Genomic DNA, 287895 nt, shown 5'->3' on the forward strand with positions numbered 1-287895 from the left:
TGTCTCCTCTCCATAAACATCGCTTCACCTCTATACACACGCGTCTCCTCTACATACACATCACTTCACCTCTATACACACTCGTCTCCTCTCCATACACATTTGTTCACTCCTATACACACACGTCTCCTGTCCGTACACATCAGGTCACCCCTATACACGTGTCTCCTCTCTGTACACATCAGTTCACCCCTATACACACGCGGCTCCGCACCGTCCATGTCGTACAGACACAAATAGCTCCTCTCCACACACGGCTCTGTTTTGTCCACGTTGTACACTTGGCTCCGCTTCGCACACGTCATACACACACGGCTCTGCTACATCCACAGCTCTGCTACATCCACAGCTCTGCTACATCCGCACTGTAAACCCCTCCTGACCCCACACATAAACGTCACCTCATCCAGCCCCATGACAACCAGCACAGCAGAGTCCTGCATACACTGAGGAGCTGATCATGTGACCCCTGACTCCTCCCCTCCATGTGACATCATCACAGGTCCTGTAAACACAGAACATCAGGCAGCTTTTTGAACACGCCCCTATCACATGACAAATGACGTCATACCTGTCAGGAGCCCGTACACTCTAGCATCTACCATATATCTAGTGTGCGGCTCTGCAGGTGGAGGTATGTGGAGATTCCCCATTACATTATATAATGCACTGTTAACCTGTAAAAACCGGCCCTTGGTGAATAGTACACAGGCAGCAGCTCCTCCTATTATTTCTGAGCAGTAAATGTGGTAAATGTGCGATTACTGTGATAGTTATGTGCAGGTATTGTTTGTTGTATGAATTTCCATAATGTCACATTACTCAGGAAGAAATTTGCATTTTATGTCATCAATTTCCTAGTACCACACTGTTTCTTATTTTTTTTCTGGCTGCCATGGCAACAATCGTCGTTCTACGATCCCTTAGCGAGGGGCTGATGAAACATTTAACCACCTGGATGAGACAGTCACTATGGACCACAGCATCGAAGGTGTTAGGCCTCATTCACATGTTGAGTATTTGGGGAGTTTTTTGTCCTTAGTATTTGTAGCCAAAACCAGGAGAAGGTGGAAAAATCCATAAGTGCTGGCCGTGTGTCTATTATACTTTCCCTCTGATTGTTCCACTCTTAGGGGTACTTTGCACACTGCGACATCGCAAGCCGATGATTTCGATGCCAAGTGCGATAGTCCCCGCCCCCGTCGCAGCTGCGATATCTTGTGATAGCTGCCGTAGCGAACATTATCGCTACGGCAGCTTCACACGCACTTACCTGCCCTGCGACGTCGCTCTGGCCGGCGACCCGCCTCCTTCCTAAGGCTCTGTGCGCACTAGAAAAGTGATTTTTCTCAAGAAAATTTCTTGAAACACTTCTGGGAGTTGAAGATTTCCGCACCTGCGGAAAAATCCGCGGGAAAAACGCATGCGGATTTGCCGCGGATTTACCGCAGGTTGGTCCCTGCGGTTTTGCAATAAATAATATAGATAATCGATAGACAGATAATGGATAGAGGGAAAGATGGATAGATAGATAGATAGATGAGAAAGACCTATATAATGTTCCACCTCCCTGCATTTTCTAAGCTGGCATCCTTTAGTGACTTTCATGTGGCACTAAAGGGTGCCTAGCCTTGTATTTAGACATAAAATAAATAAATAATTTAAAAAAAAAATTGACGTGAGGTCCCCCCATCTTTTGTAGCCAGCTAGGGTAAAGCAGACGGCTGCAGCCTGCAAACCAAAGCTGGCAGCTTCACCTTGGCTGGTAATCCAAAACAGAGGGCACCCCACGCTGTTATTTTACATTAAATAAATAATTTAAAATAAAAAACGTGGGGTCCCCCCCAAATTGCATCACCAGTCGAGGTAAAGCGGACAGCTGTGGTCTGGTATTCTCAGACTAGGGAGGTCCACTGTTATTGGACACTCCCCAGCCTAAAAATAGCAGGCCGCAGCCGCCCCAGAAGTGGCGCATCCATTAGACGTGCCAATCCTGGCGCTTCGCCCCAACTCATCCCGTTGCCCTGGTGCGTTGGCAAACGAGGTAATATATGGGGTTGATGCCAGATGTGTAATGTCACCTGGCATCAAGCCCTGGGGTTGGTGAGGTCAGGCGTCTATCAGATACCCGACATCACCAACCCAGTCAGTAAGAAATAAAAAATAGACAACAAAAAAAGTTTTATTTGAAAAAACACTCCCCAAAACATTCCCTCTTTCACCAATTTATTGAAAAGAACAATCAATTCCACGTCCGGCGTAATCCAATATGGGGGGGGTCCCACGGCGATCCATACCATAGTCACTGTCCCAGTCACTGAAGAACAGAATGTTCCCCATTGTCTGGGAGAGCAATGCAGTGACCTGAGCTAACATCAATAGCCCAGGTCACTGCATGGGATGCCGAGCGCTGCTGCCAGGAGGATAGAAGAGATAATTGCCTGCTGTGATCATCTCCTTTACTGCTGACGTCAGCGCTGTCACTGACTTCTATGCCCGCCGCGTTGTCAGAAGTATCGCGAGAGCCCGTGACGTCACTGCCAGTGACAGTCTCGGGCCGCTCGCGAGACGGGCATAGACAGCAGTGACCGCGGTGACGTCAGGAGGCAGGAGATCGTCACAGCAGGTAATGATCTCACCTCCTGCCGCGTGACAGCCTGCTGATACTGCGGGCAGACACTGACAGCCTGCAGTGCAGTGTCAGTGTCTGCCTGTGTCAGTGTCTGCCTGCGCTGCAGCGTGACAAGCTGCTGACACTGCGGGCAGACACTGACACCCTGCAGTGCAGTGTCAGTGTCTGCCTGTGTCAGTGTCTGCCTGCGCTGCAGCGTGACAAGCTGCTGACACTGCGGGCACACACTGACACTGCAGGGTGACAAGCTGCTGACACTGCGGGCAGACACTGACACACAGCAGTGCAGGCAGCCGCGAGGCTGGAGCGGGACACAGACTGCACGGGCACCTGGAGGTCGCACGGAAGTGCTTCTGTGCGGCGTCCAGGCAGTGTGACGTGTGTGTTTACTCTGCTCCGCTTCCTCTTCCTGGCATAATGACATCGCTTCCTGCAAAACCGCAGGCAGCGATGAGCATTTCCGCAGGCAAATCGCGACTATACCGGGGGGGTATACCGCACATCATTTGCTACCTGCGGTATACCCCCGGAATTTCGCGATTACATTACAGTGAATGGAGTGAAACTCCGGGGGTATACCGCAGCTACCTGCGGAAAATAATGGACATGCTCATTTTCTCAAGAAATTTTCTCAAGAAATTCTTCTCAAGGAAATTTCTTGAGAAAAATCCGCAGTGTGCGCACAGCTATTTTTTTTCACATAGGATTTGCTGGGAAATGTCTGCACAAAGATTGCAGACATTTCTCAAGAAATTTCCGCGGCAAATCCGCAGGTTAATCCGCGGGTAAAACGCACTAGTGTGCACATAGCCTAAGAGGGCGGGTCGTGCGGCGTCACAGCGACGTCACACGGCAGGCGGCCAATAGAAGCGGAGTGGCGGAGATGAGCGGGACGTAAACATCCCTCCAACCTTCTTCCTTCCTCATTGCAGGCGGGATGCAGGTAGGAGATGTTCCTCGCTCCTGCGGCTTCATACACAGTGATGTGTGCTGCCGCAGGAACGAGGAACAACATCGTACCTGTCGCTGCAGCGAAATTATGGAAATGACCGACACTACACAGATCACCGATTTTCGACGCTTTTGCGATCGTTTATCGGTGCTTCGAGGCTTTACACTTTGCGACGTCGTTACCTGCGCCGGATGTGCGTCACTTGCGATTTGACCCCGTGCAAAGTACCCCTTAGTTTTGGCTACAAATACTGAGGTAAAAACCTCACTAAATACTGAGGTAAAAACCTCACCATACACTGAGGTAAAAACCTCACCATACACTGAGGTAAAAACCTCACTAAAAAATACTGAGGTAAAAACCTCACTAAAAATACTGAGGTAAAAACCTCACCATACACTGAGGTAAAAACCTCACCATATATGCGGACAAGGCCTTCGATAGGGTCTCCTGGGGCTATCTGTATGGCCTTCTTGATAGACGAAAATTTGGTCCCTGGTTTGGCGAGGCAATCCAAATGATTTACAAGGACCCAAGATCTTATCTGTCCATAAACAATGCGCCATCTCAGTCTTTTAATATACAGAGGGGAACGCGGCAGGGATGCCCACTTTCACCGTTCTTATTTAACCTGGCATTAGATCCACTTCTACGAACATTACAAAATTTGCCAGAGTTCCAGGGAGTGAAGGTCGGACATTCTGTGATCAAAATGTTGGACTTTGCAGATGATGTATTGCTATTTATAGCCAACCCTGCTCAAGCAGTCACGGCAGTAATGAATACACTAAACAGATTTGGGGAAATCTCAGGCTTTAAAGTTACTACAACAAATCGGAGGCATTGGTGATATTTAGAACTGGTAAAATTAATGATGCCTCATTTCCATTTCAATGGTGTTTGGAGTCTATTAGGTACCTGGGCATCCAACTTCCAGCCAACCCGTCACTGATGTATAAATTAAACTATAGGCCTTGTATAGCCTCCTTGCTTCAGCTCGTGCAGTCATGGGACAGATTTAAACTCTCTTTCTCGGGCCGGTGTCATCTCATAAAATGATAGTGTTTCCTAAATTGATGTATCTCTTCCAATCTCTTCCATTGCTGCTAACCAACTCTGATATTAAGATGCTAAATACGAGATTCAGGAAATTTATCTGGGGACGTGTGGGGTGTTCCAGGATAAGCCTCTCTAAACTTACCCTTCCCAAAAAGGATCGGGGAATTAACCTTCCAGATATTGGTAGATATCTTGCAGCAAACTTCAGATATGTCTTGGATTGGGTGCGAGGCTCCTCCCATTTTGCCAATGCCCAACTGGAAGGACAGTTATACCCACACTTATCTTTGATGACCTTGTTACACCTGAGAGGAGATGAGCTTCCAGGCAACATCACAGAGCATCCCACACTTTGGGCTACAATAAAAACATGGAGGAGGGTAAGAAAGATTTGCGGTGCTAGCTGCTATGTAACACCATTCCAGACATTTAGGGGGAACTCACACTTTCTAGAGGGCAGGTCCACAGTGGAGTATGAGATTCTGGCCACGCAAAAATGTCAGATGGCGGTGGATATGCTGGATTCCGGCTTTTCTTTACTAACTTATGAGGAATCGAGATGCCGCTTTCCAGCATTCACGCACAAACCTTTCTTATTCCTTCAAGCTCGTAGCTTGGTACTAAAAAATATTGCTCAAGGAGCAGGAGTAGGGCCAAGTAGAAAATTGGACACTTTTATCCGTAATGCTAGGACGCAGGCCACCTCCACTAGCCAGATATACTCGTTGCTACATCCTCACTGGAACTGGGAGGAGGAGAAGGCGGGCCCGGCAAAATGGAAAACAGAGTTCCCGGAATATGAGATAGCAGATATACTGGGAGCTACCCTGTCTCTAGTAAAATTAGTGCCATATGCTAGTTACACAGACATGGCTTTGTGGGTCTTTCATAGGGCGTACATATCACCTCTGGTTCGGTCTAGAATGTCATCTACAATATACGCTTGCGCTAAGTGTGGTCTGGAAAAAGCTACACTATACCATCAGTTTTGGGAATGCACGCAAATTTTGGAACTGTGGAAACAAGTACATCTGAGAATTCAAAGCACATACAAGATTAAATTCCAGTTAACCTCTCAATTGGCCATCTTTAAAATCCTAGGGGAGACTCAGCAAAGTATCCCCAGGGGAACAAAGGCGGCACTTTCTATTTGAGCAGCGGCCACTAGGAAAAGCATTTTACACCAATGGATAAACTCGAATCCCCCAACTATGGCATTGGTTGACACAAAAATCAAATTTCTGTTTAAAATGGAGAGAATGGAGACACTGACAAACAAGGAAAAATTGACCAGAAAATTTTTTGAAACATGGAGTCTATACATCCAGACACTCCCCATAGACACTAAAAATAGTCTTCGATCATAATTTGAAAATACCTCATGGTACCTGTGGGAGGTCATTGGAGGGCACAACCCAATATCATAAAGATCTAGGTTTGGAGAGAGGACACGCAGAGGTGGGGTGGAGGTAGGTCGGGAGGGGGGTGGTTGGGATTCGAGGAGATACATTATCTGTAATTTTGCAGTTTAACCTAATAATGTATTGTATTATATGATTATTGATTATATGTTTTTGTTACTAAAATCTAATAAAAAGAAAGTTAAAAAAAACAAACCTCACCATACACTGAGGTAAAAACCTCACCAAATACTGAGGTAAAAACCTCACTAAACACTGAGGTAAAAACCTCACTAAACACTGAGGTAAAAACCTCACTAAACACTGAGGTAAAAACCTCACCAAATACTGAGGTAAAAACCTCACCATACACTGAGGAAAAAACCTCACCATACACTGAGGAAAAAGCTTCACCATACACTGAGGTAAAAACCTCACCAAATACTGAGGTAAAAACCTCACCAAATACTGAGGTAAAAACCTCACCAAATACTGAGGTAAAAACCTCACCATACACTGAGGTAAAAACCTCACCAAATACTGAGGTAAAAACCTCACCATACACTGAGGTAAAAACCTCACCAAATACTGAGGTAAAAACCTCACCATACACTGAGGTAAAAACCTCACCATACACTGAGATAAAAACCTCACCATACACTGAGGTAAAAACCTCACCGTACACTGAGGTAAAAACCTCACCGTACACTGAGGTAAAAACCTCACCGTACACTGAGGTAAAAACCTCACCAAATACTGAGGTAAAAACCTCACTAAACACTGAGGTAAAAACCTCACTAAACACTGAGGTAAAAACCTCACTAAACACTGAGGTAAAAACCTCACCAAATACTGAGGTAAAAACCTCACCATACACTGAGGAAAAAACCTCACCATACACTGAGGAAAAAGCTTCACCATACACTGAGGTAAAAACCTCACCAAATACTGAGGTAAAAACCTCACCAAATACTGAGGTAAAAACCTCACCAAATACTGAGGTAAAAACCTCACCAAATACTGAGGTAAAAACCTCACCATACACTGAGGTAAAAACCTCACCAAATACTGAGGTAAAAACCTCACCATACACTGAGGTAAAAACCTCACCAAATACTGAGGTAAAAACCTCACCATACACTGAGGTAAAAACCTCACCATACACTGAGATAAAAACCTCACCATACACTGAGGTAAAAACCTCACCGTACACTGAGGTAAAAACCTCACCGTACACTGAGGTAAAAACCTCACCGTACACTGAGGTAAAAACCTCACCGTACACTGAGGAAAAAACCCCACCGTACACTGAGGTAAAAACCTCACCAAATACTGAGGTAAAAACCTCACCATACACTGAGGTAAAAACCTCACCAAATACTGAGGTAAAAACCTCACCATACACTGAGGTAAAAACCTCACCAAATACAGTCATATGAAAAGGTTTGGGCACCCCTATTAATGTTAAACCTTTTTTCTTTATAACAATTTTGGTTTTTGCAACAGCTATTTCAGTTTCATATATCTAATAACTGATGGACTGAGTAATATTTCTGGATTGAAATGAGATTTATTGTACTAACAGAAAATGTGCAATCTGCATTTAAACAAAATTTGACCGTTGCAAAAGTATGGGCACCCTTATCAATTTCTTGATTTGAACACTCCTAACTACTTTTTACTGACTTACTAAAGCACTCAATTGGTTTTGTAACCTCATTGAGCTTTGAACTTCATAGGCAGGTGTATCCAATCATGAGAAAAGGTATTTAAGGTGGCCACTTGCAAGTTATTCTCCTATTTGAATCTCTTATGAAGAGTGGCATCATGGGCTCCTCAAAACAACTCTCAAATGATCTAAAAACAAAGATTATTCATTATAGTTGTTCAGGGGAAGGATACAAAGGTTGTCTCAGAGATTTTAACTGTCAGTTTCCACTGTGAGGAACATAGTAAGGAAATGGAAGAACACAGGTACGGTTCTTGTTAAGCCCAGAAGTGTCAGGCCAAGAAAAATATCAGAAAGGCAGAGAAGAAGAATGGTGAGAACAGTCAAGGACAATCCACAGACCACCTCCAAAGACCTGCAGCATCGTCTTGCTGCAGATGGTGTCAATGTAGATCGGTCAACAATACAGCGCACGTTGCACAAGGAGAAGCTGTATGGGAGAGTGATGCGAAAGAAGCCGTTTCTGCAAGCACGCCACAAACAGAGTCGCCTGAGTTATGCAAAAGCACATTTTTGCTCAAGCCAGTTACATTTTGGAAGAAGGTCCTGTGGACTGATGAAACAAAGATTGAGTTGTTTGGTCATACAAAAAGGCGGTATGCATGGAGGCAAAAAAACACGGCATTCCAAGAAAAGCACTTGCTACCCACAGTAAAATTTGGTGGAGGTTCCATCATGCTTTGGGGCTGTGTGGCCAATGCCGGCACCGGGAATCTTGTTAAAGTTGAGGGTCGCATGGATTGAACTCAGTATCAGCAGATTCTTGACAATAATGTGCAAGAATCAGTGACGAAGTTGAAGTTACGCAGGGGATGGATATAGACAATGATCCAAAACACCACTCCAATTCTACTCAGGCATTCATGCAGAGGAACAATTACAATGTTCTGGAATGGCCATCCCAGTCCCCAGACCTGAATATCATTGAAAATCTGTGGGATGATTCGAAGCGTGCTGTCCATGCTCGGCGACCATCAAACTTAACTAAACTGGAATTGTTTTGTAAACAGGAATGGTCAAATATACCTTCATCCAGGATCCAGGAACTCCTTAAAATCTACAGGAAGCGACTAGAGGCTGTAATTTTTGCAAAAGGAGGATCTATAAAATAATAATGTCACTTTTATCTTGAGGTGCCCATACTTTGGCACCGGTCAAATTTTGTTTAAATGCGGATTGCACATTTTCTGTTAGTACAATAAACCTTATTTCAATCCAGAAATATTACTCAGTCCATCAGTTATTAGATATATGAAACTGAAATAGCTGTTGCAAAAACCCAAATTGTTATAAAGAAAAAAAGAAAAAAGGTTAACATTAATAGGGGTGCCCAAACTTTTTCATATGACTGTACTGAGGTAAAAACCTCACCAATACTCAACGTGTGCACATAGCCTTAAACATCTTGTGCAATTATCGAGATGTAGAGTAGCACAAAGTTCAGGACGGATGAAAAGAATTTTCATCAATAAATGATAAATACAAAATCTCCAGATCACTTCTCCTGGGATCTTTATGATGTTACATCATCATCTTCTCCCCATTCAGGTCCCTACAATATCGGATCCTCTCTGTGGAGATCTATATGAGAAAATACTCCTGATTGACCCATCAAGGATGGAAAGGGATAGGGACAAAATGGTGGAGAAGATATTACACCTCACCCTAGAGATCCTCTTCCGGCTTACTGGAGAGGTGAGAGATTCTGATGACGTCACATTACATCATTTTTATCTATGGGAATAACAGATGGACAGAACTGGAGAGGTGAGGGCTCTGGAAATGTCTGTAGTGAGATTTATTAATGTGTCTCTCCATAACCAGGATTACACAGTAGTGAAGAAAACCTCTAGTGACCGCTGTCAGGACCCTGTGTCTGAGAAATGGGGAAGACCCCTGAGCCCAATCACGGGGCCTCCACCTCACCCCCTGATACATGAGGACATCAATGACCAGAAGATCCTAGAACTCACCTACAAGATGATTGAGCTGCTGACTGGAGAGGTGACACTGCTGGGAATGCTGGGACATTATACAGTAATGCTATGAAGGGATCGGGGGATGACTATCATTTTATGTGTCAGGTTCCTATAAGGTGTCAGGATGTCGCCATCTATTTCTCCATGGAGGAGTGGGAGTATTTAGAAGAACACAAAGATCTGTACAAGGATGTCATGAAGGAGGTTCCCCAGCCCCTCACATCACCAGGTAATAGACAGGACTAAATACACACGGCCTATAATTATCTGTATGTAAAGAATTCATTCAGTCCCTGTATGTGTTTCCTCCAGTTCTATCCAGTGAGAGGACAACACCAGAGACATGTCCCCGTCCTCTTCTTCCACAGGACTGTAAACAAGAAAATCCCAATGTTCCTCAGGATCATCAGGTAGATGGAGAGAAGGTGTCATGAAATCTTCCTATGATGTGTAGATGGCTGTGAAGGTCTTGTGTTCAGTCTTGTTTTATCCACCAGTATTATATGTTTTATACTTGTGTAATGAGAGCGGTGGAGATGGCAGGATTAGAGCTGATCATAGATGTGACTTCTTTGTCTGTCTGTCTGTCTGTGTATACATGTATGTAAACAGTACTAAGCAAAAGTTTTCAGGAGAAAAAAATGTTGCAGAATAAGCAGTCTTTAAAAATAGAAGTGTTACTGATTTATTTTTATCAATTACCAAACTGTAAAGTGAATGACAAAATGAGAAATCTAAATCAATTCAATATTTGGTGTGGCCGACCTTTGCACACAGGTTTTGAAGGAATTCGGCAGAAAGGTTGTTCCAAACTTCTTGGAGAACTGACCATAGATCTTCTATGAATTTTGAGTTAAGCAAATTCTTTTGTTTCTTCATCTAAGTAAAGACAGACTTCATGATGTTGAAATCAGTGGGGCCATTTCATCACTTTCATGACTACTTGTTCCTTATACAACAGATAGTTCTTAATAATTCTGATGAAATCCCCTGCTTCATTAGCTGAAATTCTGCCCCAAATTTGCAAGGTCCTTCCTCATGTTTCACTATTTTTTGCAGACACTCATTTTACCAGTGTCCAGCAATACAGTGAACAATCTGCCTTCTGTTACATCCAAATATTTTAGATTTTTACTCATCTGTCCAGATCGTCCCCCCCCTGCCATTTTTTCTTCACTCTGATACCTATGTTTTTGTGCATAGTTGCGTCACTTCGCCTTATTTTGATGTTGAAGGTAAACTTTTGTCCAGACCTCTCTGAACAGTAGCTGGGTCCCACTGGTTACTGCCAGTTCTGGGATGATATCTTCTTGGCTGGATATCTTTAGATTTCAAAGTGAATAATCATGATGTGTCTTTTATTTGCTGCACTGTTTTTTGTTTTTTTGTTTTGTTGACTACTACATGTACTGTGTTCAACCTTGCCCATTTTTTGATGCTTCTTCAACACGGTATGTACAGAAGAAATTAAAACCTCAGTCTCCTTTCAAACCTCTGCCTTGAAAAAACCTTGCTGATGCAGTATAATTACCTTGTATCTTATTTCAAGGCTCAGTCCTGTCATGTTGTATGACCTGTGACATGAATCTGTCTTACAAAACTTCACCTTTGTAGCAGATTTTGTCTATTTCGTACCCAGTTTAACTTCTACACAGCTGTTTCAGTTAATGACTGTTTTTCAACAATGTACAGTTGAAACCAGAAGTTTACATAGACTAGCTAAAGACGCATCTGCATGTTTTCATCACTATCTGATATGAAAGCAGAATAAACCTTTCCCGTTTTAGGTCAATTAGGAATCAAAATTATTTATATTTGCCAAATGCCAGAATAATCAGAGAAAGCGAATGTTTTAAGGCATTTTTTTACTATTTTCTGTAAAGCCAAAAGTTTACATACACTAAGAGTACTATGCCTTTATACAATATGGGACAACCCATATGATGTTATGTCTTTAGAACCTCTTGATAGGTTCATTGGCAACCTCTTAGTTAATTAGAGACACACCTGTGGATGTATTTTAATGCACACCTGAAACACACTGCTTCTTTGTGTAGCATCATGGGAAAGTCAAAATAAATCAGCCAAGATTTCAGGAAGAGAATTGTGGACTTGCACACGTCTGGTTCATCCTTGGGTGCAATTTCCAGATACCATAATATGCCTCATTCATCTGTACAAACAATTATACGCATGTACAAACAAGATGGGAATGTCCAGCCATCATACCACTCAGGAAAAAGATAAGTTCTGTGTACCAGAGATGAACGTGCTTTGGTCAGACATGTGCATATCAACCCAAAAACAAAAGCAAAAGACCTTGTGAATATACTGGTGGAAGCTGGTAAGATTGTGTCATTATCCACAGTGAAACGAGTACTGTATCAACAGGGCTGAAAGGCCACTCTGACAGGAAGAAGCAATTACACCAAAATATATATATAAAAAAATCAAGATTTAATGTTTGCAATTGCACACAGGAACAAAGACCTAAATTTTTGGAGACATGTCCTGTGGCCTGTTGAGACTAAAATTGAACTGTTTGGCCATAATCACCGTCATTACGTTTGGAGGATAAAGGAAGAAGCTTTGAAGCCTCAGAAAACCATCCCAACTGTGAAACACGGGGTGGGCAGCATCATGTTGTGGGTTGTTTTTTTTTTTTTTACTGCAGGAGGGGCTGTTGCACTTCACAAAATTTGATCGCCTCATGAAGAAAGAAGATTATGTGGCAATACTGAAGCAACATCTCAAGACATCAACCAGGAACTGGAAGCTTGGGTAGAAATGGGTCTTCCAAATAGACAATGACCCGAAGCATACTGCATAAACGTGGTTACAAAGTGGCTTAAGAATAACAAAATCAATGTTTTGGAGTGGCCATCAAAAAGCCCTGATCTCAATACTATTGAAAATGTATCGGTAAAGCTAAAAAGGCAGGTGCGAGCAAGGTGCCCTACAAACATGGCTCAGTTACACCAGTTCTGTCAGGAGGAATGGGCCCAAATTCCCACCAACTATTGTGAAAAGCTTATCGAAGGATATCCAAAATGTTTCACCCAAGTCATGCAGTGTAAGATCAATGGTACCAAATACGAATGAAATGTATGTAAACTTTTCCCTGCCGCCCATGACAGCACCACATGAGAGATAGGTTCCGCCCACATCAGGACAGGAAACCCACTGATAAAAAGGCGGTACCTCTCCTCCACATCAGTTTGGTTTCCTGTCCTGGTATGGACAACCCATTGCTGTCCCAGGTCCGACCCGGTGTGGAAGCCTGGTACTTGCCTGAAGCCGGTGCTCGGGCCTGGCTGCACCCCCCCTCGGTCTCAGACCTCTGCGGCGGTGAGGCGCGGGCCTGGAGCGGGAGCTCGGCCCGGCGTCGCTCCAGGGATGTGCGCACTCACGGCGGCCGCTGGAAGGCTTGTCCCTGCTGGGCAGCACGCTGGAGTGAAGCTGGGCTAGCTCGACGGGGGTTTTCCTCTTCCTTAATCGATACTCTTCTTCGCAGTAGGAAAGTGGTCACCACGGCCATTTACGGTAGGGTCTGGAAGCGCTTTCTCCTTCAGTCGGGGGCTCGGGCGGAGGGCCCCCCTCCTATCTCGGCTATTCTAGAATTCCTCCAGAGGGGGTTGGAATTGGGGCTCTCCACCAGTACGCTCAAGGTGCAGGTGTCGACCTTAGGGGCTCTGTTTCATTGTAGTCTGGCACAGAATGAATGGATTTGCCGGTTCATTAAATCTAAGTCCAGGTCTGTGCCTGTTCAGGCTCCCAGGGTTCCCCCATGGGACCTTAATTTAGTGTTGGATGCCCTCACAGGGCCACCGTTTGAGCCCTTAGGGGAAGTCCCTCTCAAACTGCTGTCCCTTAAGGTTTTTCTCCTCGTCGCACTCACCTCGGCCAGGCGGGTGGGGGATCTCCAAGCCTTGTCTGTGGTTCACCCTTATACCCAGATTCTGGATGATAGGGTAGTGTTGCGGACTGATCCCTTCTACTTGCCCAAGGTTTCTACACCTTTTCATCGGTCCCAAGAGATCGTGCTCCCTTCCCTCTGTGACCCCCTCGGAACGAGAAGGAGGCTAGGTTACACACGTTGGATGTCCGGAGGGCCTTAGTCACGTACCTAGATAGGACTAGGGAATGGAGGAAGTCTCAGGTCCTGTTTGTCACTTTTCAGGGGCAGTCCAGGGGGCATGGGGCTTCTAAGGCTACCTTGGCCAGATGGGTCAGGGATGCCATCGGTTTGGCGTACTCGGCTAAAGACGCCACTCCTCCTCCGGGCATAAGGGCGCACTCCACTAGAGCAGTGTCTACGTCTTGGGCAGAGAGGGCGGATGCCTCTATTGACCAGATCTGTCGGGCGGCTACTTGGTCGTCTCCTGGGACTTTCTTTCGGCACTATAGGCTGGACTTGTCCTCCACAACTGACCTTTCCTTTGGGAGACGGGTCTTGCAGGCGGTGGTCCCTCCCTAAGGTGGATGGTCTATATAAATCTCTCATGTGGTGCTGTCATGGGCGGCAGGGAAAAATCTTAATTACTCACCGGTAATGGGATTTTCAATAGCCCATGACAGCACCCTTAGTTCCCCCCCTTTTCACTGGTTGTGGGCACCCTTCGGGGAGTGTTAGTTGTGGGTGTTTTTCCTTGGGTGGTGGTATGATTAATCTGTTTGTTGTGTTTTGTTGGTCCTCTCTGGCTCTGAAAACCTACTGATGTGGAGGAGAGGTACCGCCTTTTTATCAGTGGGTTTCCTGTCCTGATGTGGGCGGAACCTATCTCTCATGTGGTGCTGTCATGGGCTATTGAAAATCCCATTACCGGTGAGTAATTAAGATTTTTGACTTTGCAGAAAGTAATAAAAATGCCTTAAAACATTCTTTCTCTCTCTTTCTCTCTATTTCTCTCTTTCTCTCTCTTTCTCTGTCTCCCTCTTTTTTTTCTGTAAGTCTTCACACGGTTGCCACACACTGTGTGTGGTATGTTGGCCCATTCCTCCATGCAGATCTCCTCGAGAGCAGTTATGTTTTGGGCCTGTTGCTGGGCTACACCGACTTTCAACTCCCTCCAAAGGTTTTCTATGGGGTTGAGATCTGGAGACTGGCTAGGCCACTCCAGGACCTTCATATGCCTCTTACGAAGCTATTTCTTCATTTCCCTGGTGGTGTGCTTGGGGTCATTGTCATGCTGAAAAGCCCAGCTATGTTTCATCTTCAATGCCCTTGCTGATAGAAGGAGGTTTGCACTCAAAATCTCACGACACATGGCACCATTCATTCTTTCATGTACACGGATCAGTTGTCCTGGTCTTTTTGCAGAGAAACAGCCCCAAAGCATGATGTTGCCACCCCACATTCTTCACAGTAAGTATGGTGTTCTTTGGATGCCTCTCAGCATTCTGCCTCCTCGAAACACAACGAGTTGTGTTTCTAACAAACAGTTCTACTTTGGTTTCATCAGACCATAAGACATTCCCTTAATACTCTTCTGGATAATCCAAATGCTCTCTAGCAAACTTCAGACAGGTCCAAACATGTACTGGCTTAAGCAGGGGGACACTGCAGGATCTGAGTCCCTGGTGGCATAGTGTGTTACTGATGGTAGCCTTTGTTACGGTGGTCCCAGCTCTATGCAGGTCATTCACTAGGTCCCCCCGTGTGGTTCTGGGATTTTTGCTCACCATTCTTGTGATCATTTCGACCCCACGGAGTGAGATCTTGCGTGGAGCCCCAGATCGAGGGAGATTATTAGTGGTCTTGTATGTCGTCTATTTTTTATTATTGCTCCCACAGTTGATTTCATCACACCAAGCTGTTTGCCTATTGCAGATTCAGTCTTCCCAGCCTGGTGCAGGGCTACAATTTGGTTTCTGGAGTCCTTCGACAGCTCTTTGGTCTTTACCATATTGGAGTTTGGAGTGTGACTGTTTGAGGTTGTGAATATTTCAAAAGACATATTTGTAGTGAGTTTTTTTCTGACTGAGCACTCCGCCCTATAAACCAGGCTGTGTTCGTAATCCTTATACCAGGAGTCCTAGCTGCCCAGACCTGGAGGTTAGTCCAGATAGTGGCATTTCAGTTAGATTTTTAGTCTAGCTGCCCAGACATGGATGTTTTTAACCTAAGATAGTGGCATTTTAGTTAGGGACCCGGAATATTGAGATTTACCTTGCCGTTGGTTTCTGGGCTTACATGCATTGGCCAATTCATAAACTAAAAATCTCATTTTTTCATATAGCAGTAATGCAGTACCAGAGTTCCCTTATACATTGATGGCATTTAGTGTGCGGCTGTATCCATTTTGTATTTGTTTGAGGTTGTGGACAGGTGTCTTTTATACTGATAACAACTTCAAACAGGTGCAATTATTACAGGTAATGAGTGGAGGACAGAGGAGCCTCTTAAAGAATAAGTTACAGTCTGTGAGAGCCAGAAATCTTGCAAGTTTTTAGTTGACTAAATACTTATTTTACACCATAATTTGAATAAAAAAAAAAAATCTTACAAAATCAGACGAGGTGATTTTTCTGGATTTGTTTTATCATTTTGTCTCTCATAGTTGTGGTCTACCTATGATGTCAATTACAGGCCTCTCTCATCTTTTTAAGTGGGAGAACTTGCACAATTGGTGGCTGATGAAATATTTTTTTCTCCACTGTATGTGTCTTTTAAGATAGTGCATATAAACTTCTGGTTTCAACAGTATGAAATTTTCATTGTTGTTGCTTGTTTGTCAAAATTGGTTACTCGTACACCCGAGTACAATCCTACAAAATTAAATGTACCTTGATGCTGTATTAAACCAAAAGAGTGATCACACCAAATATTCATTTTATTTGTATTTATTTTATGTTTATGCATTTTGTTCATAAAAATAAACCAATACTTCTATTTTTCAAAGGATTCTTATTTTGCTGCTTTATTTTCTGCACCTGACCTGCAGCTTAGTGAATCCACCTCAGCAGGACATTAGGGTTTTGTTTTTGTTTTTTTTACTACTTTTCCACAAAGAATAACATATTACCTAAAAAAAAAAAAAAAAAATACTTTTTGTGTGGTTGTTTTCAAAAAGTAAAACTTTTTTACATTTTTTTTTTCCTACTAAAATGGCAAATATCGATTACATAGTGAGATGCTAATGCTCTGTTCACCCAACTGGATCAGAATAGACTACAGCAGCTAAGCAGATAAAAAGACACTCTGTCATGTAATATTACAGAATCCAACATGGCGTGTTCCCCCTTATTGTCTCTAGAAATTGTATTATTACACAGGATTCTTTGATTGTAAAATTAGCTCATCCTTCTCTTATTCAGATCCCTACAATATCGGATCCTCTCAGTGGAGATCTTCTCTATAAGAAAATTCTCCTGAGTGACCTATCAAGGATGGATACAGACAGGGACAAGATGGCGGAGAGAATATTACACCTCACCCTAGAGATCCTCTTCTGGCTTACTGGAGAGGTGAGAGATTCAGATGACATCACATTACATCATTCTTATCTATCGGAATAACAGATGGACAGAACTGGAGAGGTGAGGACTCTGGAAATGTCTGTAGTGAGATTTATTACTGTGTCTGTCTCTCCATAACCAGGATTACACAGTAGTGAAGAAGACCTCTAGTGAGCGCTGTCAGGCCCCTGTGTCTGAGGGATGGGGAAGACCCCTGAGCCCAATCATGAGGCCTCTACCTCACCCCCTGATACATGAGGACATCAATGACCAGAAGATCCTAGAACTCACCTACAAGATGATTGAGCTGCTGACTGGAGAGGTGATAATGCTGGGAATGCTGGGACATTATACAGTAATGCTATGAAGGGATCGGGGCATGACGATATCATTCTATGTGTCAGGTTCCTATAAGGTGTCAGGATGTTGCCGTCTATTTCTCCATGGAGGAGTGGGAGTATTTAGAAGGACACAAAGATATGTACAAGGACATCGTAATGGAGGTTCCCCAGCCCCTCACATCACCAGGTAATAGACAGGACTAAATACACACGGCATGTAAGTATCTGAATGTTAAGAATTAATTCAGTCCCTGTATTTGTTTCCTCCAGTTCTATCCAGTAAGAGGACAACACCAGAGAGATATCACCATCCTCTTCTTCCACAGGATTGTAAACAAGAAAATCCCAATGTTTCTCAGGATCATCAGGTAGATGGAGAGAAGGGGTCATGAAATCTCCCTATGATGTGTAGACGGCTGTGAAGGTCTTGTGCTCAGTCTTGTTTTATCCGCCAGTGTTATATGTTTCATACTTGTGTAATGAGAGAGGTAAAGATGACCGGATTAGAGAAAAAACAATTAGGGGTACCGAGCACGGCGTTGGGACGGTTCTCTGTGGCCTCCCCCTGCCACACTCTCCCCGTAAGCGTTCAACATGGTGGGTTTTAAATCCTTTAGTGACAAAATTTATAAGTGGTGGATGAAGGTTGAACTAGATTGACCTATTTTGTTTTTAAAACCTTTTTATATTACTATATGTTTCAGGGTGAAGATCTGACCCATATTATTACTACAGAGACATATCTGAGGGGTGATGAGTGGTGTAAAGAGGAGCTTCCTACATATGGCTACCCAGGTGAGTAGTAACCACTAAATGCAGAGAAGCTGAAGATTCTTCTCAATCACCGGCTGTGGCTGCTTTATCACAATCATGTGGTCACCATTCTGTCATTATACTACTACATGCTCCTCCACTTGAAACTGTCCCCATTAGTTCGGGCATTTATATAAGACCTTGTACTGGGAGCCATCCATTGTTGAATCGGAGAGGCCAGAAAATAAAAACCCTTCACCCCCAAGCCTGTTTTCACCTTCCTGAGCAGGCCAAATTTTACAATTCTGACCAGTGTCCTTTTATGTGGTAGTAACTCTGGAACGCTTCAATATATTCCAGTGATTCTGAGAATGTTTTTCGTGACATATTGTACTTCATTTTAGTAGTACATTTTGGTCAATATGATTTGCGATTATAAATGTATTGAAATATGAAAATTACATCAGTATCCTTTTTGAAAAATATTTTTTTGGGGGGGTTAGGAAGTTAGAAGGGTTAAAATGTTCTTAGCAATTTTTCATTTTTCCAACTAAATTTACCCCCAAAAAGTATTTAGGGACAAGATCACAAATTAAGTGATTTTAAGAGGCCTATGTGACAGAGAATACCCAAACTTGGTGCCATTTTAAAAACTGCTCAAAACCACAATCAATAAGTTTATAACACTTTAGGCGTTTCACAGAAATTAAAGCAACAAGGAAGAAAAAAAAAATTAACATTTTACATTTAAGGGAAACAGAATGAACTATACAATTTGCAATTTGTCTTGCATATACAGATACTCCATATGTGGTGGAAAACCACTGTTTGTCAAGCCCTTGTTATACCTAAACAGTGGTAAACCCCACAAGTGATACCATATTGGAAACTACACCCCTCACAGAATTTATTTAGAGGTATGGTGAGCACCTTAAACCCACAGGTACTTCACAGAATTTTGCATCATTGAGCCATGAAAAATATATTTTTCCCTCAAAAATGATGCTTTAGTCCCGAAATTTTCATTTTCTCAAGGGTAACAGGAGAAAATGGGCCATATAATTTATTGTGCAGCTTTTCTAGCATACATTGATACCTTTTATATGTAATGGAAAACTACTGTTTGGGCACACAGCAGGGCTCGGAAGGGAAGGTGCTCCACTTTGGCTGGAATAGATTGTGGACACCATGTCACATTTGAAGAGCAACTGACATGCCAAAACAGCAGAAACCCTCCACAAATAACCCCATTCTAGAAACCACACCTCACAAGGAATTCATCTAGGGCAGCATTCACCAAACTCCAGTCCTCACTGTCCCCAACAGATCACGTTTTCAGGATTTCCTTAGCATTGCACAGATGATGGAATCATTCTCAAGATATCAGAAATTGCCACATTTTGTCACCTGTGGAATAATAAAGAAAGCCTGAAAACATAACCTATTTGGGACCCTGAGGATTGGAGATGGGGAACACTAATTCAGGTAGTTTTAGTGGGCATTTGTACCCCTCAGGCGTTTCACAAAATTGTATTGAAAAAAGTTTTGGTACCGTGTTAGCCAGTTGAAAAATGATTGATTGCTCTCAGTGAGACAAACAAAATTATCGTATTTCTCTCACTGAGAGCAATCAACAAAATTGTATAACATTGGGCTGAGTAAATGAAAAATTGTCATTTGTTTCCACTAAAGTGTTGCTTTAGCCCAAGGTTTTTAATTTTCAAAAGGGGTAATAGGAGAAAATAAACTGGACAATTTGTAATACAATTTCTCCTGAGTACATCAATACCCTACTTGTGGTCATAATTAGTGATGAGCAAATAGTAAGTATTTGTGTTTGGATTATTCGTAACGAATCTCAAAGTACTATTCCGGTGTTCGTCACAAATGACAAACCTTATGAAAGTCAATGGTGAACCCAAGCATTTTTCTTGAAAATCTTCATGAAAAATGTTCAGATTACCCATTCACATGGATTAGGTTCATTATTCATGACAAATACCGGAATAGTTCTTTGGGATTCGTTACGAATAGTCCAAACCTGAATAGTTACTATTTACTCATCACTAGTCATGAACTATTTTTGAGGTACAGTGCAAACCTCAGAAGGGAAGGCATGCAATATTGGAATGCAGATTTTGCTGGAATGGTTTTAGGTGCCATGTCACATTGCCAGAGACTTTGACATGCCAGAAAAGCAGACTCGCTCATAAGTGACTCCAACTTACAAACCCTCTCACAATAAATTCATCTAGGAGTGCAGTGATCAGATTGACACCACAGGTGTGTAACAGAATTTTACACAATACTCCACATGTGACTACAGTATTTCTTAAACACACGGCGAGAGTCAGGAGGGAAGGAGCCCTATATGACTCTTAGAGCCCAGATTTTCCTAGAATAGTTTGTGGACTCAATATACAGAGCCCCTAAGTGACAGAAGAGCAAAATTCCCCCTTAAGTGCCCTTATTTTGGAATTTACACCCATTTGGGATTTTAGCTGCATGTGTGGTCATGATTTTGACACCAAGGGTGTTTCTTCATCGTTCCTTATGGGAGACCCAAACCATGGGTGTATAGCTTCTGCCTCCGGAGGACACACAAAGTACTACACTCAAACGTGTAGCTCCTCCCTCCGGGCTATATACACCCTCTGGATGACAATCTAACCAGTTCAATGCTTTGTGTTTCAGGAGGTCACACACACACATGCATTCTCTGATTTTTTTTTTTTCATTTTTTGATTTTAAAGATTTGGAAGAAAAGCGGGTCCAGTCTGGACTCCCGGCATGTCCCTTCTCACCCCACTGTGTCGGCGGTGCTGTTAAGGTTGACTTTACAAGGCTGGAGCCTTCACATGCCGCGCTCCTTCACATCCTCTGAGAGGCTCTGGGTTGAAGTGGGAGCCATCACGGTCCTCTCTGCTTGCAGAAGACCGGTCTCCATCCGCAGCCCTGTCTGGTTCCTGCTGGAAGGAGCGTTTAACCCCCCTCAGGGACTGGCCCTGCGTCTCAAAAGCTAAGTATTGAGACGTTTTTCAGGGGTCCCGGGTACTTTTATTAGGGGGAAAGTATGTTTTTTATGTTTACTGTAAATTCCGGCCGGTTCTGGGGGTTTCCCCTGAGAACCGCGCCGACGGTGCCTGCTCGTCGGCCGCATGTTAAAATCTAGGCCCCGGCTTCTGTTTGGGCCTAGTTTCGGTTTCATCTTCCTCTGCATGTCATTCATGCAGGGGAATAGACTGGCGCCGCCCACCGGCCATCCAGCAAAGGGGAGGACACTCCTCTCTGAGGAGATGTTTCCCTCCCCTGCATCTCTCCTTAGCCCTCCGGTTTCCCGCTCCTGGGCTAATCTCCGCCCCCCCTCCTCCTCCCAGCGCCATTTTCTCAGCGTTTATCACACTGATCGGCGCTGGCTGCTGAATCTGCTGCTTTCTTGGAAGGCTGACGCTGTACTGGGGGTCCGAGCTGTGGAATCCGGAGGGCACACAGAGAGCGGGCTGGTAAGCCACAACCTCTGGTTGTGGGCTTTATTATACACTCTCAGGACTTTCTATACGAGTGTATTCTTGCTGCAGAGCTTCCACCTCAGCAGCATGTCTGTCACCCGGAGCAAGGCTGCAAACATGTACGCTATATGCACTGCATGTAAGCGCATTCTGCCAGAGCCAAGCACATACCCACATTGTGATGCCTGTGCTAACATGGTTGTGTCTCAGCCTGGAGCCTCCTCAGGGGTCCCTCCGGCTGCTCCGGCCCCGGTGGCTGAACCCCCGGCTTGGGTAGCATCCTTTTCCCAAGCTATTTCCCAGTCTTTTGCCGACTCCATGGGGCAGCTGTCCCGGACACTGCTGACCATGCATCAGCCCCCTTCTCAGGGTGCCTCTGCTGCTCCTAGTTCTGCAGAGCTCTCAGAGCATGTCCTAGGACCCCATCCCCCTAAACGGAGACGCAGGGACCCTTCTCCTTCCTCGTCCCACGGCTCTGATTCACGAGTCGAGGTGCAGGGCGAGGAGGATTCGTTTACTGTGGGCTCAGACGCTACCTCTATGTACCCCATTGACGTGTCTGAGGGTGATGCGGATGTTAGTGACTTGATTGCATCCATTAACTCCGTACTGAACCTCAATCCACCAGAGTCAGAGGAACAAGCCTCTCTGGTAGAGATACACCAGTTTACCTCACCTAAGAGAGCTAAGAGTATGTTTTTTAACCACTCCAGTTTTCGGACCACTGTTAACAAGCCCAGGGCCTGTCCTGACAAACGTTTTCCGAAGCGTAGTTCTGATGACCGTTTTCCTTTTCCACCAGAGGTGGTTAAGGAATGGGCCCAGTCTCCAAAGGTAGACCCTCCAGTGTCCAGAATCTCAGCCTGCACAGTCGTAGCTATGGCTGATGGCACTTCTCTTAAGGATCCCACTGACCGCCAGGTTGACCTTCTGGCCAAGTCTGTATATGAGGCGGCAGGAGCCTCGTTCTCCCCGTCTTTTGCGGCAGTGTGGGCTCTTAAGGCAGTCTCTGCCTCTCTGGCAGAGATACACTCCCTCACCAGGGACTCTATGCCTGAGATGGATGCCTTAACTTCTCAAGCTTCGGCTTTTTCATCCTACGCCATGTCTGCCATCCTAGAGGCTTCTCACCGCACGGCGGTGGCCTCCGCTAACTCCCTCGCGATCCGCAGGATCTTGTGGCTTCGAGAGTGGAAAGCAGACGCTTCCTCTAAGAAGTTCCTTGCGAGTCTCCCTTTTTCTGGGTCCCGGCTGTTTGGTGAACAACTGGATGAAATAATTAAGGAAGCTACTGGCGGGAAGAGTACTTCCTTGCCACAAACTAAAGCCAGGAAACCTGTCCAGGGTAGGAACCAATCGAGGTTTCGTTCCTTTCGTTCCTCTAACTGGTCATCCTCTAAGCCCTCGACCTCGTCCACTACCGCAGCCAAGGATCGTAAACCCAACTGGCGCGCGAAGCCGCGTCTTCAAAAGACCGGAGGAGCCGCTTCCACTAAGGCAGCCTCCTCTTGACTATCTGGCTGCGCCAGCAACGTCCTTGGTCGGTGGCAGGCTCTCCCACTTTGGCGACGTGTGGTTTCAACACGTCTCCAATCAGTGGGTGCGAGATATCATCTCCCACGGCTACAGGATAGAATTTTCTTCCAGCCCGCCAAACAGATTTTTTCTGTCCACCCCCCCCCCTGCTCCAAAGCCGCCGCCTACTCTCAGGCCATGGCATCCCTGCAGGCCAACGGTGTAATTGTTCCGGTTCCCGCCCGGGAACGGTTCAGCGGTTTCTACTCAAACCTCTTTCTAGTTCCCAAGAAGGACGGTTCCTTCCGGCCCATCCTGGATCTCAAGCTTCTCAACAAGCATGTTCAGGTGCGGCACTTTCGCATGGAATCTCTGAGATCGGTCATTGCCTCAATGACCCAAAGAGATTTTCTGGCATCCATCGACATCAGAGATGCCTATCTGCATGTGCCTATTGCGGTTTCACACCAGCGTTGGCTACGCTTTGCAATCGGAGAGGAACATTTCCAATTCGTGGCTCTCCCCTTCGGCTTAGCCACGGCCCCTCGAGTATTCACCAAGGTCATGGCAGCAGTGGTTGCGGTTCTGCACCTCCAGGGGTTGGCAGTGATTCCTTACCTGGACGACCTTCTAGTCAAGGCCTCATCCAGTACAGACTGCCAGCGGAGTGTCTCACTCACGCTCGCCACGCTCGTTCAGTTCGGGTGGCTTGTCAACCTGCCCAAGTCCACTCTGACCCCGACCCAGGTGCTTCTTTACCTAGGGATGCAATTCGAGACTCTGCCGGCACTTGTCAAGTTGCCCTTAGTCAAACAGCAGTCCCTTCGTCTGGCGGTGCGCTCTCTGCTGAGGCACCGCCGTCATTCCATCAGACACCTCATGCAGGTGCTAGGTCAGATGGTGGCATCAATGGAAGCGGTTCCCTTTGCCCAGTTCCATCTGTGTCCCCTGCAGCTGGACATTCTCCGCTGTTGGGACAAGCAAATTTCTTCCTTGCACAGGATGGTGGTTCTGTCGTCACAGACCAGGAGCTCCCTTCAGTGGTGGCTTCGGCCCCTCTCTCTGTCTCAGGGACGCTCCTTCCTGACTCCGTCCTGGGTGATCCTCACCACGGATGCCAGCCTCTCCGGTTGGGGAGCAGTATTTCTCCATCACCGAGCACAGGGCACTTGGACTCCGTCCGAATCAGCCCTCTCGATCAATGTGCTGGAGATCAGAGCTGTGTTTCTAGCTCTCCTAGCCTTTCACCACCTGTTGGCGGGCAGGCACATTCGAGTTCAGTCGGACAACGCGACAGCGGTTGCCTACATCAATCACCAGGGCGGGACTCACAGCCGTCTGGCGATGTTGGAGGTTCAACGAATCCTCCAGTGGACGGAGGACTCCAAGTCCACCATATCTGCAGTCCACATCCCAGGCGTGGAAAACTGGGAGGCCGATTATCTCAGCCGTCAAACCGTGGACAGCGGCGAGTGGGCCCTGCATCCGTCAGTGTTCAGATCAATCTGCCGCAAGTGGGGCACTCCGGAAGTGGATCTAATGGCATCCCGGCACAACAACAAGGTTCCGGTTTACATGGCTCGCTCCCACGATCCTCAGGCCTTCGCAGCGGACGCACTGGTTCAAGATTGGTCTCAGTTCCGTCTGGCCTATGTGTTTCCCCCTCTAGCTCTCTTGCCCAGGGTTCTGCGCAAGATCGGAATGGAGGGCCGTTGAGTCATAATCATTGCTCCAGACCTGCTCCGTCTGTCCATAGGGGTGCCGTGGCACCTCCCGGACCGCCCAGACCTTCTCTCTCAAGGTCCGTTCTTCCTCCAGAATTCTGCGGCTCTCAGATTGACGGCGTGGCTCTTGAGTCCTGGATCCTGACGGCTTCAGGCATTCCCTCTGAGGTTATCTCCACTATGACTCAGGCTCGGAAGTCTTCCTCGGCCAAGATTTACCACAGGACTTGGAGGATTTTCCTGTCCTGGTGTCGCTCTTCCGGCCATGCCCCTTGGCCGTTCTCCTTGCCGACCATCCTGTCTTTTCTACAGTCCGGTCTACAGCTAGGACTGTCCCTCAATTCCCTCAAGGGACAGGTGTCGGCTCTGTCGGAATTGTTCCAGCGGCGTACCGCCCGACTGGCTCAGGTGCGCACCTTCATGCAGGGCGCATCTCACATCATTCCTCCTTACCGGCGGCCCTTGGATCCCTGGGACCTTAATCTGGTCCTCACGGCCTTACAGAAACCCCCCTTTGAGCCTCTCAGGGAGGTTCCTTTGTTTAGACTTTCACAGAAAGTTGTTTTTCTAGTAGCCATAACTTCTCTCAGGAGAGTTTCTGATTTGGCTGCGCTCTCTTCGGAATCCCCCTTTTTGGTGTTTCACCAAGACAAGGTGGTTCTTCGGCCGACTCCGGACTTTCTCCCTAAGGTGGTGTCTCCTTTCCACCTTAACCAGGACATTTCATTGCCTTCTCTTTGTCCGGCCCCTGTGCATCGCTTTGAGAAGGCGTTGCATTCCTTAGATTTGGTGCGGGCGCTCCGAATCTATGTGTCACGCACCGCCGTTTTTAGGCGGTGCACCTCACTTTTTGTGCTAACCACTGGTCAGCGCAAGGGTCTCGCTGCTTCTAAACCGACCCTAGCTCGTTGGATCAGGTCGGCTATCACCGATGCCTACCAGTGTTCTCAGGTGCCTCCTCCGCCAGGGATTAAGGCGCACTCAACCAGAGCTGTCGGTGCCTCCTGGGCTTTCAGGCATCAGGCTACGGCTCAGCAGGTTTGTCAGGCTGCCACGTGGTCCAGTCTGCACACTTTTTCGAAGCACTACCAAGTGCATGCTCATGCTTCGGCAGATGCGAGCTTGGGCAGATGCGTTCTTCAGGCGGCTGTCGCCCATTTGTGAAGTTAGGTTTTGCCTACTTCTCAGTTTGGTTTATTTCCCACCCATGGACTGCTTTGGAACGTCCCATGGTTTGGGTCTCCCATAAGGAACGATGAAGAAAAAGAGAATTTTGTTTACTTACCGTAAATTCTTTTTCTTATAGTTCCGACATGGGAGACCCAGCACCCTCCCTGTTGCCTGTTGGCAGTTTTTTGTTCCGTGTGTTTCACCGGCTGTTGTTAGTAGACAGAGTTCCAGTCTTTCCGAGTTTTACTCTATCTCTACTTATGGGTGGATGTCCTCCTTCAGCTTTTGCACTGAACTGGTTAGATTGTCATCCAGGGGGTGGATATAGCCCGGAGGGAGGAGCTACACGTTTGAGTGTAGTACTTTGTGTGTCCTCCGGAGGCAGAAGCTATACACCCATGGTTTGGGTCTCCCATGTCGGAACTATAAGAAAAAGAATTTACGGTAAGTAAACAAAATTCTCTTTTTTTCCCAGAAACAAGCAGCAATGTATGTTGCTGAGTGAAAATTGCAAATTGCCATTGTAATGTTGTAAAGAAATATAAATGTAACAATTATTTTATTAAACAATAATAATTTATTTTATTCTTGGCAGATGACTATACATGGAGATCAGAGGGAAATCTGCCATCTTCAATTTTTAAGTCACGATACCTTGATATAAAAAAAGATATAATTGAAGTGAATGTCATTGTTCCAGATATACCAACATCTCTTCACAGCAAAGATCTATCAACTGATCCTTATAAACAGGTTTTATCTTCTGATTCATCACAGACTACTAAGAAAAATAAACCGTGTCACGAAGGGAGCGTTAAATATGAACGTGCTCTAATGGCAGAGAAGCCATTTTTATGTTCTGAGTATGGAGATAATGTAGCTCTGAACATGTCTTTTGTTGCACATCAAAAAAGTCACACAAAAGAGAAAAGATTTTCTTGTTCAGAGTGTGGGAAATGTTTTAACCATAAAACAAAGCTTGTAATGCATGAAAAAATGCACACAAGGGAGAAGCCATATTCATGTTCAGAATGTGGGAAATGCTTTGCTGATAAACGAAGTTTTGTTAAACACCAGAAAATTCACACAGGGGAGAAGCCATATTCATGTTCAGAATGTGAGAAATGTTTCTCAGTCAAATCAAGTCTTGTTAACCATGAGAAAACTCACACAGGGGAGAAGCCGTTTTCATGTTCAGAATGTGGAAAATATTTTAACAGGAAATCAAATCTTGTTAGACATGAGAGAATTCACACAGGGGAGAAACTTTTTTCATGTTCAGTATGTGGAAAATGTTTTCGAGAGATAGCACATCTTGTTAGACACCAGAGAAGTCACACAAGGGAGAAGCCTTTTTCATGTTCGGTATGTGGGAAATGTTTTGCAGATAAATCAAATCTTAATATACATCAGGGAGTTCACACGGGGAATAAGCCATATTCCTGTTCAGTATGTGGGAAATGTTTTGCTCATAAATCATTTTTAGTTGCACATGAGAGAACTCACATAGGGGAGAAGCCTTTTTCATGTTCAGAATGTGGTAAATGTTTTCGTGAGATATCACATCTTGTGAAACATCAGAGAAGTCACACTAAGGAGAAGCCATATTCATGTTCAGAATGTGAGAAATGTTTTCCAGACAAGTCAAATCTTAATATGCATCAGAGAGTTCACACTGGGAATAAGCCGTATTTATGTTCAGAATGTGGGAAATGTTTTACTCTTAAATCATTTTTAGTTGCTCATGAGAAAACTCACATAGAGGAGAAGCCTTTTTCATGTTCAGAATGTGGGAAATGTTTTCGAGAGTTATCACATCTTGTTAAACATCAGAGAACTCACACAGGGGAGAAGCCATATTCATGTTCAGAATGTGGGAAAAATTTTAATGAGAAATCAAGTCTTATTAAACATCTGAGAATTCACACAGGAGAGAAGCCTTTTTCATGTTCAGAATGTGGGAAATGTTTTGCAGACAGATCAAATCTTATTACACATCAGAGAATTCATAGAGGTAATAAGCCATATTCATGTTTAGACTGTGGGAAAAGTTTTACTCATAAATCATTTTTAGTTGCACATGAGAGAACTCACACAGGGGAGAAGCCATTTTCGTGTTCAGAATGTGGGAAATGTTTTACACAGAAAATAAATCTTGTTGGACATCAGAGAATTCACACAGGAGAGAAGCCATATTCATGTTTTGAATGTGGGAAATGTTTCACCCAGTATTCAGAACTTTATAATCATAAAAAAATTCACACAGAAAAAATCAATATAATACCTATAAAGTAAGAAATAGTAAATATATTGAAAATCATGTATTGTTGATCCCCAAAACCCCTTAACAGAGATAAACCATGTTTCATTGACAAATTGGATACGAAAACAAGTAAAAGTTAAAGTAAAAACTAGTAAATGAGAAAAAGAAAAGCAATTTAGAATTTGCATTAGAATTAAGTATATGAAGTTACTAACAGACATCTGTTACATGAAATGCAAATAAAAAGCAGTATTTCACATGCATTTTATATTTCATATTGTATATTCTCTATATGGGGAAAATTATTGTGACAATCCGTTTTTTTTTCTTACAATAGTATGTTACAAAAAAAAATAAGAACATACAAAAAGTGTTTTTGTGATTTGTAAAACATGCAGAATTAAATATCTGTTTAACCCCTACCCTATGCAGCAAGTTTTTGTGGTTTTTTTGCCCTCTTCTTCCAGAAGGCATAACCTTTTTTTTATTTTTTGTGAGGGTTATAGCAGTTTTAAATCTAGTAATTTTTGGTGGGCACTTGACAGTAAAAAAAAAAGTAGTTGGTCAATAGTAGTAATCAAATTTCAATTAGAAAGATACCATGACACATCAATAAGGTGAAACGTAATTTTATTTATAACATCTGAAAAGGTTCTGTGCATACTGGCCAACGCTAATGTTTCGGTCGAACTAATCTTAATATTGGCCTACGAAATTATACAAAATAATTATAAGGATTAAATAAATCACAAAAATCATAATACAAACAAGTGATATAGAATAATGTATAATAGCACAAAGGAGCCTATACAGCAGGGAAGTTTATAAAGTGTAATATATATATATATATATATATATATATATATATATATGTGTGTCCTGTATAAGAGATAGTATGCCCATATATTAAAAAAAGACATGTATTTCAGAGAAGTATAGATAGTAATGATGAGTGGACTCGCTAATACCCAGGATCGGCGGGTTTAATAAAATACCCGGTTCGGGCCCGGAAGTAATCCCAGATATCTGGCCGGACGTCGGTCCCCATATAAATCTATGGGGACACGAATCAGGCACTTACAGGTGGAGGTAGAAGGGATAGGGAGATTGGAGCAAGCACTTTATACTTACCACTCTCTGTGCAGCTATAACGCTACTTCCGGAGCCGCTCATTATCCTTCATGCGCATGCACTGCTACCACCACCCACTGGCAGGCCCCATGTCACTGGTTGCAGTTAGATGCGCCCCCACCCTGCGCGACAGCATGTCTGACGCTGTCCATGTGTCTATATTTGTGTAAAAATAAAATTGGCGTAGGGTCCCCAATATTATGATACTCAGTACAAATAAAGCATACGGCTATAGGCTTCAGCCCCCAACCGTGTGCTTATCTTGTCTGTGTATCAAAATAAGAGGGACTGCATGCGGCTTTTTTTGTAATTATTTAAATTAAGAATTTAAAAAAGGAGGTATACGGTCCCCTCCCCTCTTCATTTTGATACCCAGCCATGATAAAGCAAACAGCTGGGGGCTGGTATTCTCAGGCTGGGGAGACCTATGCTTACTGGGCCCCACAAGCCTAAAAATAACAGCCTGCAGCCGCCCATTATTATCCCATCTATTAGATGCGATAGTCCTGCACTTTACCCAGCTCATCCCGATTCCCCTGGTGCGGTGGCAATTGGAGTACTAATCCCTAGATTAGTAATAGGAGGCGTCTAAGATCCCCCAATTACTAAACTGTAAGTGAAAAGAAATAAACACAAACATCGAAAAAATCCTTTATTTGAAAAAGAAGAACAAACAAAAGCAACACCCTCGACGATTACACCTCTGCTACACTTCTGAAGGCACAACGTGCAGTCATAGAATATGATCGCCCGCTGTGGACTTCAGGCAGAGACTGATCCTCGGTGATGAGCAGTGACGTCATTCAGGTTATTTGCGGTCACAGCTTGAGGTTTCCATGGGACTTCTTGTGATCGCAGGTAACCTGACTTCAGGTGACTTCATTGAACTGAGTGACCTCAACTTAACCCTAAGCGCACAGCTAGAGGCTGCTGCCTGTAGCCTTATGCTTTATCTGTGCTGCATATCATAATGGGGGGAACCTATGCAAATGTTTTTTATATTTTCGCAATTCGCTGCCTCAACACGTCAGATTATCTGCTACACTTGCACGCTTCAAATGGAACTAGAAAACTTATCTGTTCAGAAATGCTTATAGTCTCAAATGACCCCACCGCCTTACTACCGCCAGAGCTGCTAGCTTACCACCGCCAGAGCTGCTGTCTCACTAACGCACCAATATAGATAAACAGACAGCATCTCTGATTGAAAGCAGTCAGACAGGCTGTCACACAGGGTGGGGGCGCATCTGACTGCAACCAAGCAGAGACCGGGAGCTGCTGGTGGGTGGGGGAAGCAGTGCACATGCATGAAGGATAATGAGTGGCCCTGGAAGTAGTATGAGTGGCCGGAAGCAGTGTACAGTCGCGCGAGAGACTCGATAAGTATAACGCGTCTACTTTCACATTTTATTTTCTTTATTTTTTTAATTTCCCAAGTTTCCGGACCTGGATCATTACCCAGAGTTCCCTGAGAACTCCAGTCCCAGGGTCAGTGCTTGGGTACTTTTGATCAGTGCTTGGATACTTTTGAATCTGCGCGGATCCGGACTTTTTCAGTTGGTGTCCTCCCATCACTAATAGCAAGATAAGCAAACTGCGCCACATAACCTGAAGAGTAAATAAAGTTACACGTCTTTTTTAATATATAGGAATGTTATCTCTTATACAGGACAACAAAAAGAAGGGAACACTAAAATACCACATCCTATATCTCAATGAATTAAATATTCCAGTTGCAAATCTTCATTACATAGGGGAATGCGATGAGAACAATAAAACATAAAAATAATCAATGTAAATCAAAATTATTATCCTATGGAGGTCTGGATTTGAAATGATACTTAAAATGAAAGTGGAAAATCAATTTAAAGACTGATCCAACTTCAGTGGAAATGCCTCAAGACTAGTAAATTAGGACGAGTAGTGTGTGTGGCCTCCACATGCCTCTATGATCTCCCTACAATGCCCGGACATGCTACTAATGAGACAGCCGCTGTTCTGAGGGATCTCCTCCCAGACCTGAATTAAAACATCAGTCAACTCCTGGTCAGTCAGTGGTGCAACATGGCGTTGGTGGATGGAATGAAACATGATGTCCCCGATGTGCTCTATTTGATTCAGGTCTGGGGAACGGGCAGGCCAGTACATAACATCAATGCCTTCATCATGAAGGAACTGCTGACACACTTGAGCCACATGAATCCCAGCATTGTCATGGATCAGAAGGAACTCCGGGCCTACTACACCTACATATGTTCTCACAATGGGTTTGAGGATCTCATTCTAGTATTTAATGGCAGTCAGGGTACCTCTGGCTAGCACATGGACAGCTGTGCGGCTCTCCAAAGAAATGCCTTTCCACACCATTACTGACCCATTGCCAAACCGGTCATGCTGGAGAATGCAGACAGCAGAATGTTCTCCACAGCATCTCCAGACTGTGTCTCATGCTCAGTGTGAACCTGCTCTCATCTGTGAATGGCACAGGGTGACAATGTTGAATCTGTCAATCTTGGTATCCTCTGGCAAATGCCAATCGCCCTGCTATGGTGTTGGGCTGTAAATAAAACACTCACTTGTGGACGTCGACCCTCATACCACCCTCCTGGAGTCTTTTTCTCACAGTTTGAGCAGATACGTGGATATTAGTGGCCTTATGGACATCCTTTTGCAGAGCTCTGGCACTGCTCCTCCTGTTACTTCTTGCGCAAAGGAGGAAATAGCAGTACTGTGCTGGGTTGTTTTCCTCCTATGGTCCCCTCCACATCTCCTGGTATCTGCTCCATGCTCTGCACACTGTGCTAACAGACACAGCAAACCTTGCCATAACTCTAATTGATGTGCTATCCTAGATTAGCTGCGCTGTGGGTTGTAGACACCGCCTCATGCTACCTGTTAAGGGTGCTTTACACGCTGCGACATCGCTAGCGATCTCGTTAGCGATTTGAGACGCCAGATCGCAGATAAGATTTGCCGAGATCGCACATAGGTCATGTTTTGTAACGGCGGTCACATGTGCGATCTCTGCAAATCGTATGTGCGATCTGGTGTTACATTGCTAACGAGATCGCTAGCGATGTCGCAGCGTGTAAAGCACCCTTAAGAGTCAGAGCAATGACAAAATTCTAAAATGGGCCAAAACAACAGCCAAAAAGAGTGAGAACAGAGAAATGGTCTGCGGTCACCACCTACAGAACCACTCCTTTATAGGGGGTGTCTTGCTAATTGCTTATCATTTCTATAATTTACACAACAGCAGGAAAAACTGATTCACAATCGGTGTTGCTTCATAACTGGACAGGTTGATTTAATAGAAGTCGGATTGACTTGGAGTTACATTGTGTTGTTTAAGGGTTTGTGCGCACACTACTGTACAGTTTTTTGTTGTCACCTGAAAAAGCACCTTGTGGCAGAAAAACGCAAGACAAGCCTAACTGTGCATGCGTTGAACACGTATTTCCGCTCCTGCTTACCCGAACCCTAGTTTTATTCCTTGCCACCAGAAATAGCAGAATAGGAGTTCCAACGCATGTTCTGACACATGTACAGTTAGGTTTCATGCTCTGCCCGAAGCAGGGCAGAGAAATGTGCGCTTGCGCAAGCTGCAATGTGCCTGTGTAGGCGTGAGATTTCATTTGGTTTTGTGGATGAGCACGTCATCCACATCAATCACATTGGAGGATGGCTATGCACAGCGGAGAGGAGGGACAGGAGCTGCTGCAATGATGCTCATTGGACCGGACCGGTCAGATCTGCATACAGCATGGGAGAAATTCAAAAGGGTTTTTGGGGGATATGCAAGGCGGAGAGGACATAATACACAACTTTTTAGAATCCATTACAGAGGCTGAGTAAGATGTGATATTAGTTCATACATGAAAAAGCTGGTGACAGGTTCCCTTTAATCAAGAATCTGCAAAAACACTAGTGCATGCACTCATCATCTGCCGCCTCCTCGAATACTGCAACTTCCTGCTCTATGACTTCCCTTCCAGCATTCTTACACCCCTCCAATCTAGTCTAAACTCTCCTGCCTGACTAATCAACTTGTCCCCCCAGTATTCCCCGGCCTCTCCTATCTGCCAATCCCTTTACTAGCTTCTCATTGTCCGAAGGCGCTAATTCAAAACCCTAACCATGACATACAATGCTATCTTCAATTTGTCTCTTCCATACATCTGTGACCTAGACTCCTGATAGTGAACTGAACGCAACGTCCGATCCTCACAAGATTTCCTTCTCACCTCTTATCTTATCTTCTCTTTTCACAATACAAGATTTCTCCAGTTTATCCCCCATACTCTGTAACACTCTACCCCAACATATCAGACTCTTGCCTACCCTGGAAACCTTCAAAAGGAACCTGAAGACCTACCTTTTCCAACAACCCTGCAATCTGCAGTAGCCCTCAGTCTACTATACCGCTGCACAACCAGCTCTACCCTCACCTAGTTTATCTTCACCCATCCCTTGTAGATTGTGGATAGGGTTCTTTCTCCTCTACCAGTCAGTGTCTTGTTGTCATGGTTCTGATCCGTGGTGCTCTGCTCTCAAGCAGAGCCAGTGGTTTGAACAAATTATTAAACAACATTTATGCAAGTACCTGGATGAGAATGAAGTTATTAAACAGAGCCAGCATGGGTTTGTAACTAATAAGTCATGTCAGACTAACTTAATTTCCTTCTATGACAGAAACACTGACTGGGTGGATCAGGGAAATGCAGTAGATATAGTATAACTTGACTTCAGCAAAGAATTTGACAAAGTATCTCATACAATCCTTATTGAAAAATGACCAAGTGTGGAATGGACAAGGCAACTGTTAGATGGATTCGTAACTGGCTTAGTGATGGGAGTCAAAGAGTGGTCATAAATGGCTGCACATCCAGTTGGAAGACTGTCTCAAGTGGGGTACCACAGGGCTCTGTCCTGGGCCCCGTGTTGTTCAACATCTTTATCAATGATTTAGATGGAGGAATTAAGGGTAAACTGATTAAATTTGCTGATGACACAAAGCTAGGATGAATAACTAATACTAGAAAATAGAGAGAGAATTAAACAAGTTGGAACAATGGGCAGCAACTAATAGAATGGTTTTTAACACACGAGAAATGCTGTTCTTGGCAAGAATTATGAAAAGAGCATATACAGCATGGGAGGAATAGAGCTATCCAACAGCATGTGTGAAAAAGACTTAGGTATACTAATAGATCACAGACTAAACATGAGTCAACAGTGTGATGCAGCAGAAAAAAAGGCAAACACCATTTTAGGATGTATTAACAGAAGCATACATTCTAGATCATGTGAAGTCATTATCCCCCTTTACTCCTCTTTGGTCAGCCCTCATCTGGAATATTGTGTCCAGTTCTGGGCACCACATTTTAAAAAAGACATCAACAATCTGGAGCAAGTTCAGAGAAGAGTGACCATAATGGTGACTGGTCACCTATTAGACAGAGGAGACCTTATAACTGTCTACAAATATCTTAAAGGCTGTCACACTGTGTAGAGGGATCAGTTTTATTCTCATTTTTCCAAGGAAAGACTAGAAGCAAGGGGATGAAACTGATGGGGAGGAGACACAGATTAGATATTAGAAAAAACTTTTTAACAGTGAGGGTGATCAACGAGTGGAACAGGCTGCCACAAGAGGTGGTGAGTTCTCCTTCAATGGAAGTCTTTAAACAGAGGTTGGATGGACATCTGTCAGGGATGATTTAGTGAATCCTGCTTTGAGCAGGGGGTTGGACTAGATGACCCAGGAGGTCCATTCCAACTCTACCATTCTATGATTCTGTTTGGTATTTTGCGCTGGTGGATGGGAGGTTTCCCTTCCTCGGTTCCTGCACTGGTGTTGGGAGGGGCCTCTCTCCAGGAGCCTCATTCCGGGTGATTACTCAGCTTCATTAGGGAGCTACCTCACCCAGAACTCCGCCGGTTGTAGTTCCTGTGTGCAATAAGTGCTCTGGCTCCCGCTTGTGCTTTGTCTTGTCCTCCTACCCCGGACCTGTTGTTACTCTTCTCCTTCCATGTCCCTGACTCTGACGTTCCCCGACTCCTGACCTCCGGCTTGTACCCTGACCTCGGCTCCCCTTTTCCCCAGTGTACCTTATGTGACTTCCTGGCTTCTAACCTCTGGCTTGTAGCCTGACCTCGGCTCCGCTTCCCTCCAGTGTACCTTACGTGACTTCCCGGCTTCTGACCTCGACTTGCTTCATCCCTGTGTTCTATATGTGACCTTCTGGCTCCTGACCTCTGGTTTGTTTCACTTCCCTGTCACTAGTTACATCTGGTGACACCTAGTGGTAGTTTGTCACACTTGTAATATTTATGATTATTGTACCTGTTTTCATTCTGTATATCACTTTTCACAATAAATAAAAGGTAATTTAATAATAATTTGTCTGTGCACTCAGGTTAATGTAGCGCCCCTGAAGCCATCAGGGTGCTACAAGGTTTTGCATCCCCACCAAGATGCACGGCCTACCCTTTTAGGTACCCAGAACCCCAGTGCCGGTGCCACCAAAAACCCAGGTAATCCCAATTTTCCCCAACAATCCCCCATACAATGGTACTTAGCTAGGGTGGGACCATGGATGGTCGCCTAGAGGTGGAGCCACTCTAGTCCACTAGTGGACCAGGTGGGAGGGGCAGACTGTGGAGAGTAGTCAGGACACAGGAAGTCAGTAGTCAGTCTAACTAAGACAGAACGTGTGTGACTGTTGAGTAGTGACTGTGGAAGTGTAAAGGTGGAAGTGAAGTGACACCCTGACTTGGGTTAACGGTAACCTGGTACCCAGGAGAGGTGTTTTCTGGTGAAGTGTGGTGGAGTACTCCCGAAACTACACACCGACGGGGTACAGGACCCTAGAACAGGAAAGAGCTATAAGCTGACCTGTTAACACTTGCACAGCAAAGGGGACCATCAAGGACCTTGCTGACCCTAAAGAATCCGAAGACTCAGTAGCAAAGAGAGAGCCGGGGACAGGACCAGAGCCTCCCGCCCCACAGGGTTCACGCTACCATCAGGCGGACAGAGGTGGACAAACCACAAACCGGGGACCCTCAGTGTTCTATACCACGGGGACCCACTTACCAGAGACATGTGCAGGGGAAGAAGGTACCAGAGAACCAGACTGACACTGGTACGAAGGGGACCTGGAGGCGAAACCAGCCGACCTCAGGCAACCAGATAACACCTCAAGGAACAGTGAGTAAAACCAGTTGCACTGAATACCTGTCTGGACTCCTTCTTCCGACGTCCACTGTACCATACACCTGCTGGGGCAATACCCTACTTGCGGAGGGACTACCATACTAGCTGCTATACCATCAGCCCAAGTAGAGACACTGGAGTGGCGGCTCCCTACACTTAGCCGCAACACCGCAAGTGGCGTCACAAATAACTTTATTCACAAATCCCCTGTAAATATCCCCATTACAAAAAGGGCCCAGGGCACGGAACTGGGTAACGACCACCATCGTGACATTCCCAATAGAGACACTGCCCGGAACCGAGTACCCCATATCCTTGGGTGCTACAACCCTTTTTCCTGGCGTCACGAAGAGGATTGAACTGGACCCGGTCAAACCGGGTGACGTGTGCCTTAAAAGTTGTATTATATGGACTGAACTTTATTGTTTGAAAAACTGATGCCATTTTGTTGTGAAAAATAACTGCGTCACAGCAGACCAAAAGGTGCGAAAAGAAAAGCCCTGCCCCCTGGGAGTATCTGGAATGTAAAACAAAACCGGAAGCAGGGGGCCTGGAGGCCCTGCACCAGAATGCCTCCAGGACTGTTACTGACAACATGTCTGCTCCAGGGGATCGTGCCAGTGTCCCAGTTCAACCAGGGACCTGGACCGCGGAAAGGCTAGAGGCAGAGGTCCAGCCGCTGTGCTGGACTCTGCAGGCGGAACACTTGCAGCGAGTCGAGGAGTGGAAGGCGGAGATGTTGGAGGTGGTGGCAGCCATTCGGGCCCAAGAGAGAGATGCGCCACTTAACCAGGCTGCACCAATCCAGCTACCGGGATCCGTCCTCGACCAGGCCGTGTCACCGCCGAAGAGACCAGAAGTGGTCGCATCACCTTCTCCACTGGAGAAGGTCACAGTGTTGCCAGCATCCCCTGCCAGACCAGAAGCGGTCGCATCACCTTCTCCACTGGAGAAGGAGCAAGCACCATCTGTTCCAGTGATGATCGCCCAGGCTACCACGTTATCGGGAGCCACGGAGGAGGCCGCCGCCAGTTATGACAACCATCCCCAGGTACTGTGCATCCACTTCAGCACCAGTCCCTCAGCTGCCACAAGGAGGCAGTGCCAGTGCACGAGACCAGTGCACACAGAATCTCAGTGATGATCCCGGGAGGCCAAGTGAACCTGATGGCCCCTACCCAGCACCCTGGTAGCTAAAACCTTATATGCTACTAGTTTGTTACTGTTGACTGTTCCAGTAAATGTTGCTTAAACCTGCCCTTTTTGAATATTTTGCAAATGGACTGTTCCAGATTGCCAAGTTACCAGTTTTGAAATGTTTTTTATATAAAAAATGGACCCAGGCTGCAGGACTGGCAGCAGCCAACACAAACTTGTGTCATTGTACATAGTTGCACCAGTTGTGCCCCACCAGCGTACACCCATCCAGCAGACATTGCTGTGTGCACCGCCACCAGGAGAGGCCAGGTGCAGGAAAGGTCCGCAGCAGGGGCAGCCAGGACCTGGTCACCAGTGAAAGCGGTGACCTGCCTCCTTAGCAAGGGTTCTGAGACCAGAATCTTTGGGTCGTGGGTGCAGGGAGGGATACCCAGGTAGAAACGTTCAATTACTAAAGTATACAGCCGCACTCTGAAAAATGCAAACATTAACTATAGCAGTTTTGGTACTGCATTACTACTATTGAAACTATGTTTAAAAAATGAGATGCTTGGCTTTTAAATTAACCAATTCATGTGAGCCCGACAGCCAAAGACAAGGCGTATCTCTTAGCCAGGACCCTATTTTAATACGCCTCTATCCAGTTTAAAAAAAAACTACAAGTTATGGGCAGCTAAAATGAAAATGGAAACGCCCTACTTTCTAGCCAGGTGGGCATGCTTTGCCACATAACATTGCTTGAAATGAGCTGACACTCTCATGTCCATAGCCACCACCTTCCTCAAGCTAGGATATTTGTGAAAGAAATGTTGCACAGTTAAATTTAGGACATGGGTCATGCAGGTACCATGAGCCAGGGTAGACTTGGCCAAGGAGCAGAGGAGAATATGCCACCTGGGCCAATCCACTAGCAGCTATATAGGAAAACACTATAGCACTGTGTTTAGCACCATACCTTATGTTGGCCTGACCGTATCAAATTATAGCAGACATGGCCACATCTACTAGAGTAAAGTCATACCGCGGACCTGGCGCTACCCTCTCCTTGTTGGAGAAGATCTCTAAGCAACAGTGTGGATTGGATAGAAGAAAAAATGAGTGCACATGTTTCTTGGAGGTGCTAAGTGATTTTGGTTGGTTGCAGGTCTGTGTCAGTGCGTATGGATCGGTTTGTGAAATTAATTCGGTGACCTGTTGCTGTATGGTAAGTTCCTCTGTCTGCTGGGCTATTGCCTTTTATTCCCTGTCCAAATGATGATGGTTCCAAATGTCTTTGTTTTCTCTTCTTGATTCGCTCCTCTTTAGGTGTTTTTTATTTTCCCATTTTGGTCTGACCTATTACATTCTGGGTTGGGGTTTCTACATTTACATTTCACTGCACTTCCTTGCTGTGAATACCTCTTGGTCAACTTGTGTTTAGGACTAGAGTTCCAGCCCTTCCACTTAGGGATTTAATAAATTATTTAATTTCTGCAGTGAGTCAGTTTGTTTTTCTTCCTCTTACCTATTTTAGGTTTCTGGAAGGTTTTACTTGATCTGCTTATTTGTAGCTCTTTTTAGCTTTCTCTCTCTACCTTATAAGAATGTGTTTCAGTTTTCTCAAATGGGGTTTTTGTATCTTTCTGCACATATTGCTCTCCCCTTGTTTGCAGTTTGTTGCCGGCTCTCCTCTGGTGCTTCAGGGGGTACGAGAAACCCCTCAATGGCCTTTTAGGGAGTCAGGTTCGAGGTGGTGTTTTGAGTTGTGCGGCTTGGGTCTTTCTAGTCTTGTGGCGTCTACCTGTAGTGGGTCTTCCCTTTCTCCATTACCCATGTGTGAGAATGTTTAAGTTCATAGAATCATATCAAACTAGAAGAGCTCCTAAGGTGCCAAAAAAAGAGAAACCCCCTACAAGCGGCAACATTTGAGAAACTAAAGCCCTCAAGGAATTAATCTAGAGGTGTACTAAGCATTTGAAACCCATGGCTGATTCACATAATTTTATAGTATAGGGCAAAAAATTATTTTTTTTTTTCCACTAAAATGTTGCTTTAGCCCAAGTTTTTAATTTTCAAAAAGGCCAATAGGAGAAAAAAGATTAATAATTCGACAATACCCAATATTTAGTCAGAAACTACTTTTCAGGCATAGTGCAATGATCAGAAGAGAAAATACCCCATATTGGAGTGCGGATTTTCCTAGAATGCTTTGCAGCTGCTATGTCACATTGGCAGAATCCCTGAGGTGCCAGAATAGCAGAAACCCTATAAGTAACCCTATTTCCCAAACTACTGCAGTGTTTGAAGAATAAAAAAAGGGCTGTGATTAAGGTGCTGCAAGAAGAGGCTACCAAGCTCCTCGCTTCTTCTCGCCCCACTACCTACAACACTGATTCTACTCCCTCTCACGGAGTCCCTCACCCTTGCTGTCACTATATAACTAATGTTTTTAAAGGGAACCTGTCACCTAGAATATGCGTTCTGACCTATCAGCAGATGCATGTGTGCCCTAATTACACCTCCCTACCCATCCCTGTGCTGTAAAATTGTATAATATGAAAGTAATAAAAAATGTTTTATTAGCTTCATATTTCGTATGTAAATAGCAGGGAATGTAGTCACAGGGGCGGCGCCTTGCCCTATGGACGTCTGCATATTTCCGTGGTATCACGCCCCTGTGGGCGTGATACCATGGAGCGATGTCCCCGTCGCTCATTGTATCCTGCGCACATTGCAGCAGGCTTCTTTTCCGGGTGTTCAATCGCCGGCTTCAGACGCGCACTGCACATGCGCAGTGCGCGTCTGAAACTGACAAGGAGAACCCGGAAGAGAAGCCTGCCGCAATGCTCGCAGGATAGAATGAGCGACGGGGACGTCCATGGATTACCAGGATCACCAGCTCCTCCTCACTATGTTCTACTCTATTGGCTTCAATGACAACATTTTCTCTTGGTTCTCCTCCTACTTCTCTGTTTGCTCCTGTATCTGTTTGCAGCTCTTCTTCCTCTCCTTTTCCCCTTACTATCGAGGTTCCTAAGGATTCAGTCCTAGGCCCCCTCTTCTTTTCTATACACTGCTCTATTGGACAAACCATTAGTATATTTGGTATGAATTAGCATGTTTATGACACCCAATTACATACCTCTTATGACATCACCCCCCAATTTAATACAAACTACCAGTGATTGTCTGTCTCTAACATCAATCCCTTCCTTAACACTAGAAGTCCCAGAAATTTCGAGCTCCCTGGGTTCCAAAGGTAGAAATGTTAAATGACCCCTCTCTGGGACTTCTAGTGTTAAAACTGAGTCTGTGAAAAACTATACTCCTTGTGTTTCCTCCCTTTTACTAACCTACCGAAACTTGAAAGTGACATTTCTGTGTGTAGTTCAACTGTAACTCTCAAGCAGAATGTCCGCTGTATTGAGGTCATATTTCATTCAGATCTCTCATTCACTCCCTGTATCCCATCACTTGCTCACTTCTGTCACCTGCACCTCAAAAACATCTCTGGAATTCGACCTTTTCTTACCTTTTACTGAAAAAAACACTTAGGGTATGTGCGCACGTTGCGTACTGCCGTGACAAATATTCTGCAGTGGTTTGGCATGTGCGCTTCAAATCGCTGCAGAAACACTGCGTAATGGATGCAATGTGTCTGCAGAATAGATGCCGATTTCATGCGCTCTGGATGCTGCCTCTCCCATAGACAGAGTGGGAGCAGCATCCAAAGCGCACGAAATAAGTGACATGTTTTTTTTGAGCGCAGCGATTTGGATCAAAATTTCAGCATGCAAATCTCTGCGCTCTCAAACGCAAGGTGTGGATGGATTATGCACAATCTTCATAGCTTGTGCTGGGGACGCAGGACACATCGCTTACGCTGCAGTGCAATATGCAAGGTAAGCGCATGAAATTTCGCAACGTGCGCACACAGCTCTACTCTTGCTCTGATTCATTCTTGCCTCAACTACTGCAACTATCTACTAAACAGTCTCCCTCTTACTGAACTTTCCCATCTCTAATCCATATGACGTTCAGCAGCCAGGATAATACTTCTATTCAACTGCTACACTGATGTCACCACCGTGTGTCGGTCATTGCAGTAGTTGCGAAGTCGCTACAGAATCCAATGTAAACCTATCACTCTAACACACAAGGTTATACACAGTTCTGCAGTGCTCTACATCTCCTCCCTCATCCCTGTCTACCACCCTACCCATCCTCTTCTTTGTTCTGCTAATAAACTAATACTAACATACTCTATTATCCGTATCTCTCACTTCCGTCTCCAGGACTTCTCTAATGCTGCACCAGTTTTCTGTGATGCACTACCACAGACAATCCAGTTAATTACCAGTATCAAGAGTTTCAAGTGTGCTGATAAAGACTCTGATTCTGCATCTGTCACTCAGACAGGTGTAGAGCATGATTGCTATTTCAGGTAGCCTATTGAGTCTAGCCTGGGGGTATAAAGGAAAGCTATCTCTGTCTAACCTTTGCCGGTGATAATTGTTTTTGCCTCATGGAAACATGTCCGGAATCCTTGTCCTCTAGCCTTTGGGCTTTTGCCTGTCTCTTTAGGTTTTTGTTTTACCTTTGAGCCTTTTTTTTTTTAATTTCCAGGAATGCTTTCAACAGCGTTTTTTCATTCCTTTATATCAGTTCTGTTCCCATGTTATACTGAGTCTGCAGCAATGCCTGATAAGTATTTTGCCCTCTTGGTCTGGGCTTGGTTGGGGCTGAATTTGCACTGAAGGGATTTCTGCTTTATTTATGCCTTTTCCTAAACCTGTGTTTGTGAATATTATCTTTTGTTTCTTGCTGGTGAATGAGTGCTTTTCCTGTACTATTTTGGGAGGGTGATTTATTCCCAGCAAGAAAGGGAGTTGTTACTCCCTGTCTGATCAGGATTTGTATTTTTGTATCTCATGTTTTTTTGTCGTTATGATCTTTTCTATTTCATTTACATTTAAATGTATTTGCACAAGAGTTCCTAAAATAGTGGGAGGAAGATCGTGTGATCTTTAAGGGATTTTTCATATTATAAGGTGTTGGTATTTTTTCAGGGTTTTTGCTGGCTGCAACCAGTAATCTATCCTAGAATTTTGTATCTAGCTAGCAGGGCCCCACTTTGCTTCTTCTATTTTAACCATTTGGGTGTTTGTTTTTTCTTACATCACCATCATTATATGTTAGGGGCTTTTTATTTTTCCTTTGGGGCTCTTCCAAGGCAAGTCAGGATTTCTCATTTCATCTTTGAGGTTAGCTACTTCTCCGGCGGTGACGAGGCATCTAGGTTGGTTAGGAACGCTCCACTGCTACGTCTAGCTGTGTTTGTATAGTCAGGGGATTGCATCCAGCTAAGTTTCCAACTACTCTTTGTGCATTATCATCAACCTTTTAATGGGATTTTTGTCAGATCTTTTTGCGGTCTCCTGACCATAACAGTTCTCTCTTCAACACACTCAGTAGCACTCTGTATCTGTACAAGTACCCTCCGAATTGTAAAGTGCTGCAGAATATTGCCACTGTAGAAAAAAAAATTATGCTTATTATTAATATCAATCTATTCAATCACAAAGACTAACTATATGCTTCAGTACTTCCCTATATATCACATTAACATTTGGAGTATTATTCACAGTCTTTCACTTTCACTCCCATTTTCAATGACCTCGAGCACACAACAGTAGTACAGCACAGATAAGGCTTTTTCTATTCTTATGTGAAATAAGATGTACACTCTGACCTCCTAGCTCTACAATGTACAAGACAAAAAATGTGTTCCTTGTCTGGCCCTCAACTTTTATACTGGCTGTGAATGCTCCCCCCTTCCCTCATTGGCTGTGGTAGACCATGTGATCTGACATGTAAAAATTTAGATACTTCGCACATAAAAATGGCCAGTTTTATGTGAGCCCACCAGCCAACGCCAAGGTGACCTCTTATTGTTGGGTCCCTATCAAACTAATGCCTCTCTTTGGGTTAAAAAAACCCTCTTATTTATGGGCGGACAGGAACCTGCTAATAACGAATGCACATGGTCTAAGTCTGAAGAGCAGGAGTGCTCAATCAGAAGGCATGACCCTATAATCCAGGGGTGGGCAATTAATTTTCCCATGGGGCCGCATGAGAAATTGGGATGGTTTTAGAGGGCCGGACTAATATAATTAACTCGGTTCTACATACATACATACATACATACATATACATACGAACACACATATATATACTGCGTGTGTATATAATATATATACACATACACACACTGTATACATACATACACACACAATACCCATATACTACATCACTACACCCGCCACATACTACACCTGTAATATACATCCCTATACACTACACCTGTAATAAACTACACCTCTATATACTATACCATTATATACTACATCACTACACCTCTATATACACCTGTAATATACATCACTATATACTACACCTGTAATAAACTGCAGCACTACACCCCTATATATTACACTTGTATTATACTACACCACTACACCCCTATATACACCTGTATTATACTACACTCGTATATACTACACCGGTATTATACTACACCCTTATATACACCTGTATTATACTACACCACTACACCCCTATATACACCTGTATTATGCTACACCCCTATATACACCTGTATTATACTACACCCCTATATACATCTGTATTATACTACACCACTACACCCCTATATACACCTGTATTATACTACACCACTACACCCCTATATACACCTGTATTATACTACACCCCTATATACACCTGTATTATACTACACCACTACACCCCTATATACACCTGTATTATACACCACTACACCCCTATATACACCTGTATTATACTACACCCCTATATACACCTGTATTATACTACACCACTATATACTACACCTGTATTATACTACACCAGTACCCCCCTATATACACCTGTATTATACTACACCAGTACACCCCTATATACACCTGTATTATACCACACCCCTATATACACCTGTATTATACTACACCAGTACACCCCTATATACGCCTGTATTATACTACACCAGTAAACCCCTATATACACCTGTATTATACTACACCAGTACACCCCTATATACACCTGTATTATACTACACCACTACACCCCTATATACACCTGTATTATGCTACACCCCTATATACACCTGTATTATACTACACCCCTATATACACCTGTATTATACTACACCACTACACCCCTATATACACCTGTATTATACTACACCACTACACCCCTATATACACCTGTATTATACTACACCCCTATATACACCTGTATTATACTACACCACTACACCCCTATATACACCTGTATTATACACCACTACACCCCTATATACACCTGTATTATACTACACCCCTATATACACCTGTATTATACTACACCACTATATACTACACCTGTATTATACTACACCAGTACCCCCCTATATACACCTGTATTATACTACACCAGTACACCCCTATATACACCTGTATTATACCACACCCCTACACACACCTGTATTATACTACACCCCTATATACACCTGTATTATACTACACCAGTACACCCCTATATACGCCTGTATTATACTACACCAGTAAACCCCTATATACACCTGTATTATACTACACCAGTACACCCCTATATACACCTGTATTATACTACACCACTACACCCCTATATACACCTGTATTATACTACACCAGTACACCCCTATATACACCTGTATTATACTACACCAGTACACCCCTATATACACCTATATTATACTACACCCCTATATACACCTGTATTATACTACACCAGTACACCCCTATATACACCTATATTATACTACACCCCTATATACACCTGTATTATACTACACCAGTACACCCCTATATACACCTGTATTATACTACACCACTACACCCCTATATACACCTGTATTATACTACACCAGTACACCCCTATATACACCTGTATTATACTACACCAGTACACCCCTATATACACCTATATTATACTACACCCCTATATACACCTGTATTATACTACACCAGTACACCCCTATATTATACTACACCCCTATATACACCTGTATTATACTACACCAGTACACCCCTATATACACCTGTATTATACTACACCACTACACCCCTATATACACCTGTATTATACTACACCAGTACACCCCTATATACACCTGTATTATACTACACCAGTACACCCCTATATACACCTATATTATACTACACCCCTATATACACCTGTATTATACTACACCAGTACACCCCTATATTATACTACACCCCTATATACACCTGTATTATACTACACCAGTACACCCCTATATACACCTGTATTATACTACACCACTACACCCCTATATACACCTGTATTATACTACACCACTACACCCCTATATAGTTACATAGTAGTTACATAGTTACTTAGGTTGAAAAAAGACCTAGGTCCATCTAGTTCAACCTTCCTCCACCAGTTCAACATTTGGTCACTAAGTCATTTATAACCAACAATGCTGTGTGTATTGAGGAAATAATCCAGCCCTTTTTTAAAAGCTGTTATAGTGTCTGCCATTACTACCTCTTGTGGTAGGGCATTCCACAGTCTGACTGCTCTAACTGTAAAGAACCCTTTCCTATTTAGCTGCCGGAATCGCTTTTCTTCCACTCGCAGTGAGTGCCCCCTGGTCCTTAGTATTGTCTTTGGAAGAAATAAGTCATGTGCCAGTCCTTTATATTGACCACACATGTATTTATACATATAAATGAGATCTCCTCTGAGACGTCTTTTTTCTAAGCTAAACATATCTAACTTTTTCAACCTCTCATCATATGGAAGGCCTTCCATTCCTTGTAAGGCTATGTGCGCACTAGAGCTTTTTACCTGCGGATTTACCCGCGGATTTGCCCCGGAAATTTCTTGAGAAATGTCTGCAATCTTTGTGCAGACATTTCCCATGAAATTCAATGAGAAAAAAAAAAGCTGTGCGCACTGTGCGGATTTTTCTCAAGAAAATTTCTTGAGAAAATTTTCTCGAGAAACTTTCTTGAGAAAATGTGCATGTCCATTAATTTCCGCAGGTACCTGCGGTATTCCGGGGGTATTCCGCAGGTAGCAATGATGTGCGGTATACCACCGGAATAGCCGCGAATTACCTGCGGGAATGCTCATCGCTGCCTGCGGTTTTGCAGGAAGCGATGTCATTATGCCAGGAAGAGGAAGCGGAGCAGAGTAAACACAGACGTCACACTCCCTGGACGCCGCACAGAAGCACTTCCGTGCGACCTCCAGGTGTCTGTGCAGTCTGTGTCCTGCTCCGGCCTCGCGGCTGCCTGCACTGCAGGGTGTCAGTGTCTGCCCGCAGTATCGGCAGCTTGTCACGCTGCAGCGCAGGCAGACACTGACACAGGCAGACACTGACACTGCACTGCAGGGTGTCAGTGTCTGCCCGCAGTGTCAGCAGCCTGTCACGCGGCAGCGCAGGCAGACACTGACACAGGCAGACACTGACACTGCACTGCAGGGTGTCAGTGTCTGCCCGCAGTGTCAGCAGCCTGTCACGCGGCAGCGCAGGCAGACACTGACATCCTGCAGTGCTGGGAGCCGCGGGGATGACGATCGCTGCTGTCAGGAGGTGAGATCATTACCTGCTGTGACGATCTCCTGCCTCCTGACGTCAGCGCTGTCACTGCTGTCTATGCCCGTCTCGCGAGCGGCCCGAGACTGTCATTAGCGGTGACGTCACGGGCTCTCGCGATACTTCTGACAACGCGGCGGGCATAGAAGTCAGTGACAGCGCTGACATCAGCAGTACAGGAGATGATCACAGAAGGTAATGATCTCATCTATGCTCCTGATGGCAGCGCTCGTCATCCCCTGCAGTGACCTGAGCTGACCTATTGATGTTAGCTCAGGTCACTGCATTGCTCTCCCAGCCAATGGGGAACATTCTGTTCTTCATTGACTGGGACAGCGACTATTGTATGGATCGCCGTGGGACCCCCCTTCCTTATTGGATTACGCCGGACGTGGATTGATTGTTCTTTTCAATAAATTGGTTAAAGAGGCTATGTGGGGAGTGTTTTTTCAAATAAAACTTTTTTTGTTGTCTATTTTTTAATTATTACTGACTGGGTTGGTGATGTCGGGTATCTGATAAACGCCTGACCTCACCAACCCCAGGGCTTGATGCCAGGTGACATTACACATCTGGCATCAACCCCATATATTACCCCGTTTGCCAACGCACCAGGGCGCGGGATGAGCTGGGGCAAAGCGCCAGGATTGGCACGTCTAATGGATGCGCCACTTCTGGGGCGGCTGCGGCCTGCTATTTTTAGGCTGGGGAGTGTCCAATAACAGTGGACCTCCCTAGTCTGAGAATACCAGACCCCAGCTGTCCGCTTTACCTTGGCTGGTGATCCAATATGGGGGGGACCGCACGTTTTTTGTTTTAAATTATTTATATAATTTAAAATAACAGCGTGGGGTGCCCACTGTTTTGGATTATCAGCCAAGGTGAAGCTGCCAGCGGTGGTCTGCAGGCTGCAGCCGTCTGCTTTACCCTAGCTGGCTACAAAAAATGGGGGGACCTCACGTCGTTTTTTTTTAATTATTTATTTATTTTATGGCTAAATACAAGGCTAAGCACCCTTTAGTGCCACATGAAAGTCACTAAAGGGTGCCAGCTTAGAAAATGCAGGGAGGTGGAACATTATATAGGTTTTTCTCATCTATCTATCTAGCACTCTATCTATCTATCTCTCTATCTATCTATCTATCCCTCTATCTATCCATCTATCCCTCTATCTATCTATCCATCTATCCCTCTATCTATCTATCTATTCATCTATTCATCTATCTATCTATCCCTCTATCTATCTATCTATTCATCTATCCATCTTTCCCTCTATCCATTATCTGTCTATCGATTATCTTTATTATTTATTGCAGGGACAAACCTGCGGTAAATCCGCGGTAAATCCGCGGCAAATCCGCGGCAAATCCGCGGCAAAACCGCATGCGGATTTGGTGCGGATTTTTTCCGCAGGTCCGGAAATCTTTCACTGGCAGAAGTTTCTCAAGAAATTTTCTTGAGAAACTTCACATTTCTAGTGCGCACATAGCCTAATAGTCTAGTTGCCCGCCTTTGAACTGCCTGCCTCTAACTTCTGAATGTCCTTTTTAAAATGTGGAGCCCAAAACTGGTTCCCATATTCCAGATATGGCCTTACAAGTGATTTATAGAGGGGTAACAATACGTTGGGATCACGGGATCTAATCTCTCTTTTTATACACCCTAAAATCTTGTTTGCTTTAGCAGCTGCTGCTTCACATTGAGTGCTGCTGCTCAGCTTATTTGTAATAAGAATACCCAAGTCCTTCTCCTGTTCTGTAGTCCCGAGTTTACTTCCATTTAATGTATATGCAGCTATAGGATTACTCCGTCCTAGGTGCATTACTTTACATTTATCAACATTAAATCTCATTTGCCAAGTATCTGCCCATTCTGACATCTTATCCAGATCTTTTTGTATATTGTACTATCAAGGTCAGTTTTTAATATCCTACATAGTTTGGTGTCATCAGCAAAGACTGACACTTTACTATCAATCTCATCCACAAGGTCATTAACACTAGAACTACTGAGGTAGTCATTTTGACTACTTTGCACCATGTATTTCTATATAGGTGTCACGAGTCCAGTAGTTCTAGTGTTAATAAAGAGATTAAAAAGAATCGGTCCTAGCACAGATCCCTGCGGCACCCCACTGCTGACTGCAGCCCATTTAGAGAATGTACCATTTATGACTACTTTTTGTTTCCTATCTTTTAGCCAATTCCTTACCCAGTTGCATATAGTTTCCCCTAGTCCTTGCTTCTGGAGTTTTAGTATAAGGCTATTATGTGGTACAGTATCAAATGCTTTTGCAAAGTCCAAATAAATCACATCAGCTGCATTACCAATATCCAGGTTTGCACTTACCTCCTCATAGAACCCCAACAGGTTGGTTAGACACGACTTATCGTTCATGAATCCATGCTCTTTGTCAGTTATTATATTATTTTCTGCAATATATTTTTGCATGTCATCCCTTAAAATGCCCTCAAAAACTTTGCAAACTACTGATGTCAGACTTACTGGACGGTAGTTGCCTGGATCTACCCTCTTACCTTTCTTAAATATCGGTACCACATCAGCAATCCTCCAATCCTGAGGCACCAACCCTGTTACAAGCGAGTCTAAAAAGATGAGATACAGCGGTCTGTCGATAATGGAGCTCAATTCCCTCAATATTCGTCGATGAATGCCATCTGGCCCTGGGGATTTGTCAATGTTTAGTTTACTAAAGAGAGCTTTACACGCTACGACATCGCTAATGCGAACTCGTTGGGGTCACGGAATTGGTGACGCACATCCGGCCGCATTAGCGATGCCGTTGCGTGTGACACCTATGAGCGATTTTGCATCGTTGCAAAAACGTGCAAAATCGCTCATCGGTGACATGGGGGTCCATTCTCAAAAATCGTTACTGCAGCAGTAACGAGGTTGTTCCTCGTTCCTGCGGCAGCACACATCGCTCCGTGTGACGCCGCAGGAACGAGGAAGCTCTCCTTACCTGCCTCCCGGCCGCTATGCGGAAGGAAGGAGGTGGGTGGGATGTTCGTCCCGCTCATCTCCGCCCCTCCGCTTCTATTGGGCGGCGGTTCAGTGACGCAGCTGTGACGTCGCTGTGACGCTGAACGAACCGCCCCCTTAGAAAGGAGGCGGGTCGCCGGTCACAGCGACGTCGCCGGGCAGGTAAGTATGTGTGACATGTCTGGGCGATGTTGTGCGGCAAGGGCACAACAGATGGGGGCGGGTACCCACGCTAGCGATATCGGTACCGATATCGCAGCGTGTAAAGTAGCCTTTAGACGTAGGCGTACTTCTTCTTGTGTTAAATTAATTATATCGGGTGGTGACCTTTGATTTTTCTCTTGTTGAATGTTCCTTGGTGAACACAGATGAGAAATGCCTATTTAATATCTCAGTCTTTTGTTTGTCCTCTATAACTAACTTGTTATTATATTTTAAGGGGCCAATACTATCCTTTGTTTTCCTTTTGGCATTACTGTATTTATAAAAGATTTTGGGATTTATTTTAATGTCATTGGCGATTTTGTTTCAGTAGCTAGTTTTGCTTGTTTGATTTCTTTTTTGCATTTCCTAATAATATCTTTATACTCCTGAAATGCTATTTCTGTATTCTCAGCCTTTAAGATTTTAAACACCCTTTGTTTTTGTTTTATTATACTTTGAACAGTCTTATTTATCCATAGTGGTTTCTTTTTATTCCTGGACATCTTATTACCAGAGGGTATAAGCTTTTTACAAAACTCTAGCAGTATATCCTTAAACTTACCCCATTTATGTTCGGTATCCCCAGTTACCATGACTTTGTCCCAATCTACACATTTAAGCTCTTCCCTTAATTTGTTGAAATCAGCTTTCCTAAAATTCCAGGTTTTTGCATTTCCCCTTTGAAATGTTCTATTGAATATTACTTTGAAGCTTACACCTGTATTATACTACACCACTACACCCCTATATACACCTGTATTATACTACACCACTATACCCCTATATACACCTGTATTATACTACACCACTATACCCCTATATACACCTGTATTATTATTATTATTATTATTATTATTGTTTATTTATAGAGCACCATTGATTCCATGGTGCTGTACATGAGGGGGTTACATACAGAATACATGTACACGTTACAATAGACAGACTAGCACAGGGGGAAGAGGGCCCTGCCCTTGCGGGCTTACATCCTAAAGGATTTTGGGGAGGAGACAGTAGGTGGGGTGTAGGTGGGGCGGCAGCTCCGCACGGTGGTGGGGCGGCAGCTCCGCACGGTGGTGGGGCGGCAGCTCCGCACGGTGGTGGGGCGGCAGCTCCGCACGGTGGTGGGGCGGCAGCTCCGCACGGTGGTGGGGCAGCAGCTCCGCACGGTGGTGGGGCGGCAGCTCCGCACGGTGGTGGGGCGGCAGCTCCGCACGGTGGTGGGGCGGCAGCTCCGCACGGTGGTGGGGCGGCAGCTCCGCACGGTGGTGGGGCGGCAGCTCCGCACGGTGGTGGGGCGGCAGCTCCGCACGGTGGTGAAGCAGTGAGGTCATTGAAGGTTATAGGCATTTCTGAACAGATGAGTCTTTAGGTTCCGTTTGAAGCTTGCGAGTGTAGTAGATAGTCTGACGTGTTGAGGCAGTGAGTTCCAGGAGACTGGGGATGCTCGGGAGAAGTCTTGGAGTCGGTTGCATGAGGAGCGAATGAGAGAGGAGGATAGAAGGAGATCTTGGGAGGACCGGAGGTTACGTTTTGGAGTGTAGCGAGAGATTAGTTCAGAGATATATGGAGGAGACAGATTATGGATAGCTTTGTAGGTCAGTGTTAGTAATTTGAATTGGATACGGTGGAAGATTGGGAGCCAGTGGAGGGACTTGCAGAGAGGAGAAGCGGGGTGGTATTGAGGAGAGAGGTGGATCAGTCGGGCAGCAGAGTTAAGGATGGACTGGAGAGGGGCGAGTGTGTTAGCAGGGAGACCACAGAGGAGGATGTTGCAGTAGTCGATGCGGGAGATTATGAGGGCGTGCACTAGAATTTTTGTAGATTGGGGATTGAGAAAAGGGCGGATTCTGGAGATATTTTTGAGTTGAAAACGGCAGGAGGTGGTGAGGGATTGGATGTGCGGTATGAAGGACAGGGCAGAGTCAAAGGTCACTCCGAGGCACCGAACTTTGGGTGCTGGGGAGAGCGTGATGTTATTAATTGTAATGGATAGATCAGGTGGAGAGTGCAGGGGAGATGGAGGAAAGATGATCAGTTCAGTTTTGGCCATATTGAGCTTTAGGAAGCGAGAGGAAAAGAAGGAAGATATAGCAGATAGGCACTCTGGGATTCTGGACAGCAGAGATGTGACATCTGGACCAGAGAGGTAGATCTGAGTGTCATCAGCATATAGGTGGTACTGGAAGCCATGGGACTTTATGAGTTGTCCCAGGCCAAATGTATAGATAGAAAAAAGTAAGGGTCCCAGGACAGAGCCTTGAGGGACACCAACAGAGAGAGAACGGGATGAAGAGGTTGTGTGGGAATGGGAGACACTAAAAGTGCGGTTGGAGAGGTATGAAGAGATCCAAGAGAGAGCGAGGTCTCTGACACCAAGGGAAGAGAGGATCTGTAGTAGCAGGGAGTGGTCAACAGTGTCAAAGGCTGAGGATAGGTCTAGAAGTAGGAGTACAGAGAAGTGGTTGTTAGCTTTGGCGGTAAGTAAGTCATTTGTGATTTTAGTCAGGGCAGTTTCAGTGGAATGATGTGGACGGAAGCCGGACTGTAGGTTGTCAAAGAGAGAGTTAGAGGAGAGGTGGGAGGAAAGTTCAGCATGGACATGCTGTTCCAGGAGTTTTGAGGCAAGTGGGAGTAGCGATATGGGTCGATAGCTGGTAGTAGAGGTTGGGTCGAGGGAAGGTTTCTTTAGGATAGGTGTGACTGTTGCATGCTTAAAGGCAGAAGGGAAGGTACCAGTTGTTAGAGATAGGTTGAAGAGATGGGATAAGGCGGGAATAAGGATAGTGGTGAGGTTGGGGAGGAGGTGGGATGGGATGGGGTCAAGTGCGCATGTAGTGAGGTGCGCTTTTGAGAGAAGATGTGCAAGCTCTCCTTCGGTGATAGTGGGGAGGAAGTTTATGGGGGAGGGGCAGTGGTCTGTTATATAAAGGGGTTGTGGTGGTTCAGCAGAAAAGACTTGTCTGGTTTGGTCGATCTTTTCTTTGAAATATGTGGCAAATTCTTCTGCGGAGATGAGGGAGGTTGGAGGGGGCAGCGGTGGGCGAAGGAGGGAGGTAAAAGTGTTAAATAGCTGTTTGGGGTTGTGTGTTAAAGAGGATATGAGGTTTTTGAAGTAATTCTGTTTAGCCGAGGTAAGGGCCAAGCGAAATGTGTGAATTGCATTTTTGAATGTGGTGAAGTCTTCCTGGGAGTGCGTTTTCTTCCAGCGCCGCTCTGCGGCTCTAGACACTTGCCATAGTTTTTTAGTGAGGCTGTTGTGCCAGGGTTGTCTATTGATTCGTCTTGCTCTGCCGTTCACAAGAGGAGCGACTGAATCAATAGCTGATGTGAGAGTGGCGTTGTAGAAAATGGTGGCACTGTTTGTGTCGTGGAGTGAAGATATGGAGGACAGCGGTAGGATAGAGTCAGAAAGGGTGTGTATGTTGATGTGTGCAAGGTTTCTGCGGGGGTGTGATATGTGCTGGACAGGGGGGGCAGGTGAGGAGGACAGGGCTGAAAAGGTCAGCAGATGGTGGTCAGATAAGGGGAGAGGGGAGGTAGTGAGGTTAGATAGAGAGCAGAGACGGGTGAAGATAAGGTCTAGTGTGTGGCCATCTTTGTGGGTGGCAGAGGCGGACAACTGAGTTAGACCAAAAGATGAGGCGAGGGAGAGGAGTTTGGAGGCCGCTGACTGGCGGGTGTCAGTGGGGATGTTGAAGTCACCCATGATGATAGTGGGGATGTCAGCAGAGAGAAAGTGTAGAAGCCAGGCGGAGAACTGGTCGATAAAGGCAGTGGTTGGGCCCGGGGGTCTGTATATGACGGCCACTTGGAGGTTGGAGGGAGAGTAGATGCGGACAGAGTGCACTTCAAAGGAAGGCAGGACAAGGGAGGGTAGAGGTGGCATTGGGGTGAAGCTGCAGTTGTTAGAAAGGAGGAGGCCCACTCCTCCACCCTGTCTATTGCCAGGGCGAGGGGTGTGGGTGAAGTGGAGGCCGCCGTAGCACAGCGCAGCAGGGGAGGCAGTGTTGGATGGTGTCAGCCATGTTTCGGTGAGGGCCAGAAAGGATAGATTGCTAGAGATAAAGAGGTCGTGAATGAAGTGCAGTTTATTACAGATGGAACGGGCATTCCAGAGCGCTCCAGAGAGAGGGGGCTGCGGAGTGGCAGAGAGGGGAATGGATTTTATGTTGGAGAGGTTGCGGTAGTTACTACTAGATGGGGAGCGGTAGGGGGGTGATAAAGAGGAGTGTCCCATCTGTGGGGGTCCAGGATTGGGAGATATGTCGCCAGCAGCGAGGAGAAGTAGAGAAAGGGAGAGCAGGTGGGAGAAGGAGAGTGGACGGCCTGGTCTGCGCGATACTAGAAGCGATCTGCGGTTTAGGAGCAGGTCAGCAGATGAGGACAGGTGGGGAGGTAAGAGGGAAGGGGAGATGAATATTTGTTTGGAGAGTGCTGGGGTTTGGGGATAGCGAAGGAGAGTGAGGAGGAGTGGAGCAAAGACTGTGAGGGCGTAAGTGAACATGGTGTGAATTGGGTTTTCAAGTGGGAATAAGGGGGAAGGAGCAAAATGCAAGTGAAAGACACAGGTGTATATAGGGGTGTAGTATAATACAGGTGTATATAGGGGTGTAGTATAATACAGGTGTATATAGGGGTGTAGTATAATACAGGTGTATATAGGGGTGTAGTATAATACAGGTGTACATAGGGGTGTAGTATAATACAGGTGTATATAGGGGTTTAGTATTATACTACACCCCTATATACACCTGTATTATACTACACCACTACACCCCTATAAAACTACACCACTATATACTACACCCCCCCATATACCACACCTGTAAAACTACATTCCCATATACTATACCACTACACCCCAAATATTACCCCCCTTCACCCCGCCCGCCCCCCATTGTCCCCGCAGGTTACTAGTAACCACTCACCTGTCTCTTCTTATTGTCCCCTCCTCAGGCACCTCCGTACGAGCCCCCCCCTGAGCGGCTTCTCTTTTACATGCCCAGGCTGCGCCGATGCTGTATTCCTAGGAGCCCCCGCCGCTGCTTCTCTCCGTACGGGCCCCCGCCGGTGCAGCTTCTTCTCCTGCCGGGCGGGAACTTTTCAAATGACACACGCGCGCCGTACTGACGATATCAGGGCGCGCGTGTGTCACAGAGAAAAGTGTCGGGCAGGGAACAGAGGAGAGATTCCAGCGTTCCGCTGCCTACACTGTGCGGCGCTGCAGGATCTGTCCTCTGTTCCCTGCCCGGCACGCAGCGTGTGATGAGGGCAATCTGACCACGGGCCTCCCGGAGCCTGGTGCTCCGGACAACAGGTCAGATTGCCCTCATCAGTGACCGGCCAGCAAGGACGCCCTGAACTAGGCGGGCCGGATGTGGCCCGCGGGCCGCCCCTTGCCAGGTCTGCTATAATCTATGAAAAAGACTGATGGCATTTCCTGACTTTCTAATGTGAACAGGTGAACTTTGAGCATGAAACATAGTAACAAAGAGACAGTTGTACTCTGTAGTGATAAGATATGTGTAACAGTGAATATAGGAATATAGACTGCTATGGAAAACATATAAAATTGAGATACTTGGCACATAAAAATGGCCAGTTTTATGTGAGCCCAACAGCCAATGCCAAGGTGACCTCTCATTGTTGGGTCCCTAACAAACTAATACCTCTTTAGGTTAAACAAATCTACAATTTATGGACGGACAGGAACTTGCTAATAAAGGAACCTGTTAATTAAATGTGCCTAAGGCCTCTTTCACACATTCGTGAAAAACTACGCACGTTTTTGACGGACGTGTCAGAGGTGCGTTTTGCCCTCCGTGAGCAGTGTTTATGGCCTACGTGTGTTCTCCGTATGTTATCCGTGAAAACACATGGAGAACGGGAACTTTCTGCTCACCAGTCCATGGCGTCGCTGTCCGTGGTGCTGATCTTCGGTCTCCTGTCCTGCCGACTCCCCGCTGCTGCAGCTTCCGGCCGCAGTGAAGTGAATATTAAATGAGCATAATGAGCGGCGGTCGGAAGCAAGTGACAGCAGCGGCAGAGACAGGAGGGCTGGAGAAGGTGAGTAAAGTTTTTTTTTTTATTTTATCAAACACGTGTGTTTTCTCCGGCGCGTGTCACACGGAACACCTCCGTGTGGTCCGTTTGCGTTACGTGTGACACCCGTGATGCCGGAGAAAAACTGCTATGTTGACGTGTGGAGCACACGGACACACGTATGCTCCACACGTACACATGGTCCATGGCAGAACACGCACGTGAGCGCAGACCCATTGATTTAAATGGGTCTACGTGTGCCCGTGTCTCCGGTACGTGAGGAAACGGACCAAACACGTACCGGAGAGAAGGACGTGTGAAAGAGGGCTAAGATTTAAGAGGCTCCAGTCTCCAAGACTTCTCAAAAGCTGTACCAATTTTCTAGCATGCACTACCCATGACAATTCAATTAATTTCCATTACCCACAGTTTTAAGTGTGCCCTAAAAACACATTTCTTTAGCCTGGACTATCACCTCACCTATGTAACTATTGCCGTTTGCCCTTACAAAATTTTCTTCCAAATATGGTCCCTTGTATCATCTGTTTACACACTCCATTCATTTAATAGCCCTCTGTATCTGAACTTGTGCACATACAGGCTAGTGACCGATTCATGCAGCGTTATGTGAATCCCCTATTTATTATATTGATGGCCGGACCAGACAATACAAGCACCATTTACCCTTTGTGTCTCACCTATTTCCTCATCATGTCTGCTATCTGTTAAATTATGGGTTTACTCAGCTAAGTCTATATTGTCGGTACAAGTACCTGCTGAATTGTAAAGTGCCGCGGATTATGTTGGCGCTACATAAATAGAAATTATTTCTATTATCCACGCCTGGTGTCATTAGCCTGCTCTGTTGTTAAAAACATTAAAATTAATACATCTAGTTATCAAATATTTGATAGTAGGACATATATGTTCACAGTTCTGTTTATGTTGGAGGGCATAGTTTATTAATAAAGTTCTTATAAGGAATAAATATTAAAATATCCATATTGAATTTACATAAGTGCTGATATGGAAGGATGTATATATATTCTTTTGGAAGCTTCTAGAGATTACACCATGTGACATGCGTCCAGCAGTAATTTCCCTATATGGACTGGACAGTTGTCATATAACACACGATGGAGGGGGCTATTGCGGCTCCTGCACGTTGTCAGCTGTCCCAGAAGGCTCCCAGGCTGTAAGATGAACACATGCTGCCTTGCCATTCAGAATCCAAGGAGAGATGGATGAAGATTTTCTATTGATCAGTATGGACTAAATGAACTCTTTTTCTGTAAGCTAATGAAGTATATTATTTTTCCTTTCTGTAACTGAACCCTGGCAACCATTTTTAAATAGATAAAATACACTTATTTTTTACATTTTTGAAGTTCTTTCTTTCATGCGCCTTTACGTATTTGAAGAAAAATATATTTAAGAGTATATTTTTAACATCTGTGAGTCTTTAGCTATGTGTCAGGCCCCCTTCACATGCACGTGCCTCCGATACGTGTTAGGTCCGTTCCTGCACGTACTGGAGACACGAGCACACGTACTCCAATGTTAATCAATGTACTGACTTACATGTTAGTTTTTCCATACGGAGCGTGTGTCCATGTGCGTGATAAGTTTGTTTGTGCGTTAAACACGGAAGCAGGTCCGTTTTTCTAATGGAACACGCACACACGCACCCATTACACTCAATGGGTCCGTGAGCACACGTACGTGACACGGATGCATCTCTGTATGGTCTGTGTCCGTTTTTTGCAAATATGGCAATGATTGTATCATTTTGGAACAGGTGCATGTGATAAGAAAAGGTTCCTAGGAAAACGCATTTATCTTGCAGGACACAGTGAGGGTGAGTGAATTGAACACACCAGCAACATATTATCCCATTCATTACATGACTTTTTCCAGCTACACGTACTAGCAAAACGGATGGCATACGGATGGAATACAGATTACATATGGACTACAAACACGGACACACACACATCTCATACGGACATACGGATGACACACGCATCACACACGGAGCCAGAAAACGGACGTTAAAAACGCAACACAGACATGAAATACGGTACGCATAACACGTACGTGATTTACACGCACGTGTGAAGGGGGCCTCACATAGTGTAGGGCATTTTTTCTGTATTGGTTGATACTCGCAAATCAAAGGGTGTTTGAGTTTGTGGGAACCTTGGAGTTTCAGTAAATTCAACTCAAAGTTGATCCTCCACGGATCAATCTGCTCATCTCCACAAATAAAACATTATGGAGTATTTCGGCACTGGTTACTTCCATATTAGAGATGAACAGTGCTGGAAAAGTTATGACCCCACAGACTGGCTGAGATGTGGGACACAAGTGTCTTTTGTTCATTAGAATATGAAATTTGCATGATACTTGCCAATTGTCCAAGTGCCTGGCTGGTGTGTACACAGTGTCGCACACATGCGGCTCCACTCCATGTATGTTGCACACAAGCAGCTTTGTTCCATACACCACATACACACTCAGCTCTGTTACATACACCTCCTAAACACATGGCTCCGCTCCACACACACAGCCTTGCTCCATACATGTCTTACACAAACGGCTCCGTTACGTACACGTCATACACACACTGCTCCACTCCGTACACATCTTACACACACAGCTCCACTCCGAACACGTCTTACACACACGGCTCCGTTACATACACCTCGGACACACACAGCCCCGCGCCGTACATGTTGAATACATGCAGCCTCACTCCGTAAACCTCGTACACACGCAGCCCCGCTCCGAACACGTCTTACACACACGGCTCAACTCCGTACACGTCGAATACATGCAGCTCCACTCCGTATACCTCGTACACATGCAGCCCCGCTCTGTACACGTCTTACACACGGCTCAACTCCGTACACGTCGAATACATACAGCTCCACTCCGTACACCTCGTACACATGTAGAAGGTGGTCATGTTGCCCCCACTCCTACTGAGTCTTATGTGTATTATGTCGTGTGTTTTCCACAGACTATGCTTCTGCGGGAGAATGCGGTTCCCCGAGGTAGCAGAATTGAGACTGTGTAGCGGCCGATGCCGCATAGAGCTGAAGCCTGGTAAAGTCAATTGTAAGTGTATTGTGCTGTAATAACTATAAACCTGGAGGCATCTTCCAAGGGTCTGGAGCTTACGGCTCACCTCAGGACGAGCTTAGAAAAGTGCAGGGACTAGACTTCCTGAAGACAGACAGTTCTTTGGTAAGGGCTTAGGGAAGTCGAGGGACTAGAAGCCATCAGAGGCAGTGATTGGACCACAGGTAGCCATGAAGAGAAGAACAGGAGGGAAGCAGAAGCTTAGACTCGGCAGCTGGAAGACTAGGTCTCAGGAAGTGGGATAGGCCAGACTGAGTACCCCTGGCAAACAGTGGCAGAAGAATTGTATAAGTGTGGCCATGTCGATCGTGAAAGTGGAAGAGTTAAGTAAATGTTTACAGTTAAGTTGCCAAGAGTTCTCCGGTGTCTTGTGTCTATCTGAAACATCCAAGATGGCGAATGGCTGAGGGGTGATGGACGCTGCCCTGAAGAGTACAGCAAGTGTCACACACCCCGCCCGAAGCAGTCTACAAGACTTGGCTCTCTCTGGAGAAGGAGTGCACAGCCCTAATGGCCCAGCGTCTGCACCTTCCTTCACTCACACACACACGGCTCCGCTTCCTACATGTCTTACACACATGGAGCGCTCTGCATACGTCATACACATGTGGCTCCGCTCCGTACATGTCGTACATACACAACTATATTCCGTATATAATTATAATTTTTTATTCATTTATATATATAGCGCTATTAATTCCATAGTATACACACGGCTTTGCTCCGTACACCTCGTACACACACGGCTCTGCTCCGTACATCTTGTACACACACGGCTCCGCTCCGTACACCTCGTACACACACGGCTCCGCTCCGTACACCTCGTACACACACGGCTCCGCTCCGTACACCTCGTACACACACGGCTCCGCTCCGTACACCTCGTACACACACGGCTCCGCTCCGTACATCTTGTACACACACGGCTCCGCTCTGTACACCTCGTACACACACGGCTCCGCTCCGTACACCTCGTACACACACGGCTCCGCTCCGTACACCTCGTACACACACGGCTCCGCTCCGTACACCTCGTACACACACGGCTCCGCTCCGTACACCTCGTACACACACGGCTCCGCTCCGTACACCTCGTACACACACGGCTCAGCTCCGTACACCTCGTACACACACGGCTCAGCTCCGTACACCTCGTACACACACGGCTCAGCTCCGTAAACACACAGCTCCACTCCGTACATCTTGTACACACACGGCTCCGCTCCGTACACCTCGTACACACACGGCTCCGCTCCGTACACCTCGTACACACACGGCTCCGCTCCGTACACTTCGTACACACACGGCTCCGCTCCGTACACTTCGTACACACACGGCTCCGCTCCGTACACTTCGTACACACACGGCTCCGCTCCGTACACCTCGTACACACACGGCTCCGCTCCGTACACTTCGTACACACACGGCTCAGCTCCGTACACTTCGTACACACACGGCTCAGCTCCGTACACTTCGTACACACACGGATCAGCTCCGTACACATCGTACATACACGGCTCCACTCCGTACATCTTGTACACACACGGCTCGGCTCCGTACACCTCGTACACTCACGGCTCCACTCCGTACACACACGGCTCCGCTCCATACATCTTGGACACACACGGCTCCGCTCCGTACATCTTGGACACACACGGCTCCGCTCCATACACCTCGTACACACATGGCTCCGCTCCGTACACCTTGTACACACACGGCTCCGATCCGTACATCTTGGACACACATGGCTCCGCTCCGTACATCTTGGACACACATGGCTCCGCTCCGTACATCTTGGACACACATGGCTCCGCTCCATACATATTGGACACACATGGCTCCGCTCCATACATATTGGACACACATGGCTCCGCTCCATACATCTTGGACACACACGGCTCTGCTCCGTACACCTCGTACACACACGGCTCTGCTCCGTACATCTTGTACACACACGGCTCCGCTCCGTACACCTCGTACACACACGGCTCCGCTCCGTACACCTCGTACACACACGGCTCCGCTCCGTACACCTCGTACACACACGGCTCCGCTCCGTACACCTCGTACACACACGGCTCCGCTCCGTACATCTTGTACACACACGGCTCCGCTCTGTACACCTCGTACACACACGGCTCCGCTCCGTACACCTCGTACACACACGGCTCCGCTCCGTACACCTCGTACACACACGGCTCCGCTCCGTACACCTCGTACACACACGGCTCCGCTCCGTACACCTCGTACACACACGGCTCCGCTCCGTACACCTCGTACACACACGGCTCCGCTCCGTACACCTCGTACACACACGGCTCAGCTCCGTACACCTCGTACACACACGGCTCAGCTCCGTAAACACACAGCTCCACTCCGTACATCTTGTACACACACGGCTCCGCTCCGTACACCTCGTACACACACGGCTCCGCTCCGTACACCTCGTACACACACGGCTCCGCTCCGTACACTTCGTACACACACGGCTCCGCTCCGTACACTTCGTACACACACGGCTCCGCTCCGTACACTTCGTACACACACGGCTCCGCTCCGTACACCTCGTACACACACGGCTCCGCTCCGTACACTTCGTACACACACGGCTCAGCTCCGTACACTTCGTACACACACGGCTCAGCTCCGTACACTTCGTACACACACGGCTCAGCTCCGTACACTTCGTACACACACGGCTCAGCTCCGTACACTTCGTACACACACGGATCAGCTCCGTACACATCGTACATACACGGCTCCACTCCGTACATCTTGTACACACACGGCTCGGCTCCGTACACCTCGTACACTCACGGCTCCACTCCGTACACACACGGCTCCGCTCCATACATCTTGGACACACACGGCTCCGCTCCGTACATCTTGGACACACACGGCTCCGCTCCATACACCTCGTACACACATGGCTCCGCTCCGTACACCTTGTACACACACGGCTCCGATCCGTACATCTTGGACACACATGGCTCCGCTCCGTACATCTTGGACACACATGGCTCCGCTCCGTACATCTTGGACACACATGGCTCCGCTCCATACATATTGGACACACATGGCTCCGCTCCATACATATTGGACACACATGGCTCCGCTCCATACATCTTGGACACACACAGCTCTGCTCCGTACACCTCGTACACACACAGCTCTGCTCCGTACACCTCGTACACACACAGCTCTGCTCCGTACATCTTGGACACACAAGGCTCCGCTCCGTACACCTCGTACACACACGGCTCCGCTCCGTACACCTCGTACACACACGGCTCTGCTCCGTACACCTCGTACACACACGGCTCTGCTCCGTACACCTCGTACACACACGGCTCTGCTCCGTACACCTCGCACATACACGGCTCTGCTCCGTACATCTTGGACACACAAGGCTCCGCTCCGTACACCTCGTACACACACGGCTCTGCTCCGTACACCTCGTACACACACGGCTCCGCTCCGTACACCTCGTACACACACGGCTCTGCACCGTACACCTCGTACACACACAGCTCTGCTCCGTACACCTCGTACACACACGGCTCTGCTCCGTACATCTTGGACACACAAGGCTCCGCTCCGTACACCTCGTACACACACGGCTCTGCTCCGTACACCTCGTACACACACGGCTCTGCTCCGTACACCTCGTACACACACGGCTCTGCTCCGTACACCTCGTACACACACGGCTCTGCTCCGTACATCTTGGACACACAAGGCTCCGCTCCGTACACCTCGTACACACACGGCTCCGCTCCGTACACCTCGTATACACACGGCTCTGCTCTGTACACCTCGTACACACACGGCTCCGCTCCATACACCTCGTACACACACGGCTCTGCTACATCCACACTGTAAACCCCTCCTGACCCCACACATAACCTTCCCCTCATCCAGCACCATGACAACCAGCACAGCAGAGTCCTGCATACACTGAGAAGCTGATCATGTGACCCCTGACTCCTCCCCTCCATGTGACATCATCACAGGTCCTGTAAGCAAAAATAATGTTAATTCGGTCTGGAAACATCCGGCTGCATTTTGAACACGCCCCTATCATGTGACAGGAATGACGTCATACCTGGAAGGAGCCCATACATTCTAGCTTTTACCATATATCTAGTGTGCGACTCTGCAGGAGGAGGTATGTGGAGAGTCCCCGTTACTGAGCGTAGTGGGCATTAACCCCTTCAGCTCTGGGATTATTGCAATGTTTTTCTTGCCAGAACATTATATCTTTTCCTCTGATAGATACCGATAACCCAACCATGAAAGGCAGGAAGTGCGGAAACACATTTTGCTCGCATAGTACCGGGTTCCTTATTGGCCCCGCACAGTGTAAGGCTATGTGCGCACGTTGCGTAACTGCATGCGTCCTGTGTCCCCAGCATAATCTATGAAGATTATGCAGGGGGCGTGCGCACGTGGCGTATTAGAGCGCAGCGCTTCGGCTGCTGCCTGAAGCGCGCGTTCTAAGAAGTGACATGTCACTTCTTTCCTGCGCTCTGCCTGCATCCCCCGCCCTGTCTATGGGAGGAGCTGCAGTCAGCGCATGAAATCGGCTTTTTTTTTTTTTTTCTTTTCATTACGGACTGTTTCTGCAGCGATTTGAAGCGCACGTGTGCTCTTTAAATCGCTGCAGAAATTTCTGCTGGGCCAGTACGCAACGTGCGCACATAGCCTAAAGTTCCCACAGTAATGTCCTGTCCTCTACACACAGGAACCAGGACCCAGCCCCGACCTCCTGGAGCAGTTTCCCCAGTCTGGCACATTGGGAGGGGCTATAGATGTATGAGGGGCCATTATCTGCGGTCTGTACACTGTAAGGGTACATTAACACAACTGTCCCGTTTTTGCGGCCCGCAAAAATCGGTCCTGTTTTTCCATGGATGCATCCGTGTAACATCCGCATCCGTTCCGCATACGGTCCGTGTGCCATCCAGGTTACATTCAAAAGCTAGAAAGATAGCTGGATAGATGAGAAAGACATATATAATGTCCCACGCCCCTGCATTTTGTAATCTTGCACCCTTTACTGCTTTTCACGTGGCACTAAAGGGTGTTTAGCCTTGTACTTAGCCAAAAAATAATTTAAAAAAAACACGTGGGGTTCCCCCAAATTGGATCACCAAACGCCCCAGAAGTGGCGCATCCATTAGATGCTTTGCACCAGCTCATCCCGTTGCCCTGGTGCAGTAGCAAATGGGGTAATATATGAGGTTGATACCGGCTGTGTAATTTCACCTGGCATCAAGTCCTGGCATTAGTGATGTTATGGCGTCTATCAGATACCCAACATCACTAACCCAGTCAGTAATAAAAAAAAAATAGACGACAAACTTTTATTTGAAAACACTCCCCAACACATTCCCTCTATCACCAATTTATTGACAGGAAAAAACAAATATGGATTCAACGTAATCCAATAAGGGGTTCCCGCGACAATCCATACTCACTGTCCCAGTCAATGAAGAACAAAATGTTCCTCATTGGCTGGGAAAGCAGTGCAGTGACCTGAGCTAATATCATGAGGTCAGGCCAGGTCACCACAAGGGATGACAAGCGCTGACGTCATGAGGTTAGCTCAGTTCATTTCCTGCGGTGATGAATTCTGCTGAACTCATGAAGTCAGCGCTTGTCCCTGAGTTGAATGACTGCTGTGTTGTCACGCGAAGTATTGCGAACGGCCCACAACATCACCGCTAGTCACAGCCTCGGGCCGCTCGTGAGATCTGAGGTGACATTGCTGCGAGCATGGAACTCAGTTACCAGTGCTGACGACACAAGTTCAGTGGATTTCATCACCGCAGGTAATAAACTTTGATAACCTCTTGACGGCAGCGCTCGTCATCCCCGCAGCTGCTCACACACTTCTGTGAGCCGCTGCGGGGGTGGCGGGGGAGTGGGACACAGACTGCAGGGGCACCGATAGACGGAAGCCACACGGAAGTTCTTTCATGTGGCTTTCAGGGATTTTGTGGACTCATTGACTTGTACTGTGTCACGGTCTGCCTTTGCGCAACAGAATAGGACATGTTCCATGATAATGGAATGGACATACGGACACCAATGTGTTTTTTGTAAGAACTGATGGCACACGGAAGTGCTTCCGTGTGCCATATGATCCTACACAAAACATATTGAACAGATAGGTAGGTCCGCAAAAAAAAAGGAACTAACCAGGACAAACGCAACGGTCTTCTGAATGAACCCTAATGTAGACATTCTGGGGTCATTTTATTCCAGAAGGGGATTTTTTTTATCTCCAAAGATCATAAGAACAATTGAATCTCCGCTATTTCCAAACAATAAATAATTATCCGGTCGCTCGTCCCCGGTTTTTCGGGAACCATTCACAGAGAAGCTGCACTATATGAGACAAAGGCAATTCAGGCAGAATAATTCTGGGATTGTTTTTCACTTTGTGTTCACAGAGTTCAATGTCGGAGATAAATAACTAAATAGTTTTATAGTACGGGTTGCATTTACATTGCTGTGCACTATGTTCTTTCTTATGGCGCTTCATCAGGTGAATACATGGAGAATATCCACCTGAAAAAGACGTATGCACATACATATCTTAGACGTTATTTATTTACTTTCTCTACCATATAAATTAGTTCCTCGAGAGGACTTGAACATATGATCTTTTGGTTGCTGAAATGATACACTGCACAACTTATGTAGTAGTTTATTATCCAAAGTGCTTGACTGATACCTAGCCTTCAATGGGGAAAATAAGTATTTGATACACTGACGATTTTTCAAGTTTTCCCACCTACAAAGAATGGAGAGATCTGTAATCATTATCGTAGGTAACTTCAACTGTGACAGAATAAAAAACAAATCCAGAAAATCAAATTGTATGATTTTTAAATAATTAATTTTCATTTTATTGCATGAATTATATTGATATAACATTGAGAAACAAGGCTTCTCTCAAATACCTTGTGTTGCCAATAGTGCCTGTGAGCAGCGCTATTACGATCCGCTCATCCCCTTCTCGTGACCCGCTGGGCTCTGTGATCTCTGGTATCCAGTGATGTCACGTCAACTTCCAGTTGACCTGACATCACCGAGGTGGCCCCAGTCTCCCTCACTAATTGAGCTGTAGGCGGCGTTTCACCGCTCATCACAGACCACCGTCACAGTGTAGCATCTCGCATGCTCTCTCATTCACTGCAGATCGCCGCAAACAGGAGCGATGCTGGGCTGTGACGAGCGGTGAAAAGGTCAACTGGAAGTTGATGTGACATCACCGGACATCGGAGCTCACGAAGAACGGGGATCACGAGAAGGGGATGAGCGGACCGCAATAGCGCCGCTCACAGGCACAATTGGCAAAATAAGGTATTTGAGAGAATCATTGTTTCTCAACATTATATCGATCTGGCTTGGAAAAATAACTAGTGAACCACCCCTTTAAGTATTTGATGACCTACTAACCAGCAATAATTCTGTCTCTCACAGATCTCTTATTTTTTTCTTTAAGAAGCTCATACTCTGCACTCATTACTTGTATTAATTGCACCTGTTTGAACCAGTTTCCTGTATAAAATACACACAATCAATCACACTCCAACCTCTTCACCATGGCCAACACAAAAGAGCTGTCTAAGGACACCAGGGAGAAAATTGTAGCCCTGCACAAGGCTGGGATAGGCTACAGGACAATAGGCAAGCAGCTTGGTGAGAAAGCAACTGTTGGCACAATTATTAAAAGATTGAAGAAACACAAGATGACTGTTATCTTACTCATTGTAGGCTCCATACAAGATCCCACCTTGAGGGGTAAGGATGATTCTGAGGAAGGTCAGGAATCAGCCCAGGACTACATGCAAGGTCCTGGTCAATGATCTGAAGAGAGCCTGGAATACAGTCTCAAAGATTACTGTTAGTAACACACTCTGCTGTCATGGATTAAATTTGTGCAAGGCATGCCAACATATATCCAGGCCTGTTTGAAGTTCGCTAATGTCCATCTAGATGATCCAGAGGAGGTATGGGAGAAGGTCATGTGGTCAGATGAGACTAAAATAGAACTTTTTGGTAGCAACTCCACTTGCCGTTTTTGGTGGAAGAAAAATGATGAGTACAACCTCAAGAACACCATCCCAATCGTCAAGCATGGGGTGGAAACATAATACTTTTGGTGTGCTTTTCTAAAAAAGGGGACAGGACGACTGCATCATATTGAAGAGAGGATGGATGGGGTCCTGTATCTCGAGATTTTGGCCAACAACCTCCTTCCCTCAGTAAGAGCATTGAATATGGGTCATGACTGGGTCTTCAGGCAGGACAATGATCCGAAATACACAGCCAGGGCAACTGAGGAGTGACTCCATAAGAAGCATTTTAAGATCCTGGAGTGGCCTAGCCAGTCTCCAGACCTGAACCCAATAGAAAATCTTTGGAGGAGCTGAAATTCAATGGTACCCGAAATCTGAAAGATCTGGAGATCTATATGGAGGAATAGGCCAAAATCCCTGCTGCAGTGTGAGCAAACTTGGTCAGGAACTACAGGAAATGTCTGACCTCTGTAATTGTAAACAAAGGTTTCTACCAAGTATTAAGTTCTTTTCTTCTATTGTATCAAATACTTATTTCATGCAATAAAATGCTAATTAATTGTTTAAAAATCATACAATATGGTTTTCTGGATTTTTATTATTTTACAGATGAAGTTACCTATGATAAAAATTACAGACCTCTCCATTCTATGTAGGTGGGCTAACTTGCAAAATCAGCAGTGTATCACATAATTATTTTCCTCACTGTATTAGAGCCCACATCCGGTAGGATCTAACTAGCTGGGAAGTATGCCAGACATGGCGGCCATTGCCAGATTGCCAGTGTATGTATTTCATGGTTAGTATCGATAAATGTGATCCATAAAACGACTCAATCTCTGAAGCAGTAATTAACATAGCAGTGATTGAGAGCATGGAGGAGCTGTTTTAGCAAGATATTCAATTATTGTTCCTGTCCAACATTTGTTTTATTACATGGGATCATTATAATGTTAAATCCTCATCTTCTCTTCATTCAGGTCCCTACAATATCGGTTCCTCTCAGTGAAGATCTTCTTCATAAGAGAATTTTCATTATTGACCCATCAAGGATGGATATAGACAGGGACAAGATGGTGGAGAGGATATTACACCTCACCCTAGAGATCCTCTTCCGGCTTACTGGAGAGGTAAGAGATTCTGATGTCACATTACATCATTCTTATCTATGGGAATAACAGATGGACAGAACTGGAGAGGTGAGGACTTTGGAAATGTCTGTAGTGAGATTTATTAATGTGTCTCTCCAAAAACAGGACTACATATTAGTGAAGAAGACTTCTAGTGAGCGCTGTCAGGCTGAGGGATGGGGACGACTCCTGAGCCTAATCACGGGGCCTTCACCTCACCACCTGATACATGAGGACATCAATGACCAGAAGATCCTTGTTGTCATCTACAAGATGATTGAGCTGCTGACTGGAGAGGTGACACTGCTGGGAATGCTGGGACATTATACAGCAACGCTATGAAGGGATCGGTGGATGACGGTATTATTGTATGTGTCAGGTTCCTATAAGGTGTCAGGACGTCACCGTCTATTTCTCCATGGAGGAGTGGGAGTATTTAGAAAAACACAAAGATCTGTACGCGGACATCATGTTGGAGGTTCCAAAGCCCCCCACATCACCAGGTAATAGACAGGACTAAATGCACACAAACTACAATTATCTGTATGTAAAAAATGAATTCAGTCCCTGTATGTGTTTCTTCTAGTTCCATCCAGTAAAAGGACAACACGAGAGAGATGTACAGGTCCTTTTCGTCCACAGGACTGTAAACGTGAAAACCCCAATGTTCCTCAGGATCATCAGGTAGATGGAGAGAAGGTGTCATGAAATCTCCCGATGATATATAGATGGCTGTGAAGGTCTTGTGTTTAGTCTTGTTTTTTCCACCAGTATTATATGTTTTATACTTGTGTAATGAGAACTGTGGAGATGGCAGGATTAGAGCTGATCATAGATGTGACTTTTCCATCTGTCTGTTTCAGGGTAAAGATCTGACCCATATTAATACTACAGAGACATATGTGAGAAGTGATGAGCGGTGTAAAGAGGAGATTACTACATATGGCTATCCAGGTGAGTACTGACCACTAAAGTCAGAGAAGTCACAGATTCTTCTCAATCACTGGCTGTGGCTTCTTTATTGTTAATGTTGTGCGACCATATCATAATGAAGTGCTTACCATACTGCCACTAGACCACTGCTCGCTCCTCCACCCAAAACTGTCATTATTACTTTGAACACTACACAGGTTTCTTATTATTCTTATATTTCTTTGTCGCTCCATTGGGAGACCCAGACAATTGGGTGTACAGCTTCTTCCTCTGGAGGCCACACAAAGTATTACACTTTTAAAAAAAGTGTAACCCCTCCCCTCTGCCTATACACCCTCCCGTGGATCACGGGCTCCTCAGTTTTGAAGGCTTTGCAGTCCAGACCGGGCCCTTCACAGGCCCCGGCCCCTGTTAGTCTGTCTCCTCCAGGCCCTTCTCGGTCCGCGCCGCAGCGCGCTCCCAGGATAGCCCCTAGGCCCCAGGCGGAGGACTCCTGCCCGGACCGCAGCCCCAGACCGGCTAAGCGGCCTCGCTGGGACTCTTCCCCGGCCTCCTCACGCTGCTCTGGATCCCAGCTTGAGGACTCTCAGGACGACGAGGCGGACGTGGGAGCTCAGGGCTCTGACCCTGACTTCGCCCTTAACCTTGATACCCCTGAGGGGGACGCCTTAGTAAATGATCTTATCTCGTCCATCAACCAGGTGTTGGATCTCTCACCACCGCCGCCTCCTGCAGAGGAGTCGGCTTCTCAGCAGGAGAAACACCAATTTCGATTCCCCAAACGTACGCGCAATACGTTTTTTGATCACTCTAACTTCAGGGACGCTGTCCAGAAGCCCAGAGCGGTTCCGGACAAGCGCTTTGCTAAACGGCTCACTGACACGCGTTATCCCTTTCCACCTGAAGTCGTTAAGGGCTGGGCACATTCTCCCAAGGTGGATCCTCCAGTCTCTAGATTGGCTGCTAGGTCCGTTGTGTCTGTTGCCGATGGCTCATCCCTGAAGGATGCCACTGACAGACAGATAGAGCTCTTGGTGAAGTCTATTTATGAGGCCACGGGCGCGTCTTTCGCCCCGGCCTTTGCGGCCGTGTGGGCTCTCCAAGCAATCTCGGCATGTCTGACTGAGATTAATGCTGTCACGCGGAATTCTGCTCCACATGTTTCTTCCTTGACCTCTCAGGCATCAGCATTTTCGTCCTACGCCATGAACGCCGTCCTGGACTCCGCTAGCCGTACGGCTGTATCATCCGCTAACTCCGTGGCAGTCCGCACGGCCATGTGGCTGCGCGAATGGAAAGCAGACTCTGCTTCCAAAAGGTTCTTAACTGGTTTGCCTTTTTCTGGCGACCGTTTGTTTGGCGAACGGTTGGATGAGATTATTAAGGAATCCTCGGGAAAGGACTCCTCCTTACCCCAGTCCAAACCTAGGAGACCTCAGCAGAGAAAAATCCAATCGAGGTTTCGGTCCTTTCGTCCCTCCGCCAAGTCCCAATCCTCTTCGTCCAACCGGCCGGAGAAAGGCCAGAGGAACTCCTATGCGTGGCGGTCCAAGTCACGCCCCCAAAAGGCCGCAGGAGGCACTGCCTCCAAGACGGCCTCCTCATGACTCTCGGCCTCATCTAGCCACATCCTCGGTCGGTGGCAGGCTCTCCCGCTTTGGCGACGCCTGGTGGCCACACGTTCAAGACCGATGGGTGAGAGACATTCTGTCTCATGGTTACAGGATAGAGTTCAGCTCTCGACCTACGGCTCGTTTCTTCAGAACCTCCCCACCCCCCGCACAGGCCGACGCACTTTTTCAGGCAGTGGACGCTCTAAAGATAGATGGAGTTCTGATTCCCGTTCCCCTTCAGGAACGTGGTCGCGGTTTTTACTCCAACTTGTTCGTGGTGCCAAAAAAGGACGGGTCATTCCGTCCCGTTCTGGACCTCAAGCTGCTCAACAGACATGTGAGAACCAGACGATTTCGGATGGAATCTCTCCGCTCGGTCATCGCCTCGATGTCACAAGGAGACTTCCTAGCATCGATCGACATCAAGGATGCTTATCTCCATGTGCCGATCGCACCCGAACATCAACGTTTCCTGCGTTTCGCCATCGGGGACGAACACAGCAGTTCGGGTGGATCATCAATTTCCCGAAATCCAAGTTGACGCCGACCCAATCACTGACTTACCTCGGGATGGAGTTTCATACCCAGCCAGCGTTAGTCAAGCTACCGCGGGACAAACAGCTTTCTCTGCAAGCGGGGGTGCAATCACTTCTTCGGAGTCAGTCACACCCCTTAAGGCGCCTCATGCACTTCCTGGGGAAGATGGTTGCAGCTATGGAAGCAGTGCCGTTCGCGCAATTCCATCTACGGCCACTCCAATGGGACATTCTTCGCAAATGGGACAAGAGTTCGGCTTCCCTCGACAAGAACATCTCTCTTTCCCTTGCAACCAAAACATCACTTCAGTGGTGGCTCCTACCCACATCTCTGTCTCGGGGAAAATCCTTCCTACCTCCAACCTGGGCCGTGGTCACCACGGACGCGAGCCTGTCAGGTTGGGGAGCGGTTTTTCTCCACCACAGGGCTCAAGGAACCTGGAATCCAATAGAATCGTCCCTTCAGATCAATATCCTGGAGATAAGGGCAGTATATCTAGCCCTATTGGCTTTCCATCGGTGGCTGAAGGGCAGGCAGATCCGAATACAGTCGGACAACGCCACTGCCGTCGCGTACATCAACCACCAAGGCGGCACTCGCAGTCGTCAAGCCTTCCAGGAAGTCCGACGAATTCTGCAGTGGGTGGAAGTCACAGGCTCCACCATCTCCGCAGTTCACATCCCGGGCGTAGAAAACTGGGAAGCAGATTTTCTCAGTCGTCAGGGCATGGACGCGGGGGAATGGTCTCTTCACCCAGACGTGTTTCGAGAGATCTGTCGCCGCTGGGGAACGCCGGACGTCGACCTCATGGCGTCACGACACAACAACAAGGTCCCGGCCTTCATGGCTCGGTCTCAGGATCACAGAGCTCTGGCAGCAGACGCCTTGGTCCAGGATTGGTCGCAGTTTCGACTGCCATACGTGTTTCCCCCTCTGGCGATGCTGCCCAGAGTACTACGCAAGATCCGGTCCGAATGCCGTTGCGCCATTCTCGTCGCTCCAGACTGGCCGAGGCGGTCGTGGTATCCGGATCTGTGGCATCTCGCGGTGGGTCAACCGTGGGCACTTCCAGACCTCCCAGACTTGCTGTCACAAGGCCCGTTTTTCCATCTGAATTCTGTGGCCCTCAACCTGACTGTGTGGCCATTGAGTCCTGGCTCCTAGCGTCTTCAGGGTTATCTCAGGATGTCATTGCCACCATGAGACAAGCCAGGAAGCCAACGTCCGCCAAGATCTATTACAGGTCTTGGCAAATCTTCTTATCCTGGTGCTCTGATTACGGTTTTCCTCCATGGCCGTTTGCCTTACCCACATTCCTTTCATTTCTACAATCTGGAATGGACAAGGGTTTGTCCCTCAGCTCTCTCAAGGGCCAAGTTTCGGCACTCTCCGTGTTTTTTCAAAAGCGTCTAGCCAGGCTTCCGCAGGTCCGCACGTTCCTGCAGGGGGTTTGCCACATGGTTCCACCTTACAAACGTCCGTTGGAACCTTGGGATCTTAACAGGGTCCTGACGGCTCTTCAAAAGCCGCCTTTTGAGCCGCTGCGGGATGTCTCTCTCTCCCGTCTTTCTCAGAAGGTGGCCTTCCTGGTGGCAGTCACATCACTTCGGAGAGTGTCTGAGCTTGCAGCGCTGTCATGCAAAGCTCCCTTCCTGGTTTTTCACCAGGATAAGGTGGTTCTGCGTCCTGTCCCGGAATTTCTCCCTAAGGTGGTATCCCCTTTTCATCTAAATCAGGATATCTCCTTGCCTTCCTTTTGCCCTAATCCAATTCACCAGTGTGAAAAGGATTTGCACTCTTTGGATCTAGTGAGAGCACTCCGGCTCTACGTGTCTCGCACGGCGCCCCTGCGCCGTTCAGACGCGCTCTTTGTCCTTGTCGCTGGCCAGCGCAAGGGCTCTCAGGCCTCCAAGTCAACCTTGGCTCGGTGGATCAAGGAACTGATTCTCGAGGCCTACCGTACTTCTGGGCTTCCGCTCCCTTCAGGGTTGAAAGCCCATTCTACCAGAGCCGTAGGTGCGTCCTGGGCATTGCGGCACCGGGCGACGGCTCAGCAGGTGTGTCAGGCAGCTACGTGGTCTAGTCTGCACACTTTCACGAAGCACTATCAAGTGCATACCTATGCTTCGGCAGACGCCAGTCTAGGTAGGCGAGTCCTCCAGGCGGCGGTTGCCCACCTGTAAGAGGGGGCCGTTTTCGGCCCTTTCTATTGAGGTATTGTTTTTACCCACCCAGGGACTGCTCTTGGACGTCCCAATTGTCTGGGTCTCCCAATGGAGCGACAAAGAAAAAGGGAATTTTGTTTACTTACCGTAAATTCCTTTTCTTCTAGCTCCTATTGGGAGACCCAGCACCCGCCCCTATGCCCTTCGGGCTGGTTGTTCTTTTGTGTACACATGTTGTTGATGTTGATTTATTCTTTTGGTTCATGGTCTTCAGTTCTCCGAACATCCTTCGGATTGAATTTACCCTAGACCAATTTATAAGTTTTCTCCTTCCTGCTTTTGCACCAAAACTGAGGAGCCCGTGATCCACGGGAGGGTGTATAGGCAGAGGGGAGGCGTTACACTTTTTTTAAAAGTGTAACACTTTGTGTGGCCTCCAGAGGCAGAAGCTGTACACCCAATTGTCTGGGTCTCCCAATAGGAGCTAGAAGAAAAGGAATTTACGGTAAGTAAACAAAATTCCCTTTTTTTCTTATTATTTTTGTATTCTTCTATTCTTGGTAGAAATATAACATGTTGCTGGGGGGGGTTCCTACTTCTTCTTTTTCTATAGGTTTGCTGTGTATGATATATTTGATTGTAGTGTGATTGGCCTGCAGAGTCATAATGATTGCGGTCACAACCGCGCCTGGGGTTACAGGGGGCCTACCTATCTAAGCACATGCTTTAGCACGATCTGCATTCGAGGGTGCACATCCAGCTGAAATGCTTTGCAGCAGAGAGAGCTGATGAATTCCTGCACTGCAATACAAGCTACCTGCCAAACTGGCCAGCAGATACCATTGGTGTGCAAATGACAGGGGGCGCATGACAGTGACGTCATGTGCCATGGCGGCATGCACGCCGATGTCAGCTGCCGGCCACTTTGGCTGGCTACAGAGAATGCCGTACAGCATAGGAGAGGAGGGAGGTGAGTACAATGTGGTTTTTTTTTTTTTTATTTGAATGCCTTAGAGACAGAATTGGGACTGTGTATGCCAGGAAAGGGCCCAGGATAAGGACATACATACCAGGGTGGGGTCATATATACCACGGTGGGCCCAGGATGCGGGACATATATACTAGGATGGGGACATAAATACCAACAGAGACCCTGGATGGCTAACATATATATCAGGGTAGGAGCAGAATGGGTAACATATACAGTGACAGGCAAAAGGGTAACAATGTTTTGAACTTTTGACTTTTGGGATCAATATCTCACTATCCACTACATTTTTGAGCATGATACGACCTTCAATTTATATACAATCCTCTTGGCTATCTCATACATAAATATGACTTGCATACATATGACATGCATATATTTTGCATACAATTAGTTATGTAGATTGTTGTCATGTCACTGAATTGTTACTGTATCATGTTTGAAAACTTTTTTTTCTTCCTTTGTACTAGAAATTATAACCTGTTCTCACATTCCATAATAGTTTAATGTTTCATTAGGTTAATTCCCAAGTGTAGGATCACTGGTTTGAATTGATGAGCAGCCATGAAGATTTCCCAAGAAAAGAGAAACTGCAACATCCAGCTCATTAATAACAGTGTCTCGACCAAGAAAATTGCCAAACTGCATCATGTGAGGCCATGACAGTTGTCAGAATACAAAATTAAGTTTGTCCACCCATTCAAAAAGCCAAGCTGTGGACGTCCGGGCAAAATATTGGATTCAACAATTCGGCTCATCACAAGGTCTGGCTCGACAAACATGGCAGTGGAAGTGACTTGTAGCTTTGTAATAGTGAGCTCACAGACATCCATGCAAGCACCGTGCAACGCACGTTACACAAGTCTGGAATGGAGGCCCAAAAAACATGGAAGAAGTCTTCACTCCAATATCATTGTAACAAGTGTTGGCTCCATTAGGAACCGGTGATTTGGAGCAATTAGACGAAAGGTAATCGACTAGGCTCTGATGGGTGTAGATGGGTCTGGAAGAAACAAAGGAAAAAGAGGCTAACAGATCGAGAGATTGAAAGAACTGTAAAGTTTGGTGGACGAAGCCTGATGATCTGGATTGTTTCATAGCCTAAGGTGCTTGATAGTTGATCAGGATCTATGGTGGTCTCAATGCTGAGCTATATGTGAGTATCTTGCAAGATGAGTTACTTTGTACACTCGAGTACTATGGCTATGAATAGAACAACATAGTGTTCCAGCATGATAACAACCCAAAGCATACATCGAGATTGGTGAAGAAATATTTCAATGAAAATGAAGTAGAGATGCTGGATTGGCATCTAAAATCCCCAGACCTGAACCCAATCGAATGCTTCTGGGTAGAGATGAGGAAAAAGCTGTATACATACGCAACTGACTTGACCACAATGCACCAACATTGGGAAAGTGTGGAAGAGACATGGGGTCAGATTTCATTGAGACATGCTTGAATCTGATTGAGAGCATGCCCATACAGATTCAGGCAGTGTTGAAAGCCAAAGGAGATTTACAAACTACTACCAAAATAATACAAATTAAAATTTAGATTTTTAGGAGCAAAACAGTAAAAATGCAGTGACATGCAAGCATCTGCATTTAATTCTTGTCATGTCACTAAACTAATCATATGCTAAATAGTTGTAAGTCAAATTTATGTATGAGATGATAGCCAAGATGATTGAATATAAAATTAACATAGTCTCACGCAAAGCTGTAGTGGATGGTGAGTTATTGAGCCGGAAAATCAAACATTCAAAACAATTTTACCCTTTTGCTTGTCACTGTATACCAGGATGGCGGACATATATACCAGGATGGGGGGGTATATATATATGTACACTGCAGGGTCCAGGGGAGGTGGGGTGCCGTGCTGGGGGCAGGTGAACGCTGCAGCGGCAGCGTTTGATCTCCTGCTCCCGCTCATATAATATGCACAGCCGCTGTCCATCTCCGGTGGTGCTGAAATCGCACTGCAGTGAGGGGCTGGGGCAGCGGTGTATATTATATGTCTCTGCGCGCCCCTGTGATGGTACATGCCCCCCCTGTTGTTAGATTTGGCCCCCATGCTGCTGCTCATTCTAAAATAAAAAAGCTTTACTTACCCCCTGCAGCGTTTCTCCCCGTGTCCCTGCTTCCACTGTGATCAGGCAGGCAGAGATCTCAGTCTGCTGTGCCGATCACATGACCGCACTGAGAACCAGGAAGTAAGGAAGAGAAGCACGGAGGGAGACAGGAGGGAGATAAACGCTGCAGGAGGTAAGGAATCCATAGGGGGCCATAGGCAGCACAGGGGAACGTGTGCCATCACAAGGGGGCTATATTCAATATAAGGGGGCCATATCCAGATTAAGGGGGCTAATTTTAGGTTGGGGGGCTATGAGGGACATATACCTTATATGATTTGTTAGAGGGACACTGGCATTATAAGATGGACCCCATTTAACATTAAAAAAAAAATCTCTTTTCCTTCACCAAATTTGGGGGTGCGTCTTATAAAGCGAAAAATACGGTATATATATTTATTGTAATCAGAAGGGGGTGGCGGCAGCTGAGGTTACAACTGCCTGTTAGATTATTGCCGTTTAGAAATGAACCTTAACCCCTTCAGAACTGGATGGAATTAAATGTGCACCAACTCAGAGTAAATGACGAGCGGGCAAAGCGGATCTGCGATCAACAATACACTGTGATCTTCTCATTATCCCAGATTCCCCAAAATCATATGAGGCTGTGACACACTCGTAACACATATTTTCCTGCAGACAGGTACATGGAATATAAGAGTAAGCATCATCCAACACGTTTCGACATATCAAATTTGTCATAAAGTCTTATTCATGTCAAAGAATTCTCTCTATCTCAAACATCATGCTGAAGTTTACTGTTATATTGGGAACGTTTTTTTTTTCTTAGGGAATAACTGAATTATGCTATATAACTTGCAATTTTTATGGACATTTTATATAGAAATGTTGTAAGAATATATCATTTTTAAGGACATTTTATTCAAAATAATACTTGGCTTTATTCTTGGCAGATGACTGTACCATGAGATCAGAGGGACAGCCGACAGCTTCTGTTTTTAAATTAGAGGACCATGATATCACACAAAATACAATTGAAGTGAATGCCATTGTTCCAGATTTACCATCATCCCTTTACAGCAGAGATCTATCATCTGAACATCATAGAATTCAGACAGGGGAGAAGCCATATTCATGTTCAGAATGTGGGAAAAGTTATGTAAAGAAATCATATCTTGTTACACATCAGAGAACTCACTCAGGGGACAAGCCATATTCTTGTTCAGAATGTGGGAAATGTTTTGTAAAGAAATCTTATCTTGTTACACATCAGAGAACCCACTCAGGGGAGAAGCCATATTCTTGTTCAGAATGTGGGAAATGTTTTACAGACAAATCAAATGTTGTTAGACATCAGAAACTTCACAAAGGGGAGAAGCCATTTTCATGTTCAGAATGTGGGAAATGTTTTTCAAATAAATCACATCTTGCTTCACATCAGAGAACTCACACAGGGGAGAAGCCATATTTATGCTCAGAATGTGGAAAATGTTTTACTCACAAATGGCATCTTCTTGAACATGAAAAATCGCACACTGGGCACGCCATTATCATAGCTGGAAAGGGACAGATTTTACTTTAAGATCCTATTTTGTTGACCAGGAAAAAAAAACTCATGGGGAGAAGCAATATATTTAAATTACAAAGACAGTTAAAAGTATAGGTAAGTAAATGACCAAGGGAAATTAATTTAAAATTTATGAGAATGAAAAATAAATGTACTTACTTTCAGACATCTGTTATCCAAATAGCAAATAAAAAGCAATATTCCATGTGCATTGAATATTTCACAGTTATATACTGTCATGGCCAAAAGTGTTGACACCCTTGAAATTGTTCCAGAAAATGAGGTACCGTATTTTTCGGATTATAAGACGCACTTTTCCTCCCAAAAATTTGGGAGGAAAATGAGGGGTGCGTCTTAAAATCCGAATATAGCTTTACCAGGGGGGCCTGTCTGTGCAGCGATCTGGTGCGTTCAGGCGGCAGAGGGCTTGTGGCTGCGTGCGGTGGCAGCCGGGTACCTGTGTGCGGGCGGCAGCTGGGTAACTGTGTGCGGGCGGCAGCCGGGTGCCTGTACCTGCGTGCCTGCCTCCTGTGACCCGCTTCACCACCACTGCTGCCCCCCTCCGGTAAGACAACATCGGAGTTTAAGCCGGACCCCATTTTTATTTTTTTTACCTTTTTTCTCTCTAAAGTTGGGGTGCGTCTTATAATCCGGTGCGTCTTATAAAGCGAAAAATACGGTATTTCTTACAGAGAATTATTGCAATACATGTATTGTTGTAAACCTCTTTATTTCTTTTGTGTGTATTCAAACACAAAAAAAAACAGAAACAAGGCAAATTGGACATATTTTCACACAACCCTCCAAAAATAGGTCCGACAAAAATTTTGTCACCCTCAACTTAAATTTTTTTGCACAACCTTTTAAATAAATAACTGCAATCGATTGCTTCCTATAACCATCATAAAACTTCTTATACCTCTCAACTGGAATTTTTGACCACTCATCTTTTGCAAGCTGCTCCAGGTCTCTCAAATTTGAAGGGCATCTTCTCCCAACAGCAATTTTAAGATCTCTGTACAGGTGTTCAATTGGTTTCGATGACTCATTGCTGGAAACTTCAGAACTCTCCAGGGCTTTGTTTACATACATTTCTGGATGTTTCTTGAAGTTTGTTTGGGTAATTGTCCTACTGGTAGACTCCATTATCTAGGACACAAACCCAGCTTTCTGACACTGGGCACTACGTTGCGACCCCAAATCCTTTGTCAATCTTCATATTTCATGATCCCTTGCACACAATCAAGGCACCAAGTGTCATAGACAGCAAAACAACCCTAGAACATCTTTGAAACTCTACCATTTTGACTGTAGGTAGAATGATGTGCTCTACCAAAAAGCTCTATCTTGGTCTCATCAAGGTCTATCTTGGTATCACAAAACACTTTTGCAGAAGGATTTTGGCTCACTATCATACATTTTGGCAAACTGCAGTCTATCTTTTTTAAGTCTCTGTGTCAGCAGTGGGGTCCTCCTGGTTCCCTTGCCATAGCGTTTCATTTAATTCAAATGTCGATGGATAGTTCATACTGATGCACTCTGAGTCTGCAGGACAGCTTGAGTTTCTTTGGAACTTGATTAAGGTTGGTTTTCCACCAGTCTGATTATCATGCGTTGCAACTTTTTATCAAATTTTATCTGCTGTCCACGTCTAGGGAGATTAGCTACAGTGCCATGGATTGTAAACTTCTTGATTATGTTGCACACCATGAACAAAGGAACATCAAGATCTCTGGAGATGGACTTGAGATAGTTGATATTTTTAAACCATTCTGGATCTCAAGTCCTCAGACTGTTCTCTTTTCTTTCTGTTCTCCATGCTTACAGTGGTGCACACAGACACACAACGCAAAGATTGAGTGTTCCCTTCTACTCTTTTTATCTGGTTTCAGGTGTGATTTTCATATTGCCCACACCTGTTAAATGCTACAAATGAGTTTGAACGAACATCACACGCTGGAAACAAACTTGTTTAACCATAATTTTGGTAAGGTTCCAACAATTTTGTCCGGTTTAGTGTGAAATTCTGTCCAATTTGCCTTTTTTTTTTAGTTCCAATGCACTCAAATTAAATAAACATGTAAATAACAAAACATCTCTAATTGCTGTAATATTCTGTGAGAAATACCTCATTTTCTGGAGAAATTTAAAGGGTGCCAACACTGTCATCCATGACTGTATACAATATATGGACAAATGTACTGCAACCCCCTCCATCCACAAAAAAACGCCCTCAAAATATCTTCCTCTCGCTTCCTTTGACTTTCAATCTCAGCCATTTGCCATTCATTAATGTTTTTTCAATCCACAATTCGTCTGTACAAACGTCTTTCAATTATCTACATTACAGTAATAAATAAGTTCATATTGCAAATTGCTATATACATGTATGATGCATTCCTTATTTGCGGGAACATCTGATGGGACTGTTAAGGTGAACTCTTAACCTGAGATCACTAGTTGCCTACTGCCCGGCCGAATTGGTATATACCAAGTGCATGCATAAAAGAATTCACACCAGACACAGTCGGATATGAAGTCTCTTCTTGGTCACAGTAGAAAATGGCACCAAACAGACAGAGAAGAGCATGCGTCCTCTTGATATAGGCTAGGGGCGTACACAAGTTCAGATATGCACATTTAGTGGAACAGTTCATGAGCTAGCCAATGGGGAGATCCGTGTTGCTGTTGATGGGTGCGTCTGACTTCAGTGGATGAATCCATGATGATGGGAGGGACGTCATCTGGTGCATCCATGCTGATGGTTTGGTCTGTCTTCCCTTATATGGTGGTCTTCTTTCATCTGGACATTCCTTGCATTCCAAGCAAGGTGTGGATAACAGGAAATGGCGGCCATCTTTATATCTGTGTCATGTGTATGATCTGAACCCTGAATTATGTAAGGCAAATCAACATATTTCCCACAATCCCCCGTCAAGAGGTTAATTAAGTATTTCAGTTTATGGCTCTCCTCAACAGTCCCCCCTAAATACTTTATTAACCTTCTGACCCTACCGTGGTCCTCTAACACATCAGCTCTAATGCTTTAACTGCAACTTTTTCATTTTTTTATCCGCTATACAAGCAATGCTAAGCCTTTGCCCCCGCTGGTACAGACTGCTAATCAGAGAGTTGATCACATCCCGCACACACAGTTCACAGAGGCACAGGTAACGAACCAGTCCTTAGAACAGACTATTTAATACCGAAGATTTTGAGATTAATCGATAAGAAAGAGTAAGGCAATTGTAAGAATAAGCTTCTTACGGTTATGCTGCAGCTTTTAGCGTTACTGTTTCTGAAAGACTGAATCTCAGTCAACATCTGAGTGCTGTCCGCGTCTTCGAGACTTTTCTACCCGAATACACCTGATTGTATCACAACACTAATGGATCTCTTCTTGTCTCGGGTCTATAATCTACCACCAGGAGGCCTTTAACAAGATTTCCCTTACACATGGATCCGATTACCTTCAGTAACACAGAGTAGCACTTTTACGGCTTCAAATACCAACAAATAAAACAATACCAGTTACCTACAAGTGTATGTTATCCTTAAAAAGTCACTTAAACCCTTAAAATAATTGATTGGTTCAGGTCAGATAATGTCTTTCCCACCATGAGCCCTTATTTGTGTAATGTTCCTGTACCCATTGTTCCCTTATCATGGTTATTTCCCATGTTTCATCCCCAATCTAGAAATTCTCCATAAGGTTCTATGTGAGATAATCCAGCACTATGTGTGTTGTGACCCTCATACTGCTGGTACAATGGACTCTTTACAGTGGTTGTTGTCTCCAGATGGGTTTTCCCTCAAGTTTCATGGAAGTTGCTGTGGTTGGGATAAGCTGGATCAGCCCATCTGATTCTGACTCATGGCTCATTCTGACTTGTCTTTTTAGGATCACCCAGTCTCCTGGCTGGAGACCACGTGCTCCTGACACTGATTTAGGATCTGTAATTGGAGGATACACATATTTAACACACTATATAGGCAGTTGTATACAGCTCGTACATCACTGGTCAGGATATCACACTGTATCTGCAGTATCTGTGAGAAATATAATCACGTTCTAGGTACTAAACCAAAAATACCTTATATAAAGATCGAATTATTAAGGAAAACGAACATTTGTTACATGATTTGCAGCATTCACCATTATCTTGTGGATCGTTACATGTTTATGTTATAATCATTAAAATTGCAAACATACACCCATGTGACTATAGACACAATTAGATATTCCAATACAGGAGGGGGCAGGGATTGGGGCAATAGCCCTAAACTCTCCCTACCTCGCAGCGGAGGTCGGCACCCTATAAGGCGAATTGGTGCCCCCGCTCACCGACGGCTCACCCTCCCACTGCTAAGCTAATACGTGCTGCTAATGTCAGTGAGGAAATATAGAAACCGTGAGATACCGGGGATAAAGAGGCGTCAATATGCAAGTATATATATCCAATTCATTCCCAAAGATTAAATATTCACACTCTGTATTTACATAGCTGTTTGGTAGCTTAAATCAATACGATACAGCAAATTCAAGGACCAAACCCTAAAAGAAATTAAATATCTCACATGTATAACATGTACCCACTGTATAAATACAATAATAATAAGGCCAGGTAAAGTCATGAGGAGATCTCGTCCAATCACAGACCCTCCACTGTCCAATTCACACTCAGGCTAATAAAATAAATGCATATTTGTCAGACACTTAGCATGAAAGAATCCCAACGCGTTTCTCCCTTCTTCGCAGTGGTAGATGGGTTCATCAGGTACTGATCTCTATAGTGACCTCTGCTATAGAATATGTTCTTTTACCGCTTTTTAGGAACTCCATCTTTACATACCACCAGCACCATGAGTTTTTCAGCAGTAACGCTTTCCACACTGGATATGTTTCAGAGCAGGCCTGAAAAGAAATTCACTCAACACGCACAAAACTCATATAAACCTACTCATGGTAGATGTATATGACTAATCTGCAATCACCGGAGCAGTAGAGCGGATGAGGGGGGTGTTTCTACGAGGTCTTTACAGTTTTTCTACCTTAATAGGCACACGTCTTACAAGACTGTAGGTGTCTGGCCACCTGGGTACTGAGCAGTGGTGCCGCCCAGATCTTGTCCATCCCAACACCTTTGTCACATGGGTTACCTGGGCCATTATTGAGTAGAGCTCTCATGGCAGAGAAAGCTTACCGCCCTTTATCCACAGACCTTCCTCAGTCACTGGCTCCCTGCGTCTCACACGCCGTTCCTTGCTGAATCGCTTGTTCCTGTAAGGATTTAAGAACACAAGGGGTGACCAATGTCACGGACGACGTGACAGGAGCCACCGAGGTACTGGTCTGCTTTGTATAAGGACTCTCAACTCTAGGCCCATTCACTGCTTCTTTGTTACCTGCTCCATCAGTCACCGGCTCTTTTGATAACAGGAGAGCGCCTCCACCTGGGCTCATATACACTCTCTACGGTCTTTATAGCTTTATGACGTCACACTCCACATTTTCCTATCTTACCCCCCTCCGCTCTACAAACCACAGTGATCGCAAATCTTCATCTCGTTCTCCTATTCTGATGAGAGAGGAGTGGTTTGATTTTTAATACCTCATGTTGCGTAACCTCAGCATATCTAGTGTAGAATCAACCAGCATCTTGGTATCTGGATCCATCTACGGAAAAACTCAAAATCTGCATTAGCAATGGGCTCATCTGAGACATGTTCAAAACCTGACAATTCTTGTTACATCAGAGCAATCATGAGATATATGTCTGTCTGCTGTATCCTCCTTACAGATAAAAATATAAAGACAACTTAATAGAAAAACTCAATCGATGAACAAATTAAAACCTTAAATAATACGTGTGATTTTCCACATCATCTTTCCCCCCTTTTTGAATCTATTATCCAAAACATAATTAGATTCAAAAAGTGTGTGGCCCCGGAGCTCTACATTCAGGCATGAAAGTCACATTGTATAGATTGTACCTAATCAGGAACAGCAGAAATATTGTTTTTATCTGTAATTTAATAATGGAAAACCCTTTCAATGGCTTTTATAACCTTTGCTTGGACCACAGAAATCTGCACTGCAATCATTCTTTCTATAAAAAGAAAGCAGATTATTCAATACATTAAGTATAAAACACCGAATTCCATAAATCATCCACATTCCTTAAATCAAATTATTGTAATTATTAATAAATGATTATTATTATTATTATTATTATTATTATTATTATTATTAATAACTATAATAATAACGTAGCACAACCTCTGGATATTGGACGTAGGGGCGTTCATATTTGAAACATTGAGGAGATTATCAGCATCTCTGTGATACTGTCCTATAACTTGAAGGGATAAAAGAATCTAGAACAAATAAACTGGCCATGTGGGAAAACAAAATGTTGATTTGCCATAGAAAAATTATCTAACAGACTTCTATGCTTGAAAAGCTATCAATGAATCTAAACATGTCCACAGTTAACTTTTATTTCTTTGGGATAAAATTAGTAAAATAAAACTATTGTCAATGACCTTTTTCCAATATAAATTGCAATGAATTAAATGCAGAAAGCTCCCTTTTTTTTTTTTTTTTTTTCTCTTGGGCTGCTCTCACAATAGATTGAAGGTGAGATAATAAGCCTGCACTACAGGTTTTTTTTTTATCTCTAAAAGTTGTTCCTTCCCCCAAAAGCCAGAAACACACTGTTCATTTCCCTGGACACAAGTGAAATCAATTTCCCTCCTTCTGTTGGATTTTTTTTTTTTTTTTTATTATTATTTATTTATTTAGTTTTATTTTTTTTTCCTTTCTGCAAGACAACTCAACATTACGACCTCTTTTCCCATGGATATATTTATTTATTTATTTAATTATTTTTAAAACATTCAACTCTCAGGATTATTCGCCACATTCATAATTGGAATATGTATTATTTATCATGACATCTGCCGCAAAGGTACGTTATTTTAAGGTTTTTCTCTTATGTTATTGCTTACTAAATAAGATATTCCTCCTTGTGACTGTCCCGACTCAATCCAACCTGCACACTGGATCTATATTAAGTGTCTTCCATAACTACCCAATCATTCAATGTTCCATCTTTTAGTGCTATAAACATTTACTAACACTTCATAGGTTATTCAGTGAGAGCAGTTTTGTCAGCTCCACTGGAGGGCTCCATACAGATTTACTAACAAAATGGCCACTGCCAGAATAGCACATGGCTTCTTTGTGTAAGGGCGGTTGAACCACATGAGAGGGGGAAGGGAGAAACTGATTTTACTTCTGCTAAACTTACAAGTTTAACCAGTTATCCTTCCTGCCTATATTCCATACTCTATACATATACACACAGATTTACATATCCACAGTCCTGGTCCAACTACAGTTAAAAACACTATTTTTTCTGTCTAAGTATGTACTACTCCATTCAGCCATGTCCTTCATCCACCATTTTAAAATCTGTGGGAACATGTGGCAGAGAAAAGGGAAAACTGACCTCACATCTGCTCAAACTCTTTCTCCCCTCTTTTTAATAGTCTGTACTTATACATATATATATTTATACACACACACATCTGTCCTAGATCTAAGTCTAATTATGGATAAAAACACTTATTTTTCGGTCTAAGTATATAGTACTCCATCCAATCCATTGCTCAAACATTTACAGAGCACATGGTCTTCTTCACACAAACCCCTGACTCACTTTGTTTTCTTTGTCTCAATCATGCCTCAGCCATGTGCTTTGTCCACCATTTTAAAATCTTACCTAAAATGTCTGCCTCCATGACTAGCACATGGTTTATCACAGGATTGCAGCCTAGAGTCCCCACATCTCAACACAGTCCACTCATCCGGATCTTTCCGGCACAACTAGACACCGCTTCATCAATTTTTCCATCTTTCTCTCAAGATAAACAACACCAACAAAACCAACAAACAAACACAGGAGTAGATGACTCACAACTGACACACAACTTGAACACTAAGTAAAGTTTTGTAAAGTCTGCAGCAGGCGCCTCGTCACGGTGTCCCTGCCCAGTTTCTACATGGTCCGTAATTCATAAAGACACCAATGGTGTCACCCCTGGCTACAAGGTGCCCGTACCAGCCGATTCACGTTCAGCGCTTTTTCTAGACCCCAAGACACCTCATACCAATTATATCACCCAAGCTTGCGCTAAGCCCCAATGGTATCCGTACCAGCCATTTCACGTCCAGCGTTAGGCCCCAAGACTACCACGTACCAGCCACAATGCGCAACTTAAACGCTATGCCCCAATGGTATCCGTACCAGCCATTCCACGCTACACTGCACTAGGCCCCAAGATTACCACGTACCAGCAGTCCCACGTATTTCCTCACAGAGCCATAAACTGTACCACAGGCGACAACCGTATACTATACCACAGACAATATCCTTTACCATATCAACAAATTTGAGAGCCCGTGAAAAACACGTGCCTAACCTGACCAATTGAAACCTGCCCTATATCTCTAGGTCTTGTACCAAACCGTATTAACTACTTAAGTCACCACTAGAACCACAAACCATATCACAGGCGACAACTAACAGAACTCATAAACCCACATGCTCTCTTCACAAATACACAACAGGCAGCAGGCAACTGAATATGTGACGGTTCTTCCGAGATTAATATGGCCAATAGCCGTGAGACCCGTCTGCCCGTCAACAGATACCCCAACAAACCGGACACAGTCAGGCAATCAGTGCCACACACCCCACCGAGACCACGGGAAGACTACAGATTATGAAAAATCAGCAGACTTACCATACTCTCGTTAGGAAGTGATCAGTTTCCTGGGGTGTCCAGCACATCATGCCATTCCAGTTGCCGGTTCATCAGGATTTCAGGTGTCTCCGTCTATTGGCTCCACGTTGGGCACCAATAATGTTAAGGTGAACTCTTAACCTGAGATCACTAGTTGCCTACTGCCCGGCCGAATTGGTATATACCAAGTGCATGCATAAAAGAATTCATCCCAGACACAGTCGGATATGAAGTCTCTTCTTGGTCACAGTAGAAAATGGCACCAAACAGACAGAGAAGAGCATGCGTCCTCTTGATATAGGCTAGGGGCGTACACAAGTTCAGATATGCACATTTAGTGGGACAGTTCATGAGCTAGCCAATGGGGAGATCCGTGTTGCTGTTGATGGGTGCGTCTGACTTCAGTGGATGAAACCATGATGATGGGAGGGACGTCATCTGGTGCATCCATGCTGATGGTTTGGTCTGTCTTCCCTTATATGGTGGTCTTCTTTCATCTGGACATTCCTTGCATTCCAAGCAAGGTGTGGATAACAGGAAATGGCGGCCATCTTTATATCTGTGTCATGTGTATGATCTGAACCCTGAATTATGTAAGGCAAATCAACATATTTCCCACAATCCCTCGTCAAGAGGTTAATTAAGGTTTTACTTTTCCTCTTTGAGGTTGTGAGTACATTGAGAGCAGCAAGACACATACTTATTAAATTTTACATTTAATACACTGCTCAAAAAATAAAGGGAACACTAAAATACCACATCCTAGATCTCAATGAATGACATATATTCCAGTTGTAAATCTTTATTCATTACATAGTAGACTGCGATGAGAATAAAACATAAACATGATTAATGTAAATCAAAATTAGTATCCCATGGAGGTCTGGATTTGGAATTATACTCAAGATCAAAGTGGAAAATCAAATTACAGGCTGATCCAAAGGAGGCGGAGCTTGCCGATGACTTGAGTGAGACGCATGGTGAACGGGCTCTCCCTCATCCCCGTCCCAAAGACCGACTTACTGCACCCAGAGCTGTGATACCATCCCATGGGCAGAACCAGGAAGTCCTCCGGACCCGGTACCGCCACTGTGAAAATCCAGCCACCTATGGAGCGCTTCCTGAACGCTGAAGCTCCCCTGCCGCCCAGACACGCGAGAGGCAAGATGGCACCGACCGCTGCAGCAGGACGCGCTTCTCAAGAGGAGATGCAGGCTCCAGAGGAAACCACCAGTGAGCACCGGAAACCTGGGCATAAATCCGGAGGCGGCAGAGACTTAACCTCAGCAGAAATGAGTAAGCTCCTGCACACACTGCCCACCAGAGATTATTTAGAGGGATACATAGCGAGGCTGGAGCGCTCATATAAAAAAAGAGATCCATACCCTGAAAATGGAGTTCACCTCCAGGATTGAGGAAGTGGAGTCCTCACAAAGCGATATGCAAAAGGAGTTACAGGCACACAGAGAGGTTATTCTAAGTAATTCAGATAGATTGGAGGAGGTGGCAGCAGGAATGGAGGATATTGAAAACCGAAACAGGCGCAACAACATCCGTATCCGGGGCCTGTCAGAGAAAATTCCTCCCCGTGACCTGGATCAGGCGGCTCAGAAGCTGTTCTCCCAGGTTCTAGGGAGCTCAGAACCCACTCCCATTGAGCTGGACAGAATCCACAGAGCACTGGGACCGCGACCTGCCTTTGATGTGCGCTCTAGAGATGTCATTTGCAGGGTGCATTTCTTTAAAGAAAAGGAGAGGATCATGGCGGTGGCCAGGGGGAAGGGCCCCTTCCACTTCATGGACTCTCAAGTCATATTGCTCCCTGACCTGGCAAGGTGCACTCTCCAGCTCAGAAAGGCCCTCAGACCTCTCCTGTCCTGTCTGAAGGAAAGGGACATACCCTATCGCTGGGGTTACCCCTTTTCTCTGACCGCCAACAAAGATGGGAAGACGTCCTCATTTCGGGGCCTGGGCGACCTAGCCCCCTTCCTGAGCACCTTTGATCTTCCCTTGATTACTCTCCCTGAGTGGCCCAAATCTCCTCAGCTACCAGTGGGCCCGCCTGGATGGCTTACGGTCCGCTGACCTAGATCAAGTGGAAGCCCTCGAGCGCAAGTGGAGACCCCCTGAAGCAGCAGAAGTTCTTTATTCTCAGAACTGATGCTCAGCTGTGTTTTGTGAGATCTGCTAAACCACCTGGCGGTAGAAGCTCACACACATCTGATTAACTGCTGTTTATACTTAGTTCTTTGACTTCAAGAGTTGGACCTGTACCCTTCATTTACTAGCCCATAGTGTTTAAACATTATGAAGTTTTGCAGTTGGTTGTTCCAGAGAGTTTTTTCTCTTTTTTACCTTTTCTGGGTATCTCTATATTTGTACCCATGCTTATGTTATGTATTACTTAGTGTACACCGTCTTAAGACAAGCTATCTTTGCAAATATTGCGTTATTATTTTATTATTACCACTCTGTTGAATTTGCACCTAAAGTATAAAAAGTTCGGTTTGGGACGGGTGGGGGAGGCCAACTTGGTTATTTGGTTTCTCCTCCCCTCTAGTGCTACAGGCGGCTGGTTCTGCTTATATCTTGCACTGATGACAAGTAGGGCCTCTATACCCTACTACTGCTTCTCTAACTTCTCCCTCTCCTTTTTCTTCTCTCCCTCACCCCTGTCTACTCCCTCATTTCCTACTTGGGATGGCTGCTCACCTCGTATTTCGTGCCGGCCTTATATGTATACCCTATTGGATAAGGTCAAATTCTGCTCCCTTAACGTTAAGGGATTTAACGTTCCCAAAAAAAGGAGACAGATCAATTATTCTTGCCACAAACAAGGAATATCTGTTCTGCTCCTTCAGGAAACACATTTTCTTACTGACTCCATCCCAAAAATGACAAATGGCTTTTACCCCACCTGGTTTCATAGCTCTAATCCATCATCCAAGTTTAAAGGAGTTTCAATCGCATTCCATAGATCCTTTAACCCTGACATACTCTCCTCTCTCATAGAACCTCAGGGGCGTTTTATTTTCTTACAGATATCATGAGCCTCTCAGACTTTCGTGGTAGCAAATATCTACAGCCCAAACCAGGGACAAGGAAGATTCTATGCAGATTGCATGCATCAGCTTGAGGGATTTGCGGGCTCCTCTCCTATAATACTGGGCGGTGACTTCCCCTTAATCCTTTTAATTGATGTCTCATCAGGTAACACTTCTTATCCTATTTCGAACATTAAGAGGCTTCGGAGACTTATGCAAGATCTGAGATTGGTTGACGCCTGGAGGGTACTACACCCAGATGACAGGGAGTACACGTTTTTCTCCCCAGTCCATACACTATATAGTAAAATAGATCTCTTCCTAATATCTCACTCCTTACTGGACCACCAGGTTGAGGCAGAGGTGGGGTCGGCTCTGTGGTCTGACCATGCTCCTATTTACCTCTCCTTACAAATGGGCCCCTGTCAGAGACCGGGATTTACTTGGCGCCTGAACGAAAACCTGCTTCAGGACCCGATTTGTCTGGCAGACATTAAAAATACCATAAGAAATTTTGTCTCGGACCATGAAAATGATACCACGGCCCCTCCTATCAGGTGGGAGGCCTTGAAGTGCACTCTGAGGGGGGGTTTTGATCTCTCAAGGAACACGTCTTAAATGAGAGAGGACTGAGGAGATTAAAAATCTCATATCAAAAATATCCTCCTTAGAGAGCCAACACAAACAAAACTTGCTGCTTCAGGTACAGTATATGCCCAACTCTCTAATACCCAACACAAACTGCTAGCCTTAATAGATCAAAAATCGCGGAATTTCCGGGAACGAATCAGAGGCCGTTTTTATAGGATGGGTGACAAAAGTGGGAGGTTACTATCGAGAGCCTTACATCCTCGGAACTTTAGCACATACGTATATACCCAGCGTACTAGACCCCTCGGGGAAAATGGTTCATAATGACCATGACATCACTGCTAGTTTCAGAAACTATTATGAGTCTCTGTATAACCTGAAAGGCCACTTTGATGACCTCACCTCCTCCCAGCGACAATTTAAGATAGCACACATACACACATACTTATCACAGCACAAGCTTCCAGAAATTCCTGAACATACGCTATCAGAACTGGAGAGAGACTTCTCGCTTGAAGAGGTGGTGGAGGCGATCAAGGATGCTAATCCGGGCAAAAGCCCGGGCCCTGATGGGTTTAGCATAGGTATATACAAACTCTTGATGGAGGAATTGAGCCCCCTTCTCCTCTCAGTAGTGAATTCTATCTCCTCTGGCTGTCCTTTACTCCTGCAGGAACTGATGGCACACATAACAATTATCTTAAAACTGGGTAAAGATCCGACTCTATCCAGTAGCTTACAGGCCAATCTCACTTATTAACTCAGATATCAAACTCTATGCTAAATTAATTTCAAATAGATTAAAGGCCCTCCTCCCTTCAGTGATTGACCAGGACCAGGTAGGTTTTGTTCCAGGAAGAGAGGCCAAGGACAACGTCATCAGGACTGTTTCGCTGGTTGACTGGGCGCGGAAAGGAGGACATCCCATGTGCATCTTGTCGATTGATGCTGAAAAAGCCTTCGACAGGGTGCACTGCGATTACATGTTTCAGGTCCTCCGGAGCTTACTTACTTAGGCGTTAAGATAGAGAATAACCACAATTAATAAGGTAATGAGGTAAGATGTGTATAAGAAAACCACTAAGACAGTACCTCTATAAAAATATAACTTTATTGATAAAATTAAAAAACGACACCATGTGTCTTGAGTAACATATAGGACATGAACAATGTGCTCGTGAAAGATCAGATGAAAAATAGGATGGTGTGAGGGAAAATAATGATAGATCGATAGCTAGATAAGGCTTAGAGGGGACTAAATAAAATCCTCCACTTACCCTTCCTGTCAACGGAGGGTATCATACTTTTTAGGGTACCCCCTGCTCCGGTTGGCTGGCCCTCACTGTCCCTGTTATTCACTGGCCTATGCCCACCACCAAGATACTAGGTACAACTAGTGAAACGAACCAAGACACAGACAATTACATAAATTGATTAGATAGAATGGTTCCTAGACTGGACCAGGATTTCCAGTCACAAGAGCAAAATGGAGTGGTTTGTCGGAACCCCCAGCTCTCCCCCTCCTAACTGGATAGTAAGGGGTTAATCGGGTATTTTGCCAAGGACACCTGAAATCAAGACAAAAGGATGTCGTTCAATATAGAAATTTCAATACCGATGCCTAGCTTTGCCTCTTGTACAAATATAACTTACTTAGAACATAGTTCCTAGGGCTGTTTACTAAATAGAGTAACATGTGCTGTGTAAATCCTCTGTGATACCCGAGGAGACGATTGTATCTCTCTACACAAAATTAGAGACAAAAGGAGAGAATGGCCTCCATCAGATGCTACATGGTCCCTACCGGAATAGTTAGCCGGAAGGACACATCATGAGCCTATACCTTATCCAAGCCAAGGGGTACAGCACAGTTAGATGGGACTGATCTCTTCACATATGTGGGAGATATATAGGACACCTGTGGGGAAAGAAAGAAAAACCATATCTCAATATCCCAATACCAGTAGGAGTGTTCCTAAGGAAAACAAAGGGGATAATTCCTAGCTGCCCTCTGGCTGTTTCACTACCTGGCCTATATCTTATGCAATAAGAGAGGGACAGCACAACGGTATTTGGATGATACCTTAGCACCTGTAGGATGAATGCAGGATACTTGTAGGGAAAACAGAGACCCCATCTTAATATCCCGATGAAGGGAAACATGCCTAAAGGGAAGGAGGTACTTTACAGCTGCCTTCTAGTGGCTAACTCAATAGGGGACGGTCTAAGGGTGTTGTGGGGTTAATAACCCACCACGAGGCCTCTAATAGATCCATAGATGGAGCCCATTGATAATAGATATATTGGTCGCCCCTCCCTGTGTGCAGAGAAAACGCTGATATGTACCTACAGAAACGAAGATTCAAGGAGGCTCCCCTTACTGCTTGTTGCAATAAATGTTGTGATATAACATGCAGCTCGACAGGCAGCCCTGTAAAGGAAAAGCACAAGGATGGCGAATGGTAGGTAACCTGCAAAAAAGAAGCATGGGGCAAGATTCCATAGCAATTGTGTACCTGCAAAAAACTGACAGAGAAGAGGAGACCTTCTCAGAAAAACCTCTCAGTCTTGGGACAAGTGCGTCCTAATAGACGTTGTCAGCACCTAAATGAAAAAAAGATCATGGTGCAAAAGAACCGGTGTTCTGAAACCAAATAGAAAACAACACGGGTACATACCAGGGGCCGTTTTGGCAGGTCACTTAATCTGCAGAGACACAAGGGTCCCGAGCGCTTACGCACATCTAAATACGCAGAGAGTAAGGTGTGACGGGGTATGCAACAGAGCAGTGAGGGACGCCAGGCCAAGGAACAATCCAAAGGGCTTTATTGGAACAACACAGATAAAGCAGCAAACATAAATATAAATCCTTCAAATCTGCAAGGAGTCCACAACAGAAAAACAAAAGATCCAGGGGCACCGCCTGGTATTCCGATGCCAGGGAAAATAGGGCAATGGTCCTTATATGAGTTCCTTGAGTCCAACAGGTGAGCAACAAAACACAATCCCACGTGGCCGCGGATCTCCAGTCTGTAACAGTCCACAAACACAGACCCCAGGATCCAGCCTCAGCTATAGGTCCTCATCCTTCTTCAGCCGATATCCAACTAACTGAACTAACATGTTCTTCTCTCCTGGGATCAGCCCCTTAGGTGGGCACACCTCCCCCTGGCCATTTGATGCATGAATGGACTTTAGACTGCTGGCTCTGTTCTGTTTACCAAGTTGTAGATTGGAGAAGTCCCATGCTGAGAAGAACAATATATATATGCAACCCCCACCAAATCAATGACAATAGCTACTGCTGAAGCCTGATTGCAATATGATACAGGCTGGGGGAAGGTATGGTCACTTACATTCCAAGACATAGTATTACAGAAAATACAGTGAGAAGGTAAAATACATCATGACAATTCCTTCCCCTCCCAACTTGTGTACATACTAGGGACCTCTACAGGTCGCTGGTTAAGTACACACAGGCATGGCTGACAGGACTCAAGGCTCCTCTTGCCTGGACAGTCCATCTGCATTTTGGGTGTTGGCTCCAGGTTCTTTAGTGTATGATGAAGATGTAGGGTTGAATGTTCGGGTCCAGTTTATATCCTCCTTCACTTAAACTCTGCTTCCTGCACCCACAAATCGGCATTGTATATCTCCCACATCATTGCCTAGGAGTATGTCTGCAGGAAGGCTGCTCATCACACTGATTATGCATTGTTTTGCCCCAAAGCCATAATCCAGGGTCACACTCGCTCTTGGAATGTATCTTTGAGTATCTCCAGCCAATTCAATGGCAATTCCTGGTCCCTGTTGAATTGCTTCTGGTTGAATTACTCGGGTATCTGCGATGGTGAGAAAAGCCCCAGTGTCACGAAAGCCAACAACTTTTTGGCCATCCAGCACGACCTCCTGTAGATGTTTATGCTGAAGATCAGAAGAACGGGCGGCTGTGGCTCGCACCCCATAGACTCCTGGTAGGGAAGTCAACATATCAGAGTCACTTGGCAAATCATCAGGGCCTGAATCTAGCTCTTCTCCTGCTGAGGGTGTCTGTAGATAATGGACAGGCAAAGGTGGTCTGCAGCTGTTCTGCCTCTGAACACCTGGACAGTGAGCTTGCAGATGCCCAGGCTGCCCACATTGATAACATCTGCGCTGCGTCTCACTCCTTCCAGTTTGCCTTCTGGAGAAGTAGGTAGGAGACCTTGGTGACTGATAGGGAGGTGCAGGTGCTGGAGGTGGTTGTCGATTTGGAGGATGACTCCGCTGGATAGATGGGCATGTGGCCCGCAGATGCCCGGGATGCCCACAGCTATAACATCTTCGCTCTTCTACTTTCTCTCCTCGTCGCATTCCAGAAAATGTGGTCGAAGCAACTGGAGGCACATACACACGGGTATCCACATGAGGTGGTGATCTAGGAGGTTGAGGAACATTGGGCACTGAAGGACAAGGAACCTCTGGAGTTGAGGTGCTGGTCATTTTTGCTCCCTCTGCTAGCAGCTTCTTCCACTGAGGCTTGATAGTAAGCACCTCATCAGCTAGAGCAGCAGCTTGTTCCACTGTCTCTGGTCTCCTCTCACGCACCCATTCCCGGATCTCAGTAGGGCACTTGGCATAAAACTGTTCTTTTAGGATGACCTGGAGGAAGGTCTGCCAAGTTAAGGCCCCCTATCCCTCCAGCCAGCGATGGCATACTTGTTTCAGTCTGTGGGCATACATTTTGAAACACACTTCCCCATCACAGGCTAACGTATGGAACTGAGTCCTGTAAGTGTCTGGCGTTACAGCATAATGTTCTAGAATAGTCTATTTAATATCCGCATACTGTCACGCTTCCCGGTCCCCTGGCTCCGCTCTCCGGTCCCCGTGGCCCGCTCCCCGCTCCCCGGCGGCGTCCCCTGCTCACCACTCTGGTCCCGGCCTCCTCTTCCCCGCCTGCGGCCTCCATGCGTCCAGCTCCCCGCTCCCGGCGCTCCTCTGCGACATGGGACTTCCAGCCGGGCACCCCTGCTTCCTCCGCACCGCTCCCTGGACTGGCTTCTGGTACTCGGGCCTCGCGCATGCGCATTAGGGCGCGCGCGCGGTCATTGACCCTTTCTTAAAGGGCCAGCACCTAGAAACAGGAAATTGCATAGACAGGTACAGGGTATTTTAAGATGCACTTTCCTGGTGGGCGGGGCCTGTTCTACGTGTTTAGCAAGCTAGTGTTCAGGTCCCCGTATTGCTTTGCCCTGTGCTTTGCCTTGTATTAACCCTGTCTGTCTCGCAGAGCCGAGCCTGCCCTGCCACGCCAGTCGCTCCGAACCAAGTCCATCCCTGGACCCTGACGGTGACTTCGGCAGATGTTCCACCACCTCTGCAGCTCCGCCAGTCTCCAGTCCCTGGCTCCGTTCGGTGACCCGTTCCATCGCTCAGCAGGTTCCGGATCCCGCCTGACCCTACAACCCGGCCTCGGACCCTGAGCTTCGTCACCCGGGCCACTGTCCAGAACTTTGTGTGCTCTGCGCCATCCACCTTTCCTGCTCCCCTACGGACTGTCCAGCTACCAATTGTGCTTCGGCTGCCGTGCATCAGGACCCTCTGGCGGGGTGACCGGCCTGGCTGCCTCCTCAGGGGAAATCGGTGTACGGTCCAGTGTTTCCACCACCCGGTCGTAACACATACTCACAGTTCCACCGAGGGTCCATAGCTCTATAAGCTGCAGCAGCTCCACCCTCTACGAGCCCAACCAGATGCCGGACGCGCTCCCTTTCTGGGACTTCCATTAATCGACACTGATGCTCAAAGTCCTGGAAGAAGCCCTCAATGTCACCAGCAGCCTCATTAAACTGCTTGAAGTCTTTGCGGGACACCCTGGGAAGTTCCCTCATGATGGGTGCTGGGGTTACAGTCTGTCTGGAACCTCTCGCGGCTTCCACAGCGAGCTGCTTATCCAGCAATGCCATCTCCTCCATCCTGCGCTCCTTCTCTTTAGCTCCACGCATGACCTCCATCTTATATTCTATGGTGGTCTCCTCTCCCAGCAAGGCCATCTCCTCCTCGTACCACACAACCCATTGACTTTTTTGGGTATTCACCTCCGGCTCCCGTCTTTGCTCCCCTTGCTGTGGAAATTGTTCCTCGGTGCCATCTTGCAGGCAAGCGTTTTCCAATGCCTCAATTAGTTGCTCCTTAGAGGGTCCTTTGTAGCCGACACCTAATTCACGGGCCTTTGTTTGTAGGCTCACCACAGTCCAGTTCCTGTATCCTGAGGTTCTGGTTTCAGACGTTGATTGGCCGTTGTCCTCCATTTCTTCTGGTCTGATCCCGCCGCTGCCACCAGTTTGTGACGGGGTATGCAACAGAGCAGTGAGGGACGCCAGGCCAAGGAACAATCCAAAGAGCTTTATTGGAACCACACAGATAAAGCAGCAAACATAAATATAAATCCTTCAAATCTGCAAGGAGTCCACAACGGAAAAACAAAAGATCCAGGGGCACCGCCTGGTATTCCGATGCCAGGGAAAATAGGGCAATGGTCCTTATATGAGTTCCTTGAGTCCAACAGGTGAGCAACAAAACACAATCCCACGTGGCTGCGGATCTCCAGTCTGTAACAGTCCACACACACAGACCCCAGGATCCAGCCTCAGCTATAGGTCCTCATCCTTCTCCAGCCGATATCCAACTAACTGAACTAACATGTTCTTCTCTCCTGGGATCAGCCCCTTAGGTGGGCACACCTCCCCCTGGCCATTTGATGCATGAATGGACTTTAGACTGCTGGCTCTGTTCTGTTTACCAAGTTGTAGATTGGAGAAGTTCCATGCTGAGAAGAACAATATATATATGCAACCCCCACCAAATCAATGACAATAGCTACTGCTGAAACCTGATTGCAATATGATACAGGCTGGGGGAAGGTATGGTCACTTACATTCCAAGACATAGTATTACAGCAAATACAGTGAGAAGGTAAAATACATCATGACATAAGGATCCAAGGTCCACGTGCTGAGGGGGGCTGCGTCCGGGGGTATTCCTGTATCCTGTGTGCATTGATCTGTACCATCAATGTATTTAAAAGGCCCGCGTTCGGAAATGAAGAAAGCAGGTCATGCCCCCCTTGGCGTCCTGTCTTCAAAGAGACAGGTAAGGAAGCCAATCAATCGGGGGAAATCCCGTGTCACATGACCAGAGCTGAGGTACTGTTCCCTCATGGAGTGACGCGTAAGGGGACCTATCACGGTGGATATAAGGCCGCAACCGGAAGTGACGTTACGTCAGGGGCGGCAGGTACGAGTGCTCAAGAGTAGAGCAGAGCAAATGTGGGAGATGCATGTATTGCCCCTTTATAAATCAGAATAAGGAATTCTGTAATTGGAAAACCGGCAGAACCTATAAGATCAGAGATTTTGGAGCGGGGGTACCCTAAAAACTATGATACCCTCCGTTGACAGGAATTTTATTTAGTCCCCTCTAAGCCTTATCTAGCTATCGATCTATCGTTATTTTCCCTCACACCATCCTGTTTTTCATCTGATCTTTCACGAGCACATTGTTCATGTCCTATATGTTACTCAAGACACATGGTGTCGTTTTTTAATTTTATCAATAAAGTTATATTTTTATAGAGGTACTGTCTTAGTGGTTTTCTCATACACATCTTACCTCATTACCTTATTAATTGTGGTTATTCTAGTAAATGGCGGGCTTTCTATCGGGTCCGATTAATTCAACCAGATGGTTGGATGACGCTGAGGAGGTCTTCTCTGATAAAGTGTCCAGTAGTCAGGATTCAGGAAAGGCTACCATCAGGAACCTGTTTTCAGAACTATTGGATGCATACAAACTTAATGTGAAATCCTGGTGGGAGGTGCAGTCCCTAGAACGCTATATCAAACAGAGGATTGTTCCCCGTGGTTTAAGAATCAACCTGGTACCAGCGGAGCGATCCAGAACAGAGAGACTTATTGGGAGGTGGGAGGAAAAGCTCACTAATTCCTCCATCAGATTGATGACGATTCTCCTTGAAGAGGAGAAACTCAGCCTGGAAAATAGCTCCAAAACCCTACAAAATCTTAGAGAAGAAGCATTAAAATTCAAAGGAGATCCTGATTTTGTCACAAAAGAGACATCCTTACAGTTGTCAGTTGACAATTATCAGCAGAACCTAAAAAACAGAAAACATAAACATTTTCTGAGAGACTTGGCAACTGGCCCCTCAGTTGATATTTCATCCTCGGACTGCTCAGACTCCGAGTCCCAGGGACGATTTGAGTGGAGCAGAGGTAGGGGTAGGAGAAACCAGGGGAGGCAAAAAACTGGGACAGACAGGGGAATAGAAACCGGTAATGGGGTCGGGCAAATGGAAGGTTTATTTCACCATCCTCCTTTGGGGCATCTGGGCCAGTTACGAGTCAACCAAGAACTCTGGACAGTACAGCCCTTCCCACCCCCTCTCCCCCAGGATTTCCCCCAGGACCTCCCCCTCTTGGGCCCCACCAAACACCTCCCGTCTCTTTTTTAGGGGGACGAGACCCCTACAACCTAAGAAATCAAGGCTACAGGAACACCCAGAAAAAATAGATCCCCCCGATACCATAGACAATCAAGTCATCAATCTGTCCAGTTACCATCTTTCCAATGTAGAAATGCGAGTTTTGGGCTATGGGCTTTCGTTCGTCCCTACAACCAGGTTTGACCCGTTTACTTGGGTAAAGGATATTGAATTATTTCGTAGAAAACTTAAATGGAAAAAATTCTTTGCACACAATGACGAGGCCGAATGTATACGGTTGGGCATTCCGGCTGACATGCTGGAGGAGGTCAGATTGCTATCTAGTTTGGGGGATGTCGGGGGGGAGTGTATACGAATCGGGCCCTTCACTGATCTTAGACCCAAAAAATAAAAAAATGCCACCTTCGCTAGCTTACAGCGGCCTTGACATCTTCTCTAAATTGGTGACTAATGACATCCATACCATCAAGCCCAAGTTGAGGTCGGTTAAATCAAACTTGACCATGGAGGAATGGGAGGCTCTTACCAGTTTGGAAAGGAATGCACAGATCACCATTAAACCATCCGACAAAGGCGGCAACATAGTGGTGATGAACACCAAGGACTACCCGGTGATGTAAAACCAGAGAAAAAGGACTTCCTGTTCCGGTCCTGGCTGAGGAGGCAGCATAGAGGAGAAGCTCCCGACACCCCTCTGAGAAACCGACGATAAACAGCATACCCGGGCAAGTGAGCAAGCAGAGAGCAGCACGTCTGGTAGCAGGAAGCACACAGCTATGGAGCGGTACTTACTGAGGAGTGCTGGTGGTGGTGAGGGGACCTGCAGGAATGGAGATTCTGACTGCCGGCGGGGAGAAGAGGAGACTGTCATGGCACCAACAAGCCTGATGGAGGAGGAGCCAGAGTCCCCAGTGCAAGATGTGGTAATGGAAGCCAGGAGAGGGAGAAGTGAAGGAGATGAGAGCGGGGGGTCGGGGGAGGATGGAGCAGGAGAGAAATCGCTGCAGGGGATTGCAGAGGGAGAAACACAATGGATAGAGGAAGGGGACATGGAGGAACAAGAAAGAGAGGAGGAGGAGGAGTGCAGCAAGCAAAGAGGGCTCAGAGACGCAGGAGACCGGACTGATCACTTAGACACGCAGTATAAGGCTATGTGCACACGGTGCGTTTTTCTCGGCGTTTTTGCGCGTTTTTCGGGTGCGTTTTTGGCCTCAAAACTGCATGACTTTGCTTCCCCAGCAAAGTCTATGAGTTTTCATTTTTGCTGTCCCCACACAGCGTTTTTTTTTCAGCTGCGTTTTTGTGGTGACCACAAAAACGCAGCATGTCAATTATTCCCGCGTTTTTCACTGCGCTTTTCATCCATTGAGTTCAATGGGATGTTGAAAGACGCAATGAGAAACGCAAATAGCTGCGTTTTGGTGCGTTTCTAAGACCAAAAACGCAGCTATAAGCGCAGGAGGTGGGTAGTAAAGTGACGAGTACAGGAAGAGGATTCCTTCTGTCAGTATAGACAGAAGCATGAATCCTCCCGGTACCGTCACCGCCGCGTCCATCTCCCGTCCTGGGCATGTATGCTGCCGTGCGGCGCCATGTACAGGCAGGAGGTGGAAGCGGCTGCGAAAACAAAAGTTAACAGTAGAATAAAAAAAAAAAAGTTATACTCACCTGTCTGCAGCCTCGCGGTGCCATGCCCGCTCCCAGCTCCTGTCACGGTATCGCCGCTCCCGCTCTGGCTGTGTGCAGTCTCCCCGGGGCAGGACCTTGCTTGCAGGACCTGGCGATGGATCACCTGATGCAGTCACCTGACGCATCAGCTGATCGAGTCTCGGGCTGACGCGGGCGCCCGGCCGGTATCAGCGGATGCGTCAGGAGACTTCATCCCTGATTACCGGCAGCTGCTGCAGCGATCGGACAGGATCAGACTCCCGCCCCATCGCTCCGGGAGCTGCCGGTAATTCAGCACATAAGTGAGTATTTTTTTTTTTTTTTTTCTACTGATGCATCAGCTGATTGTATAATCGGCTTTTATACAATCAGCTGATGTGTGATGGGATTCACATCCTTTAACCTGACACATCATCTGATCGCTTTGCCTTCCAGCAAACCGATCAGATGATATTGGATCCTGATTGGACGGCGCGGGACCCTGACCCAGGATTACTGCGGAGGGGGGTTTATTTCAATAAAGATGGAGTCACTAATTGTGTTGTGTTTTATTTCTAATAAAAATATTTTTCTGTGTTGTGTTTTTTTTTTATCTTTACTAGAAATTCATGGTGGCCATGTCTAATATTGGCGTGACACCATGAATTTCGGGCTTAGGGCTAGCTGATAATATACAGCTAGCCCTAACTCCATTATTACCTGGCTAGCCACCCGGCATCAGGGCAGCCGGAAGAGTTGGATACAGCGCCAGAAGATGGCGCTTCTATGAAAGCGCCATTTTCTGGGGTGGCTGCGGGACTGCAATTCACAGCGGGGGTGCCCAGAAAGCATGGGCACCCTGCACTGTGGATTCCAATCCCCAGCTGCCTAGTTGTACCCGGCTGGACTCAAAAATGGGGCGAAGCTCACGTCATTTTTTTTTTAAATTATTTCATGAAATTCATGAAATAATTTAAAAAAAAAGGGCTTCCCTATATTTTTGGTTCCCAGCCGGGTACAAATAGGCAGCTGGGGGTTGGGGGCAGCCCGTACCTGCCTGCTGTACCCGGCTAGCATACAAAAATATGGCGAAGCCCACGTCATTTTTTTTTTTTGGGGGGGCAAAGAAATCCTGCATACAGTCCTGGAAGGAGGATGCTGAGCCTTGTAGTTCGACAGCTGCTGTCTGCTCTCCTGCATACACTATTGGATGGAGGATGCTGAGCCTTGTAGTTCGACAGCTGCTGTCTGCTGTCCTGCATACACTATTGGATCGAGGATGCTGAGCCTTGTAGTTCTGCAGCTGTCTGCTCTTCTGCATACACTAGTGGAGAATGAAGAACACATTGAAGAAGGAAATGACATCAGACCTTTTTTTTTTTGTTCACTGATAAAAAACGCAGTGAGCAAAAACGCAGCAAAACGCAGCAAAAAAACGCACCAAATCGCGGCAAAACGCGTGCGTTTTTTGCCGCGTTTTTTCGACGCAGGTGCGTTTTTGTGCGTTTTTAGCGGCCAAAAACGCACAAAAACGCAGCGTCAAAAAAACGCAGCGTGTGCACATAGCCTAAGGTGTCTAATCTTGATCAACGTCAGCAGAAGCTGCATGTCAGAAACAGTAAGGCTATGTGCGCACTAGGCGTTTTTTTCATGCTGCGTTTTTATGTGCGTTTTATCTAAAAAACGCACCCGCGGCTAAAAAACCGCAGCAAAAACGCATGCGTTTTTGCCGCGATTTGGTGCGTTTTTTGCTGCGTTTTTGCTCACTGCGTTTTTAATCAGTGCACAATGCCATTAAAGATTGTTGATGAAAAAAAAAAAAAAAAAGGTCTGATGTCATTTCCTTCTTCAAAATGTTCATTGTATGCAGGAGAGCAGACAGCAGCTGCAGAACTACAAGTCTCAGCATCCTCCATTCACTAGTGTATGCAGGAGAGCAGACAGCAGCTGCAGAACTACAAGTCTCATCATCCTCCATTCACTAGTGAATGCAGGAGAGCAGACAGCAGCTGCAGGACTACAAGTCTCAGCATCCTCCATTCACTAGTGTATGCAGGAGAGCAGACAGAAGCTGCAGAACTACAAGTCTCAGCATCCTCCATTCACTAGTGTATGCAGGAGAGCAGACAGCAGCTGCAGAACTACAAGTCTCAGCATCCTCCATTCACTAGTGTATGCAGGAGAGCAGGCAGCAGCTGCAGAACTACAAGGCTCAGCAGCCTCCATCCAGGACTGTATGCAGTTTTTTGCCCAAAAAGAAAAAAAAATGACATGGGCTTCGCCATATTTTTCTATGCTAGCCGGGTACAGCAGGCAGATACGGGCTGCCCCCAACCCCCAGCTGCCTATTTGTACCCGGCTGGGAACCAAAAATATAGAGAAGCCCTTTTTTTTTAATTATTTCATGAAATAATTAAAAAAAAAAAATGACGTGGGCTTCGCCTAATTTTTGAGTCCAGCCGGGTACAACTAGGCAGCTGGGGATTGGAATCCACAGTGCAGGGTGCCCATGCTTTCTGGGCACCCCCACTGCGAATTGCAGTCCGCAGCCACCCCAGAAAATGGCGCTTTCATAGAAGCGCCATCTTCTGGCGCTGTATCCAACTCTTCTAGCTGCCCTGATGCCGGGTGGCTAGCTAGGTAATAATGGAGTTAGGGCTAGCTGTATATTATCAGCTAGCCCTAAGCCCGAAATTCATGGTGTCACGCCAATATTAGACATGGCCACCATGAATTTCTAGTAATGATAAAAAAAAAAACACAACACACAGAAAAATATTTTTATTAGAAATAAAACACAACACAATTAGTGACTCCATCTTTATTGAAATTAACCCCCCTCCGCAGTAATCCTGGGTCAGGGTCCCGCGCCGTCCAATCTGGATCCAATATCATCTGATCGGTTTGCTGGAAGGCAAAGCGATCAGATGATGTGTCAGGTTCAAAAGCCTGAATCCCATCACACATCTGCTGATTGCATAAAAGCCGGTTATACAATCAGCTGATGCATCAGTAGAAAAAAAAAATAATACTCACTTATGTGCTCTGCTGATGACCGGCAGCTCCTGGAGCGATCGATTGGACAGGAGTCTGATCCCGTCCGATCGCTGCCGGAGCTGCCGGTAATCAGCTGATCCAGCTGATGAAGTCCCCTGACGGCAGGATCAGCTGATAGCCGGCCGGGCAGGAAAAAGCCGGCGAGACTACGATCAGCTGATGCGTCAGGTGACTGCATCAGGTGATCCCTCGCCAGGTCCTGCAAGCAAGGTCCTGCCGGCCGGGGAGACTGCACACAGCCAGAGCGGCGGTACCGGGAGGAGCTGGGAGCGGGCATGGCACCGGACCCTGCAGACAGGTGAGTATATATGACATTTTTTTATTTTTCTACTGTTCACTTTGGTTTTCGCCGCTGCCTCCACCTCCCGCCCAGACATGGCGCCGCACGGAGCTGACATGCACAGGACGGGAGGTGGAGGCAGTGGTGACGGTACCGGGAGGATTCATGCTTCTGTGTTTACCAACAGAAGGAATCCTCTTCCTGTACACGTCACTGTAGTGCCCACCCCTTGCGTGTATAGCTGCGTTTTTAGTCATAGAAACGCGGCTATATGCGTTTTTCATTGCGTTTTTAACATCTCATTGAATTCAATGAGTGAAAAACGCAGTGAAAAACGCAGAAATAATTGACATGCTGCGTTTTTGTGGTCACCACAAAAACGCAGCTAAAAAAAAACGCTGTGTGGGGACAGCACTTATGAAAACCCATTGACATTGCTGGGGAAGCAATGTCACTGCGTTTTCAGCACAAAAACGCGGTAAAAAACGCCGCTAAAAACGCGGCAAAAACGCCTAGTGCGCACATAGCCTTACACTCCTTCTAAAGCAAACAAGAAACTGCCGGCCACACCATTATCTAAATACTGTAAACAAATGGGGGAGGGTGGAAAATCCCCAGCACAGAATAAGAGAACTAAGAAACCAGCACCACCTGCAGGCCAAGACAAGCATGCACAAGAGCTCAATGTTGATTATAAAAAATTGGCTGCCGAAGTGACATCACATCTGTCAAAAGAGATTAAAGTGGCCATTGAAACAGCCATACAAACATCCCTAGCAGCTATGCAAAAGCAGATTAGTGGACATGCATCTAGACTGGCAGAAACAGAGCAGAGAATATCTGACTCAGAGGAGAAAATAATGGCTATGCAAGAGCAAATAGCAGCTCTAGTGAAATCTAACGATTATTTGAGAGATAAAGCGGAAGACTTAGAGAACCGATCGAGGCGAAATAATTTGCGCATTGTGGGGCTGCCAGAATCGGTATCTTTGGGACAGCTGGATAACATATGTGAACACGAGTTACCTCAGGCCCTGGGCATTAAGGCTAAATTCAGAGTGGAAAGAGCGCACAGAGTGGGACCACTAAGACAAGAAGCGAATAGGGGAGAGGATCCAAACCCGAACAAGAAAGCCCCGCTGAGGGCTAGACAAGTGATAGTCAAATATCTTGATTATAAACATAAAGAGGAAATACTGAGGGCCTTTAGAGACAGACAGCGACCATTGCATTACCAAGGCAACAGACTGCTAATTTTCGGCGATTATTCAGCAGAAGTCTCCAGAAAGAGAAAAGAAATCAGCAAAGTATGTTCATTCCTGTATAACAAAAAAGTCAAGTGCCAACTGCTATACCCTGCCACACTGAAAGTCAGAAATAGTAATGGCTCGTTTGCATATTACAAAGACTTTAAAGAAGCAGAGCGTACTCTCATGGCAGAACAGGATAAGAATCAGGCTGATGGACAAAAAAGAGGAAACAATGGAGAAGGGACCAGCAGAGGAGGATCTCCAAGAGGCCCAGGGAAAGACTCGAGAAGCTTTGAGGAGCAATCGCGGGTGGAGAGTAGAGAGGAAAGGAGATTGAGCCCAAAACAACAAAATAATCCTCGCTCGGAACACAGAGACTAACTGTTGGAAATGGTCCATGACAACTGAACTAGATATTGCTGGTCCTGTTCTCGCACTCTCTTGTTCTCTTGATTTCACTCTCTCATGTCCAGTTTTGCTTTCACGCTTGCTATCAGTTCCACTTTCAGTCTTACTCCTAACGTTCAGTCTCACACTCTCACCCTCAGTCCCACACTTTTTTTTTCCCTCCCTCACATATTCAGTCTCATTTTCAGTTTCATGCTTACTTCCAGTTTCACACTCACTCTCCTACTCAGTTTCATTTTCAGTCTCACGCTCACTTTCAGTACCTCACGCGCTCTGTCTCACTCTTTTTCTTTCGCATATTCAGTCCCACGCTTACTTTCAGTTCCACTTCCAGATTCACTTTCATTCTTACTTTCACTCGCCTTTGTCCAGGAACGACTTCCAGGCGTAAATGAAGTGGATCTGTCTGCTCTGAGTGCTGGGACGACCACCAGAAAATAGAGCTAAGTTGGACTTGAAGTCCTTATAGAGTTTTTGTCATACTGTACTATTTTTGACATTATTTAAGGCTCGTTCATGTGACTCATGTGAATCCGGGGCTAGAACTATACTCTAAGGGGGGTGACTAGGGAGCTCAACAGTTTGGCTAGGAAAAGGGGAAGTCATCAGCATGGCGAAAAGAGCCAAAAATTTCCCAGAAGGGAAAACGTGTTCTACAGTTGATTGTTTATTGTTATATTTGTTATACCTACAATGTGGGGAAAAGATATATCAAGCCTGGGGGGCAAATTCTATACCTGGTAATAATTGTCTCGTCTCTTGTGAGTTCAGGGCCCACAGGGGAGGAAGTAGTAAGAGCAAAATACAAAGGCAAATATGGTACAAATAACTACATGGAATGTGAAAGGCTTGAGATCTCCTAACAAACGAGCAATGATACTAAGACATCTGAAAAGACTAAAAACAGATATTGCATTATTACAGGAAACGCATTTGAGGAAGGAGGACTTTTTTCGCATGAAGAAATACTGGGTGGGTACTGTATATGGGGCAGAGGCACAAGGTAGGAAAGCGGGGACAATGATTCTAATACATAAACAGCTCAGCCATGAAGTAGTGACACACGAGGCAGACGATCAGGGACGGTGGCAACATTTAACAATCATTAGTCCAGTGGGTAAATTAAGTATCTACAATGTTTACGGTCCAAACTCCCAACAGAGCATATTTCATGATGGCATAAAGGCCAACATACTAGCAGATGGGGAGACCAACATCATAGTAGGAGGTGATTTTAACACAGTTCCAGACTCAGCTGAAGACAGGAGGAGGGGGAAGGAGAGGACAGAGGATGTGGACAGAAGGCCGGACCATAGGGATGTGACATTAGAAGACGTGGGTTTGAAGGACATCTGGAGATTAGCTCACCCGCATGATAGAGAATATACACACTTCTCGCATCCTCATGATAGCTGGTCGCGTATTGATCAATTTTGGATTTCTCAAGGCCTAGTTTATGGGGCACAAGAATGTGTGATAGAAAACATGGTGATATCTGATCATAGTCCGTTGAGATTGGGTATCAGAGAGCAGTTCAAGAGAGGTACAGATATCATATGGAGATTTCCATCGTTTCTTCTCAGACAAGATAATTTCCACAGGGTATTACGAGAGTGGTGGGGAGAATTCACAGAGGAAAACAAGGAACACAAAGGGAACCCAGTGCTATACTGGGAAACGGCAAAAGCGGTCTTGAGGGGTCGCCTGATTGGATATGCAGCCATGATCAAAAGGAAAACCAATGAGAATTATAATGCCCAGAGTGAAGCAGTGCGGGTAGCATACACAAAGTTTTTGGCTAATAGATCTCCCACGACGAAAGACAGATGGTTGGAGGCAAAAAGGGGGTTTGACGAATGGGCAAAAAAAAAGGAACAATTATTTTGGTCGCACAGGGAAGCAGAGCTACATAGATTTGGCAACAAGGCGGGGAGGATGCTGGGAAATTTGGCAAGGGGTAGCAGGAAAATGACAGTGATTTCCAAACTAAAAAGAAAGGGGGGGGAGGTGACCACAGATCCTAAGGAAATTAATAAATTGCTGGGACATTTTTATAGAAAATTATATGGGCCAGGAAACAACGACATGACTGACGAGGCAGAGTGGTTAAGACAAGCGCACTTGCCTAGCGTAACAGAGGAAGATCTGATTGACCTAAATGCAGATATCACAGTTGAGGAGGTGACTAGAACAATCGGGGAGCTTAACACCAACAAGGCACCAGGCCCCGACGGTTTTAACAGCGAGTTTTATAAGGCTATGAGGGATCTGATCTCGCCAGATTTAACTGCGGTATTTAATGCATTTTTGGAAGGAGAGGAAATTCCTAAAAATTCAAACGTAGCATATATCAAATTACTCCCTAAGGGAACTAAAGACCTGGATGATCCCTCTAGTTATAGACCCATATCACTTATAAACCAGGATTTAAAAATAATATCTAAGATTATGGCTAATAGATTGGCCATGATTCTTCCAAGGATCATTACAGAGCATCAGGTAGGGTTTATTAAAGGGAGAAACGCTGTCACTAATATCCGGAAGACAATACTAGTGGTGGATGCGGTGAGATTGGAACAGACAGAGAGGGGGGCAAGACCCGCTCTAGTTACACTTGACGCAGAAAAAGCGTTTGACAATGTAAATTGGAGCTGGCTGGACAAAGTACTAGAGGCCACAGGGATTGTAGGCAAAATGAGGCTTTACATTAGGAATCTTTACGCTAACTCGGGAGCTAGGGTACACACTCCAGGTTTTTTATCAGACGTGTTCCCTTTGATGAAGGGAACAAGACAAGGCTGCCCGCTATCTCCCCTTTTATTCGACTTGGCCATTGAACCATTGTCAAGAATACTGCAGGGCCCGAATAGTTTTAAAGGGATTAAGGTAAGGGGAACTGAAATAAAGACAGCACTTTTTGCCGATGATGTCATACTATATATGGGGGACCCTAACGTGGATCTGCCACAGACTCTAGCCCTAATTGAAAAATTTGGATTAGTCTCAGGATTCAAATTGAATAAAAAAAAGTGTGAGATCCTGTTCCTAAAAGGGGGGAATGTAAGAGATGGTTGTATATGTGGCATTCCTATAGCACAGACATCACTTAAATATCTGGGAATTCATATAGGAAGAACGGTGGAATCAATTTACGAGATGAATTATGGCCCACTAATTAGGAAAATTATAGCACAACTAAAGGGATGGAAGGGTCTGCCTCTACCACTACTGGCAAGGTGCCACCTGATAAAAATGATGAGTTTTCCTAGACTGTTGTACCCATTCCAGACGATCCCGATATTGCTAAAAATGAGGGACGTAAATAGGCTCAACTCAGCGTATGCGGATTTTATATGGCGGGGAAGGAAACCTAGAATAAAGTTACGAACATTGATGAAGTCAACGGAGGAAGGAGGTCTTAGTTTCCCGGATGTTCGGGGTTATAACCTGGTGTGTATAATGAGACATGTGTTTGATTGGTTGAGAGGAACGAGCAGGCACTCAGACTATGGCATGGAAGCCAAGTATGCATCACCGTGGGATTTGGCGTCCATTTTACACTCCCCATTGTCCAGGGCGGATGGGCATATAAGGAACTCAATCTTATTCCGAGACACTATGCTAACATGGAAACTGGTAAGAAAGAAATTGGGACTGTCATGGAAAGTATCTAAGTACTTAAATCCCTGGGCATCTCCGAACTTTCCCATGGGACGGGAAAATAAGCTATTTACTAGATGGAAAGAGAAGGGCGTCGAGAGAATGAAGGATGTCATGAATGTGGAGGAGAGAAGGTGGCTGACAGGACGGGAAGTGCTTGACAAGTATGAACTTAATAGCTCACATATCATCCAGTATGAACAACTGAAGCATGGAGTATTTGTAGATCTGGGGGAGCTTGGAAAGGAATTGAATAAGAGTTTGATTGATGAGCTTATGGAAAGTGATGTAGCAAGTGTAAATGTTTCCAAAATTTACCGAACATTTCGGGGAATGCTTATATTTGGGGAGGATAGCCGTACTCTAACAGCGTGGGGGAAACAATTGAAAGGGCAGGAAGTTGTAGGAGATATATTGAAGGGATGGGTACAGATGCGGAAACATGTTACCAATGAGAGATGGAGAGACACCCAATTTAGAATTTTACACAGGGCTATTATGGGCTTCAACATTCCGGGAAGAGATATGCGGTGTCCTAAATGTCAGAGAAAAAACAGATATGCTACATGGACTATGGGAGTGTACGGAAATTCACAGGTTCTGGAATCAAGTTAGATTATTTGTCCAGGCAACATGGGGAATTTCTGGAGATCTAGAGCTAATGGTGTGGATTTTCCATTCCTTTGAGGGAGGAGTAAGAGGGGGATCGGACATGCCGGGAAAGAAGAAATATACAATAGTACATGACATAGCCATGATAGTCAAACGGTCCATATTAAAGCATTGGATACAAAGGGAGGGACCATCCATAAAAGAGGTCATCGGTGAACTACATAATTTATTGAGGCTGGAGAAAGTGGAAGCGGAAAGGGACAAAGATAGGTTGACACCCAAGTTCTTTGGGAAATGGAGAAATTTCATTGAAAGTCAATTTACTCAGGGAGAAATAAATAATCTGATGACACCTTTTATACAATCGGAATGGTACCTTCTGAATGATAGCCAGGACAAACTGGGTAAATTGAAAATCACGGAGGTGTGGGTTCCGGAGGAAAGGGAGACGAGACGCTAAGGTAGCAACAAGACGTGCCAGAAAATTTGGAAGTATTCGGGGTTGGCTTAGGGGCTTAATGATTCTAATTGACTTGTATCGCGTCTGTTATTTCTTAGTACTTTTGCCTTGGTTTAATAGAGACCATATCAATCAGATAAACAGTTTAAAATATCAAGTTGGGGCATTGCACCCTATTATGTCACATATTGTCAGACAAATGTTTTTCCTTGTGTAACCTTGAATATCTTGTTATGTTTATAAAAAATTGGAAAATCAATAAAAGGTTTTTGAAAAAAAAAAAAAACCAGAGAAAAAAAAAACTCTCTAAAACGTCACATTTATTATTTTCATTTAAAATATTAGATTAATTCCAAAATACTGGAATAATATCCAAATACACAATTACCAAGTCGTGATATGTGATACTAAGGTGAGGTCCTGAATTAGGGCAGTGGACAAGGGGCGTGCACCACCAGTTGTAATTATAAGGTATCACAGTAATGGGATAAGGGGACCTAATATTCCCTGATGTTGATCCCTACCTAACAACGGAGGTCAAATACACCCTAATTTTTGGGGTGCCCCCCGTTCCTCGGCGGCTAGCCCTATATGTCACTGTCACTATTTCTGACCTAAAACCACCACCAGGTGCAATGTGCTGGAGTGCTTACGTGGTCATGTGTCATGATTTGGTTATGCCGTCATTTAATAACCAATTATCATGTAATTATTAAAATACTCAATTCTCAGCTCTACAATTACCTATATGGCTATTAGACTGAGAAGATGCATGAACTAATGGTCTGAGCAAAGATATGATGGACCTGAGGTCCTAGTGCTTATCCTGCCAGGACTATCTTGATCCCGACTCGTTTCCCCCCAACGTCTTGGGGTTCATCAGGGGATGTATATATATCAAAATGTCTCTAATCATTTTGGGCCATCAATCTCATCATTATTCCATCCACAAATTAGATAGGTAATATTGACTTGTCCTTTTGTAGGTTCAGTTTGTGTCCTGAATCACCCTGTCTGGTGCTGGGCATGGGATGAGACCTCCTCCTGGATCAGAAATACTGCTGGAGGTTCTGTAAACAGTGAGTGCCTGCAATGGCAACGTTTCACTGTGGCATCAACTCCATATTTTTTTTCTCTGGTTATACATAAATGATCCTCTCTAACATAATTTGATTTTGGTTTGATGGCTACCCGGTGATGTGCAAGAGAATTTTGGCCTATAAGGCAACTTATGAAATACTCCCTGGAGATCCAACACTAGACTATCTATGGGAACTACAGGTCCTCCTTAGCAAGGCTTTTGAATCTAAAGTGATATCAGATAAAGAGTATGATTTCTTGTATCAGAGGTTCCCTGTATCTGCAACATTTTATGCATTTCCGAAGATACACAAAGGGCTGCATCCATTGAAAGGACGTCCCATTGTCTCGGGAATCGATGCAATTGGGCAGAACTCTAGCCTTTATTTAGATGCAGTCCTGCGCCCCTTTGTCACCAGCCTACCCTCCTATATCAGGGATACAAGCGATCTCATTTCCAAACTAGATGGTATAATTCTGGACCCTGGCACGTTCTTGGCGTCAATTGACGTAGAACAACTTTTTGGCAGCATTCCGCACGACAGAGGTCTAGAGGCAGTCCACTATTATCTTGCCACACGAGGAAACCAATGTCGTGAACATAGTGAGTTCGTGGGTGACCTGTTGCACTTTATCTTACCGCATAACTACTTCCTGTTTGATGGAAAGATCTACCACCAGCTCAGGGGCACAGCGATGGGGAGCCCCTGTGCCCCCACATACGCTAATATGTTCCTGGGCTGGTGGGGGGACACCCACGTGTTCATGGACGGGGTTGTCATCTTTGCCCCCCATATTCAATTCTGGGGACGTTACATTGATGACATCCTCGTCCTATGGACAGGAGACGAGTCTCTCTTCATACGGTTCCTTGAAAGACTGAACTCCAATAACATCGGACTCAGATTCACTTTTGAAATTAATAGGTAATCTTTGGCCTTCCTTGATTTAAAGATTTCCAAGGATCCGGGGGGAAAATTGGCCACCTCCATCTACAGAAAGCCTACAACAACAGTCTCCTCAGGTGGGAAAGCTACCACCCAGCACCCCTGAGGAGAGGAATTCCTAAGGGGCAGTTTCTCCAACTAAGGAGAAACTGTTCGTCCCTCTCCGATTTGGAATCCCAGGCTGAAGACATGAGGAGTCGTTTCCAGCAAAGAGGGTATCCTTCACGGGTTCTTGAGCCAGCCTATAAATATGAACAATCAACCTCCAGAAGGGATCTACTCAAACCAAAAAATAGACAGGATGAAAATCATATCACCAGACTAATTGCCACCTTCGATGACCAAAAGCCCAGGGTCATGGAGATTCTGAGACGCTATTGGCCGATTTTGAGATCTGATCCAGATATAGGAAGATTTATCTCCCCACACCCAAGTGTGACGTTCAGGAGGGGGAGATCCATCAAAGACCACCTTACGCATAGCCATTTCTCATCTCCTAGAGGACAGGGGACATGGCTGGATCGTAAACCCCAGGGTACGTTTAAATGTGGGAGATGCATGTATTGCCCCTTTATAAATCAGAATAAGGAATTCTGTAATTGGAAAACCGGCAAAACCTATAAGATCAGAGATTTTGCTAACTGCCGGACGCAGGGTGTAGTGTACCTCTGTACCTGCAGCTGTCCCCTGGGATATGTTGGCAAAACCAGGAGGCAGCTGCGGGTTAGAATTGGGGAACACCTGGGTGATGTAGGCCACAAAAAGGATACGGCCATCGCCAGGCACGTTAATATGTGCCATAATGGAGACACCAAGGCCATATCCTTCCAAGTGATTGAGGTGGTGAATCAACCATCACGTGGAGGAGACTGGGATAAGAGGATCCTTCAACGTGAGGCAAGGTGGACCTTCATATTGGATTCAGTTTCCCCGGGGGGACTGAATGAGACCCTAAGCTTTGTAAGCTTCATCTAACCTTTGGTTTTTGTATTAGGATATGATATGAGGTGATTTTATCTAAAAAATTCCCCTTTGGGTCATTTTTACCCTCTATAGTAATTTGCCTTGAGCCTCTTCCTCCATTTTTGAGGCGTTATGCTTCCATACAGTTCATAGTAGCTTGATTCTAGGGCCGTTTCCATAATATACTTTCCCCTCTATAGTTCTGCCTTCTGGCTTAATGCAAACATTTCCCTAAATGTCCAAAATCTGGTCTATATATGTGTAAAGCACACTGCTATATAGTGGCACAGATGTTGGACTACGGGGTGTACCCACATTCGTAGCCCGCACTGACCGCTGGGGGTAGATACATTAGTAAGGTTATGTATCACCCTGGATACAAGGTGACTTCACCGCATCTGCTGCATTACCCATAAAAACTGTGCAGGTAGTGACGCACATAGCCAATTACGTGATACTACCACTGTCGTCACGGGCACTATCTCCTTGGGCTAGTGCACAGTGGCGTGGCGGGTTGCCTGGGATATGGTTCCGCCCATCCTATGATCAGCATGTGGCTTTGCCTTGCTAGTAAGGTCCTTGTCTGGCCGCCCTCAATGTAAAGCCAGTTCTGGCTGCGGGGTTATATCTGCTGTGTTAGATCTCTATATGTGTTCCGGTCAAATGACATTTTGTCCCCGTGGGCGAGCGCATAGCAGCGGTTGCCCCGGACGCGGGGTTTGCTCCGCCTACTTGGTTGATTGGCACTTGGCTCTCCTCTACTCTTGAGCACCCGTACCTGCTGCCCCTGACGTAACGTCACTTCCGGTTGCGGCCTTATATCCACCGTGATACCTCAGCTCTGGTCATGTGACACGGGATTTCCCCCGATTGATTGGCTTCCTTACCTGTCTCTTTGAAGACAGGACGCCAAGGGGGGCGTGACCTGCTTTCTTCATTTCCGGACGCGGGCCTTTTAAATACATTGATGGTACAGATCAATGCACACAGGATACAGGAATACCCCCGGACGCAGCCCCCCTCAGCACGTGGACCTTGGATCCTTATTCTCTGCGTATCTAGATGTGCGTAAGCGCTCGGAGTCGGGACCCTTGTGTCTCTGCAGATTGAGTGACCTGCCAAAACGGCCCCTGGTATGTACCTGCGTTGTTTTCTATTTGGTTTCATGACACCGGCTCTTTTGCACCATGATCTTTTTTTCATTTAGGTGCTGACAACGTCTATTAGGACGCACTTGTCCCAAGACTGAGAGGTTTTTCTGAGAAGGTCTCCTCTTCTCTGTCAGTTTTTTGCAGGTACACAATTGCTATGGAATCTTGCCCCATGCTTCTTTTTTGCAGGTTACCTACCATTCGCCATCCTTGTGCTTTTCCTTTACAGGGCTGCCTGTCGAGATTGATGTTATATCACAACATTTAATGCAACAAGCAGTAAGGGGAGCCTCCTTGAATCTTCTTGTTTCTGTAGGTACATCTCAAAGTTTTCTCTGCACACAAGGAGGGGCGACCAATATATCTATTATCAATGGGCTCCATCTATGGATGTATTAGAGGCCTCGTGGTGGGTTATTAACCCCACAACACCCTTAGACCGTCCCCTATTGAGTTAGCCACTAGAAGGCAGCTGTAAAGTACCTCCTTCCCTCTAGGCATGTTTCCCTTCATTGGGATATTAAGATGGGGTCTCTGTTTTCCCTACAGTTATCCTGCATTCATCCTACAGGTGCTAAGGTATCATCCATACCGTTGTGCTGTACCTCTCTAATTGGATAAGATATAGGCCAGGTAGTGAAACTGCCAGAGGGCAGCTATGAATTATCCCTTTTGTTTTCCTTAGGAACACTCCTACTGGTATTGGGATATTGAGATATGGTTTCTCTTTATTTCCCCAAAGGTGTCCTATATATCTCCCACATATGTGAAGAGATCAGTCCCATCTAACTGTGCTGTACCCGTTGGCTTGGATAAGGTATAGGCTCATGATGTGTCCTTCCGGCTATCTATTCCGGTAGGGACCGTGTAGCATCTGATGGAGGCCATTCTCTCCTTTTGTCTCTAATTTTGTGTAGAGAGATACAATCGTCTCCTCGGGTATCACAGAGGATTTACACAGCACATGTTACTCTATTCAGTAAACAGCCCTAGGAACTATGTTCTAAGTAAGTTATATTTGTACAAGAGGCAAAGCTAGGCATCGGTATTGAAATTTCTATATTGAACGACATCCTTTTGTCTTGATTTCAGGTGTCCTTGCAAAATACCCCTGATGAACGTTTTGCTATCCAGTTAGGAGGGGAGAAATGCGTCGGGAGAGCTGGGGGTTCCGACATACCTGGTGGAACCACCGGCTCGGTCCTAACCACTCCATTTTGCTCTTGTGACTGGAAATCCTGGTCCAGTCTAGGAACCATTCTATCTAATCAATTTATGTAATTGTCTGTGTCTTTGTTCGTTTCACTAGTTGCACCTGGTATCTTGGTGGTGGGCATAGGCCAGTGAATAACAGGGACAGTGAGGGCCAGCCACCCGGAGCGGGGGGTACCCTAAAAAGTATGATACCCTCCGTTGACAGGAAGGGTAAGTGGAGGATTTTATTTAGTCCCCTCTAAGCCTTATCTAGCTATCGATCTATCGTTATTTTCCCTTACACCATCCTGTTTTTCATCTAATCTTTCACGAGCACATTGTTCATGTCCTATATGTTACTCAAGACACATGGTGTCGTTTTTTAATTTTATCAATAAAGTTATATTTTTATAGAGGTACTGTCTTAGTGGTTTTCTCTTAGGCGTTAAGATACCCTCAGACCCCTCTAAACTAACCTAAACCATGCAAGATTATTGACAACAGTGGAAAGGGACCTGGAGAAATGGAGAAGTCTCTCTTTATCCTGGTTCAGTAGGATCAACTCCATTAAAATGGACCTACTCCCCAGACTCTTATACGTATACCAAACAATCCCGATGTGGCTGCCGACTTCTTAGTTCTCACGCCTAAAGCACCAAATCTGCAGTTCTCAGCTCTGTAGCTGTGATCTGCAGATAGGGCAGAGCGATCGGATTGCTGATCGCTATGGCCCCCTAGGGTAAATTGTAAAATAAAAAAAAAGGTAAGAAAAAAGTTTTAAAAAATTAAAAAAAACATAAAAGTTCAAATTACCCCCCTTTTACCCCATTGAAAATTAAAGGGTTAAAAAAATAAAAAATATACACATATTTGGTATCGCCGCGTTCAGAAATGCCCAATCTATCAAAATATAAAATCAATTAATATGATCAGTAAACGGCGTAGCGGCAAAAAAATTCCAAACGTCAAAATTACGTTTTTTGGTCACTGCAAATTTTGTGCAAAATGCAATAACAGGCGATCAAAACGTAGCATCCGCACAAAAATGGTACCGTTAAAAACGTCAGCTCGAGACGCAAAAAGTAAGCCATCACTAATCCTCAGATCCCGAAAAATGAGAACGATACGGGTTTTGGAAAATGGCGCAAAACGTGCGCCACTTTTTTTGGACAAGCTTGTGAATTTTTTTAACCCCTTAAATACAAGTAAACCTATTCATGTTTGGTGTCTACAAACTCGCACTGACCTCAGGCATCACAATGACACATCAATTTTACCATATACTGAACACGGTGAATAAAATATCCCGAAAACTATTGTGCGATCACACTTTTTTTGCAATTTTTCCGAACTTGGAATTTTTTTGCCGTTTTCCAGTATACTATATGGTAAAATTTATGGTTTCATTTAAAAGTACAACACGTCCCGCAAAAAACAAGCCCTCTTATGGCAAGATTGACATAAAATAAAAAAGTTACGGCTCTCGGAAGAAAGAGAGGTAAAAACAAAACGGGAAAACACAAAATGCCCAGGGGCTGAAGGGGTTAATTAATAATGTTTTGTATATATTCTAAGTATTACATTATTTACATATATTTTTGTATTAATACATGGGTATAAAAAAATTTTAGCCTGCATTCCTGCACCTTAGATTTATTGATCTTAATTCTATTATATGACCACAAATATACGAATATTATTTATTGATCATGTGTGCCTTTACAGTAGTATTTATCACTCAATTATCTATTTACTACATATAGGTGAATACTTAAGCGGGCTTTACACACAGCGACATCGCTTACACCCGAACACGTACTCACCTGCTTAGAGACATCGCTGTGGCCGGTTCGTTCGGCGTCACTGCTGCGTCACTAAGCAGCCACCCAATAGAAGCGGAGGGTCGGAGATGAGTGGGCCGAACATCCTGCCCACCTTCTTCCTTCCTCATTGCGGGCGGCCGCAGGTACGGTGATGTTCCTCGTTCCAACGGTGTCACACATAGCGATGTGTGCTGCTGCAGGAACGATGAACAACATCGTACCTGCAACTGCAACGATAATCGGGATTACAACGACTGGACAACGATCAACGATAAGGTGAGTATTTTTTGATCGTTAGCAGTCGCTCGTACGTGTCACACGCAACGACGTCGCTAACGAGGCCGGATGTGCGGCACGAATTCAGTGACCCCAATGACATCTCGTTAGCGATGTCGTTTCGTGTAAAGCCCGCTTTAGTTATCATACAGATGTTCTTTTTTTTTATCTTGTGGAGTCATACTGTCGCGGGCGGAGGAGGGGACGCTGCGCTCTCCCACTGCTCGGGTCCGGCTGCCGCTGCTGCTGCGGCCTCTGCTGCTCGGTGGCTCAAGCGATGGACCGGATCCCGGGGACTCGAGCGGCGCTCCTCGCTCGTGAGTGAAAAGGGGTTTGGTTTTGGGGATTTATTGTCCATGACGCCACCCACGGTTGTGGTGATTGTGTGGACACCACCGCTGCTCTGTATGGGGATCCCGGGAGCGGTGACAGGGAGCAGCTTTGTTGTTATTTCTCCCCTCCGTGGGTAGGGGGTTGATTGTCCCGGGGCCCGGTGATGGGGTAGGGATGGATGGCAGGCCGGGTGCGGGGCCTGGTGAGGTGCAGGGTCGCGGGGGAAGCGCTATGCCGTACGGCACGGTGGTACTCACTCAGCCTGAGACGTTGACACAGTTCTCGGTAAAACACACGGCTGGAAAGACGGTTCTCACGGACGGCTGCTGTTGCTTTTCCCCGGTAGTTAACGGTGACTGTCTCTTTCCCTGCACCTAGTACTTCTGTTGGTTGCGATGGGTTCCCACCGGTAACCCGCTCCCTGACTTGGATATGGGCCGGGGGGGCCCCTCTTTGCCCGCAGGCGCTGGCCCTGAGAAACTGGTGCCTTGGTGGTGGCGGTGTCTCTCTCATACGGTTGGACTGTTGCCTTCAATCGGGACTTAGTTGTTTGGAGACCCGGGGGTCCTCTTCACTGACGAATTTGGCAAATTCACGGTGACTCCTAGCCTTGCCGGGATCCGAAAGGCCCCTGCCAATGGTGCTGGCTTCTCCTTGTGTACCGGTCCGGTACCGCCGGGCCACCACCCGTCCACGGTCCTCACGGCAACTCCGATAGGCCACTCCTGCAGACGGTCACCGCCGTCTGCTAACCTTGCTGTCTCAGTCCGGGGCACACACCCGGACTAACTTCAGGCTCCTCTTTTACTACTTTTCCTCCTAATACTTCAACCTCCACAACTAATTTGCCAGTTTTCCCTCCTCCAGGACTGTGAACTCCTTGGTGGGTGGAGACCAACCGCCTGGCTCCACCCCCTGGTGTGGACATCAGCCCCTGGGGAAGGCAACAAGGATTTCTGGTCTAGCTTAGGTGTACCTAACCGGGGTGTAGGGTGTGGTGATGTCATTACCTGTGACCCCTGGCTTGCCCAGGGCGTCACAATACCCTTTGATGGTTATATGTGATTTATGGCTGGGGCTGTAGTGGCTTTATACTACACAGTGCAATATAGGTATGAATACAGTTGTTATGGAGATATAATGTGTATACAGATATGAATATAATATATATATATTTATATATATATATATATATATATATATAAATAATATATATATATACTGTATGTATGTGTGTACATGTATATATATATATATATATATATACAGTGCCTTGCGAAACTATTCGGCCCCCTTGAATTTGTGAACCTTTTCCCATATTTCAGGCTTCAAACATAAAGGTAAAACATTTTATTTAATGGTGAAGAATCAGCAACAAGTGGGACACAATCGCGAAGGTGTACAATATTTATTGCTTATTTTAAACTGTTGTTATAAATAAAAAACTGAAAAGTGGGGCGTGCAATATTATTCGTCCCCTTTAAGTTAATACTTTGTAGCGCCACCTTTTGCTGCAACTACAGCTGCAAGTCGCTTGGGGTATGTCTCTATCAGTTTTGCACATCGAGAGACTGAAACTCTTGCCCATTCTTCCTTTGCAAATAGCTTGAGCTCAGTGATCTTGGATGGAGAGCGTTTGTGAACAGCAGTTTTCAGCTCTTTCCACAGATTCTCGATTGGATTCAGGTCTTGACTTGACTTGACCATTCTAAAGGTGGCTTTACACACTGCAACATCGCATACGACATCGCTGTAACGTCACCGGTTTTGTGACGTTATAGCGACCTCCCCAGCGACATTGCAGTGTGTGAAACACATCAGCGACCTGGCCCCTGCTGTGAAGTTGCTGATCGCTACAAATCGTTCAGGAGTCCCATTCTTTGGTCCTTTGTTTCCCGCTGTGCAGCAAAGTCTCAGTGTGTAAAGGCCCCTTAACACCTGGATACGTTTATTTGTGAACCATTCCATTGTGGATTTAGCTTTGTTTGGGATCATTGTCTTGTTGGAAGACAAATATCCATCCCAGTCTCAGGTCTTTTGCAGACTCCAACATGTTTTCTTCAAGAATGGTCCTGTATTTGGCTCCATCCATCTTCCTATCAATTTTAACTATCTTCCCTGTCCCTACTGAAGAAAAGCAAGCCAAAACCATGATACTGCCACCACCATTTTTGACAGTGGGGATGGTGTGTTCAGGGTGATGAGCTGTATTGCTTTTACACCAAACATATCGTTTGGCATTGTGCCCAAAAAGTTCGATTTTGGTCTCATCTGACCAGAGCACCTTCTTCCACATGTTGGGTGTGTCTCACAGGTGGCTTGTGGCAAACTGTAAACAACACTTTTTATTTTTGAGAAATGGCTTTCTTCTTGCCACTCTTTCATAAAGGCCAGATTTGTGCCCTATGGACAGACTCTCCCAGCTCAGCTGTAGATCTCTGCAGTTCATCCAGAGTGATCATGGGCCTCTTGGCTGCATCTCTGATCAGTCTTCTCCTTGTTTGTGATAAAAATTGTGAGGGATGTCCGGGTCTTGGTAGATTTGCAGTGGTATGATACTCCTTCCATTTCAATATGATCACTTGCACAGTGCTCCTTGGGATGTTTCAAGTTTTGGAGATCTTTTTGTTTTTTTAAATCAGATCTTTTTTATTAAACAACTAAGAATCAATACAGAGAAAATATATTGCATCTTATATAACTAGTAAAAGCGTACATTGAAAAAACATATGTTGTCTATAAATCAGGTTCTTCCTCTGTATATAAAAAAAAAAAAAAAGAAAAAAGGATTCTTAGATCAGTTATATAAATTGAGCCTACAGGGGGGGGCGTGGCCTGGCTATGGAGGAGTAGAGACGTGCGTCTACTAAGCTCCCAGCCCGGGCCGACAGAAACGCAGATACCAGAGCACCACAGCACCCAGACCAACACCCATGGGCGCAAAAAGAAAGAAGGGAGCGCCTACCAGCACGGCAAGAGCAGCGGAGCCCCTATCACAGGACATCTCCCGCTTCATGTCAGGAGCGGGCCCTGCAGATCAGCGTGGATCCGGACCCAAGATGGCGGCGCAGGCAGGCAGCAGGAAAGAGGAAAAGCAACCGCTGACAGCTGCGCTCGGACCAGCAAGAGACAGCGGTGGAGTAGCGGAATCGGGAGGAGATGGACGGGCAGAGATCCAGGCACAGGTCAGAGGAGATGGGGGGGACCGGGACCCACACCACGAGGCCAAGATGGTGCCGCGTCGTGGGACAGAGACGCGCCAGGCCTCACACCACGGTCAGAGGGGGAGGGAGGATCCCCCAGTTTAAATAGTACATCAAGCGGCGCTCAGGCTCTGTCACAGCGAGGGCCTCCAGAGCAGGGGACACAGCTTAATGCCAATGCGATACAAGGGGCTGGCAGACCTGGTCATGAATCGCAGGAATGGGGAGGCATAGAAAGGCAGGAACAGACGCCACCCCCCACACCTGACCTGATGAGAGACCCCCAGACCACCGGCCCAAAGTACATAGGGGCAACCCCAGCCTCAGAAGTTACACAAATAACCTGGAATCAGGAGAAGGGACCCCATGAACTTGGAGATGAAACCCACCATCACCAAACGGGCCCCCCTCAGGGAGACGCTTACTCCCCACAGGGAATCCAAGACAAGATGATGCAGCTGGGGAATGATGGCACTAGGGCTGTGAGAATGGCAGCCCTCACAGATCTACGGGAATTAAGTAGTAGAATTAAAAATATGCCATCAAGGGAGGAAATGGAGCACTATGTTGCTCGATAAGAAAATGCATATAAAGCTGAATTGGTGGCCCTGAAAGATGATATACAGCATGTGAGGGAGAGAGTGACCACCGTGGAGGCAACTACAACATCTATGACACAGATACAGAACACCCACTCCTCTTACCTGTCAATCCATTCTTACCAACTGCATTACCTGGCTGACCAAATGGATGACGCAGAAAATAGAGGGAGGCGAAATAACATAAGAATACGGGGCCTCCCAGAGACTGAGTGATGAATGAGCCGAGTGAGCTGGACAAAACAACATGCCATATATTTAACTCACTCCTGCAGGTCCCCCTGGATACCAACCTCGAGCTAGATAGAGTCCACAGGGCCTTGGGACCCAAATCAATGGACCCAGAGTACCCCAGAGATGTGATCTGTAGAGTTCATCGCTACCAGCTTAAAGACGCCATCATGGCGCGGGCCCGTGTCTCTGGAACCATCCGTCATCAAGACAAGCAACTCCAGATCCTTCCAGACCTCTCAAGATGTACTTTACAAAAAAGGAAGGCACTGAGACCCCTACTGGAGGCTCTCCGGTGACACAATATGCCATAGACATGGGGATTCCCATTCCGTCTAAGGGTCCGCCATGAAGGGAGAGTGCACACCCTCAGCCACCCCAGAGGAATCAACGCCTTTACTGATGCCTTACGATTGCCGCCGGTGGAGGTCAGGGACTGGCCCCAGCTACCCTCGAGTCTCCTGGGAGAGAGACCCCCACATCCTGCACTCCCACTACCCCAGAGAAGACAGGACCCCAGAAGAAGGGGAGATATTAACTGAGCTTAGTGATGTGAGCTGAGAAGTCCCCGCTATTCAAGTTGATAACATGTTTTGACATAAGGACACTCCCCATATGCCTCTGTCACGCTCCCCGGGTCCTTTGCTCCGTTCCCCGGGTCCTCTGCTCCGCTCCCCGGCTCACCTGCCACGCTCCCCGCTCTCCAGCCTCCAGTCCCAGCGCTTCCCAGGCCCCCTGGTCCCCGCTCCCGGCGCCCGTCGGCTTCCCAGTCCATGGCCGGCTCTGCTGCGCCCTCCTCTCAGCTTCCTGTGTTGGCTTCTGGCACCCGGGCCGCGCGCATGCGCATTAGGGCGCGCGCGCGGTCACTGACCCTTTCTTAAAGGGCCAGTGTCCACGAACAGGAAATGATGCACACAGGTACAGGGTATATAGGGGGTTAATGTCCAAGGGAGCGGGGCCTGTTCTTCGTGTTTTCCCAAGCTAGGAGTCAGGTCTCCTTGTGTTCTGTGAGATACTTACCTCTCTGTCTTCTAGAGCCGATCCTGCATCGCCATCCGGTCCTGCTGTGTCTCGAACCCCGAACGCTGCCCATCTGCCATCCTGACAGTCCGCACCATCTCGGTTCCCTGCGGTGACCCGTCATCTCGCTCCAACGGTTCCGGACCCCGCCTGACATCATCACGGCTTCCGAACCTGAGCTCCGTCACCCGGACCACCATCAGTGACCTCGTGGTCCCAGGGACTTCTCCATTGTCTTCCAGTGCACGGACTGTTCTGCTACCTAAAGTGCTCCGGCTACCGGACTCCTTTCCCTCATCGGGGAGTTCGGCCCAGTGGATCCACCTCCCGGGTCTGCCCGTCCATCTGGCCCTAACATTAAGAACAGGCCCTGGATCCCGCCGAAGCACCAGCGGCCTTGCATGAGGAACTCCAACGCCAGCGTGAAGTCCAGACCCGCATGCTGAACTTTATGACTTCCGTGGACGCCCGCTTGAATATGCTACAAGCCTCGGTCACATCTTCAGCGTCCCGGGCCTCCACTAGTCAATCCACGGCCCCCGCTCCCGTGGCAGCCTCCTCGGATGCTTCCAGACTGCGTTTGGCCTCACCACCCCGGTACGCCGGAGATCCCAAGACCTGCAGGGGGTTTATAAACCAATGCTCCCTCCATTTCACGCAGCTGCCACATTTGTTTGCCTCCGACCAAGCCAAGGTCGCCTTCATCATGTCTCACCTAGAGGGCGAGGCACTGGCGTGGATGAACCCCTTGTGGGAGAAGGAGGACCCTATGACCAAGAACCTCCAGGACTTCCTACAGGCCTTTCGCAGCACCTTTGACGAACCCGGACGTGCCTCCGCGTCTGCTTCATCTCTTCTCCGGTTACGTCAGGGAACTCTGACGGTGGGTCAATACGCCATCCGTTTCCGCACCTTGGCTTCAGAACTCGGGTGGAATAACGAGGCCCTAACCGCCGCCTTCTGGGAAGGACTCTCGGGTCGAATCAAGGATGAGCTGGCTGGACGTGACGTACCGTCCACCCTGGACGCCCTGATTACCCTAGCGACTCGAGTGGACATACGCTTCCAGGAGCGGTCCAAAGAGGTGTCCCGTGAGAGACGTCCGGTACGGCATTCCTCTCCTCCACAGAAGCCCGCCGTACTCCAGTCAACGGCCTCAGGCGTCTCCGTCCATGAGCCCATGCAGATCGACCGTGTGCGACAGTCGGAACAACGTCGAGCAGAGCGGCTCGCCAAGGGTCTCTGCTTCTACTGCGGAGAAAGCACACACCTGCTACGCGCCTGTCCTGAGAGGCCGGGAAACTCCAAAGCCTAGGGTTGGTAGGAGAGGCCACCCTAGGTGCTGGGACTCTCTCAGACCCGGTTACATGGACTGTGCAAGTGACAACGGGAGAGACGCGGTTTACGGCTGAGGCGTACCTCGATTCTGGGGCAGCAGGCAATTTCATCCAGCAGGCCACGGTGGACAAGTACCAGGTGCCTGTTACTCCACTCGCCAAACCTCTTTTGATTGCCTCTGTGGATGGGAGACCCCTCTCTGACACCATCTCCTGGATCACCAAGCCGCTTGAACTGCGTATCGGTGCTCTGCACACCGAGAACATCGCTCTCTACGTCCTCCCACATATGTCACATCAAATCCTGCTGGGCCTTCCCTGGTTGCGGACACACGAGCCTTCAGTCAGCTGGGGCACTGGCGATATCACTCGATGGGGGTCTTCTTGCCATGAGAAGTGTCTGAAGACCATACAACCTATCCGGCGACCTCCGGTTCCCGAGTCCCTACCGGGACTGCCTTCAGCCTATTGGTCCTTCGTGGACGTCTTTGATAAGAAGGAGTCCGAAGTACTTCCGCCACATCGTCCTTACGATTGTGCCATTGACCTGCTCCCAGGAACTACACCACCTCGAGGACGGATATATCCACTGTCACCAGCCGAAACAAGAGCCATGTCTACGTACATCACAGAGAGCCTGGCTAAGGGATTCATTCGGAGATCCTCCTCTCCTGCTGGAGCAGGCTTCTTCTTCGTAAAGAAGAAAGAGGGCGACCTACGCCCATGTATAGACTACCGGGGATTGAACCTAATCACCGTAAAGAACAAGTACCCCCTGCCGCTCATCCCCGAATTGTTTGATCGGCTCAGAGGAGCTCATGTGTTCACCAAGTTGGATCTTCGGGGTGCCTACAACCTGGTCCGTATCCGCTCAGGGGATGAATGGAAGACCGCGTTCAACACTCGCGATGGGCATTATGAATACTGCGTGATGCCCTTCGGCCTGTGTAACGCACCAGCAGTCTTCCAAGAATTAGTGAACGATGTGTTCCGGGACCTTCTCTACGTTTGTGTGGTGGTATATCTGGATGACATCCTTGTCTTCTCTCCGGACCTCCAGACCCACCGAGAGAACGTGCAACTGGTCCTACAAAGACTGAGAGAGAATCGTCTGTACGCCAAGTACGAGAAGTGTGTCTTCGAACAGTCTTCTCTCCCCTTCCTGGGGTACCTCATCACCGACACCGGACTGCAGATGGATCCAAAGAAGGTCTCTTCCGTTCTCAACTGGCCTCCCCTTTCTGGACTGAAGGCAATCCAGCGCTTTCTGGGATTCGCCAACTATTACCGCCAGTTCATTCCTCACTTCTCGGCTCTGACTGCTCCTCTCTCCGCCTTGACCAAGAAGGGGGCTAATCCAAAGGACTGGTCACCTGCGGCCGACGCCGCGTTTGGCTCTCTAAAGCGAGCCTTTGCCTCCTCTCCTGTACTCCACCGTCCAGAGTTAAACCGCCAGTTCACCTTGGAGGTGGATGCCTCCTCCTCGGGAGCCGGAGCAGTACTCATGCAGAAGTCCTCCTCCGGGAAGATGGTGACTTGCAATTTCTTCTCCAAGAGCTTCTCCGCGCCTGAACGCAATTACACCATCGGTGACCGAGAGCTATTGGCGGTCAAACTGGCTCTGGAAGAATGGCGCTATCTTCTGGAAGGAGCAGCGTACCCCGTCATTATTTACACGGACCACAAAAACCTGGAATACCTGCGGACTGCTCAGCGACTGAACCCACGGCAAGCCAGGTGGTCCTTGTTCTTTGCCCGGTTCGACTTCCAGCTTCATTTCCGACCCGCGAACAAGAATGTACGCGCTGATGCCTTGTCTAGGTCTTTCATGCCCATGGAGCAGGAGGAAGAGACATCTCAACCCATCATCTGTCCAAGTAAGATTATTCCAGTGGCTCCTGTCACCCTGGCCCAGATACCGCCTGGGAAGACCTATGTCTCTGAGACTGACAGGCAAAAAGTGTTACACTGGGGCCATGCCTCGAAAACAGCCGGTCATGCAGGTCAGAAGAAAACATGGACTGCGATTGTGCGTCATTACTGGTGGCCATCCCTTCGCACGGACGTCGCCTCTTTTGTCTCTGCCTGCTCCTCCTGTGCCAGGAACAAGACTCCCAAACACCTGCCATATGGCCGTCTTCTGCCTCTGCCCATACCCTCAGTTCCCTGGCAACACATAGCGATGGACTTTATTACGGACTTGCCATTGTCCTCCGGACACACAGTCATATGGGTCGTGGTGGATCGGTTATCTAAAATGGCCCATTTCGTTCCTATGGCTGGACTGCCCTCTGCCCAGGAACTCGCGGACGCTTATATACATCACATCTTCCGCTTGCATGGCTTTCCATCACACATCGTGTCCGATAGAGGAACTCAGTTCACCTCCCGCTTCTGGAGGGCTCTCTGTAAACATCTGGGAGTGACTTTGGACTTTTCTTCGGCCTACCATCCTCAGTCGAACGGCCAAGTGGAACGGGTCAATCAGATATTGACCTCTTTCTTACGTCACTACGTCAACGCCCATCATGACGATTGGTCCACGCTTCTTCCTTGGGCTGAATTCTCCCATAATCACCACGTCAGTGAGTCCTCCTCCAGTTCTCCCTTCCATGTCGTCTACGGACTTCAGCCGTCTGTCCCATTGCCGGTATCCTCTTCCTCGGACATCCCTGCTGCTGATGCAGTGCTCCGTGACTTTGCTACCATTTGGGACTCAGTTAAGGCGTCCCCTGCACGTGCATCCCTGCGGATGAAGAGACACGCGGACAAGAGACGTCTGGATCCTCCGTGTTTCTCTCCGGGAGATCTCGTCTGGCTTGCTTCCAAGTACATCCGACTGAAGATACCATCCTACAAGCTGGGTCCTCGCTACATCGGACCGTTTAAAGTCCTCGGCAAGATCAATGAGGTCTCCTACAAACTGCAGCTCCCGGCCACGATGAGGATACCCAACTCCTTCCACGTCTCTCTGCTCAAGCCGGTTGTCCTTGGTCCCTTCTCCGCTGCCGCCAGTCCGGCTCCTCCCCCTATTGCTGAGGACGACATCTATGCGGTAAGGGATATCGTGGCCATGAAGACCGTACGAGGCCGACAGTTCTTCCTGGTGGACTGGGAAGGGTATGGTCCTGAGGATAGGTCCTGGGAGCCCAGGGAGAACGTGGGCACTCCTCTGATCCGTGCCTTCCTGTCCCGGTTGCGGGGAGGGGGGCGTGGGGGGGGGGTACTGTCACGCTCCCCGGGTCCTTTGCTCCGTTCCCCGGGTCCTCTGCTCCGCTCCCCGGCTCACCTGCCATGCTCCCCGCTCTCCAGCCTCCAGTCCCAGCGCTTCCCAGGCCCCCTGGTCCCCGCTCCCGGCGCCCGTCGGCTTCCCAGTCCATGGCCGGCTCTGCTGCGTCCTCCTCTCAGCTTCCTGTGTTGGCTTCTGGCACCCGGGCCGCACGCATGCGCATTAGGGCGCGCGCGCGGTCACTGACCCTTTCTTAAAGGGCCAGTGTCCACGAACAGGAAATGATGCACACAGGTACAGGGTATATAGGGGGTTAATGTCCAAGGGAGCGGGGCCTGTTCTTCGTGTTTTCCCAAGCTAGGAGTCAGGTCTCCTTGTGTTCTGTGAGATACTTACCTCTCTGTCTTCTAGAGCCGATCCTGCATCGCCATCCGGTCCTGCTGTGTCTCGAACCCCGAACGCTGCCCATCTGCCATCCTGACAGTCCGCACCATCTCGGTTCCCTGCGGTGACCCGTCATCTCGCTCCAACGGTTCCGGACCCCGCCTGACATCATCACGGCTTCCGAACCTGAGCTCCGTCACCCGGACCACCATCAGTGACCTCGTGGTCCCAGGGACTTCTCCATTGTCTTCCAGTGCACGGACTGTTCTGCTACCTAAAGTGCTCCGGCTACCGGACTCCTTTCCCTCATCGGGGAGTTCGGCCCAGTGGATCCACCTCCCGGGTCTGCCCGTCCATCTGGCCCTAACAGCCTCCCGGAGGCAGACGATCAAACTGACTAGCTGGAGGAGGGGATCGAGGGGTAGTGGCAAGCGGCATGACCAAAAGAAGAAAAGACTTTTATGGGGGCAGATATGCCCGCCACTTAGAGAGCAGTCGATTGCCACTCGAAGGAAGAGGGAGGGGGGAGGAGGAAAAGCGAAGAGCAATCACCTCTTTATGCAGGGGGTTCGGCCATACAGCAGGAAAAATCTTTGATATATATGATAATATGGATCTAATGATCGGGTGTTAACTGTTGATATATTTTGAGTTTCAGATTGTGGTTCTGTCGGTCTGGGGGAAGATCTCCTCGGTGGAAAGCTCGCTACCCAAATAGGAGGTACTACCCCGAGGGACGTGGTACTGTAGGAAAACTTCTTTCCTTATTCCCTTTGACTCTAGGGGTACCCCTCGAATAGAGGGCGCCCTACTAATTTCTTTCTAAACACTATACTCTCCTAGTTTACTTACACACTTCCTGACCTTTTTCTTCTATTACTTCTCTAACAACTCTTCTCTTGTTCTTCTTCCCCCCCCTCTCTCCCCCTTTGTTTGTTTTTGTTCTTTTTCTACCTGCCCCTCCTCCCTCCCTCCCCGCACCCCCCAGCCACCAACACAAGACTATAGACACACAGGCGCTACACCATCTGGGCACGAAAAGGATCGGAGAGTATGACATCTCTGAACTTCGGATCCATTAACATCTGGGGATTTAATACCCCACAGAAGAGATCACAGATCACAGGTTCTCTATGGCATGCATAAACAAAAGATTCAGGTACTGATACTGGAGGAAACACATTTTAAAATGGGTCATGTTCCTAATATTAAGGATAGGTACTACACTGAACGGCACCACAGCTCTTACTCGGAATCGCGTTCAAGGGGGGTTTCCATAGCGATCCATAAAAATTTGGGTCACTCGGTAGTTGATTCAATCACAGACCCCAATGGCAGATTCATTCTGATAAACATCACAATCAACTCAACTCTTTATACAATTGCGGGATGGTACTCACCGAGTCAGAATCAAGCAAAGGCGTGCGTTTCTTTCCTGAAGACCTTGTCTGGGTTTGGGGAGGGGGTGGTGGTGATAGGAGGGGACTTTAATCTGACACTGAACCCAGGGATGGATACCACATCGGGAAGGAGTGCTGTCCCGGAGGGATCATTGAGGGCACTGAAAAAAGAAATACATAGACTACATCTGGTGGACATCTGGAGGATAATGAATCCCCAGGGAAAAGACTACACATTCTTCTCAAACCCCCACAACTCCTATAGTAGGATTGACTTTTTCTTAATAAGCCACCATGCTCTCAAATGGAGACCTAGCACCTCCATAGGCAACTTTGTGTGGTCAGACCACACACCAATCTTTCTGAAACTGTCCCCCCCGGATAGACATGAGCAAACATGGAGTTGGAGACTTAATGACACTTTGCTCCGGGACCCTATGTGCGTGGCGGACATTGGGGACTCAATTGACTCATTCCTCTCAGTACACACTTCGGACGATACACCGTATCCCATTAAGTGGGAGGCACTGAAGTGTGTCCTGAGAGGCACCTTTATAAAACAGGGAGCGCGCATCAAAAAGGTAAAAGAGGCTAGGGTGACAGAACTCCTGGCCAAAATTCAAGTACTAGAAACTCAACACAAGAGCATACCAGCCTCAGAAACATTGATAGAACTCACTAAATGTAGAGATGACCTGAAAGTCATTTTAAATTTAAGTTACCTCAGATTCAAAAATCAATTCAAAAAGACCCTATACAACTACTCGGATAAATGTGGTCGCCCGATGTCGCGCCTTCTTCATTCCCGTACACAGACTCAATATATCCCCCGATTAAAGCACCCAAATGGGACAGAGGAACACAACCCGGTAGAAATCCTAGACATTATGAAAACATTTTACTCCAATTTATACAATATCAAAGGAAAATTCTCGGACATGGATCCCCAGGAATTTCAGAGGCGGGTAGACGAATACATGACAGACACAGCCCTCCCGGTAATAGGGGACGAAGTTGCAGCACAGCTTGATGAACAATTCATAGAGGCGGAGGTAGAGGAAGACATCAATAATACACCCAGCGGACAGAGCCCTGGACCGGACGGGTTCTTCCCTCTATTCTTTAAGACCTTTAGAGACAGGCTCACACCCTTCATGACCAAGGTGTTAAACTCAGTCACATATTCCAATGGGTTCGCCCCTCAATCACTAGAGGCCCATGTAGTTGTAATACCAAACCAGAGAAAGACCCCATGATGGTATCAAATTATCGCCCAATCTCGCTGATTAATGTAGACATCAAAATCTTTGCGAAGTTATTAGCCAGTAGACTGACACCGATACTCCCAGACATAATACATTCGGACCAGGTGGGATTCCTACAGGGACGCGAGGCGAGGGACAACGTGTGCAAGACCATATCGCTAATCGCCAGGGCAGGGGCGTGCCCGAGGGGAGTGGGCCTGTTGTCAATCGATGCCGAAAAGGCTTTTGACCGCGTACACTGGGGTTTTATGGAGGCAGCCCTTAAACAGATTGGCCTGAGGGGAGGTTTTCTAGCTAAAATAATGGCCCTTTATACTGGCCCTACAGCACGGATCAAAGCAAACGGCTCCCTCTCAACTCCTTTCCGGATCCATAATGCTACTAGACAGGGATGCCCGTTATTCCCATTAATCTACGCCATTGTTATGGAGCATTTGGCAATGGCTATCAGGAAGAACCCCAGTGTGCGATGTCTGAGCTTGGATGGGAGACAATATAAAACAGCCCTTTATGCAGATGACTTATTGCTATATATTTCAGAGCCCCATATATCCTTCCCCTCACTCCTGAAGGAATTTGAACGTTACGGAAGTCTTAGCAACTTCAAAGTCAACTACAAAAAAACAGAAGCCCTAAACATCTCATTGCCGGCATCAGAAGTCCAGAGATCCCAAAACAATTTTCCATTCAGGTGGCAAACACACTCAATAAAGTATCTGGGAATTCAGATACCTACCGATCTAAATAAACTATACACATTAAACTATCAAACTCTACTAGATAAGACCATTAGGGACTTTAATTCATATAATAAAAAACCTCTAACCTGGTTCGGAAGGATTAACACCTTTAAAATGGACATTCTCCCAAGATTCTTATATGTATTCCAGGCTGTCCCCATAAACCCTTCAACAAGCTTTTTCAAGTCCATGAAAACCGCCCTTATAAAATTCATATGGAAACAAGCAAAACCCAGAATAAAGTACTTAACCCTCACCAGACACAAACAGGACTGGGGGGGGGCGGGATTACCAAATCTACAACTTTATCATCAAGCATCGGTATTGGTCAGATTATTTGATTGGCACTTCCAAGCGGACGCAAAACAGTGGGTAGAGCTGGAGCAAGGTTGCACCCCGATACCCCTGAAGAACCTTTCATGAGTGGGACAGAGAGATAAGTTACACATTGAACCCGAGGGGGTATTGGTGAAGGCGACGCTGACGTTATGGGATAGACTGAGAGAAAACAGCGGACTGACTAAGACCCCTAGCTCATTAACCCCCATATTCAACAACCCGGAGTTCCCTCCAGCGATGGGGGGGAGAGGTTTCTATGATGGTATCCAAACTCGGACCTCCGGGTGGTTCACTTATTACAGGACACACACTTCCCCACACGGGAACAGTTGGAGGAAAAAGACCCTCCCATGAAACTCTCTTGGTTGCAGTATGGTCAGCTGCGGTCCTTTTTGGGGAAGTGGGGTGTAGAGGGACAACGCCCTCTTCCGGTGTCACCCACACCGTTTGAGGTCTTGTTTCTAGGGAATTCACCGCCCCCCCCCCCCCACCTGATCTCAGTGATATATAAACACCTTAACGGACGGCCTAACCACCCGGACCCGGACTATGTTCAGGCATGGGAAAAGGAACTGGGTACCAAGTTCTCGAAGGAGGACAAGCAAAAAGCCTTCCTCTTTACACACAAAATGTCAGTGGTGGGGTTCGCTCAGGAAAGGAATTACAAGATTCTGGCTCGGTGGTACCTCTGCCTAACCAAAATTCATAAACTTTTCCCTTCGGCCCCAGAAGGGTGCTGGCGCTGCAGAACCGAAAAAGGGACAATGTCCCACATATGGTGGGACTGTGAAAAAATCAAACCCTTCTGGGACGCGCTATTCGGGGCTTACACAAGGATCACAGGAACCCAGGTCAGACCTACCACTCAGGTGGCGATCCTCTCCATGTTGCCAGGCCCCATTGGGGCACAAAAAAGAGATCTCCTCAGGTTTTGCCTGATTGCAGCTAGATCAGTAATCCCCAGATACTGGCGGAGGACGGAGACGCCACCTGTTGGGGAGTAGTTTAAGGAGTTCTCACACATAGCCCTGATGGAAGAATTATCTGCAATAGCAAATGGCACTACTGATACCCACACCTGGACTTGGCGGCCCTGGATTATGTTTAAGGAAACCCATGACTTCTCGAGGTTACTGGCTCAGTAGAGGGGTGGACCCGGGGGCCGGTGTGGCATAAATACCCCTAACCCCATTACCCCCCTCCTCTATCCCCAATCCCTTCCTTCCCCCTAACCCTCCCTTCATCTTACAATCCCCCCCCAAAATTACACATCCCCTCTTCCCCCCCCGTTTTTTTTTTGTTTTGTTTTTTTCTTTTTTTCTCTTTTCTTTCTTCTCATTTCTCAGTATATTTCTCCCTTCTCTTCCTCTCTCTCCTAAGCTTTCATCTCCGATATCTTTCTCCCCTAACTTTTCTCATCTTGCACTCTCTCCAAGCACACTAAAGAATCTGTCTTCTACATTGCAAACTTCATACAATCCCTATGCAAAACATATCCACTTGGATCTTCAGTAAGCGGCAACGGAGGTGTAATGCTTATTCCCTATTCAGACGTATAACACTGGTAGGGGCCCACCCTGGTCCAGGCCGGAAGTGAAAAAATCTGTTAATTAGGGGGCTATGCTCAGGATCCCCCTCAGACCGAAAAATGGGAAAATAGCATAGTTATGGTTGTTCGTTAGACAGAAAAGGGAGATAATTTGAAGTAAGACATGGTATGTGAAGTGCATCCGAAAGTGCAAGGAAAAGTGAATTGTAGTAATTTGTAATTAGCTACGTAAGGAGAAATGTTAATATAAAGCAAATGTGAAGAGCACGTTTATATCTCAATTATTATATGTAATGGAATATACAAGACTGTTGGACCAGGAGAGAGACAGCTCTCACAAATTCTCTATCTAATCTTGCTTTCTTTTTCTCTAATATATTGTTGTTTACTGTGTGAAAAATCAATAAAAACAGATTAATCATAAATTGAGCCTACAAACAACATGTCTCCATAGATAAACAAAAGTTTAAATTATGCAATAATACCTCAGTCTAATAGGAAAGTCTCCTCCATCAGCCATGTCGCTCCGCATCATATTTCCATACCCGCTTGCCTCTCCCCGTTTAATCATCAATCACACCCTTCCGGCCCCTCCCACAGCGCCGCTCAAAGTCCACTCCACCACGTAAAACACTAGTTTTAACTTTTACTCCCCAAACGTTCCATTCACTGCAAGCACAACAGTAACTGGTCCAACATTGCATCCTGCACTAGTGCCCCAGAGGGGAGACCCGGCGACTCCATCCATGGCTGTCAGATTTTTAAAACTTTCTCAGTGTTTTTCTCTTTAAATAAACTCCCCTTTCCAATCTAATGACGTTATTTAATTTATTTTTAAGCTCTGATAACGTTGGTGGTAGAGGATTTAACCAATGGTATGCTTGATCCTTGCTTGATACAGGATACGTGCTATTCCCAGGGCTGTTGGAGAGTCCGGGTCTACTCCTCCCTCCCACAGACTCAACAAACATAAACGAGGTGACGGCTGTATTGTGATATGATATATTTGGTCTATGAGTCCCAGGGTTTGTTTCCAGAAATCACCAATGTGTCCACACTCCCACATAACATGCATCAAATGGGCATCATCCTGTCCATACCTAACACATTGTGCATTTGGTCTAAGTCCCATCCTGAATAATAGGCTGGGAGTTTTATATACCCTGTGGATGAGATATATTTGAGAAAGCCTTTGGCACTCAGAGACCGCCAGTTTAGGGACCTGTTCTAGAATGTCGGACCACTGGTCTTCCATCAGGGGGCCAACGTCCCGTTCCCATTTACTTTTAACAGTCAGTGGGTATGTCTCCAGATGGGCAGGTAGTAATCTTTTGTATAGTTCAGAAATAAGGCCTTTAGAGGACTCAGATGTAAGCAGCATATGATGTAATGTTTGATTATGTGTCACTGTCACCAGATTTGTCCTCCTCTGTCTTTCCAGTGCGTGCCTCAGCTGTAAATACTGATTAAAGAAGAGATGCGGAAGGTGAAACTCCGATCTCAATTGCTCAAAACTCTTAAGAAAATTATTTTGTAGTACTTGTGACACTAAATGGATCCCTTTATCTTCCCATCCTCTGAACCCCACTAATTTTTTAATTTCTGGCAAATCCTGGTTCCGCCACAGTGGCCAGAACTCTGTAGGCCCATTTACCTTCAAAAGAAACTTACCTCTGTCCCATACCCGAAATATCATAGCCAACGTGGGATATCGTGCCCCATTTATCTGTCTTTGTCTCACATCCAACTGGCAACCCGGATATTTCCATACCAATCCCTCTCTCACTATATCACCACTATTATCATACGCTCCTTCTTTGCCCCAACCCCTAAGATGTTGCATCTGGGAGGCTATATAGTATATATATGGGTTTGGTACCGCCAGTCCTCCCTCCTCCTTTCCCCGCTGTAGCACTTCCAGTCGAATCCTAGCCTGTTTTTTCTTCCAGATAAGTTCCCGGAATAATGTATTAATTTTTGCAAAAAATTCCCTACGTATCCACACTGGAGAATTATGTATAAGATATAGTAAATGTGGCATCATTACCATTTTGATTAAGTTGGTTCTACCGATATTTGAGAGCGGCAAGCGACACCAGGTGTGTACCTTTGCTCTGAACCGCTGCAACAGGGGTTCCAGATTTAGGGCCTGGAAATCCTTCGGATTTGGGCTAACAGTTACTCCCAGATACTTAAACTCTCGGACCACAGGAACCGGTATCTGCAAGTCCGAGAAATCCACCGGGAGAGGTTCTATCGGCATTAAAGCCGATTTGGACCAATTAATCCGAAGACCAGACCTCCGCCCAAATTCTTGAATGATATCCATTGCCGGCAAAATCGAGGAATGTACCCTGTCTAAATATAAAAGTAGGTCATCAGCATATAATGATATTTTCTGCTCCACTGCTCCACACCTAAATCCCGTTATCTACCTGGACTTCCATATTGCAACTGCCAATGGCTCCACTGCAGAAGCAAATAGCAAGGGCGAGAGCGGGCACCCCTGTCTAGTACCTCTTCCGAGAGGAAAAGACTCAGAGACCCTGCCATTAGCCCTAACCTTTGCCACCGGTGAGTCATATAGCAGCTTCACCCAATTTATAAATCTGTGTCCAAAACCCATTTTCCGAAGTACAGCCCACAAATACCCCCATTCTAAGCTATCGAACGCCTTAGCGGCGTCTAAGGACAAAATTGCCCTTTCCCCTGGCTTCTCAGAACTATGCTGAATCCCTAAGTATAATTTTCTAAGATTCATAGATGTGGCTCTACATGGAATAAATCCTGTTTGATCATTCTGTATAATAGATGAGATGACTCGGGACATCCTATTGGCGAGCACCTTGGCCAGTAATTTAACATCTGTTGGTAGTAGAGAGATTGGGTGGTACGAATCTGGGATCTCTGGATCTTTTCCGGGTTTTAATATTAAGACTATTAAAACTTCCCTCATAGAAGGCGGGAGGACTCTCTGCCTTTCAGCCTCTTCAAATACGTTAAGTAGTTTAGGTAGTAGTAAGGGTGCATACATTTTATAAAACTCGCTAGGCAGGCCATCCGTTCCCGGAGCTTTTTCATTTTGCGTCTGGCCAAGCGCTTCCTCTAATTCTTCCAACAGGATGTCTCGATCCAACAAATCGCTTTCTTCGTTGGCCAGTGTGGGGAGAGAGAGAGCATCCAAATATTGCTCAATCTCAGTCTCCGTAAGGTCACAGTCTGATGTGTAAAGCCGCATATAATACCTCTTTATCTCCCTCACTATATCCTCACTTTCCATTACAAGATCACCCGACTCCGTCTTCATCCTATTTATATATGAAGAGCCTTCCTGCGCCCTAATGACCGTGGCTAGTAGGTGCCCTACTCCCTCCCCCTCTATGAAATAATTCTGCTTGAGGAAGTAACGTTTATTTGCTGCCGACATGAGATTTTCCCTGAGTGATATCTGTGCCTTCTCTAGAGTGTTTTTAGTTTCCTCTGTTGGGTTGAGCACCACTGCAGCCTTCGCAACAGATACTTCCTGAATCAGACTTTGGGTGTAGCGTCTGTTTTGGTTTTTACGTATGCATATTTCTCTGATATAGATGCCCCTCACCACGGCTTTCATAGAGTCCCAGACTATATGTGATGGTGCGGAGCACTCATTAAGTTGGAAATATTCTAAAATATTATCATGCAAAGATCCCCCTATAAGCTGGATCCAGAAGTGATTAAGTTTCCAGATAGGCCTAGACAGGGTGAGGGGGTTTCCCCATGAAAGTGTAACATGGAGTGGTGAGTGATCAGATACGCTTCTAGGAAGATAGGCCACCGTTTGTACATATAAGGTCATAAGTGTGTTCCCAATAGCTAGGTCTATCCGTGACATAGTGTGGTGGGAGCTAGAGTAGCAGGAAAACTGTTTGTATGTGGGGTTTTGGACACGCCAAAGGTCTACCAAACCCAGCTCTGTCAGCATTCTAGCAAATGAAGTTGAGGCTGCGTCCTCTGATATGTTCCCCGAATGTAGCTTATCTAGATAAGGATGTAAATATGTGTTAAAATCTCCTATCAAAAGAGTCGGCGCAGAGGGGAAGGAGTCTAAAATAGACAAGATTCATTTTACTGGTTCGACTGAGTATGGTGGAGGGATGTATACCGCAACCAGAATAAATTGTATACCATACAGCGTGCAAAGTAAACAAACAAATCTGCCCCCAGGGTCAACCACTGATTTGGTACATGAAGATGGGATGGATTTGTGCACCAACACACTGACACCCCGTGCATGGGTCGAGTATGTGGAATGATATTCATGTGTGATGCATCCCTTCCTCAGCCAATGAACATTATCTCTTACCATGTGGGTCTCAGATAAACATAGAATAGCCGGGAGAAACTTTTGCAAATGAGTAAATATAGCACATCTCTTATTCGCATCCCTGAGCCCCCCCAACATTCCACGCTACAATATTAAGTGATGTCGCCATAAGAGCAGGTTAATAAATAATAAACCAGGACATAATCCATTACTGGGGGAGAGAGGCAATCTCCATCAATTCCTGTTAGCATTAGCTTGAGCGACACGACTGAGGTACAACACACCCCACATATTAATTGCAAAATACAACAGTAAAACGAAAAAACAAGGAGGGAAATAGAGCCCTGTACACCGGTGCACAGCGCCCCCGCAAGTGTAACTTGCACATTTCTCTGAGATAGAGAGAATCAGGGCTAGAAAACTCGCCCAGAGTCCATGCAGGGAGAAGGGTCCACAGCTTTTTCCCGTAACGAGTGTCCACAGTGAACCGGTCATCTCCCGCCCTGGATCCAAAATGAAATGATCAGTAGTAATTATACCAGCATAGCGTCTCAGACAATAAGAAACAGCAGAACCTGGCGGTAGAAAGGGTGATCTTCAAGTATCCTTCCTCCTCATGGACCTCTCATTAATAACCAGCCAAGACAGCGCCGCTCCCGCCGTATCAAAAAAGTGAGTTTCTCCATTCACCGCAATTCGCAGTCTAGCAGGATACATCATGGAGTATGGCGCTTGTAATCCGCACAGGCGTTGTTTAATCTCAATAAATTGCGCCCTTTTATGTTGTACCTCCATGGAAAAATCAGGGAAAATAGAGATCTTCCTCCCATTAATAGCAAGCTCCTTAATATAATATCTCTGGATCTGCGCAGAATAGCATCCCTGTCTTTAAAATGCAAAAGTTTGAGCAAGATAGGACGTGTGGGTGCTCCTGGCGGGGGGGGCACGTGTAGGGACCCTGTGCGCTCTCTCAATAGTAAAGAATGGAGATAAATCATCTTTGCCAAAGGTGTCCATTAGCCATTTTTCAAAAAAACCCAGGGAGTCATTCCCTTCTGCCCTCTCCGGGACACCCACCAGGCGCAGATTACTTCTACAGGAGCGGTTCTCCAAATCGTCCACCTTGTTCAGCAGTGTTGTGATATTTTGCGTGGCTTTTCCCAGCTCCCGTGTCATTGGTGACAATTTATCCTCCACTGCACTCACATGTTTTTCCAGCTCCCCCAGTCTGGTAGTCACCCCCTGCAGCTTATGTTTGATACAGGCTATATCCCGAGTGACAGTTCCCATTTGGTTACGTAAAGTGGCCAGTGTGGTGTTGCAAGCGTTAACTGCTGCCAGGATTTCTCCCAGTGTGGGTTCAGCTTCAGCAGGCTGCTCCATACAGTGCCTACAAGTAGTATTCAACCCCCTGCAGATTTAGCAGGTTTGATAAGATGCAAATAAGTTAGAGCCTGCAAACTTCAAACAAGAGCAGGATTTATTAACAGATGCATAAATCTTATAAACCAACAAGTTATGTTGCTCAGTTAAATTTTAATAAATTTTCAACATAAAAGTGTGGGTCAATTATTATTCAATCCCTAGGTTTAATATTTTGTGGAATAACCTTTGTTTGCAATTACAGCTAATAATCGTCTTTTATAATACCTGATCAGGCCGGCACAGGTCTCTGGAGTTATCTTGGCCCACTCCTCCATGCAGATCTTCTCCAAGTTATCTAGGTTCTTTGGGTGTCTCATGTGGAGTTTAATCTTGAGCTCCTTCCACAAGTTTTCAATTGGGTTAAGGTCAGGAGACTGACTAGGCCACTGCAACACCTTGATTTTTTTCCCTCTTGAACCAGGCCTTGGTTTTCTTGGCTGTGTGCTTTGGGTCGTTGTCTTGTTGGAAGATGAAATGACGACCCATCTTAAGATCCTTGATGGAGGAGCGGAGGTTCTTGGCCAAAATCTCCAGGTAGGCCGTGCTATCCATCTTCCCATGGATGCGGACCAGATGGCCAGGCCCCTTGGCTGAGAAACAGCCCCACAGCATGATGCTGCCACCACCATGCTTGACTGTAGGGATGGTATTCTTGGGGTCGTATGCAATGCCATCCAGTCTCCAAACGTCACGTGTGTGGTTGGCACCAAAGATCTCGATCTTGGTCTCATCAGACCAGAGAACCTTGAACCAGTCTGTCTCAGAGTCCTCCAAGTGATCATGAGCAAACTGTAGACGAGCCTTGACATGACGCTTTGAAAGTAAAGGTACCTTACGGGCTCGTCTGGAACGGAGACCATTGCGGTGGAGTACGTTACTTATGGTATTGACTGAAACCAATGTCCCCACTGCCATGAGATCTTCCCGGAGCTCCTTCCTTGTTGTCCTTGGGTTAGCCTTGACTCTTCGGACAAGCCTAGCCTCGGCACGGGTGGAAACTTTCAAAGGCTGTCCAGGCCGTGGAAGGCTAACAGTAGTTCCATAAGCCTTCCACTTCCGGATGATGCTCCCAACAGTGGAGGCAGGTAGGCCCAACTCCTTGGAAAGGGTTTTGTACCCCTTGCCAGCCTTGTGACCCTCCACGATCTTGTCTCTGATGGCCTTGGAATGCTCCTTTGTCTTTCCCATGTTGACCAAGTATGAGTGCTGTTCACAAGTTTGGGGAGGGTCTTAATTAGTCAGAAAAGGCTGGAAAAAAGAGATAATTAATCCAAACATGTGAAGCTCATTGTTCTTTGTGCCTGAAATACTTCTTAATATTTTAGGGGAACCAAACAGAATTCTGGTGGATTGAGGGGTTGAATAATAAATGACACTCTGAATAAACTTTTCACAATTTAAAAAAAAAAAAAAAAAAAAAGAAATAACATTCTTTTTTGCTGCAGTGCATTTCACACTTCCAGGCTGATCTACAGTCCAAATGTCACAATGCCAAGTTAATTCCGAATGTGTAAACCTGCTAAATCTGCAGGGGGTTGAATACTACTTGTAGGCACTGTATCTCTCCCTCCCCCACCTTCAATCACAGGCCCCAGCCTCTGTATTTGCTGAGCTGCTGTACAAACAGGGCTCAAATTACTCACCGGATCCTCCACATTATGTTCAGTGTGTCTCACAGATTTCTCCCCAGAAGACAGATCAGGAACAGGAGGTACTCTGGCATATCTCCCCACTTCTGCACTCCCGGAGGGCCTGGTTTTTGCCGGTGCCATCTTGGACACTGCAGGGACACATTCCTGTGCGTCTTTATCCTTATCTTTCTTGTTGATGTTGGCATGGTGCTAGTATCCTCCCCTCTCCAGATGCCTGGGTGAATATTGCAGCCTTTCCGGTTAGTTATGCCTATTAACAGGGCCGGTATTCAGGATTTTGAGCGGATCCAGGCAGGAGCTCTCTTGTGCTGCCTCCTCCCTACATGAGGTCCAGGCCACGCCTCCCTGGAGATCTTTTTGTAACCAAATCCGGCTGTAAACTTCTCCACAACAGTATCATGGACCTTCCTGTTGTGTTTCTTGGTCTTCATGATGCTCTCTGCGCTTTAAACAGAACACTGAGACTATCACAGAGCAGGTACATTTATACGGAGGCTTGATTACACACAGGTGGCTTATATTTATCATCATCAGTCATGTAGGACAAAATTGGATCATTCAGAGATCCTCAATGAACTTCTGGAGTGAGTTTGCTGCACTGACAGGAAAGGAGATAAATAATATTGCACGCCCCACTTTTCAGTGTTTTATTTTTAACAAATGTTTAAAATAAGCAATAAATTTCGTTCAACTTCACAATTGTGTCCCACTTGTTGTTGATTCTTCACCTGTGAGGCAAATCCCGGGATATGAAGATGAATTATGACTTCCAGTCATAATCGCTCATCACTCCCTGGCAGTGCCCCCCTCCCTTCTTGTTCTCAATGTCCAGCATCTGTGAAGGTGTTACACCTCCATGGCCATCTCCTGTGATATGGAGATGAGATGATGTGGGAACAATGGACACAGGAGGACTCCCTGCCGTGACCCTGTGGTAGGAGCTGCTATCTAATTAGCAAGCTTGGAAGTATCCAGACAGAACGACTCCAGTAAAAAATGGTTCATATCTCGCAAGCCATATTTCCGATAAATATGGCAACCATAAAAATGGTGTCTCCGCATGCGGACGATGCTGGCACACCCTTTTTATGGGAGCGGGAGCTTGGGAAATACCCCAGGCGTGATATCAGCCAATGTGGAACTAGTAGACGAGTCATGAGTCCTCTCATTCTGTAGCTAAATTCATAACTGTCACAATGAGAGCATTGGCGTCCGCCTACGACGCTCCCAGGCAAAGTTATGGCCCATATTCCATGTTGTGGATTGTCCATAACTCCAGCCAGGGGTGGAGCAGTGCTCCCTCTGAGGTCACTAAGGTAGGAGGGGACCTGGATTTGCCCAGGTTGATAACCCTACTTCGGCCATTTTCCAGTGTTCTTTCGCTGGGGGTCACGTGCAGGAAACATCTGTGGGAGTTCCTAGAAACCTGGTCTACAGCGCCCCCCTGTGGCCAGACGCACAAGGTAACTGATTGAATTGCATACCTGTTTGTAAACCATGCTTTGTCTGTAACTGTACTCTGACATATGTATATTCTGTAGATTCCCTATTGTATATATTGTAGTTTCTAGTGTGCTTTAGGCTGATTAAATTATATAATTAATCTTGGGCTGTTCTGTTATCTCGATCTTGAATCCCACGTCTGTGTGTTCGGCTAATAGTTACCGTGAAGCGGTTGGTGGCAGCGAGTTGTGCCAAGGATTAAAGGGGGGAGGCCAGTGAGATCCGGGGAGGTTTTATATATTCCGCCCGCGGAGGTCGGGGGAATATATACCCTACTCTCACTGGGGACCCTTCAATAATCGGCATAAGTAGTATAGCGGCCTCCTTGCTTATTGTCGGGCAATTCCATAATTGGCCTGACTATAAGAGGGGCGCTAGAGAGCGCATCACGTGCTCTGTCTGTCGGTCGGGAGGTATAAAGGAGGGGTGACCCCCCACTTGTTACACCCCGATTGTGACGTACTGGTAGCCAGCGCGGGGGATTTCTGAGTGACCCCCCCGGTGGTTTGTGACATATTGGTGGCATAGCGGTGGGATCGAGATAATAGTGTGTGTGAGTGTGAGACCCATACTCCCAGACACTAAAGACTGCCTGCAGCAGCTGTGGCTGCTGGGGTCTTCAGACTAGCTCAACACTAGAGTGTCAGAGTGCAGATACTGTAAGGTGTGTGGAGGCATCAGGTGTCAGTTCTGTGTCAGTGACCAAAAGTCTGCAAGAATGGCTGATGGCACCAGGAGCAGAGCTATGCAACTGGCCAATGCTAAAGCAGGAGCCGAAGAGAGGGAGGACGGTGCTGTGGACAGTAATGAGGAGGTTGCCCACGAGTCCTCCAGGAGCTCGACGCCAGAAAACAGCTCTGCAGAGGACATTGCACAACCTGGCACTGCTGGACAAGATGAGGAGCAGCTCACCCAAGGGTCCTCAACGAGCCAGATGCCAGCCCTCCGCTCTGCAATGGACAGTGAATCACCAGGCTCCGCAGCGGGCCGCAGATCACCACGTGCCATTCCACCGAGCCTGGGAGGCTCGGATAGCCTTCTTCAAATGGCTATGGCCCTTCTCCAGGCTGGAGACCGGGATACCTACGAGATACTCATGGCCGAGCGTGAGCGACAGGCAGCGCGTGACGCTGAGGCTGCGGAGCGGCAAGCAGTGCGTGAGGCTGCGGAGCGGCAAGCAGCACGTGAAGAGCGCCAGGCAGAGCGTGACTACCAGCTGCAGCTAGCTCAGCTCCGGCCCTCATCAGCCACACGTGACCTTCAAGACACCAAACTTCCAAAGGTCCGTGTTGAGGACTTCCCAGTGCTGGAGAAGGATGGAGACTTGGACTCTTTCTTGACTGCTTTTGAACGGACTTGCCTGCAGCACCATCTGGACAAGGACCAGTGGGCCAAATACCTGACCCCCCGTTTAAGGGGTAAGGCCCTGGATATCCTTGGGGACTTGCCTGCTGAGGCAGATCAGGGCTACAACACCATCAAGCGGGCCCTGATCCAACAGTACAACCTCACTCCAGAGTCCTACCGCAAGAAGTTCCGGACCCTGCAAAAGGGACCAAAGGACTCCTGGGCTGACCACCGGCGGGCACTTGCCCGAGCTGCCGACCACTGGACCCAAGGCCTGCAGCTTTCCACCGGACCGGAGATCCTGGACTTGTTCATCACGGAGCAACTCTTGTGGAACTGCCCTGAGGATCTCCGCCAGTTCATCCGAGACCAGAAGCCAAAGGGGTCCACGGCTACAGCTGCCCTGGCCGATGACTACACCAACAATCGGGCTCCTGAGGCCAGGAGAGCAGCCACCAGCAGCACCTGGAGAGGGGGTAAGATGAATTCTGCGACTGCCCCACCTGCCCCTAGACTGCAGGGGGTGTCCCCCTCAACTCCCCTCTCCAGGCCCGTGGCAGAGCCAAGACGGTGCCACCAGTGCAACCTACCTGGACACTTCAAGGCCATGTGCCCTCAGCGTCCCAAGGCCCCGGCTCCGTCCCCGTCCCAAGGGCCGCCCAAGGTGTATTGTGTGGGTGGGGGTGGTGGTAGGTCCCTGGACAGCTTCCAACCTGTCACCGTCGGCCGGTCTGTGACCATGGGACTGCGAGACAGCGCCTCGGAGGTGACTCTGGTGCGGCCTGAGATGGTGTCCCCCCAAGACTTGATCCCTGGAAAAACCCTCGCTGTCTCCGGGATTGGAGGCATTGACCCGGCGCTGCCTGTTGCTGACATTTATGTGGACTGGGGCGCAGGGCGAGGGGTGAGGGAGGTGGGGGTAACTGATCGGATCCCCGCAAACGTGCTACTTGGGACAGATTTGGGGCAGATAACCTCCCAGTTTGGGCCCCAACCAAGGGCTGAACCTTCAGCCAGTACTGACATGCCTCCGGACAATGTTAATGTGTTATCTATGAATGATGTAAGGGAGGAGGGAGTGAACTCTGATATTTCTGCTTGCATAGACACCATAGACACACACACAGCTGCAGCTGTGACAGGGGAGGGGGTCAGAGAAAGGTGTGACAATGCCTCTACAAGTAATCAGCCTGTGAGCTGGGATCTGTTGCCCTCTGCAGGGATAAGCAGAGAGCAGGGTGCTGCAGGGGGAGGACCAGTGTGTGGGGTGGGGGCTACCACAGCAAATGTGGGGTCCCCAGAGATTTCACAGCGGGGTTCTGTTGCTGCAGGAGGGGAACAGGCAGGTGAGATTGGGGCCGGTCCAGGAGCGGAAGTGCTCCCAGGTAAGATCTCGGTGCATGGTTCCCCCACAACCGGGGTGTCAGGAAGCCAGGTAGGTCTGCCTGAACCGGCGACTTGGTCAGGAACGGAGGAGGAGCAGGCACGACCCACGGTCGCAGCGGCTGTGGCCGCTGTCACCCGCAGTGGGAGTGCTGGAAGCCAAGGGGCCTCCCGGAGGTCCGATAGCTCTTCCCCTTCTGACCAAGTGGCAGCCGAGTCAGGTGGAGGCCAGGACACAGGTCCCGGGGTACTGACCGAAGATGTGACAGTCTCGTCGATTCTGGCCACATCTAGTCAGGGGTTTCAGGCAGCGTTCGAAGCTGACGACAGCCTGAAAGCTCTAAAGGAGCAGGCGGCACAGCCTCCCTCGGACTCGGACCCGGAGCGAGTGGTCTGGGACCAAGGACGGCTGTACCGGGCCACGGTCCAGCAGGGTTCACCGGAGGCGTGGCCCAGGGACCGACAGTTGGTGGTACCCTATCCGTTCCGGACGGAGTTGTTGCGGATCGCACATGAGATTCCGATGGCCGGACACCTAGGGATCGCTAAGACCAAGGCCAGGTTAAACCAGCATTTCTACTGGCCAAAAATGGGGGCCGATGTGGCTGCCTACTGCCGTTCGTGTGAAACCTGTCAGAGAGTGGGGAAGGCGGGGCCACGCCCCAAAGCCCCACTGGTATCTCTGCCCATCATCGATGAGCCTTTCAGGAGGGTGGCTGTGGATCTGGTCGGCCCGCTGGCCATCCCCAGCAGCTCCGGGAAACGCTTCATACTGACGGTAGTGGACTATGCCACCCGGTACCCAGAAGCAGTGGCCTTGTCGTCCATTCGGGCTGACAAGGTGGCCACCGCATTGCTGGAGATTTTCTCCCGAGTGGGTTTTCCCCAGGAAATGCTCACTGACCGGGGGACCCAATTCATGTCCCAGCTGATGGAGGCCCTCTGTAAGCAAGTCCAGGTGCGACATCTGGTGGCCAGCCCGTACCATCCACAGACTAATGGCCTGTGCGAGCGGTTCAATGGCACCTTAAAGCAGATGCTTAAGATGTTGGTCGACTCCCATGGGCGTGACTGGGAGCGGTATCTCCCACACCTGTTATTTGCTTACCGGGAGGTTCCACAGGCCTCAACAGGATTCTCACCGTTTGAGCTCCTGTACGGGCGACGTGTGCGGGGCCCCCTGGCTCTGGTGAAAGAGGCTTGGGAAGGGGATTTGGCCACCCCTGGAGTGTCGGTTATCGAGTATGTCATGCGCTTCCGGGACAAAATGCAGGCCTTGACGCAACTGGTACGCGACAATATGGCTCAAGCCCAGGCCGATCAGAAGCGTTGGTACGACCAGAACGCTTGTGAGAGGACCTACCAAGTGGGTCAAAAGGTGTGGGTACTGGTCCCCGTACCACAGGACAAGCTTCAGGCAGCCTGGGAAGGCCCATACCTCGTGTACCAGCAGCTCAACCCTGTGACGTACCTGGTCACCCTGGACCCTGCCCGTGGAAGGCGGAAGCCCTTCCATGTGAACATGATGAAGGCACATCATGAGCGGGAGGCGTGTGCGCTCCCCGTGTGCAACCTGCCCGAGGAGGGAGAAGCGGAAACCCTCTTGGATATGCTAGCCCAGGTTAGGGCCGGCGGATCCATTGAGGATGTGGAGGTTGGCCACCAGCTCTTGGAGGACCAACGGTCCCAGCTGTGGGCCACCCTCCTCCCCTTCCGGGGGTTGTTTACCAACCAGCCCGGAAGGACTGACTTGGCTGTCCATCACGTGGACACTGGGGATCATCCCCCGATCCGGCGTTCAGCATATCGGGTCTCCCTGGAGGTGCAGCAACACATGCGCCAGGAGATTGACGAGATGCTGAAGCTGGGGGTGATCCAGGCATCCAACAGCGCTTGGGCCTCGCCTGTAGTCCTCGTCCCTAAGAAGGACCGAACCACTCGGTTCTGCGTGGACTACAGGGGGCTCAATGCTGTCACGGTCGCCGATGCGTACCCAATGCCACGCATCGATGACCTGCTCGATCAGTTGGCCGGGGCTCAGTACCTGACCATCATGGACCTGAGCCGGGGATATTGGCAGATCCCCCTGACTCGCAAGGCCAGGGAACGCTCTGCCTTTATTACCCCATTTGGACTATACGAGTCCACGGTGATGCCATTCGGGATGAGGAATGCCCCTGCCACTTTCCAGCGGATGGTCAACACCCTGCTCAAGGGACTTGAAGGGTACGCGGCCGCGTACCTGGATGACATTGCCGTCTTCAGTCCCACCTGGGAGGACCACCTAGAGCATCTAGCACAGGTGCTCAGGCGGATCCACCGGGCAGGTTTGACCATCAAGCCGGGAAAGTGTCAGCTGGCCATGAGCGAGGTCCAGTACCTCGGTCACCGGGTAGGCGGGAGAACACTGAAGCCCGAGCCTGAGAAAGTGGAGGCCATCGCATCCTGGCCCACCCCCAGGACCAAGAAGCAGGTGATGTCCTTCTTGGGGACCGCTGGGTACTATAGGAGGTTTGTTCCACGCTATAGTAGCCTGGCAAAGCCCTTGACGGACCTCACCAAGAAGAAGCTGCCCTCTGCAGTCGATTGGACAATGGACTGCGAGACAGCCTTCCAGGCCCTAAAGGACGCCCTGTCCAGCCCGCCCGTGCTACAGGCAGCCGACTTCACGCGGCCGTTTGTAGTACAGACCGACGCCAGTGACTTCGGCCTCGGTGCGGTGCTCAGCCAGGTGGACTCTGCGAGCCAAGAGCACCCAGTCTTGTACCTGAGCAGGAAGCTGTTACCAAGGGAAGTGGCCTATTCCACGATGGAGAAGGAGTGCCTGGCCATAGTGTGGGCCCTGCAGCGTCTGCAACCCTATCTATACGGGCGCCACTTCATCGTGGAGACGGACCACAATCCCCTCAGCTGGTTGCACACCGTCTCTGGGACGAATGGGCGATTGTTGCGATGGAGCCTTGCGCTCCAGCAATACAACTTCACCATTCGCCACAAAAGGGGCCGTGACCACGGTAACGCAGACGGGCTGTCCCGACAAGGAGAGGTCGCGGACGGGCGCACGGGGGAACACCGGAGTGTGCTGCCCCCTAGCGCCCTCAAAAGGGGGGAGGTGTGAGGCAAATCCCGGGATATGAAGATGAATTATGACTTCCAGTCATAATCGCTCATCACTCCCTGGCAGTGCCCCCCTCCCTTCTTGTTCTCAATGTCCAGCATCTGTGAAGGTGTTACACCTCCATGGCCATCTCCTGTGATATGGAGATGAGATGATGTGGGAACAATGGACACAGGAGGACTCCCTGCCGTGACCCTGTGGTAGGAGCTGCTATCTAATTAGCAAGCTTGGAAGTATCCAGACAGAACGACTCCAGTAAAAAATGGTTCATATCTCGCAAGCCATATTTCCGATAAATATGGCAACCATAAAAATGGTGTCTCCGCATGCGGACGATGCTGGCACACCCTTTTTATGGGAGCGGGAGCTTGGGAAATACCCCAGGCGTGATATCAGCCAATGTGGAACTAGTAGACGAGTCATGAGTCCTCTCATTCTGTAGCTAAATTCATAACTGTCACAATGAGAGCATTGGCGTCCGCCTACGACGCTCCCAGGCAAAGTTATGGCCCATATTCCATGTTGTGGATTGTCCATAACTCCAGCCAGGGGTGGAGCAGTGCTCCCTCTGAGGTCACTAAGGTAGGAGGGGACCTGGATTTGCCCAGGTTGATAACCCTACTTCGGCCATTTTCCAGTGTTCTTTCGCTGGGGGTCACGTGCAGGAAACATCTGTGGGAGTTCCTAGAAACCTGGTCTACAGCGCCCCCCTGTGGCCAGACGCACAAGGTAACTGATTGAATTGCATACCTGTTTGTAAACCATGCTTTGTCTGTAACTGTACTCTGACATATGTATATTCTGTAGATTCCCTATTGTATATATTGTAGTTTCTAGTGTGCTTTAGGCTGATTAAATTATATAATTAATCTTGGGCTGTTCTGTTATCTCGATCTTGAATCCCACGTCTGTGTGTTCGGCTAATAGTTACCGTGAAGCGGTTGGTGGCAGCGAGTTGTGCCAAGGATTAAAGGGGGGAGGCCAGTGAGATCCGGGGAGGTTTTATATATTCCGCCCGCGGAGGTCGGGGGAATATATACCCTACTCTCACTGGGGACCCTTCAATAATCGGCATAAGTAGTATAGCGGCCTCCTTGCTTATTGTCGGGCAATTCCATAATTGGCCTGACTATAAGAGGGGCGCTAGAGAGCGCATCACGTGCTCTGTCTGTCGGTCGGGAGGTATAAAGGAGGGGTGACCCCCCACTTGTTACACCCCGATTGTGACGTACTGGTAGCCAGCGCGGGGGATTTCTGAGTGACCCCCCCGGTGGTTTGTGACATCACCATTAAATTAAATGTTTTATCTTTATGTTTGAAGCCTGAAATGTGGGAAAAGGTTCACAAATTCAAGGGGGCCGAATACTTTCGCAAGGCACTGTATGTATATATATTATATATATATATATATATATATATATATATATATATATTATATATATATATATATACAGTTAGGTCCAGAAATATTTGGACAGTGACACAAGTTTTGTTATTTTAGCTGTTTACAAAAACATGTTCAGAAATACAATTATATATATAATATGGGCTGAAAGTGCACACTCCCAGCTGCAATATGAGAGTTTTCACATCCAAATCGGAGAAAGGGTTTAGGAATCATAGCTCTGTAATGCATAGCCTCCTCTTTTTCAAGGGACCAAAAGTAATTGGACAAGGGACTCTAAGGGCTGCAATTAACTCTGAAGGCGTCTCCCTCGTTAACCTGTAATCAATGAAGTAGTTAAAAGGTCTGGGGTTGATTACAGGTGTGTGGTTTTGCATTTGGAAGCTGTTGCTGTGACCAGACAACATGCGGTCTAAGGAACTCTCAATTGAGGTGAAGCAGAACATCCTGAGGCTGAAAAAAAAGAAAAAATCCATCAGAGAGATAGCAGACATGCTTGGAGTAGCAAAATCAACAGTCGGGTACATTCTGAGAAAAAAGGAATTGACTGGTGAGCTTGGGAACTCAAAAAGGCCTGGGCGTCCACGGATGACAACAGTGGTGGATGATCGCCGCATACTTTCTTTGGTGAAGAAGAACCCGTTCACAACATCAACTGAAGTCCAGAACACTCTCAGTGAAGTAGGTGTATCTGTCTCTAAGTCAACTGTAAAGAGAAGACTCCATGAAAGTAAATACAATGGGTTCACATCTAGATGCAAACCATTCATCAATTCCAAAAATAGACAGGCCAGAGTTAAATTTGCTGAAAAACACCTCATGAAGCCAGCTCAGTTCTGGAAAAGTATTCTATGGACAGATGAGACAAAGATCAACCTGTACCAGAATGATGGGAAGAAAAAAGTTTGGAGAAGAAAGGGAACGGCACATGATCCAAGGCACACCACATCCTCTGTAAAACATGGTGGAGGCAACGTGATGGCATGGGCATGCATGGCTTTCAATGGCACTGGGTCACTTGTGTTTATTGATGACATAACAGCAGACAAGAGTAGCCGGATGAATTCTGAAGTGTACCGGGATATACTTTCAGCCCAGATTCAGCCAAATGCCGCAAAGTTGATCGGACGGCGCTTCATAGTACAGATGGACAATGACCCCAAGCATACAGCCAAAGCTACCCAGGAGTTCATGAGTGCTAAAAAGTGGAACATTCTGCAATGGCCAAGTCAATCACCAGATCTTAACACAATTGAGCATGCATTTCACTTGCTCAAATCCAGACTTAGGACGGAAAGACCCACAAACAAGCAAGACCTGAAGGCTGCGGCTGTAAAGGCCTGGCAAAGCATTAAGAAGGAGGAAACCCAGCGTTTGGTGATGTCCATGGGTTCCAGACTTAAGGCAGTGATTGCCTCCAAAGGATTCGCAACAAAATATTGAAAATAAAAATATTTTGTTTGGGTTTGGTTTATTTGTCCAATTACTTTTGACCTCCTAAAATGTGGAGTGTTTGTAAAGAAATGTGTACAATTCCTACAATTTCTATCAGATATTTTTGTTCAAACCTTCAAATTAAACGTTACAATCTGCACTTGAATTCTGTTGTAGAGATTTCATTTCAAATCCAATGTGGTGGCATGCAGAGCCCAACTCGCGAAAATTGTGTCACTGTCCAAAGATTTCTGGACCTAACTGTATATATATATATATATATAAAAAAAATAAATATTTAATTATTAATTTTTTTTGTACTTCATATTTAACTTTAATAATTTTATCATATATTTGCCCTATATATTTATTTTCACTTATTATATTCTGTATAGCCACAATACTATATTATATTACATACACCACTTGACTAACGAATATTAACTAGGTATATACAGTATATAGTTTTGTATTGGACATTATATAATTAATTTCTATATTATTTAAACAGTATATTATATCTATACATTTTTTTTTTTGCACATATCACACATTGCCCTTATTTTTACTACGTTTGTGTGATCAATTTTTCCCTACCCTGTTTTTTATTATTTTTTTTATTTCAATAAAATTGATTGATTTGACTCTTTGTCGGCTTTTTTTGTGAATATACTGGCAATCTTTTAAAGGGCAGAGGCGGCTGTGATAGAAATCCTGTAACCTGTGACCCTAGAGACAATCCACAGGCTGGCAGAAATTAACTCCTGGTAGACTGATCACTAATAAGCACACAACTGGTCGACGCCAGAATCTGAGTGTGCAACTCAAAAGCACCAGGGACATCTGCAGTGTAAACAGGGTCAGAAGTCGCTATGACACTCTGTTAGTTTAGAGCTGAACACCGTGTGACTGTGGTACCAATAACAACTCTAACTCATCCTCAGAAAATAAGCCCTAGCTCATCTTTTGGAGCCAATAACATACAGTGCTGGCCAAAAGTATTGGCACCCCTGCAATTCTGTCAGATAATACTCAGTTTCTTCTTGAAAATGATTGCAATCACAAATTCTTTGGTATTATTATCTTCATTTATTTTGCTTGCAATGAAAAAACACAAAAGAGAATGAAACAAAAATCAAATCATTGATCATTTCACACAAAACTCCAAAAATGGGCCAAACAAAAGTATTGGCATCCTTAGCCTAATACTTGTTGCACAACCTTTAGCCAAAATAACTGCGAACAACCCCTTCCGGTAACCATCAATGAGTTTCTTACAATGCTCTCTTGGAATTTTAGACCATTCTTCTTTGGCAAACTGCTCCAGGTCCCTGAGATTTGAAGGGTGCCTTCTCCAAACTGCCATTTTGAGATCTCTCCACAGGTGTTCTATCTGTGGCAGGGAAAGAAAAGGCGCAATAGGGTCTTACCCGGTATTTGGGTTTGAGAGGTAGAGAAAATGGGTGCACTCACCTGGTCAGGTTGTGCCAGTCACAACCCCTGTGCAGATGTATATGAGTGCTGAAGTGGTTCAGCAGCGGCCCCGTCAAAGGTAAAGGTTACTGTATAAATCGGAAATGGAAGACGGGTTGCATACCGCGCTATAAACCACAAAGCTGGAGTGTTAAAAAGTATTCTTTTATTGAGCCATTCCAACGCGTTTCAAAGGCATGTCCGCCTTCTTCTTCAGGAAAAAAAAGAGAAGAAAAGAAAGTTGTTTCTCTTTTTTTCCCTGAAGAAGAAGGCGGACATGCCTTTGAAACGCGTTGGAATGGCTCAATAAAAGAATACTTTTTAACACTCCAGCTTTGTGGTTTATAGCGCGGTATGCAACCCGTCTTCCATTTCCGATTTATACAGTAACCACAGGTGTTCTATGGGAGTCAGGTCTGGACTCATTGCTGGACACTTTAGTAGTCTCCAGTGCTTTCTCTCAAACCATTTTCTAGTGCTTTTTGAAGTGTGTTTTAGGTCATTGTCCTGCTGGAAGACCCATGACCTCTGAGGAAGACCCAGCTTTCTCACACTGGGCCCTACATTATGCTGAAAAATTTGTTGGTAGTCTTCAGACTTCATAATGCCATGCACATGGTCAAGCAGTCCAGTGCCAGAGGCAGCAAAGCAACCCCAAAACATCAGGGAACCTCCGCCATGTTTGACTGTAGGGACCGTGTTCTTCTCTTTGAATGCCTCTTTTTTTTCCTGTAAACTCTATGTTGATGGCTTTTCCCAAAAAGCTCTACTTTGGGTGCATTCGCTCTTCTATCCAGTTTTCGATCTAATTACAAAAACTTAATTTCTATGCCTGTGCTCCTTAATTTACCCATTAGCCATCTGTGTGATACAGTGTCAAATGCGTTGGAAAATTCCAAAAATGCTATATACCCGTAGCTCCACTACAAGTACATCACACACAGCCCCACTCTGTGCACTTCATGCAGTACATACACGGCTCCGCTCCATACATGTCGTACACACACGGCTTTGCTCCGTACATTTCGAACACACACGGCTCTGCTCCGTACATTTTGTACACACACGGCTCTGCTCCGTACACCTCGTATACACACGGCTCCACTCCATACATGTACACACACGTCTCCGCTCTGCACACGTTATACACACACGGCTCTGCTCCTCACATGTCGTACACACACGGCTCCGCTCTATACACGTCATACATACACGGCTCCGCTCTACACACGTTATACACAGACAGCTGTGCTCCGTACACCTCGTACACACATGGTTCCGCTCCGTACACCTCGTACACACACGGCTCCGCGCCATACACGTCGTACATACACGGCTTCGCTCTACACACGTTATACACAGACAGCTCTGCTCCGTACACAGACGGCTGTGCTCTGTACACCTCGTACACACATGGTTCCGCTCCGTACACCTCGTACACACACGGCTCCGCGCCATACACGTCGTACATACACGGCTTCGCTCTACACACGTTATACACAGACAGCTCTGCTCCGTACACAGACGGCTGTGCTCTGTACACCTCGTACACACAAGGCTCCGCGCCATACACGTCGTACATACACGGCTTCGCTCTTCACATGTTACACACACACGGCTATACTCCGTACACTCATGGCTCCGTTCCACACACGTCTTACACACACAAATACGCTCCATACACCTCGTAAATACACGGCTCTGCTATATCCACACTGTAAACCCCTCCTGACCCCACACATAACCTTCCCCTCATCCAGCACCATGACACCCAGCACAGCAGAGTCCTGCATACACTGAGGAGCTGACCATGTGACCCCTGACTCCTCCCCTCCATGTGACATCATCACAGGTCCTGTAAGCACAGAGCAGCCATATATCTAGTGTGCGGCTCTGCAGGTGGAGGTATGTGGAGATTCCCCAGTACTGGGGGCAGGAGGCATTAACCCCTTCAGTACGGAGACTATTTCAATGTTTTTTGTGCGACAGGCTAAGAATCATAACTTTTTGCTCCTTTTCCTCTGATAGATACCTATGACGTAAACAGGGCCGGATTTGGACTCACATTCAGCCCTGGCATTTGGCGGTGCACAGGCCCACTTGTCACGTGGTCAATGTGTACTATCATTGTGCACTTGTAGGTTATAAGACGTGAGGTGAGTGTAATACGACTATATAACATATAACCACAGCTGCATCCAGTGTTACAGATCTGTCCTATTTACTGCTCCTAATTGCAGGTCCTGACAAAGTCGATACTTTACATCCAGAGCTGAGCAGGAATGAGGGCCACACTGAACTCAATGTAAGTGTATGACAGCCGGAATGAGGACCACACTGAACTCAATGTAAGTCTATGACAGCCAGAATGAGGGCCACACTGAACTCAATGTAAGTCTATGACAGCCGTAATGAAGGCCACACTGAACTCAATGTAAGTGTATCACAGCCAGAATGAAGGCCACACTGAACTCAATGTAAGTCTATGACAGCCGTAATGAGGGCCACACTGAACTCAATGTAAGTCTATGACAGCCAGAATGAGGGCCACACTGAACTCAATGTAAGTCTATGACAGCCGGAATGAGAGCCACACTGAACTCAATGTAAGTCTATGATAGCCGTAATGAGGGCCACACTGAACTCAATGTAAGTCTGTGACAGCCGTTATGAGGGCCACACTGAACTCAATGTAAGTCTGTGACAGCCGTAATGAGGGCCACACTGAACTCAATGTAAGTCTGTGACAGCCGTAATGAGGGCCACACTGAACTCAATGTAAGTCTGTGACAGCCGTAATGAGGGCCACACTGAACTCAATGTAAGTCTATGACAGCCGTAATGAAAGCCACACGGAATTCAATGTAAGTAAATGACAGCTGGAATGATGACCACACTGAACTCAATGTAAGTCTATGATAGCCAGAATGAGGGCCACACTGAACTCAATGTAAGTCTATGATAGCCAGAATGAGGGCCACACTGAACACAATGTAAGTCTGACAGCCGGAATGAAGGCCACACTGAACCCAATGTAAGTGTATGACAGCCGGAATGAGGGCCACACTGAACTCAATGTAAGTCTATGACAGCCGGAATGAGGGCCACACTGAACTCAATGTAAGTCTATGACAGCCGTAATGAAGGCCACACTGAACTCAATGTAAGTCTATGACAGCCGGGATGAGAGCTACTTTGAACATAATGTAATGTAAGTCTGTGAGAGCTGGAATGAGTGCACATTGAACTCAATGTAAGTCTAGGAAAGCCAGAATTAGACTTCTGACACCCATAACTTTAGCTATAGTGTTCACTGGTGCTAATTTTGGGTACATGCCACTTAGTGTATGTGAGGACGACGGTTTCTTTTTCAGGCAGATTCCGCCATGGAGACCGCTATGAAAAATACTCAAATGAATGAACATATACACCGCGTGCAGAATTATTAGGCAAGTTGTATTTTAGAGGATTTTTTTTATTATTGATCAACAACTATGTTCTCAATCAACCAAAAGACTCATAAATATCAAAGCTTAATATTTTTGGAAGTTGGGTGTTTTTTTGTTTTTTTTTAGATTTGGCTATCTTAGGGGGATATCTGTTTGTGCTGGTAACTATTACAGTGCAGAATTATTAGGCAACTTAATAAAGACCAAATATATTCCCATCTCACTTGTTTATTTTCACCAGGTAAACCAATATAACTGCACAAAATTTAGAAATAAACATTTCTGACATGCAAAAACAATACCCCAAAAAATTAGTGACCAATATAGCCACCTTTCTTTATGATGACTCTCACCAGCCTACCATCCATAGATTCTGTCAGTTGCTTGACCTGTTTACGATCAACATTGCGTGCAGCAGCCACCACAGCCTCCCAGACACTGTTCCGAGAGGTGTACTGTTGTCCCTCCCTGTAGATCTCACATTTTATGAGGCACCACAGGTTCTCTATGGGGTTCAGATCAGGTGAATAAGGGGGCCATGTCATTATTTTTTTCATCTTTTAGATCTTTACTGGCCAGCCACGCTGTGGAGTAGTTGGATGCATGTGATGGAGCATTGTCCTGCAGGAAAATCATGTTTTTCTTGAACGATACCGACTTCTTCCTGTACCATTGCTTGAAGAAGTTGTCTTCCAGAAACTAGCAGTAGGTCTGGGAGTTGAGCTTCACTCCATCCTCAACACGAAAAGGTCCCACAAGTTCATCTTTGATGATACCAGCCCATACCAGTACCCCACCTCCACCTTGCTGGCGTCTGAGTCGGAGTGGAGCTCTCTGCCCTTTACTGATCCAGCCTCTGGCCCATCCATCTGGCCCATCAAGAGTCACTCTCATTTCATCAGTCCATAAAACCTTTGAAAAATCAGTCTTAAGATATTTTTGGCCCAGTCTTGACATTTTATCTTATGTTTCTTGTTCAAAGGTGGTCGTTTTTCAGCCTTCCTTACCTTGGCCATGTCCCTGAGTATGGCACACCTTATGCTTTTTGATACTCCATTAACGTTGCAGCTCTGAAATATGGGCAAACTGGTGGCAAATGGCATCTTGGCAGCTTCACGCTTGTTTTTCCTCAATTCATGGGTAGTTATTTTGTGCATTTTTTTGCCCAACACGCTTCTTGCGACCCTGTTGGCTATTTGCCATGAAACGCTTTATTGTTCGGTGATCACGCTTCAATAGTTTCGCAATTTCAAGACTGCTGCATCCTTCTGCAAGACATCTCCCAATTTTGGACTTTTCAGAGTCATCAAATCTCTCTTCTGACCCATTTTTCCAAAAGAAAGGAAGTTGCCTAGTAATTAAGCACACCTTATATAGGGTGTTGATTTCATTACACCACACCCCTCCTCATTACAGAGATGCACATCACTTGATTTACTTAATTGGTAGTTGGCTCTCAAGCCTATACAGCGAGGAGTAGGACAACATGTATAAAAAAGTATCATGTGATCAAAATACTCATTTGCCTAATAATTCTGCACACAGTGTACAGTTACATATAAAAACGATTGGCTATTCACATGTTCAGGCTTTTGAGCAACTTTTAACCACTTCAGGGTCCTTTAAAACCCCAGTGGTTAAAAGATGTGACTGCTCTATTCTTCTGTTGTTTTCCACCTGTTAAACACTCTGTACTTTACAAAGTAAGCCACTGGGAAAGCTCAGAAGACCCCCGGATGTCTTTTGTAGCCTTTTACCATAGCTTTAAAAATGTTAGGGGGTTTCCCTCATTATGTAATGGAGAGAAAAAAAACAAACCACAAAACATGTCAGTAGAAATTACGTGAAAAAACCCACAGGAAAACAGTGAGAAAAAACAAAAACAAAAGTGGGCAAAATAATCAGAAAAAATGCTGAAGAAACGACTAAAACTATAAAGAAAATGCTTCAGGAAAAAATGCCATGGTTTCCTAAAGCGTCTTCTTCCTAAAAGCTCTGTGGTTTTCCTTGAGATATCTTGTATGCACAAATCCTTAGCGTGGTTTTATTGTTTTGTAAACCGTTCTCCAGGTTGCTTGTTTGAAAAAAAAAAAATGAAAATTGTGCTTTCCGCACCCTCCCCAGGTTCACTATTGCCTGCAGTGCTGATGTCACATCATGTCGACAGCGCTGCAGCCAATCAAGGAACTCAGCAGTAAACTGATTGACTGCAGCATTGATGTTGGAGATGCAGACAATAATAGACACCAGGGCCAGCAGTTTGTATTTTTTTTAAATAACAAACAAGGGTTTTTCAAACATTTTTTGGTATGATATGAGTGACCATTAAAGAAAATAATAAGCCCAATTGTTTTCTATTATTTTTGGGGGAGTTGACTGTGCAGTATAGATGACAATTTGACTTAATTCCGCAGGTTGATATGATTAAAAATATATCAAAGTATATTGTTTTATATTTTACATTTCTATTTTTCCACAAAAAAAAAACTTAATAGAAAAATTGACTATTAACTGTGATTTTTCTCTATAGAGCTGCGCAAGAGGTTTTTGATGAAACAAGCTGAAGCTTTTATTGGTAGCAAGTTGCGGTACTTATGAGTTTGGATTGCCATCTTGTTCATGTCATCACAAGCTGCAGAGGTACTAAAAAGGAAAGGCCGGGGGATGCGCTGTTCTCTTCTGATTTCAGCAGTGCAGCACAATGGTGTGTGCAGCGGAAGCTAAAGCTGGCGGGTGTGCAGACTGCTGAAGATCGGGGAGTTGGCAGGGTCAGAAAATATCAGGGGCCGAGAAACATTTGTTTTGCCACCTATCCTTCCACTCCCCACTCACATGAAAAATGTAACACCATCGGCAACACATTAACTCTCTAAGTACAGATAATGTAGTAGATGTCTTAACCAAAAAAGAGTTCTGCAATTATACCAATTCAAGCATTTTATAAGACACCAATGTGGTTAAGAAAATTCATTTATATTTTATTTCATCATATATAAATTACAATTTTATTAAATGCTACTACTCACAAATTTTTAAAAGGACCCTACCCCATAAAAACATGCAGAAACAAACTGGTGCCGTGTGGAACAGCCATAATTTGGAATTCAATGTTAGTACACATCTATATAACTATCTGGGTATACATAATTGTAGTTGGATCTAATGACCTATCATAGCCAAACAGATAAAGTGCAAGTGCAACTCAGCATAACAGGGATCAGCCTGAACACAGTTCACAAAAGGCAGTCAAATATCTAATACAGCAAGCATGGATATGAACAATAATAGGGTTAGTACATATCTCAACACATAAGGCAGTAAAAGGTATACCATCCAAAACATCAAGTCCAATGCTCATGGGATATGTATATTAACCTAGTGCCAGGGTGGATCAATGAATACTTCCGTTATGGCTGGTAGGTACCAGAGAACATCAGATTGTAAACCCAGATAGCGAACCACAGCGCCCAGCACCTCGACGCGTGTTTCGCCTCTCGCTTCGTCAGGAGGTCCCTACCAGCCATAACGGAAGTATTCATTGATCCACCCTGGCACTAGGTTAATATACATATCCCATGAGCATTGGACTTGATGGTTTGGATGGTATACCTTTTACTGCCTTATGTGTTGAGATATGTACTAACCCTATTATTGTTCATATCCATGCTTGCTGTATTAGATATTTGACTGCCTTTTGTGAACTGTGTTCAGGCTGATCCCTGTTATGCTGAGTTGCCCTTGCACTTTATCTGTTTGGCTGTGATAGGTCATTAGATCCAACTACAATTATGTATACCCAGATAGTTATATAGATGTGTACTAACATTGAATTCCAAATTATGGCTGTTCCACACGGCACCAGTTTGTTTCTGCATGTTTTTATGGGGTAGGGTCCTTTTAAAAATTTGTGAGTAGTAGCATTTAATAAAATTGTAATTTATATATGATGAAATAAAATATAATGAATTTTCTTAACCACATTGGTGTCTGATTAAAATGATTGAATTGGTATAATTGCAGAACTCTTTTTTGGTTAATACATGTTGGTCATGGTGAGATCTGCTTTGGTCAATCTTTAGATAGATATGGATCTCTATCCTCTCTTTTGGTTTAAAATGTAGTAGATGTCACCTGCAGTCCTATGTAACACCACCAGTAACATAATGATCAATCTCTGAGTACTGATAATGTTGTAGATGTCACCTGTAGTCCTATGTAAAGGCCCCATCACACACAATGAGATCGCTAACGAGATCGTTGCTGAGTCACAGTTTCTGTGACGTAGCAACGATCTTGCCAGCGATCTTGTTATGTGTGACACCTACCAGCGATCAGGCCCCTGCTGTGAGATCGCTAGTCGTTGACGAATGATTCGGACCATTTTCTTCAAAGGTGATGTCCTGCTGGGCAGGACGCTTCGCTATGTTTGACACCTACCAACGACCTCCTAACACAGTCCTAACGCCCGCCGAGATCGTTATACAGGTCGCTGATCGTTACTGCGTCGTTGGTAAGGTCTGACTGTGTGACATCTCACCAGCGACTTACCAGCGATCCTTATCAGGTCATATCGTTGTCGGGATCGCTGGTAAGTCGTTGTGTGTGACTGGGCCTTAACACAGTGATCAATCTCGGAGTACAGATAATGTAGTAGATGTCACCTGCAGCCCTATGTAACAGCACAGATAACACACTGATAACTCTTTGAGGACAGATAATGTAGCAGATGTTACCTGCAGTCCTGTGTAACACCACAGATAACACAGTGATCACTCTCTCAGTAGAGGTACTCGGAAACCTCTCCTGGTATGGAAGAGTATGAGCTGGGAGCAGAAACTAGGATCTACTCTGCTAATCACTCACACATGCACCATGCAGGGCAGTGTTAGGCACATGCTGAATGTGTGCGTGGCTGTGTTCACAAATTAAAGTTTATTTGGGGAAAAAAGCTAAACTAAGATTCGGGACAGTGCACTATTGATCGATCTAAGTGCCTAGTGACACCCTAGCTAAAGACAGCAGTGGACCAGCCGCACAGAGTGGGGTGACGATAGATCGAGTGGCCCACTACGTTTGCCAGAAATGCCAGATGGCCAGTCCGGCCTTGGACCCAACTATAAAAGACAGCTTACATGGAAGCACGTATTTCTCACATGGTACGGTGCCCATTTCTTGGCCCCTCACAGTGTAATGCTCCCACAGTATCACTAATCTTCCCCATATTATAATTTTTACACAGTACTCTGTTCTCTGTATTTTCTATTATGGTGGCAAGCGGCTTCCTAGTAGAAGACCCCCAAAGAATAAACAAGTTACTTCTTTTAACCTCTTCAGGGTTTCTGAACCATGAACAGTTAAAAGAAGTGACATAAGACTGAACATGTGCACAGTAATGTCGTTTTTACATTATTGTGCACTATGTTCTTTTTTTATTGTTTCTTCATTGAAAAAGACACACTGTGCACATACCCTTATACATTTTGTATTTATTTTCTTTACTCTACCAATTAATTCTCTGAAAGACTTGAACATATGATCTTTTGATTGATGAGATAATACACTGCACTACTTATCTAGTAGGTTATTATCCAACCTGCCAGACTTTGACTGATATGTAACCTATCAGACCCCATCTCCGGTAGGATCTGATGAGCAGCGGAGTATGACAGACATGGAGGCCATTGTCAGTGTTCTTGGTCAGTACCGACAACATGATCCATAAAACCAATCAATGGCTGAAGCCGTGATTAACATAGCAATGATTGAGAGCATGGAGGAGCTGTCTTAGGGTACTTTCACACTTGCGTTTATTTCCTTCCGTTACAATCCGCCCTTTTGGAAAACAGCGGAATCCGCTGTTTCCCATAGACTTTGTATGGGTGACGGATTGTACCAAAAGGACCTGCGTTGCTTCCGCTGGGCGACGCTCCGTTGCTTCCGCCCAGCGGGAGGAACGCAGCATGTAATGTTATTTTGAGCAGCGGAATCCTCTGGATTTCACTGCGCATGCTCTTCTTTTTTTTTTTTTTTTTAAATCAAACTTTATTTTGGCTTGCGCTGGCCGAACGTTCAGCTGAGCACCCGGCCGTCGGCAAGCGACAGCGCTCAGCTGAGCGACCGGCCGCCAGCATGCCCGGCCGCCGGCAAGTCACAGCGCTCAGCTGAGCGCCCGCCCGCCGGCATGCCCGGGCGCCGGCAAGTGACAGCGCTCAGCTGATCACCCGGCGGTCGGCTGCAGGGAGCGATCAGCTGATCACCCGGCGGCCGGCAAGTGACAGCGCTCAGCTGATCACCGGCGGTCGGCTGCAGGGAGCGATCAGCTGATCACCCGGCGGCCGGCTGCAGGGAGCGATCAGCTGATCACCCGGCGGCTGGCTACTGGAAGCGATCAGCTGATCGTTCACAATAGTCTGCCGCTGGTAAAACTGTAAAAAAAAACAAAAAAACAAAACGAATTGCGTTGTTTTGCAGCATCCGTTGCATCCGTTGTGCCACTATATGCAACACATCCGTTGTGCCACTATATGCAACACATCCGTTGCATCCGTTACACAACGCGATGCAACGGATACCGTTCAACGCAAGTGTGAAACTAGCCTTAGTGACATATTCAACTTATGTTCCTATCCATACAAGATTATAGTATACAACAGCTACACATTATATCTCGTCATATTATTATCTCCAGTAATTTTATAACTACACATGATTCTTTCTGATGTTACATCAGCTCATCATCTTCCCATTCAGGTCCCCACAATATCCTCTCAGTGGAGATCTTCTATATAGGAGAATTTTCCTGATGGACCCATCAAGTATGGATAGGGACAGGGACAAGATGGCGGAGAGGATTTTACACCTCACCCTAGAGATGCTCTTCCGGCTTACTGGAGAGGTGAGAGATTCTGATGGCGTCACATTACATCATTCTTATCTATGGGAATAACAGATGGACAGAACTGGAGAGGTGAGGACTCTGGAAATGTCTGTAGTGAGATTTATTAATGTGTCTCTCCATATCCAGGATTACACAGTGATGAAGAAGACCTCTAGTGATGGCTATCACGCCCCTGTGTCTGAGGGATGGGGAAGACCCCTGAGCCCAATCACAGGGCCTCCACCTCACCCCATGATACATGAGGACATCAATGACCAGAAGATCCGAGAACTCGCCTACAAGATGATTGAGCTGCTGACTGGAGAGGTGACACTGCTGGGAATGCTGGGAAATTATACAGTAACGCTATGAAGGGATCGGGGGATGACAGTATCATTATATGTGTAAGGTTCCTTTAAGGCATCAGGACGTCACCATCTATTTCTCCTTGGAAGAATGGGCGTATTTAGAAGGACACAAAGATCTGTACAAGGACGTCATGATGGAGGTTGCCCGGCCCCTCACATCACCAGGTAATAGATAGGACTAAATACACATGGCCTATCTGTATGTAAAGAATAAATTCAGTCCCTGTATGTGTTTCTTCCAGTTCTATCCAGTGAGAGGACAACACCAGAGAGATGTCCCCGTCCTCTTCTCCCACAGTACTGTAAACAAGAAAATCCCAATAAGAGAATTCTCCTGATTGACCCATCAAGGATGGATATGGACAGGGACAAGATGGTGGAGAAGATATTACACCTCACCCTAGAGATCCTCTTCCGGCTTACTGGAGAGGTGATAGATTCTGATGATGTCACATTACATCATTCTTATCTATGGGAATAACAGATGGACAGAACTCGAGAGGTGAGGACTCTGGAAATGTCTGTAGTGAGATTTATTACTGTGTCTCTCCATAACCAGGATTACACAGTAGTGAAGAAGACCTCTAGTGAGCGCTGTCAGGACCCTGTGTCTGAGGGATGGGGAAGACTCCTGAGCCCAATCACGGGGCCTCCACCTCACCCCCTGACACATGAGGACATCAATGACCAGAAGATCCTAGAACTCACCTACAAGATGGTTGAGCTGCTGACTGGAGAGGTGACACTGCTGGGAATGCTGGGACATTATAAAATACTGCTATGAAGGGATCGGGGGATGACGGTATCATTGTATGTGTCAGGTTCCTATAAGGTGTCAGGATGTCACCATCTATTTCTCCATGGAGGAGTGGGAGTATTTAGAAGGACACACAGATCACTACAAGGACATCATGATGGAGGTTCCCCAGCCCCTCACATCACCAGGTAATAGACAGGGCTAAATACACACGGCCTATAATTATTTGTATGTAAAGAATGAATTCAGTTCCTATATGTGTTTCCTACAGTTCTATCCAGTAAGAGGACAACACCAGAGGGCTGTCCCCGTCCTCTTCTTCCACAGGACTGTAAACAAGAAAATCCCAATGTTCCTCAAGATCATCAGGTAGATGGAGAGCAGGTGTCATGAAATCTCCCTATGATGTGTAGACGGCTGTGAAGGTCTTGTGCTCAGTCTTGTTTTCTTCTTCTGGGATGAATAGAGCTGATTATAGATGTGACTTTTACATTATGTGTTTCAGGGTGAAGATCTGACCCATATTAATACTACAGAGACATGTGATGAGTGGTGTAAAGTGGAGATTCCTACATATGACTACCCAGGTGAGTAGTAACCACTAAATGCAGGGAAGTCACAGATTCTTTTCAGTCACCAGCTGTGGCTGCTTTATTGGTGATGTCCCACCATATCACAATGCATTTCCCACCATTTGTCTAATGATAATGAACCCCCAATCTAGATGCCTCAAGGCTGCAAATGAGACATCACACACCATTAGTGGATCTCACCCCTTAAAGATGATGAACTTCAGATACTTGATTTTGTGGTCCAATTAGGAATCCAATTTGATACTCCAAGCCTCACAGAAAGTATTTTTTCTCTGAAAAAGTCACAAGTCTTGTCTCACTTCCTGATGTGGTCTTGGAGGGGATCTGAGATCAGAAGGTCACAGCGTATAGTTGATCGCAGATCCTCTCTAGTGCCCACTCGTTGTTTAGCACGAGTTGGAGCTTATTTAATTTCATCTGGTGCTGAAGGTGTTAAGGTTACTTTCAGCTGTTTAACAGGCAGTTGTAATCTCAGCTGCAGCCACTCCCATCTGCTATAAATATCCACTTCTCCCTCCTCATTCTATGCTGTCCACTTGAAGGAGCCAGTCTCTGGAGAAGCTTAGATGTTTGCTACTTTTGCAGCTGAGAAGTTTCCAGGTGGAGAAGCTGTAGAGTGCTATTTGTTGTGTTTTTTTCCCCACCTGTTTCTCTTGCCTTCCTCATGTTGTTGTCTTCTTGTAGTGGAGAGACTTGCATCTCGGTGGCTTTCACACAAGGCAGGGTGATTTCAGGGCCAGTGAGGCCCATCTAGGGACATTAGGGAGTAAAGGGATCAGCTTCTGGTGAGTGTTAGGAGGTGATCACGATCAACTCCTTCTAACGCCTGGACCTTCCGTTGTTGCTTAGTGTTTCCTCACCCTGGTGTGACAGAGCATTTCCTAAATCTCATGGTGGCGAATACAAATTTATGCTCCCAACAATTTGTAGCCCAAAACCGCACTTCATCATTTGCTAATTGGACCCTGTAGATCCAGTACAAAATTATATTTTTGGGGTTTGTGCTTCTCATGGGGATAGTGAAGAAATCAGAAGTTCGGCAATATTGTGAGTGCTGATATTTTATTTAACACTCCAGTTTTCAGCATGGCTATGACCTGGGTATGCTTTGAGGCCATTAAAGGGAACCAACTACCAGGATTTGCACATATAAAGTAAAAGCAGTGTTATGCTGGTGCAAGGATGGTGAATAAAATGATACCTTCACTTTCCAGATTGTATGTGTAATTGCATTTTATCAAAGTTCCAGAAATCCGTGCATCATTTGATTGGTGTGTGTGTAGCGGGGCGGGATTATGTTGGGTCTTCATTTAATATTCTTCCCCTGTGTGGTTTCATTGCCTTTATGTAAATAGATTCCTCCTTTGACACAATTATAATTATGGCCAGCGCGTGCGCAGTACACAGTGAAGTATAAGGCCATGAAACCACACAGGGGAGGAATAATAGAGGAACACCCTACTCACATACTCCCACCAATCAACTGTTGCACTGATTTCAGTAACTTTGATAAAACATTTTACTGCAATGAAACATACAATCTGGAAAGTGAAGGTATGATTTTATTCCCCATCCTAGCCCCAGTAAGGTACTGATTTTACTTCATATATGCAAATCCTGATGGTTGGTTCCCTTTAACAAATTTTTTCATCATAATGATAATGCACAGTGTCTACCCAGAGATGACCCCCAACTTTGACAACTTTTTCAAAGTTAGGCTGGTTATTGAACACCTTAGCAACAAATGGAGATGTACATTACCTGAAGGGACATCTGCGTTAATGAGTCCTTAATCCACTTCAAGGGGAAGCTTCAGTTCTGTCAATACCTGCCTATTAAGGGAACAAAGTATGGAATAAAAATGTACAAACTGGGAGAGTACTTAAAGAGAACCAACCATAAGGATTTTCATATATACAGTTAAGCCAGTGCTATACTGGCTCTAGGACGCTGAGTGTAAGCATACTGCACCTTCTGTTCTAAGATTGGAGGTTTTATTTGAGAAATACAGTAAAGACAAAGTTTGGATACACCTCATTCAAAGAGTTTTTTTCTTTATTTACACGACTCTGAAAATTGTAGATTCACATTGAAGGCATCAAAACTATGAATGTGGAAAGAAATACTTAACAAAAAAGTGTGAAACGACTGAAAATATGTCTTTTATTCTAGGTTCTTCAAAGTACCCACCTTTTGCTTTGATTACTGCTTTGCAAACTCTTGGCATTTTCTTGATGAGCTTTAAGAGGTAGTCACCGGAAATGGTTTTCCAACAGTCTTGAAGGAGTTTCCAGAGATGCTTAGCACTTGTTGGCCCTTTTGGCTTCACTCTGCGGTCCAGCTCATCCCAAACCATCTCGATTGGGTTCAGGTCTGGTGACTGTGGAGGCTAGGTCATCTGTCGTAGCACCCCATCACTCTCCTTAGTCAACTAGCCCTTACACAGCCTGGAGGTGTGCTGGGGGTCATTGTCCTGTTGAAAAATAAATTATGGTCCATCTAAACGCAAACTGAAAGGAATAGCATGCCGCTGCAACATGCTGTTGTAGGTATGCTGGTTCAGTATGCCTTCAATTTTGAATAAATCCCCAACAGTGTCACCAGCAAAGCACCCCCACACCATTACACCTCCTCCTCCATGCTTCACGGTGGGAACAAGGCATGTAGGTCCATCCGTTCACCTTTTCTGCGTCGCCCAAAGACACTGTGGTTGGATCCAAAGATCTCAAATTTGGACTCATCAGACCAAAGCACAGATTTTCACTGGTCTAATGTCCTTTCTTTGTGTTCTTTAGCCCAAACAAGTCTCTTCTGTTTGTTGCCTGTCCTTAGCAGTGGTTTCCTAGCAGCTATTTTACCATGAAGGCCTGCTACACAAAGTCTCCTCTTAACAGTTGTTCTAGAGATGTGTCTGCTGCTAGAACTCTGTGTGGCATTGACCTGGTCTCTAATCTGAGCTGCTGTTGACCTGTGATTTCTGAGGCTGGTGACTCGGATAAACTTATCCTCCGCAGCAGAGGTGACTCTTGATCTTCCTTTCCTGGGGCGGTCCTCATGTGAGCCAGTTTCTTTGTAGCGTTTGATGGTTTTTGCCACTGCACTTGGGGACATTTTCAAAGTTAGCTAAATTTTTCGGACTGACTGACCTTCATTTCCTGGAGTAATGATGGCCACTCGTTTTTCTTTACTTAGATGCTTTTTTCTTGCCATAATACAAATTATAATAATACAAAAATTAACATAATAGAAAAAAGCAGCTAACAGTCTATTCAGTAGGACTATCAGCTGTGTATCCACCAGACTTCTGCACAACACAACTGATGGTCCCAACCCCATTTATAAGGCAAGAAATCCCACTTTTAAACCTGACAGGGTACACCTCTGAGTGAGAACCATTTCCGGTGACTACCTCTTGAATCTCATCAAGAGAATGCCAAGAGTGTGCCAAGCAGTAATCAAAGCAAAAGGTGGTTACTTTGAAGAACCTAGAATATAAGACATATTTTCAGTTGTTTCACACTGTTTTGTTACGTATTTCATTCCACATGTGTTAATTCATAGTTTTGATGCCTTCAATGTGAATCTACAATTTTCAGAGTCATGTAAATAAAGAAAACCCTTTGAATGAGAAGGTGTGTCCAAACCTTTGGTCTGTACTGTATGTGCAAGTAAAGTTCCAGCAATGCACTGCTATTTGATTGACAGGGACAGGAATATGTGGGTCAGGTTTTGCTATCTATTCTTCCTGCCCCTGTCTGCCTCTGCCTTGCTTTCCTCCCCCTTGCCGATGTCATACACGTTCATTCCGGCAACTGGGCAGTATAATTTATAAGTAGTAAAGAACACTCTTCACTAAGATGGTGTCGGAGTCGACACCTGCGCATAGCGCTACCTCAGACACCATCTTTGTGAAGACTATCTTTCTACATCGGACCGTCATATGCGAGGACGGCTCAAACTTGTGGAAGCCGGGACCTAGTCGGTCCTTGGGATGGTACACATGCTACCAACGCTGAGGATTGCGTGCCCTAGTTCCAACAGGGTTTCCTCCACCTCCCCCCTGTTCCTGCACCACCTCCATCTCCAAATTGTCATCTCGGAGCATGTCGTCCAGATCAGTCGCATGCAGGAAACAAAGCAGCATTGTCTCGGTGGGGCGGCAACAGGCTCTGCTGAAACTAATTTGTTTTGGTGATAAACAGTACACCGCTGCAGAGTTGATGAACGCTTTCTGAAAACCTACCCTGAGATACTTATCAAGGTACGCCATGTGTGTGCTCATTTCCGCAAGTCAGCTACAGCTACTGCTGGTCTGGCAGTGTTGCAGCAGTGCTTACAAGTGCAAACTCACTGACTGGTGTGCGATATGTCCACGCGCTGGAACTCTACATTGCAAATATTGTAAAGCCTTTCTGAACAGCAGAGGGTAATAGTTGAATACCAGCTAGAACATGCCCTTCGGTATTCTGGGCAGCCTCCGGGCATAAGCACTGTCAGGCTCGCTGGGCGAGCAGGGATTTTGGTGGACCCACTGGGTCGCAACACACAGAAAACCCAGAGGGGCTTGACTACGGACCTGAACCTGGTTTTCACCAGAGCTCCTGATAGTGGAGGTGTTATGCTGCAGGTAGAATCCAGGTTCCATTCGGGAAGACTGGTGTTGTGTTGGCTGGCCCCAGGGGTATGGGAGCGACAGTCTCAGGTATAGCTGACAACAGCTGGAGTAGCGGATGTGTCCCGGATTGATGAATGGATTGATGGCAGCAGCTGGTGACGATACTTCGTGGCAACGGGTATCGTGGTAGGCAGCTGATGTGGAGGCACGCAGCAGTAGGTAGTGGAAGCGGCACTCTGCAATACAGACAAGTATAAGCAATATGTTTAGCACAGCAATGCAGCAAAAGTAGCGCAGGGATAGGGGACCCAACAACTAGCAATGACTAAACTCATTGCCCAGGCACCTAGCATAGGGCTAGAGTGCCTTAAATACCTACAGTTTGCCAGCCGACCTGGGAAACACTTCCGGGTAAAAGGGTGCTAGCCCTTTAAGAAAAGGGGCGTGGCCGCAGGCGCGCCTTTCTGGCAGAGACTGGAGCTCTGCATGGTGCACAGATGCTCCGGGAGGCCGCAGCAGGAGACAGAGACAGGACCCGCGCAGCAGGACGCCCAGACAGGTGAGAATGCCGATGTCCTTGCTGGGGGAGGGAAGCAGGAGCATGCGCCTGGGTTCTACAATCACTAATGAGGGCTATGGATGTCTGACATCTGTGATGTTCTACAAAAATGTGAGGAATCAACCAAGATTATGGGTGGCAATGACACCATAATCACAGTAACCATCCCGCTCCCGTGTGTTCTCAAATCCTTGCTGCTTACAATTAAAGAGGAAGCGTCGCATGTGGAGATGGAGATAGAAAGTACCCAGGGTGATACTACCCAACCCAGCCTAATCTCATCATCTCAGTGCGGATTGGGTGATAATGAGGAGGAGATGAAGAAGGAACAGGGATAGTTGCATGCTCTATAGAGGGTACTACCTACACCAGCTTCATCCTGTCTGTTCATCGTGGATGGGCTGTAGAGGAGGAGGAAATGGAGAGTTGTACTCCTGGTCAACACAGGCAAGTTTTACTTGTTGGGAGTCTGGCACACATGACCGATCATGTCCTTCTGCCTTTACGGTGACCCGCGGGTTTATGCATTTTGGTCAACACTGATTACTGGTTGTTCACCCTTCTTGACTCAACCTGTAAAGATAGTTTTACATCTCTCCTTCCTGTGGCAGATAGCGCTCGCAAAATGGTGTTATACCAGAAGGCTCTAGTGTAAATATTAGTACAAAAATTCCCATATGACAACTTATATGGGACCTTGTAGATTGGATTGATAGTAAAGTGTCAGTCTTTGTTGATGACACCAAACTATGTAGGATTTTAAAAACGGACCAATATTACAAAAAGATCTGGATAAGATGTCTGAATGGGCAGACACTTGGCAAATGAGATTTAATGTTGATAAATGTAAAGCTATGCGCCTAGTACGGAGTAATCCTATTGCTGCATATCCATTAAATGAAAGTAAATTTGGGACTACAGAACATGAGACTCTGGTATTCTTGCTAAAAGTAAGCTGAGCAGCAGCACTCAATGTCAAGCAGCAGCTGCAAAAGCAAATAACATTTTAGGGTGTATAAAAAGAGATATTAGATCCCGTGATCCCAACGTATTGTTGCCCCTCTATAAGTCATTTGTAAGGCCACATCTGGAAGGCCTCCCATATGATGAGAGGTTGAAAGAAGTTGGATTTGCTTAGCTTAGAAAAAAGTCTCTGAGGACATCTCATTTATATGTATGGTCAATATAAAGGACTGGCACATGACTTATTCCTTCCAAAGACAATACTAAGGACCAGAGCGCATACACTGCGAATGGCAGAAAGGCGATTACGGCAGCTAAATAGGAAAGAGTTCTTTACAGTTAGAGCAGTCAGACTGTGGAATGTCCTACCACAAGGTGTAGTAATGGCTGATACTATAACAGCTTTTAAAAAAGGGCTGGGTGATTTCCTCAGTACACAACCTTGTCAATTATAAATGATTTAGTGACAAAATATATAATTGGTGGAGGAATTTTGAACTAGATGGACCAACCTCACCGGATGACAGCAGCATGAAAACTAATAGACAAAATGAGTTTTTGTTGTATTCTGTACTCTGTACGAGCTGTAGCTTTTTTGATCACAGAGCTGTGTGGCAGTTGTTTTTTGCGGGATGAGATGATGTTTTCAGAGGTACCATTTTTATTTATATATGACTTTTTGATCGAGTTTAATTCCAACTTATTTGTCAGCCGTATGATGAAAAGACATCCCTCTTGCTTTGTTCTTAATTTTTTTTTACATTTTTTTTTTTTTTTTTTTTTTTTTTTACAATGTTCACTGAAGAGGTTAACTTGTATGACCATTTTATAGATTGAGTTGTTAACGATGCGGCGATACAAATATGTGTACTATTTTTTGTTTTTTACATAAATACACATTTATTGGAATCTTTTTTTTTTTTTTTAACATTTTTTCATGCTTTATTTTCTGATTTATTTTTTTTAATATATTTTACAATTTTTTTTAATTTTTTTTTTATTTCTTTAAAACTTTTTTACTTAGTCCCTATATGTAATATTAACTTTTACTGCTCAGATTGCAGCTATATTGCATTGCATTTGACGATTATTGCAATACAGTGCAGCTGTCCATACAGCACTGACAGAAGCATCTGGAATCATGAGCCCAGAGGCTTTCCATAGCTTGGTGACCCGGAGATCATAATGGCATCGATTTGGAGAGGAGAGGGAGAGTGATCCCTCTTCCAGACCTGTAAATGCTGCGATCGACATCGATCTTGGCATTTAGGGAGTTAAACAACCAGGAACGCCATGGGGACCGTCCCTGGCTGGTTACCCTGACTGGTGCCTTGATAGAGCACAATCAATAGTTAGTAACATTAACAGAACTGATTTATTTAAATGTAAAAATAAACAAAATAAGAATAAAGATAAGATCACGTTTACAACCGCATTCTCTCCACAATATAATGACATTGTCAAGATTATTCAGAAATACTTACCAATACTATATCAGGATAAAACTCAATCAAATTGTGAATAAATACCAAATTAATTTTGTGGCCAAACGGGCACCTAACCTTTCCAACATGCTCTCACCTAGCATGATCACCAGTCAGAAAACAAAAACCAATGCATTTCATGTAAACATGCTAACAAAAGTAAAACATTCACCTCTATCACAACAGGTATCTCTTATGACATAAAAAAAATTACATCAATTGCAATACATCTAATGTCATATACCTAATTGAATGTATCATGTGTAAAATCCAGTATGTTGGATGCACTAGTGGTCCACTTAAAAGACGCATCAGACGGCACATGTATGATACACTGAATCCCTCCGCGGTAAAGGTGTCTGCAGTTACGAAACATTTTGCCTCTGTTCACAACAGGTGTTTGGATTCTTTGATCTTCACAGGCTTAGAAAAGGTTCATAGACCAGCCAGGGGGGTGGGGACCACAGAAGAAAGATTCTCAATAGAGAATTTTCTGGATTTTCCAATTAGGTACGAGGATCCCACATGACATGAACACTAAACAAGATCTTATTACTCAATATACATGATTATTTGTATGTTCATGTAGCTCTTAATTATACTTTAGTTTCTTGTCATCCAACCTATATATGAATTTAGTGAGGGAATAAAATATGAAAAAATAATAATTTATAAATAATAAAAAACAAATTAAAAAGAAGAGTATCACCTTGTTGATAGATGATTACATTTATGGATTATTATATCCCTCATACTGCTATAGCAATTATAAATGATATTTATATGAGTTGCGCTCTCTCTTTATCTAAATGGTTTCTTTTTCTTAACATCTAATCAATGTAATGGATAATTATTATCGTTTTGTAAAAAAAATATTTTTTTTATCTTTATTGCATTGCTTGTGCAGTTTTTAACAATGATTTTTTTTGTCTGTGCTTCACTTATAGTGTTGTGTCTATACAGTTTTTACCAGGTGTATACTCTTCACATGATTAACTCTAATTAGTCTAACCTCTCCTATGACATATTTTTGCATATGCTTTAAGTAAATTTCCTCTTAAGACATTTTGCAATCCATGATTAAGACCGCAAGGTTGAAACGCGTAGGATAGTCCTTTTTGTTCCTTTTTTCTTTGTACCCCCTGGTGTGTTGCATATGGTCATATTTTTAAATGGACTCCATAAAATTTGTATTTTTATAATCCTCTCCTGTTCTCCATGAGACGCTTGATTTACCCCTTTTGGATTTTGTGAGCCAGGGCTCGGCTGTCAAGTAAGCCAACTTCCCGGCCACAGCACCTGTGCCTACGTGGTTGCCAGGATTTACTGGGTACATCTTTGGCTAGGAAATACCCAGTACATCCAGTGTCGGGAAGGGGTTAAAGACTGAGTTATATTGAATATCTTCGGTGAATAGAATAAACTCCATCTTTTGCACTTAAATAATGTTTGTACTTGGAAGATATAAATTATTGAAGAAACAACATTTGTGGCTTGCTGTTCTTCTTGTTGGTGAGTATTTGGAAACCATAGGCTTTTTCCATAAATTAGCATGCAGTGGATGTTGCAGAGTGAAAACTGCAAATATGCCATGTTAGTGTCACGTTGGGTGTGGGGAGAGATAACCAGCAAGTGGACTCCTGGGAATAAGGGAGACTGAAACACAAAGAGGGGGGGTAACCAGGGGCTCCTGCGCTGACCCTGACACTGGGGGGCCCTGCGCTTGCCCTCAAACCACAGGTACCTATAAGGGTTAGGAGGTGTGGCCCGCCAACGTGCCCCTTTCTTCTAGGCAGACCCTAGGACTAAATACCACCGCACACCAATCCATGGAGGGAAAAACAAACACAAAAATAAACAGCAAAAAGGGGAAAAAGGAAAAACAATAACTTATCTTGAGAGGGAATCTTCAGAATGTACAGCAGCAGTAGTCTGAATCCACAGCAAGGAAAAACAACAACTTATCTTGAGAGGTCATCTTCAGAATATACAGCAACAGTAGTCTGAAGCAACATGCACTCTTGAGCAAGCAACTTCTCCAAGTGAAGAGTATAACCCGCACTGGAGGAGTGAGAGGCCCCACGATATAAAAACCCTAAATTACCAACTGGAGGAAAGGCTCCTCCAACCTGGCAAGGAAACAGAAAAAGACCTAAATCAAGCCCTTGAAGGGACAGCATCCATTAACGTCTGGACGATCGCCGGGCCCTTCTGCACCTGGTCCCAGCAGCAGCACCTGAAGGTCCAGACACATCCGTGACAGTTAGGGTATGTGCGCACGTTGCTTTTTACCTGCTTTTTACCTGCTTTTTTGCTGCTTTTTCTTCTGCGCTGTTTAATGCCAAAATGGATGTGTTCTTCTATTCAAGCAAAGTCTATGGGAATTTGGGTTTCTTGTTCACACTATGGTGTTCAAAATGCTGCCTTTTTGTGGCAGAACTTTGGTCAAAAACTCAGCTTTTCAAAGAAGCAACATGTCAATTGTTTTTGCCATTTGGGTTTTGCACTGCAAAGCTGAGTTTTTGACCAAAGTTCTGCCACAAAAAGGCAGCATTTTGAACAACATAGTGTGAACAAGAAACCCAAATTTCCATAGACTTTGCTTGAATAGAAGAACACATCCATTTTGGCATTAAACAGCGCAGAAGAAAAAGCAGGTAAAAAGCAACGTGCGCACATACCCTTAGTGTTCAATACATAGTGACCAGATTATGCTCCAGGAGACACATACACCGTACGCTAAGTGTGTTATTCCTAATAGAACAATGCCAAACATTAACATGCTGCAAGGCTCAGAAAAAGAGGTGACGTGGCTGTAGGGGTGCAGATTTTGCTGGATTAGTTCATGAAAGTTATGTTGCTTTTCAAGAGCCTTTGAGCAACTATTAATGTGGAAACCCTCTATTTATTTTTATTGCAATATTTATAATAAAAATGTGTGATTGTATTAATTATTTGGTTCTGGTCACCATGAAATTTTTGATTGGCAAGCCTCCATTACAGTCCATAATCCCTCAATACAAAAATAAAGAACCAATACAAAATAAAATAGTGACAGGGATGTTCCCAGACGGCAACCACAATTACAAAGTGACAGTGCTAGCGAAACATGGTGAGACAAGGAGACGGATGATCAATATGTAATTGTGAATTGCTTTACCTCAGTGGATGAGCGCTCTTATAGTGTGCCGCCTAACCCAACGCGTTTCGTCTGCCAAACACTTCCTCAGGGGGCGCTGCTCTCCTTTTTTTACTTTAACTGCATCACAATAAGATAGCCAGCTATATAACATTGGTTTGCTGGGGATTCCACTAGGCATTTATATGACAACACCTTGCATACAAATTTGTTCATAACCTCCTGTTCATATTGTGGCTATCTTTTGCGTTCTATTTTTTCCAAGAAGTTGAAAACCATGTTTTGCTAGCACTGTCAATATTGTAATTGTGGCTGCCTTCTGGGAACATCCCTGTCACTATTTTATTTTATATTGGTTCTTTATTTTTATTGCAATATTTATAATAAAAATGTGTGATTGTATTAATTATTTGGTTCTGGTCACTATTTCCTTCCTTGGTGTTCTTTGCCTGCACTTGTTAGGAAATTTTTGATTGGCATGTTTCATTTAGTGACTATTTTGGAGTTTTTTGATTATTGTAATAGAGGCTTGTTGTTTTTTTGTGGGATCAGCAAAAATGTTGTATTTTTTTTCTCTCATTTTGGTCTATTTTCTCTTTTGATGGCTTTTTATTCCAATATTTTGTAGGCAGAATAAACAAAATAACTCGGGCATCATGCTTTGCTGGTTCTTGCGCTAAAGTGAAGTCTACTATTATATTGTGAACTGTTTTGTTTCCTTAGGGAATAATTGAATTACCTTATTTTTTAGCTTATAAGACCAGGCCATAGGAAGTACTTAGGTTTTAGAGGTGGAAAATAGGGAAAAAAAATGTTGAAGCAAAAAATGTGGTGACTAGTCTTCTGTGTGGCTCGGTTCTGATGGCTTTTAACCCCATTACGACCGCTGTACTGATTAAAACGGCGGCAGGAACGGGTACTTATTCCATATTGCTGTTTTAAAACGGCAGCAAGAAAAAAGTGAATAGCGCCCCCCCAGTTTTGGAAAATCTCCAGGGTTTCTGCTACCAGGAATAGTTGAGACCCTGGAGATCACGATTCGGTACGTTTTTTTCCGGTCACGTGATCACCGTATAAAGATCGTCACGTTACAGTAAATGGAGGCGCCAGTAAAAAATGATTTCTCTCCCAACTGACATGATCAAACATATCAGATGGGAGATAAATCTCCACCCCCTTCCCCATCTAGATCATCAAAATGCGATGTTATAGCGATGATCCCCTGCTATCCCTCCACCTCCTTCTGAAAATATGGCGCAAAGCGTCTGTCAGACGGCTTCTTGCGCTCAGTGATACTGAGATTGCTGGAGCTTACACTACCGTGCTCTTTACCCGGGCAGTATAAGTGCCGTATTTTCAGGTCACTGCACCCACACTCATCACATGGAGGTTCTGCACGTCCATAAATTGGGGAATGTTTTCTGAGCACGCCCCCCATATTCTGGAATGAGGTTACTGCAAGTCAATCTGCCTCCATTTGGACACAGGCAGTGTGGCTCCAGTATTCTCACTCAGATCACTGCATCCACACTTCTCACATGAAGTGAGAAAATGAGGGATACGTTCACGGAGCATGCCCCCGATATTCTGTAAGGTCCAAAATCATAGTAGGACCTCCAAATGGATTATGGCAGACTGAATTTATTTGTCTTTTCAATAAATTGGTGAAAGAAGGAATGTGGTAGGGAGTGTTTTTTCAAATAAAAAAAGTCTTTATTTTTTTTTTTTTTTATTACTGACTGTGTTAGTGATGTCAGGTATCTGATAGACGCCGTGACTTCACTAACCGCTGGGCTTGATGCCAGGTAACATTACAGCTGGTATCAACCCCATGTATTAAACTGGTTGCCATCGTACCAGGGCAACGGGATGAGCTGGGACGAAGCACCAGGCTTTGCACATCTAATGGATGCACCACTTTTGGGGTGGCTGTGGCCTGCTATTTCTAAGTTGGGAAAGGCCAAATAACCATGGCTCTTCCCACCCTGAGAATACCAGACCACAAGCTGTTCGCTTTACCTTGTCTGGTAATCCAATTTGAGGGGGGGCCCCGTGTTCTTTTTTTTAAATTATTTATAAATAATTAAATAATTTAAAAAAAAAAAAAACAGCCTGGGGTGCCGTCCGTTTTAGATTACCAACCAAGGTGACGCTCCCAGCTGTGGTGTGTAGGCTGCATATTTACCCTAGATGACTGTCAAAAATGAAGGGACCCCACGTCAATTTTTTAACTTATTTATTATTTTTTGGGTTAAATATAAGGCTAAACACCCTTTAGTGCCACATGAAAGTCCACAAAGGGTGCCAGCTCAGAGTATGCGGGGGGGTGGGACATTATATATGTTTGATATTTATCCATCCTAGCTTTTTAGGCTATGTGCCCACGATCAGGGTTTGCAGTGTTTAGGATGCAGAGTGTTTTCGCTGCTTGTTGAGCAGTACAAGCACAGTGGTAGGATTTTAAGAACTTCCTGCCCACTGTGCTTCTTTTCTCTGCAGTATAAACTAATCTGTGGGGCGGCTTCCTGAGCCTCAGCATGTGAATTTATGCTGCAGAGACGAGAGTGTTCTCTGCAGGGAGAATAGAGCTAAAGTCTACATTATTATTTGTAGATAGAAGGAAAAAACTCTGGGCACTGCTTACCGTATGATGGTGCTTGCTGGCGGTGTTTTCTTAATCCAAGACGTTCTTGGTGAGGAGCAGCTTGCACTATTGTTATCCTGTAACAGGATTCTTCTGAGCTTACACCTGTAGAGTCACGGCTAAGGAATAACTAACAACCACCGTGGTGCTTATGCCAAGCAATAGAAGTATCCATCCAAAAATAAGATCGGTAGCACTCTGCGGTGTGTGAAGTTTTAATTTTGCTTCATACAAACAGGTGAGAAAGCATAGGGGAGCTGAGGGGAGGGACTCTGTGCTCCCTCCCCTCACGTCCCCTATGCTTTCTCACCTGTTTGTATGAAGCAAAATTAAAACTTCACACACCGCAGAGTGCTGCCGATCTTGTTTTTGGAGAGCTAAAGTCTACGGCAGCCTGAACCTGGACCGTGGGCACAGGCATCTATGTTCTCCCGTGGACAACACTCGCATCTCCACAGGAGGTTTGACACTGTGTACTACACGCTGTGTCGCTGGATCGTGGACACATAGCCTAAAAGTGAGAAATTTGGCGCTGAGGCATTCTGAGTCCTCTCATTTGTCCACCTCACTCATAAGAAAGTGGGAAACAAACCGTGGGGTCCACTTTTTGGCGTTACCTCTTAAAAAAGTGAAAAATTTGGTGCTAAAGCAACATTTTTGTGAAAAAAAAAAATGAAAGTTTTCAATATGATGGCCTAATGTTACCAAATTCTGTGAAGTACCTGCGGGTTCAAAATGCTCACTATACCCCTAGATAAAATCCTTGATAGGTCTAGTTATCAAAATGGGGTCACTTGTGGGAGGTTTCTGCTGTTTAGGTACCTTAGGGGCCCGGTAAATGAAACATGCTGTCCACAATCTATTTCAGCCAAATTTGTGATCCAAAATTCAAATATTGCTTCTTCTATTCCGAGCCCTCCCATTTGTCCAAACAGAGGTTTCTGACCACATGTGGGGTATCAGCGCGCTCAGAAGAAATTGGATAACAAATTTTGGGATCCATTTTGTTGTGTTATTTCTTTTAAAAGTGAATAAATTAGAGCTAGAGCAACATTTTTAGGTAAAATGAAAACTTTTGTTTTTTCTCATTCATATCGCCTTCGTTTCTGTGAAGCACCTGAAGGGTTAATAAACGTCTTGGATGTGGTTTTGAGCAGTGTGATGGGTGCAGCTTTTAGAATGGTGTCACTTTTGGTTATTTTCTGTCACTTAGGCCTCTCAAAGTCACTTCAAATGTGATGTGATGTCCCTAATAAAAATAGATTTGTAAATTTTGTTAAAAAAATGGGAAATTGCTGATGAACTTTGAACCTTTCTAACTTCCTAACCCCAAAATATAATGTTTCAAAAATTTTGCTTATGTAAAGTAGACATATGGGAAATGTAATTTATTAACAATTTTGTGTGACATTACTCTCTAGTTTAACCCCTTCAGCCCCCGGGCGCTTTCCGTTTTTTTTGCTCCCCTTCTTCCGAGAGCCGTAACTTTTTTATTTTTCCGTCAGTCTTGCCATATGAGGGCTTGTTTTTTGCGGGACGAGTTGTACTATTAAATGAAACCATACGGTTTACCATATAGTGTACTGGAAAACAGCAAAAAAAAATCCAAGTGTGGAAAAACTGCAAAAAAAGTGTGATCGCACAATAGTTTTTGGGATATTTTATTAACTGTGTTCACTATATGGTAAAACTGATGTCGTTGTGATGCCTAAGGTCAGTGCGAGTTTGTAGACACCAAACATGAATAGGTTTACTTGTATCTAAGGGGTTAAAAAAAAAATCACAAGTTTGTCCAATAAAAGTGGCGTACGTTTTACGCCATTTTCCGAAACCCCTAGCGTTCTCATTTTTTGGGATCTATGGCTCAGTGATGGCTTCTTTTTTGCGTCTCGAGCTGACATTTTTAATGGTACCATTTTTGCACAGATGCTACCTCTTGATCGCCCGTTATTGCATTTTGTGCAAAACTTGCGGCGACCAAAAAACGTAATTTTGGCGTTTGGAATTTTTTTGCCGTTACGCCATTCACCAATCAGATGAATTGATTTTATATTTTGATAGATCGGGCATTTTTGAACGCGGCGATATCAAATATGTGTATATTTTTTATTTTTTTAACCCTTTAATTTTCAGTGGGCTGAAAGGGGGGTGATTTGAAGTTTTAGGGGTTTTTTTAAACTTTTTTCTTTACTTTTTTTTTTTTTATTTTACTAGTCCCCCTAGGGGGCTATATGGATCAACAATCCGATCGCTCTGCCCTATCTGTAGATCTCCGCTACAGAGCTGAGAACTACAGATACGCTGCTTTACTCTTAATGCCGGAAGTATGCCGGCATTGAGAGAAAGTGACTCATGTTAGCTACAGGCGTCATCACATGACCCTGTGCTACCATGGCAACCACTGAAAGTCACGTGATCACGTGACTTCCGGTGGGGGCGGCGGTAAGTGAAAGTAATGGCCGCGTGCATATACATCTCACTGCCAGACTTTGGCAGCGAGATATAAGGGGTTAAAAGTTGCAGGTGGGAGCGATTTGACTCGTAACTTGCAGGCACACATGTCAGCTGTTAAAAACAGCTGATATGTGTGCGGATCGCTGCAACCTGCCCACGGCAGGGGGCGGGGATTAACCTCACACGATCCATGACGGATATATCTGTCATGGGTCGTGAAGGGGTTAAGGGCATAAAAATTAAAATTTTGAAATTTTCATCAAATTTCAGATTTTTTTTTCACAAATAAAAGCAAAAACTATCATACTAAATTTACCACTACCATGATGTACAATATGTCACGAAAAAACAGTCTCAGAATCACTGGGATCTGTTGATGTGTTCTAGAGTTATATCCTGTGAAAGTGACACTTGTCAGAATTTCAAAAAATGGCTCCAGCATGAAGTACAAAATTGACTTTGTCCTTAAGGGGTTAAAGTACAATATGTTTTTCTCTGAAATGCCTCAGAGTGTCAGAGAAAATGTATGTGGCTGAAGTCATACAGCAGTACCTGATACATGCTGCCTGTGGATCGGGAAGCTTGTATCAGCAGACAGATTCCTTTTACGTTCCCATAGGTGCCATTCATGTCAAGTGGTTGACCATTATCCTTTTGCCTTTGAGGAGATCTAGCTCCCAGCATGTCCTGCAGATTTTATTACGTGCTGGGTGTTATAGCTTACGACAGGCATTGTACAGTGCTTTTACGGTACTTTTTCTTTTAAGTACTTAATCAGTGCTTCTTAACAGCTTCTCTGTGCGCTCACATTAGTGATTTCTCCCTGGCACTGCCACCACACTACACAGGATGAAGTAGGCGGTTACCGTCCAGATAACGAGCTGCGATGATGTATTGAAGAGGCAGGGTCGGAGGGGACTGCGCGCTGTCCTGTGCTGCCCCAGCCCTGCCTCCTCATTAAGTCATTTCTGCTCAAGATCTGAGCGGGAGACTGACCACTTCCTCCTGTCTAGCGCATTGACAGTGATTTCAGCTGGGCCAAGCAGAAAGCATTAACCTGAGCAGCAGGCTGATGCTACCTGGCGTACTGTCTGCTGAAAACAATTTGCACAACTGTAGAGCAGACAGACCGGTCACCATCAATGCCCTGCATCTGCCTTCTGTTAATTCAAAATTATTATTCACCCACCTTTTGGCACCAGCTTCAGTGCCGAGAAGTGGGTGAGATTATGGGGCGTGAGGAGCAGAGAATATTAATTTTCTTAAATAGTGGGCACACATGACAGCCCCAGCTGCCGGCTTCCTACAGGTGACCCTGCTCCTGCGACCCCTCTCCACCGCTGCCCCAAAGCAGGCAGATACACTACATCCGAACTATAAGACGCATCCCCCCCCTTTCCTCCCAAATTTGGAGAAAGAAAATGTGCAATGAAACAATTAGCAGCTGCTCACCAAACAATATTGTTCACCTCCTCATGTGTGTTCAGGGATCTAGCCTACCCATCGATAAGCTATGAAACAAATTGCAATGAAGAAAAAAACAGTTGGTATTTCCAATAAAATATTCATTTAAAAAAAAATCATAATCTTAGGCTAAAAGTTGTCAACATGTTTTAACTTAAAAAAGTCTTAATCGTAACATACCCTTTTACACATCATTCTCCAATTTAAAAAACCTTTTTACCACTCCCCTATGATGAGGGCACATCATCAATTAATTATATGCAACATACATGAGCATTGGATTAAAAATATATCAACTTAAATGCCGTTAAACACCATGACAAAAACAACCAAAAATATAGCAAACAATTTCAATATATGTACAAAAAATCATTTCAATAGTTTAAACCACAGGGGGATCTCGTCTTTGGTCTCATAATCCATAATGCCTCATTTTTAGAGATGGGCGAGCACTGAAATGCTCACGTGCTTGTTACTCGAGTCGAGCAGGTTAGACTCTCTGAAAGGGCTCCAACTCAACTCAACTCCAGTAAAGAGTATAATGGAAGTCAATGATTGGGCAGATTGACTCTCTGCCCACATTTAGCCAGTCCTAAACAGCATTTTCAAGAGGAGGGTGGGGGGTTTGTTTCTTTCTTTGCTGACACATTATATCGAAAAACGTTCTTTTTACCCCCCTTCCCACTCCCCCTCCTTGCAAGAGCCATTCATACACTGCAAATGGCTCACACTGGGGTGTCGGCTCCTATCATTCAGTGGATGACCCATCTGAGCACCTGCCATACTTGGCTGAGTACCTAAGCACCAGATGATTGTTCGAGTATCGCGCACTGGCGAGCACGCTTGCCCATCTTTGCTCCTTTTTTTAATATGTTTTTCACCAATCACCTCTTTTTGTTTTATTAATTTTCACAAATCTCAAAAATGTAAAAGATTCCAAATTACCTTCATGTTCTTCAGAAAAATGTTTTGCAGATCCAGAGGTATTGATTATTTTTTTAATTTTTTTATATCAGCAATTCTATCTTTGAGCAATCTGATTGTGCATCCAATATACATTAGATTGCATTGTGTGCAGATTGTAGCATATAAAATGTGTTGTGTCACAATTAGTAAAACGTTCTTATTTGGAATATTTTTGACTCTATATGCAAAGGTTTTTGTTCTAGTAGTTTTAAATTCTCTTGTTATAGCCTCTCTGCTTTCACCTGTTCCGAATAATATTGAACTATTGCGAAAAAAGCTTTGTGTCTGGACATATTCTTTTGAAACAAACCATTTCTCCAGATGGAATAGCTGAAATGGTGTGCTTGGGATGGCAACTATCTGCTCCCAGTATGGTATTGCTCCCGCGACAGGGTTTTCAGTAATGGTAATATTTCCTATGAACAATAAATCCAAAAAGGAAATCGATTGAGACACTGAGGAGCAGGTAAACTGCAATTTCAATTGGTTACTGCTCATGTATCGCATTAATTCTGGTACGGCAATGCATGAAGCAGAGCAGGCAATGCATGAAAACATTTTTCGGGAACATTTCCAGGCATGCACAGTACTCCTCTCTGAATCCAGGAGGCGTACACCTGGCTTCAGAAGCTTAATGATGTGAGGGAACAAAGCTGCGTGCATGTGCACGCTATGTGTAGTGCTGGCGATTACTCCAGCTCTTATAAGTCATGTCATCACACCCAAAGCGGCGTGATAACTTGCTAGACAAGCCGAGTAGTCTGGAGAACTAACGTGCCATCGACTAGTCAAGGGGGTCATGTGTGTGTATCATAAACTGGCTTTAGAAATACTTTTTTTAAAAGATCCGTTTGTGTGCAATGTAATAAAGGGATTGTTAGGGGATTTAGAAAGGTACACACAGCTGCTGGTGATTTTGGGGCTACGGGGGACCTGACGGGTTCCCTTTTAAACACAAGATCCCCCTGTGGTTAAACTATTGCAATGATCTTATGTACCGTATTTTTCGCTTTATAAGACGCACTTTTGTTCCCCCAAATTTTGGGGGAAAGTAGGGGGTGCGTCTTATAAGCCGAATATACGGGAGGGGGGGTATATATATGTACACTGCAGGGTCCAGGGGAGGTGGGGGCGCTGTGCTGGGGGCAGGTGAACGCTGCAGCGGCAGCGTTTGATCTCCTGCTCCCGCTCATATAATGTGCACAGCCGCTGTCCATCTCCGGTGGTGCTGAAATCGCACGCAGTGAGGGGCTGGGGCAGCGGTGCATATTATATGTCTCTGCGCCTCCCTGTGATGGCACATGCCCCCCTTGTGTTAGATTTGGCCCCCATGCTGCTGCTGCTCATTCTAAAATAAAAAAGCTTTACTTACCCCCTCCAGTGTTTCTCCCCGTGTCCCTGCTTCCACTGTGATCAGGCACGAAGAGATCTCAGTCTGCTGTGCCGATCACATGACCGCACTGAGAACCAGGAAGTAAGAAAGAGAAGCACGGAGGGAGACAGGAGGGAGATAAACGCTGGAGGAGGTAAGGAAAGAGTGTTTTATTTTACTATGGGCAGCAGCCTGGGGGCGATATCTAACACAGGGGGACTTGTGCGATCTATAGGGGCCATGGGTAGCACTATGGGGGCGATATCTAACACAGGGGGACTTGTGCGATCTATATAGGGGCCATAGGCAGCACCATGGGGGCGATATCTAACACAGGGGGACTTGTGCGATCTATAGGGGCCATGGGCAGCAGCATGGGGGCGCTATCTAACACAGGGGAACGTGTGCAATCCATAGGGGACCATAGGCAGCACAGGGGAATGTATGCAATCCATAGAGGGCCATAGGCAGCACAGGGGAATGTATGCAATCCATAGGGGGCCATAGGCAGCACAGGGGAACGTGTGCCATCACAAGGGGGCTATATTCAATATAAGGGGGCCATATCCAAATTAAGGGGGCTAATTTTAGGATGAGGGACATATACCCTATATAATTTGTTAGAGGGACACTGGCATAAGATGGACCCCATTTAACATTAAAAAAAAAATTCTCTTTTCCTTCACCAAATTTGAGGGTGCGTCTTATAATCAGGTGTGTCTTATAAACCGAAAAATATGGTATATACTGAAATGGTTTGCTTATATAGATTGCTTGTTGTTATGGTGTATAATGGCATTTAAGCTGATATATTCTCAATCCAATGCATATGTTGGTTGCATATAATTAATTAATGATGTGACCTCATCATAGGAGAGTGCTAAAGGGGTTCTTAAATGGGAGATTGATGTGTAAAGGGTATGATACAATGAAGACTTTTTTAAATAACAATGCATCAACAGACAACTTGTGCCCTGTGATGATTTTTAAAATGATTTGAAATAAAGGAAGAATTATTTTATTGGAGATGCTAGCCATTTTTTGCTTCATTGAAAAAAACCTGTGTCTTATAGTCCAAAAAGTGCGGTATGCTACATAACTTGCAATTTTTAAGGACACTTTATATAGACATATAAGAATATAATTTTTAAAGCTATGTTATTTAAAATAATAATTGGTTTTATTCTGGACAGATGACTGTACCATCAGATCAGAGGGACAGCTGACATCTTCTCTTTTCAAATCAGATGACCTTAATCTCATACAAGATTTCATTGAAGTGAATGCCTTTGTTCCAGATTTACCATCATCCCATCACAACAGAGAGCTATCATCTGATCCTTTTAAACAGATCCTATCTTCTGATTCATCACACACAATTAGGAAAAATAGAAGTCACAAAGGGGTAGATAATAATAATAGTGATCTTACAGTAAAGAAACCCTTTTCATGTACAGAATATGAAAAATGTTTTTCTCTGAAAATGAATTTTGTTACACATCAACAAATTCCCAAAAAGGAGAAAAGATTTTCTTGTTCAGAATGTGGGAAATATTTTAACAAGAAATCACATCTTGCTGCACATCAGAAAACTCACACAGGGGAGAAGCCATTTTCATGTACAGAATGTGGGAAATGTTTTTCACAGAAACCAAATCTCGCTCGACACCAGAAACTTCACACAAGGGAGAAGTCTTTTTCATGTTCAGAATGTGGGATATGTTTTGGAACTAAATTACATCTTGTTTCACATAAGAAAAGTCACAATGGTGAGAAGCCATATTCATGTACAGAATGTGGGAAATGTTTTGCAGATAAATCACATCTTGTTATACATGAGAGAACTCACACAGGCGAGAAGCCATTTTCATGTTTAGAATGTGGGAAATGTTTTGCAAGAAATTCAAATCTTCTTAATCACCAAAGAATTCACACAGGGGACACCCGATATTCATGTTCAGAATGTGGGAAATTTTTTACAGATAAATCACATCTTGTTGCACATCAGAGAACTCACACAGGGGAGAAGCTATTTTCATGTTTTGAATGTAAGAAATGTTTTGCAAAGAAGTCACATCTTGTTAATCACCAGAAAATTCACACAGGGGAGAAGCCTTATTTATGTTCAGAATGTGGGAAATGTTTTACAGAGAAATCAAGTATTATTACACATCTAAGACTTCACACAGGGGAGATGCCGTTTTCATGTTCAGAATGTGGAAAATGTTTTGCACAGAAATCAAATCTTGCTCGACACCAGAAACTTCACACAGGGGAGAAGTCTTTTTCATGTTCAGAATGTGGGAAGTGTTTTGCAACAAAATCACATCTTGTTTCACATAAGAGAAGTCACGCAGGAGAGACGCCATATGCATGTTCAGAATGTGGTAAATATTTTGCAGATAAATCACATCTTGCCATACATCAGAGAACTCACACAGGGGAGAAGCCATATTCATGTTCAGAATGTGGGAAATGTTTTACAGATAAATCACATCTTACTACACATCAAAGAATTCACACAGGGGAGAAGCCATTTTCATGTTTAGAATGTAAGAAATGTTTTGCAAAGAAGTCACATCTTATTAATCACCAGAGAATTCACACAGGGGAGAAGCCTTATTCATGTTTAGAATGTGGGAAATGTTTTACAGAGAAATCAAGTCTTGTTACACATCTTAGACTTCACACAGGTGAGACGCCGTTTTCATGTTCAGAATGTGGGAAATGTTTTGTAACTAAATTAAATCTTGTTACACATCAGAGAAGTCACACAAGGGAGAGGCCATATTCTTGTTCAGAATGTGGGAAATGTTTTACAGACAAATCAAAAATTGTTGGACATCAAAGAATTCACACAGGAGATAAACTGTTTTCATGTTCAGAATGTGTAAAATAGTTTACTCACAAATGGCATCTTCTTGAACATCAAAAAACTTACATAAGATAAGCCATTCTCTTACCAATGTGAGACATTCTACTTTTAAGGTCCTATTTTGTTGACCATCAAAAAAAATCTCACATGGGGAGAAGCGCTATATTTAAATTGCAGATTGTACAAGAAACCATGTAACAGACAGTTAAAGGATAGACAAGTAAATGACAAAAAGGGAAAGCAATTTAGAACTTATGAAAATGAAAGATAAATGTAATTACTAACAGATATCAGGTAGGCAACATGCAAATAAAAAGCAATACATGTGTATTGAATATTTCACTTTGTTATATATTTATTTGTGTGCAATATATGGACAAAGGTATTACAACCCCCTCCCTCCCCCCCCCAAAAAAAACCAAATGAACAAAAAAAATCATATCCTGCTATCTCTTCTTTCAATCTTCCAATCTCAGCGATTTGCCATTCATTATTGTTTGTTTTAATCCTCAATTTAGTATGTGTTCAAATGACTTTCACTTATTTAAATTGTAATAATAAATTAGTTCATATTGCTCTTTCCATACAATCTATTATTTCTTTGTAGAACAATTGGTGGAATTCCTTTTTTATTTTTTTTAATTCACTTTCAGTGCTAAGTATAGTAGTTTTTTTTCCCCATGATTGGGAAATTATTCCCTTCTCCCTACACCGATACACATGTTATTAGGTTTACGCATACCTCCCAACTTTCAAAGAAGGGAAAGAGGGACAAAGTCTGCGGTGCGCAAGGTAAATTTTTTGGCCACGCCCATATATACACCCCATTCAGCAATGCAATATATAAAAATGCAATATATAAAAATATATAGATTTATTTCTAACAAATAATAAATTGAAAGCCAATCAGTGGCTGCGCCACTCTCACTTCCTTCAAACATAATGTACATCCGGTAAGAGTAGGAGAGCAGCAGCAGTTCTCATTTCTTCTGGATGTCATAAGTGATGTCAAAAAAGGGAAGCGACCGCAGGCATAATGTCACGCGAGCCTTTTACCTAGAACTGCGCCAGTAAGGGAAGTGAAAATAGGGTATCCAAGTAGTGGACAACCCCTTTATGGTCGTATCTGGCTCTTTAATGTGCGCTCTGGCTGCGAACCCACATTATTCCCCACAGATGTCTGCTGATCTGATCAGCCAACGTGTGCAGCTAACAGGCGCGGGTGGATCAGATATTGGAGAGCCACGCGCACCTTTTTACCTAGATCACACTGTCAAACTCAGACAACACAATCAAAAACCTGCCGGCGGGGATCGTGCTGTTGACAGAAAAATAAAAAAGTTATGCCTTTTTGAAGAAGGGAAGGGATAAAAAAACAAAAAAACAAAATCACAAAGGGGTTAATATGTAATAAATTTCTTTTTGGTCTTAGAGGGGTTCTCCAGGCTTGAAGTTAGACTGGAGTCATACTACCGGTTGTCTTGCGGGAGGATCGCATAACACTGCCAGGATTGGCCGCCCGCTCTCCTGAAAGGAGCGTGCAGCTGCATAGAAATATATGAAGCTCACACACTCCTTTTCAGAGATCCGCCAGCTAGTCCGCGCGAGATGTGATCCTCGCGTGAGTCACACGCTAATGGGACTCCAGTCGAGCGCATCAGATGCGATATACTGACCCTCGGCTCACGCTCTGCTGCGAGCGTGAGCTGTCATGCGACTGTAACCGGATCTTGTGATCGAGTCACAGCTGTGAGGCTGAGGGCGGGCGCATGCGGAAGAGAGGGAGGGGTTAATCTCACCATCTCCTCCATTGTCAGCCTGTGCGTATATCACACTGCACTGGGATAACATCCGAGTGAAGATCGATGTTTCTCTCGCACCCATTCACTTGAATGGGTGCGAGTGATACGGCTCTCGCAGAAAATTGCAGCATGCTGCGACTTTTCTCGTATCCAGAATCTGGATACGAGAAAAGCTGACCAATTGCTCTCCCTCATTGACTAACAATGGTCAGAGTGCAATGCGAGATTTTCTCGTATTGCACTCTTCCGTTTTTCATGCTCGTGTGAGCGTACCCTTCAAGTCAGACTTTTGAGTCCTCCAAACACCATGCCTGCTGGACATGTGACCACTACTGATGCGCACACTATGCGGATTCTACACTCAACAGTCAGAAACGGTGACCTCAAGCCTGGACAACCCCTTCATAGAAGGACTATTTTCTGGGGGGTTTTATCCACTTTTTCCAAGAGCCAGAACTTGTTTATTTTTCCATCAATATAACTGTATGAGAGCTTGTTGTTTGCACAATGAGTTGTACTTTTGAATTATATCATTCATTCTGCCCCATATTGTACTGGAAAACGGGAAAAAATTCAAAGTGAGTGGAAATTGCAAAAAAAAAAAAAAGTGTAATTCCACAATGTTGTGGGTTTTTTTTTTTGTTTTTTTTTTTTACCATGTACACTATATGGTAAAACTGACCTGGCAATATGATTCCCCAGGTCAGTATGAGTACACTGCTAGCAAATATGTATAGTTTTGCGAGTTTTAAAGTGGTGAAAAAAATGGAAATTAGTACAGGAAAAGTTGCTTTTATTGCTATTTTCTGTGACCCGTAACATTTACATTTTTCAGAATCTGGGGCTCAGTGACGGATTATTTTTTGTGCCCAGAGCTGAACTGGGTGTGCAGCCAGGACCCTGCAACTCTGCTCTTCCAGGCAGGCGATTGTGCACACGTACCTTTAGACCAGCGATCACACAATCAGGACATGTCTGTCCTGGACGCAGCATGTCCTCCCCTGCAGTGCTTTTAGGGTCCTCCGCAGGAGACCGCAGTTGCCTGTGTCCATGATCGGGGCCCTGGACACAGCATGCCCTCTCCTGCAGTGCCACAAATGTCCTCTGCAGGAGACCGCAGATCAGGGTCCTGACGCAGAATGTCGTCCCCTGCAGGGCTGCGAGTGTCCTCCACAGGAGACCGCAGTTGTCCTTCCCCAGGATTAGGGTCCTAGATGCAGCAAGTTTTCTCCTGCAGGGCCGCTACTGTTCTCCGCAGGGCACCGCAGTTGCCCGTGCCCATGATCAGGGTTCGGGCCGCTCTGGAAATTTCACTCTGTTTTCTCAGCTGAGAACACTCACGTCTATGCAATCATAAAGTAGAATAGAAACACACGTCACTTCTGGTAAGATGGTGCACAAGTAGGTTCCAAAACCGTCTTCAATCAATTACAGAAAACTTGCCACTCATATGGTGATTGAAAATGTCTTAATGGGCGAATTTTTCAAACTAGCAAAATGCAGACGTTTCAGTCTGTCAAGACCGTTATCAATGTGCGAGGCTCAATACTGCTATAGTGCAGGTGCCTTGGCTGGTGTGTAGATGGTTAAAGAATCAGCAAAATACTGAGCTGAGTCCTGCGGTGTCCACCGCTGTGGAGGAGATGCCAAGTTTTCTGTAATTGATTGCAAGCATAAATTGACATGCTGCGGCTCAGAAAGCTGTGCTGCATTTGTCAGTTTACACTGGAGAAAAGAAGCACAGTGAGCATGGGATTTCTATAAATCCAACCACTGTGCTTCTACTGTACGACGCAGCGAAAACATGCATTGCCCAAAACGCTGTGTACCCTGATCGTCAGCACACAGCCTAAGGCTGCGCGCCCACGGTCATGGTTAACGGTGTTTTGGACACTGCATGTTTTCACTGCGTCCAAAATGCTGCGTTGTACAGTACAAGGACAGTGAATGGGATTTATCGAAATCTCCTTCCCACTGTACTTGTTTTTCACACAGTGTAAACTGACCTGCAGTGTGGCTTCCCGATCCGCAGAATGTGAATTTGTTGCTGCGAAGCCGCGAGTATGCTCAACAGGGCGAACAGAGATAAAGACTGCAGCGGCCTTAACCCTGATCGTGGGCACTAGAAGCTGAGGTCTCCTGTGGACAACACTCGCAGCCCCACAGGAGAGGACAGGCTGCACCCAGGATGCAGCATGTCCAGATCATGGGCACGTTACCCTTAGAAGCATCAGGCCACTTCTTCTACCCCTTCATATCACTGACAAACACCCAGCAGCAGCTGAGCCTGGGGGCTCCACTGGCTGCTTTCTCTGAGTCCCGTGTGTGTTTGCTTCTTCTGCTGGCTCAGGGAGACCTGAGAAGACACAAGTGCTGGAAACTCCATTGCTCTCCTCTCCTATAGGCACACAGCGCTCTGCCTGCTGCTGCTGGTTCACATTACCTCAGTTGCAGGAGAACAGAAGTTTTGATGTGTGCACTGTGGAGATGAGCTGATCACACCTTAGGATCCTGGTTACCAGGGACAGGCAAAGGGGCGTGAGCAGCATCGAGAGAGGGCGTAGCCGGCAGCAAGAGGGGACAAGAAAGGCATCCAGAGAGGGAGCGTGTGGTCAGCATTGATAGAAGGCATGGCCGACAGCAAGAGACAACATAGAAGGCAGCCAGAGACTGGTCTACATCCAGAGCAGGTATGACCGGCAGCAAGAGGGGCGTGGCCAGCAGCAGGAGATGATATGAAGTAGTGATGGGCAGTCCGGCTCTTTTTGGTGATCCGGTTCCCATGGCTCCGCTCACCAAAAAGAGCCGGCTCATTCAAATCATTCTTGGCTCCCTAATAAATATGTGTTCACCCCAGGTGAACACATATTTAATATTATAGTAACGCCGATGAAACCCCGCCCACCCATGGCTAAACCCCCGCCCACTTACAAGAATCAACTAAATTGTTGAGTGGGCAGGGTTTAGCTGTGGGTGGGCGGGGTTTCAGCGTCGAAAAGAGCTGTTTAGAAATTTTAGTGGCTCTCACTGGGGATCCGGCTCCTGTCAGTCACAGCAAGGAGCCGGATCTTTGTGTCTGATCGTTCGCGACCGACACATCACTAATATGAAGGCATTCGGAGGGTGTAAGGGCAGCATCGAGAGGGGATGTAGTTGGCAGATTGCAGGGGTGTGGCGGCTGTGTCTCATTGCAGTGCAGGAGAATTAAGCTCACGGCTGGGACAGTGGGGCAGAGTCTCAAATCGGGACTGTCCCGCTGTATCCGGGTCAGTTGGGAGCTATGGGTTTACGGGTAGTTTGATTTTAAATACTATCTCATTTGCCTCAATAACCTGACCTGTCATGAGCACCACCCACTTGTTGCATACTCAGATGTGATTGTAAAGTGCAACTCCACTTCCCATACTCACCCATCCACTCGCCTATCGCAAAAGTCTAACAATGAGATAAGTGCACCCCAAAGCCATTTCAGGCATCCGCACCTCATTTCTTCCTGCACCTACTAGTCTATAGGCCAGCCAGATTCCTGCCCTGGGTAACAGACTAGAATACAATACACCCGGCTTTCCTAAGCAACTGGTAGGTACTCTTCTTGAACTCTGGTATACACAGGTAACACACCCAGGCTATACGTTTCCTCTTCAATGTTGTGGGTTCGTTTAGAACAGCAAGAAACAAAATTATGAAATTTTACCTTTTAATATACAAAAAAAAAATACAATATTACAAAAACAAAAAAAAGATGAAATATTAAGAAATACACATAAGGTAAAAAAAAAAATACTATAAAACTAAAAGGAATAAAGCCCTGTAGAGATACAGCTCACTCAGCGGTGTTTGAGGTAAACATGGAAGGTGACTTTAAAAAAAAAAAAAAAAATATGCCAGGTTGCTTTATTAACTGCTTCAGGACCGCCGACTGTAAATATATGTCGACTTTTGCTGGGCTTTATGCAGAGACGATGTACTGTATTTCAACGGTCGGCGGTCAGTAGGGGATCGCGACACATGCATGCTGCCATCGCTGGGTTTCTGGTGCAGAACGGTAGTTCTGCCCGGAGACATCACCATGACCTGATTGGATCAGGTCCTGATGATGTTAACTAGTGATGAGCGAGTACTAAAAAGCTCGGGTGCTCGAGGCTCGGGCCGAGCCTCCCAAGATACTCGTGTACTCGGCCCGAGCACCGAGCCCAATGTTATCCTATGGGAGACCCGAGTATTTTTGTGAAATGACCAGCGGCAGCATGTAGAAACCATAAAACTGTAAATTAATAAAAAAACCGTACGTGTGTGTGTAAGCGTGCATATATATATACACGCGGAGTGGAGTGCGGGAGGGGCCGTAGCCGAGCGGGGAAGTGTCGGGCTAAAGGCAGGTCATGCTGTGAGGGCCGGCCAATCACTGCAATTCCACAACAGGGCTGTGGCATTGCAGGGGTCTGCCAGCCAATCCCTGCATAAGGGCTGGCCCTAAAAAGAGCGCCAACATGCAGGACCACGAGTACAGCACGAGTTTAGCGAAATTACTCGGTCCCCGCCGAGTAGCCCGAGTACAGTGATACTCGTGCGAGTACCGAGTAGTAACAAGCATACTCGCTCATCACTAATGTTAACCATTTGCGATTGTCAAGGGAGGAATTTGCATTGAAGACTGCTAATGGAGTCCTCATTTGGGATATCCAGAGACGATGCCATATTAGCTGTGTATTGGTGCCAATATATATATATATATATATATATATATATATATATCAATGTATATAAGACAAAGAACACAGACATGCTCTCTTTTCAGCCAGCGTCACCAACTGACTCATGTATTCTATTGTTCCAGCATTAAACACATCATTGCAGCCTGAAAGATATTTACAAAAACTTTTCCATTTGCTCACACATACTGATAAAGAATAATTAGGGAGGAGTGCGTATGGGCAGCATTGGGAGAATTCATGAGATCATACATCATCCCAAATAATACACTTTGAAGGCAGTAAGCGACGATGAGTTTCTGTAGAAATAATACATGGGAGTATGGGATCACCTGCCTCATCCCACAAATACTACATTCCTTCTCCTGTGAATTTTACTGATAAGGCTACCAATTAACTTAATGAATATCTCCTTTGTTCATTTATACTTTGGCTAACTTTTTCAATATACAGCTTAGAATTATATTATGGGTCCATGCGATGGCTACATAGACAGACAGATAATTTTGCAACTAAATCTACATTTTGATTATTTACATACACAGATATTCTTATTACGTTTAAATAAACATACTACAGCTCAGGTGACCTCCACAGTCCCCCCTTAATAAAATATCTGTGAATATTATTAACCTTAAATTTAAAAATTTTCCCCATTTAGATACATTTTATTACTTGGGACTTATTTGTGACCTATTGCCTTTAGGACTTTAATTATATCCATATCTATATATGTGGGCTTTCTATGGGATTGTTGTTTAATTTAACACTATAGGCTTTAGCTCCCCCCTTAAGTACTTATTTTTATTTATTAAACATAACTCTATGATTTATAGGGGCTATTAGAATTGGCGTTATTACACTCATTAGGGCACATTATCCTGATTAAGAAAGATTGAATCTAGACCTTATTTAAAAATTAGCACATAATTAAAAAAAAACAAAAACACATTTGCTACAAATTGTCCATGGTTCTTCTTTCCGGATATAAAACAAAAGAAAGATGCTTGGTCAGTGCTAGTCCACTTAGGGCCGCTTTGTGAACCTGGATAATCTGCTCTTGATAATAAAAAAACAACAAAACATGATGAGGCTTCATGTATACAGTTTGTGGTGCAGACTTGGAAAAACTTTCTGGGATAATGGGTAGAATAACGGCCGCTTTCTGCTTCGGTTGTGTCGGGTCCATTGGTTTCTGAGATGTGACGTCAACTCGCGTGTCACTGCCAGTGCTCAGCAGACTAGGCCGGAGAGACATCAGCCTGATGGGATAGGCTCTTCCAAAACTTTTCCTGAAATGAGAAAATCCATATCTAGTATTTTATATTAAGGAAAATCAGTGAAATTAGTAGGAGACAAAAGCTTTTGTAAATGGTTAGATTACATTAACCAAACCACATTTTTGGGTCTATGAAATGGCTGAATTAAGTATTTTAGATTACTCAATTTGTACCCTCAACAGTCCCCCCTTGACTTTCTTCTGCCATTTCCAAATACTAAGGGTACTGTTTTCCCTTAGGAAAAGAGGAAAAAAGATCTGTTGGGAAATCCTGCCTGACTGAACGTTGAGGCATGGGTGGAGAGGGGAATGGGATTTCTTCACCGGTTTGAGACCAAGGACCCCTAGGCGAGTCCTCACCCTTTGTAGTTGGACTTTCCCATGTCTCAAGGTTCTCTAAGTCCTCTCTTCTAACTGTTTCGGCAATGATGGTTTGGGACTGTACAGGTTTTTTGTAAAGGATAAATATGAGCAGGATGCTTAGTGCAGCTCCGGTGGATCGACCCTTCTGCAATGCGGGGCGTGAATCCATGTTGTCCTGCCGTTGAGCTTTATTGAAATTTGTGTCCTTTTAGGATTAATCAGTCTCCTGACCGAAAACCATATACTACTAACTCTGATTTAGGATCTGGAATTAGAAAATACACTTGTTTATTTCTCTAATTAGTCAATCATATGAAAATTATACGTGCTTTGCGCTAGACCAAAGACAAACATTTTACATTGGAACCTGTTTATTACTAAATAGAAACACAACACACACTAAAGAGAAACAAAACACGCATTGATTTACAACTTATCAGTTTGTTTGTTTTTTTTACATACAGTTAGGTCCAGAAATATTTGGACAGTGACACAATTTTCGCGAGTTGGGCTCTGCATGCCACCACATTGGATTTGAAATGAAACCTCTACAACAGAATTCAAGTGCAGATTGTAACGTTTAATTTCAAGGTTTGAACAAAAATATCTGATAGAAATTGTAGGAATTGTACACATTTCTTTACAAACACTCCACATTTTAGGAGGTCAAAAGTAATTGGACAAATAAACCAAACCCAAACAAAATATTTTTATTTTCAATATTTTGTTGCGAATCCTTTGGAGGCTATCACTGCCTTAAGTCTGGAACCCATGGACATCACCAAACGCTGGGTTTCCTCCTTCTTAATGCTTTGCCAGGCCTTTACAACAGCAGCCTTCAGGTCTTGCTTGTCTGTGGGTCTTTCCGTCTTAAGTCTGGATTTGAGCAAGTGAAATGCATGCTCAATTGGGTTAAGATCTGGTGATTGACTTGGCCATTGCAGAATGTTCCACTTTTTTGCACTCATGAACTCCTGGGTAGCTTTGGCTGTATGCTTGGGGTCATTGTCCATCTGTACTATGAAGCACCGTCCGATCAACTTTGCGGCATTTGGCTGAATCTGGGCTGAAAGTATATCCCGGTACACTTCAGAATTCATCCGGCTACTCTTGTCTGCTGTTATGTCATCAATAAACACAAGTGACCCAGTGCCATTGAAAGCCATGCATGCCCATGCCATCACGTTGCCTCCACCATGTTTTACAGAGGATGTGGTGTGCCTTGGATCATGTGCCGTTCCCTTTCTTCTCCAAACTTTTTTCTTCCCATCATTCTGGTACAGGTTGATCTTTGTCTCATCTGTCCATAGAATACTTTTCCAGAACTGAGCTGGCTTCATGAGGTGTTTTTCAGCAAATTTAACTCTGGCCTTTCTATTTTTGGAATTGATGAATGGTTTGCATCTAGATGTGAACCCTTTGTATTTACTTTCATGGAGTCTTCTCTTTACTGTTGACTTAGAGACAGATACACCTACTTCACTGAGAGTGTTCTGGACTTCAGTTGATGTTGTGAATGGGTTCTTCTTCACCAAAGAAAGTATGCGGCGATCATCCACCACTGTTGTCATCCGTGGACGCCGAGGCCTTTTTGAGTTCCCAAGCTCACCAGTCAATTCCTTTTTTCTCAGAATGTACCCGACTGTTGATTTTGCTACTCCAAGCATGTCTGCTATCTCTCTGATGGATTTTTTCTTTTCTTTTCAGCCTCAGGATGTTCTGCTTCACCTCAATTGAGAGTTCCTTAGACCGCATGTTGTCTGGTCACAGCAACAGCTTCCAAATGCAAAACCACACACCTGTAATCAACCCCAGACCTTTTAACTACTTCATTGATTACAGGTTAACGAGGGAGACACCTTCAGAGTTAATTGCAGCCCTTAAGGCCCTGTCACACACACAGATAAATCTTTGGCAGATCTGTGGTTGCAGTGAAATGATGGACATATTGTTCCATTTGTACACAGCCACAAACCTGGCACTGATTGTCCACAATTTCACTGCAACCACAGATCTGCTGCAGATTTATCTCTGTGTCTGACAGGGCCTTTAGAGTCCCTTGTCCAATTACTTTTGGTCCCTTGAAAAAGAGGAGGCTATGCATTACAGAGCTATGATTCCTAAACCCTTTCTCCGATTTGGATGTGAAAACTCTCATATTGCAGCTGGGAGTGTGCACTTTCAGCCCATATTATATATATAATTGTATTTCTGAACATGTTTTTGTAAACAGCTAAAATAACAAAACTTGTGTCACTGTCCAAATATTTCTGGCCCTGACTGTACCACTTGCATTATGTGGATTTTCAGCAATGACGTTGTTTTCTGCACTGGAAAGCCTCTGACCAGACCTGGAAAGAAATCTACACAACACGCACAGACTTGCATACAACGTGCTCATGATAAACATCTATAATCAGTTTGCAGTCTCTAAGAATGGGTAGAGCAGGTGCAGGGTGTTTCTACAGACTCTTTACAGTTTTCCCTCATTGTTTTAAAAACATGCTTCACAAGACTGGGTGAGTTTATCTACCTGGGTACTGAACCCTGGCGTCACCAAAATGCACACTGATATCCAACTGTCACAGATGTTAGTCCATGTTACTTGGGCCATCATTAAGAAGAGATCTCATGGCAGAGAAAGCTTACCGCCCTTCATCCACAGACCTTCCTCAGTCAGCTGGCTCCCTGCGTCTCGCGTTCCACTCCTTATTGGTTTGCTTGTTCCTGTAGGGATTTAAGAACACAAGGAGTGACAGAAGTCACTGACGTGACAGATGTCACCGAGGCATGGTCTCTATGCATGGTAAAGGACTCCTCAACTCTAGGCCCGTTCACTGCTTCTTGGTGAGCTGCATCTGTGCTGGGATCTCCATCCGATTCCATCAGCTCAGATCTAGACTTTCTTTTCGGCGTACCTAGCTTATTTGACAACAGGAAATATCTACATCCTACATACATTTTGACTATCTTACCTACCTCTGCTCCACCCATCTAGAGAGACACTTACGTCACTTCCTCTTGTACCGGAGGGGAGGGAGTGGCCTAAATTTAGATTACCTCATGTTGTGCAAACTGTAGCATATCCAGTGCAGAATCGACCACCATCTGATTCCATCTATAAAAACAAAACTAAACGAAATATAGATTAGATCATTCCTATAACAGACATATATTCCTACATTCATAATAATCCAAAAAAACATGACATAACTGTTGCAAAAGAAAGGCCAGCTTTAAAGCCTGCTTTAAAGCCTATCCAATATATCTGCTGCTGGAAAAATGCAATAGATATCTACTTCGTCCCTTTTTATATGCTACTTTGGCAAAATATATAGATCCATAACAGTAAACAATATGATTAACCAACAAATAAATATAACTTATACTCTACTGGGAAATTTTGAAACCTTACAACAGGGTTCATAGGTATTCTGTATCTACAAAAGAAAAGGAAAGTAATCAATATTGGCAGTCTGTATGCAAAAATAATAGAAAACAAAAACATAACCATAAAAACAAAAAAAACAAAACCTAATTTGTATATTTTAAAAAATATACTTTTCCCTGCAAAATTAATTTAATTATTTAAATAGCAGCAGAATACTATTGATAATCTCCTATGAAATTTAGAACTCTAAGGATTAAACAAAATCCACTCCACCAGCCGGAGAAAGCACTTTTTAGTACATAAGACAGAAACTGCTTTGTAAATCTGCTGAAACTACCCCTTTTTTTTTTTTTTTTTTTTTTCAACTTTTCTCTACTTCCTTATTTTTTTTTATTTTTTTTTCCTTTTTTTTCCTCTCTGCTCTCTACAACTTATGACTAACAGCAGCTTACTGAAAACACTCCCACACATCCCTGCGCTGACTTATGCCCCCCCTGTCTCCTTCAGGATGCGCGATGTTAGAACAGCTGGTGGGAAAACCAGATAAAAGAAAAAAAAAAACATGGGCAGAACTTTCTCTATAGAAATATATAAAATATATTTCTGTACCATGTCAGCCAGCAGAAACAAAGGTACTACAGAAACATATATTATAGAAACCTTAAGATTGATGGAGTGGAATGGAGAGCATCATTAGAGCGGGTAGCTTGGGACTGGAAATCACTGCAACAAAAACAAGCAGTCCGGGGCTCCACCCTGTGTCATTAGGGAAGGTTGGGGCAGACTCCTGGGTGCAGCCGGACTGTGGGCAGTATCTTGGGAAATCTCCTGGGACTGATTTAAAGGGATACTGTGATACTCTGGGAAAAAGCACACCAGGCTTCAGGTAGATCATTACTGGATCTACAGGGAACAGCCCTCATTAGATTCGGGGTAAGGCTCACTATGTGTCCTAAGGGAAAAAGGGGATCCAAGGGGAGGGGATTGGTGTGAGGTAAATCCGGAGATATGACGATAAATCATGATATTCAAGTTATGTCAGGAAGCCCTCTCCTGGTGTCACCCCCCCTTTCCTTCACACAACTCCTTCAATCAGAAAATTTACCACAGGGATAAACGGTTTGTTTAGCAGATAGGTGTCAAAGGAACTGGTCTGTGTTCCACTTACACCTCCATGGCCATCTCCTGTGATATGGAGATTAGATGATGTGGGAACAATGGACACAGGATGACTCCCTGCCGTGACCCTGTGGTAGGGGCTGCTATCTAATTAGCAAGCTTGGAAGTATCCAGACAGAACGACTCCAGGAAAATATAGTTCATATCTCGCAAGCCATATTTCCGATAAATATGGCAACCATAAAAATGGTGTCTCTGCATGCGGACGATGCTGGCACACCTTTTTTATGGGAGTAGGACATTGGGAAGTACCCCAGGCGTGATATCAGCCAATGGGGAACTAGTAGACAAGTCATGAGTCCTCTCGTTCTGTAGCTAAATTCATAACTGTCACAATGAGAGCGTTGGCGTCCGCCTACGACGCTCCCAGGCAAAGTTATGGCCCATATTCCATGTTGTGGATATTGTCCATAACTCCAGCCAGGGGTGGAGCAGTGCTCCCTCTGAGGTCACTAAGGTAGGAGGGGACCTGGATTTGCCCAGGTTGATAACCCTACTTCGGCCATTTTCCAGTGTTCTTTCGCTGGGGGTCACGTGTAGGAAACATCTGTGGGAAGGATCCTAGAAACCTGGTCTACAGCGCCCCCCTGTGGCCAGACGCACAAGGTAACTGCTGGAACTGTGTATGCCTGTTTGTAAACCATGCTTTATCTGTAACTGTACTCTGACATATGTATATTCTGTAGATTCCCTATTGTATATATTGTAGTTTCTAGTGTGCTTTAGGCTGATTAAATTATATAATTAATCTTGGGCTGTTCTGTTATCTCGATCTTGAATCCCACGTCTGTGTGTTCGGCTAATAGTTACCGTGAAGCGGTTGGTGGCAGCGAGTTGTGCCAAGGATTATTGTGGGGAGGCCAGTGAGATTCGGGGAGGTTTTATATATTCCGCCCGCGGAGGTCGGGGGAATATATACCCTACTCTCACCGGGGACCCTTCAATAATCGGCATAAGTAGTATAACGGCCTCCTTGCTTATTGTCGGGCAATTCCATAATTGGCCTGACTATAAGAGGGGCGCTAGAGAGCGCGTCACGTGCTCTGTCTGTCGGTCGGGAGGTATAAAGGAGGGGTGACCCCCACTTGTTACCCCCCGATTGTGACGTACTGGTAGCCAGCGCGGGGGATTTCTGAGTGACCCCCCCGGTGGTTCGTGACATATTGGTGGCAAGCGGTGGGATCGAGATAATAGTGTGTGTGAGTGTGAGACCCATACTCCCAGACACTAAAGACTGCCTGCAGCAGCTGTGGCTGCTGGGGTCTTCAGACTAGCTCAACACTAGAGTGTCAGAGTGCAGGTACTGTAAGGTGTGTGGGCACATCAGGTGTCAGTTCTGTGTCAGTGACCAAAGTCTGCAACAATGGCTGAGAGCACCAGGAGCAAAGCCAAAGGAATGGCCGATGCTCAGGCCAGAGACGATGAGGAGGTTGTCCACGAGTCCTCCAGGAGCCCGACGCCAGAGAACAGCTCTGCAGAGGACATCGCACAACCTGGCACTGCTGGACAAAATGAGGAGGAGCTCGCCCAAGGGTCCTCAACGAGCCAGATGCCAGTCCTCCGCTCTGAAATGGACAGTGAATCACCTGGCTCTGCAGCGTGCCGCAGATCACCACTTGCCAATCCCTCCGGCCTGAGAGGTGCAGAGGCCCTCCTTCAAGCTGCCTTGGCCAGGCTTATGGCTGGAGACCGGGATACCTACGAGATACTCATGGCCGAGCGTGAGCGACAGGCAGCGCGTGACGCTGAGGCTGCGGAGCGGCAAGCAGTGCGTGAGGCTGCGGAGCGGCAAGCAGCACGTGAAGAGCGACAGCAACAGGCAGAGCGTGACCACCAGCTGCAGCTAGCTCAGCTCCGGCCCTCATCAGCCACACGTGACCTTCAAGACACCAAACTTCCAAAGGTCCGTGTTGAGGACTTCCCAGTGCTGGAGAAGGATGGAGACTTGGACTCTTTCCTGACTGCTTTTGAACGGACTTGCTTGCAGCACCATCTGGACAAGGACCAGTGGGCCAAATACCTGACCCCCCGTTTAAGGGGTAAGGCCCTGGAAATCCTTGGGGACTTGCCTACTGAGGCAGATCAGGGCTACGACACCATCAAGCGGGCCCTGATCCAACAGTACAACCTCACTCCGGAGTCCTACCGCAAGAAGTTCCGGACCCTGCAGAAGGGACCAAAGGACTCCTGGGCTGACCACCGGCGGGCACTTGCCCGAGCTGCCGACCACTGGACCCAAGGCCTGCAGCTTACCACCGGACCAGAGATCCTAGACTTGGTCATCACAGAGCAACTCTTGTGGAACTGCCCTGAGGATCTCCGCCAGTTCATCCGAGACCAGAAGCCAAAGGGGTCCACGGCTACAGCTGCCCTGGCCGATGACTACACCAACAATCGGGCTCCTGAGGCCAGGAGAGCCGCCACCAGCAGCACCTGGAGAGGGGGTAAGATGAATTCTGCGACTGCCCCACCTGCCCCTAGACTGCAGGGGGTGTCCCCCTCAACTCCCCTCTCCAGGCCCGTGGCAGAGCCAAGACGGTGCCACCAGTGCAACCTACCTGGACACTTCAAGGCCATGTGCCCTCAGCGTCCCAAGGCCCCGGCTCCGTCCCCGTCCCAAGGGCCGCCCAAGGTGTATTGTGTGGGTGGGGTGGTGGTAGGTCCCTGGACAGCTTCCAACCTGTCACCGTCGGCCGGTCTGTGACCATAGGACTGCGATACAGCGCCTCGGAGGTGACTCTGGTGCGGCCTGAGATGGTGTCCCCCCAAGACTTGATACCTGGAAAAACCCTCGCCGTCTCTGGGATTGGAGGCATTGACCCGGCGCTGCCTGTTGCTGGCATTTATGTGGACTGGGGCGCAGGGCGAGGGGTGAGAGAGGTGGGGGTAACTGATCGGATCCCCGCAAACGTGCTACTTGGGACAGATTTGGGGCAGATAACCTCCCAGTTTGGGCCCCCCCCAAGGGCTGAACCTTCAGCCAGTACTGACGTGCCTCCGGACAATGTGAATGTGTTATCTATGAATGATGTGAGAGAGGGGGGAGTGAACTCTGATATTTCTGCTTGCATAGACACCATAGACACACACTCAGCTGCAGCTGTGACGGGGGAGGGGGTCAGAGAAAGGTGTGACAATGCCTCTACAAGTGATCAGCCAGTGAGCTGGGATCTGTTGCCCTCTGCAGGGATAAGCAGAGAGCAGGGTGCTGCAGGGGGAGGACCAGTGTGTGGGGTGGGGGCTACCACAGCAAATGTGGGGTCCCAAGAGATTTCACAGCGGGGTTCTGTTGCTGCAGGAGGGGAACAGGCAGGTGAGATTGGGGCCGGTCCAGGAGCGGAAGTGCTCCCAGGTAAGATCTCGGTGCATGGTTCCCCCACAACCGGGGTGTCAGGAAGCCAGGTAGGTCTGCCTGAACCGGCGACTTGGTCAGGAACGGAGGAGGAGCAGGCACGACCCACGGTCGCAGCGGCTGTGGCCGCTGTCACCCGCAGTGGGAGTGCTGGAAGCCAAGGGGCCTCCCGGAGGTCCGATAGCTCTTCCCCTTCTGACCAAGTGGCAGCCGAGTCAGGTGGAGGCCAGGACACAGGTCCCGGGGTACTGACCGAAGATGTGACAGTCTCGTCGATTCTGGACACATCTAGTCAGGGGTTTCAGGCAGCGTTAGAAGCTGACGACAGCCTGAAAGCTCTTAAGGAGCAGGCGGCACAGCCCCCCTCGGACTCGGACCCGGAGCGAGTGGTCTGGGACCAAGGACGGCTGTACCGGGTCACGGTCCAGCAGGGTTCACCGGAGGCGTGGCCCAGGGACCGACAGTTAGTGGTACCCTATCCGTTCCGGACGGAGTTGTTGCGGATCGCACATGAGATTCCGATGGCCGGACACCTAGGGATCGCTAAGACCAAGGCCAGGTTAAACCAGCATTTCTACTGGCCAAAAATGGGGGCCGATGTGGCTGCCTACTGCCGTTCGTGTGAAACCTGTCAGAGAGTGGGGAAGGCGGGGCCACACCCCAAAGCCCCACTGGTATCTCTGCCCATCATCGATGAGCCTTTCAGGAGGGTGGCTGTGGATCTGGTCGGCCCGCTGGCCATCCCCAGCAGCTCCGGGAAACGCTTCATACTGACGGTAGTGGACTATGCCACCCGGTACCCAGAAGCAGTGGCCTTGTCATCCATTCGGGCTGACAAGGTGGCCACCGCATTGCTGGAGATTTTCTCCCGAGTGGGTTTTCCCCAGGAAATGCTCACTGACCGGGGGACCCAATTCATGTCCCAGCTGATGGAGGCCCTCTGTAAGCAAGTCCAGGTGCGACATCTGGTGGCCAGCCCGTACCATCCACAGACTAATGGCCTGTGCGAGCGGTTTAATGGCACCTTAAAGCAGATGCTTAAGATGTTGGTCGACTCCCATGGGCGTGACTGGGAGCGGTATCTCCCACACCTGTTATTTGCTTACCGGGAGGTTCCACAGGCCTCAACAGGATTCTCACCGTTTGAGCTCCTGTACGGGCGACGTGTGCGGGGCCCCCTGGCTCTGGTGAAAGAGGCTTGGGAAGGGGATTTGGCCACCCCTGGAGTGTCGGTTATCGAGTATGTCATGCGCTTCTGGGACAAAATGCAGGCCTTGACGCAACTGGTACACGACAATATGGCTCAAGCCCAGGCCGATCAGAAGCGTTGGTACGACCAGAACGCTTGTGAGAGGACCTACCAAGTGGGTCAAAAGGTGTGGGTACTGGTCCCCGTACCACAGGACAAGCTTCAGGCAGCCTGGGAAGGCCCATACCTCGTGTACCAGCAGCTCAACCCTGTGACGTACCTGGTCACCCTGGACCCTGCCCGTGGAAGGCGGAAGCCCTTCCATGTGAACATGATGAAGGCACATCATGAGCGGGAGGCATGTGCGCTCCCCGTGTGCAACCTGCCCGAGGAGGGAGAAGCGGAAACCCTCTTGGATATGCTAGCCCAGGTTAGGGCAGGCGGATCCATTGAGGATGTGGAGGTTGGCCACCAGCTCTTGGAGGACCAACGGTCCCAGCTGTGGGCCACCCTACACCCCTTCCGGGGGTTGTTTACCAACCAGCCCGGAAGGACTGACTTGGCTGTCCATCACGTGGACACTGGGGATCATCCCCCGATCCGGCGTTCAGCATATCGGGTCTCCCTGGAGGTGCAGCAACACATGCGCCAGGAGATTGACGAGATGCTGAAGCTGGGGGTGATCCAGGCATCCAACAGCGCTTGGGCCTCGCCTGTAGTCCTCGTCCCTAAGAAGGACCGAACCACTCGGTTCTGCGTGGACTACAGGGGGCTCAATGCTGTCACGGTCGCCGATGCGTACCCAATGCCACGCATCGATGACCTGCTCGATCAGTTGGCCGGGGCTCAGTACCTGACCATCATGGACCTGAGCCGGCGATATTGGCAGATCCCCCTGACTCGCAAGGCCAGGGAACGCTCTGCCTTTATTACCCCATTTGGACTGTACGAGTCCACGGTGATGCCATTCGGGATGAGGAATGCCCCTGCCACCTTCCAGCGGATGGTCAACACCCTGCTCAAGGGACTTGAAGGGTACGCGGCCGCGTACCTGGATGACATTGCCGTCTTCAGTCCCACCTGGGAAGATCACCTAGAGCATCTAGCACAGGTGCTCAGGCGGATCCACCAGGCAGGTTTGACCATCAAGCCGGGAAAGTGTCAGCTGGCCATGAGCGAGGTCCAGTACCTCGGTCACCGGGTAGGCGGGAAAACACTGAAGCCCGAGCCTGAGAAAGTGGAGGCCATCGCGTCCTGGCCCACCCCCAGGACCAAGAAGCAGGTGATGTCCTTCTTGGGGACCGCTGGGTACTATAGGAGGTTTGTTCCATGCTATAGTAGCCTGGCAAAGCCCTTGACGGACCTCACCAAGAAGAAGCTGCCCTCTGCAGTCGATTGGACAATGGACTGCGAGACAGCCTTCCGGGCCCTAAAGGACGCCCTGTCCAGCCCGCCCGTGCTACAGGCAGCCGACTTCACGCGGCCGTTTGTAGTACAGACCGACGCCAGTGACTTCGGCCTCGGTGCGGTGCTCAGCCAGGTGGACTCTGCGAGCCAAGAGCACCCAGTCTTGTACCTGAGCAGGAAGCTGTTACCAAGGGAAGTGGCCTATTCCACGATGGAAAAGGAGTGCCTGGCCATAGTGTGGGCCCTGCAGCGTCTGCAACCCTATCTATACGGGCGCCACTTCATCGTGGAGACGGACCACAATCCCCTCAGCTGGTTACACACTGTCTCCGGGACGAATGGCAGGTTGTTGCGATGGAGCCTGGCGCTCCAGCAATACAACTTCACCATTCGACACAAAAGGGGCCGTGACCACGGTAACGCAGACGGGCTGTCCCGACAAGGAGAGGTCGCGGACGGGCGCACGGGGGAACACCGGAGTGTGCTGCCCCCTAGCGCCCTCAAAAGGGGGGAGGTGTGAGGTAAATCCGGAGATATGACGATAAATCATGATATTCAAGTTATGTCAGGAAGCCCTCTCCTGGTGTCACCCCCCCTTTCCTTCACACAACTCCTTCAATCAGAAAATTTACCACAGGGATAAACGGTTTGTTTAGCAGATAGGTGTCAAAGGAACTGGTCTGTGTTCCACTTACACCTCCATGGCCATCTCCTGTGATATGGAGATTAGATGATGTGGGAACAATGGACACAGGATGACTCCCTGCCGTGACCCTGTGGTAGGGGCTGCTATCTAATTAGCAAGCTTGGAAGTATCCAGACAGAACGACTCCAGGAAAATATAGTTCATATCTCGCAAGCCATATTTCCGATAAATATGGCAACCATAAAAATGGTGTCTCTGCATGCGGACGATGCTGGCACACCTTTTTTATGGGAGTAGGACATTGGGAAGTACCCCAGGCGTGATATCAGCCAATGGGGAACTAGTAGACAAGTCATGAGTCCTCTCGTTCTGTAGCTAAATTCATAACTGTCACAATGAGAGCGTTGGCGTCCGCCTACGACGCTCCCAGGCAAAGTTATGGCCCATATTCCATGTTGTGGATATTGTCCATAACTCCAGCCAGGGGTGGAGCAGTGCTCCCTCTGAGGTCACTAAGGTAGGAGGGGACCTGGATTTGCCCAGGTTGATAACCCTACTTCGGCCATTTTCCAGTGTTCTTTCGCTGGGGGTCACGTGTAGGAAACATCTGTGGGAAGGATCCTAGAAACCTGGTCTACAGCGCCCCCCTGTGGCCAGACGCACAAGGTAACTGCTGGAACTGTGTATGCCTGTTTGTAAACCATGCTTTATCTGTAACTGTACTCTGACATATGTATATTCTGTAGATTCCCTATTGTATATATTGTAGTTTCTAGTGTGCTTTAGGCTGATTAAATTATATAATTAATCTTGGGCTGTTCTGTTATCTCGATCTTGAATCCCACGTCTGTGTGTTCGGCTAATAGTTACCGTGAAGCGGTTGGTGGCAGCGAGTTGTGCCAAGGATTATTGTGGGGAGGCCAGTGAGATTCGGGGAGGTTTTATATATTCCGCCCGCGGAGGTCGGGGGAATATATACCCTACTCTCACCGGGGACCCTTCAATAATCGGCATAAGTAGTATAACGGCCTCCTTGCTTATTGTCGGGCAATTCCATAATTGGCCTGACTATAAGAGGGGCGCTAGAGAGCGCGTCACGTGCTCTGTCTGTCGGTCGGGAGGTATAAAGGAGGGGTGACCCCCACTTGTTACCCCCCGATTGTGACGTACTGGTAGCCAGCGCGGGGGATTTCTGAGTGACCCCCCCGGTGGTTCGTGACAATTGGTAATTGGGGAGTGTGACGGCAGACTGGCCGGTGAGGGGAGAGACGGCATTGCAGGTATGGGAGGGACCAGGGGTATGGGTGTGGAAAGGGTTAAGGGATGCTGTCTAGTGACTGCAGCATCTGTGAATATCTCCGGGACAGGGGAATAGAATGGGGATCAGGTTGCAGGGCAGCAACAAAACAACCTGTCGGAGGACCCTCAGATCTGTCCTCAGACTCGGGTAACATATAGAAAAACACAACATCTCCTCGCTCATCCTCTTCTTTGACCTCAGTATAGCCTTCCAACAGCAATGCCTGCGATATTCTGCCAAACAATTCTGCATCATTCAACAATCTCCTGTCTTTTAACTTGCCCTTTTTAGCTTTCAATGCTGTTGCCCATAGTGACGGTTGTAACCGACCTCCTTTTGGTAATTCTAACATTTTAAAAATCTCCAAGGCATGGCGTAAAGCTTTCTTCCCTTCTCTCTCTGCAACTAGCTCTAAGGGTATGTGCGCACGTTGCTTTTTACCTGCTTTTTACCTGCTTTTTTGCTGCTTTTTCTTCTGCGCTGTTTAATGCCAAAATGGATGTGTTCTTCTATTCAAGCAAAGTCTATGGGAATTTGGGTTTCTTGTTCACACTATGTTGTTCAAAATGCTGCCTTTTTGAGGCAGAACTTTGGTTAAAAACTCAGCTTTTCAAAGAAGCAACATGTCAATTGTTTTTGCCATTTGGGTTTTGCACTGCAAAGCTGAGTTTTTGACCAAAGTTCTGCCACAAAAAGGCAGCATTTTGAACAACATAGTGTGAACAAGAAACCCAAATTCCCATAGACTTTGCTTGAATAGAAGAACACATCCATTTTGGCATTAAACAGCGCAGAAGAAAAAGCAGCAAAAAAGCAGGTAAAAAGCAGGTAAAAAGCAACGTGTGCACATACCCTTACACATTCTGTGAACCTTCAGGCCTCTCAACTTTCTCTCTCCTCTGTCTGAACATTTTTACTATCTTGGTGGTGTCTGGATTACACTAATATGACTATGCGGTGTGCGTTAAAGCCCGGCCGGACCTTAAGGCTACACCTCTATACTAGCTGGCAACTCCTCAGCTATATAGTAATAAGGGTATCCCGCGTCACGGAGGAGGGGTACAAAATGTATTCCCTCCGGACTTGATCAGCTGCACCAATATTTTTTATTGAAGAAGAAGAGATAACCCCGGCACACTCCAACTCCCAGAAAAAGGCAAGATGCAGTAATTAAGTTTGCAAATTTTCTTTATTTATTTCTCAGGTTCTTAAATGTCTATCAGAGTAAATGAATTTGGTCCAAAAAAAACTGGACGTTTCGGCCCCAGGCCTTCGTCACAATGGACTATTATCTGACAGATATACAGAAAATAACAATCAATATTAAAATTACATTCGTGGCTGAAAAGCATGTATACCTTCCAACATCATTTTTTAACAAAAGACAAGGACATAATAATGAGGTAGAAACATACTGTGACATATAGTAAGAACCAGTATAATAAATTCATAAACCTGTAGATTCAGGTGAATAGATAGTGCACATTTTAGGACCTGGATAGCTGAATCGGGAATCCTACCCGGAGTGAGGGTGTGCACCCAGCTGCACCTATGGAAGTCCGACCAGAGCCAAAGGGAAGAGAGAGAAAAGGAGGAAAAAGGAAAAAGATGAAGACAAAGAGGCAGGAGGAAGGAGGAAATAAAGAGCAAGAGAGCGAAGATATGGAAGGAGCAGGTAGAATGAAATGGTAGATGGTGAAATGCGAGGGACATCTAATGTGGCACTCACTATGCAATATCAAATGCACGTAGACACTCGGCTAAGAGGCTGATAATAATAGAAATGCATGGATTCTCATATGCACTCCACTACAATGAAAGACATGTATTAGCGAGACATACTATACATGTGTGATGCATACATGAATAATCAATGACATGCATGGAATATATGCGTGGAAAATAATAGTACCTGTATTGGCTTGCAAATCATAAGGTAATACGAAAAAATGTGTCAGGGGCACTTAGTGCCAGTTAGGGCTCTATGCTGGATATTATAATCAATGGTACTATGGAATCAGACCTTGATAAAAAGAATCATACCTTATGTTAGAGACCACAGAAAGGAGAAAAATATATGTATAATACTATGAAAAGGATTACCTATGTATATGGTGCCAGATAGGGCCAGCGTGCACTCGGTCACAATAGCATAAAGGGATAGCCATAAGATGGCGCTTGTTATTGGGTCCTAGTTCCACATATAGAAGGAACTATAAATATATCAAACGGTATATCCATAAGTAATAAATAAGCAATAAATCCTGACCATTATAGCATGAAACATCACACATAACTATGAGGGTAAATCTCATTACCTGCTGAAAGGCGGTGGGATAAGTAAGTTGTAACAGCTGGTGAGCAGACCAGCATATGCTGTGACAGTTAGGCTATTCTATAGTAAAAGTGAATAATTATCAGTAATAAAGCCAAAAAGAGAAAAGAGAAAGGTTACATTAAATGTGCTGCTGTTATCTACATTACCTATGTTGCCTGGCATACAAGGAGGTATGAAGCCGGTGGAACCGGAGGGGAAAGCTGCCAGAACCTTGCATAGATAAAGGTAATGAATTTATATGAGCGTCAAGAATGTGCAAGATCTCAAAGATGAAGGAAGAGTGAAAAGGTCGGCTGCCATTACTTACCAAACCGCCGCTGGACGTGTGTTCTGTGTAAAGACTCCTGCACAGTGAACTATGTCCAGCATAGAGGCGGTTTATATGGGAAGTGTGGGCGGGTATACTAGTATCACTTCCTGTGTTTGGAATGCAGTAAGTCGGGAGTGTGGAACGCACACCGCGCATGCGCAGTGCGCGCTCCAGGCCCGACTTCACTGGCAAACGTCATAGTGACCAAGTCATGTGATGGGGAGGGGAAATCGCTGGGTTAACACATAGGATTCGTGCATACAGTGGGTGGAAGCCGGAGTGGCTCATCCTAGGTGCCTTATAAGGTACAGGAACGGTGCAAAGAGTCCATGTGAGTGTAGATAAGTGCACACTGTCAGATAGCTAGCGTTTCTGTAAGAGAGAGAAAAAAATATCAATATATGGATAATTCAAATGCATATGAAGAATACATGTGTTACAAGCATGAAATCACAGTGAACCATATATACCACATCATCATTAGATATAAGAAAGTTGATAGATCATATGAACATTGTATATCGTTCAATAAAAATAAGGAGATTATATCCATATCATATGTGCTATTGCAGAACATCTCAATGTATGATGCATTCACATTAACAGTCAGCCCCCAGAAAATATGGGTCAGCTACAGACCTAAGGGTTAGTTAGAATTATGAAACAGCTGTCTCATATTTCCGATTCAGACCATATGGTTCTAGTGTGCCTAAAGTATGTATCCATTTAGCCTCCTTATCTAGCAGGCGCCTAATCCTATTGCCACCTCTGCGTGCTATATCGACATGATCAATGACCTGAAATTTTAGTTGTGCAATTTGGTGTCCTGCCGTCAAGAAGTGGTGGGGAATAGGCAGCAAAGTATTACCGCATCTAATATCAGATTTATGCCGGCTTATACGGTCCCGGATATGCTGGGTGGTCTCCCCAACATACCCGAGACCGCACGGGCATTTAACATAATAGACAACGTACGTACTATCGCATGTATAGAAGCCCTTAATTTGAAAGATTCTTCCGGTTCTGGCATGTGTAAAGGTACTGCCTTTAGTTACATTCGCACATTGTGCGCAGCCTAAACACGGAAAGGTGCCTTTCTGTTGTGTGTCCAGAAAAACTTGACGTGGGACCGTTTTAGTGGACCCAATGTCGGCCCGCACAAGATGGTTTCTTAGATTGGGTGACTTCCTATGGCAGAAGAGGGGTAAGTCATGAAAAGCCTCAATCTTAGGATATGCGGACTTTAGGAGAGGCCAATGTTGGCAAATGATTTTTCTTAATAGAGGTTGAAAAGGAGGATATGTAGTGATACATGTTAATGGATTACGTGATACACTACTCCGGCTGGATGTAGAACGTGTGACATCAGCTATCCTCTTAGGGTAACCCCTCTGAACAAATTTCTGACTCATCTCATTGTGACGGAGGATTTTAGTTTCGGGTTTGCTGACAATCCTGTCAACACGTGTATGTTGTGAAATCGGCAGGGCTTTCTTAACATGCTTAGGGTGATTGCTAGTATAGTAAAGGAGGCTGTTGCTATCAGTAGGCTTGATGAAGATGTCGGTCGTCAAGAGGCCATCATCCTCGGCAATAACCATACAGGCCAGATAATTAATCTGGTGTTTGTCGTAGTGGATAGAAAAGGTTAATCCTGGCATGAACCCATTGAGATCAGCAAAAAATTCTAAGAGAGTACTCAATTCACCATCCCAAACCATAAAGACATCATCAATGTATCTCCGCCATAGCAGGGCGTGTTTGTTAATAAGTGGGTTGGGATGGATGAAGCGATCCTCAAAATAGGCCATAAAGATGTTAGCGTAAGGGGGCGCCATGTTACTACCCATAGCGGTCCCCTTACGCTGCATGTAAAACTGATCCTGGAAGATAAAATGATTCTTTTCCAGTACTAGTTTAAGAAGATCCAGACAGAACTGTTTATTGTCATTGGGCAAGGTTGTGAATTCACTTAAGAACCATCGTACTGCGTTGATACCTTCATTATGCATGATGCTGGTATACAAGCTATTTACGTCAAGCGTTACAAGGTATGCATTGATGGGGATATGATGTAAATCCTTGATGATATCAAGAAAATGCGAGGTGTCCTTCACGTATGATATTATTAGTGGTATGAATGGGGATAATATTTTTTCAATGGTTTTGGCCAGAGGAGAAAGTAGAGAATCAGTCGATGTCACTATCGGTCTACCTGGTGGATGAGTTAAATTTTTGTGTATTTTAGGTAACGTATATAACGTACATTACCTTTATCTATGCAAGGTTCTGGCAGCTTTCCCCTCCGGTTCCACCGGCTTCATACCTCCTTGTATGCCAGGACAACATAGGTAATGTAGATAACAGCAGCACATTTAATGTGAACTTTCTCTTTTCTCTTTTTGGCTTTATTACTGATAATTATTCACTTTTACTATAGAATAGCCTAACTGTCACAGCATATGCTGGTCTGCTCACCAGCTGTTGCAGCTTACTTATCCCACCACCTTTCAGCAGGTAATGAGATTTACCCTCATAGTTATGTGTGATGTTTCATGCTATAATGGTCAGGATTTATTGCTTATTTATTACTTATGGATATACCGTTTGATATATTTATAGTTCCTTCTATATGTGGAACTAGGACCCAATAACAAGCGCCATCTTATGGCTATCCCTTTATGCTATTGTGACCGAGTGCACGCTGGCCCTATCTGGCACCATATACATAGGTAATCCTTTTCATAGTATTATACATATATTTTTCTCCTTTCTGTGGTCTCTAACATAAGGTATGATTCTTTTTATCAAGGTCTGATTCCATAGTACCATTGATTATAATATCCAGCATAGAGCCCTAACTGGCACTAAGTGCCCCTGACGCATTTTTTCGTATTACCTTTTTATGATTTGCAAGCCAATACAGGTACTATTATTTTCCACGCATATATTCCATGCATGTCATTGATTATTCATGTATGCATCACACATGTATAGTATGTCTCGCTAATACATGTCTTTCATTGTAGTGGAGTGCATATGAGAATCCATGCATTTCTATAATTATCAGCCTCTTAGCCGAGTGTCTACGTGCATTTGATATTGCATGGTGAGTGCCACATTAGATGACCCTCGCATTTCACCATCTACCATTTCATTCTACCTGCTCCTTCCATATCTTCGCTCTCTTGCTCTTTATTTCCTCCTTCCTCCTGCCTCTTTGTCTTCATCTTTTTCCTTTTTCCTCCTTTTCTCTCTCTTCCCTTTGGCTCTGGTCGGACTTCCATAGGTGCAGCTGGGTGCACACCCTCACTCCGGGTAGGATTCCCGATTCAGCTATCCAGGTCCTAAAATGTGCACTATCTATTCACCTGAATCTACAGGTTTATGAATTTATTATACTGGTTCTTACTATACGTCACAGTATGTTTCTACCTCATTATTATGTCCTTGTCTTTTGTTAAAAAATGATGTTGGAAGGTATACATGCTTTTCAGCCACAAATGTAATTTTGATATTGATTGTTATTTTCTGTATATCTGTCAGATAATAGTCCATTGTGACGAAGGCCTGGGGCCGAAATGTCCAGTTTTTTTTTTTGGACCAAATTCATTTACTCTGATAGACATTTAAGAACCTGATAAATAAATAAATAAAATTTGCAAACTTAATTAATGCATCTTGCCTTTTTCTGGGAGTTGTAGTGTTCCGGGGTTATCTCTTCTTCTATATATATTTTTACCCTAGAGCACCTACTCATCAGTGACGCAGAGCTTCTCCCCCCTAATATTTTTTATTGTCCTAACTCACTATCTTCGGTCACGTGAAAATCTTCCGTGTCACGGAGGAGGTCGTACAAGAATGCATATGCACATACAAACAAGTCCCGGCCTCCGGACTTGGTCAGCTGTACCAATATTTAAACGTCCTAACTCGCTATCTTCGGTCTTGGGAACCCCCCCGCGTCTTTAATTACAGACCGGGTCAGTCTAACTAGCTATATCCAGCCACCACCGACTTTCCTGCCCTAACAACCGTCCTCGTGTGACACTCGATCCACACCTCAGGGCTGGGATCGTGCTCTGAGCTCCAGCGGGCACTACCCCTGAGTCACAATCAGGAACCTTTTAACACCGATAAGGACACACAGCCCATCACTCCCTTCTCTCCAAGAACAACCACAACGGTAGTGAATACAAAATATGTAACACTTACCGAGGGTTGTAGGGGATCAGCCTGGTTGGAGCGGAGGGAGGTCTCAGTCCGTGACATCCAAACGATCGGTATCTCCAGGTCAGCAGTGCGTTCGTGGAGCCCCACGCAGATGGGCGCCAAACTGTCAAGGGAGGAAATTGCATTGAAATTACAGTAAGCGACGATGAGTTTCTGTAGAAATAATACATGGGAGTATGGGATCACCCGCCTCATCCCACAAATACTACATTCCTTCTCCTGTGAATTTTACTGATAAGGCTACCAATTAACTTAATGAATATCTCCTTTGTTCATTTATACTTTGGCTAACTTTTTCAATATACAGCTTAGAATTATATTATGGGTCCATGCGATGGCTACATAGACAGACAGATAATTTTGCAACTAAATCTACATTTTGATTATTTACATACACAGATATTCTTATTACGTTTAAATAAACATACTACAGCTCGGGTGACCTCCACACGATCATCTATGTGGAGCGACCAATAGCAACCACGGCACATAGAAGTTAGAGAGGAGCAGTGAGCTGCTTCTCTTACTTCTGCCGGCTCTCCTGTTCTCCTGTGACACCGTCACGGCGGAGCCGAGGCTTGTCATGGTAGCCGGAGGTCACATAATGCCCTCCGGGTCTCCCATGTACATGGCAATATGGAGCCTGACACTGCCTGTATAATGCACTGCTATGCTGCTGCATGGCAATGCATAATACCAATGATTAGACTAAGAAAAGTGAAAGTCCCATATAGGGACCAGGTAAAAAAGGTAATAAAAGTGAAAAAAACCTTGCAAAATATTTAAAAAAAACCCTCCCAAAAATACATTTATTTATATATAAACAAAAAAGTACACGTATTTCGTATCCCCGCATCCGTCCCAAACTGTCACACTATTTAACCCCTTCAGTGAACAGTTAAAAAAATGAGAAGACAGGTGAAACTATGAGTTATGTTGCTCAAGATACATGTCTCGCGAGGATCGAGGACTGTTATGATCCGATAACTGTGGAAGATTACTAAAAAGGATTAACAATTTACCTCAACCTCTATTAAAAATACACATTTTATTAATAATTCATTAAAATCCTAAAAAACACACAAACACAAAGTGCCAAGGTCAAGTGACTCCTAAATCAAAAAATGGGATTCGGCCACAGAAAAAAAGTGGATGAGGGCGGGGAAGGGAGACCCTAATGACCCTCGATAAACCAGGTGTCCCTACCTGTCAACGGAGGGTGTGACACCTTAAGTTTTCGGGCGCCCCCGTTCCACGGCGGCTATCCCTTTTCCTCACCCTATCCCACCTCAAAAGGAGGCAAGGCAGGGATGAGGACCTGCTTTTTCAGGGAAGTAAACTATCATTATTTCCCTTCTCTGTCTTATCTATATATATAATTGCCTTATTCCGTCTGTCTGTCTATCTGTCTGTCTGTCTTGCTCCAAAATTCTGTCGTTACCGTGACAAGCGTCTCATTGGCCGCTCGCCTCGCCTCCGCCCCCCGCACGGATTGGCCGCTTGCCCAGGCTCCGACCCCACACGGATTGGCCTCTCGCCCCGGCCCCCTGCACGCATTGGCAACTCGGCCCCGCCCCGCCCCCCTTACGCATTGCACGCTCGCTCTGGCCCCGCCCCCCGCACGCATTCCCCGAACCGACACGGAGCCCCGACTCCCAGGTGAGTGCTGTACCCCCGGGAGACCACACCAGCGTACGCCGGCAACCCAGCCGACACATACCCTCGCATTGCTGGGGTTACCGGCGTACGCTGGTGTGGGCTACCGTGCGTGCGGGGGGCGGGGTAAGCGGGTAACCATGGTACACATCGGATAATATTGTGTAGCATGGTTACCAGCGTATGCCGGCTCCCTGCCCATTCAGATCGTTGGTCTCCCGCTGTCACACGCTGATGCGTGCTGCACAGCAGGAGACTAACAAGTGACCCAGCACTGTCTCTTTGAATACTTACCTGATGTGTACCATGCTTACTAGCATACCCCGACTCCCGGCACACGTACGCTGATAACAATGATACACATCAGGTAACTATGGAAACCGCTTTGCATAGTTGCCCCCTCGGCTACGCCCCCACGCTAGGTCATGCCCCCGCTCGTCCACGACCCCTGCTCGGCCTCTGCCCCGCTCGGTAACGTCCCCGCTCGGCCTCTGCCCCCCTCGATCACGCCCCCCACACTCTGCCCCGCTCGGCCACGCCCCCACGCTCAGCCACGCCCCCACACTCTGCCCCCCTCGGCCACGCCCCCACACTCTGCCTCTCGGCCACGCCCCCCACACTCTACCACGCCCCCACACGCTCGGTCACGCCTCCCCGCTCAGCGACGTCTGCCCCGCTCGGCCACGCCCCACACACACCTATACACCTCCCCCCCGGGACTACTCCACCTATCAGACACCTCTCCTCCAGGACTACTCCTCCTATTATACTCCCCTTCCCCAGGACTACTTCTCCTATTATCCTCCTCTCCCCCCAAGGACTACTCCTCCTATTAGACTCCTCTCCCCCCAGGACTACTCCTCCTATTAGACTCCTCTCCCCCCAGGACTACTCCCCCTATTATACTCCTCACCTCCAGGACTACTACTCCTATTATCCTCCTCTCCCCCCAGGACTATTCCTCCTATTATCCTGCTCTCCCCCCAGGACTACTCCTCCTATTATACTCCTCTCCCCCCAGGACTCCTCCTCCTATTATCCTCCTTTCTCCCCAGGACTACTCTTCCTATTATCCTGCTCTCCCCACAGGACTACTCCTCCTATTATCCTCCTCTCCCCCCAGGACTACTCCTCCTATTATACTTCTCCCCCCCAGGACTACTCCTCCTATTAGACTCCTCTCCCCCCAGGACTACTCCTCCTATTATACTCCTCTCCCCCAGGACTACTCCTCCTATTATACTCCTCACCTCCAGGACTACTCCTCCTATTATCCTCCTCTCCCCCCAGGACTATTCCTCCTATTATCCTCCTCTTACCCCAGGACTACTCCTCCTATTATCCTCCTCTCCCCCCAGGACTACTCCTCCTATTATACTCCTCACCTCCAGGACTACCCCTCCTATTATACTCCTCACCTCCAGGACTACTCCTCCTATTATCCTCCTCTCCCCCCAGGACTATTCCTCCTATTATACTCCTCTCCCTCAAGGACTATTCCTCCAACACACACACACACACACACACACACACTGCACAAAACATACCTCCCCCCAAAACACACACACACCCACACAAACCGTGCAACACATACAGCACCACACACACACACAATGCTGCAGACACATAGCACTCCACAAACAACACAACACACACAACGCAACACACAGCACCACACACACAACGCTGAAGACACACAGCGCTCTACAAACAACGCAACACACAAACAACACCGCTCTCACACACCCCCACCCAGACAACACCCAGAACATTTACAGCGCACGACACAAATACTTGGCAACTACAGACAACATCTATATATATTTATAACAAAAATCATACAGTAACTACACAATAAATTCTAGAATACCTGATGCGTTAGAATTGGGCCACCTTCTAGTATTTAATATCTACCTGAGGTTGATTGCACCCCAATAAGATATTGGTTATATGTGGTATTAAATACCTGGTCTTGTTCTGATTGAGAGGAGACCCTGGTAGCTTCCTTTGGGATACTTATGATTTTTGATCCAAAGGATTATTATATGAGCTAATTGTTGCAGATATGTTATATTATCATTAATGGTTGTATATTATAATACCAAGAGTCAGGCTTAAAATACATATTGGTGTACTGTACCCCATTTTATTGTTCTTTGGGTGCGGCAACTTCATTTCCCTTTATTCCACCTTATCTTGTAGTATTGTCCCTGATTTTGGGGCAAGGAAAAGGGATAGCCGTTGTGAAACGGGGGCGCCCGGAAACTTAGGGTGTTACACCCTTCGTTGTCAGGTAGGGACACCTGGTCTATTGAGGGTCATCAGGGTTATCCTCCCCACCCCCTTCCACCCTGCATAAGTGGTCTAACTTTACCTCCCTTTATCCTCATCATTCTGTGGTATTGTCCCTATTTTTAGGGTGAGGAAAAGGGATAGCCGCCGTGGAACGGGGGCGCCCGAAAACTTAAGGTGTCACACCCTCCGTTGACAGGTAGGGACACCTGGTTTATCGAGGGTCATTAGGGTCTCCCTTTGCCCGCCCCCATCCACTTTTTTTCTGTGGCCGAATCCCATTTTTTGATTTAGGGGTCACCTGACCTTGGCACTTTGTGTTTGTGCGGTTTTTTTTAGGATTTTAATGAATTATTAATAAAACGTGTATTTTTAATAAAGGTTGAGGTCAATTGTTAACCAGTTTGTAATCTGCCTTACCTAGATTTTCATTTTCTACTGTAAGTCCTTCAAGATTACAAAAAACTCCCATTGGTGATAAAACACCAAGAAACAGGAGTAGTTGGAACCTCGGCTGACTGCAATCCCCTGACTATCAGATCACACTAGAAGTAGCCGTGGAGGCTTCCTAAAAACCTAGACACCACGTCACAGTCTGAGAAACTAGCTACGCTTCACACAATGAAATGAGGAAATCTACCTTGCCTCAGAGTAGTCCCCAAAGGAGTAGGTAGCCCCCACATACAAAGATTACGGTGATATAGGAAAACACAATACTCAGGAAAAATAGAATTAGCAAAGGCGAGGCCCAACTAACTTGATACAAAGAAAAGGAAAGGAACTTATTGTAGTCAGTACAAAATCCCTGTAGAAAAATGCCAAACTCCTGATAGTAAAAAAGCCCTGGAGGTCATATGACCTCACCCCCCACTATATCAGGTACTCCTGTAAATAATGGGAGAACAAAATACCAAAAAAGAACACAAAAACACAGAAAAGCAAATAATCAAATCAGACAATCTCTTTTCTTGCAGGAGAGCTAGCACAGGGGAATCCCCCATGCTCACAACACAAATGAAACAAAACTTCACCTGCAAGAAAACAGACACAAAGCAAAACAAGGAAAAACAACACCCTAAGGGCTCATTCACATGACCGTTCCATTTGTCCTGGTCAGTTCCTGTTTTTTTTGCGGACCCACGGACAGGACCATCTTTTCAATGTCTTTTGTGAAGGATCGGATGGCACACGGAAGAACTTCCGTATGCATCCGATCCTACAGAAAAAACACATCGGATGCCGTATGTCCGTTCCGTTATTATGGAACATGTCCTATTCTGTTCCGTAATAACGGACTATGACTCAATACAAGTCAATGGGCCCGCAAAATCCCTGGAAGCCGCACGGAAGCACTTCCAAGTGACCTCCGTCGGGTGCCCGTGCAGTCCGTGTCCTGCTTCCTGTCAGCCCCGCGGCTGCCCGCACAGCAATGTGTCAGTGTCTCCCCGCACTGCAGGCTCATAAGCTTCTCACACTGCAGTGTGAGGAGCCGCGGGGATGACGAGCGCTGCTGTCAGGAGGTTAGATGAGATCATTACCTGCTGTGATGATCTCCTGTACGCCTGACGTCAGCGCTGTCACTGACTTCCATTGCCTGCCACGTTCTCACGTCTCGCGGGCGGCACGTGACTGTCTCTAGTGGTGACGTCACGGGCTCCCGCGATTCTTCGCTGTGAACGCAGTGGGCATAGAAGTCAGTGACAGCACTGACGTCAGGAGTGCAGGAGATCGTCATAGCAGGTAATGATCTCATCTAACCTCCTGACAGCAGCGCTCGACATCTCCTGCAGTGACCTGGGCTGACCTATTGGTGTTAGCTCAGGTCACTGCACTACTCTCCCAGCCAATGGGGAACATTCTGTTCTTCATTGACTGGGACAGAGACTATGGTATGGATCGTCGTGGGACCCCCTTATTGGATTACGCCGGACCGGATTTGATTGTTCTTTTCAATAAATTGGTGAAAGAGGGAATGTTTTGGGGAGTGTTGTTTCACATAAAACTTTTTTGTTGTCAATTTTTTTTTTATTACTGACTGGGTATGTGATGTCAGGTATCTGATAGACGCGTGACATCACTAACCCCAGGGCTTGATGCCAGGTGACATTACACATCTGGCATCAACCCCATACATTACCCCGTTTGCCACCGCACCAGGGCAACGGGATGAGTTGGGGAAAAGCACCAGGATTGGCACATCTAATGGATGCGCCACTTCTGGGGCGGCTGTAGCCTGCTATTTTTAGGCTGGGGAGTGTCCAATAACAGTGGACCTCCCTAGTCTGAGAATACCAGACCACAGCTGTCCGCTTTACCTTGGCTGGTGATCCAATTTGGGGGGGACCCCATGTTTTTTGTTTTAAATTATTTATTTGATTTAAAATAACAGCGTGGGGTGCCCTCTGTTTTGGATTACCAGCCAAGGTGAAGCTGCCAGCTGTGGTTTGCAGGCTGCAGCCATTTGCTTTACCCTAGCTGGCTACAAAAGATAGGGGGACCCCACGTCATTTTTTTTAAAAAAAATTATTTATTTTTTGGCTAAATACAAGGCTAAGCACCCTTTAGTGCCACATGAAAGTCACAAAAGGGTGCCAGCTTAGAATATGCATGCAGGTGGGACATTATATATGTCTTTCTCATCTATCTATCTATCCATCCATGTATCTATCCCTCTAGTCATTCATTCAATCATTCATTCATTCATTCATCCCTCTCTCTCTGTCTCTATATCTATCTATCCATCTCTATATCTACTCATCTATTTATCTTTCTTAGGCTACTTTCACACATCCGGTTTTTGCTCTGCGGCACAATACGGCGCTCTGCAGAAAAACTGCAACCGTTTTTTTTGACGCCGGTTGCATTTTTTTTGCATAGACTTACATTAGTGCCGTATTGTGCCGCAGGGGCTTGCGTTCGGTCCGTTTTTTGCCGCATGCGGCAGATTTAGCCGATGCTGCGGCCGGATGGAACGTTGCCTGCAACGTTTTTTGCTCCGGCAAAAAAAACGCATCGCGCTGCATCCGGCTGATGCGGCACATTTTTCAATGCATGCCTATGGACGCCGGATGCGGCGCGATGTGGAAAAAAACGCATCCGGCCGCCGCATGCAGTTTCTTCCACTGCGCATGCTCAGTAGCGTGCCGCAACCGGAAAAAAACGGACGGGCCGCATGTAAAAACTTATGCAAAGGATGCGGTGTTTTCGCCGCATCCGTTGCATAGGTTTCACAGCCGGATTGAGCCGCACTGCTCAAACCGGATGTGTGAAAGTAGCCTTACTGCTTCCGTTTTTTTGCGGTCCGCAAAAAAAACGGAAGGCACACGGATGACACACGGATGACACACAGACAATGAATGGAACGGATGTCACACAGATGCCACACGCATGCATCCGTGAAAAAAACGGACCGTTTTTTTGCAGCCCGCAAAAACGGAATGGTCATGTGAACATAGCCTAAGGTGTAAACCAGGAAGCAAGACAAAAACTGAAAACTTATCGGCAGACATCTTGCTCTGGGATACAGGGAAGGACAAAGCTCCAGGACAGTTACAGAGACCAAGGAATATACAATTATAACCGGCGCCCGCAGGGCAGAAAGTGCTCTCCTATATAGACCAGACTTGTCTGCAATAGGACTTCCCCAATTAACGCCGACACCTGTCTGAGTAACAAGCTCAGATTTAGCTCCACTATCATTACTGGCCACCAGAGGGAGCTTCAGAACAGCACCCACGCAAACATTCACAACAGAAAACGCTTCTCCATGGCTCCCGGACATGCGTATATCCCGACAGAGACAGCTGGAGCGAAAAGGCCGAATGACGCAGCGGGCGCATGCGCATATTGACCCAACATCGCTGTTGTATGATAAGGAGACAGAATGATACAGAAAAACATCATCATACAAGAAGTGATGATGGTAACAACTTTAAAAAGCAGGTACAAACGACATTTGATGCAAACAAAGATAATTTATACAAATGTACAATACATATTAACACATAATTAAATGCGTGTGACGTGCCATGCCGTGCCATGGTGACGTAATATATGTCTTGCTGAAAGAGTCACAATCGTATTGTCTCCATATATAGAATCCAAAATAAAATATTTACACTGTAAAAAACAAATAATAAAAGGACATTAAATCGGTATACCACCAGAACACCACAAAAAAAGAAAAATAAATATATAAAAATTACACCAATAATCACATATAAACAGGGAAAAACCCTGGAAGACTACGAGGTGGTGATATTATAAAAAAGAAACAGAACTCAATGCTTCATTGAGACCAGAGGGGGCTAATGTGCCAAGCGTCACCAACCACCTGGTCTCCTGTTGAGCAAATCTTTTTTTTTTATGTTGCCGCCCCTGATACCACCATGGACAACCTCAATACCCCAAACCAAAAGAGTCTTCAGGTCACATCCATTCAGGATACAAGCAAACAAAAACGCGTTTTCAGCTAATGGGCCTTTTTGAAAAAGGCTCATTAGCCGAAGACGCATTCTTGATTGCTTGTATCTTGAATACTTATGGAATAAATCCCTTATAATCATTTATTTGCTGCACTACATAGCTGAAGTATCTGGCTTTTTCCATACTGACAGCACATTTGTTTGGCCTGACAAGAAACCCTGCTTTCCTTAAGGCATCAAAAATCGCCTGAACCCAATCCTGGCTTAAGATCACTATGTCACCTAGGTAGGCCACCGTGTATTTCTTGTGGAGAGCTAGGATCCGTTCCATGGCTCTTTAAAAGGTGGCTGGAGCTCCTAACAGACGAAATTGCATCCAAACATACTGAAAATACCTATCTAGCATTGAAAAAGCGGTCTTCTTGACATCTTTGGAGCGGGAAATCTGCTTATACCCTTTCCTGAGGTCCAGGGTGGTGATGTACGGGCTGGCTGTAGTGTAGCGCCCCTGAGACCCTCAGGGCACTACAGGGAACTGCATCCTCTTGGGGATGCAGGACCTACCCCCTGGGACCTGGGGTACCAGTGCCAATACCACCAAAACACAACCAAAATCCTAGTTCTCCACTCCACACTGGGCATAGAGGGTTAACCATGGAAGGGGATGGTCGCCGTAGGAACAAGTCCCTGGATTTAGCCAGCCTGGTGGGGGGGGGTCAGCAGTCAGTCTGTAGGAGTCGAGAGAGGGTAGCACACGGCAGAGGTGTGCGGACGTGCCTGAGCTGGGTCTGTGTAACAGTGACCAGGGGGCACAGGAGAGAGGTCTCCAAGATGGGTACCGGAGATACCGCTGGGACCGGAGCATGAACGGGGCACAGGACCCAAGGTCAAGCGTCAGTTGCAAACGGTTTGATAGATTCCTGCACGGTGAGGACACCTTCACGGACTTCACTGAACCAAATAATCCGGGGGTATCAGCAGTAAACTAGGATCAGGGTTCGGACACTTACCTCCCCAGAGGGTCCGCACTGCCCACCGTACAGAGGAGACTGTACCCCAAAAGGGCCCCCAAACGCTCCACGCTACGGGGAACCAATCAACTAAGAGTGGCGGGGATAGAGCAGCTTGGGTCCTATTGGCACTGGTCCTCCAAGGGACCTGAACCAGCAATCTCTGGGTCCACAGTGAGTAGAGACTGTTAAAGACAACCCGATGTGGTCTCCGGTATTACCCCCGTTACATCTCCCAGGCACGGCCCTACCTGCGGAGGTAACCATAGATGTCCTCTGGGTCGCAGCCGGGGTTCCACACAGTTCGAATGTAATAGCAGACAGAAGATACCGGTTTCCATGGGAGACGGCCCCGCCGGGCCGCTCCACGATGCGACAGCGGAATCCACAGACCTATGTTCTAGCTCCACACAAGGCTGGCGTACACAAAGTTCCCTGCTCTGCAACTATCAAAACAAACTCTGCCCCTCCCAAGCCTTTTCAAGAACTTTTAAATGAAATCAGTGGTCATGAGCCGTGTCCGACACCCGGCCCAGAGGGAGTGGACTGACCACTGTCCTCCAGTATTCTAATATGTTTTTGTGTGCATTCTGGGGGATACATACTGTCCTTCACATATGAGTACCCCCACTACCTCACATACCCCCCCTTTAAACTTGTGGGGTTGAACATTTGCCACCATACAGGCCAACTGCGACAGGGCATCCGCATTGCCCAGCCTGATGTTCCACCATAAAACTAAAGTTTTTAAGGGACAGGAACCACCAGGTGACCAGAGCATTCCGCTCTTTCACATTCCAGACGAGGGGTGCATGGTCCGTCACTAAACGATACTGACACCCGAGCAAATAATACCATAGGGACTCCAAGGCCCATTTAATAGCCAAGCACTCCTTCTCCACTACGCTATAATTTTTCTCTGCCGGGGTAAGTTTCCTGCTCAAATAGGTGACCGGATGTTCAGCTCCGTTCACCTTTTGCGAGAGGACGGCACCTAAACCCACCTCGTTACGTTTGCACAATAAAGGTTTTGTCAAAATCAGGGTTAATGAGGACTGGTTGTCCGCACAATGCTGACTTCATGGACTGAAACACTTCCTCAGCTTGAGCGTTCCAGCGTGCCATGGCCGACTTCTTGCCCCTCAACAGATCGGTTAGAGACGCCGTTCTCCCGGCAAAGTCCTGTACGAACTGACGGTAGTACCCGATGATGCCACCTGCTTAGTGGACACTGGCCTGGGCCACTTTTGGTTGGCCTCGATCTTATTCACTTGAGGCTTGATAACCCCGCGGCCAATCACATACCCTCAAGACTGACTGTACATTTTTTCGGATTAGCTTTTAATCCCACCGACCGGAGTAAGTCCACTACTGCCTGAACCTGAGACAAGTGGGCCTGCCAATCTGTACTGAAGATGATGATATCATCTAAATACGCAGACATGTACTTGTGATGGGGCTCCAACACTATGTCCATCAGCCTTTAGAAAGTAGACGGGGCTCCAAGTAGTCCAAAGGGCAAGACAACATAGTGGTAGAGGCCTCCGGTCTTACGCCCGTAACCATACATTCACAGTCCTTCCAGGCTTTAAGCAAATTAATATGATACAATTGTTCCGGTTTTCTCTTCCCCGGCTGGTATATTTGGTAATTCACCTCACCCACCTTTTCCCGAACCTCGTATGTCCCTTGCGACTTGGCCAACAATTTATTTTGTCCGTGGGCACCAAGACCAACACCCGATCCCCGACTTTAAAGGATCTAAAGATGGCCCGCGTGTTATAGGAGCACCTTTGTGCTCCCTCGGACTTCAGTAAATGCTCTTTTACAATTGGCAAAACCGCTGTAATGCGATCCTGCATTTGAGTCACATTTTCAATGACGCTTTCATACGAGGTAGGCTCCTGTTCCCATGTTTCCTTAGCTACATCTAGCAAGCCCCTAGGGCAGTGATGGCGAACCTATGGCACGTGTGCCACCAGGGGCACGCTGAGCCCATTCTGGTGGCACGCGTGCTGTCGCCCGATGCTGCAGGTTTGATCTGCTAGTGCAGTCGCGCCGGCAGATCAAATCTGTGTTGGAGCGGAGGAGACATTTCTCCTCGCTCTGACACTCCTCCCCCCAGGCTGCAGTGGGTTGCCTAGGAGACGGAGGAGCATCAGAGAGCAGCACCGGCGCCGTCTGCTGGCCGCGTGGGAACTGAGGACCCAGCAGCGCGCAGCGGGGGAGCGTGTGCAGGTAAGTTGTGTGTGGCTTTTTTTTTTGTATAACTCGTGTGCGGCAGCGCCAGCATGGGGTGGGAGAGGAGGAACGCACATGGCAGCGTGGGGCGGGAGAGGGGGAACGCACATGGCAGCATGGGGTGGGAGAGGGGGAACGCACATGGCAGCGTGGGGTGGGAGAGGGGGAACACACATGGCAGCGTGGGGTGGGAGAGGGGTAATGCACATGGCAGCGTGGGGGTGGGGGAACGCACATGGCAGCGTAAGGGTGGGGGAACGCACATGGCAGGGTGGGGGAACGCACATGGCAGCGTGGGGGTGGGGGAACGCACATGCTAGGGTGGGGGTGGGGGAATGCACATGGCAGCGTGGGGTGGGGGAATGCACATGGCAGGGTGGGGGAACGCACATGCCAGCGTGGGGTGGGGGTGGGGGAACGCACATGCCAGCGTGGGGTGGGGGTGGGGGAACGCACATGCCAGCATGGGGGGAACATGCATGCCAGCATGGGGTTGGATGACATGCATGCCAGGATGGGGGGGAAACATGCATGCCAGGATGGAGGAAACATGCATGCCAGGATGAAGGAAACATGCCACGATAGGGTACATTTACCAGGAAGGGGTACATTTACCTGGATGGGGTAAAGTAACCAGGATTGGGAACATTTACCAGGAATGGGGTACATGCCGGGATGGGGGAACATTTACAAGGATGGGCAATATGTCAGGATGGTGTACATTTACCAGCATGGGGGAACATGCAAGAATGGGTAACATTTACCAGGATGGAGGACATTTAAAAGGATGGGGCCATGATGGGGACAAATATACCAGAATGTAGGAAATATATATCAGGATGGGGGACATGTTTACCAGGAAGTGGCCGAGGAAGGGGGACAGAACTACACAATGAAAGGGGAGGGGAGCAACTCGTACGTCTTTATGGGATTTCGAGATGTTCAGACTTTGAAATGTAGATGTGGATTACAGGGTGACATCTGATTGTATTCCAGGCTAAAATCTCTGTCTAATATGCTGCAATTTATTTCCAGAAAGATCAATCCAACTGCTGTGTCTGGAAAGGGCAGGGGCTCAGCTTCAATGTGTGGTAAGCATGCATGAGCGTGATGCCCCCTGCTGAGGAGAAGACGGCAAAGGTAAGATTAAAATCAATTCTTTATATAATAGGATTGGTTGGCACTTCGGAAAAAAAATTGGGTTTAGGGCTACAGTTTGGGCACTCGGCCTGTAAAAGGTTCGCCATGACTGCCCTAGGGTGTCTGCCGTATAGCAGCTCAAAGCGTGAAAAACCTGTGGACGCCTGCGGTACCTCCCGAATAGCAAACATAAGATAGAGCAACAGCATGTCCCAGTCCCTTCCATCCTTGGCCACCACCTTTTTAAGCATGGATTTAAAGGTTTTATTAAACCGCTCGACCAGCCCATCGGTCTGGGAATGTACACCGATGTGTGCAATTGTTTTATCTTCAATAACTTACATAGTTCTTTTGTCACCTTAGACATAAAAGGAGTCCCCTGATCAGTAAGGATCTCCCTTGGCAGCCTAAGATGACAAAACATGGCAAATAATTCCCTGGCAATAAGCTTAGCGGAGGTATGACGCAGTGCAATGGCCTCTAGAAAGCGAGTGGTGTAGTCTACAACTACCAGGATATGTTGGTGTCCGCGTGTGGATTTTACAATGGGCCCCTCCAGATCCATTGCAATTTGTTCAAAAGGTTTTTGTTTTTTTTTATAACTCGTGTGCGGTCACTACATTGGCACTGATACTCCTGGGACCGGAACCAGGAGGCTGAGGGTCCATGTGAGTAGAGTCTGTTAAAGTTAACCTGGTGTGGTCTCCATCATTTTACACCATACATCTCCCAGGCACAGCCCTACCTGCGGAGGGTGTACCACCATAGCTGCCACTACCACCATCCCTGGGAGTACCCACGTTAAGCAGCAGCGGTTCCCTATCTTTAACCGCAACCCGCAGGTGGCGTCACGAACATTAACTCTTTATCCCCTGTAAATACCCCCTTTTTATTAAGCGTCCCTAGGGCACGGGACTGGGCAACGGCCACCAGAGTGACATTCCCAACCGCAACAGCCCGGGACCGAGTACCCCCTTCCCTGGGCGACACATAGGCATTCGGCATGTGAACCAGCAGTCCATGGGCTCGGTAATCAGAGGACAATAAGCAGCAATATGTCCTGGCCCTTGACACCGCCAACACTTCAAAGTGGTGTTCCCACCAGTTTTTGCAATCAACCTAGGAGAGACCGGTCTTTTTCCATCCTCACTCTGGGTTACACCCTCGGCGTGGGCTTGGGTTTTGTCATCTGTAAGAGCCGAATGTGTACCTCGGCCAAGGTCCTGGAGCCGATGGTCCTGACACATTGGGGCAGAGTCACGTATAAAGTCCTGGGTGGCGGTATATCGCTCAAGCAGACTCACCACCTGATCCAGGTTACCCGGGTCCCCTTGCCCCACCCAACGTTTTATAGTGACTGGCAGAGTCCGCACCAGCCGGTCGACCACCACCCTTTTCACCATCTGGGCTGGAGACAAAACCTCTGGCTGTAGCCACCTTTTCACCAAGTGCAATAAGTCATATGCTTGAGACCTGGCGAGATGGGTTTCCACATAGGTCCCCGCGAATACCCGCTGAGCCCTCATATACTGTAGGTATTCACCCCCAGATGTGCAAGGATCTCACCTTTCAATTTCGTATAGTCCAAGGCATCCTCGCGACTGAGGTCTAAGCAGGCCTTCTGTGCATCGCCCACCAGGAACGGAGCCACAACTTCAGACCACTGTTTTTTTTATAGCTTTTCCCACTCCGCCGTGCACTCAAAGATGGTGTGTAAAGCATCCATGCCGTCTCCTGGGCCTACCTTCCTCAAGGTAGAGAGAACCCTGTCACAGGGCTCCCGTCGGTCTGGGACAGGTGCCGGTGGCGTCTCCTGCAGGGCCGCAATCTGCTGCCATAGCAACTCGTTCATCTCCTGTTGCTGCCACCGGGCTATCACCATCTGCTCCTGTTGCTGCCGCTGCAACTCGTTCGTTTCCTTTTGCTGTCGCTGGGATAGCATCAACTGCCGCGGAAGTTCCTACATTTTATCAGCCGGTTTAAACTTCAGCTTGGCAGGCCTGATTACTGACATGCAGGTTTAACGGTACTTGGAGTTTCTGTTAAAGTCCTAAACCCTCCCAGGAGTGTATAACAGTCTTCAGCAGGCAGACCGACTTGACTTGTGGATGTGCAGCGTTCGGGTATCCCTCAGTTCACTTGCCCGCATTCTCCACCATAATGTAACGTTGCAGGGATCGCACAGGGCGATAAAGAGGCAGTGACCCAGTACAGTCCAACTCACACGGCTTTTACTCAGCACTTGTAAACAACAGGTAATTATAGATGTCCTCTGGGTCGCAGCCGGGATTCCACACAGTTTGAATATAATAGCAGACAGAAACCCTCCCAAACCTTTTCAGGAACTTTTAAATGAAATCAATGGTCACGAGCCGTATCCAAAACCCGGCCCGGAGTGAGTGGACTGACCACTGTCCAGTACTCTAACATGTTTCTGTGTGCATTCTGGGGGATACATACCGTCCTTCACATATGAGTCCCCCCCCCACTACCTCACAATATATTTTTATCCTATAAAGAAGGAATGGATCGTACATGTAAATAGCAGTTTGCAATACGAACTTATCTATTATTGTAATAAAGAGAATTGAAAGGCGTTTGTACAAATATGGGGATTGTGGATTGAAACCAACACAGTATCAAATGGCAAATAGCTGAAATTGGAAGTTAAAAAAAAGAGAAGAATTTTTTTGAAATTTGAACTATTGATTTTATTTTTTTTTGGAGGGAGGAGGTTGCAGTACTTTTATCCATATTGTGTGTATATATATATATATATATATATATATATATATATATATATTCACACACACGCACACTATGGATAAAAGTACTGCAACCTCCTCCCTCCAAAAAAAAATAAAAAAAATTCTAATTTCATAATTCAAATATTTCAAAATTAAAAAAATGTATATTTTTTTAACTTCCAATCTCAGCTATTTGCCATTTGTTACTGTTTTGTTTTCAATCCACAATCCCCATATTTGTACAAACGTCTTTCATTTCTCAATATTACAATAATAGATAAGTTCATATTACAAACTGCTAATTACAGGCACGATCTTTTCCTTCTTTATAGGATAAATTCGTGGGATCCATTTATTTTTATCAGTTTTCTTTGTTTTTTTTCCTTCAATTGAAAAATTAATTCCAGCGAGACGCCTGAACTGGGTAACACAGTAGAAAACACACCACCCAGCTTTATCAAGCACCTGATAGGTACTTTTCTTGCACTGTGGTATACATTACACAGTGTATAACATCAAGGTTACACTTCCCTCTTCTAGATTGTGAATACGTTTAGAGCAGCAAAAACAAACTTATAAAATTTTAAACCTTATGAGCTGCGGCCACCACCACTAAGTTCTTATATACAACATTCTAGAATACTGTATATAGGAGCCCAGGCCGCTCTGTATAATGTAAAAAAAAATCTTTATTATACTCACCTAAGAGGCAGCCCGGTCCGATGGGTGTCGCTGTTCTTGGTCAAATGCTTCCGCTATCTTGTGAGATCACCGTCTTCTTGCCCAGCCCAGTGTCCTACGTCATTCACAGAGAGGCGTCCATTGCGCTCCTTCACAGGCGCACTTTGATCTGCCCTGTTGAGGGCAGAGCAAAGTACTGTAATACGCAGGAATGAGAAAAGGTCAAAGACCACCCGCACATGCGCACTACAGTACTTTGATCTGCCCTCAGCCAGGTAGATCACAGTGCGCATGCGCAGGAGCGAAGTGGAGGCCTCTGAGAATGACACAGCAGTGACACCCATCGGACCAGACCGCCCCCTAGATGAGTATTATAAAAGTGTTTTTTTTTCTTCATACACGGCGGCCTGGGCTCCTATATACAGTATTCTAGAAGGCTGTATATAATACCTCACTGGTGGTGGCCCCAGCTCATAAGGGAAAACCTGGTGACAGGTTTCCTTTCAAATGCAAAAAAAATACAGAATTTACAAAAGACCAAAAAGATGAAATAATAAAAAGACAAACACACAAGGTAAAAACAGTATAAAACAAAAAGGAATAAATAAATCCTTCACAGATTATTGTGATAATTGGACTGTTTGGGTTTTACCCTAGCACACTTATCATTAGAATCCATAATACCCGAATGGATATCTCCATTCTGATTGGTCAGGATAATATATATAATAAAGGAGAATTTACGGAACTGCAGTTAGGATGGGAAGACGTTGAAACCTTTTTATGGCATGCAGTAACATGGATATATCACATATTCTTAGCGTTAAAGTCCTCGACCAAAGGATTTACTTGTTGTTTGAAAAAGTGACTAGATTGTTTTCAACAAAAAATACACTAATCTCATATCTTGAGTCAGGGAGATCTTCACGTGGTGAGAAAATACATTTCTCACGAGTAGATAAACAAATGCAGGAGTAATTGCTGCGAGATAAAAAATTATTTAGCATTGGGCCATATATATTTTGGGGAAGTCAGAGAATGCTATTAAGAGGAGACATTCTTTCAAGCCATTTGATCTGCACTATAGAGAAAAACTGAACTATTGGACACTGGACTCAGTCTCTGATTCTAGTCAACAGGACAAATTGTGGTCATCTAACCACCAATACCATCGGGCCAAAAAAAACAATCAGCAATCACAGCAGTTTTGGAGTTCCCCTTTATAAAACGTACAAGACGTGGAAGAAGAATGAAGAACACAAGGAAGATATTGGAGACCAATCAGCTATAAATGCAAATAGGTATGCTGGTTGAACTGAATCTCTGGTGATATGGAAGAATAATAATATAGTCAATCTTATTGTACATAGCATAAATGAGTACACCCCCTTTGAAAATTTTTCTACAATTTTGACCATTTCTAACATACTGCAAGATATCTCTTTTTTAAATTCTACAAGGCCAACCTCTTTGAAGGCCTGGATGCTGGATGCTCAACTTGTCTCTTCAGAATTTTCTTTTTTTTCCCCATTCTTCAAGAATGACCTCTAGAGCCTGAATGCTGAATTAAAAGTGATGCTTAAGTTGACTTTTTAGGATTCCCCAAAGGTGTTCGATTAGGTTTAGATCGGGAGACCTACTTGGCCACTGAATGACTTTCAACCTGTTTTCTTCAGAAATGCAAGAGAGGCCTTAGATATGTGATTAGAATCATTGTCATGTTGGAAAAGTGCACATCTAGCAAGGGCATGGATTGATAAAAGCATCTTTATTTTCAATATAGAGCAGTACATATGTGAATTCATGATACCATCTGTTGCGCCCCAGGGCAGACAGGCTGCTCGGATCTGGACGGTCCGAGGCTCGAGGGGTTCCGGATCCAGGGGTACCGTCGACCAGTTTTAAAAGAAAGTCTGACTACGCCACTCGCGGTTTGCGGCCAGGTATGGTAGGGCCACCGCTCTGGGTTCCAACTGGGGATGATGGCTGGTGCAGCGTGGATGGTGGAGCCCTCCGCGAGCAGGGCTTTTCCCTAGGGGTAGATGAAGGGAATGAAGCAGTCCAGACAGAGAGTGCAGTCTTTACTTAGTGGCTTCACGCCCTGGGGACATACTGGATCCCAGGTGCGCCCGTGTCCCTGATGGCTGTGCTGGCAAACCTGGTGCCACTCTCCACCTTTGCAGTGTGGTGTATGTGGGTCCTCCCTGGCGTGGATTACTTGGAGGTCCTCCTGGTGTCTGGGTCTGCCTCAGGCAGCTTGAACTGTTTAAGGGTAAATGTCCCGGTCCTCCCTTTGCTGCTGATGCCTCGGACGTTGGTGATGGCAGATGAGTCCTGGAAACCCACCAGCCTGGCAGTTAACAGATGGCTTGAAGTCCTGGTCTGTTCTGGGATCTGCACCCCGTGTGTGCAAAGTACTGTGAGCCCTGGATGTCCACCCCACAGGATCCCTTTGTCCTTGAGGCTTGCGCTCTTGCTCTCCAGCTACTTTCCTCCTCTGAGTGGCTGATCTTTCTACTCAGGTGTTTGCAGAGTCTTTGCTACTTTCAGCGTGTCTCAAGAGTCCTTTGTCTGTCTTGACACCTTTCCTTTTACTCACTCACTTCTCTCCTCAACTCCTTCCTCTTTCACTGTCCTTTGCAGACTGACTAGCCACACTTTCAGATCACTCGCTCCACCCCCAGGTCTGGTCCCTCCCTTCTCAGTTGGCTGCCTGTTATCTCACAGGGCCCAGGCCAGTCACCTGGCTCTAAGGTGGGTATCCCACCATGGGCGTACCCAGCGAAGGGCAGGGGGAGGCAGCTGCCCCCCCTAGAAGCAGGGGCACGGTGTAGTGGGCCGGTGCCTTTAGTGGGCTGCTGTATCTGCAGCCACCGGCGCGCTCCTCAGCAATGTGTGCATGCCGGGCACACTAGCTGCAGCAGGAGGCAGTGCTGTGCTGTGCCGGCCCTGTTGTGTGCTGTGTGCCCGGCATGCACACAGTGCAGAGGAGCGTGGCGGTGCCGGTGACCGCAGCTTCTCCTTCCTATTCAAATGTATTTGCGTGTTTCAGACGTAAATACATTTAAACAGTGCGCCGGGACAAGGCCCCACCCCCGACGTGCAGCAACGTGATGAGCTCAGCACATTGCTGCGACCGCCACACAGGAGACATCAGGAGGAAGCGGTAAGTGCTCCATGGAGGAGCCGAAGATACAGGTGTAATTAATAATGGAGATGTGTGGGGGGGCTGAGGACACATAACGGGGAACATTTGTGAAGGAACACAGCTGTGTGACAGGCAGAGGGGGAGTACTGTATTCCGAGGGAGGGGGGAGTCAGGAGTGTGTAGTGATGGGGTAGTGTAATTTGGGGTAATGGGGAGTGCAATGTATTATGTCTGGGAAGGGGGTAATGGAGGGTGCATTGTATTGTGTGTGGGGGGAGGGGTAATGGAGGGTGCACTGAATTGTGTGTGTGTGTGTGGGGACGGGTAATGTGTACATTGTAGTGTGTGTGTAGGGGGTGATGGGGGTGCATTGTATTGTGTGTGTGTGGGGGAGTAATGGAAGTGCATTGTATTGTGTGTGTGTGTGTGTGTGTGGGTGTGTGGGGGTAATGGAAGGTGCATTGTATTGTGCGTGGGGGGAGGGGTAATGGAGGGTGCACTGTATTGTGTGTGTGTGTGTGGGGACGGGTAATGGGTACATTGTAGTGTGTGTGTGTGTGTGTGTGTAGGGGGTGCATTGTATTGTGTGTGTGTGGGGGAATAATGGAAATGCATTGTATTGTGTGTGTGTGTGTGTGTGTGTGTGTGTGTAGGGGGTAATGGAGGGTGCATTGTATTGTGCGTGGGGGGAGGGGTAATGGCGGGTACATTGTAGTGTGTGTGTGTGGAGGGGTAATAGGGGGTACATTGTAGTGTGTGTGTGTGTAGGGGGTGATGGGGGGTGCATTGTATTGTGTGTGTGTGGGAGTAATGGGCAGTGCATTGTATTGTGTGTGTGTGTGTATGTGTAGGGGGTGATGGGGGTGTGCATTTGTGTGTGTGTGTGTGTGATGGGGGGGTGCATTGTGTGTGTGTAGGGGTTGATAGGGGGTACATTGTGTGTGTGTGTGTGTTTAGGGAGTAATGGGGGGTGCATTGTGTGTGTGTGTGTGTAGGGAGTAATGGGGGGTGTATTGTGTGTGTGTGTGTGTAGGGGTAATGTGGGGTACATTGTAGTGTGTGTGTGTGTGTGTGTGTGTAGAGGGTGATGGGGTTGCATTGTATTGTGTGTGGGGGGGAGGGGTAATGGAGCGTGCACTGTATTGTGTGTGTGTGTGGGGAGGGTTAATGGGGGGTACATTGTAGTGTGTGTGTGTGTGTGTGTGTAGGGGGTGATGGGGGGTGCATTATATTGTGTGTGTGTGTGTATGGGGGGTGCATTGTATTGTGTGTGTGTGTGTGTAGGGAGTGATGGGGGGTGCATTGTGTGTGTGTGTGTAGGGGGTGATTGGGGGGTGCATTGTGTGTGTGTGCGTGTGTGTCGGGGTTGATGGGGGGGTGCATTGTGTGTGTGTGTGGGTAGGGAGTAATGGGAGGTGCATTGTGTATGGGGAGGTGTAATGGGGGGTACATTGTAGTGTGTGTTTGTGTGTGTGTGTGTGTCTAGGGGGTGATCGGGGGTGCATTGTATTCTGTGTGTGTGGGGGGGTAATGGAGGGTGCATTATATTGTGTGTGTGTGGGGACTGGTAATGGGGGGGTGCATTGTATTGTGTTTGTGTGTAGGGGCTGATGGGGGGGTGCATTGTGTGTGTGTGTGTGTGTGTGTGTGTGTAGGGGGAGATGGGGGGGTGCATTGTGTGTGTGTGTGTGTAGGGGTTGATGGGGGGGTGCATTGTGTGTGTGTAGGGTTTGATGGGGGTTGCATAGTATGTGTGTGTAGGGAGTAACGGGGGTGCAGTGTGTGTGCGTGTGTGTGTGTGTGTGGAGTAATGGGGGGTGCATTGTATTGTGGGTGTGTGTGTAAGAGGTGATGGGGGCTGCATTGTATTTGTGTGTGTGTGTAGTGGGTGATGGGGGGGATGTATTGTATTGTGTGTGGGGGGGGTAATGGAGCGTGCATTGTGTGTGTGTGTGTGTTTGTGTGTGAGATAGGGTAATGGAGGTGCATTGTAGTGTGTGTGTGTGTGTGTGTGTGTTTGTGTGTGTGTGGAGGGGCGCGGCGCGGAGTGATTAATCGAGCTATAATTACATTTAATTATCCTAAAATTTTCATTTCATTCACCTTTTCCGTTCTAATATTTTACAACCTGAATGACCATGGCTTGCCCCCCCCTAGTTTTGATCCTGGATACGCCCATGTCTCGCACCCTGGTTGTGAGTGTAAATGTCCTGGTGTGCTAGTGTGTTTGTACTGACTGGCACAGTCATGTAGGACTCGAGCGGTTACCTTGTTGTTACTTGTTTTTGTGACACCTGGTAACTGCAGGGGTGTCACACATCAATGAAATATGGTTCCCTGACACCAGCAGTACTCATGCAGCCCCACATAAGGACACTGCCACCATTTTTCATTGTAGACACCACACGTTTTTCTTTGTTCTCCTCACCTTTGCAATGCCACACAGTTTTGAAGCCATTAGTTCCAAAAACATTTATCTCGGTCTCATCACTTCAGAGTCCTAGTAGTCTCCATATTGTTCAGCATGGACCCTGGCAAATTGTAAGCAGGATTTTTTATGTATGGGCAACATCCGTGCATTCCGTTCCTCTACAGTCACCTGTCTACTGGATACTTGTTTCATGAATAATTAGATTTACCTGTGGTTCAATTCTTGTTAAAAAGAAAGTGTCGTCCAAAAAATAATTTTCAATAACTGAAAAAATGTAAAGTATTAATGTTGTAATGTTTTCTTTAAATATTATTATTATTTGTTTTTAATTAAGCAAAATATATACAGTGCCTACAAGTAGTATTCAACCCCCTGCAGATTTAGCAGGTTTACACATTCGGAATTAACTTGGCATTGTGACATTTGGACTGTAGATCAGCCTAGAAGTGTGAAATGCACTGCAGCAAAAAAGAATGTTATTTCTTTTTTTTTTTTTTTTTTAAATTGTGAAAAGTTTATTCAGAGGGTCATTTATTATTCAACCCCTCAATCCACCAGAATTCTGTTTGGTTCCCCTAAAGTATTAAGAAGTATTTCAGGCACAAAGAACAATGAGCTTCACATGCTTGGATTAATTATCTCTTTTTCCAGCCTTTTCTGACTAATTAAGACCCTCCCCAAACTTGTGAACAGCACTCATACATGGTCAACATGGGAAAGACAAAGGAGCATTCCAAGGCCATCGGAGACAAGATAGTGGAGGGTCACAAGGCTGGCAAGTGGTACAAAACTCTTTCCAAGGAGTTGGGCCTACCTGTCTCCACTGTTGGGAGCATCATCCGGAAGTGGAAGGCTTATGGAACTACTGTTAGCCTTCCACGGCCTGGACAGCCTTTGAAAGTTTCCACCCGTGCCGAGGCCAGGCTTGTCCGAAGAGTCAAGGCTAACCCAAGGACAACAAGGAAGGAGCTCCGGGAAGATCTCATGGCAGTGGGGACATTGGTTTCAGTCAATACCATAAGTAACATACTCCAACGCAATGGTCTCCGTTCCAGACGAGCCTGTAAGGTACCTTTACTTTCAAAGCGTCATGTCAAGGCTCGTCTACAGTTTGCTCATGATCACTTGGAGGACTCTGAGACAGACTGGTTCAAGGTTCTCTGGTCTGATGAGACCAAGATCGAGATCTTTGGTGCCAACCACACACGTGACGTTTGGAAACTGGATGGCACTGCATACGACCCCAAGAATACCATCCCTACAGTCAAGCATGGTGGTGGCAGCATCATGCTGTGGGGCTGTTTCTCAGCCAAGGGGCCTGGCCATCTGGTCCGCATCCATGGGAAGATGGATAGCACGGCCTACCTGGAGATTTTGGCCAAGAACCTCCGCTCCTCCATCAAGGATCTTAAGATGGGTCGTCATTTCATCTTCCAACAAGACAACGACCCAAAGCACACAGCCAAGAAAACCAAGGCCTGGTTCAAGAGGGAAAAAATCAAGGTGTTGCAGTGGCCTAGTCAGTCTCCTGACCTTAACCCAATTGAAAACTTGTGGAAGGAGCTCAAGATTAAAGTCCACATGAGACACCCAAAGAACCTAGATAACTTGGAGAAGATCAGCATGGAGGAGTGGGCCAAGATAACTCCAGAGACCTGTGCCGGCCTGATCAGGTCTTATAAAAGACGATTATTAGATGTAATTGCAAACAAGGGTTATTCCACAAAATATTAAACCTAGGGGTTGAATATTAATTGACCCACACTTTTATGTTGAAAATTTATTAAAATTTAACTGAGCAACATAACTTGTTGGTTTGTAAGATTTATGCATCTGTTAATAAATCCTGCTCTTGTTTGAAGTTTGCAGGCTCTAACTTATTTGCATCTTATCAAACCTGCTAAATCTGCAGGGGGTTGAATACTACTTGTAGGCACATGTAATATATATATATATATATATATATATATATATATAATATATATATATATATATATATATATATATATATATATATATTGGATATTTTCCACTCTTAAACACTAGGGGGAGCAGCTGCTGAAATCCTACTGTAGAACTAGCTCACATTACAACTGCAGTAAAAGTGGGTGGAATCTGCTCTCCTGTATGTGATGTCACACCTCCCTTTCCTGTTCTGGGTGTTTCCAACAGGATAAGCGAAGATGAAGTTTAGGATCACACTGCAGAGCCATTTTGTTGGTGACCGCAAAGTGACACCAATGTCTAAAGTGTCACCAAAGACAGCTGCATAGTGCCCCCCACATAGCGCTCTGCACGTCCCGTACCAGCAATGCTCTGCCGCACGCACGTAATGCTCTGCTGCATGCACGCCCCCAATGCTCTGCCACACGTACGCCCCCAATGCTCTGACACACGCACGCCCCCTTATGGTCTGCCTCACGTACGCCGCTCCTCAGTATATTGCATTTTGCTGAGCTGATGAGCAGAGGCCCGAGGTGAGCACACGAGAACAAGGGCAGCAGTGGCTGGGAAGCGGCGGGTAGGGGAAGGGTAGCAGCGGGGCAGAGGAGAGTGGCAGCAGAGGGGGGGACAGAGTCAAACAACAGTCAAGGATCAGAAAACAAAGATCAAAACACTAGGAGCAAGACAGGCCAACAGCACAACAACAGAACCAGAATGTACAACTGGCAAGGTTCAGAGAGCGCATGTTCAATAAAGAAGCAAAGCAAATATCAGGATGATTAAACACCTGAGAAATCAATCAACCTGCCAGTTCAGTAGTCCAGGAAAACACAGCAGAGCATCTCCTAGTGAAAAATGCTCTGCACAGAGGAATTGTAACACTACCAGCACAGTAGTCCAGAACAACAAAGCAGAGCATCTCCTAGTGTGCAAGATGCTCTTCATATAGGAATCATGACAGTAACCCCTCTTCAAGCGGGGGCCACTGGACCCCCAGGTTTCTCAGGACACCTCTGATGAAAGGCCCTGATCAATCAACTGGCTGTCACCAAATGAGCCGGTACCCAGGATCTCTCTTCGGGTCCGTATCCCTTTCAAATTATTGAAGGGAAGTCCGGACCCTATGAGAGTCATCGATCCTCTGCCCCTCATACTCCAAACCTCCATCCATAGGGACAGGAGGAGGCAGGGATAAGGGAGATAAAGCCGAGGAAACAAATTTTTTCAACAGAGACTTGTAGAACACATTCAAGATACGCAAAGACTGAGGAAGTCTCAGTCTAAAGGCAACTGGATTGACCACCTCTAAGATCTCATATGGCCCAATAAATTTAGGACCCAACTTTGTCGAGAGTACCTTGAGCTTAATACAACCCACCTTAACGACAGGACCCGAAAAACGTCTATCAGCTTTTTGTTTCTGGTGAAATTGGGCCACCGCAATATTCTTATGTACCTCCCTCCAGACATCCCCCAGCTTTTGTACGGCTAGGTCTACTCCAGGACACCCAGAACGTATCCTAGAAAATTCTCCAAAATGGGGATGAAAACCATAATTACAAAAGAAAGGCGAGGTTCCAATAGATTGATTGATTCGACTGTTGACGGCAAACTCAGCAAGAGGTAAGAACAAGCACCAGTCCTCCTGCTGAGCCACAACAAAATATCTTGTTCCAATGACTGATTTGTCCTCTCGGTCTGCCTGTTGGCATCAGGGTGATAAGCAGATGAAAATGACAAATCAATGCCCAATCGTTTACAGAACGCCCTTCAAAATTTAGAAATTAATTGCAACCTCCTATCAAAAACGATATTCAGGGGGACACCATGCAATCTGACCACATGACTGATTAACAACCTGGAAAGTGTCACGGCATTGGGTAACCCCGATAATGGAACAAAGTGTGCTTGCTTACTTAATCAGTCAACCACCACCCAAATCACCGCCTTCCCACGAGACATAGGTAGGTCAGAAATGAAATCCATGGACAAATGGGTCCACGGTCTTTCAGGAATTGGTAATGACACCAATTCCCCGGCCGGTTCCAACTTACTTTAGCGCGAGTGCAAGATTCACAAGTGGACATAAAATCCTTAAAGGGAAGCTGTCACCACTTTTTTGGCGTATAAGCTGCGGCCACCACCACCGGGCTCTTGTATACAGCATTCTAACATGCTCTATATAAGAGCCCAGGCCACTGTGAGAACATAAAAAACACTTTATAATACTCACCTAATGGTCACTCGGTTGGCCAGATGGGCGTCTCCATTCTCTGGTGCCGGCGCCGCCTCTTTCGGCCATCTTCGTCCTCCTTCTTCTCTAGCTGTGGTGCATGACGCGTCCGACGTCATCCACACTCGCCGGCATTCAGGTCCTGAGCAGGTGCACTTTGATCTGCCCTGAGCAGGGCAGATCAAAGTATTGTAGTGCGCTTGCGCAGGACCGGCGAGTGTGTATGACGTAGGACGCGTCATGCACACAGGAGTCAGAAGGAGGATGAAGATGGCCGAAAGAGGCGGCACCAGCACCCGAAAACCGAGACCCCCATCTGGCCAACCGAGCGACCGTTAGGTAAGTATTATAAAGTGTTTTTTATGTTCTCACAGTGGCTTGGGCTCTTATATACAGCATGTTAGAATGCTGTATATAAGAGCCCGGTGATGGTGGCCACAGCTTATACGCCAAAAAAGTGGTGACAGGTTCCCTTTAACATCACTATGCATGGATGACCACCAGAAGAGCCTGGAAATAGCCTTCTTAGTGGCCGTGACCCCAGGAAGACCACTTAACACCAAGCCGTGAAATTCCTGCAACAAGTGCAACCTCAGGTATACAGGAGGAGCCAACTACTGAGCATCATGGATCTCTGCCTCCAACTCAGAGGACACCATGGCAATTACAATACCCTGAGGAACAATGGAGGTTCTGGAGGAGACACAGAATCCAGACAATGTGACAAAGCGTCAGCCTTCACGTTCTTAGACCCTGGCCTGAACGTGATGCAAAAATTGAATCTCAGAAAAAATAATGACCACCTGGCCTGTCTAACGGGTCAACCGTTTAGCTGATTCAATGTAAGCCAAATTTTTATGGTCAATAATAACCGTAATTTGATGAGCAGCACCCTCCAAAATAAAATGTCTCCATTGCTCAAATGCAAATTTTATAGCAAGTAGCTCCCGATTGCAAACATCATAATTTCTCTCTGCAGGCGAGATTTTTTTTTGAGAAAAAAGTACATGGCCGCAAGTTGGTTAATGTTTTAGGGCCTTCAAACAATTCAGCTCCCACCCCATCTTCAGAAGCATCCACCTCCACAAAGAACGGCCTGGTGAGGTCCAGTGGAATAAGAACCGGCGCGAACATAAAACATTTTTTCAACTCATGAAAGAACCCAACAGCCTCAGACGCCCAAACCCTCGGATCTGCCCCCTTACATGTGAGATCAGTAAGAGGTTTAACAATCTGGAAAAAAAACCTTAATAAATTTTCTGTAATAATTAGCAAACCCTAGAAAACGTTGCAATGCCTTTAGGTCGCTAGGTTGGACCCAATCAATTATGGTTTGAATCTTCCCAGGGTCCATCTTAAACCCAATAGCTGACACAATCAACTCTAGGACTGAGATATCATGAACAGCAAAGGTACATTTTTCTAACTTAGCGAACAAAGAATGTTCTCAAAGCCTTTGTAACACAGAACGGATATGTTCATAATGAGAATCCAAATCAGGTGAAAAAATTAAAATATTATCCAGATAAATTACAATAAACCTTCCAATGTAATCAGAGAAAATATCATTCATGAAGTTTTGAAAGACTCCAGGTGCATTAGGTAATCTGAAAGGCATCACACGATTTTCACGCAGACCCTCGGACGATAAAGGGAACCTATAAGGAATAACGTTTGGAACACCATTCTAAGTCTGAACTGGGTGCAAAAACCTGTTTTTTTAGGTTTTTGCACCCAGTTCAGACTTAGAATGGAGTTCCAAACGTTATTCCTATTTGTTAGTAGTTTTTCATTTGTGAACCCTCCCCAACCACACCTATTGCCAATCCATATCATACGCATAAATAGCCTGGGTCTCAGCTTCCCATACACGGTAAGTTTTTTAACTGCATGAGAGGACACACACAAGCTAGGGACCCCAACGTAGAGAAATACTTTGGCGTAGTGTTGGGGCTCTATTGCATTGATCAATTCAGTAGCTAAATTTCTCTTGATTCATATGTTCATGGCAGTAATGCAGGTTCCATTTTTCACATTTTCACTCTTACATATAGCTATTGGATTTTTCAAGTCAGTATTCACACAGCAGTTTCTGCTATTCCATGTATTCCCCTTACATAGTCACTGGTGTGCATACCTTATCTCCCCATAGTGATAAAGGGAACCTGTCACCAGAATTTTCGCTATTAAACCAAAAGAATCCCCTTCTGCAGCTCATGGGCTGCATTTTATAAAGGTTCATCTTGCTACTGGCCCCCCTTTGAGACCTAAATAACAACTTTTGCTATGGTAATGAGGTTTGCTGGCCCCGGGGGCGGACTGTATTTCGTTTGTTATCCCCCCTCCTGCAGCTGATCGCCGTCCCTCAGTGTTTATTTACATAGATGAGGCCGCCGCCCACTATCGAGGGACTGAGCAGTTTTCAAATCGCGAGCGCTGGTGATATTATTGTGCAGGCGTGAGATTATGGGCGGGTACTTGGATGACACTGGTGATGACATTCACAGCGCCGCCCATAATCTCGCGCTTGCGCAATAACGTCACCAGCAACAAGGGGAATAGGATTTTCCATCCAAAACGGTCCAGAAAATCCCAAGCGTGAGCCCTGAGAGCAAGCTCCCACACTTAGCCATAGCGGGGAGCGGGACCCGGCAAGTTTCACACTACCGGGACCACCAGAGAAGTAAACTTAGTGCCAGGAGGCAGGTCACGGATCAGCAGGCAGCACCATTGGGGACGGGCCCCGAACTAAGCTCCCCTCAGCAGCAGCGGTGTCCACAGGCTTGTTTTACTAGTTGTCGGTGTCTGCTTAATGGACTGAGTGAGTACGAAAGTGACCTACTGCGCCCCACGGCAAAACCCTCAAACACTGATTCCCGGGGATTCTCCCCCCTACCCGTGGATGGTTACAACACCTCGCTGCCCCACTTCATCACCCCAGGTGCTCCCAGTGGCAGCGGCGGTACTTCCCAAATTACCATACACCACAGGTGGCAATTACCATACACCACAGGTGGCATCACAAACTCTTTAATATCCCTTGTAAATACCCCCTTCATTTGAGTGGCCGCACGACCCCCGAGTCCGAAGACCCTCGAGCCACTGAGAACCCGGATCCAAGCAGCGCGGCTGCTGACACGGGAGTGGCACATATACACGTCAATCACGTGCGTCTCCGCTCCATACACGTCATACACGTGCGTCTCCGCTCCATACACCTCGTACACACACGGCTCTGCTCCATACACCTCGTACACACACGGCTCTGCTCCATACACCTCGTACACACACGGCTCTGCTCCATACACCTCGTACACACACGGCTCCGCTCCATACACCTCGTACACACACGGCTCCGCTCCGTATACCTCGTACACACACGGCTCCGCTCCATACACCTCGTACACACACGGCTCCGCTCCATACACCTCGTACACACACGGCTCTGCTCCATACACCTCGTACACACACGACTCCGCTCCATACACCTCGTACACACACGGCTCTGCTCAGAACATCTCGTACACACACGGCTCTGCTCTGTACACCTCGTACACACACACACCTCGTACACACACGGCTCCTCTCCATACACCTCGTACACACACGGCTCTGCTCCGAACATCTCGTACACACACGGCTCTGCTCCGTACACCTCGTACACACACGGCTCTGCTACATCCACACTGTAAACCCCTCCTGACCCCACACATAACCTTCCCCTCATCCAGCCCCATGACAACCAACACAGCAGAGTCCTGCATACACTGAGGAGCTGATCATGTGACCCCTGACTCCTCCCCTCCATGTGACATCATCACAGGTCCTGGAAGCATAGAGCAGCCATATATCTAGGGTCGTGGCTAAATCCCAGTGGCTAGAAGGACCAGGTCCCTCTGCCCACTGGGAAATAGCCGACTCTATAGAGAGAAAGCTAAATCCCAGTGGCCTAAAGGACCAGGTCCCTCCTTCCACTGGGATTTAGCTTTCTCTATCCAGAGCCAGCTATTTCCCAGTGGGTAGAGGGACCAGGTCCTTCTGGCCACTGGGATTTAGCCTGTTTTCTATGAGAAATCTAAATCCTAGTGGGCTAAAGGACCAGGTCCTAATGAGTGTTTTAATACAATTCTTAGTGGGGACAAAAGGACCAGGTCCTTCTGCCCACTGGGATTTAGCCTGCTCTCTATGAGAAAGCTAATTCCTAGTGGGCTAAAGTACCAGGTCCTTATGAGTGTTTTAATACCATTTTTAGTGGGAAAAAAGGACCAGGTCCTTCTGCCCACTGGGATTTAGCCTGCTCTACATAAGAAAGCTAAATTCTAGTGGGCTAAAGGACCAGGTCCCAATAACTGTTTTAATACAAGACTTAGTGATCTAATGGATCCTTCCACTGGAATTTAGCTTTCTCTATCCAGAGCCAGCTATTTGCCAGTGGGCAGAGGGACCAGGTCCTTCTGCCCACTGGGATTTAGCCTGCTCTCTATGAGAAAGCTAATTCCTAGTGGGCTAAAGGATCAGGTCCTAATGAGTGTTTTAATACAATTCTTAGTGGGAAAAAGGACTGGGTCCTTCTGCCCACTGGGATTTAGCCTGCTCTCTATGCGAAAGCTAAATCCTAGTGGGCTAAAGGACCAGGTCCCAATAACTGTTTTAATACAAGACTTAGTGATCTAATGGACCAGGTCCTTCTGCCCACTGGGATTTAGCCTGCTCGCTATGAAAATGCTTAACTCTAGTGGGCTAAAGGAGCAGGTCCCTAGGGGCGTTTTTAAAATGGACACACTTGGCTAAAAACCATGTCATCATGCCAATTGGGATTTATTCTACTGTATCTGTAGATTATCTGCAGTAGAATCATAGAATGTTATAGTTGGATGGGACCTCCAGGGTCATCAGGTCCAACTCCTTGCTCAAAGCAAGATTCACTATATCATCCCACACAGGTGTCTGTCCAGTCTCCTTTTTACGTCTTCCATTGAAGGGGAACTCATTACCTCTTGTGGTTCCAGTCATTGATCACCCTCGCTGTCAAAAGGTTTTTATTCCAAAATCTAATCTGTGATGCTTCCCAATCAGTTTCATTCCATTGCTTCTATTCTTTCCTTGTCCTTGTCCTTGTCAACCCTAGTTCGACAGCCTTTGAGATATTTGCAGACGGCTATTAAAATTCCTCTCCGTTTTCTTTTTTTCAAGCTAAACATTCCCAAATCCTGTAACCGTTCCTCATTGGACAGGTTATAGACCGGTCACCATTCTGGCTGCTCTTCTCTGAACTTGCTCCAATTTGTTGCTGTCTTTTTTTAAGACATGGTGCTCAGAATTGCAGATGAGGTCTGACCAAAGAGGAGTAGAGGGTGATAATTACTTCACGTGATCGATGGCTGGACCATATATGACAAGCTTTTCTCCCCCCATTCAATTTTTGTGTCTCCCCTATTTCCTCATAGAATGTAAGCTTACGAGCAGGGCCCTCACTGCTCCTGGTATCTTAATTTTGTTATTTTGTATTCTCATATTGTCTGTACATGTCCCCTCTGAATTGTAAAGCGCTGTGGAATATGTTGGCGCTATAGAAATAAAACTTATTGTTATCTGTGCTTCTGTAAATACATTGCACAATTGTGCTTGTCTTTTTTGCTGCTGCATCACACTGTTGACTCATGTTCAGTCTGTCATCTATCAGTATGCGATTAGTATATTAGTGGTACTAGATTTGAAAGTGTTCACATTATTTTTTTTCACATAGACTAAGTGATATGGAAGACTACAAAGTAAGCTCTTAGGTTGCATGTACAGCAGCTGACGCAGTGTCAGCCCGCCTGTGGAAATGTGAGTGTGCTCTGCAGGAGAATGCAGCAGTCCGCGCCTACTATCAGGGTTCAGTGTGCTACCTACTTTTGCTTTTTTCTCCCTATGAAGAACATTCTGGCCACAGGAACATAAATTGACATGCTGCAGCTTGGAAAGCCGCGCCACATGTAAGTTTACGGAGCAGAGAAAAGAAGCACCGTGGGCAAGAGATTTCTATAAATCCATCCACTGTGCTTGTACTGTAGAACGCAGCATTCTGTATGCAAACAAACACGCTACTTCCAAAACGTTGCAAACACTGACTGTGCAAATACACTGTGTGCAGAATTATTAGGCAAATGAGTATTTTGATCACATGATGCTTTTTATACATGTTGTCCTACTCCAAGCTATATAGGCTTGAGAGCCAACTACCAATTAAGTAAATCAGGTGATGTGCATCTCTGTAATGAGGAGGGGTGCGGTGTAATGACATTAACACCCTATATAAGGTGTGCTTAATTATTAGGCAACTTCCTTTCCTTTGGCAAAATGGGTCAGAAGAGAGATTTGACGGGCTCTGAAAAGTCCAAAATTGTGAGATGTCTTTCAGATGGATGCAGCAGTCTTGAAACTGACAAACTTTTGAAGCGTGATCACCGAACAATCAAGCGTTTCATGTCAAATAGCCAACAGGGTCTCAAGCAGCGTGCTGGGCAAAAAAGGCGCAAAATAACTGCCAATGAATTGATGAAAATCAAGCATAAAGCTGCCAAGATGCCATTTGCCACCAGTTTGGCCATATTTCAGAGCTGCAACGTTACTGGAGTATCAAAAAGCACAAGGTGTGCCATACTCAGGGACATGGCCAAGGTAAGGAAGGCTGAAAAACCACCACCTCTGAACAAGAAACATAAGATAAAACGTCAAGACTGGGCCAAGAAATATCTTAAGACTGGTTTTTCAAAGGTTTTATGGACTGATGAAATGAGAGTGACTCTTGATGAGCCAGATGCTGGATCAGTAAAGGGCAGAGAGCTCTACTCCGACTCAGACGCCAGCAAGGTGGAGGTGGGGAACTGGTATGGGCTGGTATCATCAAAGATGAACTTGTGGGACTTTTTCGAATTGAGGATGGAGTGAAGCTCAGCTCCCAGACTTACTGCCAGTTTCTGGAAGACAACTTCAAGCAGTGGTACAGGAAGAAGTCTGTATCGTTCAAGAAAAACATGATTTTCATGCAGGACATTTCTCTATCACATGCATCCAACTACTCCACAGCGTTGCTGAACAGTAAAGATCTAAAAGATGAAAAAAATAATGACATGGCCCCCTTGTTCACCTGATCTGAACCCCATAGAGAACCTGTGGTCCCTCATAAAATGTTAGATCTACAGGGAGGGAAAACAGTGCACCTCTCGGAACAGTGTCTGGGAGGCTGTGGTGGCTGCTGCATGCAATCTTGATCGTAAACAGATCAAGCAACTGACAGCATCTATGGATGGTCGGCTGCTTAGTGTCATAATAAAGAAAGGGAGCTATATTGGTCACTCATTTTTTGTTGTTTTGTTTTTGCATGTCAGAAATGTTTATTTCTAAATTTTGTGCAGTTATATTGGTTTACCTGGTGAAAATAAACAAGTGAGATGGGGATATATTTGGTTTTTATTAAGTTGCCTAATAATGCTGCACAGTAATAGTTACCTGCACAAACAGATATCCTCCTAAGATAGCCAAATCTAAAAAAAAAACCACTCCAACTGCCAAAAATATTAAGCTTTGATATTTATGAGTCTTTTGGATTGATTGAGAACATAGTTGTTGATCAATAATAAAAAAAATCCTCTAAAATACAACTTGCCTAATAATTCTGCACGCGGTGTAAATGTACACTCCCAAACCAGATTGAGCACCGTCTTCACTGCGGTGATGTTCTATGCTGTTTGGCTGTGACATCACGTCAACATTGCTGCAGCCAATCACAGATCTCCGTGGCTCATCCGATGTAGCTGGAACGAGTTGCTGAGGTCAGTGATTGGCTGGAAGAGATCAATGTCTTGATGTAGACACTTCTGAACGTTACTAAAGTTTCTTGTTCTGTTACACATGGAGTCGAAGGAAAGAAAAAAAAATTAATGAGTAGTAAATCAAGATAAGACCTTTAGTTGCAGGGCGCCCTTTGCAGATGTTTTTTTTCTTTCAACTCACTATTACAAACTTTGCTATGTAAGGTTTATTCCCTTTAAAGTGGTTATTTTATGAAATAAATCTATTCACAATGATGTACATGCTGCCATATTCATCATATAGGGCAAATGTGTCTGACCGCAGCTTGTAATGTATTCCATGTAATAGGGCGGTCGTTCAATGCTTCATAACTTCTGTCAGGGCCATCAATCACTAGTGAGTAACGTTATGCCAGACCAGGTAATACAATGAAGAGCTAAGGCTGTGGTGCGGTCAGAGGCCGTTCTCATACCTCCTGTCCATCTGCCACACATTACACACCGGCCAGGTAATACAATGAAGAGCTAAGGCTGTGGTGCGGTAGAGGCCGTTCTCACACCTCCTGTCCATCTGCCTCACATTACACACCGGCCAGGTAATATAATGAAGAGGTAAGGCTGTGGTGCGGTAGAGGCCGTTCTCATACCTCCTGTCCATCTGCCACACATTACACACCGGCCAGGTAATATAATGAAGAGCTAAGGCTGTGGTGCGGTCAGAGGCCGTTCTCATACCTCCTGTCCATCTGCCACACATTACACACCGGCCAGGTAATATAATGAAGAGGTAAGGCTGTGGTGCGGTCAGAGGCCGTTCTCATACCTCCTGTCCATCTGCCACACATTACACACCGGCCAGGTAATATAATGAAGAGCTGAGGATGTGGTGCGGTGAGAGGCCGTTCTCACACCTCCTGTCCGTCTGCCACACATTACACATCGGCCAGGTAATATAATGAAGAGCTAAGGCTGTGGTGCGGTCAGAGGCCGTTCTCATACCTCCTGTCCATCTGCCACACATTACACACCGGCCAGGTAATATAATGAAGAGGTAAGGCTGTGGTGCGGTCAGAGGCCGTTCTCATACCTCCTGTCCGTCTGCCACATATTACACACCGGCCAGGTAATACAATGAAGAGCTAAGGATGTGGTGCGGTCAGAGGCCGTTCTCACACCTCCTGTCCATCTGCCACACATTACACACCGGCCAGGTAATAAAATGAAGAGCTGAGGATGTGGTGCGGTCAGAGGCCGTTCTCATACCTCCTGTCCATCTGCCACACATTACACACCGGCCAGGTAATATAATGAAGAGCTAAGGCTGTGGTGCGGTCAGAGGCCGTTCTCATACCTCCTGTCCATCTGCCACACATTACACACCGGCCAGGTAATATAATGAAGAGGTAAGGCTGTGGTGCGGTCAGAGGCCGTTCTCATACCTCCTGTCCATCTGCCACACATTACACACCGGCCAGGTAATATAATGAAGAGCTGAGGATGTGGTGCGGTGAGAGGCCGTTCTCACACCTCCTGTCCGTCTGCCACACATTACACATCGGCCAGGTAATACAATGAGGAGCTAAGGATGTGGTGCGGTCAGAGGCCGTTCTCACACCTCCTGTCCATCTGCCACACATTACACACCGGCCAGGTAATATAATGAAGAGGTAAGGCTGTGGTGCGGTAGAGGCCGTTCTCATACCTCCTGTCCATCTGCCACACATTACACACCGGCCAGGTAATATAATGAAGAGCTAAGGCTGTGGTGCGGTCAGAGGCCGTTCTCATACCTCCTGTCCATCTGCCACACATTACACACCGGCCAGGTAATATAATGAAGAGGTAAGGATGTGGTGCGGTCAGAGGCCGTTCTCACACCTCCTGTCCATCTGCGACACATTACACACCGGCCAGGTAATATAATGAAGAGCTGAGGATGTGGTGCGGTCAGAGGCCGTTCTCATACCTCCTGTCCGTCTGCCACACATTACACACCGGCCAGGTAATATAATGAAGAGCTAAGGATGTGGTGCGGTAGAGGCCGTTCTCATACCTCCTGTCCATCTGCCACACATTACACACCGGCCACTGTCACAGGTCTGGGAAGTTAATGAACAGCAATCCCATCTTTAGGCCCTGTGCGCACGCTGTGTATTTTGCCACGTTTTTTGGTGGCTTGTTGCCCAAAACTGCATGCATTGTCTTCCCCAGCAAAGTCTATGAGAACTCAGACAGGCTGTGCACACGTTGCTTCTTTGTTCCTTGCAGTTTTTGTGGAAGGAAAGAGCAGCAGCATGTCACTTCTTTCTGTGTTTTGGAGGACTGGCAGATCAATCCCCCGCTGGCTCAAGGTCAGCAGGAGATTGATCCCCGGTGTCTGGTCAGATGCTGGTCCCCATAAAAGTCTATGGGGACCAGAATCCGGCACAAAGGGGTAGGAGCAAGCACTTCATACTCACCGATCACCGGCGCGGCTGTCACACTGCTCCTGCGGCCTCTCATTCTTCTTCCTGGGCCGCTCATTAGGCTCATACATATTCACGGCTTCCCCTGCCCACTGGTGGCTGTGATTGTTTGCAGTCTGATGCACCCCCACACTGACTGACAGCTGTCTGACTGCAACCAATCACAGCCGCCGGTGGGTCTATATTGTACAGTAAAATAACAGCGTGCAGTCCCCTCAATTTTGATACCCAGCTAAGGTAAAGCCTCACAACTGGTGGCTGGTATTCTCAGACTGGGGAGGCCTATGGTTATTAAGCTGCCCCCCCCCAGCCTAAAAATATCAGCCTGCAGCCTCCCGGATCGCTGCATCCATTAGATGTGACAATCCCAGCACTTTACCTGGATCATCTTGATTGCCCTGGTGTGTTGGTAATCGGGGTAATAAGGAGTTAATAGCAGCCCATAGCTGCCACTAAGTCCTAAATTAGTGATGGTAGCATCTATGAGACCCCATAGAAGAGAGGAAATCCAGAAACAGCTTAATTAAAAGAAACTTTATTAAAGACAGTGGGGAAAAAAGGACACCCTGTCCATCACCACGTCTCACACAGATGACTGCTCTTACATGACAATATCAAAGTGAATGCGGCCACTTATAAAACCCACACAACCTCTGAGGGGGGGACAAACACCGTCACCGAATCATCAAATCACCAAGACACGAGCAAATGACAACTTACCATGATAGAAGATTACAAGAAGCATCAATACAAACATTATATAAGTACACCCCATATAATACAAAGTACAGAGAATATATAAGTACACCCCATATAATACACAGCACAGAGAATGTATACACAGAGATATCCTCTTATGTCACTTGTGGGATTCTCTCCAATAGATGAAACCTTCATATTCAGTGGATGAGGAAGAATTCTCTGTGGAGCCGACATTGCCCCGAACTCTATAAAGAAAAATGACCAATAATTAGTAATAATAATAATGCCACAAATTCCCATAAACTGTGTATAATGAATGCGCTGATAATCACCTGCTAATAAACACATCAGTATCAGTCACAGATCATTGTGGAATTCAGCCCTTTGTGATCTCTGGCTCTAGCTTTAATATCCAATGGGCTTCCCTTATATACAGTGACTGCTCCAATCCCCTCCTCCTGGATCTATCCCCCCGCTCCATGCCTCTAACGGGAAAAGACGACAGGGACGCCGGGTGCTGCGCTGCGACTCCCCCACAGACAGAGCATTGCATTCCCCCCCTTCCCCCAGGCAGAGCATCGCACCCTCTCTCTCCCCCTTCCCACAAGAAGAGCATCACACCCTCTCTCTCCCCCCCCTTCCCACAGGCAGAGCATCGCACCCTCTCTTTCCCCCCCCTTCCCACAAGCAGAGCATCGCACCCTCTCTATCCTCCCCCCTTCCCACAAGCAGAGCATCGCACCCTCTCTCTCCTCCCCCCTTCCCACAAGCAGAGCATCGCACCCTCTCTCTCCTCCCCCCTTCCCACAAGCAGAGCATCGCACCCTCTCTCTCCTCCCCCCTTCCCACAAGCAGAGCATCGCACCCTCTCTCTCCTCCCCCCTTCCCACAAGCAGAGCATCACACCCTCTCTCCCCCCCTTCCCACAGGCAGAGCATCGCACCCTCTCTCCCCCCCTTCCCACAGGCAGAGCATCGCACCCTCTCTCTCCCCCCTTCGCACAGGCAGAGCATCGCACCCTCTCTCCCCCCTTCCCACAGGCAAAGCATCGCACCCTCTCTCTCCCCCTTCCCACAGGCAGAGCATCACACCCTCTCTCCCCCCCTTCCCACAGGCAGAGCATCGCACCCTCTCTCCCCCCCTTCCCACAGGCAGAGCATCGCACCCTCTCTCTCCCCCTTCCCACAGGCAAAGCATCGCACCCTCTCTCTCCCCCTTCCCACAGGCAGAGCATCACACCCTCTCTCCCCCCCTTCCCACAGGCAGAGCATCGCACCCTCTCTCTCCCCCTTCCCACAGGCAGAGCATCGCACCCTCTCTCCCCCTTCCCACAGGCAGAGCATCACACCCTCTCTCTCCCCCTTCCCACAGGCAGAGCATCGCACCCTCTCTCTCCCCCTTCCCGCAGGCAGAGCATCGCACCCTCTCTCTCCCCCTTCCCACAGGCAGAGCATCGCACCCTCTCTCTCCCCCTTCCCACAGGCAGAGCATCGCACCCTCTCTCTCCCCCTTCCCACAGGCAGAGCATCGCACCCTCTCTCTCCCCCTTCCCACAGGCAGAGCATCGCACCCTCTCTCCCCACGGTCAGAGCATTGCACTTACTGCTGCACACTATTGCACCCAGAGACGGTGACCTACAATCCCTTTTTATTTCCCCCTGAGGCTCATACATGATAAGCTCCATCAGATATTACCTCCTGTGATATCACACCCAGGGCTGGAAACAGCAGAAACAGGGAAGAGGGGAAACATCCTGCTACTTGTACAGCAACTGCGCACTGACTGCCGGGAACTACAGGCTCCTCCCACACAAGAGGCCGGTCACATGGGCGTGACGTCAGCAGAGGTCCTTCTGGCCACTGGGATCTAGACTCTCCCATATATCTAGTGTGCGGCTCTGCAGGTGGAGGTATGTGGAGATTCCCCATTACTGGGCACAGTAACCCCTTCAGCTCTGAGCTTATGTTGGTGTTTTTGTGTTGCTCCTGTATGAGAACCTTGATGTTTTTGCTTCTTTTCCTTTAAAGGGGTTATCCGGCTTCTTTTCACTTTTTTTCATTATTACACTATTGGGCTACATTGGGGCAGGTAAGTAGATAGAGACCACTTACCTGCCCTGCTGTCAGCCCCTCTCCCCCGGCTCAGAGTGGTCATGTGACCGCTCCTGCCGCGATTTTGCTGCTTCCGGTCATTTCATGTCTACATGGGCAGGGCCATGTTGACATGCAAATCTGGAACAGCATGTTACCGCCCTGCTGGGCTGTACAGTGCGTGGAGTAACCGCCCCCCTTCCCTGCACCCTCCCACACATTGCCCAGTACCCCGTACTCTCACCGCAACCTCCCACATACTCCGTAGTCTCCCTCCCCCGCCTCCTGTGCCCAGCTACGTGCGCCCTGAATGCCCCAGCGCTTTATCATGTTTACTGCCTGACGCCCTGGGAACTGTTTCCCCCCCCCCCCCGTGCGCGCTGTCTGTGTCATCATGGATCATCTGTGTATGTGCATCAGTCTGTGTCCCGCGCCAGCCCCGCGGATGACTGCACTGCAGCGTGTCAGTGTTTGCCCCCCTCTGCAGTATAAGCTGCTTCTCACCCTGCAGTGCGTGCAGCCGCGGGGATGACGAGCGCTGCTTGTCATCACTGCCCGTACAGTCTGTTTCCCGCTCCCTGCCAGCCCCGCAGCTGCCCGTCGCTCTCCCGCTGTGACGCACAGATCGCTGTGTGTGACAGCGAGAGAGCGACGAAATGAAGCGAGCAGGGAGCAGGAGCCGGCTTCTGGCAGCCTGCGGTAAGCTGTAACCAAGGTAAACATCGGGTAACCAAGGTGGTTACCCGATATTTACCTTCGTTACCAGCCTCCGCCCTTGCTGCCAGCGCCGGCTCCTGCTCTCTGCACATGTAGCTGCAGTACACATCGTGTAATTAACCCGATGTGTACTGTAGCTAGGAGAGCAGGGAGCCAGCGCTCAGTGTGCGCGGCTCCCTGCTCTCTGCACATGTAGCTGCAGGTTAGATTAGATGAGGTAATTACCTGCTGTGACGATCTCCTGCCTCCTGACGTCACCGCGGTCACTGCCTTCTCTGCCCGTCTCGCGGGCGGCCCGAGACTGTCACTAGCAGTGACGTCACGGGCTCTCGCGATACTGCGTAGAACGCGGCGGGCATAGAAGTCAGTGACAGCGCTGACATCAGCAGAGCAGGAGATTGTTACTGCAGGTAATGATCTCATCTAACCTCCTGATGGCAGCGCTCGGCATCCCCTGCAGTGACCTGTGCTGACCTATTGATGTTAGCTCAGGTCACTGCACGGCTCTCCCAGCCAATGGGGAACATTTTGTTCTTCATTGACTGGGAGTCTCATTGACTATGGTATGGATCGCCGTGCGACCCCCTTATTGGATTACGCCGGACCCGGATTTGATTGTTCTTGTCAATAAATTGTTGAAAGAGGGAATGTGGGGAGTGTTTTTTCAAATAAAACTTTTTTTGTTGTCTATTTTTTATTTCTTACTGACTGGGTTGGTGATGTCGGGTATCTGATAGACGCCTGACCTCACCAACCCCAGGGCTTGATGCCAGGTGACATTACACATCTGGCATCAACCCCATATATTACCCCGTTTGCCAACGCACCAGGGCGCGGGATGAGCTGGGGCAAAGCGCCAGGATTGGCACATCCAATGGATGCGCCACTTCTGGGGCGGCTGCGACCTGCTATTTTTAGGCTGGGGAGTGTCCAATAACAGTGGACCTCCCTAGTCTGAGAATACCAGACCACAGCTGTCCGCTTTACCTTGGCTGGTGATGCAATTTGGGGGGGACCCCACGTTTTTTATTTTAAATTATTTATTTAATTTTAAATAACAGCGTGGGCTGCCCTCTGTTTTGGATTACCAGCCAAGGTGAAGCTGCCAGCTGTGGTTTGCAGGCTGCAGCCGTCTGCTTTACCCTAGCTGGCTACAAAAGATAGGGGGGACCTCACGTCGGTTTTTTTTTTTAATTATTTATTTATTTATTGGCTAAATACAAGGCTAAGCACCCTTTAGTGCCACATGAAAGGCACTAAAGGGTGCCAGCTTAGAATATGCGGGGGGTAGGACATTATATTGGTCTTTCTCATCTATTATCTATCCCTCTATCTATCCCTTGATTCATTCATCCATCCCTCTATTTATCCCTCTAGCTATCTGTCTATCTATCCCTCTATCTATCTAGCTGCTTCCGTTTTTTTGCAGTATGAAAAAAATAGGAAGGTACGCAGATGACACACGGACCATATACGGAACGGAACGGATGCCACACAGTTGCATCCGTGAAAAAACATGACCATTTTTTTGCAGACCGCAAAAACGGAGCAGTCGTGTGAATTAGCCTAATCAAGAGGCTTATGAGGGTGATGTATTTAATTACAAAAAACTGTTTTTTATTGGTGTATGTGTACATTTACTGTCACTTACAGATTACTAAGGGGGGGGGTGTCTCATAGACCCTGACGATTAATATCTGGCTTAGAGGCAGCTGTGGGCTGTGATTAACTTCATATTAGCCTGATTGCCACTGCCCCAGAGCAACCAGGAAGAGCCAGGTAAAGTGCTGGGATTGTCACATCTAATGGATGTGACAATCCTGAGTGGCTGCAGGCTGCTATTTTTAGGCACGGGGCGGCTCAATAAATAGGGGTCTCCCCAGCCTGACAATACCAGCCCCCAGCTTTTCCCAGCTTTTGTGGTTTATCATGCCTGGGTACCAAAATTCGGGGGGACTGAATTTCGTTTATTTTTAAATTATTTTTGTAAATCAAGAAAAAAGCCGCATGCAGTTCCTCTTATTTGGATACACAGCCAAGATAAGCGCACGGCTTGGGGCTGCATACTGTAGCCATATGCTTTTTCTGTTCTTGGTGTCATAATATGGGAGAAAAACACGGTGAAAAATTTTATGCGTTTTATACCACAATAATGATCCGCAGAGTTGAATTGCTTTCCCGCTCATCAACCGTCTTGGCGCCCGTGATTGGTTGTAGGCAGATGCTGTCACATACGCTAAGGGTGCGTCTGACTGCAACCAATCACAGGAGACAGGACAGCCGGAGGACGGGGAAAGCAGTGCATATGAATGAGCAGTAATTAGCGGCCCAGCAAGTGAAGGAGAAGCCACGGGAGCAGTGTACAGCTGCAACGGAGCCTCGGTCAGTATGAAGCGCTTTCTTCCTTTTTTTTTTTACTTTACTATTAATTTTTAATTTCACAAGTGCCTGATCCTGATCACACATCCGGAATCCAGGGCCTGGTTCTGCCCAACAATAGCCTCTGATACTCTGAAAAGAGGGCTGTTTACCCCTACACTGACTGATAGAACAAGTTTTTTCAGTAGCTACTCTGAAAAGATGACACAAAGTTTCGTGAACCTCCATTTTCAACAACCCACAAAGTACAGTTTCATCAACACAGTATGATAGCCCCGACACAACCCACCACATTTTATAATGGCTCACACACAGTATAATGCGCTTCACATAGACATCCAACCCCAGTAATATAGTATATATCTACTATAGACTCACATTGGGTGCTATATATAGTCTGCCTTTGGCTATGTGCGCACGTTGCGTAAATACATGCAGTTACGCTGCGCTTTGTAGCGCAGCGTAACTGCATGCGTCCTTCGTCCCCTGCACAGTCTATGGAGATTGTGCAGGGGCCGTGCTCACGTGGCGTCTTACAGCGCAGCGCTTCGGCTGCTGCCCGAAGCGCTGCGTTCTAAGAAGTGACATGTCACTTCTTCCGTGCGCTTTGCCGGCAGCTCCTGCTCTGTCTATGGGAGGAGCTGCAGGCAGAGCGCATGGAATCGGCTTTTTTTTTTCTCTACGGACATTTTCTGCAGCAATTTGAAGCGCACGTGTGCTCTTCAGATCGCTGCAGAAATTTCTGCAGTGACTGTACGCAACGTGCGCACATAGCCTTACACAGTATTCATTTATCTATAAGGGGTGAGGAACATGTAACAACTCTTTCTGTTACCATTGTGGATGGGATGTGAGCTGATTGCTGTGTCACAGATGAGAGAAGCAGGATCTCTGCTCTGTCACATGCTGAGAGGTCAGGTGCTGGGCAGAATACTGACAGCCATTGAATGTGCAGAGGGAGGGCAGGGGGTGTTTCTGGACACTGAGGCCGGGCAGGGGGCGTTCCTGGACACTGAGGCTGGGTGGTGCCAGCTCTGACTGAGGTTTGGCAACCAAGAATACAGGAAATTGTCATGTTTGTTGGAGCTGAATGTAAACAAGGTGCTGCAGAGAATAAAGGGATAATTCAAGAGGAACAAAAGTTAGAAAACAAAAAATAACAATGTAGGGGTGATTTATATGACAATACAGCGCAGATTAGCTTACAAATTTTTTTGGAGTGTATGTCGGATAACTCCTTTAAGGCTACTTTCACACTTGCGTTGAACGGCATCCGTAGCATTGCGTTGTGTGACGGATGCACCGGATGCATTGCGTATAGTGGCACAACTGATGCAACGGATCGTACAAAATAACGCAATCCGTTATAGTTTTTTTTTCTTGACTTCACACATCTGGGCATGCGCAGTTGTGTAAAGACGGATGCGTTAACGGAATCCGCCACCATAGGCATCCATTCTAAAAATAACGGACACCGATGGAATCCTGCAGGTTGCGTTTTTTTTGACACTCCGCCAAGCGCAGAAAAACGCTACATGCAGCGTTCCATCCGCCAGGCTGATGCAACGCAGCGTCGACTGACGGATGCAACGCAAGGCCATCCATTGCTATCTGTAGCTAATAGAAGTCTATGAGGAATAAAACGGTTTCCTGCAACGGTTACTGTAATTCCTCAAGGCGGCGGATAGCAACGGAAGCCATTCAACGCAAGTGTGAAAGTAGCCTAATACATACAACTCAACTATGAAAGGCAGCAAAGTTGTAAATACATTTTCTCTCTTAGTACGAGTCCGTATTTTGGCCCCACACAATATAATGTCCCCCATCCCCCGCACAGTAAAGTATCGCTGATTCCACCCGCTAATATATAAATCCTTCCTTCCCCCCACAATATGGTATCACCCTCCCCACCCCCTAATATATAAATCCTTCCTTCCCCCCACAATATGGTATCACCCTCCCCACCCCCTAATATATAAATCCTTCCTTCCCCCCCACAATATGGTATCACCTTCCCCTACCCCCTAATATATAAATCCTTCCCTCCACAATATATCACCCTCCCCACCCCCTAATATATAAATCCTTCCTCCCCCCCACAATATGGTATCACCCCCCTAATATATAAATCCTTCCTCCCCCCCCACAATATGGTATCACCCTCCCCACCCACTAATATATAAATCTTTCCTTCCCCCCACAATATGGTATCATCCTCCCCACCCCCTAATATATAAATCCTTCCTTCCCCCCACAATATGGTATCACCTTCCCCACCCCCTAATATATAAATCCTTCCTTCCCCCCACAATATGGTATCACCTTCCCCTACCCCCTAATATATAAATCCTTCCCCCCACAATATATCACCCTCCCCACCCCCTAATATATAAATCCTTCCTCCCCCCACAATATGGTATCACCCTCCCCACCCCCTAATATATAAATCCTTCCTTCCCCCCACAATATGGTATCACCCTCCCCACCCCCTAATATATAAATCCTCCCCACCCCCTAATATATAAATCCTTTCTTCCCCCCACAATATGGTATCATCCTCCCCACCCCTAATATATAAATCTTTCCTTCCCCCCACAACATGGTATGACCCTCCCCACCCCCTAATATATAAATCCTCCCTTACCCCATTCTTGCTGCAGATCCCGATGACCCAGGACACAGTCCTGACCTCTTCCCCAGTCTGGTGGATCCGGCGGTCGGCAGGGGCTATAGATGTATGAGGGGCCATTATCTGCGGTCTGTACACTGTAATGGACACATTCTGGGGACATTTTATTACATTGTATCTCAAGAAATAATAACACGTTGATTGTGGTTTTTCTCAAAGAACAGATACAATAATTATCCGGTCGCTTGTCCCCGGTGTCCGGGAACCATTCACACTGAGCTACACTATATGAGACCGGGGAACTCATGCCGATCTTGGAGCAGATCAAACATCAGATCAAACTTTTTTTTTTATTTTTATTTTTCACAGAGATAACCGTAAACAAAATAATTCTGTGATTGATTTCCATTTTCTGTGTTTACAGCGTTCAATGTCGTGAATAAATATTGAAATAGTTTTATAGTACAGGTTGGACGTGGTGAAACCAAATATGTGTTGTGGTTCATAGGAATTTTATTTGTTTCCCAAAATAAAGTGTTGGGGTTTTTTTGTTTTTATTTTTTGCTAAATTTGGGACTTTTTTTTTAACTTAAAGGTATTTGCACACCAGTTTTTTGTTTTTTTTTGTAGGCAAGTGGCTTCAGGAAACCCCCGGTGGTCTTTTTCCTGAAGTGGCCTTATTGGTGCCTGTGCCATGATCCATAAAACCAATCAATGGCTGAAGCCATGATTAGAATATCAGTGATTGGAAGCATGGAGGAGCTTATGTTTCTGTCCATACAAGATGAAAAAATCCAACACCTACACAATGCATCTCATCCTATCTTCCCCTTATTATGTTTAGCAATTGCAGTATATTATTACATGAGACCTTTATGATCTCACATCTGTTCATCTCCTCATTCAGGTCCCTACAATATTGGATCCAGTCAGTGAAAATCTATATGAGAATTCCCCTGATTGACCCATCAAGAATGGATACGGACAGGGACAAGATGGTGGAGGGGCTATTACACCTCACTCTAGAGATCCTCTTCCGGCTTACTGGAGAGGTGAGAGATTCTGATGACGTCACATTACATCATTCTTATCTATGGGAATAACAGATGGACAGAACTGGAGAGGTGAGGACTCTGGAAATGTCTGTAGTGAGATTTATTACTGTGTCTCTCCATAACCAGGATTACACAGTAGTGAAGAAGACCTCTAGTGAGCGCTGTCAGGACCCTGTGTCTGAGGGATGGGGAAGACCCCTGAGCCCAATCATGGGGCCTCCACCTCACCCACTGATACATGAGGACATCAATGACCAGAAGATCCTAGAACTCACCTACAAGATGATTGAGCTGCTGACTGGAGAGGTGACACTGCTGGGAATGCTGGGACATTATACAGTAACAATATGAAGGGATCGGGGGGATGACGGTATCATTGTATGTGTCAGGTTCCTATAAGGTATCAGGATGTCGCCATCTATTTCTCCATGGAAGAGTGGGAGTATTTAGAAGGACACAAAGATCAGTACAAGGACATCATGATGGACGTTCCTCAACCCCTCACATCACCAGGTAATAGACAGGACTAAATACACACGGCCTATAATTATCTGTATGTAAAGAAAAAATTCAGTCCCTGTATGTGTCTCCTCCAGGTCTATCCAGTAAGAGGACAACACCAGAGAGATGTCCCCGTCCTCTTCTTCCACAGGACTGTAACCAAGGAAATTCCAATGTTCCTCAGGATCATCAGGTAGATGGAGAGAAGGTGTCATGAAATCTCCCTATGATGTGTAGACGGCTGTGAAGGTCTTGTGCTCAGTCTTGTTTTATCTACCAGTATTATATGATTTATACTTGTGTAACGAGAACAGTGGAGATGGCAGGATTAGAGCTGATCATAGATGAGACTTCTCCATCTGTCTGTGACTTTTACATTATGTTTTTCAGGGTGAAGATCTGACCCATATTAATACTACAGAGACATATGTGAGGGGTGATGAGCGGTGTAAAGAGGAGATTCCTACATATGACTACCCAGGTGAGTAGTGATCACTGAATGCAGAGAAGTCACAGATTCTTCTCAGTCACTGGCTGTAGTAGTTGCTTAATCAGTGAAATTGTCCCACCATATCACATTGAAGCTCTCACCATACTGCCACAAGACCACTGCTCGCTCCTCCACCCAAAACTGTCATTATTACTTTGGGCACTACTAAGGTTTCTTATTATTGTTGTATTCTTATTATTGCCTTTTTATATCCTTGGTAGGGTTATAACATGTATTTTTACTACATCTTTTTTTACAGGTTTGCTTTGTCTGATATATTATATTGCAGTGTGATTGGTCTTACTCCCCAATAAAGACGAGAGAAACTTTGGAGGTTCAGTTCGCTGGCAGCCAACAAACCGAACCTCCACGTGACCGAACCTTGCAGGCGGAGGTTCGGAATCACTGATTGGCAGTTTACGTCTCCGCCCACATACAGTCAGCCATAAGCAGATCACTTTCGGGGGTGGGTGGGTGAGAATTATTTTTATTTTTTTTTGGGATGCATACTACTTGTGATCAAACTGTTGTTACCCCAGGTGCGCGCCGTTCAAAAACTGCAAGTGGCTCGCACAGGGCTGAGTACCAGAGCACAGCATTGCTCATGCGAGTTAAGTTCCCGCTTAAAGTATTCGAACTCCAACCCGAGCCATGTGTTTTTTAGTTGGTTAGTTGGTGTTCGAAAAACAAACCTCAGATTCACTCATCTCTACTCCCCAAAGCAACTAATGAAATCCTGCTAGTCTTTAAAAAAGGTCTCCATTGTGTCTGCCGAATGTCTGAGACCTACATTTTACACACATTAGTTCAGGACTACGTCAAAGAGTTCTCTCTAAATGTCAAATATGTTTTTGAGAAACTTATCTGACAGAATATTTTGGCATATTTAACTATTTTTCAATAAGTGAAGACCTCGTTCTAATTCAGCAGGTGTCATGACTCGCCATGGCTTTTAGCACTATTTCTTCATGTGTTCAATACTTTTTCCCTGAGTAATCTCTCGTTATTACACAAATTAATTTATGTAAAGTTAGGGTTTGATTTTTTTTTTTACCTGTGTGTGCGCATTAGGTGGGTTCTTTCATTGCGTAACACATGGATACTTTACTATACCTAGACACCACTTCTATGCCTATAGCTGCCGCCGTTCTCAAGTTAATGGTAGTGGACAGGATATGACTGGACACACTGTGTATGTATATATATATATATATATATATATAATATATATACACAGTGTGTCCACCCATATCTTGTCCACTACCATTAACTTGAGAACGGCGGCAGCTATAGGCATAGAAGTGGTGTCTAGGTATAGTAAAGTAGCCATGCGCTACGCAATGAAACCACCTATAGCGCCACCTGGTGGAAAACAATGGAGTTAGCATTTTTATCTCGAAAATGGAACGAGATAGAGAAAAAATGTAAATGAAAAAATTGTGGGCATCATCAATTCAATACAAATCGACACCTTGCATACAGCAATGCTATGATATGAAACCCATGATCCCCCTCACAAAACATTCAATGCTGGTCATGCATATGGCGCTCAATTAACATTGATGCTCAAAGTGGCCTCCGTCAGCTGCAATGCACATCTGGACTCTGGACAGCATACTGTATCTTGCTGCACGTTGTGCAATATGGTAGGTGACACGTTTGCACAAGCATCTGTAAGGCTACATGCACACGCTGCTTTTTTTTCCTGCTTTTTTGCTGCTTTTTTGACTGCAGTTTTGTCAGAACTATCTGACGTTTGACTTCCCAGCAAAGTCTAAGAGAAGTCAGATTTGCTTTGCGCACGTTGCAGTTTATTTGTCAGCTTTTTATTTGTCAAAGGTTTGTGACAAATAAAATGCAGCATGTTCATTCTTCCTGCGTTTTTGTCAACATTTGTCACAAAAACGCAGCAAAAACGCAGCAAAACCGCACCTAAAATTACATGCGTTTTTTGTGACATTTCCAGGCTCTCTCTGACAAGGTGCAGTTTTGGCTGCAGTTTTAGCTGCAGTTTTGGCTGCAGTTTGTGAACACAAAAAGATGCAGCGTGCGCATGTAGCCTAATACATCGTCGTAGGTCCTACAATGTTGGTGGAGGGGTCTCTTACACCTGCTGTTTCTCTTACACCTGCTGTTTGATGTGACCTCACAGAAAGAAGTCCAATGGGGTCAGGTCAGGTGAGCGTGGAGGCCACTCCATGCAGCCACCATACCCAATGACTTGTAGGAAGGTCTCCATGCGGTATCGCTTCACGTCCGCAGCCTTGTGAGTTTTACACGTTCTAATCAGCATTTCTGTATGCAAGGTGTCGATTCGTATTGAATTGATGATGCCCTACAACTTTGTAATTCACTTTTTTTCTCTATCTCGTACCGTTTTCTAGATAAAAATGCTAACTCCGTTGTTTTCCATCAAGTGGCGCTATAGGTGGTTTCATTGCGTAGCGCATGGATACTTCACTATACCTAGACACACTTCTATGCCTATAGCTGCACCGTTCTCAAGTTAATGGCAGTGGACAGGATATGGGTGGACACACTGTATAAATTGAAAAGCAAAAGGGGTAACAATGTTTTGAACTTTTGATTTTCAAGCTCCATATGTCACCATTCACTACATCTTTAAGTGTGAGTTCCTCCTGGTGTTTGAACATTTTTTTTTTTTCTTCCGGTATACTACAAATTGCAACCTGTTGTCACATTCCCTAATAGCTCGGTATGGAATTAGGCTGATTCCCAAGTGAAAGGTCTCTGGTTCCAGCTAATTGATAGAGGTCTTTCGGCCAAGAAAATTGCCAAACTGCATCATGTGTGTGCCATGACAGTTGGAAAAATTCAAAATGAAGTCTGTCCATATATTCAAAAGCCAAACTGTGCACGTCCAAGCAAAATATTGACATCCACAAACAGGCTCATCACAAGGTCTATCAGTTCTGGCATGACAAACACGGCAGTGGAAGTGATTCATATGCTTCGTAATAGTAGGATCACAGCCGTCCTTGCAAGTACCATGCGACACACTTTACACAAGACTGGAAAGGTGGCTTAAAAAAAAAAAGGTGAAGAAGCCTCAACTTCAATATCATCATAGGAAGCATCAGCTCGAGTTTGCAAGGAAGTACGAAGTGTGGACAGTAGAAGATTGGAAACAGGTGATTTAGAATGATAAGGTGAAGGTTAATAGACTAGGCTCTGATGGATGCAAATGGCTCTGTAAGAAACAAGGGGAAAAGGGGCTAACAGATCACAACATTGAAGGAACTGTAGAGTTCAGTGGAGGAAGCCTGACAATATGGGGTTGTTTCACAGCCAAAGTCAATGGCTACTTTACCAGGATCGATGGTAATCTCAATGCTGAGATATATGTGAGTATCCTACAAGACATGTTACTTTGTTTACTGGAGTACTATAGGTATGAAAAGGACAACATGGTGTTCCAGCAGGATGACGACTAGAAGCATACGTTAATATTGGAAAATAAATGGCTCAATGACAAAGAAGTAGAGGTGCTGGATTGGCCCCACAGTCCCCAGATCTCAACCCAGTCAAACACTTGAGGGTAGAGTTGAAGAAAAAGCTGTATACATACCCAAGTGAGTCGACCACTATGCACCAACATTGGGAACGTGTAGAAGAGACCTGGGATCAGATTTTGGTGGAGACATTCTTGAACCTGATGGAGAGCATGCACAGAAGAATTCAGGCAGTGTTGAAAGCCAAAGGAGGATTTAGAAAATACTAATAAAATGTAAAAAATTTAAATTTTGATTTTTAGGATCAACACAGTAACAATGTAGTGACATGACAAGATTCTGCATAACTAAATCATATGCTAAACAGTTGCAAGTCAAATTTATGTATGCGATAGCTAAGATGATTGTCTATAAAATGAAACAAAACATTGTTACCCTTTTGAGAGAGAGATAGATATAGTATTGAGTGCCTTAAAACATTCTATTTTGCTCATTATTCTGGAATTTGGAAAATATAAATAATTTTGGTTCCTAATTGACCTAAAACGGAAAAGGTTTAAGGCCCCGTCACACTAAGCAACATCGCTAGCAACATCGCTGCTAACGAACAACTTTTGTGACGTTGCTAGCGATGTTGCTGTGTGTGACATCCAGCAACAACCTGGCCCCTGCTGTGAGGTCGTTGGTTGTTGCTGAATGTCCTGGGCCATTTTTTAGTTGTTGCTGTCCCGCTGTGAAGCACAGATCGCTGTGTGTGACAGCGAGACAGCAACAACTAAATGTGCAGGCAGCAGGAGCCGGCTTCTGTGGAGGCTGGTAACCAATGTAAACATCGGGTAACCAAGAAGCCCTGTCCTTGGTTACCCGATATTTACCTTTGATACCAGCCTCCGCCGCTCTCACTGCCTGTGCTGCCGGCTCCTGCTGTGTGCACATGTAGCTGCAGGACACATCGGGTTAATTAACCCGATGTGTGCTGTAACTAGGAGAGCAAGGAGCCAGCGCTAAGCATTGTGCGCTGCTCCCTGCTCTCTGCACATTTAGCTGCAGCACACATCGGGAAATTAACCCCATGTGTGCTGTAACTAGGAGAGCAAGGAGCCAGCGCTCAGTGTGCGCTGCTCCCTGCTCTCTGCACATGTAGCTACAGCACACATCGGGAAATTAACCCCATGTGTGCTGTAACTAGGAGAGCAGGGAGCCAGCGCTAAGCAGTGTGCGCTGCTCCCTGCTCTGTGCACATTTAGCTGCAGCACACATCGGGTAATTAACCCCATGTGTGCTGTAACTACGAGAGCAGGGAGCCAGCGCTCAGTGTGCGCTGCTCCCTGCTCTCTGCACGTGTAGCTCCGTGCGGTGGTAACCAAGGTAAATATCGGGTTGGTTACCCGATATTTACCTTAGTTACCAAGCGCAGCATCTTCCACGCGGCGCTGGGGGCTTGTCACTGGTTGCTGGTGAGCTCACCAGCAACTTGTGTAGCCACGCTCCAGCGATCCCTGCCAGGTCAGGTTGCTGGTGGGATCGCTGGAGCGTCGCAGTGTGACAGCTCACCAGCAACCTCCTAGCAACTTACCAGCGATCCCTATCGTTGTTGGGATCGCTGGTAAGTTGCTTAGTGTGACTGGACCTTTACTCTGACCTCATGTCAGATAGTGAGAAAAACATGCAGATGTGTCTTTTTAGATAGTGTATGTAAACGTCTGGTTTCAACTGTGTGTGTGTGTGTGTGTATATATATATATATATATATATATATATATATATATATATATATATATATACATATATATATATATATATATATATATATATATATATATATATATATATATATATATATATATATATATATATATATATATATATATATATATATATATATATATATATATATATATATATATATATATATATATATATATATATATATATATATATATATATATATATATATATATATATATATATACACACACACACACACACACACACACACACACACACAGTTGAAACCAGACGTTTACATAAAAACAAAAATGAACAAAAAAGAAACAAAATCTCAAAAACAAAAACATAATACAAACATACTGTGTGCGTATATATATATATATATATATATATATATATATATATATATATATATACGCACACAGTATGTTTGTATTATGTTTTTGTTTTTGAGATTTTGTTTCTTTTTTGTTCATTTTTGTTTTTTATATTGATTGAATTTAAAAAGTGTATGTTTGTCTAAGTATCGGGTGAGGAGAAATGCGCATGCCTGGAAAAAGTGGTCTGTTCATGAAAGGTTGTATCAAGATGGCGTGTTGTTCTACACTTTAAAACTTTCTCAGTAATCTCCATTAAGTTATGGCACTTGGAAGGATCTTCGTTAAAGGAAACCTGTCAGGTGCAACATGCACCAAGAACCATGAGCAGTTCTGGATGCATATTGCTGATCCCTGCCTAACCGTCCCTGTATACAATAGCATAGATAAAGAGATGTATAGAAAAAGTATTTCTAAAGATCTTTTATCTCATGTTAATGAGCGCAGGGACTAGTCCTTAGGGTGTTATATACACCTGACTAGCTGCCCTCTTAGCATGTTAGCACACCCACAGCATCGTACTAACATGCTATTCAATTCAGCATCACCAGCAGTGACACACGTACCGGTGTTTGCTGTGACCGCACTTCTGAATGCCGAGCACTTCCGATCATGCGCAGTTTGATGCCAGGTGTACCCGTCCCGGCTTCAGAGAGGTCTACTGTGCATGACCAGAACTGCCAGCCATTCAGAAGCGCAGTCACAGCGAACACAAGTACGCGCGTCACTGCTGGTGATGCTGCATTGAGTAGCACGTTAGTACGCCTCTGTGGGCTTGCTAACATGCTAAGAGGGCTGACTAGTCGGGGGATATAATGCCCTTGGGACTAGTCCCTGTGCTAATTAGCATGAGATAAAAGATCTTTAGAAACACTTTTTTTTTTATACATCTCTTTATCTATGCTAGTGTATACAGGGACGGTTAGGCATGGATTAGCAATATGCATCCAGAACTGCTCGTGGTTGTAGGTGCATATTGGACCTGACAGGTTCCCTTTAAAGACGCCATTATGATTTCCTGGTTTTGGTCAGTATAATAAGCTCCATTTTTTTACATTTTAAGTAATGTCTGCACTTGAAAGATAGAGTAGTGAATAAAAAATATTTACCTCTTGGTGTTATTCTTGTTGGTGACTATATTGAAACCATAGACACTTTCCAGAAATAAGTACGCAGTGAAAATGACAAATATGCCATTTTTGTGACCAATACATAGGGACCAGATTCTGCTTCAGGAGACACATACAGCATAAATTAAAGGGAAGGTGTCGTCCAAAAAAAAAGACATTTCAATAACTGTAAAAATATGTGTACACATTCAGCTCACCAACTTGCTGCAGTCCTCATAGGTTCCAAACCAAGCGCACAGATGGTTGAAGTCTCCAGTTATATAGAAAAATGTAAAGGATTCCAACGCGGTCATGTAATTTTCATAAAATTCTTGTCTTTATTGTTATAAATTCTGTTAAAATTACAATCCAAGGAATTCGGTTAAAATTCAATAAAAAGATGTTTAAAAAAAAAAATTACAATCCAAGGACATGCAGCATAAACAACAGTGTCCAGATCAGAGCACTGATTTGGACACTTATTTATGCTGCATGTCCTTGGATTTTAATTTGAAAAAATGTAAACTATCAATGTTTTAATGTTTTGTTTAAATATTATTATTTGTGTTTAAATGAGCAAAATATAAAAAAAAATTAAAAGTTTGATATTTTCCACTCTTAAACACTGGGGGGAGCAGCTGCTGAAAACCTACTGTAGAACTCCTGTAGAAATAGCTCACATTACAACTGCAGTAAATGTGGGTGGAATCTGCTCTCCTGTATGTGATGTCACCTTCCCCTCCCAATCTGCGTGTTTCCAAAAGGATAAGATAGAATGAAGTTTAGGATCATAGTGCGGAGCCATTTTGTTGGTGAACACAAAGTGATACAAATGTCTAAATGTCACCAAGGACAGCTGGCATAGTGCTCCCCACATAGCGCTCTGCATACCCAGTACCAGCAATGCTGTGCCGCATGCACCCAATGCTCTGTCGCCCGCCTGCAATGCTCTGCCAGATGCACACACGCCCGAAATGCTCTGCCGCACGCACTCCCCCCAAATGCTCTGCTGCACGCACGCCCCTCAAATGCTCTGCCGCATGTAAGCCCCCAAATGCTCTGCCGCACGCACGCTTGCAATGCTCTGCCGCAATGCTCTTCCGCACGCACGCCCACCCAAATGTTCTGCTGCAAGCACGCCCCCCAAAATTTCTGCCGCACGCACGCCCCCCCAAAATTTCTGCCGCATGCACGCCCCCCAAATGCTCTGCCTCACACACACCCATATATACCGCTCCTCAGTATACTGCAATCCGCTGAGCTGAGGAGCGGAGGCGAGAGGTGAGCACACAAGAGCGGGGGGGTCGAAGGGGAGGGAAAAGTGGCAGTGGAGGGGCGACGGCGGGGGACAGAGGGTAGCAGCAGCGGGAGTGGAGGGTAGCGGTGGCCCGGCATTGGTACTCGTACATCCCGGCGGGTGACAGGGGGAAAGTGCAGCACACAGCATACACTGTGAGCTCCACAAAGATGGCGGTCATCTCCCCCCAGGGGGCTTGTCCAGGTCACAGCAGGAAGCAGACATAGTGCAGGAGATACGGTCAGAGAGCGACAACGGTCTTTTATGCACAGGGGCTGCCGTATTTGAGGTGAGTAACGTTACACACAGCAAATCCAACATGGCAGCCCCCAGTATTTCAGTAAAACTAGAATTAAATAAAAACTAAATAAACCATGAGTTTAATTTTGTATTAAAAATACTTGATTTCATAATCACTATTATTAATAAAAAACCGCGACGCCTTACTTTTAAGTGAGTTTTTCCTATTACAGCAATGCCAAAAATGTGGACACTAACTGTGGTTGGGCACATGGAAAGGCTCAGAATAGGAGGGACATGTATGATTAGTAACGCAGATTTTGCTGTACTGGTTTATGGAAGACATGTTGGTTTTTAAAAGCTATTGAGCAACTATTAATGTGGGCACCCTCTATATTTGTATGACAGATTATGGTCTTTAATGGAGGCTAGTTTTTATATGTGATGGTTAGGTTTTTATTGATCTAATTTAGGGCTATTTATTTCTTTATGGGTTTTTTATTCCAAAATTTTGTAGGCAGAATGAACGAAACAACTCAAACATCATTCTTTACTGGTTCTTGCTTTGAACGGAACTTCACTATTATATTGTAAATCAGTTGGTTTTTATTTTAGGAAATAATTGAATTACGTTACATAACTTGCATTTTCTAAGTACTTTTTATATAGAAAACATATATAATTTTAAGAATTATTTATTCAAAATAATATTTTTTTTTTATTCTTGGCAGATGACTATACCAAGAGATCAGAGGGACAGCTGACATTTTGTGTTTTTAAATCAGATGACTTTAAAATTACACATGATACAACTGAGATGAATGCCATTATTCCAGATTTACTATCATCCGTTCACAGAAAAGATCTATCATCTGATCCTTTAAAACAGATCCTATTATCTGATTCATCAGAAAGTAAGAAAAATGAAAGTCACAGTGGGTTAGAGAGTGGGAAAAATTTTAACCAGAAAACGGATCTTGTTAAACATGAAATAATTCACTCCGTGGAAAAGCCATTTTTTTCAGCATCTGGAAAATGTTTGGAAAATAAATCAACTTTTGTTAAACAGAAGAGAATTAATGCAAGACAGAGGCCACATTCATGTTCAGAATGTGGACAATGTTTTGTACAGAAATCACATCTTGTTGCACATCAGAAAAGTCACACAGGGGAGAAGTCATTTTCATGTTCAGAATGTGGGAAATGTTATGTACATAAATCAAATCTTGTTCTACACCAGAGAACTCACACAGGGGAGAAGCCATATTTATGTTCAGAATGTGGGAAAGGTTTTACAACTAAATTATATCTTGTTACACATCAGAGAACACACACAGGGGAGAAGCCATATTCCTGTCCAGAATGTGGGAAATCTTTTACAGACAAATCAAATTTTGTTAGACATCAGAAAATTCACACAAGGGATAAGCCATTTTCATGTTCAGAATGTGGAAAATGTTTTAATCAGAAACGGTATCTTCTTGAACATCAAAAATCTCACACATGAGAAGCCATTATCATACCTAGAAAGTTAGGAGGGTTTACTTTAAGATCCTATTCTGTTGCCCATCAACAAAAAAAAAATCACATGGGAAGAAGCAATGTAGTTAAATTAAAAATTGTATAAGAAACCATAAAAAAATTGTTTAAAAGAACAGAAAGTCCTCAGTGGTTGATACCTTTTAATGGCTAACTGAAAAGATGGTAATAATTGCAAGCTTTCGAGACTACTCAGGTCTCTTCATCAGGCATGGTATAACACAATCTGAAGAGTCACATATTTATACACAACAGCACTTAGAATAGTGCAGTAAAAAAAAACAAAAAAAATAAACAAGTTATATGTAACAGAACTATCTCTATGGCAGGGGGGGCAAACTGTTGTGGGGCCCTAAATACTGCTGCAGTTCAGTGTGAAAGTTTTATTGTCCTTTGATAAGGGTCTGGTCCTGGCTGGGCTTAGCCCGGACCAGACCCTTATCAAAGGACAATAAAACTTTCACACTGAACTGCAGCAGTATTTATAGCCCCACAACAGTTTTGCCCCCCTGCCATAGAGATAGTTCTGTTACATATAACTTGTTTATTTTTTTTTGTTTTTTTTTACTGCACTATTCTAAGTCCTGTTGTGTATAAATATGTGACTCTTCAGATTTTGTGTTATACCATGCCTGATGAAGAGACCTGAGTAGTCTCGAAAGCTTGCAATTATTACCATCTTTTCAGTTAGCCATTAAAAGGTATCAACCACTGAGGACTTTCTGTTCTTTTAAACAATTTTTTTATCTCTACTGGCTAACATGGTACAAAGATATATTTTACTTGTATAAGAAACCATGTAACAGAGACAAAGTATAGACAAGAAAATCACAAAGTGAAAGTAATTTAGAAATTGTGTTACGGGTAGGTCATGGCCAGATGTGATCTCGGGGGGATCTGGAATCAGAAGGTCACAGCGTATAACTGATCGCAGATCCTTTTAGAGCCCGTTTGTCGGTTACCCCTAGTTGGAGTTTATTTAATTCCAATCAATGCTAAAGGGATTAGGGTTCCTTACTATTCTGCTGTGATCTAACAGGTAGTTGTAATCTCAGCTGCAGCTTAGCCCTTCTGCTATAAATATCCACTCCTCACAACTCCCTATGTCTGCTTTAGTTCATTCCATACTGTCCACTTTGAAGGATCCGGTCTCTGGAAACGCTTGCATGTTTGTTTCTGTTGCAGTGAAGTTTCCTGCTGGAAAAGTGGTGGAGTACTATTTGTTGTGTCTTTCCCCACCTGTTTGTCTTACCTTCGTTGTGTTATTTTATTGTAGTGGTGAAACCCAACATATCCTTGTATATCAGGCCTGCACAGCATGCCGGCTGCCGAAGGATGTTGTGCAGCATGCAGAGCTGTTTGGAATGTTACAGCACTTTCTTCCACATTCAAATGTATTTGCATCTTTCAGAAGTGAATACAGGCTGAGAAAGCGGTTATTAACCCCCCTACGCCAATGTGTAGTGGCGTGAGAAGTTTAAGGTCAGCACGCTGCTGACCTAATCATACTGCTGCCGGGGCCGCACAGGCAGAGAAGAGGTCGTAACAGGCAGAGGCTATGTCGGTACTGGTAAACGCTCCATGGAGGAACCGAAGATGAAATGTCATATTATTTTAGATGAAGGCTTGGGGACGGAAAGGATTTTACTACAAGGGCACTACGAGACTCTTTTTTTTTTTTCTTTTTTTTTTTTTTTTAGATTTTGGACATTATGGTTTAATTTGGGCCATTGTGGACAGTTTAGGACATTTTGGGGAAATTTTGGGCATTATGGGGCGATTTCGGACATAATAGGGCAATTGCGGGTGATTATAAAATGGGGCTTAGTATAGCGAGGGACAGTAGGTTAGGGGAACTTGGAAAGGAGCACTATGTGAAGGGACATTATAGAGGGTTTAAATGCAGGATATTATGTAAGGGAGATATATAGAAGGGCAGTGGCGGGGATATTTTGAAGAAGAGCAGTTTGTGATGGGGGTATTTGTGAGGGGCAGTGTGGGGAAAAGTATTGACGGTGGCCTGGAGCTGCATTCATGTACTGACGGTGGTTCTGACTTTGCGTTCTTGCACTGATTTTGTTTCTTGCACTGCATTCATGTACTTACAGTGTTTATGTTGCTAAATTAATGTACAGGCGGTGTACAGACTGCATTCATGTACTGACGGTGGTTCTGACACTGCATTCATGTACTCATGATAGTTCTGGTGCTGCATTCATGTGCTGGCAGGGGTTTATTTTCTTTACTTTTTTACTCACTTTTATTTTACTTACATCTTGTACACATGTAGCAATCCATAATGTGTTTCATGATTATGTTAAAACTTAAGTGTCAAAACCTAGAGATTTGAGATTGAATTGGATTTGGCATATTTCTGCTCCAAAAAAAATTAAGTTTAAGTTAGCAAGCATTCACTAGATTTTTTTTGCGAGCATAAACTGGCCAGAATCTCCTCAAATACTCTATTTGGTTCCAGTGAGGTACTGTATTTATCTACAGATGGTGGTTTTGATTATGTATTCATCTAACTGCCCCTTTATAAATAATTTGCAACCCTTTGGGAATGGTGCAGTATGGCATTGTGGCCCTTGGACCGTAAAATATTGTGCACCGCTGTCTTATATCTTCTATCTAACTTCCAATCTCAGCCATATGCAGTTTTTTTACTTTTTGTTTTTTCAATTTACAATCTACATATCTGAACGAACGTTCTTCTCTTATTTGTATTACAATAATAAATATGTTCATATTGCAAATTGCTATTTACATATACAATCTATTCCTTACAAATCTTGGGATCCTTTTTTTTTTTTTAATCACTTTCATTGCTAAGTGTAGTATATAGTTTCCCAGCTATTGGGAAATGACTCCCTTTTGTAGAGACCAATACACATATTACTTGGTTTTCGGGTAGTTTGTCAAAGTAATTTTTATTACATTTTTCAAATAAAATAAGTGCAGACAAAAATATATCCTCTCCCAACATAAACCTCTTATTCCTATTTGTGAGAAATGCATAATTATAAATATAAAGAAGAAACAAAGTATTATGTTAATAAAATGGACAAGAAAATTATATTCAGTCATATGAGGAAACCTATCACCAGATTTGGCATCTATAAGCTGCGGCCACCACCAGTGAGCCCTTATATACAGCATTCCAGAATGCTGTGTATAAGAGCCCAGACTGCTCTGTATAACGTAAAAAATACTTTTATTATACTCACCTCGGGGGTGGTCCGGTCTGATGGGTGTCGCTGCTCTCCAGTCCAGCGGCTCATCTCTGAGGCAATCACTGTCCTCTTTCTAGCCAGCCCAGTATGGATGACGTGTCCTACGTCATCTACTCAAGCCAGCACTGCGGTCCTGCGCAGGCGCAATTTGATCTGCCCTGCTGGGGGCAGATCAAAGTATTGTAGTGCACATGTGCGGTGCAGTCTTAACCTTATCTCGAGCCTGCACATTACAGTACTTTGATCTGGCATATCTAACCATGGATTTCATAGTTTATCATATTTTGCTAAAGTTCCTCTTGTACAATGAAAATGTTTTTCCATCAACAACAACTAATTGATTTTATTTTTAAATTCAGTTATTAATGGTGACACGTAAATCGAATGCTGAGCCAATAGCTTCCTTGCTACGTATAGAAGTTCAGCTATTGCAGTTTTTATCCAGTCATGTGGAGAAATATCCTCCATCCATAGCATCAAGAGAGATTTGGTAGTTTATGATAATCATGTCAATCTCTTCTTTCCAAACAACAATAATTTTGGAACAATGCCATAAGACCGGAGTTACACTGGCAAGTGACTAGCGCGAGTCTCGCATGGCACCAACCGGCGCAGCCTGCCACTCTACATACAGGAGCGTCTCTGTTGCATAGAAATACATGCAGCTGACTCGCTTCTGTTCGGAGGGTGGCAGGTGAGACTCGCGCTAGTCACTCACAAGTGTGACTCAAGGCTTAGACATTTGGACACAACAGTGAGTTCTACAGGTTAATAGCATTAAACGTTTCAGTTTTATATACAAGGAACAATAAGAATAGTTGAGACAGACTACGGGCTTCACTTACTGACAGTTTAAGATTAGAGATGAGCAGACCCGAACTTTAAAGTTCACACCAAACACAAACTTAAAAAAAAAAAAAAAAAATCAGTGTTCGAAGTTCGGGTGCTTTACATATGCAAACCACCCTAGCGAGCATTGTTGTGCTCGGGAATGATTGGGGCTCAGCTCGGGGCAAAGAACACTTTTTTAGGATCAGGTGAATGCGTTACATACCTTTCTTCCAGTCATAGGAGTGACGCTTGCCTTTGGTTCAGTCACTGTCAAATCAGGCTCCTTCTTCAAATTATGCATGCCCCTGGCATTGTGATTGATTGCCATGACTGGCGTGATGTCAAGGGAATCTGCTATTAACTCCCATGCATGCGCAGTTCCCATCAGCGTCCTGGACATGCACTCTGCATTTTCCTCTGCTTTTGAGAGGACAGAGACGTGCTTGGAGTGCATGCACCCAAGGAGACATGATAAAGGCTAGGTATGCGCACCCAATCTGGGTGTACGTTCCCAGATTAATTTCATGTGTGTGCATGCTCTGGGCTTTATCACATCTCCTTAGGTGGGCACACACCAAACACATCTCTGTGCTCCTGCCAATCTGCTGCTTCAGATGCTGTCAGGAGGAGAAGGGCGGGAGTCAATAGGAGATTGCTGTGACCTTGGGCCAGTTACGGCAATCAATCACAAAAATCTGCAGAACTAATCATAAGTTAAAATAGTTATAATTCATATTTACGTACAAGATAGCCAATATGATTGTCTATGACATGAAAGTAGTCTCATGTTCGAAGCTGTAGTGTATAATGAGATATGGAGCCTTAAAGTAAAAAATTCAAAACATTCTTACCCTTTTGCTCATCAGTGTAGCTCCCTGTCACCAACAGCACTCATTTAGCTCCACATAAAGACATTGCCACCACTGCGCTATGTAGGACCTCCCCAGCATCATCCTCATACCCGCCCATAATGTCGCGCCTGCGCAACTACATCACCGGCCCTGGCGCGAGGGAAAGTTTATGCTCAGCCCCACGATAGGGGCACAGCGAAATGCGCCTGCGCGAGACTCCAGCAACGTGCATGAAGACGGGTCGGCGTCATCCATTTAAATCATGCCTGGGGGGCAGCGAGCAGAGGCAGGAGGGGGAGACAGGAGACGAATTAGAGCCCGCCCATCTGGCCAACCAAACTCATTTGCATTGGAAACGGTAAGATTTTATAAAGTTCTTTTAGGGGTCTGCAAGGGGGTCAGCAACAAGGTGCACCTTCCTACAATGCAGCCCAGGAGCTGCAGAAGGTGACATTTTTGGTTTAATAGGGAAAAAACTGATGACAGGTTCCCTTTAAGTAACGCCCTTTTATAGTTAACGGTCCAGTGGACAAGGGTGTAATGAACAATTAAGGTATGTGCCCATGATCCGCACACACTTAGTCCTGGATGCAAGTGTTCAGCTGTCCATGCCCAGGATCAGGGTTTGGGGCACTGTGGACTTTCCCTGTGTTCTCTTTGCGGAAACCACTCGCTTCTCCACAAGCATAAATTGATATGTTGTGGTTCGGAAAGCAGTGCCGCATGTGAGTTTATTCTACAGAGAAAAGAAGCACAGTGGGCATGGAATTTCTTTAAATCCCATTCCCTCTGCTTGGTTTGTACTGCATAGTATTTTGGACATAGCGATGTTGCGTCCAAAACGCTGCTATTCCTGATCATAGACATGTAGCCTTATGGGGGCTTTACACGCAACGATATAACTAACGATATGTCGTTGGGGTCACGGAATTTGTGACACACATCCGGCGTCATTAGCGATGTCGTTGCATGTGAAACCTATGAGCGATTGTTAACGATCAAAAATACTCACCTGATCATTGATCGTTGACACGTCATTCCTTTTCAAAAAATCGTTGCTGGTGCTGGACGCAGGTTGTTCGTCGTTCCTGAGGCAGCACACATCGCTACGTGTGACACCCCGGGAACGTCGAACAACAACGTACCTGCGTCCTGCCGGCAACGAGGTGGGCGGGTCGTTAATGCGGCTGGTCTCCGCCCCTCCGCTTCTATTGGCGGGCCGCTGTGTGATGTCGCTGTGACGGCGCACGAACCTCCCCATTAAAAAAGAGGTTGTTCGCCACCCACAGCGATGTCGCTAGGAAGGTAAGTATGTGTGACGGGTCCTAGCGATATTGTGTGCCACGGGCAGCGATTTGCCCGTGACGCACAAACGACAAGGGCGGGTGCTTTTGGTAGCAACATAGCTAGCGATGTCGCTGCGTGTAAAGCGCCCTTTAGACTTACCTGTGCTTGAATTCTTGTTAGATAGAATTTTGTGGTCTAAACTTTAGTTTCTAAGAATTTCATTCAGAGTGTACTCATTTTTGCAACATGGTCTTGAATGAATGTTAGGAAAATAACTTTTGAGGTTGTACAAAATAACAATATGGTTTGCAATCAATAGCCCACATTTGTGGGAGTATTTTGTAGTGAAGTATCCTGTAAAACTTATTCTGAAGGAAAATTAAATTTTTTTGAAAACTTATTTATACTTAGCACTTAGAAGCACTTACAATCTGAAGTCTCACAGCTTTTTTAATATCCCCAAATTTCCATATTTATAGTTACCAAATCATATTAAGCCATTTCAGTTTTGCTTTTTTAATAATTGGTTTTATCCTAAGATTTCCTGTTTCCCAAACGTCAAAGACATTTTAAGTAGGAAGCCTGTTGATATATAGTACCCAGGTGGGAAACCATGAAATAGACAAGGAAATTTCAATCCTCCCTCAGTTGTAATCTTTTGGAGATGAAGTATATTCAGCCCTAATTGTGCTATTTGAAAGCACATACAAAATAGTGGGAAGATGAATCATTTTGTTTTCAATTAGATTTTTTTTTATTAAAATTTTTAAAGCTAAATTACAATAAAATGTCCTTCAACACTTCTCCCTATTCAGAACGCTGTCGGGAATGAAAAGCGTGGCATGTGCACTCAGATCTACAGGAAACCTGATGCACGGCAACAATACAAACAATACAACAAATGTGGGGGAACACCGGGGACACAAAAATAACAGTGGGCCCTAGATTTAGTGAGAGGGGTAGATGGGACACATATTCACATCTGTAGCTGTCCTATTCTCCTAGCCAGGCCCTATACAGTCACCTCAATTGTCGCCAAGCAGTAACCGGAGACCCTGAGAAACCCTATAGATGCCCTGGCTAGTGCATTGGCAAGTAAGAGACGCTAGCCCCACTGCTGTACTAATATAACACAAGGAAAAGTAAGACAAACAGGGGAAAACAGCAACAAAAGAGGATAACGTCCAGCTTCTGGAACACTCCTTCACAGGACCTTCCACCAAGGCGGCAAGAGTACAATGGATTTGTATCTTCAGCAAGGACTGCTGGTAAAACCTTACCACTTATACCTGGAGGGTTGTGGCTACAAAGCAGCTGCAGCTGAAATGCCCTGCTGGGGGCTGATGGCAACAAAACTAACATTATCTTCCAAAAGAAATGAAACTATGTTTATATACATAGCCCAAGTTGGTAATGAGTGACTCTAGTCCTGAACCTGTCACTAATCTAAAAGGATAGAGAGACGACTTTGACAGCTGGGGTAAGATTATCCATACAGAGACTTCCTGTACAAAAATATTAGCGTTCCAGAAATATCACAGTTACATGGTTAATACTGTTGCAAATACCCCCACCTCCATCAAGTTTAACAGAGTGATGGGAAATGATAAAGGCGATAGTGTTTGTACAACCATAATGCATAATCCAGTCTACACCAAAAGAGCAAATGTTTGCATCTTGTTCACAGGTGTTGATCAACTGGACCAAAAATGAACTTTACACATTAACATAACTATTATTTGGCTCTAAAAATGCATCTAAGACTTTTTTGGTTCTCGGGGTGACCAGCTCTTTTGGGGTAGACTATTCACAGATTAATAGTTCACATGGTAAAGAAGTCTAGTCTCCTCTGGAGTCTGAAGCTCTCTTTTGCCAAATAGAAGGAGTTTCCCCTTGTCTTTTGAGGGGGTTTTACTTGAAAGAGCTTTTGACCATACTTTCTGTATGGGCCATTTATGCGCTTGTACAAGTCAATTAGGCTCCACCTTTTTTCTCAAGGCTAAATAAATGTAATTCGTTTAATCTTCCTGATAGGTAAGATCCTCCATACCTGTTATCAGTTATGTGGCTCTTCTTTGTACCTGTTCTAGATCCTGGGCATCATTTATATGAAGCGGTGCCCAGAACTGAACTTCATATTCCAGATGAGGTTGCACTAACACTTTGTAAAGTGAAAGTACAATGTGCCTTTGCCAAGAGTTTATTCCTCTTGTAATACATAACAATATCTTACTGGCCTAAGAAGCCACTCATTACATTGCATGCTGTTATTTATTCTGTGATCAACAGTACAACCAGATCTTTCTCTACAAGTGACTCTCCTAGTATTACTCCCACTAGAAAATATGCTTCTATTATTAGTTCTCGTGTGCATAACTTTACATTTCTGCACTTTGGACCTGATCTGCTAACTGCATGCCCAAACACTCAGTTAGTTCAGGTCTGTCTGTTAAGCCTGCTTTACACATTGCAATTTCGCATACGATATCGTATGCGATTTGCAATGCCCCCATCGTATGTGCGGCACGTTCAATTTGTTGAACGTGCCGCACAAACGATTAACTCCCGTCACAAGTACTTACCCGTCCATACGACCTCGATGTGGGCGGCGAACGTCCACTTCCTGGAGTGGGAGGGACGTTCGGCGTCACGCGGCAGCCGGCCAATAGAAGCGGAGATGAGCGGGACGTAAACATCCTGCCCACTTCCTTCCTTCCACAGAGCTGGCCGGGAGACGCAGTACGCAGGTAAGATCTGTTCATCGTTCCCAGGGTGTCACACACTGCGATGTGTGCTACCCCGGGTACGATGAGCAATCTGACGTTCAATTCATGAGGAATGAACGACGTGCATGCGATGAACGTTTTAACGTTCAATCGCAATCGCACCTACCTGTCACACACTACAATGTACCTTACGATGCCGGATGTGCGTCACTTACGACGTGACCCCGCCAACACATCGTAAGATATGTTGTAGCGTGTAAAGCGGCCTTAACTTATGAACATCTTCCTCAGATTGCACTATACTACATCGGTAAAAATAGATACAACACTATTAATCCCATCTTGTAGATCAGTAGAAAGCAGATAAGAGAAGGCTTTACAAAAAAAAAAAAAGAGTACCATCTGCCCAGTAGGAGATTGGTGTGTGAGAATTGCCCCGCTCCCAGTGCAAGAAGCATTCACTTCCAAGAAGAACTGTTTTTTAATCTCTGGTCTATGCGTCACTGGAGTTGATGAGAAGGTCTGCTTCAGGGAGATAAAAGCGCTTTTAGCCTCCAGAGTTTACATCTTCGGATTAGCACCCTTGCAGATCAATGCAGAAATTGGGATGGTTCAGGACAAAAACTGTGGTAGAAATTGATAGTAGTAATTGGCAAATCCCAGAAACTATTGGATAGCCTTAATTTCATCAGGATGAGGCCACTTCAGAATCGTAGATACCTTCTCAGGATCCAAACTCAGCCCGGTATCAGAGATGATGTAACCCAGGAAAGGAAGAGAGGTCTGCTCGAAAAATGCATTTCTTGAACTTGCTGTACAGATGTTACTCCCTAAGTCCCTGCAGGACCTGGATGAAGCAATGAACATTCCTCCTGTGAGTGGGCAGATCGAGAGAGAAAACCAGGATGTTGTCCAGATATACCACCACAGACAAGTAGCGATCACAGAAAATGGCATTTACAAAGTCTTTGAAGACCGCAGGGGCATTGGTTATGCTCACCTGGCATTACGCGATACTCAATACTGGCCATCACTGGTGTTAATTGCAGTCTTCCATTCGTCCCCTGGTGCATGCGGATCAGGTTATACGCTCCTCGAAGATCTAGTTTAATGAAGATCCTGGAGCCTCTGAGGTGATCAATAATTCAGGAATGAGGGGCAGCAGATATTTATTCTTAACTGTAATCAAATTGAGGCCATAGTCTATAAAGGGCTGGAGAGAGTCCTCCTTTATCTTTACAAAGGAGAATCCAGCTTCAACTGTGAAGGAAGATTTCTGGATAAATAACCTTGCTAGATTCTCTTTGATGTACACAGACATTGCTTTGGCCTTCACCTGGGAAAGAGAGCAGATACAGCCTCGAGGAGATAAAGAACCCGGTAGCAGGTCAATAGGGCAATTATACGGCCTACGTGGAGACAATGACTCTGCTTTCTTCTTATAGAAAACGTCAGCATAAGACCAGTAGATGGACGCTGACTGAGTGACAACGGCGGCTGGATGTATAAGAGCAAGACATCTCTCATGACAACACTGGACTCTATGAAGCACTTCACCGCACCTGCTGTCCAAAATGGGCTTTTCAGTTCGTAGCCATGGTAGACTCAAGAGCAGTGGATTTGCCAGACTAGGTAGTACAGAGTACAGCATTCCTACCCGAAGCACCACCTGCTCAGTAACAAAATGAATGGCCTCTGACAGGGCTCTTCCATCAACAAACGACTCCACCAAAGGACTCTGGTACCAATTAACCATGGCCTCTTGTATGAAGTTTCCCTCAGAATCCAGATAGGCCGTCTTGATGAACCAGGTGTTTGCACAGGAAATTGACACTGACCATCAGCGATAAAGGAGTTTCCCGGCTTCTCAGGACAAGTGCGCATTAAGTGTTCAGAGCTGCTGCAGTAGAAGCACTTCCCCCTCGGTGTGATGGAGTTTCTAACTTTTCTTAGCCAGCCTCACATGGCCAATCTGCATAAGTTCAGGGAAAACAGCAGAAGACTGCGGAACAATCTGTCTCTGGAAGGTTTGCGAATATGAAATCCCCTCTCTCCCAAAAGGGTTTGAGCCATGCAAGAGCCTTTCCTCACAGGTGGTACATAAGGAATGCCATTTTAGTCTGGTCTGACCGAAATTGGTGAGCCAATAGCTCAAAGTGCTCAGATAATGAACCCTTGGCATTGCTTAGGGTCGCTGTCAAACCATAATGAAGTGGACAAACGAGGAAGAATTCAAGGGTAGCAGACTGAGGAGTAACTGCGAGAGAAGCTGCAACTTGGGCTGGTACACAAGAAGCTGTCAGCGTCAGGGCATTTAGGTGGGTATTCACGAACCATACATAGGCCAGGATTTGATCATTTTGCTCTCGTTGGTGAGTCATCTCGTTGGACAGCTCTGAAAGCGGAGGGGTATAGGAGCCAGCAAGGTCCATGGCCTGAGAAAACTGGCATGCACTTGGGTGTGGATCCAAAAGATGTGTAACCAAATATTACGTTTTATCCAGCCCATTTTTGAGGTTTTTTTGTGAAACTTTATCCAATTTCCCTTTTTTTCTGTTTGTGTTTTTTTGTTGTTGTTCCAATACACACAAAGGAAATAAATTTACTATATAACGCTGAAGGCGTCCTTTTGTCTGAAGCCAAACCAGTGCGTGTGCAGGGCTATGTTCAACATAGCACTGTGCAGGTGCCAGCCGTCACCTCCGCCCGCCCACCCACACTAGTGTAATGGAGAGAAAGGGGAGAGATGAGGAAGTGCAGAGGTGAGGAACTGCCAGTCCACACCACACGCGTCATGGTGAGGAAGGTCAGCAGCATGCGGACATCACATGACCTTAAGTATGACTGCACCTATACGGACGCTGCTGACCAATGTGTTGTGGTGCAGAGCACGGACTGTGCAGCCTGGAGTTGCGTGATGCAGCAGTTTAGCTTCACATCAGGGAGCGTGAGGTCTCCATGGAGGCTGCACAGTACAGTACTGTGTGTTTAAAAAGGTTGGTAGTAGTGTCTCAGAGCAGGACGCCCGTGCAGCAGCAGGTTGAGGAGTTCCTAAAGCGGGGACAGCCGAGGTCACTACGCCAACCACAAGTGTGTGCTGCTCTCTGTTATCTGTCAATACACACGCACATGTGACAATTCACCGTCATCACATGGGCCGACCACCGCATGCTGCTGCTCTCCGTTGTCTACCAATACATATACAAATTCATTAATTCACTATATTCACTCACTATATAATGCTGAATGCGTCCTTCTGTCCCAAACCAGTATCGAAACTGTTTGATTGGCACGTGCGCAGTGCTATGTTCACGTTGTAGTTGAACTGGTGATATTCACAGAGACAGTGTCTTCAATAAAATCGCACCAGAGTCAGCGTGTGCACGTATCGCCAACTTCGGCGCTATTTTATGTTAGACACCGTTTCAGATGATATTCGCAAGCTGGTGACTGGTGATATTCAGAGACAGTGTCTTCGATAAAATGGCGCCAGAATCAATGCGTGCCCATACCGCCAACTATGGCAGACAATGTCTCTGTGAATATCACCAGTCACCAGTTTGTGAATATCATCTGAAACGGTGTCTTCAATAAAATGGCGCCCGAGTTGGTGGTATGTGCACACACTCACTCCGGCGCCATTTTATTGAAGAATTCAACCACGTGAACATAGCACCTGGCACACACTGGCCATAAGGATGATGGTGGTGGCTGTGTTTAAATAAAGGGGAAGAAAGCAGCTAGGGAAGAAATAGATAAACATAGCCCGAGCCACAAAGTCCCGCAACGATGATAAATCATCGATAACCAGGCATAACACGGGTTCACTAGCTAGTAAGTGTATGACAAAACATTTTCTGGAACATTTTCAAGGGTGGCAACAGTCCTTTATATACACTGAGGAGCTGATCATGTGACCACTGACTCCTCCCCTCCTTGTGACATCATCACAGGTCCTGTAAGCACTGAACAGCGGCTGCATATTGAACCCACCCCTATCATGTGACAAATTATGTCATACCTGTCAGGAGCCCGTACATTCTAGCATCTACCATATATCTCTAGTGTGTGGCTCTGCAAGTGGAGGTATGTGCAGATTCCCCATTACTGGGTGCAGGGGACATTAACCCCTTCAGCTCTGAGACTGTGATTTCATGTTGGTAGCATGTCGGAGATAAATAATTAAATAGTTTTATAGTACAGATTGTTATGGACGTGGCGAAACTAAATATGTGTGGGCTTTTATTTTGTTTCTAAAATAACATGTTTTATTTGTAAATCTTGGATTTTTGTTAACTTAACCCATTAACAACCGCCGATACGCCCTTTAACGGTGGTGGTTCAAGGGACTTCTCATTCAGCGCCACTTTTAAACAGCCCTGAGGAATAAGAGAATAGCGCCACGCCATGGGTGAAATTCCCACTGGTGACAGCTGTACATAACAGCTAATATGATACGATACGATACACTTTATTGATCCCGTGGGAAATTATGGTATCACAGCAGCACAACTTAAATAATAACATGAATTACTTAATTGACAAGACAGTAGAGTTGACAGAAGAACATTATACATTAGATTAGGTCATACACAGCGGGTAAACTGAGAAGTAGAAGAAATAAAGAAGTAAACATTCACCTTGATGATTTAATACTAATGTTATTGTGGTACATTCCCATAGCGGTTGGCACAAATGTGTTCCTATATTTTTCCTTCTTACACCTCAGAAGAATTAGCTGGTTACTAAAAGGTAATACCCAGAGCCATCGGCCCCGACCTGGTTTTGGAACCGATCGAGGGCGATTAACTGTTTAAATATTGCGGTCAATCGCAACAGCCGTATCTAAGGGGTTAAAAGACCCCTTTGGTAGGATCAGCCCCCCTTGATGGTAATCGCTGGTGCTGATTGTTGCTGTTGTACCCGAACGTCATCTGATGACCCCAGGGTACGGTGGCCTGGAAGGTCCAGCTATAAGTGTCAGCTTCCAGGCAAAGTCAATGAGTCACTGACAGGTCTTCTGCACTGCAGTACATGGGATCAGTGATCAGAGTAAAAAAATAATAACCCACAGTGCGACTAAGTGAAAAAGTTAAATCAAGGCCCGTTTCACACGTCAGTGAAAAACACTGACGTTCTTCACTGACGTGTAAAACACGCACATGTCCCTCCATGTTCCGTGATTAACAGCACACGTGGGTTGTCCATGTGTAATCCGTGATCCATGATCCGTGATTGCATATAGACATTACTCACCTGCCTTCGCTCCTGCTGTCCATGGTGCTGAACTCCTCAGCTCTGCAGCGTCCGCCCACCGCTTTCAGCAGCTACTTCCTGGTCGGCTATTCCTGCTCTCATGAATATTCATGAGCCAGGAAGGAGCTGCCGAGAGCAGAGGCTGCACAGCGAATCACAGGCAAGGTAACTTGAAAATATTTAATATGTCCGTGATTTTCTTGTACGTGTTTCACGGATCACACACGGATCACACCATAGTGTGGTCCGTGGGTCATCAGTGATGCCAGAAAAAAACTGAATTGTCTCCGTGCAGAATCACGGACACGCGTGTACGCTGCACGGAAACACGTTCAGTGAAAAATCACTGATGTGTGAGCAGACCCATTGATCATAATGTGTCTGTGTAGGTCAGTGATTCTGGTACGTATAAAAAAAAAAAGCACATACGTACCAAAATCACTGACGTGTGAAGCGGGCCTAAATATGTAAAACCCCCACATAAAGTAAGTACACCCAAATCACGAAACCTGTTTTGTCACTAAAAATGCTGCTTTTTTTAATTATTTTTTTTTATTTAAAAACGTACAAATAATTTGTATCACCGTGTCCAGAACAAGCCGATCTATGAAACTGTCACGTTACTTATTCTACATTAGGCCGGAGTCACACTTGCGAGTGACTCGCATCGGTATAACCTGGCACGCCCTGACACTCTCCGGACAGGAGAGTCTTAGCTACATAGAAATACCGTACATGAAGCCGACCCACTCCTGTCAGGAGAGTGTGCACCGTGCCGGGTGATGTGATGCGAGTCACTCGCAAGTGTGACTCGGGCCTCATACTGACACAAAAAAAATGGATAATAGCAATCAAAAAGACTTATTTAAAAAAATAAAATTAAAAACGCCAAACTATTCCACAAAACACAAGCCCTAATATGTCTCATACGGAATTTTTTTTTATCAAGTTACAGCTCTCGGAATTTGGCCATGTAAAAACAAATTAATTTTTGTAAAATGTAGATTTTAGTCTGTAAAAGTAACAAAACATAAAAAAAAAAAAATCGATATAAAATATGGTGTCACCATAACAGTACTGACCCAAAGAATAAGCCGATCTTATTACTTGTACCGCAGTGAGCCGCGTCCAAAAATATTAAAACAGCAATAAGTGAATTGGGTTTTTTTGTTCATTTTTCATCTGAAGAATCGGAATAAAAAGCAACCAAAAAATGAAATGTTGCGCAAAAAACAATCCCTTATACAACAGCCCTCTGCTCTAAAAATAAAAAAGTTGCAACTCCCAGAATATTGCGATGGATAAAGTTATCATAAAAAAGCATTTTTACTGTGTGATAGAGGCAGAACATAAAAAAAGTTATAAATCTGGTTTTGGTTTAATCGCCCCAACCCGCAGAATAAATCCGACTTATCTCTAATACTGCACGGTGAAACACGCAAAAATAATAAAAAAAAGAAATATTCTTGTATTAATTTCTTCATTCTACTGCCCAAGTATCAGATTAAGGCT

General features: G+C 45.8%; 3 protein-coding genes and 1 long non-coding RNA gene across 4 annotated transcripts; all 4 read left to right on the top strand.

Moving 5' to 3' along the window:
- Positions 1-9324: 9324 nt before the first annotated feature.
- LOC142312907 (oocyte zinc finger protein XlCOF29-like) lies at positions 9325-9821 on the top strand. Its single transcript, XM_075351894.1, has 2 exons — positions 9325-9467; positions 9597-9821. Exons 1-2 carry the CDS (start codon positions 9390-9392, stop codon positions 9819-9821), a joined length of 303 nt encoding a protein of 100 aa, XP_075208009.1. The 5' UTR covers positions 9325-9389.
- Positions 9822-17355: 7534 nt separating this feature from the next.
- Positions 17356-188673, top strand: LOC142312908 (uncharacterized). The gene is given in 18 exon segments (XM_075351895.1): positions 17356-17531; positions 17614-17737; positions 17821-17918; positions 18255-18345; positions 26817-28439; positions 53012-53021; positions 78666-79160; positions 99324-99871; positions 113510-114462; positions 116359-116433; positions 116709-116893; positions 131364-131697; positions 164799-165014; positions 165097-165220; positions 165304-165401; positions 165538-165619; positions 186479-188222; positions 188224-188673. Coding segments are annotated over 18 exon segments (6945 nt in total). The 5' UTR covers positions 17356-17435; the 3' UTR covers positions 188273-188673.
- On the top strand, positions 155438-157013 carry LOC142312175 (uncharacterized). Its single transcript, XR_012754335.1, has 4 exons — positions 155438-155486; positions 155610-155737; positions 155822-155886; positions 156956-157013. It is a non-coding gene; the product is annotated as an uncharacterized LOC142312175 (long non-coding RNA).
- A 72838-nt stretch (positions 188674-261511) lies between the features above and the next one.
- LOC142312145 (uncharacterized) lies at positions 261512-272289 on the top strand. Its single transcript, XM_075351044.1, has 5 exons — positions 261512-261748; positions 261832-261955; positions 262039-262136; positions 262334-262424; positions 271392-272289. Exons 1-5 carry the CDS (start codon positions 261527-261529, stop codon positions 272165-272167), a joined length of 1311 nt encoding a protein of 436 aa, XP_075207159.1. The 5' UTR covers positions 261512-261526; the 3' UTR covers positions 272168-272289.
- Positions 272290-287895: the final 15606 nt, after the last annotated feature.

Source organism: Anomaloglossus baeobatrachus, chromosome 5 (assembly GCF_048569485.1).
Source record: "Anomaloglossus baeobatrachus isolate aAnoBae1 chromosome 5, aAnoBae1.hap1, whole genome shotgun sequence".
Taxonomy (NCBI): domain Eukaryota; kingdom Metazoa; phylum Chordata; class Amphibia; order Anura; family Aromobatidae; genus Anomaloglossus; species Anomaloglossus baeobatrachus.

Coding starts and splice junctions, on each gene's coding strand:
- LOC142312907 (XM_075351894.1), top strand. CDS start 9,390: ATGGAAAGGGATAGGGACAAAATGGTGGAGAAGATATTACACCTCACC. Junction 9,468..9,596: donor TCTTCCGGCTTACTGGAGAG/GTGAGAGATTCT, acceptor CTCCATAACCAG/GATTACACAGTAGTGAAGAA.
- LOC142312145 (XM_075351044.1), top strand. CDS start 261,527: ATGTCTGTAGTGAGATTTATTACTGTGTCTCTCCATAACCAGGATTAC. Junction 261,956..262,038: donor TCAACCCCTCACATCACCAG/GTAATAGACAGG, acceptor TGTCTCCTCCAG/GTCTATCCAGTAAGAGGACA. Junction 262,425..271,391: donor TCCTACATATGACTACCCAG/GTGAGTAGTGAT, acceptor TATTCTTGGCAG/ATGACTATACCAAGAGATCA.